This window comes from Mauremys reevesii, linkage group 1 (genome assembly GCF_016161935.1).
Source record: "Mauremys reevesii isolate NIE-2019 linkage group 1, ASM1616193v1, whole genome shotgun sequence".
NCBI lineage: Eukaryota > Metazoa > Chordata > Testudines > Geoemydidae > Mauremys > Mauremys reevesii.
In genome coordinates this window covers 224,139,227-224,406,456 of record NC_052623.1, presented here as the reverse complement: position 1 = coordinate 224,406,456, position 267,230 = coordinate 224,139,227, and the positions used below count along the sequence as shown (strand labels likewise).

Sequence of the window (267,230 nt, the reverse complement as noted above, 5' to 3'; positions counted from 1 at the left end):
CAAGTCTGTACCATGGCACTGTGGGCTATGCATGCAATTACAATTCCCCCACACCTAGAAGTCTTCTGACACGAAAGCAATGACTTGAAACAGTGAAGTAACACCAAACGCTTTTAATAATGTAATTTACACAGTGGGGGTTTAAACTTGGAGTTGGGACTATGGTTGATGCTGTAAGGAAGAGCTTAGCCAAATTTACAGCGCGAGTTGTCTCGGGACTAGCGGTCTGCTGCGGTGCGGGACAGTTCTCATGGCCCCTACACTTCCCTCCCTTCTTGTAGCTTTAGGTGAGGGGACAGGACTTCTTGGCGTGGGAGCGGTTGCAGATGCACTGCAGAGGGGCTCTCCTCCTGCCTCTGCGGTGCTTGCAGAACATCTCTACAAGGCACCGGGCGTGTCCGTTTGCTCCTCATTAGACCAAGCAGCGTTTTAGAGTTGCCCTTGCCTGGTCTTCCTGCACGCCACCTATCCTCCCGTTCCATGGTGTGTGCGATGCTGCTGACACAGGGTCTCCCTCCACTGTCTCTGCTCTGCCGCCTCCATCTGGAGCAGGCCATCAGTTCCTGGAACATGTCGTCCCTAGTCTTTTTCTTTTGGCGTCTAATCTGGAGCCAGCCTCTGCGTGGGGATGCCGGAGGCTGCAGTCGGGAAGGGCCGAGACTGTGTGATGTTTTGAAAAAGTAGGTGATTTCCTTGAGACACAGCACATGTTTGCCAACAGTAAACACAGTCCTAGTCAGTTTCAGTTAACAAGACCAAAGAGGGAACCAAGTCTCAGGAGATCTCAGGAACTAGTCCGAGATTTCGGAATCACGGCTCTCATGAGCGGCGCCATTGCACTGGATGTGCGCACAGCGAAGAAGAAGACAGCTGCATCCCTCTTGCGCACAAGAGTCCTGGTAAGCCTTACAGGTACATACTGCTTATCAGTTGGTGGTTAGCTGTGCTCTCCTGCTAAAGACAATGTGCAAAGCAGAAAGGATGAGCCTTTTGCAGCCCCGCTCCACGCCAGTGCGGGGAAAGATCACTGTATGCTTTTCTCTGTGGCCTCCAACACGTGGCTGTTAGCGAGGGTCATTCTTATGCAAAGTAAAAGTCTCTACCATTCACAATAGTAACAGTACACTAATTCCCTAATTAGATGCAGCACTTCCAGAAGCGACATTGCACCTGAGGGCGTGTCACTCGGACTCCAGAGAGCGGATGCTAAGAGAAGCCCTGCTGCAGACCAGGACCATATCGCTGCCACATGCTTAGCCGAGGCGATGCTTCCCCTTTACATTAGGATGACACTGGCGCGGAAGGTGTGCTTCACGCCGAGCACCCAATAAAGCACCTCTCCCCAGGAACCTCCTGCTGGGCTGCTTTCGGCAGCTGCTCTCCTGAGAAGCCTTTTTGAACTGTCCCACAGAGAGGATTATTGCTCGATTCCTATATGTGATGACCTACTTTTGTATAGTTTGATATTTAAAAATTTTTATATAGTATTTCTATTTTTATATACCTGTTTCTTAAAAAATAAATGTTTCCCTGTTTGTAGCACTTACAGCACATGATCCTTCCCCTGATTCGAGTCCGGGTTGCGAGGCGGGGGACGATTTAGTAGGGAGATCTCTGTGAGGGTGATGAAGAGATCCTGGCTGTCAGGAAGCGGAGTGGGTTAAGCTGTCGCCTGCGCCGTCCTCAAAAGACCCTTCACTCTGTCTTCCTGTCGGCCCGAACATTGCTCGAGGAGGAACTGTCCGATACCACTATTCCGTCCTCGGAGTCCACCGTCCACTGGTGGGGCAGTTGTGGCTTGAACCCACCTAGAATGGCATGGCAGTGCCTGCGTAAAGCGGCATGTCTGGGGCTGGGCTCCGGACATCCGTTTTGCGCTCCTGACTTTGATACCCTTGTCTCTTAGGTCCTTCACTTTCACGGCACTGCGCGCATCCCGGCTGTATCCTTTCTCTTTCACGCTGGCTTTGAAGACCTTCTCGAGAAGGTCTGCACGTTCCGCTTGCTGGAGCGCAGCTCGGGAGCACAGACTCCTCGCCCCACACCTGGCGATCAGATCCATGACTTCCCTGTCAGTCCATGCTTTGGGGACCTCTTTCTATTCTGGGATTGCCCGGACTCCTCTGCTGGGAGAGCTCTGCATCGTTGCAGGTGCTGCGCGAGCTACTTGATGCCCGATGTGCAACCAGAACGTCAGATTAAACCGCCCAGACAGGAAAATGAATTCAAATTTTCGGGTCATTTCCTGCTGTGGCTGGCCCAGCCAGAATCCAAGCTCAGGACTGCTGTCCAGGCGTCAACAGAAGTGGTGCAGTGTGGGATAAAGCTCCCGATGCTAAAGTTCAATTAGCATCCACACCGCTAATTTCCGAGCTAGCCATGTCGAATTTAGCGCGTTACTCCACCTGCCGGGGTGAGTGCAAATTCGAACTAAGAGCCCTCTGAGTTCGAATTAAATGGCTTCCTGGTGTGGGCGGTTGGCGGTTAGTTCGAATTAACGCTGATAAATTCGAATTAAAGTCCTAGTAATAGACCAGGCCTAAGCTGGGAAGCTTACTAGCACTTTGGAAGAGGGTTAGAATTCAGAAACAACCTTGACAAAGGATCACAAATCAACAAGATGAAAGTCAATAAAAACAAGTGAAGCACGTACTGCACTGAGGACAAAAAAATCAAATGCACAAATATAAAATGGGAATAATGGGCTGGGCAGCAGTACTGCAAAAAAGGATCTGGGGTTACTGTAGGTCACTAATTGAATGAATCAACAATGTGATGCAGTTTGCAGAAAGGCTTCTATCCTAGTGTGTGTTAACAGGAGTGTTGTATGTAAAACACAGGAGATTATTGTCCAGCTCTAGTTGGCACTAGTGAGGCCTCAGCTGGAGTGTTGTGTGTAGTTTCGGACACCAGACTTTAAGAAAGATGTAGACACATTGGAGAGAGACCAGAGGAGAGCAACAAGATAAACATTTTAGAAAACTTGATTTAGGAGGAAGAGGTTAAAAATGGGCACGTTCAGTGTTGAGAAAGAAGTCTGAAGGGGACTAAGGGCTGTTGTCAAGAGGACAGTGATCAATTGTTCTCCTGAAGGTAGGCCAAGTAATGGGCTCAGTGCCATAACAAGGGCAAGGCAGTGAGGTACTTGCCTTGGGCGTGTGCAGAAAGCAGAGGCGCAGCTCTACGCGGTGGCGGCGCTTCAGTGGCACTTCTTGGCGCCGCCACTTCTTCAGCGGCAGATCCTTCTCTCCAAGAGGGACTCGGAGACTTGCTACCGAAAAATGAAGTGGCTATGGCAGTTCAGCGGCGGGTCCTTCCCTCCAACAGGGACTCAGGACCCGCCGCCGAAGTGCCGGAGGCCCGGTGGGGACCCCCGCAGTACCACGAGCGGGACCTGCTGCCGAAGTGCAGCTGGGTCTTCGGTGGTAAGCTGGTGGCGGGTCCCCCGCGGGTCTCCGAGAGCGCCGGCGGCAGGTCCTGAAACAGAAGAGCCCCGCCACCGAATTGCCGCCAAAGACCGGCTGCCGGCGGCGGGTCCCTGTTGAAGGGAAGGACCTGCCGCTGAATTGCCATCGCCACTGCCAGCAAAGACCGGGAGTGGAGGAAGCTCTGGGGGCCCAGGCCCCGCAAGAGTTTTCCGGGGCCCCGGGCAGTGAAGGACCCGCTCCAGGGGCCCCAAAAACTCTTGTGGGGGCCCCTCTCTGCGCAGTGTTGACAAATTGTCCATCTTGCTCCCCCTCTGGGTGGCCCTGCATGACCCCAGCTGAGGATCTGGTTCCTAGGCTATACAAATGGTTCCCTTTCTCTCGCCTTTGGACACCACCCTCCACTACCACTCTGCCACTCCTTGGTGTCAGCTGAGTTCTGTCCCTATGATGTTACCCTGTAGATCAAAGAAAACAGATGTGATCAGATTACTGAATGGAAAAACTTGACCTTCTGGTTTGGGGTTTTTCCCCTCATAGTTCTATTTTTAATATAATGACACTGAGCCCTGAAGAGGAATTTATCCAGAATCTCTCTGACTCTGCCTGGAGCAGTTGTTAAAACCAGTGCTCATGCCAAGTGTCAGAGGGTCATGGAACCAACCCAAATACATCCCAAGTCTCACACAGTTCTGCCTTCCAGTTCTAGCCCTGAGAACGAAACAACACGTGGGAATAAGACATGCATGTTGTGGCAGAGCTCTGACCTTTGCTCGTGGGTCCTGCGCTTCTAGGCGGTTTATGCTAGCCTCAGTGGCTCACTGTGACCCTCCACATAGCCCTTCTCTCTCTAGGGCCAGGATTATAGTCTACTGAGCCCTTTTCATCATAGGCTGCAAGGAGGTTGGTGAGAGACCTCCCACAGTCTCTGTTCAGCCTCCTGTCCTGACAGGGACCTGACTTCCCCTTCCAGGAGATATTCCTGTAGTGGTGGGTTGGGGGGACCCCGGGCCCGCCGCTACTCGAGTACCAGCCAGGGACCTAATGGTAGCAGTTGTTGGCAGCCGACCTTTCACTGCCAGAGTTGCTACATTTCCCTGGGCCACTTCCCACAACTCTCCTGCTTCTCCCTTCTTCACCCATACCTTAGGGCTCCTTTAACGATGGTTTGAGGTGTCTTCAGTAGCTCAGCCCTTCAGCCGCACTTCCTCTCCTCTGGCTCCCTCACTCCCTGCCTGATTGGGTAGGCCTTTTATAGTATCAGCAGGGCCTTAATTAGAGTCAGGTGGTCACATTAACTGAATGGCCTCACCTGACTCATTACCGCGTTAATTAGAGTCAGGTGTTCTCATCTAACCTGGAGCAGCCCCTGCTCTGGTCAGTCAGGAACAGAAAACTGTTAATCCAGTGGCCAGTATATCTGCCTTCTGCTATTCTGCTGTACCCACCTGGCCTGGGTCTAGCACAAGGTATAATGTATATGTATGTGGATGTATGCCCACGAACACAGGTCCACATACAATGAGCACACAGAAGTACTGGCATCTAAATTATCAAACTGACATGCTCCCTCCTTTGCATGAGGTATCCATGTTTACACACAAAATACACATACACAAGCACACCACACAGATGCAAATGAACACAGATGAACAACGCACATGCAGGTGCCCTTGCACACGCACAGACATATGGAGATACACAGACATTCCTTGTGTACGCAGCCATTAATAGACAGGCATCAGCACATATGCACCTATAGACACATATCACACCCTTAGACATACCTGCGGCGTAGATACACAAACACATCGACGCACACCCACATACATAGATGCCCGTGATCAGATATACACATACTTGAACAAATTTGATAGAAGCTGGGAATGGGCAATATGGGGTGGATCACTCGATGATTACTGTTCTAGTCATTCCCTCTGGGCACCTGGCATTGGCCACTGTCAGAAGACAGGATACTGGGCTAGATGGTCCTTTGGTCTGAGGCAGTATGGCCGTTCTTATGTACTATCGGTATGACAAGGGAATATTATAAACAGACACATTAATTTCCCTAAAGTACTCATCAGACCTTTAATTATTTTAATTTCCAGTCATTTTCAAGATCCAATTTGAAGCTGCAAAGAATCCTGTGGCACCTTATAGACTAACAGACGTTTTGCAGCATAAGCTTTCGTGGGTGAATACCCACTTTGTCGGATGCATGTAGTGGAAATTTCCAGGGCAGGTATATATATGCAAGCAGAAGCAAGCTAGAGATAACGAGGTTAGTTCAATCAGGGAGGATGAGGCCCTGTTCTAGCAGTAAGTGTGGAAACCAAGGGAGGAGAAACTGGTTCTGTAGTTAGCAAGCCATTCACAGTCTTTGTTTAATCCTGAGCTGATGGTGTCAAATTTGCAGATGACCTGAAGCTCAGCAGTTTCCCTTTGAAGTCTGGTCCTGAAGTTTTTTTGCTGCAGGATGGCAACCTTAAGATCTGCTATTGTGTGGCCAGGGAGGTTGAAGTGTTCTCCTACAGGTTTTTGTATATTGCCATTCCTAATATCTGATTTGTGTTCATTTATCCTTTTCCTTAGAGACTGTCCAGTTTGGCCGATGTACATAGCAGAGGGGCATTGCTGGCATATGATGGCGTATATTACATTGGTGGACGTGCAGGTGAATGAACCAGTGATGGTGTGGCTGATTTGGTTAGGTCCTGTGATGGTGTCGCTGGTGTAGATATGTAGGCAGAGTTGGCATCGAGGTTTGTTGCATGGATTGGTTCCTGAGCTAGATTTACTATGGTGTGGTGTGCAGTTATTGGTGAGAATATGCTTCAGGTTGGCAGGTTGTCTGTGGGCGAGGACTGGCCTGCCACCCAAGGCCTGTGAAAGTGTGGGATCATTGTCCAGGATGGGCTGTAGATACCTGATGATGCGTTGGAGGGGTTTTAGCTGGGGACTGTATGTGATGGCCAGTGGAGTCCTGTTGGTTTCTTTCTTGGGTTTGTCTTGCAGTAGGAGGCTTCTGGGTACACGTCTGGCTCTGTTGATCTGTTTCCTTATTTCCTCGTGCGGGTACTGTAGTTTTGAGAATGCTTGGTGGAGATTTTGTAGGTGTTGGTCTCTGTCTGAGGGGTTAGAGCAGATGCAGTTGTACCTCAGTGCTTGGCTGTAGACAATGGATCTTGTGGTGTGCCCGGGATGGAAGCTGGAGGCATGAAGGTAGGCATAGTGGTCGGTAGTTTTTTGGTATAGGGTGGTGTTAATGTGACCATCACTTGTTGCACCATGGTATCTAGAAAGTGGACCTCCGTGTAGATTGGTCCAGGCTGAGGTTGATGGTGGTTTGGAGCTGTTGAAATCGTGGTGGAATTTTTCCAGAGTCTCCTTCCCATGGGTCCAGATGATGAAGATGTCATCAATGTAGCATAGGTAGAGAAGGGGCGTGAGTGGACGGGAGCTGAGGAAGCGTTGTTCCAGGTCGGCCATAAAAATATTGGCATATTGTGGGGCCATGCGGGTGCCCATAGCGGTGCCACTGATCTGGAGATATATATTGCCATCAAATTTGAAATAGTTGTGTGTGAGGATAAAGGCACAGAGCTCAGCAACCAGTTGTGTTGTGGCATCATCAGGGATACTGTTCCTGACAGCTTGTATTCCATCTGTGTGTGGGATGTTTGTAGAAGCCTCTACATCCATGGTAGCTAGGATGGTGTTTTCTGAAGGTCACCAATGCATTGTAGTTTCCTCAGAAATCAGTGGTGTCACGGAGATAGCTGGGAGTTCTGGTGGCGTAGGGTCTGAGTAGAGAGTCCACATATCCAGACAGTCCTTCAGTGAGAGTGCCAATGCCCGAGATGATGGGGCGTCCAGGATTTCGGGTTTGTGGATCTTGGGTAGTAGATAGAATAACCTGGTCGGGGCTCTAAGGGTATGTTGATTTGTTCGGTGTTGGTGTAGGAGTGTCCTGAGTAGATGATGCAGTTTCTTAGTGTATTCCTCAGCATAGGCGGCAGGTTATATCTGTGTGAGGTGCCGGGCTCCAAGAATATTCAGGGCGGTGCCCTGCTCCAGCAATATTTGGAGCTGGGTCTCTCCCCGGCCCTGCCTGGGCCAGGCCCGGCCCTCGCGGTCCTCCCCCGCGCGCGTCCTGCCTGGAGCAGGTCCCAGCCCCCGCCTGCCACCCCCGCATGTCCCCCTCCCCGCCGCGCTGCATCCCTGCCTGACAAAAGCAGCCTTGTGTCTGCCCTGCCTGCTGGAGCTGTCAGAGATCGACTCGGCAGAACGGCTGTCTGCTGCCCCAGGGTCCTAGTGCCTGCCCTCCAATAATGGCAGGGCAGGCTGCCTACCTGCCATTCCGCCCTCGCCTGAGCCTCCCCAATGCCCCAAACCCGTCATCCCCAGCCAGAGCCCTCACCCCGCACCTAATCCTCAGCCCCAGCCAGAGCCCTCATCCCCCGCACCTAATCCTCAGCCCCAGCCAGAGCCCTCATCTCCCGCACCTAATCCTCAGCCCCAGCCAGAGCCCTCATCCCCCCACCCCTAATCCTCAGACCCAGCCAGAACCCTCATCCCCACACCTAATCTTCAGCACCAGCCAGAGCCCTCATCCCCCTGCACCTAATCCTCATCCCCAGACAGAGCCCTCATCCCCCGCACCTAATCCTCAGCCCCAGCCAGAGCCCTCATCTCCCACCCTAATCCTCAGCCCCAGCCCTGAGCCCCCACATCATGAACCCCTCTTCCTCCGCCCCACAGCCCTCACCCCACACCCCAACCCTCTGCCCTGAGCCCCCTCCTGCATCATGAACCCCTCAGCACCAGCCAGAGCCCTCATCCCCCCCGCATCCTAATCCTCATCCCCAGCCCGAGCCCTCATCCCCTCCGCACCTAATCCTCATCCCCAGCCCCAACCTTCATCCCCGCACCTGATCTTCATCCCCAGCCAGAGCCCTCATCCCCGCACCTACTCCTCAGCCCCAGCCAGATCCCTCATCCCCGCACCTGATCCTCAGCCCCAGCCCTGAGCCCCACTGCACCATGTACCCCTCAGCCCCACAGCCCTCACCCCTGCACTACCTCCTATCCCCAAACTCCCTCCCTGAGGGTGCACCCCTCACGCCTTCCTATGTCCCCACCCCCAGCCCAGAGCCTGCACCCAAACTCCATCCCACAGCCTGCACCCTGCACCCCTCCTGCACCCTAATCCCCAGCCCAGGATCTGCACCCCAGACCTCCGCCCTAAAGCCCCCTTCCAGAGCCTTAGGCAGGTGGGGCGGAGTTTGGGAGCAGAGTTGAGGGAGCGGGTTCTGAGCACCACCAAAATTTCTACAAACTTGCCACCCATGTTCCTCAGTGGGATCTGAGGAAGTGGCCTGTAAATTTGGTATTGGAGAGTTGTCTGGCGGCATCCTTTTGGTCGTCAGACCTGTTCATGATGACTACAGCACCTCCTTTATCAGCCTCTTTGATTATAATGTCAGGATGGTTTCTGAGGCTGTGGATGGCATTGCGTTCTGCACGACTTAGGTTATGAGGCAAGCGATGTTGTTTTTCCACAATTTCTGCCTGTGCACGTCAGTGAGAAGCATTCAATGTATAGGTCTAGACTGTCATTTCGACCCTCAGGAGAGTCCATGTGGAGTTCTTCTTCTTGTGCTGTTGGTGGGAGGGTAACTGTGTATCAGTGCGCTGTTCAGTGTTGTCCTGAAAGTATTCTTTGAGTCGGAGGCAGTGAAAGTAGGCTTCAGATCGCCGCAGAACTGTATCATGTTGGTGGGGTGGCAGGGCAGGGCAGAGAGTCCTGAGATAGGACAGACTTTTCTTCTGGGCTGAGTGTGTGGTTGGATAGATTGACGATATTGCTGGGTGGGTTAGAGGGTACCACGGTTGTGGCCCCATGTAGCAGGTAGGAGTTTAGACAGCTTACAGTCCTTTTCCTTTGTAGAGAGGTGAAGTGACTAATGTAGATCTCCTGTCTTATTTTAGTGAAGTCCGTTTGTATGGAAGTTTGGTTATTAATGAGAGTCTCCAGGTTGGAGAGCTCTTTTTGATGTTTTCCTGTTTGCTGTATGGGATGCTGATCAGGTGGTTCCTCAGTTTCTTTGATAAAGTATGGCATAATCTCTCACTGTGGTCTGTGTAGTAGGTAGATAGCAGTGGATTTTTTACCTTTAGTCCATTTGGTATGATGTCCATCTGTTTGCATTTGGAAAGGAAGATGATGTCTGTCTTGATTTGTGCAAGTTTCTTCATGAGGTTGAGGGTGTCAAAGTTAGACTCAGGACTCACAGTTTGTCAGACCACTCTGTTTTATTAGTACAGCGCTCTGCTAATGACACCCAGATAATGTGAGCCCCATGCAAGACACAAACTATCTTATTTATACAGATAAAGGGTGAGAACTTAACAAGATAACAAAGGAAGCAGAATCAGATAAGTTTACCTGGGCTAGGCATGCATATCTTATTTCCTTACTAACTATTACCCATCTTCTGTTAATGTTTTGCCATTAGCACCATTGTTTATGCCTAATATTTCTTTTCCTGGCACCTGTATTTCAACATTTCTTATTTCTGCTTAAAGGTACATACAACATTTCTTTAATCCATTCTTATTTTACAATATAATTCATTCTACTTTCACAATCCCTCCTTTTGGTCAAGCTCACGCCAAGACCAAAATTTTACTGGGTTCCACATATTAACCGTTCTTTATCTCTTTGTTCATCAGCAATATTCAAAATTATCATATTAGCACTCTGTTCTGGGGCAGTCACCTGGGTGGCATGCCTTACGCAATTTGGGTACAACAGGAGACTAACTGAAAACATACAAAAATTATTAGGATTCCAAACAGGATAGTCAGGGCTCCTGAAACAACCAGTTTCCTATGCCAGAGAAATTGAACAGGTTACTTAGCCACTTCCATAAAGAACTCGGCTCTTCATGGGAAGATATGCAATTTGTTCTAAGTGGCTAGCGTGATCTATTACCTCATTGGTATCGTCAGGTATAAACACACAACATTGTTTTCCAATGAGAGCACAGGTCCCTCCTTTGGCCGCCAGCACTATGTACAATGCCTGACGGTTTTGGAGGCCACCTGTCGGATTGCCCCTGTTTCTTTGGCCAGGGCTCTTAAACTTTCTCCAGTTTTATTTGCCATTATTTTAACTACTTCTTTTAACCTCAGGAGCCTTTTTTTTTTCCTGGTGTATTACTCCCCCAAGTGGGTTAAAGGAACTGCCAATAGTCTCTTCCCAGGTGTCATTACTGTTCCATATTGTGTTAAACGGACAAGGTCCTCCAGTGAGGTCTGGGGAATTGAGTGGGATAGCCAGGACAGGAACATCAGTTTGAGAGTGGGCTGGGATATGGCTGCAGACCAGCATTTAGAAATATTAAGGGTCTGAGCTATCCACACTTGCTGCTGGATAAAGAATTTTCATTGTGGACTCCCCAGACCTTCAGACACCAACAGCCGTGGAACAGGCGCCACCAGAGGCGCATGTTGGAGGCAGGGCCCTTCTGGTTCTGACAACCTCAACTGAGAACTGTAGTCACAGTTTTATGTCCACCAGGCAGCAGGCGCTAGGCTCACTACTGCTTTTTCTTGGGCCTTGCTTTGGGTAGTCGTCTGCTTCTGGCAACTCTTACGAGAACGTAGATTGTAAGGTATTGCAGGCTGTTCCTCTACGTCATCTTCTGGAGTCAAAATTGACTCTGCGTGGTCCTGAGGTGATGATTGGTTCGCTGGGGGTGATGCATTCTTACACGGCAAAGCATGTATCCATGCTGCGGATGCCAGAAAGTTTAACAGCCGTCTGGGTAGTAAGCAGTGCCTGATGATTCTTTGATGCTCTTTAAGTCTTTTTGCTTCTTTCCTTGACTCTGGCTATAAACAATGGCCTTCACACCTTATCTTTTCCTGATGCATTCATTCCTCATTCACACAAACAGATTGAGAATACAAACAGTAGTATTTTATATCGAGCAAAAAAGGCATTGCAAATTAAACCTTGCTAAGTTTTACAATTAATAACCAAGACAATTTACATTGAGACCCAGGCCTTCAATGTTTCTCTAATTTACTTAACATAGACACAATAGAGAATCCTGTCTTTTACTACCTAAATCTTAAAACAAAGAGTTAGAGAGGGCCCAATTTGTAATGCATATGGGAAAACAGAATCTTATAGTCCCAGAGGGTCATTTCTTTCTGCTATTCAAAAAGGGTGGCTAGCAGGATGAAATCAAATTATACTTTAATTCTTATGGGACATTATAAAATCCTGCTCCTACATATCCCCCTTTTGACACTAAGATTGTGTCGCCAGTGTCACTTCTTATTAGTCCACGTAATAGAAAATACTGGGAGGTGATTTGGGCCTGTGGCTTTAGCTTTGCATACATTTGTTTTATCCACCAGGACATTTTAAACATTTGAATTAAACACATACAATTTAAAACCAAAAACAATTAGGGGTAGTAACAGTATGCCAGTAGTTGTGGGAGACCATTCAGAAAATGTTATACCAATGGTAAGCTGTTATGTTTTTCTGCAGTGGCAATTTTTAACATGTCCCCATTTGCATGTATAATATTAATGGTTCTGTTTCCCACATTGTTTTGTTTGTTTGTTTTTTGTTTTTAGGAACTGTTACCTTTTTACACAGATAATTGGTAACTGTTTGCCATTCAATGCCAAGACTGATAGAGAACTCAGCTAAATCAGTGCTTACAGTAAGCTGAGACTTTTGGTCCTGGCAAATAGTAAATGTGATTATTGGTAAACACAGTACTTACATTACATGTACATTTTGTTTACTGGTGGGTTGCTAACACTTTTATCCTTTTAAAACACTTCTTTCCAAGAATTAACACACACATTGCCCGTTATACAATACTTTGGCCTAATTATATCCCACATACAGGATCCTAGTGAGATGTCTTTACTACAGAGCTTTGGAACAAAAGGCATGGATAAGCATACCCACTTTTGAGAGTCCACTTGGTACAACCTCTAGTGTCCAATAGTTTCCCTTCCTCCCCAGCCCACTGGCTTGAGGTCTGAGGTAGCCAGAAGGATCCCAGGTGCAATCTGTGGAGTGGGCTAACTTTCCATATCTTTGCTTCAGAGCCTGTTGGTGTGCAATTTTAACAACAATTTCTTCACTTAAACAAATTTTGTCTTACCGTACTGGAGACATACTGCATCCAGTTATATTGATAGGTATTAAACAATTATCTTTTTTTGCTTTAACAGATGTATCAAAACCTTAATTTTTTTTTATATTTTATGTTCTAAATATCTGCATTTCAGTACATTTCATAGCTATTGCAGTATGTTTTTTTAACTTTCATTTGTTTTTGTAATAGGTTGTTCTGTAGCTGGTATTAGCTTTTTCTGATTTTCTGAAAGACAAAAAACATTTTCTACCTCTTTCAGGGTAGCATTGATTGTCGCTTAAGAGATTCCTTTCTTTTACAAATACCCTTGCTGATTGCAGGCAAAACAGAGGAATTACCCCCATATTTTCCTGTGGTTTTTGTTTTTTTTTTATAGGCAGGCCAGGTTTTAATGGCTTCTACTTTTTAAGAGTTATGGTGAAATTATTCCACTGTTTAGTTATTAAATTTATGAGGTGGTGTACCTCAAGTTTTTTTTCTTATATAGCAGACCAAGTTTGTAATGTTTTTCCTGCTGTGTTAAGCTTTAAGTTTATTTACAGGTAATAGCTGAGAAGCATCATTACCATATTACCTTAAAGGATTTTTTCAAAAAACATACATACTATACGTTGTTACAGGGGTACTTACTAACATTACATTTATTTCAGTGTTTAATATTAACAATAACATTAGCGTCAAATTTATTAAAGATATCTTGTTATACCATGGGGGGTTTTTTTGGTTTTTTTTAGGCAATTTTTTTTGTGCTGGCAGTTTTTACCTTCCTTTATCAGTTAGGTAATTTGCATTAACACAGGCTTGGCTTTTGGATTTAAAGCCATTAGCAGAGCTCAGAGACTCTGTCTTAAAAGGGACACAATTAACTTTCACCAGAGTTTTGATTTTTTTCCACTTTCAACTCCTGCTTACAAAACACACAGAGATCTGAAAAAGAAAACAGTTTATTGCGGCTCTTTTTGGAGCCCTAATAGGATTTTAATTCAGTAGCATATTTTATTTGTATTTTTTTTACCCCTTTTTACAATATACACTGCACATGTCCTAGGGAAAAAGCACATTCCTTTTTACATACGATGTAACTGTTTATTTTTTTTTACAGAGTTTTCATGTACCCTTATCAAAAGTGACAGTCTGATTACACAGAGCCATTTTAAGGCTCAATGTTTTTAACATTGCTTCTTTTTGTTTTATGCACCTCACCTTTGCTGTTGCTTCAGAGGGGCACTGTTAAATTCTTTTTTTATTCTTTCACTACAGCTCTTATCTGCTATTGTTACAAAAAAAACCAACCAAACAAACAAAAAGACTCCAGAATTTCTTCCTATTTTTCTTATTTTGACTTGTTTTTTATTTAAAAAAACATTTTAAATTTTATAAAGAATCAAGTTACCCCTTAAGGGTTAAATGCTAAATTCCAAAGCCAAACAACACTAATTACCTGTGTCTTGCAAAAAGGTCTGTCAGTTTTGCAACTTTGAATTAAGAGTCAAATGAATTTTTAGTGGCATTAAAAACAAAAACAAAACCAATTTATCTTATACCTACAAAACAGGAGTTTTACAAACCAGATGTGCTGGTTTAGATTCTAAGAACTTTACATATTTTTACAGACAAATAGATACATACACATTTTTTTTCCTTAACATTCCTTTGCACTGCTTTGTTTTTACATAGCTGTATATATATTTGGATTATTTACAGGCATTTTTTTGGAAAAGGGCCCATTTTCCCTTTAGAATGGCTGCAAAGAAACCAAGAATTCTCTCTCTTTAACATGGTCCTTTTTAACATTTTCACAAAGTTTAACTGCTTAATTTTTTTCAGCCTCTGTAGAGTTAACTTTTTACTTTCTTTTCTTAAATTACTTGTTTATTTTCCAAAATAACACCTTAATTACCTCAGATTTTACCATTTTAAGTATTATTCCAGGGGTTTATGCCTGCACTTACTGCTTTTCTTACTTCTTACACTATGCCCTTAGGGCTTCCAACCTGTTTTTCAGTTTCTTTATCTGTTGCTTGCCTGCTTGTCTGGGCCCGATCCTGCTTTTTTTCAATGAACCGTTTGTGAATGATATTGTGGTCACTTCACAATTTTGAAATAAATGTTTAAGGAAAGGGACCAGGAAGGGTGGGGGCTAGTTGAGGAACCCACCTTCTTTGCTCAATTGGTAGTGGAACTCTAAAGAATCAGATTTTGAGGCAGACCACGAAGGGGAACAGAACAAAGGGCTTTTTGTCCTTTTTACAATGAGATGGGAGTATTAAGGGGGTTGGGTCGATCCGGGGTGGGTTTTTGAGAACGGGGTAAAGGGGAGCGCTCGGTCTGGTGGTGGGAGAGGAGGCTTTTAATAAAGCTTTTAACTTATTATTTGAATATTTGAGAGAGGCGAGTTTTGATTTTGTCCAGCTACGATTTGCCTCTTCCCACCACTGAATGAAACAATTAACCTCTTCTTTAGCCAATTTAGTTTTAGTTGGCCGAGTTTGTCATTTAAGACGTCCACTCAGTCTTTGTTCCAAGATTTTAACAGTGGCCACTGAGTTTTGGGATCCCCCTGAGTTAGCCTAGACCATTTTTCCAGAAATTTACAGGAGTCCGGACCCTTCTTACAGGAGTCTGGACCCATCCTAAATATATAAAATGAGCCAGCGTTCGTTTAGGGAACTGTCCTGACTTAGACGTCTGGTTACCCATACAGGAGGACTTCACACACCAATCACACAAGAAGGAAATTCGGGTTAGGAGCCCACCGGCTACTGCCTCAATCGCCCTTGCTTTCACACCAGGGCTTTTACCCAAAGTGTGGTGCGGCTGCGATTGTGCAAATTCCACTCACTCAGACTGCGGGGACAGGAACCCCTTGGTCGGCCGATCCCCGGACGGAGATGGCACCCAGACTCAAACACTCCACAGGAGGACGGATAGACACAGAGACAGGACAGTCCTCAGTCCGGACAAAACACAGAAATAATTACCTGACCAGATTCCTGATGTCAGATCCCGGGATCCCTACTAGAACAGAGTGGGAACCAACAGGTTCAATGGTGTAGACTTCACTGTGGTCGTGCACCTTTCCGTTCTCGTGGAGGACCGCTCGGGCCAAATGCCCAGGTGCCGGCTGCCACGGTCATCCTACAAAAACGGTCAGGAATCACACAGCCCCAGTGAAGATGGTTGCCATCTCGGTGGAACCTCCAAATTGTCAAAGTTAGACTCAGGACTCACAGTTTGTCAGACCACTCTGTTTTATTAGCACAGCGCTCTGCTAATGACACCCAGATAATGTGAGCCCCATGCAAGACACAAACTATCTTATTTATACAGATAAAAGGGTGAGAACTTAACAAGATAACAAAGGAAGCAGAATCAGATAAGTTTACCTGGGCTAGGCATGCATATCTTATTTACTTACTAACTATTACCCATCTTCTGTTAATGTTTTGCCATTAGCACCATTGTTTATGCCTACTGTTTCTTTTCCTGGCACCTGTATTTCAACATTTCTTATTTCTGCTTAAAGGTACATACAACATTTCTTTAATCCATTCTTATTTTTACAATATAATTCATTCTACTTTCACAATGGATTTCTTTGAAGCTAACTCCTGCCTTTGTTCTCAGCCTAATACAGTTTCCTTGAAGCATGTGGTTTGTGGGAAATCTTGGACAATGCAGTTAATTTCTCCCACCTCAGGCAGTGAGAGTCAATAAAGTCAGTTTCATTTTTTCTTATGGTCCATTCCATTTTGTGGTATGCACGACTCTTTGAGCTGCAAGTCAGCGAAGACATTTCCTTCCTTACAAACAGCTGTTTCCAACAAGCTTTTTAAAGAACAGAGTAATAGAAAGATGGTTTCTATTGTTCTTAAAAACCACCTGTGTGTTAAACCAGATTTGGTCTGACAGGTGACAATGTTCCTCTACTACTCGAGCAAGTCTCTGCCCTAGGACTGTAACAGCGGCTTTCTGTGATATTTGTGCATGATGTCATAGATCCATGCTCACTGATATTTCACACATATCCTATGCACATTCCAATCCGGACACATGCTCTCACACCCCCACACCCGCCAAACAGACATGATCATTCACATGCACATTGCACACACATGTACACACATACATATATGCACCCGTCTCTCACACACAGACACATGCAAACTCATAGACGTATGCCTATGCTCGTACCAATGCAGTATTTTGGACTGAAACTGACCTGTGCTCACTAAAGTGCGGCTACATGGCAAAAGTCCAAACTCCAGCAATGAGTCTCAGAGCCCAGGTCAACTGTCTCAGGCTCACACAACGGGCTAACGATAGCAGTGTAGATGTCCCTGCTCTGAAACCCAGCAAGAGGTGAGGGCTCTCAAAGCCCAGGCTGCAGCCCATGTGGAAACATCTATAAGCTGTATTTTAGCCCTGTAGCCCGAATCAGTTGACCTGAGCACTGAGGTTCTCTAACCACCCTTTTTTTTAAAATTTGCAGTGTGCAGATGAATCTGACAGCCAGGCCTAGACATCAAACTTTGGCTGGCAGAGTAACGTTGGCCAGCGGTGTGATGTTTTGATGGCATTTTACATAGACCATAGCCTAGTCTAGACACCATTGTAACAGCATAAAAGTGCTTTCCCAGTACAGCAGAACCTTAGAGTTCTGAACACCAGAGTTCTGAACTGACCAGTCAACCACACAGCTCATTGGGAACCGGGAGTACACGTTCAGGCAGCAGCAGAGATAAAAAGGGGAGGTGGGGAGGAAGGGAATATAGTACAGTCCTAGGTTACCAGTGTGTTAAATGTAAACTACTCTTTGGGAATAGCTCAGTGGTTTGAGCATTGCCCTGCTAAACCCAGGGTTGTGAGTTCAATCCTTGAGGAGGCCACTTACAGATCTGGGGCATAAAGTGGTCCTGCTCATGAAGGCAGGGGGCTGGACTCAATGACCTCTCAAGGTCCCTTCCAGTTCTAGGAGATTGGTATAACTCAATTATTACTAAAAAAAACAAGGGAAAGCAGCATTTTGCTTTTGCACGGTGACATTTCAAAGCTGTATTACATCAATGTTCAGTTGTGAACTTTTGAAGGCACCGCCAGAACATTTTGTACAGAGTTGTGAAGGTTTCAGAGTCACAAACCACCTCCACTCCCCAGGTGCTGGTAACTCTGAAGTTCTACAGGATAGCTTAATTCCTCTGGGGAAGTGGGGCGAGCTATAAGGACCAAAGCCCTCTTCTGCTGGTACAAACTACAGCTAGGCTATGCCCCTAACCCCTGCACCCCGCTTCCTGTGCCCACGTGGGGAAACTGACCTGGATGCACAGAGCAGCTGGCCTTGCTGCTCCTTCCCCACCCCCACCGTTCCTCCATGCCCCCCTAGGGACTGTGAGGGGAGCTGGGAGCAACACCAGCTTAACTCCAGGTCACTTTCCCCACCTGGGCTGTGTAAGGAGGGCAGAAGAGCAGCAGCTCCTGATGCTTCCCAGCCAGGCGGCTCCAGGCCCCAGCATGCCAAGTGCGTCCTTGGGGCGGCATGCCATGGGGGCACTCTGCCAGTCGCCGGGAGGCGGCAGGCGGCTCGGTGGACCTCCCGCAGGCATCAGCAGAGCGCCCCGCGGCATGCCGCCGTGCTTGCGGCGGTGAAATGTCTAGAGCCGCCGCTGCTCCCAGCACAGCCCAGGTGGGAAAGTGACCTGGATGCCCGGAGCGCTTGGTGTCGCTCTCGCTCCCCATCACAGTCCACTACAGGGGCCTGAGGAACATTAAGGGAGGAGGGTGTGAGCAGTATCTGTGCATCACCCCGCCCCATGTTCCTCTGCCAGGAGGAAGCAGGGAGAAATCTGCCCCCACCCCCATGCAGCGCTCCCCTGCCAGCCGGGAGCAGTTTCTGACTCAACACCGTTGCTGTACCGACAGAAACACGAACCGCTCCCGATTCGCTACTTTGGCTGCACTGAGCATGCGCGTCTGCACTGAGCATGCCCAGTAACCTCCGCTGTCGCCGCTGCCCTCTCTCTGCCCTCACTTCTACTCATGATTTGCTACCTGCTCTTTGGGGGCGTTTAAAATGCTCAAGGGGGCAACTTGCAGCGGAGGGGCTGCCAGGGTCTGAGCGGGGGACAGAAATTTACTGGCCAGGGGGGTCAAGCTGCTGTAGGCAGCGGCAGGAGAGGGGTTGAAGGAAAAATCGGGGTGGGGGTGGGAACCGGGGTTAAGCCCGGGGAAGACGCTGCGAGACCCTGTGCGGGGACAAAACCCCCGTTTAGGGAGGGGGAGGGGGGAACAGGGCCCCTTGGGATGAGCCACCTGCTGCGCTCACAGATCTGGGGGTGTCTGGGCTGGGGGGGCACAGGCTGTTTTCAGTTCTGCCGCGTGTCAGCCCCGGAGCAGGGGCGGGTTCCCGGGGCTGGGTCTTAAAGGCACCGGCAGCCCAATTGCCAGACTGTCAAAGCTCAGACACCGCAGCTCCTCTCTATCCTGTACAAGTGCTGCGGGGCTGTTACTGCTCCAGCCAGGAGACTGAATGCGGGAAATACCGTACAGATGCCCCTCACATTTTGACTGTGGAAAAGTGTCTTCTATCAGTTTCTATGTCTATATGAAATCACTGCAGCTCCTTTCTCTTATACAACGTGCTGATTTGGTAACTCCCTCCCAGAGCCCACATGTCTGTACCCCCTCCTGTACCCGAATCCCCTGCCCCAGGTCAGAGCCTGCACCCGTCACTCAAACTCTACATAGCCTGCAACCCTCCTGCACCCCCAACTCCATCCCAGAGCCTGCACCCCAAACAGGGCTGGATTAACCTGTTGTGGGCCCGGTGCTAAACATATTTGTGGGTCCCCATGGGGGAAATGGGGACATGAGGCATGGGGCAGAGTCCTCAGAGCGAGGGGCTGACTGGGGGCAATGGGATATGAGTCATGGCACGGCAGGGACAGCCCCACTCCACCCAGCCCAGTACAAGGGCACTGTTTACAAACCAGGAGCTGCCAGACCCACGCTGTCCAGCCCAGCCCTGCACTGCCATTGTGCTTCTTCCCCTTGGGGGTGGGCCCATGCTGCACCATGCTACCCCCTGCCCAGCACCCCTCCGGCTCCCTACGCGCAGTGCCACACCACCCAGAGACCCCCACAAACCCCCTGCCCAGCACCCCTCCGGCTCCCTATGCCCAGTGCCACACCACCCAGAGACCCCCACAAACCCCCTGCCCTGTACCCCTCTGACTCCCTTCGCCCAGTGTCACACCACCCAGAGACCCCCACAACCCCCGTGTCCAGCACCCCTCCGACTCCCTATGCCCAGTGCCACACCACCCAGAGACCCCCACAAATCCCCTGCCCTGCACCCCTCTGACTCCCTTCGCCCAGTGCTGCACCATCCAGAGACCCCCACAAACCCCCCTGCCCAGTGCACTCCCAGATCACTCCCCCACCCACTCAGAAACCCCCCACAGATCCTCTCACTGACCAGTGCCCCCAGCTGAAGACCCCCACAGCCCTCCCACAACTGCACAGTGCCCACACCTTCCACCCAGAGGCCCCTACAGATCCCCTCACTGTCCAGTGCCCCCATCACCACAACTGCAGTGACCCGCACAGACCCCCACACTTCCCAGAGCCCACACACACACAATCTCCCCACTGACCGCCCCCCAACACATAGATCTCCCCACCCCCAGTGCCCAGCACCTACCCAGACCCCTAGAGACCTACTCTCCCACACCTAACCCCAGCCACAGTAGCTGACCCTGATGGGAGGTGACTGTGGCTGCGAGGCTGAGATGGCAGCGCAGCCAGAACTGGTCCTGGGGCAGGATAACTCTGGCCTCTTGGGAATGGTGGAAGCAGCCAGGCTGGAGCAGGAGCAGAGCCTACCCGGGCCAGGCTCTCTCAGGACCCAGCTGAGCCTCCCCCCTCCCCCACTGTTCCCTGTGAGTGGCTGAGACTGGCCCAGCCTCTGCACCAGTCCCAGGTAGCTCTTCCCCCAGGGAGGCAGGTGGGGCCCCACAGGTCTCAGGCAGTGGAGACAGCTCAGAGCTGGAGCAGTGCTGGGTAGTGGGGCAGATCCCTGAGACGTGACTTCCGCGATCCTACCCAGCCCACCCACACCCATTGGCCCTGTGGCCAGCAGCCTTGCAGAGCACACACCTCTCTCTCTCCCTGCTTTCCTGTCACCAGTTATGTTACTACAGGAATGAAATCGAGACATCCCGTAAAACAGCTAGTTCCACATTGTTATAACAGATAATTACAAAGACTAAAGTACATGCTTTACTATAATTAGGACCAGGCAACCCAAGATGAAAACTACACCGTGGCAGAGTCCTACAACCAGGTATTTGAGGCCAATCCCTTTATCAATGGAATCCTCAGCAAAATATGAGGAAGGAGACGAGTCACCCTCAAACTTTCGACAATAGCTCAAGGTCAGACACCAAGAAGACCAGTGCCATTCGTATTCTGGTTTTGGATAAAATACTTGATCTTGCCTACACCATAGAAACCTTCCTCTCTCCAAGTCTACATCCCACTACACCCTTTAGCGATAAAGTAACCATTAAAGATGTTCTGAATCAGTCGTCTTTCTTCCCAATTTAGGTTTAACAATAAAGCTGTAACCTAAGTAGCTATGGGAGATGACAGTGCAACTACTAGGTATTGGTGGGGGAAAAGTGTGCTACTAATGTCCTGGATATACTGGCAGGGCCAGCTTTAGGATAATTCAACCAATTCCCCTGACTCGGGCCCTGCCCCTAAGAGGGTCCCGCGCCCAAGCCCCGGTTCGGTGTATTGGCAAGAGTCAGTGCACTGTACCAGGGTGGCCCAGCTTCTCCAGGGGACAATTTAAAGGTCCTGGGGGCCCTTTAAATTGCCACCACTGCCACACTGCTGGAGCCATGGGGTAGGGCTTTTGGGATCTGTGGGCTACTTAAAAAGTCTGTGGCTCCCATTGCTTCTATCGCCCCAGCCCTTTAAATAGCCACTGGAGCCCCGCCGCTTCCCCAGGGCTCCGGCAGCTGTGTACATGGCCAGGGCTGTGGAAGCAGGGGAGCCCCAGGTGGCTGCTGCTACTCTGGTGGGGGAGGGAGGAGGAGGAGGGAGCACTTACCATACCGGGTGGTCTGTACCCCCTGTACTTGCACCCCGTGCCCTGTCTCCAGCCAACCCCTGCTGCACCCTCCCTGCCTGAAGCCAGCCATTCCTGCATTCCTCTGTCTTCAGCACTGCCAATCTATGCCACACCCCCCTATGGCCCTGCTTGAAGCCAGCCAGCCCACCCCACCCCACCCCACACACCCCTGTCTCCAGCCATTGCTGCACCCCTTGCCCTGCCTGCAGCCAGCCCCATGTCCACTGGTGCCCTGCAATTCCCTGGGCAGTAACCCTGCACACCTGCTTCAATGATGGGAGAAGAGGCAGCTGGTATCCATGTGCACACGCTAGGGTGACCAGACATCAAGTGTGAAAAATCAGGATGGGGTGGAGGTTAATAGGATCCTATATAAGAAAAAGATCCCAAGATTGGGACTGTCTCTATAAAATCGGGACATCTGGTCACCCTAGCACACTCCCAGGGAGTGGCGGGGACCAACACATGTGAAGCGGAGTTCATTTCTAGTTCAGTCCCATCTTTTTAAAAAAGAACTGTAGGTAGTGTTAACATACAGCCATATTTTCCCGGACATGTCAGACTTTTTGGTTCTTAAATTGCTGTCCAGGAGGAATTTTTAAATCTGGAAATATAGTAACCCTATTGGTACCAGAAATACATATTCTGGCACATCCCTTAAATCAGAACTTTTTATAGGGAACCAGTTGCTAAGAAAGGAAAGGCTTTTTTTTCCCCACCTTTTTTTCCTTTTTTTTAAAGTCATCCCTGCTGGGGCCCCGCCGAAAATGTTTGAATTGGGTGGGCCCCAAACTTCCTAAAGCCAGCCCTAACTAGTCTGTTCAGTGTTATAGCTTTTAATTTGCTACTGCAAACACTGTAATAGAGCATTAATGTCCCAATGTACTGTAGCTTGTTTTAACTTACTGTAATACTAGAAGTGGTGCATGTGACTATTGCCGTAACGAGGGCAAGGAGAGTGAGGCACTTGCCTCGGGCACAGAAAGTGAGGGGCTCAGAAAGTCTCTCCTTCAGCGGCAATTCGGCAGCAAGTCCTTCCCTCTGAGAGGGACTGTGGTACTCGTTGCCGAAGTGCCGCTGGTCGTCTTCAACGGAGATGGGCGGCGCATACGGCTCTTTTGCAGAAATTCGTTGGTGGATCCTTCCCTCCAATATGGAAGAGCCAGACATGCTGCCTCTGTTCCTTGCCTTGTGTGCCAAAAATCCGTAGTTACAGCTCTGCATGTGAAGCTCTCTTAAAAGCTGACACTACAGTAGTGATATTCCCAAGCCAGCATGCATAGGGCTGGGAGTGGGGAAGGGGAGTGCATTTAGGTATACCCCCAAACCTTACCTCCCTTTTCACGTACTCACACACAAACGAGTGAAAGAGCGTGCCTCACTCATCCAATAGGTCAATTTGGCACATTAGCCAGGAGGAAGCAGATCGTGGTCTTAGCCACCGTATATGACCACCTTTACCTAAGATTTGGTGCCACTACAGGACCTTGGTTGCAAACTATGTTCTACATGGTCCCAGTTTATATCAATAATGTCACACACACACAAACGAGTGAAAGAGTGCGCCTCACTCATACAATAGGTCAATTTGGCACATTAGCCAGGAGGAAGCAAATCATGAGTGTTTTCGACCACAAACCCCATCCCTCCAGATTTGCAACCATTCCTGGACCAGTGACAGGTGCATAGGGAGCCAAGTCATTGGAAATAATCAAGGAGGAAGCCAGTGGAAAAAATGAATGGGGCCACTCTGGTTACCACCTTGGGGTCAGGGAAGTGCTCTGTACCCCCAAACCTTACCTCTCCATTTCACGTAGTCACACACAAAAAAGTGAAAGTGCGTGCCTCACTCATCCAATAGGTCAATTTGGCACATTAGCCAGGAGGAAGCAAATCGTGAGCGTTTTCGACCACAAACCCCATCCCTCCAGATTTGCAACCATCCTTGGACCAGTGACAGGGGCACAGCCATCCCTGGACCGGTGACAGGGGCATAGGCAGCCAAGTCATTGGAAATAATCAAGGAGGAAGCCAGTGGAGAAAATGAATGGGGCCACTCTGGTTACCACCTTGGGGTCAGGGGAGTGCTCTGTACCCACAAACGTTACCTCCCTATTCACGTATTCATACTCAAAACAGTGAAAGCATGCACCTCACTCATCCAATAGGTCAATTTGGCACATTAGCCAGGAGGAAGCAAATCGTGAGCGTTTTCGACCACAAACCCCATCCCTCCAGATTTGCAACCATCCCTGGACCAGTGACAGGGGCACAGCCAACCCTGGACCAGTGACAGGGGCACAGCCAACCCCGGACCAGTGACAGGTGTGTAGGCAGCCAAGTCATTGGAAATAATCAAGGAGGAAGCCATTGAAAAAAATGAATGGGGCCACTCTGGTTATTACCTTGGGGTCAGGGGAGTGCTCTGTACCCACAAACCTTACCTCCCTTTTCATATATTCACACACAAAAAAGTGAAAGAGCATGCCTCAAGCATCCAAAAGATCAGGGTTCGGCAACCTTTCAGAAGAGCTGTGCCGAGTCTTCATTTAGTCTCTCTGATTTAAGGTTTCGCATGCCAGTAATACATTTTAATATTTTTAGAAGGTCTCTTTTTATGGCTATAATATATAACTAAACTATTGTTGTATATAAAAAGAAAATAAGGCTTTTAAAATGCTTAAGAAGTTTCATTTAAAATTAAATGAATACGCAGAACCCCCCAGACCCCTGTAATAGGTCAATTTGGCACATTAGCCAGGAGGAAGCAGATCGTGAGTGTTTTCAACCACAAACCCCATCCCTCCAGATTTGCAACCATCCCTGGACCAGTGACAGGTGCACAACCATCCCTGGACCAGTGACAGGTGCATAGGCAGCCCAGTCACTGGAAATAATCAAGGAGGAAGCCAGTGGAAAAAATGAATGGGGCCACTCTGGTTATCACCTTGGGGTCTGGGGCGTGCTCTGTACCCACAAACCTTACCTCCCCTTTTCACGTATTCACACACAAATGAGTGGAAGCGCGCACCTCAATCATCCAATAGGTCAATTTTGCACATTAGCCAGGAGGAAGCAAATTGTGAGCGTTTTCGACCACAAACACCTTCCCTCCAGATTTGCAACCATCCCTGGACCAGTGACAGGGACATAGGCAGCCAAGTCATTGGAAATAATCAAGGAGGAAGCCAGTGGAGAAAATGAATGGGGCCACTCTGGTTACCACCTTGGGGTCAGGGGAGTGCTCTGTACCCACAAACCTTACCTCCCTATTCACGTATTCACACATAAAAAAGTGAAAGAGCATGCCTCAAGCATCCAAAAGATCAGGGTTCAGCAACCTTTCAGAAGAGCTGTGCCGAGTCTTCATTTTGTCTCTCTGATTTAAGGTTTCGCATGCCAGTAATACATTTTAATATTTTTAGAAGGTCTCTTTTATGGCTATAATATATAACTAAACTATTGTTGTATATAAAGTATATAAGTTTTTAACATGCTTAAAACGCTTCATTTAAAATTAAATTAAAATGCAGAAACCCCCATAACACTGAAATAGGTCAATTTGGCACATTAGCCAGGAGGAAGCAGAATGTGAGTGTTTTCGACCACAAACCCTGTCCCTCCTGATTTGCAACCCCATGGATTAGGCGGCAGCAAGTCCTGAGCAGGAGCCCAGATGGTTACGTTGTGCGGCAGAAAGTGCAACTGGTTGCAAAACGGGAGGGTTTCGAAATGTGTCGCTACACCTGCCTGAGGAAGCAGCTGCTTTCACTGAACCCTGCCAGCTATGCTACTGCTCTGGGCTGGGGTGTGGGCTCTGGGGTGGGACCAGGGATGAGGGTTTGGGATGTGGGAGGACTCCAGGCTGTGGCAAGGGATTAGGGGTGCGGGCTCCAGCTAGGGGGTGGGGCCAGAGATGCGGGCTTTGGAGTGCAGGAGGGGCTCCAGGCTGGGCCAGGGGGTTGCGATGTGTGTGTGTGGGAGGAGGAGGGCTCCAGCTGGCAAGGGGGCTGGGGATGAGGGGTTGGTGGTGTGGGAGGGGCTCCAGGCTGGGCCAGGGGTTGGGGTTGGAGTGCGGGGGTGGGGATGAGGGCTCTGGCTGAGGATGAGCGGTTTGGAGTGCAGGAGCGGGATCTGAGCTAGGCAGGGGTTGGGGTACTGGGTCCTGGTGGTGCTTACCACTGCTCCTAGGAAGCAGCCGCCAGGTCCCTGCAGCCTCTAGGTGCATGGGCAGCAAGGTGGCTCTGTGCAGTGCACACTGCCTTCACAACCGCAGGCACCCCCCCACACTCCCCCACCTCTCCCATTGGTAGCAGGTCACAGCCAATGGGAGCTGTGGAGCTGGCACTTGGGGTGTGGGCAGCACGCGGAGCTTCCCAGTCACTGGCTGCCCCAGTGTCTAGGGACCGCAGGGACCTGGTGGCCGCGTCGGGGAGCAGCACGGCGCCAGGGCAGGTAGAGAGCCTGCCTTAGCCCTGGGTCCCCACTGCGCTGCCGACTGGCTTGTTAACAGCCCAGTCAGCAGTACCGCCAGGGTCCCTTTTCGACTGGGCATTCTGGTCATAAACCGGATGCATGGCAACCTTAGCGATCGTGTGAGCTGCAAATGTATTTAAGCACAGCCAGGAGGCAGCTGTCATCCAGAGCTCCTGAGCCTCCCAGGAGCAGGCCTCACTGGGGCAAGAGCTCTGCATGAAGGGGCCTCTTGGGCCCCCTGGGAGCAGAACTCGGGAATGGAGATGAGAACTGAAAAGGGGCCTGACACTGTCTGTGGGCACCACACTGGTCACTGCCCAGTATGGGCCCTGCCCTTGCCTAGTGGCAGCAGATGGTGTCAGAGTGAGCAACGAAGCCCTGGAGGATCAACAGCCAAGAGGGACAAGAAGCAGGAGGACTCCAGGACAGCTGGGAAGAGCTGGAGGGTGGGAATCTAGGTATAGTGGGAGGGGGGGGGCCTCTGAGGAGGGACTAAGGACTGTGTTGGCCTGGGTGTGAGGATGTGCAAGCCTGGGGAAAGGGCTGTGATGGATGCTGCCAGACTGGGGCTGTGGACCGGGAGTGAACCCCTTGGACACAGATGTGTGTTTGCCCCGAGGGCAGGCAGAGGCCAGGGAGCAACATACCCCACCAACCCGGAGTTCTGACTGAGGAGCCAGCAAGCTGCTACCTCGCCAGGCGAGCGCATCCAGCTTTATGTGGGATTAGAGGCCCGGGTTGTGTGTGTGTGTGTGAAAGTTTTGGGCACCTCCAGAGGTGGGAGAGGGATTGGGCTATTGTTTCACTGTTGCTGCAAATTCCCCCTCGCCTGTCGGCTGGTTGGTATGTTCCCATCCCCCTGCCTAATATTTTGTTAGAGCAATGGTCTCAGAAGGCCACTGGGTCTTTGTGTGAGGAGTTTCCAGACCCACGTAAGCAAAGGGGGTCTCTGCCTGACCTAAAGAAGAATGGCTGCAGCAGCCTCACCACCCTTGGCCGGCTACCAGCACCTGCGCTGCATTACAGCCCAGCAAAGGAGGAGAGGGTTGGGATGGTACTTTCTCTCTGCTGGCAAGGGGCTGGGCAGTTGCAAGGGATTCTGGGGGCTCATTCCTGAGCTCTCCAGGGCAGTGGCTCTCAACAAGGGGTACACGTTCCCTTGGGGTATGCAGAGGTCTTCCAGGGAGTACATCAACTCATCTAGATATTTGCCTAGTTTTACAACAGGCTACATGAAAAGCACTAGCATAGTCAGTATGAACAAAAATTTCATACAGACTATGATTAGTTTATACTGCTGTACGTACTATACGCTGAAATGTAAGTGTAATATCTATATTCCAATTGATGTATTTTATAATTATTTGGTAAAAAATGAGACTCTAAGCCATTTTTCAGTAATAGTTGTTGTCAGAGTGGTACCGGTATGGTGCTCTGCTCTCTCCAATGTTGATATCACTCAGCTGCGTGCGTGTGTTCCCTCTGTGTGCTGCCCCAGCTCTGCGCAGATAGCTGACACAGCAGACCAGACGAGAACCCCCAATAACCACAGAGTCCAGTAAGATGCAAAGCCACGTCGGCTAGGTTTATTGCGACCTCAGATACCCTTGCAGGGTCCCCGTAGATTACTTAGTCTACCGGGCATACTGTGAGAGAGTGCCTCTTGGCAATGGACCCGGCTCAGTCAGTGGCGGGACTTTCCACTGCCCCCTAGGCCGGACAAAGGCACCGCCTCAGGAATGCATTCTTATACACAGGTACAAACAAGTTACACATCACACCTGACGTATTGAGGTGCAACCTCTCTACGTAGCAAGTTACAACCTTTCTACGTATTAAGGTACCGCCTTCTACCTTGTACATGTTGGTTCGATCAAAACAACTCTATCCATCATTTTACCCTTTTGCCCCTGTCATTGGGATGGGTCGGCCTGTCCTTTTATTATCTATGGAATGTTCAGTATAGTGTGTTCTAGTGCTGTGTTTATACTTCGGTATGCTAGGTGAATATATGTTTATGCAGTGTCAGCCCTTTCCTTGCCAGCTTCTGTGAACCAAGCCGGCTTCTGGCTCACAGCTTAACTTTGCTTTTTAGCTAAGTCTTGTCCATTACTTTAGTTCAGGCCTCAGGCCTCAGACTGGGCCTTTATCAGGGCCTGTACTTACTACAATAGTGTGCTGTGACACGTCTGAATTTTTATGTCTGATTTTGTAAGCAAGTGAGGTGAAACTTGGGGGTACACAAGACAAATCAGACTCCTGAAAGGGGTACGGTAGTCTGGAAAGGTTGAGAACCAGTGCTATAGGGTGTCCAGGGGTTGAAAAGCCAGCTCCAATCAGGAGGTGATTCAAGGAGATTCCTTGGAGCCCTGTCAATTTTGGGGGGAGCGAGAGGGGAAGGGCCAGAGGATAATAGTATCTGGTTAGAAGAAGCGCTTTGCTGCGGCAGTATGATCCCTCTCCTCCTACTGGGAGAGAACTGAGTTGCTGGCTGTTGTTGTGTATTGGAATTGTTTGCAGCGTGCATAGTATGATTTTACTTTCTCTACACAGTGGGGTTTTCACAGTATCTAATGGTTGGATTGGGGTCCTAAATGGTCTCCACAGTGTAGGACAGCATGAAGGAATCTCCCCCCAGTTGCTGCACCATACACAGTGCTGAGCTCTGCTTTCACATTACAGGCCAGGGAAAGGGATTACTTTGGGATTTGATTCTTATTGCTTCTTAATGTCCCCGCACCCCCACCACAATCTTTTCTTTCTTCAACAGCCCTTTGGGAATGTGGCTTATCCCTGCTTTCATGTCAGGGTTTCCCACGTGGTGGTGCGGCCCTGTTGTTCCCATTCTACAGGTTGCACAGCAGCGCATGTTGTGCTAGTGAATACCCAGTACACATCCAACTGCTTTGTGTGACACATGGAATCTAGAATATGAATCAGTCTTCACATCCCTCTGATCCACCCAGACTCCCTTGGGAAAGCCCATCCCCCTGGGCATTACCTGCCCCACCACTTGATCTCATGCTATCTCCAAAATCCAAGGAGAGGGCCCACCTCACATATGCTTAGACCCTCTCATGAGCACCCTCCTTCTCCCCCTACACTCCAGAGAGAGACAACGCTAAGAAAGCAGCAATGATTTCTGTATATAAAACTGGTTATTACTGTTTGCATTGCAGAACCCTTTCCATGTCCATGCCACCTCTAACAGCACATGCTCTCCTGCAGCCATTTAACCCCCTTTCTCATGTTTTTGGAGCCATTGGTTGCATTTGCAGTTGATTCTTCTCCGTGTCTGTTTACTCTGCACTTTTGACCTTTGTGTCTGCCCTAGGGCTTGGCAGTAGACCAGGTGCAACTGGCAACTCTCTTGTGAATTTAACAGACTCTTTTCTAGCCTTTCTGTCCTATGATAAATTGTCACTAACATCAATGCCAGAGCAAGGGCTTCCTCACACTCTCTGATACGGGGATGAGCACAAGCTGGGCCTGGGGCCTTGCTGCCTTTTGGGGCATCTGTCATGTGCAGCCTCCTGACCCAAGCACACTGGGAATTTGTAATAGCTCATTGCACTGTTACAGAACCTGAGCTGGAGGCATCATATCAATGCCTTTAGTGGTGGACAGGGTACACAGAATTTTACTAAGGATGTGGCCAGAGCTCTCCCTCCTCTGCTCTGCATCCAGTCCCACATACTCCCACCTGCCCTTCTTCCCAGCCCCACACACTCCCAGCTGCTGTTCCTGCAATCAGCCCTGCATTCTCCTCCCTGCACAGACCTCTACACACATTTCCCTCCTGCTGCAGGGAATACATCACATCTCTCTATGTGAGACAGATGCATGTATATCTATCATTCTCTATAGCGATAGAAAGATAATCATGTACCTTTATTTGCTATTTTTCTCACTGTCTCTGATACTATGGGATAGTATTAAAATGGAAAAAAAGTCAATGATGATTATGAAGGAGATTAGAGAGATACAATGGCAGACAGTAAACAGTCAGTATGAAAGTTTTAGAGTTCACTTAAATAGCTGAAAGCTAAGAAATAAAAATGATGACACAAGATGACAAAGCGCCAGGTTTAATTTTTGAAGCAAATTTTACTTAACATTTTCTACTGATGCCCTGGCAAATTTCCGTCTATGCAGAGCCCTTCCCTTTAAAGGTGACAATGAATACAGGATGTCAAGTAACACACAGACTGAAACAATATTAATGTCAGCTTTTGCCCTTTGGCCCGGCTCCCCCTGCCGGAGCCCGCAACCCGCGGCAGCGCTCTCACCGCCAGAGACCCGCACCCTGCGGTCCTGATACCCGGTCACAGTGCAGCAGATCTCGCGCCCGCTCTCCTGCCAGAACCCGCTACTCCAGTCACAGCGCGGCAAGTCCCGCGGCCCCGCGACCTCGGCCAGAGCCCCCCAACCACGGAGCCCCGCTCTCCCGGCCGGATCCCCACAACCCCGAGGTCCCGCTTCCCCGGCCGGAACCCGCAGCCCGCTCTCCCGGCCGGAGTCCCGCGGCCCCTCTACCCGGCTAGAGCCTCGCAACCCCGCAGCCCGCTCTCGGCCGGAGTCCCGGCCCCTCTACCCCGGCTAGAGCCTCGCAACCCCGTAGCCCCGCTCTCCCGGCCGGAGCCCCGCAACCCCGCGGTCCCACTACTCCGGTCGCAGCACGGCAGGTCCCGCGGCCCACTACCGCAGCCAGAGCCCCACAACCCCGCATCCCCGCTCTCCCGGCCGGAGCCGCGCAACCCCGCGGTCCCGCTTCCCCGGCCGGAACCCTGCAATCCCGCAGCCCTGCTCTCCCAGCTGGAGAAACGCGGCCCCTCTGCCCCGCTCTCCCTGCCGCAACCTCGAAGCCCCGCTCTCCTGGCCGGAACCCGCCGCCCCACTCTCCCGGCTGGATCCCCGCAACTCCGTAACCCCGCTCTCCCTCCCGGAGCCCTGCAACCCTGCGGTCCCGCTACTCCGGTCGCAGCGTGGCAAATCCCGCGACCCCGCTACCCTGGACGGAGCCCCTCAGCCCTGGAGCCCCGCTCTCCCAGCCGGATCCCTGCAACCCCGCAGTCTGTTCCCCCGTCTGCAGCCCTGCAATCGCGCAGACCCGCTGTCCCGGCCAGAGCTCCGCAGCCCCGCTCTCCCAGCGGCAGCCGCAACCCCGCGATCCTCCGCAACCCCGCAGCCCCGCTCTCCTGGCAGGATTCCCGCAACCCCTCGGTCCCGCTCCCCCTGTTGGAGCCCCGCAACCCCGGACCCCCGCTCTCCCAGCCGGAGCACCGCAACTCCGCGAGGTGGTCAGGCTGAAAAGCACCATCTCCACCATTGGTCAGGCAATTCTGGGATCGCAGACTGCATCCTCCTCCTGCGTCTCCACTTCCACAAAAAGCACTAATAGCCTGGATTCAACCCTCCCGGCCCTGGGGGTCCTGGTGTTCCCCACCCCACCTCTCACCAGGGGAGGGGGATGCCCGGTGCCCATGAGCACTGGAAGGACTGCAAAGGTCGGGTGGCCAAGCAGGTACACAAGATTGCAGAGCCACCAAAACGTGCTTGGCTGCTCTCTGTCCTGATGGAAGGGCATCTGGGCCACCTTTACAGCTCTGGCCAGGGGTCAAGCTCCCCCTGAAACACATCCTGGTCATCCCTGGTAACTGTGGAGAGTCAGCAGCAAAGAATCCTGTGGCACCTTATAGACTAACAGATGTTTTGTAGCATGAGCTTTCATGGGTGAACACCCACTTCTTCGGATGCAAGCAGTGGAAATTTCCAGGGGCAGGTGTGTATATATAAGCAAGCAAGAAGCAAGCTAGAGATAACGAGGTTAGATCAATCAGGGAGGATGGGGCCCTGTTCCAGCAGCTGAGGTGTGAAAACCAAGGGAGGAGAAACTGGTTCTGTAATTGGCAAGCCATTCACAGTCTTTGTTTAGTCCTAAACTGATGGTGTTAAATTTGCAGATGAACTGGAGCTCAGCAGTTTCTCTCTGGAGTCTGGTCCTAAAGTTTTTTTGCTGGAGGATGGCCACCTTAAAATCTGCTATTGTGTGGCCAGGGAGGTTGAAGTGTTCTCCTACAGGTTTTTGTATATTGCCATTCCTAATGTCTGATTTGTGTCCATTTATCCTTTTCCTTAGAGACTGTCCAGTTTGGCCGATGTACATAGCAGAGGGGCATTGCTGGCATATGATGGCATATATTACATTGGTGGACGTGCAGGTGAATGAACCGGTGATGGTGTGGCTGATCTGGTTAGGTCCTGTGGAGAGTCAGGAGCTCTATCACCCCTCCATAATTCCTTTGGAAATCTGCCCCCTAGTGATTTCTTTGCAGTTCCGATGTTGGCCACTAGATGCCACTGTAATCTCATATGAACAGAGCTGCCAATAGTCGCACCGGCTAAGAATGTGATGTCTCTTGGTGCCATCAGGTGGCCATTTCTGCAGGTTCTGGGAAGGCAGGTGTTAATAACGGAACCTCTTTCCCATTTCCGTGTTTAAAGCTTCAGGATGATTGTATGGTGACACAGGTGGAAACTAAGAACTCCTCTTCTTTGTGGGCAACATAAATTCAAGGAAAGGTGCATTTTAGAGTTTTTTTTCTTGATTTTGTACATTTTTAATTTTTTTTCCTGAAGATCAAAAATCTGAATAAAGCAACTTTAAAGCAACCAGGTTAGGTGAACTGGGACTACCCGGGTGAATTGTGTCATGCAAGGTGGGAGCGCCATGTGTTTGGAATCCACCACTGTGGGTCTTTGGTGGAGAGAAATTGATATTAAAGGAAAATATAACACCTTCCTCTGTCCTGTCATTTCCAGGATTCACAAAAGAAAATCTTTCTCAGGGAGGCTTCAGGGTCTCAAAGGTATTTGTGTGTTGGGAATATTCTGCAATGGGGCAGAAGATATTTATGTGGTAGATACAGCAATGGTTTGACAGAATATGATGTTTGGGTTTTTTTTCTTTTGCAGAAGAGCATGTCTTGCTGAGTACAATACCACCTGTGGTCAGACTTCCCCCCCTGAAACCTGCTACAAGTCTCCAGGTGGAGTTAATTGTGAGTAATACTCTATATAAGCAGGAGAATGGTACTGCTATTGTGGGGAACCTAGTTTATAGACTACCCCGGTGGAATTGGCTAGTGAAAGAATCTGAGGCCTCGCTCACACTTCCTTTACCCAGAGGCCTGCCTGACCTCGAGGACTCCCCTTCCACTCTCCTGTGTGGCAGAGTCCTTGTAACCCTGACAAGGCTGGGTCCAGGATTCCTGGTGGCTCAACCCTCAACCTTGTCGTGGTCAGTTAGGACACAGACTAGGATGTCCCCACTCTGGGGTGCTTTCTCCAGTCTGAACACTTCCCTGACCCACTGATCATTAGATATAAGCAAATATGATTTATTAAACAGCAACTAATTAAAAAAATAAGGAAAAATGGGAAAGGTTAAAGAAAAACAAGTAACCCTGCTCTGTGGGCCCAGGAAAACCACAAACAGCATCTCTGGAATAAAAGTGAAGTTCACAGTCTGTTCCTCACACGTCCCAGGCCTCCTGCCCAGGTCCTGGCTCTGCTGTGGGTCAGACACTTACTCTGGTGGTAGCCACATGCCTCACGCTCTAGGTGGCAGGGCCCTTCTCCTCAGCATCAGCCCCGCCCCCACCCCATCAGGGTCACAGTCTCCTTCCCAGTCCAGCCTACAAAGCCTCTTGGCTGGTGGCGTCTCCCTGTGGTGGACCCTCTGCCCAGAGCCCGTTCGGTCTCCCTAGCTGCTCTCCTCTGGCTGCTGCTGCTGTGCTCAGCTCAGGCTGCTTCTCTGGGTCTCTCTGGCTGGTGTGGCTCTGCTTCCCAGGCTCCTGCTCTCCCTTTAGCTCGGCCCCACTCTGGCCCAGGTAGCTCCCACTAACATGGAGGACAGGACCCCCTGGCCTCCTGACTCCCTCATTACCCTGTCTGCCCTGTCAATCAGGCTTACTCTGGGGCATTTACCTCTCCCTATTGGCCTTGGGGACTGTCATTGTCCCTTCCCCTTTGTTTTGGTACTGGGAGAGGGCCAACCAAAAAACCCACTAAGTTTCAGTAAGGGGCCAAGAGTCTCTTTATATTCCCCCTTGCCAAAAGCCAGAATGTTCACATCAGCAGATCCAGTCCCATATTAACAACATTTACCAGCATCATGTTTTAGATAGATAGATAGATAGATATTAACAATTAACAAAAGACCAATTAACATATTTAACATTCCATGTCCACTTCTTTATACTATACATGATAATATTGATTGACACAATGCATAGAACCAATAGCATAATCATCTCTAAGTTTAACAGGTGTACAGTCATTAATTCTCAGGGACCTTCTTAAGACTGATAGTTCATTACTCATATTTTCTATTTCCCTGTCCCCAGGTAACACCAGATCAATTTGAGGGATTTGGTCATTTTCATCAGGGTTTGGATTTGCTCCATTGGTTTCAGTCTCCTTGGGACAGGCTCCTCTATGCCTCCTATGAGCCCTTATCTGACTAAAAGTCCAACATTTTATCTGGTCCTTATGTACTACTCTCTCAGAACCTCTTTGTTCAGGCTGGATAGTTTGAGATTGTTGTGAGTGACCACAATGTGGAGATTTGGCTCCCACTTGTCCTGTATTTTATGATGTCCCCAGTGTCTATGGTTACAAACTGGTACACAGTCACCAGGTCTGATGAGAGCCCCAGTGGACTTGCAATCATAAGTCCTTTTCCTACTTTGGGCTGTGTATTAGTTGTACTGAAAGCAACTTCGCTGCCTGTCTTTGGCCTGTCATGGACATCTTTGACCCAGTCATCGAAAGTGGTCACTTCATCCTTAGAAAAGACGTCTTGATGCTTCTCTGGCAAAGCCCTTAAGTTAGCCACGTCTGCAGGAATCAGCCTTGAAGCACCACTTGAACTGGAACTGGCAGTCTCCCACCATGTCTTTCTCGAGGAAAGGTATTCTGTTCTCCTTTCTCCCTCCTTGTCACCTGCAGCTCATCTCCACCCTCTTCAAATGTCACCTTCACCTGAGGAACCACCTCCTCAGGCTGGTGTACCTCTGCAGTTCTGTTCTGAGGCTCCACAGCCTTCACACTTCAGTTTACAAGACTCATACACTTCCTCAGATAGCATTAGTCAGTACTTTGGCTAGCCGGAGCCCATTAGGTAGGCTTGACCCCTGATGTAGGCTCTCAAGCCCTCAATATCCATTGGTATTTCCTGGTACCCAGCAGCATTCATCAAGGATCTTGCTGCTCCAGGGAGAAATAACTGCCTTCTGTCTCCCAGCCACTTTAACATTTCCAGTCTGCCCGCTGGGGCTCAGGGAATGGCTCTGTCTCTCCACTCGAGCCAGTACTTTACTCAGCACAACATTCTTCTTAGAGTGCCCATGATGGTTCATCCTCCTGGTTCCTTCTCCTGGCAACAGTAGCCCCTTCAGCTCACTCATAATGTTCATTCCTAGAATCCCTGGGACTCCTTCTCCCATATGACTCCCTTGAGAGACTTTGTCGTTCAGGATAAAGGTGCATTTTCTTGGCATTGTCTAGCCCGTGTACTCTGTGTCTGCTTTGAGTTATCCCACCAATGGGATTGCCAGTCCATTACCTGCTGCTAGATGTGCAAACCATGTGCTGTGCATAGTCAGCTCCTTGTCCTTCAAATATTTTTGAAAATGCGACTCAGTAATGGTGGTGACTTCTGAGCCAGTATCTACCAAACAGCTGCTCTTCACCCCTGCTATACATACTTCAGCAGTTAGACAGTCTCCAAATGCTCGCTTACAGAAGTCACTAGATATGCTGGCACTGCCCACATTCCTTTCAACACTGTACGCAGAGTGATTGTCCAACAAGGACAGGCCTAGGAATCCTTCTGCCACTGCTTGGCCTTCTACTGTAGGTGGGCCACTCACTCCTGGTGCCCCTTTCGTTCCGAGTGCTGGGACTCTGTTCTCCTACTCAGTGGATATTCTCAGCTAGTATGCCCTGCAGTTTCACAAGTGGAACAAATGTACCTTCCCAGCTCATCCTTCAGTGGGGCTCTTCGGAATCCCGATGCCCTTGGATACTTGGGCATACTAATGAGGATTTTTCATTTTATCTCCTTAGTCGTCTCTTTCAGCATCTCCTCCTAGTGGCCTGCCAGTTTTTGGACAGCTTCATTTAAACTTTCCAGTGGTAACTATGTTTGAGGCGGGGTCTTTTCCCCAGCAAGTGCATTCACTAGGTCTCCACTTCATGTACCAAAGTTAGGCTTGGCCATCTCTTCCACAGGAACTTCCTCTTCTTCGGATCACATAATGGCAGCCTGCATGAATTCATGGAACTTCTTACTGGGCTCTTCCTTAAACCTCCTTTTCATTTCACGGCAGAGGGAATCAGTCCAGAGCTCTCAGCACCAACTGCTTCTTTCAGAACCATATCTGGGTCTGGAACTCGTTGAGGGTCTCGCCGCTCCACTTTGCTCATTCTCTCCTGGAGGTCATACACGTATGCCCAGACAGTTTCACCAGGCTCCTGCTTTCTCTCAAAGAACTCATGTAGTCAGGTTCCAATAAGTACCTTGTCTCCATACACTTCTAGGAGGAGTTCAGATACCTTTTCCACATCTTTCTTGTCTGCCATTGCCAGGAATTTTACTGTGGCCTTGGCCTGGCCCTTGAGGTATTCCCTATGAAGTCCACACGATCGTCTTCAGGTACTCTTAGCTCACGCAGAGCCGCCTTCACAGACTTGACCCACTCCTCTACTGTAATGTCTCCTGGTCTAGTTGGGAAACCACTGAACTCTGTGACCTTCTTCTCCCTTGGGAAATAAATAGTAGGGAGTTTCTTAGCTTCTGCTGCCTGTTGGTCTATTACTGCCTTAGCAAGTGAGAAGGCTTCTCTCTGTTCTGTTCTAGCTTGTTGTAATGCCTCAGCCTGCTCTGATAATTTGTGCTGAAGTTCAGCAAACTGGGTCTGTAGTTTTTCAATTCCAACCATGGTAGGGTTCTTAACCAGAACTGGACAGTACTACCAGAACTCAACCAGTAAACCGAAGGGGTGGATCCTATGAATAAGATCTTGTTCGTGACACCAATTATGTAAGCAGGGGAACGGTCCTGCTATTGTGGGGAACTTTCCTGGCTTATACACTACCCCGGTGGCACTGGCTAGCAAAAGGATCTGAGTCCTCGCTCCCACTTCCTTTACCCAGAGGCCTGCCTGACCTCAAAGATTCCCCTTCCACTCTCATAACCCTGAGAAGGCTGGGGGCTTGAGCCCCAATCTTCTTGTGTTCAGTTAGGACACGGATTAGGGTGTCCCCACTCCGGGGTGCTCTCTCCACTGTGGATGCTTCCCTGACCCACTGATCATTAGATATACTTAAAAGCAAATATGTTTTATTAAACAGCAACTAATTACAAAAATAAGGAAAAAATGGGAATGGTTAAAGAAAAACACATCACCCCACTCTGTGGGCAGGGGGGAACTACAAACAGCCATCTCTGGAATATAAGTGAAGTTCACAGTCCGTTCCTCACACGTCCCAGGCCTCCTGCCACAGACCCTCATGCTCTAGCTGGCAGGACCCTCCTTCCCAGAGTTGCCCCCCCCGTGGGGGTTACGGTCCCCCACCCAGTCATGATCTCTGCAAACCCTCTTGCCTGGTGGCGTCTCCCTGTGCTGGGCCCTCTGCCCAGGGCCCGTTCGCTCTCCCAGCTGCTCACCTCACTTGGCTCCAGACTGCTCCAGCGCCAGCTCCACTCTGCCTCAGCACTGCTGCTGCTCTGCCTTCAGTGCAGCTCCCTGGGTCTTAGGCGCCAACTCTGTGGGTGCTCCGGGGCTGAAGCACCCACGGGGAAAAATTGATGGGTGCTCTACACCCACCAGCAGCTCCCTGCCCAGCCCCCCAACCCCAGCTCACCACTGCCTCCTCACCTGAGCACGCTGGGCTCCACTTCTCCCCCTAGCTCCCAGCGCTTGCACCACGGGGAGGGAAGGGGGAGCGCAGCACGCTCAGGGAACAGGTGGGGCCGGGGTGGGGATTTGGGGAAGGGGTCCAATGGGGCAGGGAGGGGGTGGAGTTGGGGCGGGGACTTTGGGGAAGGGGTTAGAATGGAGTTGGAGCAGGGACGGAGAGCAGGCACGAGTTCCCACCAATGCCCGGGAAAGTTGGCGCCTATGCCCTAGGCTGCTCCTCTGGCCCCTCTGACTGCTGCTGCTGTGCTCAGGCTGTTTCTCTGATTCTCTCTGGCTCTGGCCAGTGCAGCTCTACTCCCCAGCTCAGCTCCAGCTCCTGCTCTCCCCTTAGTTTGGCCCACTCTGTCCCAGGCAGCTCCCACTCACATAGAGGATGGGACCCCTGGCTTCTTGACTCCCTCATTAGCCTGCCTGCCCTGTCAATCAGGCTGACCTGGAGTGCTGACTTCTCCCTATTGGTCTTGGGGACTGTCAGTCTCAGGGTCCTGATTTCTCATCAGCCCTTCCCCTTTCTTTCAGTACTGGGAGCTAGCCAACCAAAAAACCCCACTAAGTTTCAGTAAGGGCCCAACAGTCCCCTTACATCTACATAGAAAATTATAGAAAGGGGAGAGGATGAGTTGTGGGGGAGGAGAGACTGAGTTGCATATGTAGAGCTGTAAGATGTAATACAAATTAATGGATGAGCCATTCAAAATCTGTGGGCTCTGAGTAATTTTCTGACAAATTTGAAAAAGGGCTGATTTCACTGGAAAAATATAGAAGATTTTGTACATATTGAGTTTTGAAATGGATCCCTTTACAGAGAAAATGAGTCACTTTCTGAGCAGGAAATGGGCCCATCAGGCGGAGTTTTCCAAAACAAATCAATGACTTAGGAGCATAAGTGCTATTGCAAGTCAGTGGGACGTGTGCTCCTGAGGCACTTCTGAAAATCTCACCTGCAGCCAAGTTGACTCTGGAATCGGAACTCTTGCACATCCAGGATGCACGTGGTGCTGATGCTGTAACAGCGATTACAGGGTGTTTAGTGGAAAAGTGAAATTTGTGGGGTGTGAAAGTGCCTAAAACATTATGAATATTTTTGTGCTTAATTCTGCAATTACACTTTCAGCTGTTTCATGCAGCTGCCGTGGTTTGTAGAGCAGGAGAAGAACAGAAGAAGGGTTAAGTGAATTTTGAGTTCCTGGCACAACCAAAATTCCCATTAAAACCAATAAGCCAAATTCTGATCTCCCTCACTCCAGTGTAAATCAAGAGTAACTCCCTTGAAGTCAATAGAGTTAAAGCAGTGAAGCCATGGGTGGAGATGTAGGATTGCTCCTCATGGGGCCAAACAGGCTGATACATAGATGCTGAGTTTTATTTTTCCCTGGGGGTGCTCCATCCCCGCTCCTCCCCCGAGGCCCCACCCCCACTCTGCTCCTTCTCCCGAGGCCCCCCCATTGCTCTACTTCTTCCCACTGTGCTTCAACCCCTCCCCCAAGGCCCCGCCTGCCACTCTCCGCCCTCCCCTAAGTGCCTCCCCCAGCTGCCAAACAGCTCACAAAAAAACCCTTTCAGGACTAGCCTGTTGTCATTCCATACAGCTAATCATATTCTGGGGAGAAAATTGGGCTCTGCAAAAAAGGAAAAGAATCTCCATTTTCATCATTCGCATGTTTTTCATCTGTGTTTTTCCTCGTTTTTCCTTACAGGACAACCCCAGCCTGAGAAAAGAAGCCAGAGACAGTTTTTTCCCCTCTGCAGTCCCTCCCACTCTAGCCTGTTTGTAAATGTTACACTTACAACCTGACTGAACACACGTTGTGACTGTGCAGTAGTTAACTTGCTAGATTCAGCCCTGGTGTGTAGCTCCCCTCCACAAACTAACTCCAGATCTACAAGACCACACACTGCCCTGGTTCCACACTCAGACTGAAAACAGTAGTTGGTCAAAGCATCTAAATGATAATAGCTAATAATAATAATTAATAATAAATAAACTCAACTTCCAAGTGCCTGGGTCCTAGTTTCCGACACACTTTTTAGCAGCACAAACTTGCAACTGAAGGACATTTATCACTAGTTGGCTAAGCAAAGTGGGGCCTTACACAACTCAATGGCACTTCCCTTTTTGTCTGTAACATAACTTTTGAACACCGCAGCTGATCAATTCCAAAACTTCTGGAACTGTTCAAGGCCACAGGCACCGACTCTGTGGGTGCCCGTAATTGGAGCACCCACAGGGAAAAATTAGTGGGTGCTCTGCACCCACCGGCAGACAAGCTCCCCGACCCACCTCACCTCCTCCTCCACTTCCTTTCCTGAGCGCGCCATATCCCCGCTCCTCTGCCTACGTCCCAGCGTTTGCTGCCACCAAACAGCTGTAGCAAGCTCCAGGAGGGAGGCAGGGGGAGCGGGAACATGGCACGCTCAGGGGAGGAGGTGGGGAAGAGGTGGGGTGGGGATTTGGGGAAGGGGTTGTAATGGGAGCAGGAGAGGGCAGGGAAGGGGTGGAGTCGGGGCGGGGCCAGGGGCAGAGAGGGGTTGAGCCCCCACTGGCACCATTAGAAGTCGGTGCCTATGTTCAAGGCATCAATGGGAAGACAGCTATTAATTTTGGTGATATTTGGAAAACCAGAAAATTCTGATTTCCACCGGTGTATGGGAAAACGCAGGCCAGCAGCATGCCCCTTTGGTGCTGCAGGCAGCGGAATCTCTGTGGCGCCCCCTGCTACTGCACACCCAACCCGCAGCAGAGCCAGCAGCTTAATGTGCTGCTCACAGGCTGTCTGCTTACAGTGGCATGCAGAGTACAGGCACTGCAAGGGTAGCTGTAATGCTTGGGTGGTGTGGCGCTCTGCCCCCGCTAGTGGAAGCTAGACTGCTAGAGATTGATGAGCCTGCTACAGACTTGGCTAAGAGAGAGCTGCCTTTCAGTTCAGCCATAGAACCTCATGCATTAAGCTCCAGGAGTCACAGGTTTGATCCCAGCCAGCAATGGCTGGAGTCTCATGGCATTACATAGCTATACACTGCAGTGAAAGGCTCTGGCAAGCAGGGAAGCAGCAGGACACTATACTACTAAAAATAGCAGTGTAGACACAGTGGGCACAGCTTGGGTGTGTAGAGATCTGTGTGGGTTATACACCTTGCGGGTTCAGGTATGTAGAGCACTCTACCCGTCCAAGCTGTGCCTCATTGTGTCTGCTGCTGTTTATACCCATGCTAGCACGGTGTGCACTGTCTGTACTCTACACGCTGCTGCAAGTGTAGCCATATCTTCAATGGGTGTACAGCTCTGCCTACAAACGCAACAAAGTGTGCGACTTCTAGTTAGTGCTACAGGCCATCTCAAAGAGACAGTAACCCAGGCAGTAACAAAAGGGCAGAGGAGTTGCCCAAGGTTCTTGGGCTGACAGCAATACTGCTGACATGCTGAAGTGCAAAAACTTGCTAAATTGCTAAATGTACCTGAATCCTGACATGTATTCCCCTACTCCCCTGCTATTTTGGTCCTTTCTAGGGCCGGCTCCAGGGTTTTTGCTGCCCCAAGCGGCCAAAAAAAAGAGAAAAGAAAAGCCGCAATCGGCGGCAGCTCCACCGCGCCGCTTTCTTCTTCGGTGGCAATTCGGCAGCAGGTCCTTCCCTCCGAGAGGGACCGAGGGACCCTCTGCCGAATTGCCGCCGAAGAGCCCAACTTGCCGCCCCTTCCCCTTGGCTGCCCCAAGCACCTGCTTGCTGAGCTGGTGCCTGGAGCCGGCCCTGGTCCTTCCCACACAGTCCTGCCAATGCCGCTCAGTCCTGCCCTGCAAACCCTTGCTAGTCCAGTGCTGGGCTCCCTACACAATTCTGCCAATGGCCCTCAGTCCTGCCCTGCAGCCCCTTGCTATTCCAGCCCTGGGCTCCCCACACAGCTCTGCCAATGCCCCTCAGTCCTGCCCTGCAGCCCGTGCTAGTCCAGTCCCCCCCACAGCTCTACCCCAAACTTCTTTAGAAGTGCCAAAATGAGGCACTGAGATGTGGGTTTTTATGAATAAAGAACAGCTGATTTTTTGAGGTTACAGAGAGGCAGGACAAGACCCGTAGGACTATAGAATCCTTCCATGGATTAAATCCACTACAGCCCACGTCCAAATAACCTTTTCCTTTCCTCTTGCCTCTGAGGTCTCTCTAAAGATCATCGCTGTCCCTCTTCCACACACTCAGGAGTTAGTCCGGCTTTTCCTTCTCAACGGTGTAACTGAGCCAGAGCTCTGCATGCTACAGGCATGGGGGAGAGGCTAATAGAAACCACACTGTCCTTTGCAATCTCCACTAGCAGTGTCTGCACTGGGAAGAGTAACAGTAGATCATAAATCTACTTTTGAGCTTCCTGTCCATTAACCTCACTGAAGGGGACTCTTCTCAGCATTGCAGACTCCCAGCAGTAACCAAAATTCGGGTCCAAATTCTAATAATGGCTGTAACTACTCTTATTTATACCTTGGTTTGGGCCGTAGGCTTGCACCATGGAGCCCATCCCAGTGTCGTGCAGGATGGAATGTGCTGAGAAGCACACAGTGAGGGACTGGAGTTCTGTGTGGGCCTCTCTTCCTCCCAATGTGGGCACCAGAATGAAAGGGCTGCAGAATCCCCTGGCCTAATGTCTGGCCCCAGGGAAGCTGGCGCAAAGACAACCTGCATGTCCTTGCTGAGTCTCCTGGTTGTTTACTCCATGTTCCTCCTGTTGGAACAAAGTCAGGTGATATGGGCCAAGGCCCTGCAGCAAGTCAATACCTCAGCTGTAAATATGCAGCTGGCTGCTCTGTTCCTTGGCTCAAATACATTGTGCTCCCTATGGCCCCTGTTGTAACAAAGCCAAGTCATTAAGTGATGAACCAGCAAATTCTGTCCTGTCCCACTTTCCAAATCCTCTGTTATCTGCTCACTGCTTTCCTGTCTTCTCCTCAACTCCCACGCCATCAATGTGCTCAGCTGGACCAGACAGCTATTGGCTAGAGCTGGTGAAAATCTCCAATGGAACATTTCTCTTGTGATGGATCTGCTAAACAGGGGACTGTGACTCCCATCAGCCACCTCCACACTGCACTTCCCCTTCCTCCCGGCCAGGTGCAGGAAAAGGACCAGGATCTGTCTGGGAAGTGGTGGCTGCTTGGCAAGCCAGGAGCCACAAGGAAGCTGGATGCAGAGGCAATCTCCAGGAACAGATGCAGAGCTGCATATGGAACTGTCTGTGATTGCTGGAGGTTACAGCTGGGTGCAAGTCTGTGTGCAGCTTATGGGGGAGTAGCAGCAGCTGGGCAGAGAGCCAGTGCAGAGTGGCTCCAATGAGAGACACTAATTGAACTGGCCTGGAAGGGTTGCCAATCTTCTGATTGCACAAAACCAAACACCCTTGCCCTGCCCCTTCTCCAAGGCCCCACCTTGCTCCCTCCATCGCTTGCTCTCCCCCACCCTCACTCACTTGCTCATATTCTTGACTAGTGAATGGACTGAAGAGGGCACCGCAGACACTGGGCCTGAAAAGCCCTGACTCTCAACTAGCCAGCCCCAGAGACTCAAACATTTATCACTATTGCTCACTGGGAGCTGTAACTGTTTAACCTTCCCCTTTCCTGCCAGCCCTAGTAAAATACCCTTTCCCTTAGCCACGTGTCTGAGTTAGTGGGAGCCACCAGGGCTAGCATGCAAAGGCCTAGCTGCTGAAGCACCTACATGGGTGGTCTCCGAGTTGGGGTACAACTATTGGCACCCTAGGAGTTTGGTGTACTCAGGGATGGGTTAAAGAATTTTGGGGCCCTGTACACCATGGAAATTAGACAGAGCGTGTGAACTAATATCTGTAAATATGAGATCACCTTCATTCATTATTATTATTTCCAGATCTTTCTCAGCAGAAAACACAGAAGCACCACTGGCAGTTAAAAGAGGTTGTTCCTAAGCTAACTTGAGCAGTACTTTATTTTGAGTATTAGAAAGAATACAAACAGAATTAGAATATAAGAATAAAAGTTGTATACAGCCTCACTGAGTGAGAACAAGCATTACAGTGTGTAGAGCTGCACATTTCATGAACCAGAAGAAAACACGTATGATTAATATATTTTAAAATGTTTTGTTTGTTTGGGTTTTTTGGTTAACATTATAACCACAATATAGTTCACTTTGTTACATTTTTTCAACAAATAGCTATTTTTATAGGACTCATAGCTTCAGAACATAACATGCACCTAGTGTACTTCATTACATTGGTTTAGTACAGAGATTCTCAAACTTCACTGCACCATGAACCCCTTCTGACAACAGCAATTATTACACGACCCCAAGAGGGGGGACCGAAGCCTGAGCCCAGCTGCCCTGGGTGGCAAGGCCACAGCCCAAGCCCCACTGTCCCCGGTGGCCTGTAATCTGAGCCCAACCACCCAGGGCTGAAGCCCTTGGGCTTTGGCATCAGTCGCAGGTGGTGGGGCTCAGGCTTTGGCTTTGGCCCTGGCCCCAGGCACCAACAATTCTGAGCCAGCCCTAGCGACCCCATTTAAAATGGGGTCCCAACCCACAGTTTAAGAACCGTTGGTTTATTGAATTCTCAGATCATTAAATCCAAACAACCCAAACTGCCTATATAAATGCACAACAAAAACATGGCCTTAACTACAGTACTGCAGGGGCTTCTTCCAAGATCACTGGCTAGCAAAAATTTTGATTATGTTACTGTAATCCAGGCTTCATGTCACATCACTGTCCACGGACATTAAGGCCAGGGTGTTCTTTCTGGCCTGCCCCATTGTTGAGTGGTCTGAGGTTTTAATTCTGCTCATCCTGGAGAATGACTATTCTGCTTCAGCATTTGTAACCAGCAATGTAAGGTAAATACGAAGAATGATGCCCACATTTGGGAAAGTGAATCCAGGTGGGGAGCCTTCAGCTGCTTTAGTAGGCTACCTGGCGAGTAACAATCTTCATTTTTTGAAAAACAACAAAACTGCTCAAACTCATCTTCAAAAGTTGCTTCGGGATCAGAATGCATATTTTGCAACCAAAGCTGCAGCTGCAGACGAAATCTCAGCATGTGGCATATTGTTGAAGTTGTTTAGGAAGTCTAAATCCTTAAATAAATGAATATATGTGTGGCACTGCACCCCATATTCATCATAGAAATATTATAATATGGTTATGGCATAATTAAGATGCATTTTGTACAAGATAAGTCATGTGAGGTGTCATTGGCAAAGTTATGATTTGCTGAATATGATTATCCTATTTGTATGCAAATATCACTTTTGCATCTGAAGTTATAAATACTGACTATGTATCGGTACTTCAATTGTAGTTACACCTGGGTAACACCCACTAGACAAGATGCTTTCGGTCTAGATAGCTGGTTGGAAAGGGCTTATTCAGGTCAATGAGCCATTATGGAAAACAATAGGCCTTAGGAGAAGCTTATTTCTTACCTGGTGAGCCTTCCTGAGAACACTCCAGACAGCCTGTAAGTAATGTCTGCTATGACTCTACAAGGACATGTGACCAGGTCACATGATTCTGGACTCCATCTTGGGATGTCAGTATTTTTCCACAAACTGGTCTGAGAACCAAGTTTTGAAACAACGGGTTCCCACTTCCCACCATATGCTAAAGCTGTATAAGGCAGGAAGTGACATCACAATAAGCTTCCAGACAACTTTGCAGGGGCACTTTCAATCTGTCAGGGTCAATTATGAAGTTAAAAGTTTCTACTCCACATTTTTGTGGCCCATGCAGCTCTATAGTTGGTGTGTTGGATTCACATGCCTGCTGTTTATGTTTTGGGACTCAAGGAGCACAAGTGCTTCCATTTCATCTCATCTCATCACTCAGGTGCCATAAAAAAAATCACCCAATGACTTCAAGAGTTTGACAGTGGAAGCAAGGTCGATCTCATAAAAACTGACAGTTGGGGAATTAAAAAAAATCTCCTTTGAGAGTAAATAGGAAGGGGATTGTGCAGCAGGGTATTAACCCACTGTTGACAGGGCACACTATTGAAGTGCTAACTCTTCACATGTTTTCACTTCCTGCTCCTTGGCCAGTACCACAGGGAGGTGAAGGCTGGGTTACCACCCACAGCCAATTGCATAACTTTTCCAACTGTTTGGGAAGTGACTGGAGCTGGACCCATGCAGGTTGGGGATTACAGCAGAATGACATTGTTTACACAAAACTCCTTCTGTGTGAAAAATTCAGATTGGGCAACAGAAAAACTTTAGCAAATTATTTTGGTTAAAAAAAATCCTTAAACAAAATTCCAAAAAAACCCCAGAACATTTGTTCTGACATTTTCAGATCAAATATTTTGATTTTTTTGGTTCAAAATTGTTTTTCCTTTAAATGGTTTCTTTTAATTGTATTTTAAAAATACTCAAATACATTAAAAAGACTCAAAATCAAAATGAATTTTTTTCTTTCAGATTGAATTAAATGTTTCAATTGACCCAAAATATTTTTTGCAACCTTTTGATTCACCAAATGTTTAGAAAACTTTTGGTTTTGGTTCAATCCAAATCAATTTTTTTTTAAAAATTCGCAATTATCAGCAAATCAAAAATTACTTATTTTCCCAGGTATATTGGGGATCTAAATAGGATCCATCCTTCCCCTGACTAAGGCTTCCCCTGTATTTCACAGCAACATTTGGTGGCTAAGTCATGGCAAGGTTTTGATGTGCTTTGTAAACTGTTTTGATGCGGTCAAAGCCTTTTTGTCGGAAAAGAGGACAAAACTATCCTGAACTGAATGATGACAAATGTCTGTGTAAGCTCATGTTTCTAACTGATATCACCACTCACCTAAACGAACTCAACCTCTGTCTCCGGGGTGCAGGGTGCAGGGCAAATGGTTCTGGATCTTTATGAAGCCTGGAAGGCATTTGTTGTAAAAGTTGCAGTTTTTTCTCAGGATATTTGAACTTAGACTTTCTGCTACTTCCAGCACATAAAAGAGCTATCAACACATTGCATTGTCAGTGTCAATGAGATTGGAATGCACATGCAAGAACTGGAATCAGAATTTTCTGACAGATTTCAAGATTTCCAGCAATTTGGCCCAATGCTTTCTTTTCTAATTAAACCTGAAAAGTTCAGTGAAAGCGACTTGGATTTGTCAATATTTCAGTGAATGGGTGTTAAAGATTTCAAAATGCAGCTCATTCAGTTAAAAAACTCAGAATTGTGGGCATCAAAGTTTGGAGATCTACGAAGTGCACTTGAAGCTACCGAGAGAGATCATGGGGCCACTATTCTGACCTGCTGGATGTCCTTGCCAGTGAAATTTAACTGTTTGAAGAAAATTGCATTTGCAGTGCTTCAGTATTTGGATCCACAAACCTGTGTGAACAGGTATTTTCACACATGAAATCTGTCCTCTGTCCCTCTTGGAGCTGGTTAACAACTGATCACTTAGAAGCCTGTGTGCAGCTTAAAGCATCCAAATACGTGCCAGACATTGGAAAACTCAGCAAGAACAAGCAAGGGCAAGGATCACACTAAACTGATAAGATCTGCATTTTAATTTAATTTTAAATGAAGCTTCTTAAATATTTAAAAAACCTTATTTACTTTACATACAACAATAGTTTAGTTCTATTTTATAGACTTACAGAAAGAGACCTTCTAAAAATGTTAAAATGTATTACTGGCACGCAAAACCTTAAATTAGAGTGAATAAATGAAGACTTGGCACACCACTTCTGAAAGGTTGCCGACCTCTGGACTAGAGGCAGGAAAAGGGAGACGTTTATATGGGGGCCTCAAGCTCAGGGGTCCCCAAAACTTCTGTAACATCTGCATAAATAAAGTAAATGGGAGGGGGTGGGGTCCCTGCAAACATGATGTCCCAGAGCCCCAATTTCTCTCAACGGACCTGCCCGCACGTGTGCCGGGGGCTATTATTGGAGGTAACTGGCTAAGATGCTGGTGGAACGTGCTATGTGGTATTGCCAACATCTGAGATTTGTTTGCGAGTGACGAGACTTCAGAGGAGGCTGGAGCTCCCCTCACACTGACACAGGGCACCCACCTGGGGCCAGAGTTCCGGAGACTCTCCCCTCCCATCGCCATTCTCACAGGAGGGGAGTGGGAAGAGGGGAGCAAATAGACAAGCCGCTTCAGATGGCTCCTCTGCTCCTCCCCAGTCCCCTCTCCTCCCTTCAACATCTGGTCTGGGAAGGGGCAGGGAGGAGGGGGTGAGAGCCCTGGTACTGCCCCTCCAGCCTGGGCGAGGGGGTGGGGACCCCACAGCAAGACCCTCCCCCTCAGACCTTGAAGAAAGAGGGGTGAAGAGCCTCAATAATGACCAACATGAGGCTGGAGGGGGCTGGGTGGGGAACTGATGGGACTGGGGACTGATGGGGCTGCGGAACAGGATTAACGCCTGGGCATGGGACAGGCAGATGTGGGGGTGAGAGCTCCTGCAGCAGGGCCCCAGAACCCCTTAACCCAAACCTCTGGTAGAGTGGGTCAGACTGACAGTCACACACACACACTGGGGAGGGGCCCGGGGAGTTCAAATGACCAAAACCAAAATGTCTTTTTTATATAAAATTTTAAGATTTTGTGAGGGTTAATCTGATGATGTTGAGGGTCTGACTCATGCTTTTTGATCTCTTGTGGTTGGCAGTCCTGGGGATGGGGACAGGAAAGGTTTCTCTGGAAACAGGGCAGGATTTGGGAGTTCGTTCCAATCCCCACAGAATGCTGGACTGGCCCTGTAATGAGCCAAAGGGCTTCTCCAACCACCGCAGAGAGCTGCTGGAGTGATACAAACAGGGGCTTGGGGTGAATGGCTCAGACACAGGACAGTGTCTCACATGAACACCTCCAATAAATATCTTCCCCCCCCATTTGTCAGGGTCTGGCCAGGGACAGTCTCTGTGCCATGAGTCAGAGCTGATGGCTCTGGCTCCTCCTCACGTACCTCTCCCCATTTCCCAAATGGCCCTGGCCCCCTGCCCTTATCTCGCCCCTCCCGGGGGCTGTTTGCAGAGAGAGGTATAAAGGGGCGGACCCAGCGGACAGCCAGGGTGCAGGGAGCCAGCGGACAAGGCTGTGTGTCTGCCTCACTCACCACCCTCGCTCTGCACCATGGGGAAGAACAGGCTGCCCGGTGGCCCCAGCATCTTCCTCCTGCTCCTCTTCCTCCTCCCTGGAAACACCTCGCCCACCACCGAACCGTAAGCTGCACATGCAGGGGCTCGTGCTGCCTTCTCTTTTCTTTCCTTCATCCCCCACACAGCTCTGCCAATGCCCCTCAGTCCTGCCGTGCAACCCCCTGTTATTCCAGTTTCCTTGCCTGTGAGGGAGAGCTCAGAAAAGTGTTTCTCTTTTCTCCTCTTCTTTAAAGCCAGTTTGCTTCCCTTGGCAGCCACAGACTGTTCTTGTTCCCAAAGAGAGTCTGTGACCTAGATTCCTGGCTGTCAGCACAGACCCTGGCTGTGCCACACTCTGCTGGAATATCCACCTGCGGCACTGCAAACTAGCAACTTGGCTGCAACCTCGCCTCCACTGAGGGGCCTGAAGAGGGCACGTGGCCAAGCTCAGCCAGGAGCTGGGCAGACTCAGGGTATCCTTTTGGCAGAGTCGACTGGCAGAGAGTTCCTGTGGATGGAGCCCAGCATAGATTAGAGCGTTTTCCCTCCAGTGGGCACTCCCCTGTCCTGGGTGCAGCACTCCTCCTCGCTGGTGTACACAAGCAGGTGCAATTTACAATGCCCTGATTCAGCGGGCAATGGATCTAGGGTTGATAACTTTCTATTCGCACAAAACTGAATACCCTTGCCTTGCCCCCTGCCCCTCCTCCAAGGCCCCGCCCATGTCCCGCCCCCCACTCACTCCACGCCCCCTTCCTCTCTCGTTCACTCTTCCCACCCTCACTCACTCGCTCATTTTTACCAGGCTGACTCAGGGGGCTGGGGTGCAGGAGAGGGTGATGCAGAGCTGAAATTAAGCCAGTCCGGTCCGGCATACTGGCATGAGCCAGTACACCGTGCTGGACTGGACCATCTTCTCTGGCGGCAATTTAAAGGGCCCGGGGCTCCAGCCACTGTGGGGAGCCCCGGGCCCTTTAAATCCCTGCCCGAGCCCTTTCCCCCTGGGGTAGTGGCAGCAGGGCTCCCACAGTGATTTAAAGGGCCTGGAGCTCCCCAGTGGCCTGAGCCCAGGGCCCTTTAAATCACCCCTGAATCCTGGGGCTCCCAGCCACCTCTGCAGCTGGTAGCTCCAAAGCCCCAGGGCCTTTGAATCTTGAAAGGCCCCACCTCTTCTGGTTGAGGCCACGCCCAGGCTCAGGACTCTAGAGTACCAGTAAGTCCCTTAAATTACTTTCCCCCCTGATGGCTCCAGCTGGGGGTGCAGGCTCTGGGGTGGGGCCAGAAATGAGGGGTTCAGGATGCGTGAAGGGACTCCAGGCCTGGGTATGGGGTTGGGCTGTGGGGGGTGAGGGCTTTGGCTGGGGGTGAGGGCTCTGATGTGGGGTGAGGGATGAGGGATTTGAGGGGCAGGAAGGGGCTCCAGGCTAGGGCTGAGGTGTTCAGAGTGCAGGAGGGGGCTCTGGCCTGGGGTTGAGGAATGGGAGGGTAAGGCTCTGGGTGGGGCTGGGCATGAGGGGCTTGGGGTGCAGGAGAGTGCTCCGGGCTGGGATTGAGGGGTTCAGAGGACAGGAGGAGGATCGAGGCTGGGGCTGGGGCAGGGGGTTGGCATCTGGATGGAGATCTGGGGTGTAGGCCCCGGGCAGCGCTTATCTCAAGTAGCTCCTGGAAACAGCAGCATGTCCTCTCTCCGGCTCCTATGCAGAGGCACGGCCAGATGGCTTGGAGTGCTGCTCCATCCGCAGGCACCACCCCTGCAGTTCCCATTGGCCACAGTTCCCAGCCAATGGGAGCTCCAGGGGTGGTACTTTGGGCAGGGGCAGCGTGCGGAGCCCCGTGGCTGCCCCTATGCGTAGTAGGAGCAGGAGGTGGGCATACTGGCTGCTTCCTGGGAGCCGTGTGGAGTGAAGGTTAGCCAGCCCTGCTGTGTGGAACCGCCAACCAGACCATCAACGGTCCGGTCAGCAGTGCTGACCGGAGCCACCAGGATGCCTTTTTGACTGGGTGTTCCGGTCAAAAACTGGACACCTGGTCACTCTAGATGGATCTAATCCCATAACTCCAATGTCAGATCTCTTAATCCAATTAACTCCATATTGTTTTGAATTGCCATCCTGCCAGAAATTCTGACATTACAAAAATTGGTTTCATTGCAAATTGGAACACACAGTCCAAATTTTTCATGGAATGGAAATCCCAGAAAAATTTTAGTCAGAAAATCTAAACACTACCTTTTGATAATGTCAAAACATTGGACTATAATAGAAAATGTTGCGTATCGTAATAGATTAATATTCTATAACATTCATATCGTAATATAAAAGTCAAAATAAAACATTTTTACATTATTTAAATGAGAAAGTCAAAACAATTCATTTAGACATTTTTCCATTCAAAATGTTGTCAAAATTGACACGCTCCTGCAAAAAGTCTCCATTGTGATGAAACTGCATTTTCCAACAGAAAATGGTTCTATCTGAATTCTCTACATTTAAAGGGCTCGGGGTTTGTACAGGGGGGTGCTGGCAGCCAATATCAGACCCCTCACATTGTGCTTTTGCCCCAACCAACTTCTGCAGCCTCTGCTATCACCTCCAAGCTGCTTGCTCTGATACACTCTGAGCATGTAATTTAATCTGGTCAAACTTGTCTGCATCCTGCACCTTTAAATGGAGAGAAGACCCCTCTGTTCTGCAGAAGCAGCTGCCATTTTGTGTTCAGTTGCATCTTACAGGAGAGGCCCTGCTCTTCTGTCTTCATCTGTCTTACCAAGACCTGCCTTTTGTCCTGTCTCGTTCTCTCGGTCTAAACTAAAGTTTGTTCTTGCTGAAAGGGCAGAGGAAGAACAGAACGTGAGGCACTGTCACCAAGGCTGTTCTGCTCTGTGAGGCATTTATGCAAATTTTAATGAAATAATTTGCATATTTGTGAATACTTTGCATATGAGCATAAATTTAAGTTCGTGGTTGACAAACCTTGCCCCAAGCAGAGGGGAGGAGGGCTGGCCAAGGAGCTCAACAACACATGGCAGCTATGGAAGGTCTGTGCTGAAAGGTTTCTGGGGGCAGAGCTGCTGCGGCTGGAACTCCTGGGATGCATTGGGCTGTACAGATTGAGGGGGGCCTGGTGTTTGTACAGGGGGGTGCTGGCGGCCAATATCAGACCCCTCACATTGTGCTTTTGCCCAACCAACTTCTGCAGCCTCTGCCATCACCTCCAGGCTGCTTGCTCTGATCCAGCAGGCAGAGAGGAGGCACCTGGCTGCCTGCTCAGAAAATGCCACAGCTCCCTCTAGCAGCCATAATATGCAGCTGACAGAAACTGCCTGCTGCCTTCTTGCAGCTCAGCCCTTGGTCTCTATTCGATGTAGGCTCTCATACTGTGCTAATCACTGTAGTACCAGCCAGCCTGCCACTAGAGTGTTAAGCAACACGACTGTCCCGTGTTGTTTCTTCTGTCATCCTCACCCCAGAGAGAGACGCATATGCCGTGCAGCGTCTGGCAGAGGGGGTGTCAAATGCTACCAGAGCAGAACAGCGCATTTCAGGCTCCCCACTCACTTTGCACCAGGTGCCAGGCAGGGGAGAATCAGCCCCCAGCCTTTCTTGGCTGAGATTGAAGGTAGGGAGAAAATGATCCAAAGCCCAGTGAGGTGAATGGAAAGAGTCCTATTGACTTCCATGGGCTTTGGATCAGGCCTAACAAAGGTCGAAGTGGAATTTAATCAGAGCCAGGTTAAGGCTTCTCCTACCTAACTCTGTCATTTTGAAATCTTGGCTAAGCAAGATGAACAGCCCCCGCGGCAGAAAGCTGGGTGTCCCAGGGAGCTTCACACTGCTGCACGTCCAGCCTCCCAGCAGTGATGTTCTGCCAGCATCTCTGCTCCGAGTCAGCAGGCTGCAGCCACAGCCAGTGAGATCTTCTGTAGTAGGGTTGCTGAGCCTCCGCATTTTGGCCAGAACACCTGCTTGAAAAGGGACCCTGGTGGCTCCGGTCAGCACTGCTGACTGGGCTGTTAAAAGTCTGGTTGGCCACCCGCAGCAGGGCAGGCAGGGTGCCTGCTTGGCTCTGCAAAGCTCCCAGAAAGCTTCTGGCATCTTCCTCTGGCTCCTAGGCTTAGGGGCGGCCAGGGGAGCTCCACGCACTGCTTCCATCCCTCCCCGGGAACCACGGCCAATGGGAACTGCGGAGGCGGTGCCTGCACACAGGGAAAGCGCAGAGACTGCAGAGCTGCCTGGCCGCACCTCTGCCTAGGAGACGGACATGCTGGCAGGTTCCTGGGAGCCTCCTGAGGTAAGCGCCACCTGGAGCCTGCATCCCAAATCCCCTCCCACACCCCAACCCCCTGCCCCAGCCCTCAGCCCTCTCCTGCACCCCCAAACCCTCATCGCCAGCTCTATCCTAAAGCCTGCACCCCCAGTGGGAGCCCTCACCCCGTACCGGACCCCACTCCCCTGCCCCAGCCTGGTGAAAATGAGCGAAGGTGGGGGAGAGAAAGCGATGGAAGAAGGGGGGATGGTGTGGGCAGGGGCAGGGCCTCAGAGAAGGGCGTGGAAGGGGCAGAGCCTCGGAGAAAGAGCGGGGTAGGGGGCATGGCAAGGGTGTTAGCTTTTCTGCCAAATAGAAAGTTGGCAACCCTATTCTGTAGCCCAAATCGTTCTGTTGTCATTGCTGGTGAGGCGTGAGCCAAGCTGAGTAAAGTCCTCATTAACATTTGAACCTGTAAGCGAGCACTTCTCATCCAAAGTTCTCCAGGCACATGAAGAGGGAGTGGGGGTGTAAGCAGCATCTTCAGGATCCCCATATCAGAAATGGGGAAACAGAGGCACAGAGCTGTGAAGCCCAGTAGCACACAGCATGTTACTGACACACTCAGGAATAGCAATGAGTTCTCCGGCCAAAGCCCTGTACACTAGGCCACGCTGCCCCTTTAGCACAATGGCCATTCCCTACATTCAGATGTCAGTGCACACGCAGCCACCCCTACATTTGTATCTCTCCATTACTGAGGGCAGCAGGTGACACACCTAGATTGACAGACAGCTAGAGAGGCGATTGGATTAAAGCCCTGATCCACACTCCTGTGTAACTGCCTGCCAGTCTCCATGGAGGTAGAACAAGCATTTCATCTGAGCTCCCTCCCCGCTGTTCAGATAATACAGCCAGGGGCTGTGGGATACACAAACCTCAATTAACAGCCTGGAACTTTTCAAGCCATCCCCACTCCCTGCTGGGAGCCTGAACAAACAGCCCTTGGACAGCAATCGCTGTTAGCACAGAACTAGCTCCTTCGCTCCAGGTGGTGTCCTAGGTTCCTGGCTGACCGAGCAGACCGGCTGGTATGTTACAAAAGCAAAATGAAATTCACCATCCTGTATGTACAAATTACAGTGTGGATGGATGGTCGGGAATTTGGCTGTCACACTAGCCCATATCCTTTCATCAGTACCTTCTCCATTCCCCATCCCTGCCCCTCTGACCTGTGCCCTTCCCCTTCCCAGGCAGTACATGGTGCTAGTGCCCTTTCTGATCCACACCAACGTAACAGAGAAGGTCTGTATCCAGCTGACCCACCTGAATGAGTCTGTGACGCTGAGCGCCATGCTGGAATATGCAGGGGAGAACAGGAGCCTGATCGCAGACGTGGTGTCGCAGAAGGACGTGTTCAAGTGCGTCCCGTTCACGGTGAGTCTCTGACCCCCACAGGGTTTATTACCTGAGTCTGTAAGATAGTGACAGCCTGGGACCAACCCCTGCAAGGCCTGATACTATCAGAAATCACAAACAGAGACAGGCTTAGCTAGCTAGGAGACACTCAAGTAAAACCAGGGTCCCTGGCTGGCAGTGCTGTGGGTGACTCGTTAGGAGTGATCTTCAGTGGGTACTGAGCTCAGTGACCAGCATGATGCTGGGAGAGGCTGTGCTACAGGCTGTGGTGTGGCTGCATTTGTTGGGTGGTTTTCTTTCTGAGTCAGTGCTGACTTATGGCTGAGGACTAGTCTCCCATTTCTCAGGGGGTTCCACAAGCCTCTGAGTGAGGCCAGAAAGAAAACCATGGAAGGAGGAGGTTAGAGAACTTCCTCTAGACCATCCACATCAATGAGCTCATCTTGTGCCTCTCCCGGGGGCCAGTTTAGGATTTCTCCCTGCAGCTCTCAAGGCTGGCTGGAGGGACAGCAGAAGAAAATGGACCCAGCACAGAAGTAATTAAATGTACTTCCCATTTTCATCCATCACTGGGATCCACAGCTGGGGGAACACGATCACAGTCCATCAATGCTTTTGAGGAAGGAGCATAACAAGGGAAGGGAAATGACCCCCAGTCTTGGCAAGAGGCAACACAAGGGGTGATGGACAGAAGGAAAATCTGAGACTAAGACATTGGGGGACATTCTTAAGATACAAGCTACTGAGGTGGAGAAGTCAAAGTCTCCTGGTAGGGAGGGGACGGATGGGGGAGCAGGCAGAGTCTCCTCTGGAGGAGGTGGTGGAGGCCCCATCACTGTAAAGATTCTGGCAGCATAGAGGAGACATTAGTGGGGATGGAGGAGAAGAGTCCTGCAAAACCAGGGTGAGGTCAGACTGGCAGAGCCTCAGACCCCACAGTCCCTGATTCTGGTAGGTACGTGGTGACCTTTTTATTTTGGTTCCATATACAACTCCAGCCTCCAAAGGCTCAGTGCAGAGGGGAGAGTCTCTAAGGCAAGTGGCTCTTTTGCTGTTCTCCAGGTCCCAAAGTCCAGCAGCTCATCATCAGCGTTTCTCACAGTGCTGGTGAAGGGGCCGACGCTGGAGTTCAGGAGCCGGAAATCGGTGCTGGTCAAGAACTCAGAGAGCCTGGTCTTTGTCCAGACGGACAAACCCATCTACAAACCAGGACAAACAGGTACAGGGAATCAGGTGGGGAATTATTTACAGAGCAGGAAATCCTCCCTGCCTCCGCAGAGACCCCACAACTTGTCACCAAGTTAGTACAGCTGGCAGTAACCCTGCCTTCCCACCTCCTCCTCGCTAGTCACAAAGCTGAGGGAGTGTGGTGCATGCATCCAACCCTGCCATGGGTCATTGCATCAGGGCCAGGCATGCACACAGCAGCTGCCTCAATGACCGATGGTCCCTGGGTGAGTGGCTGCAGGTGTAACAGTGAAAATCTCTTCCTCTCTCAATCATGCCCTTTGCAGTTCTGTTTCGGATCGTCTCTCTGGACGAAGACTTCCGTCCTCTGAATGAGAAGGTAGGTCTGATAGCTGATCAGTTTCCATGGCTGACTTGGTGAGCGCTGATGATGACCCCTTTAAAGTCCTTGGTGATTCCCGGGGAACTTATTTCTATTAACATCCGTCTAGAGCTGTAAAAGCAACTCTGTAAATCAAATGATCCCATCTGACTCCCCACATCTTCTACATGGGGATCAGTTTCTGCCATGATTTACACTCCATTCTACTTCATTGACAGAGTGTACATAGGACACAATATGTCCCTTTATAGCACAATATGAATTATTATACTATATTACAAATCTGGCTAGTGTATAAATGCACCACTGCCCTCTACTGGTTGGAATCTGAAATGCACAATTGTGTATCATATGTTTACTACTTTGTTGCAGAAGTCAGAATGGTCACAGAAATTGTGAATTTCAATAAAATCCATGAAATCTTGCACATAGCTGTAAAAACTCATTTGTTTAGCCTCCAAAACAAGTGGTCTTGAGATCTGGCACATGGGAATGCAGCCCCACTCTGGCTTGGCCCATCTGACCCTCCTTCTCCATCTGTAGAGGGGTGGACGGGCCAAACCTGAGTGGGGCTGCATTCCCATGCACCAGGTCCCAATGCCCAAAATGGGGAGTAAGGCTCGGTGCTGCAGGACAGGAACTGCCGCTGCAGGGTTAGCACAGCACCCCAGGGTGCCCCCCTCACCTCCCCGGGCCTCCTCTTTCAGCATCCTCAATATACTCTTGTGCATGTTGATGTAGTGCAAACTACATTATTTGGTGACCTTGCCATAACTTACCGTTTCCCCCCCTACACACACCACTGCTGTGAAATTTACTAAAAACTTCTATGCCGAAATCGTAGCCTTAGCCATAGGCCTTATGCTGCAGAGAGCTAACATAGATTCTATTTTGGATTCCACGGTTGAGGCCTGGGCAGATGGGTCAGAGTTCTGTGCCTTCTGCTGTTGCCATGAGTTTCAAAAGGCCATGGTGTATGGTAGAGTGACAGTCATGACATCAGAGATGGTCACAAATTTGCTATAATGTGGAACCCCACAATGTTTTTCCAGAGTCACTGTTCAGAGACTAAATCCCTCTGAAGTGGCTTTATGGACAGCTACTAAAATAGCCAATAATCCTGGCTTCCAAATGGGATCGTCTCCACCAGCAGTTCAGCTACAGAGGAGACTATGGGGTTGCCTCCTGTCTGCTTCCTGCCTCTGCCATTAGATCTGATCAATAGGCTGGCATGTGAGGAAATACCCCAAGAGGAAGCAGAGTTAAAGAAATGTTTAGATGAGATGATCTTTGCTCTGAGATTCTGGGCCACATTCTTATCTCATTGTACCACTCTCGATCCGGAACATCTCCACTGACTTCGTGGGCACTGGAGTTGATGTGAGATCCTAAACTGATGAGTGCATTAGTAATGCCTTAGACTAGCACCCGTTACTGGGAGCAAAATTTGTCCAGTGGGGCTAAGCTGATTCTGAGATTGTCTTGGCAGAGATCTTGGGGAGGATGTTCATATTTCCCCTGGAGCAGGGAATGGAAATTGTCCTATTAGGATCATGTTGCCAGGAGTAAGTTAATTGGAAAAAGTCCAGAGGAGAGCAAAAAATGAGAAGAAGTTTCAAAAACCTGATCTGTAAGGAAAGGTTGACAGAATTGGGCCTGTTTAGTCTAGAGAAGAGAAGGCTGAGGGGGGACCTGACAATAATAATCAGATATTTAAAACATCGTTATAAAGGAGACTGACTGGTTGTTCTCCATGTCCAAGAAGGAATTGATTTAGTTGGCAACAGGGGAGATTTAGGTTATAAAGTAGGAAAACCTTTCTAACTCTAAGGATAGTTAAGCACTGGAACAGGTTACCAAGGGAGGTTGTGGAATCCCCATCATTGGAGGTTTGTAAGAACAGGTTGGACAAACAACTTGGTCCTGCCTCAGCACAGGGAATGGACTAGATGATCTCTGGAGGTCCCCTCCTGCCTTATATTTCTGTGATTCTATAATTCTGTCCTACATGATAAATTGCTCACAGCTGGTGGAGCTAAGAACCTCCCTCTATCTTCTGTTACATCTTAAAAATCATAATCCTCTGTTTGTGGCATCCTTACGGGCTCTCTGCATACAGGAAACAGGACTTTGGGGCAGAGGGAATGAGCAGCAGGGCAGATGAATCTCCAGAGGCTAAAGCACTCTAGTGTAACAGGAAGATTCTGATCACTTCATCTGATCACAAGGAAACTTAAAACACTACCAGAGAAGTTAGTGCTTTGAATAGAATTGCAAAGAATAACTATCAAAGGAGAAACCGTTGGTTTCAACATGCAGAGTAAGACTGGAATAACTGGCTTCTCCACTGCTTAATTTGTAATGAAAGAGGTTTTGGGGCTCAAGCAATTTTTTTTACTTTCATAAGTGATGCAGCAAGCCCAGAGGTGCTGGGGCTATTTACTGCCAAGCCCAGAAGTGCCATGGCTCAGCCCTGGCACAGATTAAGCACTGGGCTTCTCCATTTGATAAGACTGAAAATCAGAGACTTCAGTGGTGGCTTTAGGAACATCCTAAGTTCCTGATTCCCCAGTGCTGTGCACCTTGCAGCAGCATTAACACCAGAGCAAAGTGAGCATGAAACGTTGCCAAATGAGGCTGGTTGCTGTGTGCCCCACTTTGCACTGGTGTGAGTGACAGCACCACGGTGGGCTAGCAGTGAGTCAGGCCCTGAGGAGATCACTTCTGTCTTGTGGGAAGCCATGTGACTGGGCCTCAAGACCCCTGTACCTGGCTCTGTCCCACCTTCCTGCACATCGTACACTGTGATCTAGCTGACCCCCCTCCATAACCTCACTGCGAGTTTGCAGGAGCAGGGGTCCCTGAGGAGACATCTCAGCAACAGGCCCCACCTGATGCTGCAGAGCAGGACACAGAGAATTGAGTTGCCACCTGAAAGCCCTGGAAACCAGCAACTTTCCAAATGGCTACACGCTCAGGGGCACATTTCTAAAGTGCCTCAGTGACTTAGAAACCTAAGTCCCATTTTCAGAAGTGACTTGGGCACCTTGGGCCAGATTGCCTAAGGGATTTAGATGCCTAAAGCTGCAGGTAGGTGCCTAGTGGGATTTTAAAAAGCACATAGGCAGGTTAGGAGACTAACTCCCATTGGCTGCAATGGGGAACTAGGTACCTCAGCACTTGGAAACTCCACTCGGTGTCTGTCTGTATTGTTAGGCACCTAAACACCTTTACAAATCTGCCCCCAAGTATCAGTGGCTCTTTGGCTCCTAAGCCACAGAACTGCAAAGGTACGTAGGTGCCTGACTCCCATTGAAATCAGTGGGAGTTAGATACCCAAGTCCCTTTGTGGATGTGACCTAAAGTACCTAAATCACTTTGGAAAAAGGCTCCTGTGATAAATGAAGGGTGGGGGAGCTTCCTTTTATGGACACCCAGCCAACCAGTTAGCTACCAAATCCCTGTTAGTAGCTTTTCTCTACTTGCTTTACGTGTAAAGGGTTAAAAAAAAATCAGTAAAAGGAAGGGAGTGGACATCTGGCCAAAAGAGCCAATGGGAAGGCTAGAACTTTTTAAAATTGGGAAAAAACTTTCTCTTTGTCTGTCTGTTGTTCTCTGGAGAGAGGAGACACAGAGCAGCAATGCTGTAAAAGCTTTAAACCAGGTATGAAAAATCATCAAATCATATCTCCAAACTACTTATCTGAAACCCCAGATATGTAGGTAGATCAGGGAATGTCTAGGAAGATGCAATTATTATTTCTTTATGGCTTGTGTTCTAACCCCAGGTGCTTTTGTTTTACTTGTAACCTTTAAGCTGGACCTTAAGAAAACCATTCTTGATGCTTAATTATTAATTTGCTCTTTTTAAAATCTAGCAATAGCGTATGTTCCAGATATATTTTCTTTCTTTTCATTTTTAAATAAAATTTACCTTTTTTAAGAACAGGATTGGGTTTTTGTATCCTAAGAGGTTTGTGCATATATTATTTAATTAGCTGATTTCCTTTGTTTTCTTTTTCAGCTTTTCCCCAGCAGGGGGGTGAAAGGGCTTGAGGGTACTTCACAGGGAGGAATTCCCAAGTGCGCCTTCCTGGGTTCAAAGGGTTTTTTTGCACTTGGGCAGTGGCAGCATCTACCCATCCAAGGTCAGAGAGAAGTTATAACCATGGTAGTTTAATAGAAACCTGGAGTGGCCAGTATTAATTTTTAGAATCCTTGCGGGCCCCCACCTTCTGCACTCAAAGTGCCAGAGTGGGGAATCAGCCTTGACAGCTCCTAAGTCACTTGGGTGGTTTTGAAATTTTTACCTTGAATCCTCTAAATGCGAAACAAAGTGTTTAATTTCACAGCTGTGTTAAACTGACCAGTTCAGGCTCTAAAACATTAGAAGGCTCAGCTGGAGTTTCTCATTGAGTAACAGAGAGCAAGGGGCAGAGGGAAATGCAGAGGAGAGATGCAGAAGTCCCCTGAACAGGGTAAATGAGCTCAGTGCACGTCTGACCTGTATTTCTAACTCTGCTTCTCCCGTTTTTCCCACAGTTTCCATTGGTCTACATCAAGGTAAGTGGCCCATTGATTTTTACTCTCACAACCGCTAGCTGAAAGCTAAGGCTGCTTCGGGGATGGGCAGACTCTTGTGCTCCACAGCAGAGGGAGGGTGTAGTGTGGTGTTCATTGTGAATGGGTAGTGTAGTCACTAGGGGGCTCAGAGCAAGGGTATGGCTACACTTACAAATCTGCAGCGCTGGTAGTTGCAGCGCTGGTCGTCCAGCTGTGCAGGGCCAGCGCTGGTGTGTGACCACACTCACAGCTACCAGCACTGCAGTGTGGCCACATTTGCAGCATTTGCAGCGCTGTTGGGAGTGATGAATTATGGGCACTATCCCAGCATTCAAGTGGCAACAACGTGCTTTTCAAAAGAGGGGTGTGTGGGGCAGTGTGACAGGGACGGGGGCGGGGGGAAGAGAGAGTGGATTTTTGGAACTGACACTGTGCAAAATCAGAAATTTTTCCCACCCCCTTACTGTTAACTGCAAACAGCCTGCATCCAACATACTCTCTTTCCCCCCTCTGCCCCCTCCCCCCGTTTCTCTCAAGCAAAGCAAACACTCAACCCCTGTGAATCACGCAGGGAGGAGGATCTCATTTGATTGTTCACAGATTGATCACAGCAAACAGGAGCTGATAAGCAGCTCCGGTAGCAACGGAGCTCCGGAGGTTCACAACAAAACAAAGAGAGGCTGCATAACAAAACAAAGGGAGTAATTTAGTTAAAAGCATTCTGGGATACACCCTTATACCCTGGAGGCCAATAACAGCGCTGATGTGTGGCCACACTCGATGACCAGCGCTGCAGCACCAGCGCTGCAATCCTTATTCCCCATGCTGAGTGAGGTGTACGGCCAGCGCTGCAGCCAGGGAGTTGCAGTGCTGGAAGTGCCCTGCAGGTGTGGCCACTTACTAATGTGCAGCACTGGAAAGCCTCCACCAGCGCTGCAACTAGCAAGTGTAGCCATACCCCAAGGAAGTAAGGGTAAGCCTGTATGAACAGGAAATAGAGTCCTGCATGCACGCCACTCACCCTCGGGGCTGCGTCTCTGGCATCTCAGCATTGGATCACCCTAGAGATTTCAGTTCCCAGCTGCAGCGCAACATTGGAACATGACCTGGAAAGGGGGGAAATGGGCCTGTGGCCTTTTCTGCTTCTTTAGGTTGTTTAAAGGAGCCTGAAAAGGGTCTTTTGTGAAAGTGAGCCCTGGTCCGCACACAGATTTCATTCCAGTTTAACTGTGTCAGTCAGGGGTGCAATTTTATAGCAAAGTAGTTATACAGGTGCAGCCACTAGTGTGGGCCCGTTTATACCAGCATAGAGGTGCCTTATACTGGCACAGCTCATTCCCCTTCCCATACAGGGATAAGCTAGACTGGTCAAAGATACACTGGCTGCCTGAAGAGGAGTAGCAACTCAAACAACATATTTAAGACCAGATGAGTATTTCCATAGCCCATTGCCTTCCACATACCTGCATGGGGAGGGTTTTCTCAGCCCCAGAGGTAACTTGAGTATTTCAATCCTCAGCCAGAGCAGTTGCCAGTTCTCAAACTGCAAATATAACATTCAAGCTCCCAGGCATAGAAACTCATCGTATCCTGCCATCTGTGCATTGGTCTTTTAGCCTGTCTCTCTCTCATCCTCCTTGCCCACTCCATGTGGATGTGGGATGTTGATCAGGTGGGCAGACAATGGAATAGATTCAGTGCTGGTATCTGGCTGTTTAATCACATGCTGATTGCACAGGACTTGACTGGTTAATCCTTACAGACTACTGGGAAAGTACAGAGCTGGCTGCCAGATGCCCTAACCTCATCTATAGGAGAGGGAGATGATCGTATATATCCTATATCTCTGCCGAACATTGGACTGCAACTGACCTGCTCTCCAGCTTCGTGCTGTGTAGACACCCTGCCTGTAAACGAAAGGTTAAGAGTCATCCTGTCATGTGACCTTGTGCTCTCCTCACCTCTAGGACCCGAAGAAGAACCGCGTGTACCAGTGGCAAGAGGTGGAGTTAAATGTGGGCCTCACCCAGCTCTCCTTCCCCCTCACCTCCGAGCCCATCCAAGGCACCTACAACGTGGTGGTGCAGAAGGAGTCGGGGACCAATCTCGAACACCCCTTTACTGTGGAGGAATATGGTAAGGAAGGGTCCCACTCGTGCTGGGGCTGGGGGTGTTGGAAGCAGGAGCAACAGTCTGGGATTCATCCTTTCCAGGCACAAAAATCCAGTTCAGGATTGTCTGGGGTGTAGCTGAGTGAAAAGTGATCTGAGGAATGGGCCAGGAAAACGCCTGAATGCTTTAAGGGATCAGGATCCAAGCCCCCATCCAGTGGTGTGTAGCTTTCTCCTAAGCACTTGAACTGTCAGGGTCACTGTTCACTGTAAGCCTGGGAGTGAATACAAAGGCCTATCCCTTGGGCCTACTGGATTTGGGCTGTGATTCCAGCCTCAGTACAATGCAGCTTTATTTTTGAGTAGGGTCTTTCCTACCAGTTGTGTGCAGTATATGGTACGGATGCAGAACAAACTATGTGAATGCTGCATTTCAGTGGCACAGTTTGTTCCCCCTGTGCTCTGCCAAAGAAACTGGCTTAACTCACCTCTCCTTTCTCCCCTTTTCCCACTCTGGTCTTCACACCTTTGTCCTTGCGGCCCCTGGCACCCAGAACATCTTCAAACATTCAAAATAAATAAATAAAGACACTTTGGCTGAAGACCAAACCTGGAAAACTTCAGCCCCAAAGGACAAACGTTCAGAAGGTTCATGAGGAAAGGAAAATGAGGCCAGCAGGGGTGGTAGATTCTCAAAGAACTTTAATTATAGCGGTTGCCACTAATCACCCAAGGGGAGAGAAATTACAGCTCTGTCTAGTCTAGGGAAATGTACCACTCCAGCCCCCATCCTGACCACTTGTGAACTGTCCCACAGAAGTGCTCCAGCCACTTACAAGCATTCCAAGAGCTTGCTCTCAGCAAGCCTAAGAACCAGCTCATTCTGAACGGGTTAGTAACAGTGGCTCCACTAGTCCTCTTGCTGCTGTCCGACAGGGCACTCTGAAACTTCCCAGAATCCACTGCTTCTGGGGTCTGTGCTGGGAACTGCGGGATGGGTACCACAGGGTGTCGCAACTGAAGGGCTTTAAAGCAGTGCTCTTGTAGGGCAAACCCGCAGAGCTCCAAACACCTGTTAGCATGGCAGTGGGGCACAGTGACCAGCCTGTGCTGCAGCTGGGCCGATCTCACTGGTTCCAGTGCTCCAGTGTGACCTGGCTCTGGATAGACTGTCACCTCCTTGCTTGGGATGCCTCTGTGTGTGCCACTCCCAGCCATGCTGGTTTTTGCCTGAGCCTTATAGCTACAGCAGCTCTTATTGAGTTTGCTCTCCACTCTTGCCCCGCACCCTTCCCACCCCGCCAGTGTCTCTCTCCCATTATAACCCCCTCATTCCGTTAGTTCAGAACTTCTGAGAAAATTCACTTTGGGGCTGAAACTTGACATTCTAGTGCCCAGCCAGGAGGCGAATGCAGTCTGTGAGCTCAGCCAGCAGGAAACAATATTTGCTTTTACCATGTTATGAAACAGCTTTTATCCGACTCTTTTCATGCAGGGATAAGTTTAAAATTGCTGAACTTTCGGCGCCAGATTCACTGGTGCCGTCTGTCTGCTTTGTACCACTCCAGGGATGCAAAGTAACCAGGCTTATGGCTGCTTTGCTTCCCTGGAGCAGCACAGGAGCCAGAGCACACAGTGAATGTGGCCCTTTACATCTGGTGAGTGACGATGGTGCACTGGGGAGTCGGGCCCTCACTAGGTATCACTTGCGTAGCATAGGTTGGAATAGAGCCTATAAAGCAACGACAGCCCGGAGGTCGGGGTTGGGCAAGAGGAGCAAAGGGGAGAGGAGCAGGGGTTACGGTGTCTTTCTCTTCAGTTCCACAGTCTCTGGCCAGATCCTTAGCTGGTGTAAGCTGGCACAGCTGCACTGACGGCCATGGAGCTGTGGTGATTTATAGCAAGCTGAGGATCTGGCACCATGCGTTGGGGGTGAGAGGGGGAGAGGCTGTGTCTGTCACTCAATGGGGAAGCGACAGTGATGTATGTGTTCCCACCACTCTGCTCAACTCTGGCCCGTCTCTCCCACTCAGTGCTGCCCAAGTACGAGGTGTCGGTGAAGCTGCCCAAGAAAATCACCATCCAGGATGAGGAGCTGAAAGTGGCTGTCTGTGGTCTGTGAGTCACTGTTCTTTGTGCTCGTCCACTGTTGCCTTCCCGCTGCTACTCCAGAAACCAGAGATAGAGAAGGCCCCTGGGGTCACTTTCTCTCCATCCCCAGGGGCCCTGGGCAGGATTGTTCCTACTTTCTAGTCTGCACCCAGCCCAAGCTTTAAACATCCCAAGAAATGGGGCTCCTCACCCTGTCCCAGGAAACGATGCCTCGGCCCCGTACAGCTCCCTCTCAGAATGTTTTTCTCCGTTATTCAACCCAAATTTCCCCTTTCTTAACATCATTCCATCCTTCCTAATCAGACCCCCAAGTGCCTCCTTAAATAATCCCGGCACCTCTTCGTGATGCCTCCTTCAGACACTTGTAGGCAGAAATTATGCCCCTTCTTAGACATCCCATAACCAGACTCTCCAGATTTAACTCTTCCTTCCCTCCACATAAATCCATCCCTCCAGCTCCCTGCTCATATTTCTTGCTCTTCTCTGAACTCCCTCCAATTTGTCAATGGCCTTTGGGTAAGAGGTGCCCGGAGCTGAAAACAGTGCTCCAGAGGTGTTGTGTAGCAGTGACAGAAGATGATAATCCCTCTCTATACAGCGTTAGTGCCGGGGCGGCTCTAGGTATTTGCCACCTCAAGCATGGCAGGCAGGCTGTCTTCGGGGGCTTGCCTACAGGAGGACCCCGGTCCCGCGGATTCGGCGGTCCGCCTGCGGCAGGTTCGCCGAAGCCACGGGACCAGCGGACCCTCCGCAGGCATGCCACTGAAGGCAACCTGCCTGCCGCCATTGTGCGACCGGCAAACCGCGCCCCCCCCGGCTTGCCGCCCCAGGCACACGCTTGGCGTGCTGGTGCCTGGAGCCGCCCCTGGTTAGTGCGACCCTACCTGGAAGACAATGTTCAGCTCCGGGCCCCACAGCTCTGAGGAGACTGCACCTGGAATATTGTCTACAGGTCTGGGCTTGTCCGTACCAGAAAGGTTTGGCCAAATGGGAGGGAGCTGGGAGAAGGGAAACTCAACTGATTAAGGAGCAGAAGAGCCGGAATATCAGGCAACATTTCCTAATGGGGGCAGGCCTGCTGGGTCATGGAATAATCTCCCTTGGCAAATGTTTGGAGCCCTGTCACTTGAGTCACTGAGAAACAGGACTAGACCAAGCTCCAGAGAATAGACATTAGGAAACCAGAAACAGAGTCCTCAGAGGCAATGGTATAATGGGCCCCAAAAGGCCTCTTCTGTCTGATTCTGTCTCCCCGTCTAAGCACCTTGTGTCTCTTTAACTCCTCTCTGGTTACAGATACACCTATGGGACCCCTGTCCCTGGCCTGTTCAATGTCCGTGTGTGCCGGAGATTCTCCCAGTCCAGGTCACACTGCTATGGAAGAGAGGCCGAGGCTGTGTGTGAGGAATTCACCAGACAGGTGAGTCCAAGGCCCATCCCATAGGCAGGAGGTGACGTCTTGAGGAGGGTGTTGGGATTTTGTGGTTCCCAATGAGTAAGATGCTGGGCAGAATCAAGGGACTTTGATTTGATGCGATTCAATTAGATGTGATTTAACAAGGCTTTATTCAATGTGCACAAAGGGAGAGCCCCTGGTACCAAAAATCAGGCAGAGTCCCTCCAGCTAGGAGCCCCTCCCCTTGTTATTTTATAGCACTTACATAAAAAGTTACATAACACAAACCTCTAACCAATCAGATTTAACCTTTCCATATATGGGGTTGTTTATCACATGCTCATAGTTCTCCAGTCCACATGCTGAGCTCCCCCCCGGCCTTCTCTAGAATGTTCCTAGGCTGGTGAGCCACAGCCTGCTTCCCTATGCATAAGCACCCTGCAAACCACATTTTATCCAAAATGAACACAAGCATACCCTTCAAGGGTGATCTGTGTCTGTCAGAGGGGATTGTTAGACCTCAGCGGGGATTCTGTGTTTTGGGTTGGGCTCTGTCTCACAGGAGGGAGGTATTGGTTAGAAGGAGGTGAGGCCAGGGCTGGGGGATATAAATTATGAAGAAAAACCCCTCGGGTGAAATCCTGGCCCCATTGAAATCAATGGCAAAACTCCCTTTTACATCAGTCAGATCAAGATTCACCCCCAAATGTGCATTTCTTCCCTAGCTGGGAAAGAGAAGACCCTGAGAGGTTTTTGCATCAGTGAATGGGATTGAGATGGGGAGGGGAGCTTGGCAGAGCAGAGGAGAAAGCAAGAGGGAACTGTAGGATCTGGAAGAGAGAGAGAACTCAGGAGGAAGAAGAAAGAGAGACAGGGCAAGGAGGTAGAGAGAATGGGGTAGAGCAATAAAGAGAGAGAGGGAGAATATGAAGGAGAAGAAAGTAAGAGAGAAAATAGAAGTAGGTTAGACAGAGATAGTTGGAGGAGAAGAAAGAGAGAGAAGGAAAGAGAGAAGGAGGAAGAGGGAGAATGTGCCTGGAGAAAGAGAGAGGATTCCAAGGATGGATAAAAGACGCAATTGGATTTATTACACTGATGGGAAGTTGCAGATCTAGGGGAATCTGATCTGAACAGTGAGGGAACCAGGTGTGTAACCTGGAGAACAGGTGATGAAATCCATCACAGAGAGCAGCATGTTGGATACGTCACTGGGGACCAGAGATGCCTGGATTAATTTGTTGAGGAAGAAGGGAAAAGAGGGAGTCAGGTTGGATCAAGCGAGTAAGAGGATGGGATTAAGGCAAATCAAGCAAGGCAAATGTCTCAGGTGCTGAGGCATCTGTTCCTGTTGCACACAGACCTGAATTGTACAGGGATTTCCATGGTAATTTCCTCTTTGGTCTCTGGCTCAGGCGGACGTTCGAGGCTGTGTCTCCAATGTGGTGAAGACTAAAATATTCCAGCTCAAGCGAAAGGCTTATGAGATGAAAATTGAGGTGCAAGGCAAGCTCACGGAAGAGGGTACAGGTATGCATCATGCTGCCCTGGTGGAGCTGTGGGACTGCACTGCAATAGCAGTGGGTGTTGCAAGCCAGCACTGAAGGTCACTGGCAGAGCTGGACAACGTGGGGGGCAAGATTGGAGCATCTGGAAGTGCTGCAGGTCAATGCATTAGTTCAAGCCCCTCTTTGCTGTGTTTTCTTGCAGGGGTGGAGTTAACTGGGACAGGCTTCAGTGAGATCACAGGCATCATGAGCAAAATCAGCTTCGAGCAGGTGGACTCTCATTACATACCAGGGATCCCTTTTTCTGGGCAGGTAGGGAACCTCTGAGAGCCCAGGAAATTGCCTGACATGAGTGTGCCTGTTTGTGGAGAATGAGAACTTGCAAATGGAAAAGGGAAAACGTGGGAGGATCACAGGAGCCATCTCCCTCTGCCTCTACACATGCTGCGGTATCCTTGCCATTGGTGGGAATTGCAGCACCTTCCTCTGACCCCCTGGTGCTGTCAGAGACAGGATACAGAGGAGAAGGTCCATTGGTGTGAGCCGGCACAATCCTTCCCATGTTCCCAATCACACACACTGTGAGAACGTGCCACCTCCTCAGGTGGTTCAGACTCACCCAGCACGTTCATACAAACCTGGCCCTTGGTCGGCTCTGTAAGAAACACCCTCTGGAACTGCCTCAGGGGAATAACATGGGCAAAGGGTCATTAGGACTGTGGGGACTCCTTTCCCTGCCTCGTATAAGCAACGGAGATTGGATTTGTTCCTTTAGGTGAAGCTGGTGGATGGGACCGATGCTCCAATCGCCAATGAAACAATCCGGATTTCCATAGGGGGAAACAAATATGAAGCTAACTACACAACGAATGAAGAGGGCCGAGTCTGGTTTTCCATAGACACTGTCAACTTCACAGACACCTCCATTCAAATCAATGTGAGTGGCTGAATCCAGGGAGCTAGGGGATCTGAGATGTCACAGGCTGAGCTTCAGGAGAGATGTCCGTGGGTTTATCGATCTCTCCACCCATCGGGAGATAAAACAAAGAGTTTGCTGGCTGGGAATTTCAGTCTCCTCCTCTCTGTCTTGCTCTCTCTCTGTCTGCCCCTTGCTCTCTGAGTCTTGCACACACTCTGTCATTCTCCCTCTGGTTCTCTCTCTCTCCACACGAGCATGGAAAATAGAGATCAATGCACTGTGCACTGAAAAATCTACCAAGAAAATGTTTTTAGAATTACCCACTTTTTCCTTCTGAAATGCTAGTAGACTTGTTACTCACTTTTTGATCTGATGTAAAAACATTCTTCTTTCTCAGGCAAACCATAAATCTGAACTGAACTGTTACGACACATACTGGGTCACCCCTGAGTATGGTAATGCCTTTCACACAGCAACACGCTTTTACTCCCTGAGTAAGAGCTTTCTCAAAATCGAGCCTGTGTCTCACACTTTAAGCTGCGGCTCCAATGAGATGGTCCGGGTGCACTACATCCTGAAGCCAGAGGCCTTGGGGGAGCAGAAGGAAATCGTCTTTTACTATGTGGTAAGCCCAGACCTAGTGACCTCTACCTCTGTACACATGACACAGCATTGGAGGCCAGACACCCATATATGTCCCAGGCCACCAAACTGCCCCTAGGCCAGGTTCACTTGACCTTGACAAAAGCCAGTGAAGGAAATGCAGAACTGGCCAGCCAGTGGATGGTTTCTGCAGGGAAAGAGAATTTCTGACTTGGTCGAGGTCCCAGTAAACTCCAGTCTGGGTCTGGGACTCTGTTTGGCTCTGTGGGATTTTCTGTTCCTTCCCCACAGGAAGGCATCGGTATAGACACCCCCCACCCCCTCTATTCCCCCATAAGCATCCCCCACCTCCCACCAGGACCCCTGTAACAGGAGGGTTTCTTCTTCCTGGCAGGTGATGGCCAAGGGAGGCATCGTGAGGGCAGGCACCGAGGTGCATCCCGTGGGGGATGGAGAACGTGAGTTGTGTGAATAACTGATTTCCCGGTTCGCTGGCCGAACCAGAAACCTCAAAAAACAATTGTTTGGGGGCGACTGAACCATTTCACTTTTGAGCTGCTTTAATCTTTTTTAAATAGAATTGAAGGGAAATTGTAAATGAGGAGTTGTTTTGAATGGAAAAACAGAACCTTTCATTTAGGAAATGTCAAAACAAAACCATCTGCTTTGTTGCTGTTTTTTTTCTGACAGAAACCATTTGGTGAATTTCACACAAATCTGTGAAATGTTTTGGTTGATGTGAGTCTGCGTTTTTCAACAACAACAAAAATCTGAAAAATTTCAGCCCTTTCTGATTGTGAGCTCTCCCCACCCCTTTCTCTGTCTGTCCTGGGAGGCTGAGTGCTGTGTCTGAAGGAGGTGCCGAGAACAGCACCCTTCTCTCCTCTTCGCTTTCTCTCTTTCCTTCTTTTCTCACTAGTCGTGGTCTCTCTCTCCCTTTGATATAACACTCTTACCCTTGGATAGCGAATTTTTCAGGGTGGCTGATATTGCAGCCATAATAAGGGAGCCTAGGGAAATGTGTGGCCCTGGAGCTGATACTCTAAAGCTTAGTCACCCCCTCTCTGTGTTTGCCAGTTATCCAGGTATTTGAGCTGAGGCTCCACGTGGATCCTGATATCGCCCCCTTGGCCCGGGTACTCGTATACACCACTTTACCCAGCGGGGAAGTTATCGCCAATTCCAAAGATTTCAAGATTGAAAACTGCTTTGCCAATAAGGTGAGCATCCTGTTTCTATAACTTGCATTCACCCCATGGACAATGGCCCACCTGTGGAACCTGGAACGGCAAATTTCAAGGAAGACTCAGGAAATGTTTAGTGGCTCCATGAGCCCGTCGGGCACTGACCATGCATCAGCAATTGAATATGAAAGATGAATGCGCATCAGGAGTAATTTGCATAGGCAGAATTATGGAGAGTGGAAGCAGAACTGGCGTATGGGGGCACTGCTGGTCATGTTTGAATTGGCATTGGCAGAGCTGTGTGGGGAGCCCAGCACTGGGATGGCAGGGGGCTGCAGGGCAGGACTGAGGGGCATTGGCAGAGCTGTGTGGGGAGCCCAGCACTGGGATGGCAGGGGGCTGCAGGGCAGGGCTGAGGGGCATTGGCAGAGCTGAATGAGGCGGTTCCAGGACTGGGCTGGGCTGCAGGGCAGTGTGTGAAGGTATCTGGAGAAGTAGCTCCTCTAACTCCTTTCCTGGGGTTGCAGGTCGACTTGAATTTCTCACCGGCCGAGGGCCTCCCCGCCTCCAAGACTCACCTCCGGGTTGGAGCCTCCCCAGGCTCCCTGTGCGCCGTCCGTGCTGTGGACAAGAGCGTCCTCCTCATGAAGCCTGAAGCTGAGCTCTCTCCCAGCTCTGTAAGTGCCAGCCTGGCCCGGTGATCAGCAGACACAAGAGCTGGTCTTGTCTGGAAAGTGCCGAGAATCACTCGTGTGAGCTAGGGCAGAGCAGTCTGTCTGTTATTGTAGGGTCCCTCATCAGCACAGGGACTGCGCCCACTGCTTGATCTATGTAGGGCCCTCATGAAAACTATTGCTGCACCCAGTGGTTTATAGTTCTGGGGCCCCTTGCGAGGACACAACCACACATACTGATTTATTACTGGAGGGCCACTGGTGAGCACTGGTCAGCACATACTGGGTTATTATTCAAAAGTCAGTGCTGAGCCCTGGAGTCAGCCTGTTACTGTAGGGTTTGTTATTGTAGGGTCACTGGGATTGCACATATGGGTGTGTTAGTTTAAAGTTGTGATCACTAGGATGGCACACGCTGGTTTATTAATATTGGGCCTGTGGTTACTGACATCGAGATCTGTCATACCCACAGGTGTATGATTTGCTCCCCGTGAAGGAGATCAGGGGTTATAATTACCGGGAGCACCATTTGGAGGAAGAAGACAATAACCCTTGTGTGAAACTCGACAACATCATTTTTAATGGATTCATCTATGGACCCATTTCTCCTGACGGTGAAGGGGACGCCTACAATGTTCTCAAGGTGAGCGCCACGTCTCCCTTTAGAGTGTGAAATCACTGTTAGTTCAGATTTCCTCACTGGATGCTGTCTGAGCTGGATGCTTGTTAGCCAGCACATTCAAAGTAATAACTAAAGTAGGGCCAGAAAACCCCAGATGGGAACACCGTAGGTTTGGGAACTGAATGCCTCATTCCCCATCATTAATTTAAAGATGACAAGGAGACGTCCTAACAGCTGGGGCAAAGAAATAGAGCCCAGAAATGGGCAGCTCAGCCTCTGCAGCCATTTTGTCAAAGAGATCCTGTCCCACACGCTCTCTGTCCTGTCTATGTAGCACACGCACACACATGCACACATGTGCGGAGTGTTGCTCTGAGCCAGCACCCAGGGTAATTACCCAGCCCCAGCTGGTGAGGGTTTGGTGTCCTGCGGGATCTCAAGTTTGTTCCCAGTGGGACTCGCTCCCAAATCACCCAAACACCTGACAAGGACTGTTAGGTGTCTCAGCAGAGAGGCAGGGGATGGACTGGGCCAGAGAGCCTGAACTCCCTCCAGGGCAGGGCAAGCCGGCAGGGGCTGAGTGCATGGCAGAAACTTGCACTGCTCATGCCTCTGAACCTGCTCTGAGGACACACTCCAGCTGCTGGTCCGTCGCCTTTCACTGACATAGACCTCGTCCTTGGCTTCCCGCCAGCCACACTGGCATTAACTTCTCAGGCCTTAGTATCTGCTCTTGCAATGACCCATCCCTGCTCTGTGATAAGTCCGTCACATCCCGATCCAGTCCAGACGGCACGTTTATCTCCCGACGTATGGTTTACTTTACCACATGGCTGTCTGGATTATCTTTTTACAGGAGATGGGTTTAAAAGTCTTCACCAGCACCAAGGTCCATAAACCCAGACTCTGCATGGAGAGAATGTACAGAGTATCTGGACGATATGTACCTGTGGCGGCTGGTATTGGTGGTAAGAGACTGCTTTGTTTTACCCCGCTTATACCCCCGTTAGGTGCATTTCCTGCTCCCCTCCCTTTCACCCTCTCCTCTGCATGGAAACTAGACCAATTGGACCAGACTCTGTTCTCAGCTGTGCTGGCTGAAATTCACTAACGTCAGTCCTGAAATAGGAATCTGGTCCATTTCCACCTGCTTGCTCCACCTGCTTGCTAACCTTCCACCAGCTAAGGAAATATGCACTGTTGTAACTACACTGATGCAGTGGCACCTTGCACCCCCTAATGTGGATTTGCTGCACTGGCACAAAATGGCTGCAAAATCTTGCTGATTTTGGTTGCAGCTCTCTCAGCCTGGGACAGGACAATTTCCACTTCCAGGTTTTCACCTTCCAGCAAGTGCTAGAGAAAAAGCTAAGCAGAAAGAGAGCCAGGTTCAATGGGGAGGGAGTGTGAACCCAGGGGGAGAGTTTAGAATTGGGAATCAGGAAATCTGTACTCCATTCTCAGGTCTCCCATCAACTTGAACTTGGATGAATCATTTCACTTCTTTGTGCCTTAATATTCCTATCTATAAAAGGGAACTAATTATACTTAGTTTTGTGAAGAGCTCTGAGATTGGATGGCTAAATATTAGTGTTAATTATGCTCTCAATTACACTAGTGGAAATGAAGAGTAACCAGATCAGATTACTGACCTTCTAATCCAATGTCCCCATTCCTACTATAGAACATCAGACTACTAGTCTATATATGGCAGTCTCCTGCCTCCTGACCATATTGGATCAGCACTGTCGTCTTTTTAGTGCAGGATCCCTCTTCAGACAGTGACCAATGGTGGCTGCTTTATAGTAAGGTGGAAAACCTTGGTAATACGCCTCACTGTGCAGTACTATGGGGCAAATTTCTTCCTGGCCTACGGCATATCAACTTGTATCCTGACATACGATGACTGATATCCCTAATCATGTGAATCCTGGCTGGTGTCACTAGTGTTGCTGCTACTCTTAGTCATATACAAACACAATTTTTTCCCCTGTGAACCTGACTCAGCTACTGCATCTATAATGTCTTGGGGCAGTGAGTTCCACAGGCTAATTCCATATTGAAGTGGATATAGGCAGGGCTCTAGGGGTTGCTTCAACACAGTCATTACTTCTGGGCTTCCCATGCACTCTGGGATTGGAGGTGGAGGAATAAATATGTCCATCCATCCATCCCACCCCTGTAAGGAGTGCAGAAGTCTTTAGAAAGCAAACAGTTTGAGATCACAATAGAGTAATAGAGATGTTTTTTTCAATGGCTTTTAAAAAGGTTCTAAAAAGATGATGACTCTGGGAGTGGCATGCGGAAGAGAATGACTGATTGCAAGCAGGGACAGGTCTAAGTTTGGGTCTGAACATGGCTGAAGTTTGTGAGGAAGGGTTATTAGATCTTGGGTTTAGGATCAGGCCTATCACTAACTGGAAACAAAGTGCCATGGTTTAGAATAATGTCTAACATATTATATCCTCTCTCCCTTTGCCACACCCTGCACCCCTAATGTCTAAAAAAGTGCCTCCAGCTGGAATGATGTATTCACCCCAGTTCAATTACTTCGATAATTTGTATCACATCATTGATCATGGCCCAGTGGAGACCGTCCGGAAGTATTTCCCTGAGACGTGGATTTGGGACTTAGTTCCAGTGAAGTAAGTGATGATTGTGGGATGTGAGTGTGGTTAACCTTGGTTACACAGACACTCAGAAGAAGTTGCTCAGATACCCATGAGATGTGCTTATATCCTTCTGTGACAGTACCTTTTGTAGATAGCCTAGAGAGAGACAAGCATGAGGGATGGATAGGCAGGTAGAGGAAAGGCAGGAAGTAACTAGTTCTACTAATACACCACATCCACTCCTCCTCCTCACAGTAACTGGGAGACAATTAATTGTGTGGATCACAATGAACAGTCCCCTGTTAAGTGTGTGTGTGTCAGAGGGAGATGTAATTTCTTTTTGGTCCCAGCTCTGGTGCAGAAGTTGCTATTAGCTATGCATTTCATACTTTTCTATAGCTGTGCATCTGAGGGATTTTCTATTGTTCACCATGGAACCCCATCCCCAGTCTTCTTACTTGGATGATTCTTCTGCGGAGCTGGATGTAGGATGGGATGGGAGGAATGCTCTGTGGTGAGCCTAAAATAGCCAATCAGCATGTACACCCCCAGTGCTCCTAAGGGACCCTGCAGTTACAAAAGGGGGGGGGTGTTAATTCAGGATGCTGTGAAGGACACAGTTGTTTTCCCCAAAGCTAGGAAAGCTCCCCCCATCTCCTTGTTCTTGTTTTGTCACTAGGTCTGTCGGAAGTGCTGATTTGGCCGTGACCATCCCCGACACCATCACAGAATGGAAAGCCAACGCGTTCTGCACTTCAAGTGACACTGGCTTTGGCCTGTCCCCGACCGTGTCCCTCAGAGCCTTCCAGCCCTTCTTCGTGGAGCTCACCCTGCCCTACTCCGTGGTGCGCGGCGAGGCCTTCACACTAAAGGCCACTGTCTTCAACTACCTGACACGTTGCATCAGGGTAAGAGACACTCACAGCTTTGCTCAGCAGGGGCCAGGGAGGAGACCACATGGGCCAGTTGCAACTTGGCTTCCCATCCAGGGGAGGCAGCTGATTGGCCCCTAGGAAAGTGTCTTATTACAGTGGAAAGAAATGGGTGATGGAAAGGAGGAATCTGATTGGCTCCTAGGTGTGTGTTACCATATGGGTACAGAGTGGGCATTAGGAAAGAAAGAATCTGTTTGGCTGACAAAGGTTTGCGAGCTGCAGATATACCTGAGACCAACTTCCTGTGTGACTGAAGGCACCTGGTCTTCGACCTCCTGTGCCTATCTCATGACCCCATGGCAAGCAAGGTATCTGGGGTGACCAAACACTGTGCATCACCCCTTACTCTAGTGCAGTAGTTCCCAAACTTTAACAACCTGTGAACCCTTTTCACTAAAATATCAAGTCTCATGAACACCCTCCTAAAAGTGAATATTTCCAGGGATTTCCTCCTTTATCTGAATTTAAATGATAAAAGCAGTGATCTTGGAAATATGAAATTTGTTTTTATGACATGCTTATTACACACTATTTATTATTAATCATTACAGTATTATGACATTATGAAAATGGCAACACCCTTCCAAGATCTCACTTTCGTAGCTTGTGTTACTTTGAATAAGGCTATTATAAGACAAGGCTCCTATGTTTCATCAAGGAGTATCAGATGTGAAACAGCATGAAGGTATTTAAGAAGCCAACTCAAATTGTTTCTCTTACAGAAACATTCAGGTCTTGAGCAGTCCAGGCAAACAACGCACATTACAACAAAGCTTAAACTTGTTTTTAAAATTATTATGAAGAACAATACTAGCTGCCTATTTAATTTTAAAAACAGCAAAAAATATCCACCTCCCTTTCCATTTCTTATAAGGAGTCTTAAAGTTTAAATCTCCTCAGTGTGATAGAGATGTTTGCTTTGATCTGCTTAGCTCTTGGCAGTACAGGAGCTTCGGGCTCCTGGCCCCGTGCTGCCCGAGGTCTCTAGGGACAGCTCTCTCCGCCATTAGGGATTTTTTTCCTGAGAACCCCCTGTAACATTTCATGAACCCCCAGGGGTTCACGAACCACAATTTGGGAACCACTGCTCTAGTGGAGACTCCAGGCTTCCTGGAATGGACACATGTGCTTGGCCTTTGGCCTCATGCCGCACATCACTCTCAGTTGCACTACAGCCACTGGGAAACTCGCTGGCCTGTTGCATCTATGGAAACAGCACTGATTCTTTAGCCCCACTAGCCTGCAGTATATTCCTGCTCCAGCACAAGGGACTGGAGGGGACTCAGGAAGGGGGTCCCTGCAAAGTTATGGTGACTTTTCTCTCAGCTTTTATTTAAATGGGTTTCATTCTAGATAAAGTGCAGCGGGAACAAGCTTTACAGTGTTAAGGGCCCCCAAGGCCCTCTCATCTGCTTCCCCATCCCTTTCCTTCCCTTCACTACACTCACTGATGGTCCCCAATTCTGTTCTCTCTCAGCTACTCCCAGATAGCCCTCCACTCCCCACAGCCAGCACTTCACCTCCTCCCCTAACAGGACACCAGAGGGCTCTCAGACTCACACCAAGGTGGTAAATTTGGGGTCACCACTTTGTCTTTATTCCCACAACTGGTCCCGAGTCCCTCAGGCCCTGCAATCATGTGTTTCTTCAGAGCCATGCACCCAACTCTCGGCCCCTCCTCAGTCTCCCGCACCTCCCCAAACCACAGTACCTCTCAGGTTTCCCCACCTCAATCCCTGCCCCACCAAATCCCTGTGGCCCCCAAAATCCCTGCCCCCTCTCCTCCCCTGCATTGTCTCATCTCCATTTACCCCCGAACCTTTTGAACCGCTCTCTCTCCCTGCCTGATGGCACCTCTCTGTACAATTGACAGGTCAACATCTCACTGGCTTCATCTGATGACTTCTGGGCTACCCCTGTGGAGAAGGAAGAAGAATCTTATTGTCTCTGTGTGAACGGACGGAAAACAGTGTCTTGGGCTGTAACCCCAAAATCTCTGGGTAAGGGACCTGGCCACTCCAGAATCTCAGGATCAGGGACCAATGGATGACTCCAAAACCTCTGTGTGAGGGACCAAGTGGCTCCAAAATTTCTGGATCAGATACTGGATGGCTCCATCCTCTCTGGAAGGGACTGATCTGCTGTGAAAGGAGGAAGGCTGGCCTTGTGGCTGAGGCACTGGACTGGACTCAGGAGATCTGGACTCAGTGTCCAGCTCTTGGGCAAGTCAGTGTCCCTGTGCCTCAGTTTCCCCATCTGGCTACTGTGATGGGGGCCATATAAATACCTGGACTGACAGGCTGGTTGGGTCTGAAATTTCTGGAAAAGGAAGATGATGGCTCTGACACCACGCAGGGGTCTGGGCAGCAGAATTGAAGACCTGCCCCTGCACTCTCCTCCTCTCCATCTTGCCCAGCCCTATTCGATGTAGCCATTGGAGCCGAGGGGTTGGAACTAAGGCTGCTGCAGAGCTGTGCTAAAGTGCTAACCTATATGTGACTTGCGTTTTGCCCTCTTTAGAGAGGTTTCCATATAATCAAAGCAGAACACCATGCAAATGACACTGGCACCCCTGTAGCTGCAGTGCCTGGCAGAACACTTATCCTTCTTTGTTTCAGGTAATGTGAATTTCTCAGTGAGCGCTGAAGCCCTGAAGACAGATCTGCCCTGTGGGAACGAGGTAGTGGAGACCCCGGACAAAGGGCGGAAGGACACGGTGATCAAACAGCTGTTAGTGGAGGTAGGTGGGCTGTTTAGTCCCTGTGGTATAGAGAAGCCATGATAACTTACTGCTGCGTAGTGACAACTGATATAATGCTGCAGGTCTTCTTGGTTTTATAGGGAAGCCATAATGACTTAATATGATCTCAGCAATAACACGTTCTCTAATGCTGTAAAGGGAAGCAGCGATAAGTTACTATATTAGCCAGTATAAGCTGTAATACTGCATAACTTCTTACAGAAGAATACTGGTATCTTGTTACACCATGTGATTGAAATAATAAGCAAAGGTGATAAGTTTGTCACAGCCATGTCTTTTGGGACAGAAACCAAAGGAGAGTCCAAAGAAGAGCAACAAAAATGATAAGAGGTTTAGAATACCTGACGTATGAGGAAAGGTTGAAAAAATTGTGCATGTTTAGTCTAGAGATGAGATGGCTGAGGGGAGAACAAGATAACAGTCTTCAAATATGTGCTATAAAGGGAATGGTGATCAGTTGTTCTCCACGTCCACCAAGGGTAAAACAAGAAGTAATTGGCTTAGATTGCAGCAAGAGAGATTTAGGTGTGATACCAGGAATAACTTTCTAACTGTAAAGGTAGGTAAACACTGGCCCAGGTTACCTGGGAAGGCTGCAGATTCCCCACGATTGCAGGTTTAAGAACAGTTTGGACAAACACCTGTCCAGGATAGTCTAGGTGTACTTGGCTCTGCCATGTTCTGAGCGGGATGGATTAGCTGGCTTCTCAAGGTCCCTTCTAGCCCTACATTTCTATGATTCTGTCATGTTACTGTAAATGTATTTTGGCTTTTGCTTGTAAGATCTCCTATGTGCCAAGTGAAATTTGAATTATAACTTGGCTCCTTTTTCAACATATAGGGGCCCAAAGAACTGTGAAACTTTTCACAAAAAAATTAAAAATAAATTATTTCTAAACCTCTTCAGCTGAAGAATATTCACTTTGCTTCCATCACATAAGTGGAAATGTCCAACTTCATCTTGGGCTGATCTGACAGTTCTGGAAACACAGAGATTATTTTTCTCAGAATTATGAAGGAGGTGAAAATTGGGTTTAAAATAATAGGAGCCTAATGGCAACTTTATGCGATGTAGGGGGTGTACTGGTCTTGCCCTGTTATTTTAAAGTACTGACTAGTGCACCACTGCCCTCTACCTGATGGAATCAGAAATGATCATCTGTGTGTGCTAGGCTAGCAAAGAGTTAGAGCTGGTTGGAAAACAGGATTTTTTCCCCAGTGAATTTTTCACCAGAAGAAAGAATCTTTAAAACATCTTTGATCACTGCATTCGGATTTCCTATGAAATGTTCAAAATTAAACTCAACAGCAGATTTGTCACTGAGATTAATTTTTGAAAAGACATTTTGAAACAAAACAAAAAATGTTCATATTAACCTCAAATGTTTTTATTGGGGGGGGGTCAACTTTTAGATTCTCCCCCCTCCCCTCTGCCATACACACACACTTTTTAAAACATTTTACTTTGTCCAACTGAAGAAAGAGAGGGAAAGTTTTTTTAAAAGTGTGAGAAAGTGAGGGAAAGCCCCTTTTCACGCTTGGCTACTGGTTTCCACCTGGCAAATGTTGGAAAACAGTTATAAAAAGGGGGGAAACCGACTATTCTCAGCATAAAAATTTGCGGAGGAGGGGTGTGTTCCAAAAACAAAAATTGATTTGACTAAACCCTCTTTTTTCACAACGTTTAGTTCCTGAGTTTTAGTCAGAATTGTTCTGGTCATTTCAATAAATAACAGGGCTTCTTCTTTAGCTCAAGCCATGATGGGGGTCTGGGCTTTTGGCACAGGAGGAGCTGAGTTCTAGCCCTACTGTAGCCCTACAGGACTAATTGGCCACAGTGCGTAGTGGTGAATTTCTAGGTGGCCCTGCAGTCATTACAATATGTCATTTCAGGGCACTGAGCGCTTTGGGCCTGACCCAGCAAAGCTTGCTTCAGTTCAGGCACATGCATTGTCCCATTGACCTCAAACAGGCTTAAAGTTAAACACCTGGCAGGATCGAGCCCCTACATCACTTCATTAGCATCACAGTGTATTATCAGCACCAGCACATGGTGTAAAGCTGGAAGTTCTCTCTGCATAACAAGGAAAGTCCAGGTTTTACTGTGTGCTACCAGCAACTAATCACCCATGGTAGAGCACTGCAATATCCTCCCCTTGGGAGTGAGGAGGCAATAACTCGTTAGTAGCCAATTTCCAACCATTATTTGCTGGCTTCATCAGAATTATTATTACATGAGAATTTGCAAGTCTCCCTCTTTCTCTGATTCATGCTTGCTCTTTCTTTCTTTCTTTCTTTCTTTCTTTCTTTCTTTCTTTCTTTCTTTCTTTCCCCCCGCATTTTCCCTTCTCCCCATCTCTCCCCATCACCCCTGGCCAGATGTTTCTACCACCAAGTGCTCAGTGTCTCTGCAGGTTCTCACCTTTCTCATTTTCCTTCCCCTTCCCTTTTTCTCCCCCAACCCGAAGCCTGAAGGGCTTGAGAAGGAAACGACCTACAACTTCCTGCTCTGTGCAGCTGGTAAGAGCCCCACCCGTCCTGACCTGCCTCTGCAAAGGGAAGGTTGGAAACCCCGGGTGTCCGAGGGGAAGAGCTAACTAGAAGCAGTAATATGGAAATGAGAACGTGGGACACCTCCAGCTGGATAACGAGGAAATGTTTCCTAACACTGAAGGGCTGGAATGGCCCCCAAGGGAAGGGCTGGAAGCCTAGGTCTTAGGGAACGATCCTGGCCTGGGTGCTGGGGGGATGGGCTAGATGGGATTGAATGGGGCTTTCCCCTTCTCTCACTCTCTGATTCCATGGAGTGAAATTACAAACGGGAAGGTGCCAGAGAAAGAGCTGGAGACTGCAGTTCCCTTGTCTCACCAGGTGGTGGCACCTTGCTCCATGTGGAGGGCTGGGGTGGGGGGCGAGGGGGATCCGAGCCTGAGAGGGGAGTTGGGGATGGGTGGGGGGTTCACTATAAAGCTATGGAGGAATGGAGCTGCTAAAGGCAGGGAGCCCCGGTGCAATGCCAGGGGAAAGACAGCAGCAGGGGCAGTGTCCTAGCTCCTGTGCTGGGGCCTGGTCACTGTTATACGGGGGGGATTTTACTACAATCTCATCTATGTCACTTTTCCCCAGGAAAGACAGCGCTGCAGCCAATGTCCCTGAAGCTCCCAGAGAACGTGGTGCAGGGATCGGCCAGAGCCTATTTCTCAGTGCTGGGTAAGTGAGGCAGTCCAAAGAGCCCGGCTGTGCCTTCCCCGTGCCTGACGTTAGTGGTCTTTCCACCCGTTCCACTCCTCACCCTGTTGTGCACCCATCACAGCCCCTCCATTTATCCCCCAGCTGCCCACGGCTGTAGTCACTAGCTAGCACTTCACCTCTTTTTTTCTCTCCTTCCCAACACCTCTGCCTCTGGGCCCACGTCTCTGGCTATTCGTCCACCCTAGTGCTCCCATCTGCCCTTCCAGCAACACGCCCTTCACTTTGCCTTTCATGTGTCCCTTCTCTCTCAGAGCGTATTTCTCTGTCTCCTCCTTTCTCTGTGTTGTGTGTGTCTCTTTCTTTCCCTCCTATTGCCTGTGATCTCACAAGCCTGTTATGGATGTCTCACACTAGCATCCTTGCTCTGCGGTGCACTCTACCTCCGCAGGCCGGCTCTGTGCGACTCCCTGACTCCCTGACACTGACTCCCTGTGTCTCCATCCCCAGGCGATATCCTGGGCACAGCCATGCAGAACCTGCAGCAGCTTCTCCAGATGCCCTTCGGCTGCGGGGAGCAGAACATGGTCCTGTTTGCCCCCAACATCTACGTCCTGGATTATCTGAATAAGACGGGGCAGCTGAGCGAGGAGACCAAATCCAAGGCCATCGGATACTTAGTCAGCGGTGAGGAGGGACAGGGCTTTTGTTTCTCCACTTGCTCCCTTCCAAGGTTGTGCTGGGAGGTTTTTGGGTCTGCCTTGCTCAGATAATGCTCCCACTGGGAAGGATGGACGGACTGAGGGGACCACCTGTCTCTTGGGGGGGAGGGGAACACACTTGTACCTTCTCAGCCCTTTCATCCCATTGCTCTCCAGTGTGTGAGCCCAGTGGTAATTCACTCTTGCCCCAGCAAACCAGACTCGGCTCCCCAGATGGCCTATATAGGCCTTTTCTAGCCACCAGCGTATTGGCAGCACCGTCACAACTGACCCCTCATCATTTACCTTTGAATCAGGGCCTCTGACACCCCCTCCCCCCAACCCCGCACCAGAGGTCAGGGGTTCCCTTTCCCAGGAGTTACTCTGAGTAGTTACTCCATTAATGGTTGGTTACAATAGATCGCTTCCCAACAGGGGATGCCATAGCATGGTAGCATGCTTAGATCTAGGGTGACATCTAGGAACATAGAGAACTCTACTCTCTGGAAGTGCTCGATGGGAGAAGATGGGTCCATGTGGACATAGCCTACGTGCTGCACCGCACTGGGTGCATTTCTGCTGATGACATGCAAGGCGGAGAAGAAGAGCTGGGTTGGTTCTGCAGGCCTGGCAGTAGTAAATGGAGCAAAAGCTGGGTTTAAGCCTTCTTGTCACTAGAGGAGATTTTATTTGTAACACAATTAGCCAACTTAGAATCATAGACCATCAGGGTTGTAAGGGACCTCAGGAGGTCATCTAGTCCCACCCCCTGCTCAAAGCAGGACCCACAGGTGCCCCCCCACCCTGCCCCCGGCCCGGCCCCGCCCCGACTCAGCCCCCTCCCTGCCCCTATTGGACTCCTCCCCAAATCCCTGCCCCTGCCCCACCTTTTCCCCAAGCCAGGGCCGGTTCCAGACCCCAGCGCGACAAGCACGTGCGTGGGGCGGCCCTTGCCGGCAGGGGCGGCAGATTGGGCCGGCAGACCTGCCGCAGTCACGCCTGCGGGAGGTCCACCGGAGCCCCGGGACGACCGGACCTGCCGCAGGCATGACTGCGGAGGGGGCGCTCCTCCCGCGGCTCCAGTGGACCTCCCGCAGGTGTGACTGCGGACGGTTCGCTGGTCGCGCGGGTCGGCTGGACCTCCCGCAGGCATGACTGCGGCAGCTCAACCGCAGCCGCCAGACCAGCGAACCGCCCGCAGCTGCGGGAGGTCCAGCCGAGCCGCGCGACTAGCGGACCCTCACCAGTCAAGCCCGCGGGAGGTCCGCTGCTCCCGGGGCTCCGGGGCGCCTCCCGCGCATGACTGCTTGGGGCGGCGGAATATGTAGAGCCGGCCCTGCCCCAAGCACACTGCATTCCTCCTCCTCGGTGAGGAGCACCCACCAATTTTTCCCTGTGGGTGCTCCAGCCCCGGAGCACCCATGGAGTCAGGGCCTATGGCACGACCAATCCCCAACTAAATCAGCCCAGACAGGGCATTGTCAAGCCAGGCCTTAAAAACTTCTAAGGAAGGACTTGTAGTTTTAATACATGTTTGCTGATTAAGGGAAACTCTAGGCTCCTTGCTAAGGTTAACTCAACCAGCTAACATGTGTGAAACTACAAGTGCCTTGTCTGTGTTAGGATTGAAACACGTGTTAGCTAACAATGTTGGTAATGCTCCTTTATTCCTAATGTGGCCATGACCTTTGCCAGTAAAGCCAGTAGCCATGACTCTGAACACACCCGGGGCAGAGCCGCTGAGTGACAAGAGGCCCTTTCCACGTCGTCATTTTTCAGAAAAGCCCCAGTTTGGGTCACACCTTTGATTATTCCTCGTTCTCCATTTCTGCTCCACCCTGTTTTTAATGAGGGTTAGCAATCTTTCAGAGACAGCCTTCCCATTTATTTATTTTAGGTGCTGCAAAGGGATCCTTGAACCTGGTATGGGTAGATGCACATCATAACCCTGTTGCTTGTACCTTCTTTTAACGCCTAACAGAAGACCAAGGCCGCTCTGCTGAGACACTGAGGCTGTTTTTAGGAATGGGAGGCTTGCCTGGCTTGCGTACTCTACATCGGACCTGCTTCTGCGTCTAAGGCTTGATCTAAACCCAGCTTTGTACCAGTGTAACTATTTCAGTTAGGAGGTGATAGTTTACCAAAATAATTGAATCAGTACAACCCCTAGTGTGGATGCAGTTCTACCCCCTTCCCATCTGGGAACAAACTGTACTGGTATTAGCACTTTTATACTATCCTAACTACATCCACTCTGGGGCATTCGGAGCATTTTAACGCTAGGGGTACAATTAAAGCAGGATGTTTGTGTGTAGATGGGGCTGAAGAGTCTCTTTTCCTGGCTGACATCTACAGCTGGACTTTATTGCAGTAAAACACAACTTCATTCTCCCTTTCAGGTTACCAGACACAGCTGAAGTACAAACACCAGGATGGCTCCTACAGCACATTTGGGCCACGTTATAGGCAACCAGGGAACACCTGGTAAGATTTCAGTGCTGCTGAATTCTTTCCCTTCTCTTGTTATAACCTGGAGCTTGCCCATTGTTAATAGGTGCTGATCATGAAGGGGCGGAGGAGAGGGGAAGAGCTCTAGAGCTGATGATGTGGGATAAGGCAACTATGACAGGTGGTAGGGAAGGGAGATCTCCTTTAGTTCGTATGCTAGAGGCCTGCAGTTTTGGCTTAATAGCCATTTACAGCCCCCTGATTCCCTGCTCAACTCGGGTTAGAGCAGCCTGGGGGCTGTTCTAACTTTCTCCAGCTGGCCACAGTCCCCTGAGGACCATACATCAGCTAGGTGTGTCCAGAACACAGCACACTCCAGCCACTCACTCTCTGTACCAGGGGCTATGTGGAGGGTGGTGTAAAGGGGTCAGCCAAAGATTCCCCTGCTGGGTGACTTGATGGTAGTTACAGCTCCTTTTGTGTTACCTGAGCAGGGTGCAGGGGTCAGAACAGGGCAGAGAATCCATCCCAAAGACCTGATTGTGGATACTTGTCCCTTCTGAAATTATGTATTCGATCCTCAACCAGAAAAGTTTAGCCACCACAGCCCTCAGGATAATGAGGAAGCTGGTAAAAGGGTGGAGCCATCACAGCCCCTCAATGCTTAGTGCATGCCTTGCACTAAGGGTGAACAAACAGGTTCTGCAGGGAGTAGCAGTGGGCAGCTCTGTAGAGGTTGCTTTTCCCTCTGCCACTACTGACTCTATTGCCCCAGTGTGGTGCTAGGGGGTGCTGTGCTGTAGGGAGTGGGGTGGGTGGCTCAGTAAGGCGTATTGTCTCTCTGAGTGCTGACCCCAGTCTGATGCTAGGGGGCGCTGTGCTGCTGTTTTTATAAGAAGAAAATGCAGAGCCAGTATCCTGGCCACTCCTGGTCACTGAAGATTGTGAGGGCTGTTCTCCCAAGGGCTCTGGACAACCACCTTCTACCCCTAAACTGTGCCCTGGCTGTTTGAAACCAATGCAGGAAGCTGACTCACTTCCTGTCCTAAAATGGGCAGTTTTGCTGTGCCCTGTCAAACGACTGCTGGGTCTTTCCCCCAGGCTCTGTTGCATGTCAGTAGGTGGCTGAGTGAGATAATGGTTCCCTGGCCCATGACCACCAGCTCTCCGGCCCCTGCTGCTTCCATTCAGGCTGGCGATGCCCCAGGACCCCGTCCCCTCCAGCGAGCACAGGGCATGGGAGGGAGCTCTCACTGCTGCCCACTCTCTGTCTCAGGCTGACGGCCTTTGTCCTCAAGTCCTTCGCGCAGGCCCGCTCTCACATCTTCATCGAGGAGAAGCACATCCAGGACGCCCTGGCCTGGCTCGCTGGCAAGCAGAAGGACAACGGCTGCTTCCGCAGCTCGGGGACGCTCCTGAACAATGCCATAAAGGTGACGTATCCACCCAGACAGCTTCCCATGGGCCTCATGGGACCCATACAGGACTCCAGTGACACGGAGAAGCCTGCAACTGCACATGGGAACAGCACAGCCACTGCAGCACATGGGGCTGAGGCAGGGGGCTTGGAAATGGGGCAGATGGGATCTACCAAGGGAGGCAAGAGCAGGGGAGAACCATACGGTACATGGAGCGACCGTGGGTAGCGGAAAGAAGAGGGGCAGGTACATGGAAGCTACCACAGTGTGGGAAGAACAGGGATGTAGAACTCCCCTGGGAGGAGGAGCCAGTGGGCGGGGTTTCAGGATTAATGTCTCTCTCTGTGATTCCCTGCAGGGCGGGGTGGACGATGAGGTCACGCTCTCTGCCTACATCACCATCGCGCTGCTGGAGATTCCTCTGCCCATCACTGTACGTACCGGTAACCCCTCAAGCCACAGACAGAGCTGGGGACCCCCAAGTCACAGCCTCCCATCCCGAGAGAGAAGCCTTTAAAAAAGGGGGAAATCGAGTCAGAAAAGACTTTAAATGGAGGTCCAAATCTGGAACTGAAATTTCCCTGCAGCTTCCCTTCCAGTCCAGGATGCTGGTTCTGTCTCATCTCTTATCCTTTTATATGATCTTTATTTAAAAACTTTTCAGGCGGTGTTTGCTTGATCCTCTCTTACACGCCTACAGCTTAGAGTTTTACAGATATTTAACACTTAACCCCTTTGCAGTTGGCACTAGCCAAATGGATCCCCATCAAGGGCTGATTTCTGTTCTCCTTCGGTTAGGTCTGCTCCACATCCAGAAATCGCACTGGTAAAAGTTTTATCATCAGAGAGCAATGGCAAAAAGACTATATTGGTGCAGTGAGTTCACACTGGGCCACTTGTGCCAGCGCATTGTGTTAATCTAGTATCAGGCCAGATTGGCAACAGTGTGGTGCATTGTGAGTAGGCATCCCAGTGTCCTCTGTGCCGCTTTCAGCGGCATTGCTTTGTGTGGAAATCTTGCTGCGTAGCTTTCGCTGTGCTTGTGGGAAATGTTCACTCAGAGCACGTGGGAAAAGGTAGCAAGTAGCAGGAAAAGCTGTGGCTGTGGAGAATGTGCTGACTGCGTAAAAGCCAGGTGGGCTTCCCATCATTGGGACACTTGGTTCAAAAGTGCTACCAGACAGTCTCTGTTAAAGGGAATGTTGCACTGTGGGACTGCAGTGGAAGGACCACTTACACTGGTACTTCCAGTGAGCATGCACCTTACCACCGTGCTGATATAACTCCACTGACATGGGGCTAATGCTGCTCCAGAAAAGGGAGTCAGTATGCCCCCAAAAGTGGAGAATTTTTCTTGGTAGAGAAGTTGAGTGTGAACGTGTGCCAGGCTGTGCCCAGAAAAGATGAGTTCTGTAACTTGAGTCTAGATCAGGCTTTAGATGTGTGGTGCTACTGGCTGTGGTCAGACAAGACAAGTGGATGTGGCCCAACATGGCCTGCTTGTTAACATTGTCCTGATGAAGTAGCAGCCAGTTCCCATCCACTGTCATTAGACTAACCTGATCCCCTGTATTTAACTGAGGATAGTTGATGTCCTGATTAAGCCCTTCTCAGTTAGCAGGAGTATAAACCCCAAGGCATTTTGTTTTCAGGCTTTCCTGTCTCAAAACCAGCTGAGCTCATTCCCTCCAGCTTCCCAGAAAGAACCTCTCTCTTAGCAGACACCAAGGGCTAGGAAAGTTCAGATCAAAACAGTCTGAAAAAGTTTCAAGGCACTGAAAATGGGACTGTCTGCTGGACTTTCCATTCTCAGCCATTGACGAAAACAGATGAACTGCCCTGCTGTGTATGCACCTGTGCACATTGGTATCCCTTGGAATGTCCTTACGGGAAATGTCTGATTCCAAACTTTGCTTCTCAAATGTTCCTAAGTGAGGACCGACCACAGGACAAATTTAAAGGGCCAGGTTCCCCAATACGCCATCGCCATTCACCAAATGTGAAGGGCCGGACTCACTGGTTCGCTCTGGATGCTTAGTGCCAGCCTAGTGATGCAAAGCAGCTGTAAACCAGCCACTGCACATTGCTGGAGTGGTGAAAGCGAGAGAGTGTCCTGGGGAATCTGGCTCTGAAAGATCAGCTATTGTTTAGAGTTACCCGTATGTCAGAAAATCTGAAAAAAATACTTCATAAAATGGAAAAAGTGCATATTGTTTCCTGCCTGTTGAGCTCACAGACTGAATTCACCTCCAGGGTGACCTCTCCTCCCCCTCTCAGCCCATGTCTCTCTCTCCACACAGCATTCTGTGGTCCGTAATGCTCTGTTCTGTCTGGAGACGGCAGCAGAGCAGGGAGGAAACCACGTGTACACCAGGGCGCTACTGGCCTACGCCTTCGCCCTGGCGGGGAAGGAGGAGAAGCGCAGGGCACAGCTGGACTCGCTTGACAAGGAAGCTGTGAAAGAGGGTGAGAGTTCTCGATGGGCCCTTCTCCTGCATCCCAGCCCCCGGCCCTACCTCCCCAACTCGTAAGGTGACCGTGTATTGAGAATCATATACAGGTGCTCAGAGGGGAAACCACAGCAGAGGAATGTTACGAGGGGCCAGCACCAGGTGGGAGAACGTTATTTGACATGAAGAAACCAGATTGAGAGAGAGGCAGCCCAGGAAGATTTCTGACTTGGGCTGTTGTATCCCTGTTGTATCCCTGCCCTTTTAAGGACTCCTTGTTCTTTTAAACTGGGTCATTGATTGCAACCTTCAGTATCCAACCTACCTATTAGGTAAATTGCCAACATTCCCTTTGCATTTGTCTCTCTTGCATTTGCCCTTTCCCTTGTCCCTGCCTTCCCTCCATTTGCCTCCTTGCTCTACTCCGGAGCTTGTTAGCTTTTCTTCTGTTTGTTTCAGTCCGTTTCCCCCTTTTCTATACTGTGAAATAACTAGTTTCTCCTTTCTTTTCCTCCTGCTCTCTTCCTTCTTCCCCCAAGTCTCCAAATCTCTCTTCTCTCCTCCTGCCTCCCACACCAAAAGCTCTCACATACTCCCTACTTCCCAGCCCACAAAATCACAGGCATATTGTCCTGCTGCCTTGCACCCCACAAATCTCTCTCTCCCCACACACACACTGCAGCCTGCCCCAGGCACAAGCTAATGCACAAGCACGTGCAAGGTTTCCCCAGGATCCACTCACACACACAGGCTCCTTCTCCCCCACCCGAAAGCCATTCACACACACACACACACACACACAGAGAGGCTGCCCCCAACCCTAGTGAACATGGGACTTGTTATGCAGGGTCCTAGCACGTGCAAACACCAAGTTCCCTTCCCATCACATCAGACACCTGGGTTCTCTGTCCCCTGCCCCAGCCCCACAAACACAGAGCCTCAGCCCCACACTCATAGGCCTCATGCAGGTGAGGAAACTCACTGTGTTAGAAAATGCATTAGTTGACATACTGCTAAAGACAACTCAGCACCTTGTCACAGAATCATAGAATCTCAGGGTTGGAAGGGACCTCAGGAGGTCATCTAGTCCAACCCCCTGCTCAAAGCAGGACCAATTCTCAACTAAATCATCCCAGCCGGGGCTTTGTCAAGCCTGACCTTAAAAACCTCTAAGGAAGGAGATTCCACCACCTCCCTAGGTAACCCATTCCAGTGCTTCACCACCCTCCTAGTGAAAAAGTTTTTCCTAATATCCAACCTAAACCTCCCCCACTGCAACTTGAGACCATTACTCCTTGTTCTGTCATCAGGTACCACTGAGAACAGTCTAGATCCATCCTCTTTGGAACCCCCTTTCAGGTAGTTGAAAGCAGCTATCAAATCCCCCCTCATTCTTCTCTTCTGCAGGCTAAACAATCCCAGTTCCCTCAGCCTCTCCTCATAAGTCATGTGCTCCAGCCCCCTAATCATTTTTGTTGCCCTCCACTGGACTCTTTCCAATTTTGCCACATCCTTCTTGTAGTGTGGGGCCCAAAAGTGGCCACAGTACTCCAAATAAGGCCTCACCAATATCGAATAGAGGGGAATGATCACATCCCTCAATCTGCTGGCAGATCTAGACAGAGTCAGGTTGGGTGAAAAACGGCAGCTGTTTGTGGCCAACCAATCACATTAGCTGCCTGTGGCTCCCCTGAGGGCACCCCATAGCCTAAGTTTACAAACAGCAAATGCATTTGTAAGCCCAGCCATCCCTGTCTATTCTAGGTGCTGAGTCATATTTACCAGCGTGCTGCTTAATGCATTTTCTCTTCTAACACGGAGCATTTCCCCAGGGTAGATGGACCTTCAGGCCTTGTCTACACACAAAAGTCATTCTGCTGTATCTGTACTAGTATAATTAAAGTGGTGCGACTCCCGCAGTGTGGACGCAGTTATAGCAGTGTGAAGGTGTTCATACCAATAGAACTGTTCCCGTACAGCCCTACCGGTACAAGGCACCTTTATTCTGGTATGACCATGCCCAGACTACAGGTACCAGTAGAAAAGTCACAGCCCTAACCAAAATAGTTGTAGTGGCACAAAATCTGTGTGTTGGCCAGGTCTTAGAGGCGTCTTCTCCCCTTTCCACCCTCCTTGGGTGTCTCTCTCCTCCCTCCCACCCGTGTCTGCAGATTCTCCCCCTCCCTTTCCTGCCCTCCTCCCTAGGATCTCTCACCCAAGATTTTTCTTTCCTTCTCCCCTGGTTTCTTCTTCCCTTTCCCTCTCCCCACTTCTTTGGGTCCAGGCCGTCTCTACCCTCCTCTCCCCCTTTGCCTCAGGAGGATTCCTGTCCCCACACTCCCCAGGACTGTCACCCATTTTGAGGAGGGAGCCTGTTGCAGGGGGAGGAAGCGTCTCAGTGGCATCTAGCTTCCTGCACCCAGAGCCCCCAGGCTCTGGTGGCTACAGCAGCCCAGGAGTGGGCCAGCACCGAGAGCAGCTCAGGGGGCAGCAGGTGAGGCAGAGGATGGTTTGGTCCAAGGGGCATTACATGGAGAGAAGCATCAAGGGGGCACATTTTAGGACTCTGGGAGATGCCTTACAGCTCCCCAGACATAGGGGTCATCACCAGGGAGGAGAGAGTTGGGGCCTGGGTCCCCTTTCCCGAGGGCAAGTTCCTGTGGGAACAGTTTGATGGTGGCTTTTTTTTAAGGTGCTGAAATATTAATGTAAAGACAAAGGGAACTTTTTAAAAACATGAGCTGGGGCCAGTGCTGCCGGTGCCTGACTTTGCAGCGACACAGGTGTATCTGGGCGGTCCCCCACACATCTCAGTGCTGTGACTGAGCATATCCTGAAACCCTGACCAAATGGTACCATTCGCACTGAGCAATAGCACAGTTCTGCTCATATCTTAGCTGGCTCCACTCCATTCCTCGCTCCAAGCACTGCTCCTCACTCTGGATACTCGTTCCATGGGAGCGATGGCCCCTGGTCAGCACAGAGTGACGTCTGCTCCCTACAACAAGAGACAAATGAAGAGGAGAAGCCTGATCTTTGGACTGATAAAATGAAAAAACAGATCATTCCAGGGGGCCCCAAATTAAGGTCCTGGTGTCCCAGGAAATCCCAGGAAGAACTGGGCCTGTGCTGGTAAGAGAAGGACTTATGGGCTGTTCACACTGCTGGAGTGGGGTGCAACCGTCACTGCTGTAACCCTTGGGCCTTGAGCGCCTGGGGCCACTTAGCGACTTCACACTTTTTGGATCAAAGAGCCCAATAAAGGCTGCTACTGTCCATTCCTGGGATGTCCCTTCATAAGATAAAGGGGACGTAGGCACAGAGGTGGCAGCCTGATTAGTCACTGAGTGTTTGTACCAGAAGGTTTGTATAAATCCACTAGACCAGCAAGTGAGGGACTATTTAATCCTTTCACGTCTCATGTCAATATGCCAGACGAGCACGGGGGGCTCTTTTCTCCCACCCGCAGCAGCAGCAGGTCAACAACCCCCTTAGAAATGGCATGTACTAAGCATCTGTATTTCCTTCTCTCCTGCCCTCCTGCTCCCTTCTCCTGCTGCAGATGGCTCCATTCACTGGCAGAGGCCTGGGAAGGAGCCGAAAGCCGAGCTCCCATTCTACCACCCCCGTGCTCCTTCTGCCGAAGTGGAGATGACGTCCTACGTGCTCCTCGCTCACCTCACCACGCAGCCGGCACCATCCCAAGACGACCTGTCATTAGCAACTCAAATTGCAAAGTGGATCAGCAAGCAGCAGAATCCCAATGGGGGCTTCTCCTCCACCCAGGTGAACTGTTCCCATCCCCAGCCTCAGACACCCAGGGCAGGAGGGAGAGGCAGACAGGAGAGGGCAGGAGACAGACAAACAACCTGGGGGAGGAGAAGACTGACCTGGGGGGAGGGAAGAGGTGGCAGTCCCTTGGCTGTATAGTTTAGTTTAGATCAGGGGATAGTCACAGCATGGAGTATGGCTGCATCAGATACCCACAGGCCCAGAGGGACTAATGAGTTAGGAGACTGGACAAGTGATGCTGCTGTGTATGGAGGACAGAAGAGTCGCCCTGAGCACTCACAAGGTAGTGCAGTGCCATCCCCAGCTTCCCCCAGCACTGACCCCATCCAGCCAGACCAATTCAGCTCAGGAGCAGAGGCCTCCCCAGAGAAGCAGCAGCAGCCAGTCACTGCCGGACATACCCAGAAAGAGGTGGGGGGGCACCATCCTGAGTGACAACCAAACAGGAGGTGCCACCTCCCCCTTTGAGCGGGTGCAGACCATGCTGGTGCTTGGAAGCTGGGACCTCAGGGAGTGACCTCTCCAGACAGGACCAGTCATTGGCCCCATGCTCCACCATTACCCTGGTTGGCTTGATACCCAAAGGGCTGAAAGACTTTCTCATACTCCATTACTGATCCTCCTGGGTGCCTCACCAGGGTCCTCTCTGAGCTACAAGCAGCTCCCATTTCACCTGGTCCTGAACTGTCCCTTTGGGTTGGTCCTTCAGGGAAGGGTGGTGGCATCTTCCCTCAGATGCCTGTGGTGGAGTGTCAGAGATACCAAGGCCTAGGTTCCCTAAAGTACTTAGACACTTGGCTGCTTTCAGTGGGTGAAAGGTGCTTAAATACCTTTGAGGATCTGGGCCCAAGGGAATAGAGTGAATGGCTTGTGGGAGTGGAAATGGGAAAATCGGGGCACTGCAGTGTAGGAAGAGCCGGTGGAGTGGGGGCTCTGGGCCTATACAAATGGCTCATTCATCCCCTTGGGCACCTGGGCTCATCTCTTGTTTGGCAGGACACAGTGGTGGCACTCCAGGCGCTGTCCCGATATGGAGTCTCCACCTATGCCAAGAGCGAAGGAGCATCCACAGTGACTCTGCAATCTACAGGGGACTTCCAGTCCCAATTCCAGGTGGATCACACAAACCGTCTGCTGCTCCAGCGTATAGCACTGCCAGAGGTGCCAGGGGACTACAGCATGGGGGTGACAGGAGAAGGATGTGTCTATGTGCAGGTGAGGGGCCCTGGGGCAGGTGGAGCGGGAGAGGCTGCTGCTGAGGGGAGCCTGTCTCATTCCCATTGGAGATGGGAAGATGGGGTGGACTGGGGAGAGAGGGAAGGAAAAGAGAGGAAGAGATGGGTGAGAGGAGGAGAAAATAGGAAAGAGGTGTGAGGAGGAGAGAGTTGACAGAGAGAGTTGGGGAACGGGGAGAGAGAGAGAAGAGATAAAGGAAAGAATGAAACTGAGCAGAGGGAAGGAAATTGAGGAGATGGACAGATGGAGACACACAGAGAACCATATATTCTCTTTCAGACCAGCCTGAGGTACAATGTGCTCCCCAAGCTGGGCGAGGCACCGTTTGCGCTGGAGGTGCACACAGTCCCTGAGAAATGTGACAGCGCCAAGGCTCAAAGGACCTTTAACATCGCCATAAACATCAGGTAACTCCCCCTCGCAGGGCCGGACCTTCCGGAGCAGCCCTAGGGCAGGGGACAAATCATTTCAGTTGTGAGAGGAGCCCCCAGAAAAGTTGATACAAATCAATATTTTTCCAAAAATTAAATCCCATGATATTTTCTTAATTGCAATTGTTCTTTTCAATGTCAATCTGAATTTGTATTTCTGTGTTGCTAGCTCTTTACTTTCTCCCGCTAAATTGTTAGAGTGATTGTTCTGGGCTTGTTTCCCTGAGGCTGAAAAAGAGAAGTCAGCATCTTAGTAACACCCTGAGGGCTTGGCTACACTTGAGAGTTACAGCGCTGATGGTGGCTTTACAGCACTGTAACTTACTCCCCGTTCACACTGGCAAGGCACATACAGCGCTGTATCTCCCTGGCTACAGCGCTGCATATACTCCACCTCGACGAGAGGAATAAAGAGAACAGCGCTGGGGTGCCAGTGTAAACAGTGATTAATCTTACTACGCTGTAACTGACCTCCAGAACCTTCCCATAATGCTTTTAAGTAAAGATAACACTCTTTGTTTTGTTGTGAACTCCGGGCTCCCGGAACTGCTTATCTAAAAAACAAACACAGCTACTGTTTGTTCAAGCAGAAGCAGGCAGGGGGATCCCTTTGGAATGTCCACTACTAGTGTTTGCTTGAGGAGAAAAGCAGTGTGGCGGGCGGGGCGGGGTCTGTTTCGGAGCAGCTGCTTATCTGGTCTGTGAGGGAAAAAAACACTTAGTGAATGAGAGAAGGGGGCAGGGGAAGGGGTCAGAACTTGCAAGGCAGGGAGCTGACTCAGTGTCAGCTCCAAAAATCCACTCTCTCTGTCTCCCCCCACGCTCCCTGTCACACTCCACCCCACCTTCCTCTTTTGAAAAGCACGTTGCAGCCACTTGAACGCTGGGATAGCTACCCATAATGCACCACTCCCAACACCGCTGCAAATGCTGCAAATGTGGCCACACTGCAGCGCTGGTAGCTGTCAGCGTGGCCACACTGCAGCGCTTTCCCTACACAGCTGTACGAAGACTGCTTTAACTCCCAGCACTGGACAGCTGCAAGTGTAGCCAAACCCTTACTGTGAGAGCAACACAAACTAAGGGCTTGGCTACACTTACAAATTTGCAGTGCTGCAGCAGGGTGTGAAAACACACCCTCTCCAGCGCTGCAAATTGCGGCGCTGCAAAGCGCCAGTGTGGTCAAAGCCCCAGCGCTGTCCGTTATTCCCCACAGGGAGGTGGAGTACGGACAGCGCTGGGAGAGCTCTCTCCCAGCGCTGGCGCTTTGACTACACTTAGCGTTTCAAAGCGCTGCCGCGGCAGCGCTTTGAAGTGCTAAGTGTAGCCACAGCCTCAGACATAAAACTGCCCGGACAGTAGCCTGCAACCACCACCACCCTCCCACAGAGTGAACTACCCCAGTCGCAGGAGCTGAATGCTTTGACCCAGCCGTTCTCCTTCACCAGGATTTACAGGCCGAGTTCAGTCAGACTTATACTCCTAAATCATTTCAGTGCTTTTACAATACCCACCCTTAGATGCCAAAATATGAGCTTTGGAGCCTAAGGACAAGTCTACACTTAAAACACTGCTGTAGCACTTAAATGAAGTCACTCTACACCGACAGCAGAGAGCTCTCCCATCAGCGTAGTTATTCCACCTCCCCGAGAGGCACTAGCTATGTTGACAGGTGAAGCTTTCTCACCAACCTAGCTTTGTCTACATGGTGGGGTTAGATCCATATAACTACATCACTTGGGTTGTGATTTTTCACACACTAGAATGACATAGGTATAGGTCTGTAGTGTAGACCAGACCTAACTTTAAGCTCCTATTTTTTAAAGTGAGTATCAAAAATCTCACAATGACTTAGCTAGTGTATTGAAATAACGTCCTAGTGCTAACACGGAACCAGTTTGGATGTGAAGTGACAGAGATTTTATGCCACTAAGGGAGAATTTTTTACAAAAAATACAGTTTATATATCCTAGTTTCAGGGCTCCTAAGAAAGTAAGAGGCATCCTCTTATTCCTGTTCTTTCAGTTTGCTTGCTGCTTCCATTAGTATCCAGTACATGGCATTTGTGTATTACAAATTTCTTCAATTCTTTTCTTATTGGAGGCCGTTTAAGTTTGATTCATTTCAAGGACTGTATTTCATTTTTAGCTCCTACTATCAATTAGGATCCCTGCTTTTAAGCAATTTCTGTCACTTTCCCAGGTTATACTCTGGTTTATATCTTCTAACATTTCTTCTTCCTTGTGCCAGACAATTCCTATTACTGTTAGACCACAGCAATTATTTACAGTGAAAACCAACAAAATCCCTTATAAGCTTCTCAATTTGGAGGACATACTCCACACATTCTTGTATTGTACATAAGCATTTCCCATTATGTATTAGAACAAGAGATATTTTCCACGTATAGAATGTTGTAAGTTTGAATTTAATAATGATTCAAGATTGTCAAATAAGAAGCTCAAATGAGATTATTTAACCAAAGATTAATACAGCTGTGTACAGAAAGAAGGTCCATCTTGCCCAATATCCTGTTTTCCAACACTGGCTGGTACCAGATGCTTCAGAGGGAATGAACAGAACAGGGCAATTATTGAATGATCCATCCCCTTTTGTCCAGGCCCAACTTCTGGCGGTCAGATTTAGGAACACCCAAGAGCATGAGGTTGCGTCACTGACCATCTTGGCTAATAGCCACTGATGGACCTATCCTCCATGAACTTATCTAATTCTTTTTTGAACCCTGTTATATTTTTGGTCTTCTCAACATCACCTGGCAACGAGTTCCACAGGTTGACTGTGCATTGTTTGAAGAAGTACTTCCTTTTGTTTTTTTTAAGTTTGCTGCCCATTCAGTTCATTGGGTAACTCCTGGTTCTTTTGTTATGTGAAGGGCTAAATAACACATCCTTATTCACTTTCTCCACACCATTCATGATTTTATAGACCTCAGTCATATCCCCCCATTAGTCATCTCTTTTCTAAGCTGAACACTTCCAGTCTTTCTAATCTTTTCTCATATGGAAGCCGTTCCATACCCTTAATCATTTTTGTGGCCTTTCTCTGTATTTTTTCTAATATATCTTCTTTGAGATTGGGCAACCAGAACTGCATGCAGTATTTAAGATGTAGCATAAAATGGATTTATACCGTGGCATTATGTTTTCTGTCATAATATCTATCCCATTCCTAACATTCTGTTAGCTTTTCTGAAGGCTGCTACACACTGAACAGATTTTTTTTCAGTGACTCCAAGATCTTTTTCTTGAGTGGTAACTGTTAATTTAGACTCCATCATTTTATATGTTAGTTGGGATTATGTCTTCCAATGTGCATTACTTTGCATTTATCAACACTGAATTTCCATCTGCCATTTTTTTGCCTAGTCACCCAGTTTTGTAACTCTTTGCAGTCAGCCTTGGACTTAATATCCTGAATAATTTTGTATTACCTGAAAAGCTTGCCACCTCATTGTTTACCCCTTTTTCCAAATCATTTGTGAATATATTGAACAGCACAGGTCCCAGGACAAATCCCTGTGGGACACTGCTATTTACCTCTCTCCATTCTGAAAATTGACCATTTATTCCTGCCCTTTGTTTCCTGTCTTTAACCAGTTACTGATCCATGAGAGAGCCTCACTCTTATCCCATGACACCTTACGTTGCTTAAGAGCTTTTGGTGAGGGACCTTGTCAAAGGCTTTCTGAAAATCCAAGGACACTATATCCACTGAATCACCCTTGTCCATGTGCTTGTTGACCCCCTCTCAAAGAATTCTAATGGATCGGTGAGGCATGATTTCCCTTTACAAAAGCCATGTTGACTTTTCCCCAACAAATCATGTTAATCTGTTTTTGATAAATCTGTTCTTTACTATAGTTTCAACCAATTTACCTGATACTGAAATTAATTTTACCAGCCTATAATTGCCAGGATCGCCAATGGAGCCTTTTTTAAAAATTGGCATTACTTTAGCTATCCGCCACTCATCTGGTACAGAGGCTGATTTAAGCAATAGGTTACGTACCACAGTTAGTAGTTCTGCAATTTCCTATTTGAGTTCCTTCAGAACTCTTCAGTGAATACCATCTGGTCCTGGCGATTATTTACTGCTTAATCTATCTATTTATTCCAAAACCTCCTCCATTAAATTCTCAGACTGAGGCATTTCACTTATGTGACTCACGGTCGCTATTCATCTGGTCCTGGCGATTATTTACTGCTTAATCTATCTATTTATTCCAAAACCTCCTCCATTAAATTCTCAGACTCAGGCATTTCACTTTTGTGACTCACGGTCGCTATTCAAGTCAGGTGGTCAGTAGCATATTCCTACTGCTATACTCTTATTATTCAAACATGGAATTTATATCCACAGGATGTTTCATTAAAGATTTATTTAATTCATTAAATTTCTATGGTACAGTTTGTTTCATTAAAGATTTTTACTATATTTGACTGTTTTATTTCACATATATTCCCTTCTTCTGTACCTTGTGGAATGCTAAGTGTTCATTCCCAAACTAACTTTCCAATCCTCTTTCCTTTTATACAGTGTGAGATAAAGAAACTTCTTTTTGGAGGGAAAAGTACTTTCCCATAATTATTTTTGCCATATGTTCTGTTTTCCTAGTTACTGATGAAATTTCTTTTATGGGCCTCCATTTACCTGACTGATGAGTAAAAAGGAATCTCTAATCCAGTGATTATTACTAACAGCTGTAACAACTGAAAGTTCTTAATGAGTTAAAAACATGTTCAATGGGCCATTATTCCATCCATTATAGAACCCATCTGTAACAACAAATACCTCTTATCAATCACAGAACATAATTGGATCATAAGCATCCCTTATTAATTACCCAGCCTTGTTTATGATAACATACTTCTGTAGATAACTTTCAGTAGTTTTGAGGGGTTCCCTTCCCTGGCTGTCTGGGCTATATTAGTGAAATCGGGGTAAAAACCAGAGTAAACAATTGCACTCATTCCATCATCTTCCCTTCACCATTAGGTTAGTTTCCATATGTACATGGCAATAAATATATAGATACACAAAATGAAAAGGCTTTTGGTTAGTATATAAAACTATTACGAGAGTTTAACATACAAAAATCATAAAAGGTGAATATTTACTAGCAAGAACAATGTTCAGCTTCTAATTTGGGGTGAAAGATTATGGTTTGGATTTCTTGGGGAAATGGGCATTTCACCCAATTTGATCTTCAGTCTTACAGCCACACTTCTGGTTTGTTTAGCTTGCAGCTTCCTCACCCATCTCTTGATCCACTCAATGTGCAGTAGGCCACTTTGCATAGGAAAGCAGGGAATGACCCTTTCTTGATAACTTGGAGTTCTTTTTAGCTAGATTAGGAGGGAGAAAGAGGTTTTGTCCATACGCAAATAATGAGAGATTCTTTTCTAGGTGATTAACATTACTCTCATTAGCCATTTTAGTTTCTCTGCTTGGGGAGAGCAACTCCTGACCTTGGCTGAATTGTGGGTCCATAGACAAAGGGTCTCAACTGATGTGAACCATTTTATTCCTAAGAGCATCCTATTTTGGGATAAATAGAGGTGGGTAGCTTTTTTCATTTTTGAGGGCTGGAAGGAATCACTAGTTATTAATCATTCAAACCAGGCCTGTTCTATATATCCCCTACAGTTCCTACTAAACAGTTTGCAGAAATGGCACCTTCACTTCCAGTATTTTGTTTTTCTGTCTCAAAGTTCTGTCAAATTCAAATAGGATCCTCTAGCCATAGTGGCATTTAGAAACACGAGTCTTTATAACTTAGTTCATTACAAACTGCAGTCAAAATTAGCACCAATATTTACATTGGTTCTGAAACCCCTCAACCCTATTTTAAATAAAAAATTTTAAAAACCAAGTGATTTAAATCCTGATTTAAATTTTTCCCTCCTCCTCCTGCCACCAATGATGGGAGTAATTTAACTAAACCCCTTATTGGAAAGGATGCCGTCTTGTTTCAGGGACTTTCAACAGACTTCCACTGCTCCAAGGGCAGAACTGAGGGGCACTGGCAGAGCTCTGTGGGGAGCCCAGGACTGAGACAGCAGCGGCGCTGGGTTGCAGGGCAGGAATGGCAGGTATTGGCAGCTCAGGGAGCCAGGGACCAGAACTGGACTAGCAGGAGCCAGGCAGGGTGGGAGGTGCTGCAGGTCAGGATTGAGGTGCATCAGCTCTGTGCTGAGATGTATTAAACCTTGTTTCGTTTCCCGCTTGGTCTCCCAGTTACACAGGGAAACGCCCCGTCTCCAACATGGTCATCGTTGACGTTAAGATGCTGTCAGGATTCATCCCTGTGAAGTCATCAGTGAGGAAGGTAACGGTCCATTCTGTGTATGGGTCGCAGCCCCCCAGGGGTATCTGCCCCACAACCCAGTGGAGTCCAGTTCCCCACAACCCCAACCTCACCCAGTGGACATCTAGGGCCCCTTGATTCCAACCCCACTTCAGGGGTATCTGGCCCCCAGTCAGCTCCAACTCCTAACCCCTCATTTTACCGGTGCAACCGGGCCCCTCCTTAGTCCCTTGTCCAGCATCAGGCCTCCCCTTGTCTCCTGTCTCTGTGACCCCATCTCTTCTTTCTGACCCTCCCCTGATTCCCCACGCCCTCCCCGTCCCATCCCATCCCCCTGAGCCCCCACTCAGTGACTCCCTGATAAATTGTTACACACAGGGGCAGCAGGCCCAGCTGGAGGCACCTCACAGTCTCCCCTGGAGGGGGCAGTGCTCCTGTAAGGGGAAGTCAGGCTGGGCTTGCAGGGTGCTTGGGAGAGAGAGTAATGAGCCCCCACCTCCCTGCATCCCTCTCTTCTCCCCCAGCTTTAACACCCCCCACTGCAACTCCTGAGCCCACCCTGGGCCCTGCATCTCCTCAGGGAGACTCAGACACTGGGAGGGGTCCCTTGAGGGGCCCTGAGGTGTGATGGCATCAGACTAATGATGCCTGTGAGCAGCACAGGGGAGGCAGTGCCCAGAACCCCAACCCTGCCCACAGCCCCAGCCCTGCCCTCAGGGGATGGGTCAGACACTGCACTGATGCTGCACTTGATTGTGCCCTAGCCCCACAGGTCTCAAACCGTGGTACTTCACATCTCAGTCCACCAGGTGGGTGGGGCCATACATAGACGGTGCACGAACCCCCCACATTCGAGGAGGCTAGTTCTGCCTCGCCCCTTACACCCGAGGCCCCACCCCTGCCCTGCTCCTTCTGCGTGAGGCCCCACCCCCATGCCCCCACACTCTCACCCACTGGGGCCAGAAAAGCCCTGAGCCCCCCACTGCAGACAGAGGAACCCCAGCTGCCTGGCCAAGCAGTCCCAATCCCTGGCTCTGGAGGAGCTCTGAGCTCTGCTGTGGCCCAGCCCCGGGGCCGTGGCTCGGCGCATTAGGGGAGGTTTGGGGAGGCTTAGCCTCTCCCAGCCGCATTACGCACTGTCCCTGGGGCCATAGTGCAGATTTTGCCTCTTCCTTTAAAGCAGCAGCCAGAGGCACCAACTTTCTGGCTTCCCCAAGGGCGCTTGACCCCTGCTGGGCCCCAGGCCCTGCCCACAGTTGCCACCTTTCCCCGAGGACTGCCCCTGCCCTGCCTCTTCCCGCCCCGTTCCACCCCCTCCCCCGAGCACACCCTGTCCTCCCTCTGCCTCTTCCTGCCCCTGCTTCTCTCACTCCCCCCAGAGCCTCCTGCACACCACTGAGCAGCTGACCACCGGTGGGCGGGTGGTGCTGGGGGGGAGGGGAAGGAGCTGATCAGTGGGCCACCATTGGGTGCTGAGCAGCCACTATTTTTTTCCATGGGTTCTCCAGCCCCAGAGCACCCACAGAGTCAGTGCCTATGGCACCAGCAAAGAACCACAGAGCTATAGGCTAGAGCCCTGTGTGGGACTAGTGTAGAGCTCTGCAGTGGGATTGGGATCCCGCAGGACCCGTTGCCATAACAGCGAGAGTGGGTGGGAGCGGGATTAAAAAATAGTCCCATGCAGGACTCTACGGTAGGAATGGGAGGGACCACAAGAGGTCATCCTGTGAGGAAGTTTCAGCTGCCTGTGAGGAAGCAGGACCACGTAAACCTAGCTAATCCCTGATAGGTGTCTGTCTAACCTGTCCTTAAAAATGTCCAGTGATGGGAAATCACAGCCTCCCCTAGAAGCCTGTGCCAGAGCTTAATTACCATTACAGTTAGGTTAGATTTAGGAAACATTTTCTAACTCTCCCTTGCTGCAGATTAAGCCCATTACTACTTGTCTTACCTTCAGTGGACATGGAGAGCAATTGATCACCATCCTCTTTATAACAACCCTTTAAAGTATTCAAATATGTTATCAGGTCCTCCCTCCGCCTTCTTCTCTCAAGACTAGACATGCCCGGAGTTTTTACCTTTCCACATGTCTTCCATGACTTTTCAAAGATAATCGTGAATGGCTCAGATATCTCCGCAGTCAGCTCCTTGAGTATTCTAGGATGCATTTCATCAGGCTCTGGTGACTTGAAGACATCTAACTTGTCTAAGTAATTTTTAACTTGTTCTTTCCCTATTTTAGCCCCTGATCCTACCTCATTTTCACTGGCATTCACTATGTTAGACGTCCAATAACCACCAATCTTCTTGGTGAAAACTGAAATAAAGAAATCATTAAGCACCTCTGCCATTTCCACATTTTCTGTTATTGTTTTTCCCTCCTCACTAAGTAACAGGCCTACCTCGTCCTTGGTCTTCCTCTTGCTTCTAATGTATTTGTAGAATTTTTTCTTGTTACCTTTTATATCTCTAGCTAGTTTGATCTGGGGCAAAAATCTGTCTGGGGATTGGTCCTGCTTTGAGCAGGGGGTTGGACTAGATGACCTCCTGAGGTCCCTTCCAACCCTGATATTCTATGATTCTAGGTCAGGTCTTCTACACTTTTTATCATTTTTGTGGCTGTTCTCTGGACTCTCTCTGATTTATCCACATCTTTGCTGAAGTGTGGTGCCCAGAAGTGGACACAGTACTCCAGCTGAGGCCTCACCAATGCCAAGTAGAGTGGTATAATTACATACCGTGTCTTACATATGACACTCCTGTTAATATACCCCAGAATGATATTAGCCTTTTTCACAACTGCATCACATTGCTGATTTATATTAAATTTGAGATCCTCTGTAACCCACCGACCCTTTTCAGCAGAACTACCCCCTAGCCATTTATTCCTCATTTTGTAGTTGTGCATTTCATTTTTCCTTCCCAAGTGTAGTATTTTGTATTTGTCTTTACTGAATTTCATCTTCTTGGTTTTGGACCAATTCTCTAATTTGGCAAAGTGGTTTTAAATTCTAATCCTGTCCAAAGTGCTTACAGCCCCTCCCAGCTGGTGTCATGCACAGATTTTAGAGGGATGCTCTCCACTCTATTATCCAAGTGATTAATGATCATGTTGAGTAGTGCCAGACCCAGGACTGACCACTGCAGGACCCTACTAGATGCACCCTAGCAGTCTAACAGCAAACCGTGGATGACTGCCCTTTGAGTACAGTCTTTCAACCACTTGTGCATCCAGCTGATAATAATTTCTTTTAGGACACGTTTCTCTGATTTCCTTATGAGAATGTCAGGTGGGACTGTATCAGAAAGCCTTATTAAAATCAAGATATATGGTGACTGCTGCTTTCCTCTCCCTCCCTGCCCCCACTATCCACTAGTCAAGTAACCCTCTCAGAGAAGAAAGTGAGGTTGGTTTGGCATGATTTTTTCTTGACAAATCCATGCTGGCTTTATCTTGTAATCCTGTTACACTCTAGGTCCTTACAAGGTGACTGTTTAATAATTTCTTCAGCTATCTTTCCAGGTATGAATGTTAGTCTGACTGGTCTATGAATCCCTAGGTCCGCTTTGTTCCCATTTTTAAAGATAGATACTGTGTTTCCCTGCCTCCAATCCCCTGGGAAATCACCCGTCCTCCAGGAGATCTCAAAGATAATTGCTAACAGCTCTGGGATTGCTTCAGCATCCCATTCCTTAGGGTTCTGGGGTGATTCGAAGTGGGCTCAGTAACATCCTGCTTCTTTCCCTTGGCCACTGGCAGCTGGAAGGACGTAACCACATCCACCGCACAGAACTGAGCACCAACCACGTGCTGCTGTACGTGAAGCAGGTGAGCGCTCACAGGGGGCCAGGATGGGCCAGGGAGAGTCACCCCCGACATACCTTTGATAGGGGCACTGAGCGGGGATCTCCCAGGTGTTGGCTGGGGAAAACAAACCCATGTATTGCTGCACAGCTGCTGCTGCTCCCCAGCATTTCTGTGAAGCTCTTCCTGCTCCTCCCAACATATAGAGCTGGGACCCTGTTCTCCCCCCAGCCTAGCTTGTACCTGGGGGAGGGGGATCAGGGCGGCAGGGCTGAATCCCTGCCAGGCCCTGCAGCCAAGGGGGGCAGATGCTGGACCTGCAGAATGAGGGGAGGGGAGATGGGGAAGGAGAGAGTGAGGTGGCTCAGAGCATCCTCCTGAGTCTCATCTGTTTCCCACACACACACCCCAGGTGAGCAATGTGACTCAGAGCTTCTCCTTCACGGTGGAGCAGGACTTCCCCATACAGATGCTGAAGCCGGCACTGGTGAAAGTCTACGATTACTATGAGACAGGTGCGTGTGGGGGCAGGGCTGGGGGGACGTTAACCACCCTGGGCCTGTCACAGGGTGGGGAGAGGCCACAGTCAGAGTCACAGGGGGACCCGCTGGGCTCGGGATTGTGTTTGGCCTCGTTCTCTCTATAATCCACCTCCCCAACCCCGGGCTGCCTCCTGAGGGTGGTGACAGGCCTGGGAACCTCACGCCAGCGCTGCCTGCTCAGCGATTGCCCATGGAGGTTCAAGGGCAAACCTCATTCCCTTCTCCTCCTGCTTCCAACCCAAACGGATCTGCCGCACCATCCCTGACACTGGCTTGCCCCACGCAGACAGCATCCCCCTCTCATCTCTGGACACAACAGGCCCATCTCAGCAGTGTCACCCCTCTCCCAGATGAGAATGTGGGGCACACCGGGATTATGGACAAGGGATCATATTCCACTGGCCTCATGCTCGCACCATGAGCCCCAGACCCCTCCCGCACTGTAGAGGGAAGGTGCCAACCCAGGTGGGTTAGAGGCAAAAGGACCTGGGAGGGTTCTGGGTTCAGATCCTGCCCTGAGATCCCAGCTCTGGGTGTGACCTGGGGGAGGCACATTCACTCCTCCACCTCCCCAGATAGGACATCGGGTGACAAAACCAGAGCCCAACGGCAACCCCAGCGGTCGTGTGTCAGACGTGCAAATGGACATAGGACACCTGGCACAGACCCGCTGGAGATACCTGTTGTGCTGTAGCCTTGGGATAACCTTGGCCTTCCTCCCATGGAGCCCAGCTGAGCTTCCCCCACTGCCTCTGGAGACAGGGCTCCCTCCTCTCCTGCCTGAGATCTCTGATGCGGTGCCAGCTCTCTGCCACAGGGCCTGGTGAAAGTGCGAGGAGTCCTGGTTGCGTCTCACAGCCCGGATCACATCTCTCTTCCCTTGTGTCTTCCAGATGAATTTGCCATCGCTGAGTACAGCGCCCCCTGCAGCAAAGGTAGCGTATGAAGAGCCATTTCCTCCCCTCGTCCTGCTCACTGCACCCCCATACCTACTCCCCACTGCGAGAGCTCAGCTCCAGGTGTGCATCCCCAGTGCAGTCGGAGCTGGTGGCTTTTTTTCCCCCTGCACAGGGGTTTGTTGCCTGCACTGATGGAGTCTTCGTTTAATCTGGGGGACAGATGCTCCTTTCATCCTCACTTTACACATCTCCCTGCTGCAGCCTCTGCCTCCTGAGCTGTATTGAAACTGTGTCATTGCAGTGGTTTGTGAGAGGCTCTTCCAGGATTGGGGTGAAGGCTCCAGCCCAGTCAGAGCCAGCAAGTCCCTGCCATCTCACTGGGTCGCTTGTTTGTGTGAAGTTGTCAGAGATGAGCTGCCTGGGCTCAGATCAAAATAAGAACATGAGGCCGCTCAGCCTGTCCTATAAACTCAGATCCTTTACACCCCCTTTTCCCCAGCAGCTGGGGAAAGGGGGGGTGTAAAGGACCTGACTTTCCTGCTTCTGGCTAGGATCAGAGGAGCCAAAATATCCAGGACAGAGAGAGTGAATGAAAGAACCAAAGCACAGGAGAGTCAGACAGACAGAGGAGGGGAGGGTCTCCCAGCAGCAGGACTCAGCAGAAGCCTCCTTTTCCCAGCCCTGGTTCTGCAGGTCTGAGAGGCCCAGGGAAGGATCTCCGCATCCAGGGGCTTTTCTGGGCTCCATTCCCCCTGGTACTGATCCACAGGCAGATGCTCAGTCCCAGTGCAGGGAGCTCCCTTCCCTCCCCTGATTACTGATGGCTCTTGTGTAAATTGATTTACTCCATTCGGGGCTGGGTCCCATAGGAACAAAGGGGCAGGGAGAGAACGTGCTGCTCAGATCTGCACCTCACCCCCAAAGCAAATGTCCAAGCTGAGCCTTAGCATGTCTATGGCACCGAGTATCCTGTGATCCCAGGTGAATCCCAGCTGGGCTGCTTCCCTGCCACATGGCCGCTTTGCAGTGTCAGACACAGCAGGTATGGTTTCCAGCCGGAGCCTAGGCTGACACAGCCTGTGCTGCGACTCCCCAGTGTTACAAGACACTCTGTGTGGAGGCAGATGAGGCAAGGCCCTGCCCTTGGTAGGGAGAGGTCGGGGCTATGGAATCTCCTGCCTGGGGACCTGGCAGGGGTGTGCTCCCTGCAATAGAGCAGCCATACCCAGCCCTGGATGTGTGTTGCTGGCTCTGTGCCCAGGCCTAGGGGAGGAGTGGCAATTCTCTTCCCTAAACCTTTCCTGTTCCCGCTCCTTTCCCCCTCATAGTGGGAGTCGAGCAGAGGAAATGTGAGGGATGAAGTCGTGTTCTGAACCTCCCGCGTCCCACCTGCTTAGCCCCTGCACAGGCTGAGGTGGATGGATGAAGCGACAGAGAGAAAACAGCAGCAAGAATCGGGAAACAAACATTACAAATAAATGAATTCACCAACCTGACCAATGGCTCCTGGCCTCTCTGTTCCCAACCCCCTCATCCCCGTTCAGCCCCAGATCACAGCTTCACCCAGGACTTCTCGGGCCAAGGTGTGTCCCATTCTGCTAGGGCTCTGCCCTCCACAGCCAGAATGGGGGAAAGAGTCTGTGGGAGAAGATCTGCTAAGCACCATTGTGTTCAATAGCCCTCACCTTTTCCAGCTAGCGACTAGTGCGGGATTGTTCCTTACATGTGAACATGAACTGTGGGACTGTAGATAATCCCTGCCTGCTACAGGTTGGAAACAGAAATACTCAGCTGTGTGCTGGGGCCTGATACAGCTAACATGTAATGGGGTCTCCTTTGGATGAAGGGGTCGAGGTCTGGGGGTTTGGAACACCAGCCTGTAAGTTCCATCCCTGCTGCTCCCATGAAGTGCCAACTGGCCACAGTGTGTAGCATTGTAACAAGTGGTTTGTCCTAGAATTGAATGGCATGTTCTAGGGATTTATATAATACTAGTTGTTAGTGCCTCAGCTAATGGGACTGCCAACCCCCTTCCCTTTGGGAAACTACTCCACAGTCTGAGAGCCCCTTCACAGTTGGAAAAATGCTCCCCTTTTCTCAGTTTCAGCCCATTTACTCCTCATTTTACCTGTTCAAGTCCCCTAAATATGTCCCCTCCTCTTGGGTATTTACTCTTTTTAAATGCATGTACTGAATTATTGTGCCTTCTAGCTATTCATTATTTATCCAAACTATGCATTTTTACTTCTTTCAAAATCTCTTCATAAGTTGCTTTATTCAGCCCTTTCTCAGCATGTGTGTCCCAGGACTGTTCTCTCTGAACAAAGAAAACCCTGCATCTGAGGGTATGTTTACACTACGGGATTATTCCAATTTTACAGAAACTGTTTTTTGGAAACAGATTGCACTGTGGGTGGCTATCCCATAGTTCCCGCAGTCTCCCCCGCCCATTGGAATTCTGGGAGATCCCAGTGCCTGATGGGGCAAAAAACATTGTTGCTGGTGGTTCTGTGTACATCTTCCCCATCCCTCCATGAAAGCAACGGCAGACAACCGCTTCACGCCTTTTTTCCTGAGTGAACTGTGCAGACGCCATACCACGGCAAGCATGGAGCTCGCTCAGCGCAAGACAGCAGTCATGGACATTGTTAACACCTCACGCATTCTCGTGAAGTTTATGCTGAACCAGGACCTGAAAAACCAGGCGAATAGGAGGCGGCTACGGCAGCGCAGTGATGGGAGTGATGAAGACATGGACATGGACACAGAATTCTCTCAGACCGCGGGCACCGGTGCTTTGGAGATCATGCAGGTAATGGGGCAGGTTCTAGTCATGAAACGCCGATTTGGGGCCCGGGAAACAAGCACAGACTGGTGGGACCGCATACTGTTGCAGGTGTGTGACGATTCCCAGTGTCTGCGAAACTTTCGCATACGTAAGGGCACTTTCATGGAACTTTGTGACTTGCTTTCCCCTGCCCTGAAGCGCCAGAATACCAAGATGAGAGCAGCCCTCACAGTTGAGAAACGAGTGGCGATAGCTCTGTGGAAGCTTGCAACACCAGACAGCTACCAGTCAGTCGGGAATCAATTTGGAGTGGGCAAATCTACTGTGGGGGCTGCTGTGATGCAAGTAGCCAAAGCAATCACTGAGCTGCTGCTACCAAAGGTAATGACTCTGGGAAATGTGAAAGTCATAGTGGATGGCTTTGCTGCAACGGGATTCCCTAACGGTGGTGGGGCGATAGATGGAACCCATATCCCTATCTTGGCACCGGAGCACCAGGGCAGCCAGTACGTAAACCGCAAAGGGTACTTCTCAATGGTGCTGCAAGCACTGGTGGATCACAAGGGATGTTTCACCAACATCAGCGTGGGATGGCCGGGAAGGGTTCATGACGCTCGCGTCTTCAGGAACACTACTCTGTTTAGACAGCTGCAGCAAGGGATTTACTTCCCAGACCTGAAAATAACAGTTGGGGATGTTGAAATAGCCTGTTGTTATCCTTGTGGACCCAGCCTATCCCTTAATGCCATGGCTCATGAAGCCATACACAGGCAGCCTGGACAGTAGTCAGGAGCTGTTTAACTACAGGCTGAGCAAGTGCAGAATGGTGGTAGAATGTGCATTTGGAGGTTTAAAGGGACACTGGCGCACATTACTGACTCACTCAGACCTCAGCCAAACCAATATACCCATTGTTATTGCTGCTTGCCGGAGCATGTCAGTTTCATCATGCAGCAGCCCCAGCGTTGTATCCCGCCACCGCTGATCTTCCTGCCAACACCTCTGATCTCGAGCGTCCCTTCTCTCTTCACGTTCATCCCTCCTGTCCTCACGTTCACTGGCATCTTTCCTGTACTTTGATACCGCATCCTTCCACTCAGTCAGATGAGCTCTTTCATTGCAGGTCGATTCCATGATTTCAGTGAACATTTCGTCTCGTGTCCTTTCTTTCCGCCGCCTTATCTGAGATAGCCTTCGGGACGGAGGAGGGAGGCTTGAAAAATTTGCAGCTGCGGGAGGGAGGGGGAAAAAGGGAGAGAAGTATTTAAAAAGATACATTTTACAGAACAATGCTTATACTCTTTCACGGTGAACAACACTATTCACATTACATAGCACATGTGATTTCAGTACAAGGTCGCATTTTGCGTCTTAATATTGAGTGCCTGCGGCTTTGGTGTTAGAGATCACAGATGTAGGTCCGGGCAACAGAATTCGGCTTGCATGCGGCCATGGTAAGCCATTGTCTTTCGGCTTCTGCAGCCTTCATATATCCAGCACCCTCCTTTCCCACATACCAAGCAAAGCCCGTTGAGTGCTGCGGCTTTCCTGTTAACGTGCAGCAGCAGAAAACAAACTACCCCCCACAACCAATTATCTGGGATGATCGCTTTACGCCTCCCCCCATCGCATGGCTGGAATCATGGAAGATCACGGCTAGCCAAACGCAAAAAGCTCAGCACCAATGCCTCCCCCCAGCTTGACTAACTGCAGGGAAGGATTTCTTTTCCGCTACAGGCAAACAGCCCAGTAGGAACAGCCACCTCTGTCCCCTTAATTAAATTCCCATATTTCAACTAGGTTACCATGAATGATATCACTCTCCTGAGAATAACACAGTGAGATAAAGAACGGATGTTCCTTGAATGCCAGCAAACACTGGGACCATACGCTGCCAGGCTTTGTCATGCAATGATACCAGATTACTTGCTACTAGCATGGCGTGATCAAGGGCAGGGCCGGTGCAACCATTAGGCAAACTAGGCGGCCACCTAGGGTGCCAAGATTTGAGGGTGCCAAAAAGAGGTGTCCAAAATGTCTGGGATGCTCACCTGGCGCTGCGGCTTTGATGAGCTGCGGCTGGCCGGGAAGTGATATCATTCCTCCTCCAGCAGCTGGGGGCCTGCACTGCTCCCTGCTGCTCTGGCTCTGCCCCAGGGCCCTCGCCCCTGCTCAGCCCCACCCTGCCCCCACTCCCTGGAGCTCTGCAGCAGGGCCGGGCCTGCACTCACCGGCGGGGGGAAGTGCAGAGACCCGGCCCCAGCTGCGCCGCCAGGGAGTGCTGGGGGGTGGTTCCCCCCTGCCCTCAAAGCCAGCCCTGGCCCCCCCGAGGCCTGCCCCCCCGACAGAAGCCTGGGGTGCCCCCGCCCCCCCCAGGACCCTCCCCCTGCGGAGGCTGGGGGCACCACACACACACACCGTGGGGGGGGGCGGTGTAGGGCCCCAGAATATCTAGGGACAGCCCCAGTACCCACCACCCTGCCTGCAGCTGGCCACTGCTGCACCCCCTGCCCCACTTCCAGCCAGCCCCCCACCCTCTGTCTCCAGCCAACCCCTGCCGCACCCTCTGCCCTGCCCGCAGCAAGCCGGCGGATAATGCCTTGGGAGGGTTGGGAGGGTACTTCAGTCGGGCTGAGAAAAAGATCCTGGTTGTTAGGGAGAACGGAGTGCTGTGTGCTCTCCACAGGCTCGTCGTCCTCTTCCTCCTCATCATCTTCCCCGTCCGCAGAATCCTCAGGCATGGCTGAGATTACCCCCACCTCGGAATCCATGGTCGGGGGTGGGGTAGTGGTGGCGGACCCCCCTAGAATTGCATGCAGCTCAGCATAGAAGCGGCATGTCTGCGGCCCTGCCCCAGACTTTCCGTTTGCTTCTTTGGTTTTCTAGTAAGCTTGTCTGAGCTCCTTAATTTTCACGCGGCACTGTAGTGAGTCCTTATTGTGGCCTCTCTCCATCATGCCCTTGGAGATTTTTTCAAATGTTTTGGCATTTTGTCTTTTGGAAGGTAGTTCAGCTAGCACGGAATCCTCTCCCCATATAGCGATCAGATCCAGTACCTCCCGTACAGTCCATGCTGGTGCTCTTTTTCGATTCTCAGACTGCATGGATACCTGTGCTGAGGAGCTCTACATGGTCACCTGTTCTGATCAGCTCTCCACGCTGGGCAAACAGGAAATGAAATTCAAAAGTTCGCGGGGCTTTTCCTGTCTACCTGGCCAGTGCATCCAAGTTCAGATTGCTGTCCAGAGTGGTCACAATGGTGCACTGTGGGATTAGCTCCCGGAGGCCAATACCATCGCATTGCGGCCACACTAACCCTAATCCAAAATGGCAATACCGATTTCAGCGCTACTCCCCTCATCGGGGAGGAGTACAGATATCAATATTAAGAGCCCTTTATATCGATATAAAGGGCTTCGTTGTGTGGACGGGTGCAGGGTTAATTCGGTTTAACGCTGCTAAATTCGAAATAAACTCGTAGTGTAGACCAGGCCTGATTCTCTGACTTTTCACCTTATTTCATGTGTCCTTGACTAGGTCTACACCCCTGAACGACGTAGTTATGCTGACCTAACCCCCAGTGTAGACAGCACTATGTTGATAAGACAGCTTCTCCTGTCGACATAGCTAATGCCTCTTGAGGAGGTGGATTAACCACATGATGGGAGAAGTTCTCTCTTCAACATAGTAGTGTCTTTACTAAAGCGCTACATTGCCACTGCTGCAGTGCTTTATCTGAAGATAAGTACTTTGTCTCCTGCTGTGATTCCCCATTATTCACACACTAACGGTCCCATCTGCACTATGCTTTTAAAAAGACCTTGTCTACAAAATGAACTGGGTTTAAATTAGAGCTGAGAGAAAATGGGATGAACATTAGAAATAACATTTTTCACAGAATAAAAAGTTGCAAAAAAAAATATGGATTCAGAAATAGCCAAATAATTTGTTTCAGTCTTTTCTAGTGACATGGAACGTTTCCATACTCTCAAAACAAAACATTTTGTGCTTAGTTGTTGAACTGAATCTAAATGTTTAGCTTTGAATCTGTTCCCCTTTGAACTACATCTGTGTAAGGTGCATGGTGCCTCAAGAGATGCAATTTGGGTTGCATATGCCCCCATTCTCCCCACCCCAGGTTAGGCTTCTGGCAGGACTACATATCTCATAATGCACCTGCAGTCATGTGACTTTAATGATGCATCACATGGCTAAATTAGATGGGTCACCCTGATGCATTATAGAAGGTTTAATTTGGTCAAGGACTCTTGCTCATAGGGAGAATGGGGACACATGGAGTCTGAACTACAGTTCCCATGAACCTCTATGCTGCCTAGATAGATGCAGTTTAAGGCTGCATTAACTTACATACCAAACTATAATATTATTTCATATTGCTGTCTCTTGTAGTTTTGCTATTTATATTTGATGGTCTTTTCTCCATCTGGCCCTTATTGTCCAACCATGGATAAAATCTGTGTTTTCTTTTTAAAAGTATGACAGTTACTGCACCTCTCTTTAATATGTCCCTCACCATGGTACAAAAGACTGCACATATGTGGGTCACTATTTGGAATAGAAACTGCACATGCTGAACAGGGAGCGCTGCATCAGAAATGGAGCAGAGCACCAAAGAACAAAAATTTACCCCCACAAAAAACAGAAAACAACAAGAAAGAAAGAAAGAAAGAAAGAAAGAAAATAGGTACTCAAATGCTAACTAACTACACACACTGGAGACACAAGCTAAACTAGCTGATGGCATCACTTGAAGAAACCGTGAGGTAAACTGCTCAGTGAGTGAGCTCTGACCCAGGCCCTGGCCAGTGAGAAGGAACTGAAGGGGGCTGGAGCAGCACCGCTCTTATATATCCTGGATGAGGGCCAAAAAGTCATGCAGGGCATATATGGGTATTGCAGATGTTGTGTATTTGGTTGTCATGGGTTTTGTTACTATGGCAACTGAGTTAGACTATTAAGGGATAGCTCAGCCGGTTTCAACCGGCTGAGTGAGCTCTCTGTTTCTGTAAATAAAATGGAGGTTTTGGTTAGCTGTCTGCTCTCTGGCCTCAAGTGATTGTTTCCTACACCGGCTGCCCCAAGGACCCAACAGCAGAGGAACACTCTCTGCTCTTCTCTGCTTGGTCCCTGCACACCTCAGTGGAATAGACAAGTGCAACACATCTTGAAGAACAAGATACAATACAAATAAGGCCCGGTCTATACTACAGGGATAGGTTGACATAAGCTGCCTTGCATTGACTTAGCTGTGGAAGTGTCTTCACTTAATTGTGTCTCCTATTGACAGAAGTGCCTCTCTGTGCCAACTTAATAACACCACCTCCCCGAGCGGTCTACAGTCACTGTCAATGGAATTAGGTCGATGCGGTATCAGTGTAGACACTGCATTGTTTACATCAACTGTTACTGGCTTTCGCAAGCCATCCCACAGTGCTCCACACTGACAAGGCAATCGGTAAAAAGTGCTCCTGGTGAGGATGCATGCCACCAACACAAGGGGCCAAGTGCACACACACACACACAAGTGATTAAATAACTGCAGTGGCTGTATGCTGAAGTAAGTAGGTTGATATAATTTTGTAGTGCAGACATTGCCTAATTAACCATTATTTCTGAAAACAGACAGATTCTTTGAGGAAAAACAGAGCTTGTCAAGTCTGAGTCCCCACTCTGGCACTCAGAGTGCAGAAGGTGGGGGCCCGTAAGGATTCTAAAAATGTATACTGGCCACTCCAGGCTTGTATTAAACTCCCAAGGTTACAGCTTCTCTCTGACCTTGGATGGGTAGATGCTGCCACCACCCAAGTGCAAAACCCCTTTGAGAACCCAGGAAAGTGCACTTGGGAATTCCTTCCTGTGGGGTACCCTCAAGCGCTTTCACCCCCTCCTCTGGGGAAGAGCTGAGAAAGAAAAAGGAAATCAGCTGTTGCCACCAGCTAATTAAACATGTGCACATACCTCCAAGGACACAAAAATCCAATCCTGTTTTTAAAAATGGTAAATTTTATTAAAAACAAAAAGAAAGAAAATACATCTGGAAACTTAGGCTATTGCTAGATTTTAAAAGAGCAAATACAAGGATTAAGCGTCAAGAATAGTTTCTTGAGGTCCATCTTAATGATTACAAGTAAAACAAAAGCATTTAGGGTTAGCACAGAGGTGTCCACAAGCCATAAAGAAATAAAAAGAGATAAACCTAATCATGTCTTCCTAGACATTTCCTGATCTACTTAATCATCTGGGATTTCAAATGAGTAGTTTCTAGGTATGATACTGATGATTTTTTATACCTGGCCCAAAGCTTCTTACAGCATAACTGCAGCCCTGTCTGCCTTGCCCTAAGAACAACAACAGACCGACAAAAGGGGAGTCTTGTTTCAATTTTAAAAAGTTCTAACCTTCCCATTGGTTCTTTTGGCCAGGTTCCCACTCACTTCCTTTTACCTATGCAGTGAGACTTTTTAACCCTTACAGGTAAAGCAAGTAGAGAAAAGCTACTAAGAGGAATTTTATAGCTAACTGGCTGGCTGGGTGTCCATAAGAAGGAGCTACCTCACCCCCTTTAATTTATTACAAAGCTAATGAGACATGACTATCTAATGTTAAAAAGGTAGGCGAGGGATGGAAAACTTAAGAAAAGAAAAAACGTTTTTCAGGTCTTTTCTGTGCAACATAAAGCAACATAACAAAGGCACAAGGATTAAGCGTCAAGAATAGTTTGCAGGTCACTTTTATATGTAAGAGCAGACAAAGCCTTGGAGAACGGGCACATCTGGTAACAATATATCACACCACTGTAGAAATGGCTTTCTTAGGCTTTCTGGGGTGGTCAGAGGAGCTTCTGTGGTTGGATTGCACACAGAGCTAGTCTTGAAACAACTTTATTGGCAACAGGCAGGAAGAACAATGAACAAGTACATGGTGTAATGTTCTATAGACATCTAGAGAGACCATTGTGGGGATGCTGTTTGTATGACAATGCCCCTTTTTCACTAAATTAAGCTTGATAGTCTTGTGGGTAAAGCACTAACCTGGGACATGGCTGAGCTGCATTGTATTCAATCCTGGGTCTACTTCACACTTCCTGGATGCCAAATAGGACAACTCACGCAATTTCTCGGTGTCTCAGCTCCCCATGTGTATGGGGAAGATCTGAATGAACTCAATGAATTCTCCCTGGGCCCTGACAGCTAGCTGGGACGGGGAGAGGCTTCAGGAGCAAACTGTATTTACATGAACACACCTACTCTGCTTGATACCAGCAGATAGAGTGAGTGGTGTTGCTCAAAATAGTCAACTTTAGCTGGTGTTGGGTTACAAATCACTGCAGTACTGAATACAGGGGTAGTGAAATGCTGTTACCAATGTTGTTGTAATTATTGTAAGAATACAGGGAAGCAGGACTGTGCTTAACCTGTCCCAAATGAGGGGGTCACCCTCAGCTGAAAGGACCTTGTTAAGCCAGGAGCTCAAATGCCAGAGCCTTGTAAAGGAAGGGAGGATGGAAATAGATGTTCTAGCTAGGAGGTACGGCTGCTCTTTAGGGGTTTTTTGCATTAGTTTAGCCTGTTACTCCCCCCTTTAAAGAAAGGGCTAAATATGATTCATTAGGAGCCTCTTTGTTATTTTAAGTGGTCAATTAGAACTGAAATCAGTTGTGGTGGGGCCATGTTTCTGCCCACTTTGGAAAGAGCTGAAAATCACTAAGAGACTGAGGTGCAGAGGTCATACCAGAGAAGCAGGTGGCAGCAGAAGGTGACTGATGATCAGCAAACAAGTTGCTGGCAAGGCAGCAAGCAGAATGAAGGGCTGGTGGGGTGGCCAGCAGAGAGGTACTGCAGCAGGCAGGTCAACCAGCCAGAGAAAATGTTCAGATGGCAGATCAAGCAAGGTGCTTTTTTCCCGGGGTGGGAGGTGAACTCACACAGATGCACCTCTGAACCCTGGGTCTTCACTGACCAAGGACAACCCCTGTGAATGGGGTATGGTGAGGGAGCAGAGAGGCACAGAAAAGGAACTGTGGTCATAGAACTCAAGAATGAGGCAGAAGGCACTACCCCACACATTTTGGGCTGAGTCTCCTGCTCACAGTTTTATGATTATGAATCCTGCTTCTGGCATTTTCACTAATTAGCATCAGGTAACTTCCCTCCTTTCATTAAATGTTTCTTTTCTATACTCAGATTGTGTGCTTGTGAGTGGGGAAGTATTGCCTCTCAGAGGCATCCAGAGGTGGTGTGTAATTTCCCCAGCTTCCTAGCTGGAGGCTCGAGCCAGTTTTGTGTTATATTGTTGAAAAGGAATCCCTAGATATTGAATTTGGCCCTGATTGCTGCCTGCTCCACCTGGCAGAAGGGTTACATGTAAAAAGGAATATTGCCTCTGTATCTTAGGCCTGGTCTACACTAGGAGTTTATGTCGAATTTAGCAGCGTTAATTCGATTTAACCATGCAACCGTCCACACCAGGAAGCTAATTAGTTCGACCTAGAGGGCTCTTTAGTTCGAATTCGGTACTCCACCCCGACGAGGGGAATAGCGCTAAATTCGACATGGCTATGTCGAGTTAGCCTATGTGTGGACGGAAATCGACCTTAGTAGCTCCGGGAGCTATCCCACAGTGCACCACTGTGTTGACACTCTGGACAGCAGTCCGAGCTCAGTTGTTCTGATCAGCCATACAGGAAAAGCCCCGGGAAAATTTGAATTCCTTTTCCTGTCTGGCCATTTTGAATCTCAATTCCTGGTTGGACATCGGGGCGAGCTCAGCAGCACCGGCAACGATGCAGAGCTCTCCAGCAGAGGGGTCCATGCAATCTCAGAGTAGAAAGAGGGCCCCAGCATGGACTGACCGGGAAGTCTTGGATCTGATCGCTGTGTGGGGCGATGAGTCTGTGCTTTCAGAGCTGCGCTCCAAAAAACGGAATGCAAAGACCTACGAGAAGGTCTCCAAAGCCATGGCACTCAGAGGATACAGCCGGGATGCAACGCAGTGCCGTGTGAAAATCAAGGACCTGAGACAAGGCTACCAAAAAATCAAAGCGGCAAACGGACGCTCCGGAGCCCAGCCCCAGACATGCCGCTTCTACGAGGCACTGCATGCCATTCTCAGTGGGTCTGCCATCACTGCCCCACCAATGACCGTGGACTCTGAGAATGGGATAGTGTCGAGGGGCAGTTTCTCGGCGATGTTCGCGGATGGGGAAGATGAGGAAGGGTTTGTGGAGGACGAGGCAGGCGACAGCGCTTACAATACTGCTTTCCCCGACAGCCAGGATCTCGTCATCAGCCTCACAGAGATCCCCTACCAACCCTCCCCGGCCATTAACCCGGACTCTGAATCAGGGGAAGGATCAGTCGGTAAGTGCTATAAACATGTAAACATTTATTTTTTTAAAAACAGGAATAAAAACTATATGAAAAGAAGGTCAATACATACAGGGATAGAACAGAAATCCTCTTGGGAGAGTTCCACGAAGCTCTCGTAGAGGTACTCGAAAAGCCTCCGCAGGAGGTTCCTGGGGAGAGGTGCCTTATTGGGTGCTCCGTGGAAGCACACTCTTCCGCGCCAGGCTATCCTCAGGTACAGTGGGAGCATTGCCTCGATGAGCATGGCAGCATAGGGCCCTGGTCTGTGCAGGGATTCACGCAGCATGCGCTCTCTGTCTCTCTTAGTGACCCGCCTCAGGATAATCTCGCTCGGCGACTGCTGCATCTAATTAGGGGAATTAGTGTAATGTTACTATTGGGAATGCTTGACTTTTCCTTTGCATAACAATGACCGTCGTTTAACAGCCACGTGGTGGAGGCTGCAGAGGGAAAGCATACAGGGATCTTTCCCGGGGACAGCCGCGAGGGGCTGGAACAGGGTCAGACTTTATGCTTTCCAGATTGCCTGCAGCAGGAGGGCACTGCTATCCATTAACTGTTAAGCAGCCTAAAGTTTACGGCTTACCAGGCCTGGCTGCTACACGGATTCTGCTGTCCTGCCCCGCTTGTCTGATCTCCAGTGCAAGACCCCAGGCAATGAAAGCGAATGCCGAAAATTCGAACTTGTCCTGAGAGCGCATGAGATAGGTGCCGTGTATGGTCTTGTTCACAGAAACAGACTAGACTGTGTTCAGTGTTCGCAAACATGTATCTTTGCAAGGAAATCACTTCCTTTTTCCCATCACACAGCTGCGGCTGTTTCCCCAACTGCCCCGGCATCCCCCTCACAGAGGCTGGCGCAGATTAGGCGGCGAAAGAAAAAGACTCGGGACAAGATGTTCGCTGAACTGATGGCCTGCTCCAGAGCCGAGGCGGCCCAGCAGAGCCAGTGGAGGGAGACCCTCTCTCAGCAGCAGAGCTCACACAGCGAACGGGAGGACAGGTGGTGGCAGGAAGACCAGCAGGCGACTCAAACGTTGCTTGGACTAATGAGGGAGCAAACGGACATGCTCCGGCGCCTTGTGGATGTTCTGCAGGACCGCAGGCAGGAGCAGAGAGCCCCCCTGAACTGTATCTGCAATCGCCCTCCCCCGCCACAAAGTCCTGTCCCCCCCTCACCCAAAATCACAAGAAGGAGGGGCGCTAGGGGCCGTGAAAACTGTCACTCCACCCCAGCAGAGCGCTCATGTAACAAACAGCTCTCATTCCCTAAAGTATGAGAATTGCTTCCCTTCCTGGCTCACCCAATCCAAAATCCCAGTTTCATCCCCCAACTGTGTAGTTGAGTATTAAAAATAGTTTGCTGTTCATTACTGTTTCCGTCATGTTTCTTTGCAGAAGATTTTTTGTGAAGGGGAGATAGGGGTTTGTTAATTGCATAGGACAGCCACCATTACCAGGGTACAGACATGGGGGCAGGATCAACAGCAGGTCACACACAGAGTGCAGTCACTAGGCACCCGGGTCACTCTGGGAGGTGTCTGCTGCCCCAGGTCAGTCTGGGAGGTGTATGCTGCCCCAGGGTCCAAGCGCCTGGCATCCACAAATGGCAAGGCGGGCTGCCCTTACCATGCCCTTCCACCCTAGCCATGAGCCTCTCCGATGCCCTGAGCCCCCGCCAGAGCCATCATCCCCCTACACCTACTCACCCTTCCCACACACCCCTCACCCCTTCCTGCAAACCCACCCCTTCCTGCACACCCTCCTGTAACCGTCCTCCCCCCAGAGACCGCTGTAGGAGCAGGAGCCTGTCATTCCTCGAGTGTAGAAGCGGTCTGTACATCACTGCACACCGTACCCACCACAGTCTGCGTCCCTGTTTGAACCCTTTAACGTGAATTCGTTAGTAAAGAAAACTTTGTTAATTAAAAATGTTCCAATAACTTTATTTTTAAACGTCTGTTGGAAGGGGGGAAACCTGGTGAACGGGGTATGTAACCGCTGAAAAAAGTCAATAGTAACTGAAACAGGGGCAGGTTCAGCTTCTCTGTAAAGAGACTGGACAGTCATAGGTTACCCTGCTCTCTGAGGAACCTAGCTTTCAAAGCCTCCCGGATGCACAGCGCTTTCCGCTGGGCTCTTCTAATCGCACGGGTGTCTGGCTGAGCGTAATCAGCAGCCAGGCGATTTGCCTCAACCTCCCATCCCGCCATAAAGGTCTCCCCCTTGCTCTCACAGAGAATGTGGAGCACACAGCAAGCTGCAATAACAATGGGGATATTGGTTTCGCTGAGATCTGAGCGAGTCAGTAAGCTCCTCCATCTCCCCTTGAGACGTCCGAAAGCACACTCCACCACCATTCTGCACTTGCTCAGCCGGTAGTTGAAGAGCTCCTTGTCACTGTCCAGGGCGCCTGTATAGGGCTTCATGAGCCAGGGCATTAGCGGGTAGGCTGGGTCCCGGAGGATCACTGTAGGCATCTCCACATCCCCAACAGTTATTTTGTGGTCCAGGAAGAAACTACCTTCCTGCAGGCGTCTAAACAGACAAGAGTTCCTGAAAACACGCGCGTCATGAACCTTGCCCGGCCACCCGACGTAGATGTTGGTAAAACGTCCCCTATGGTCCACCAGTGCTTGCAGTACCATTGAAAAGTAGCCCTTTCGGTTAATATACTGGCTGGCCTGGTGGGCCGGTCCTAGGATAGGGATGTGAGTGCCATCTATAGCCCCACCGCAGTTTGGGAATCCCATCGCGGCGAAGCCATCTATGACGACCTGGACGTTTCCCAGGGTCACTACCTTTGACAGCAGTAGGTCAACGATTGCGTGGGCTACTTGCATCACAGCAATCCCCACGGTAGATTTGCCCACGCCAAATTGGTTCGCTACTGACCGGTAGCTGTCTGGCGTTGCAAGTTTCCAGAGGGCTATGGCCACTCGCTTCTGCACACTCAGGGCTGCTCGCATCCGGGTGTCCTGGCGCTTCAGGGCAGGGGCCAGCAAATCACACAGTTCAAGGAAAGTGCCCTTATGCATTTTGAAGTTTCGCAGCCACTGTGATTCATCCCAGACCTGCAGCACTATGCGGTCCCACCAGTCCGTGCTTGTTTCCCGGGCCCAGAATCGCCGTCCCATAGCATGAACGTGACCCATTGCCACCATGATGTCCGCGGTGCGGGGTCCCGTGCTTTGTGAGAGGTCTGTGCCACTCTGACACTTCATGTCCTCACCTCGCTGCCGGAGCCTCCTCGCTCGATTTCTCAGCAGCTGACTGTGGAAGAGGTGGACGATAAGGTGCGAGGAGTTGACAACGGCCATAAGTGCAGCGATGATCGCAGCGGGCTCCATGCTCGCAGTGCTGTGGCGTCCGCGCTGTCACTGACCAGAAAAGTGCGCAAACAGATTTCCCGCCGGCGCTTTCAGGGAGGGAGGGCGGGAGTGACGGTTGAATGACGACAGTTACCCAAAACCACCCTCGACACATTTTTCCCCCAGCAGGCATTGGGGGCTCTACCCAGCATTCCAATGGGAAGCGGGGACTGCGGGAACTGTGGGATAGCTGCCCAGAATGCACCTCTTCCAATGTCGACGCTTGCCCCGTTAGTGTGGACTCACAAAGTCGAATTAGTGTCCTTAGTATGGATACACAAATTCGACTTCATAAGGTTGAATCCACAAATTCGACCTAAGTTAAATCGAACTACTCTTGTAGTGTAGACATACCCTTAGAGGAGTGCCTTGAAATGCAGAAGAGTGTTTTCAGTTAGAAAGGAGGAGGTGAAAGTGTCTAGCTATCTTGCAGGATAGGAAATAGAATATGGAGACTTTCCTGCTCTGGGACCCTGTTTCCAGTCACTCCCAGATCAGAGGCTCTGGCTGGCTCACAAGGAATGGAAAATGGAGCCCTTCATCACTAGGACCCTAGTTCCCACTCGACATCTGTAGCTTTTCCTCTGAAAGTTATTGGATGGCCTGTGTGCCATGAACTGCTGGTTCTCAGTAGGGCATTTGTGTGAGTGTACTTGTGGAGATATATGCTTGAACTCTTGCTAACATTCCTTTATTTTCTCCATAGATGATGCAATGGAAATTTACTTTCCTGCTCTGTCACTTGCGGAGCCACAAAATCACAAATCAGTGCTTCCGCCTATAAGTCAACAAACTGACCCAAAGTACCACAGAACTGCAAGATCCTCTGTCCCCCAAATCTGGTATGCTGTCTTCTATACAGGATTCTTAAGTCTGGTACCCCACCTTCTGCCATAGTGAATCAGACCACTGGGCTGTGTAGTTGAGCATGGTTCCTCCAACAGCGGGTATACCTGATACTTTAGAAGAATGACTGAGGCCAAGATTTTCCAAAGTGGAAACCTAAAGTGAAGCTTCTAAACCCATATTAAGTTGCCTGATTTTCAAAGGTGCTGAGTACCCAGCAGCTCACATTGGCCTGAGCCAGCACCTCTGAAAATTAGGTCACTCTGGGTACCTGTACACAGGCCACAGCAGCAGGGTTCCTAGCCTGGGTCAACAGACTCGATTTTGCAGGGTTCACGCTAGTGCTCTAACAATAGCTGTGTAGACAGCACTTCGAAGTTGTGGCTTGGGCTGGGACAAATGCCCAGTTTTGCCAAAAAAGTCAGGATGTCCAAGACTGGGCTTAAAAAGGGGACTGACTGTCCTGCCCAAAATGGGATGTATGCTGGGGGGGGGGGGGTCTGACTCATTTTTGAACCCATGGGGTTGGCAATACTGGGGGGAGCCCATTGAGACTTCAGCCCAGCAGCCAATGCTGGGAGCCTGTGGGTGGGTGGGACACTGAGCCCAGTCCATAGAGGGCCACTATAACCAACCAATCTGCCCACTCCCGAGCAAATCTGCCTGTCTGCCCCGCGCCGCGCACAGTCCAGCCCAGCCCGGGCTCTCGTTTCCATGGTAACGGCAAGCAGCCGGGCGGGGGAGGGTCACGTGTCCCGGAAGCGCCCCCTGGTGGCAGGAAGTGACGGCGGGAGGCACAGGCAGCCCCGGAGGCAAATAAATAAATAAATAAATAAATAATTTTAAAAAAGGGGAAAACCCCCAAGCGCAGGACGCGGCGGTGGCGGGGCCGCCCGGGCCCGAGCTGCGGCACCCGCCCGGCAGAGCGGCCGCTGGGAGCCTTCCCCGGGGGGCGGCCGCGCCGGGCTCTGCCGCCGCCGCCCCATGAGGAGCGCTGCGCCGCGCGGAGCGGGCCGCTGGGCGGGGATCCGAGGTAACAGCCCCCGCGGTGCCGGCCGGGCCGCGGCTCCGTCTCTGCTCCGCGCGCCGCCCGCCCCCTCCCCCTTGTGTCTCCGGCCCCGCCGCCGCCCGGGCAGCGCGGGGGCCCCCGACTCCGCCGAGACCCGCGGCCCCGACAGGCTCCGGGAGAGGCGGCGATTTGCCTCCCGAGCGCCGGCCTGTCCTTCCCCCCCGCCCCGCGGGGGCGCAGGCGTCCCGCTGTTTCCACTCCCCGCCCGTGCCAGGGAAGGGCCCCGCTGCGCTGCCCGCTTGTTTCATGTCCAGCCTTGAGGTTGCGTTAAAAACGGGGGTTAACCCCCAGCCCCCCAGGAGGGCCAGAAATTGCCCCCTCGCGTATTTTAGATCAGATGGCGGCAGTTTGGCCCCTGCCCTCGTGCAGAGCCCCGCTGAAGTCATTGGGGCTGTGGCGGGGGTTAATTGGATCCCAGATACAGTTGCAGGATCAATCCTGCAAACACACAGGTGGGTAACTTTATTCATGTGAGTGGTCCCCGCATGTAAGGTTACAGGTAAGCTCTGGAACAGGTTACCAAGGGCAGTGGTGGCATCTCCATCATTGGAGCTTTGTAAGAACAGGTTAGACAAACACGTCTCAGGAATGGTCTAGGTCAGTGGTCCCCAAGCTTTTCTGTGGGGTGGGCGCCAGACGACTAGCCACCGAGGACCATGGCTGCCGGAGAAGCAGCCGCTGAAATGCCACCGTAAAGCGGCAACGTCAAGAGGGGCCGCCGCCGAAATGCTGCTGTGAAGGAGCGTCATCAAGAGGCGTCGCCGCTGAAATGCCGCTGAAATTCGGCTGGATTTCAGCGGTAGCGCTTCTTGATGTTGCCACTTCTCGGCGGTATTTGGCAGCTGCTTGTCCGGTGGCCAGTAGGTGGGCGCACATGGATGCCCGGGCGGGACCTCTGGTCTAGGTTTACTTGGTCCTGCCCCAGTGCAGCGGCTGAACTAGATAACCTCTCTTGGTCCCTTCCAACCCTTAATTTCTATGATTCTGTGTGTAACTAACTGCAGGATTGGGCCCTAATTTGACTGAGGGTTAAACTTTTCTGTAAATGCAATAAATAAATAAACAGTACATTGGTTTCAGAGTGGTAGCTGTGTTAGTCTGTATCAGCAAAAACAATGAGGAGTCCTTGTGGCATCTTAGAGACTAACAAATGTATTTAGGCATAAGCTTTCATGGGCTAAACCCCACTTCATCAGATGCATGGAGCGGAAAATACAGAGGCAGGTATAAATACACAGCACATGAAAAGATGGGAGTTGCCTTACCAAGTGGGGGTTCAGTGCTGACTTGGTAAGGCAACTCCCATCTTTTCATGTGCTGTGTATTTATACCTGCCTCTGTATTTTCCGCTCCATGCACCTGATGAAGTGGGGTTTAGCTCACGAAAGCTTATGCCCAAATAAAACAGTACACTGAAATTCTCTGGCAGAGAAAAACAGTAACTGAACTGTAAAGGTGAAAAGTAAATGAGCTCTTCAAAACAGATAACATTTTAATTAACTCAGGTGTTAGTGTGGCATGTAAAGAGATTAGTATTCAAATATATATGTATGCCTTGACGTCAATAAGAGTTGTGCATGTGATGATCTACAGGATCTGGGCTATTAATTTTTTTTAACCCAACAGTTAAAACTTCCTGTAGAGATTGCTTATGGTAGCTTCTTGTCTGCCATGGGCCAAGTCTGATCTTTACCTGTTGCTGTCCATTGACTCTGATCACACTCTAATATTTTAGCTTTGCTCTCCTACTCTTAGGTAACACCAGATTCTAGTGTAAGTTTCGTTTTAAATATTTGTGTAACCCTATTTTTCTTCCCTACCTAGTCTGTGCCTCCAGCGTAATGCAATTAATTTCCCCTCACTTTAACTGCATCTTTCTCTGCACTGGGGTTGTACTGGGTTGTTCTCTGCATGGGAGTACACAGGTAGAATCAGAACTATTTAATGGTTTGCCAGAGACCTCAGATGGCTGACAATTAATGAAGATTCTCCTTTAGTTGACGTGGTCCCGTGCTTTTAGAGCAGTTCTATCCCTGCTGTTGCTATGATGCGCAACATAGTGACACCATGACATCCTAGATGATCACAGATTTGTATCAAACATATATTGTATAGCAAAACTCCTGTTGACTTCAGTGGGAGCAGGGTTGTGCCGTATGGGATAAATTCAGACCTAGTATAAGCAAGTCAATGCAAGTAAGAACTGAAGGGTTTGGCCTGTAGAATTCAGAGATCTATTAGACTGTATTATGTGCATTTTCCCACTCTGTCCATGCAGACTTATTCCCAACAATATGCCAGCAGTGAAGTAAAACTACAGGTTTTGTTGTACAGTAAACCCTCCCCTGCATGCTAACAGTTCTCTGTGCTCACATGTTATCTGCCTCTCAGACCCACCGCATAGTGATCTTTGGCTCCTCAGTTTTGTGCTCTCAACAGGATTTGATTGGTGAGGCCCTGTGTACTCTGCATAGATGTTAGTCTTCCTGACACTTTTGAAAAGTGATGATTTGCCTACTTGGCCTCATACCCTTAACCACAAATATCTCTTCCCTGATGTAAAGAACAAGCAGAAATTGGTCCAATAAAAGATGTTACCTCACCCACCTTGTCTTTCTAATATCCTGGGACCAACAAGGCCACAACAACAACATTGCATACAACATTGGCTAGAGAGAGAGACTTTTATGGAGCTCCCTCATCTCTGTCTCTATCCCCTACTATCTGATTGTCATATGTGTTTCAATCACTAGAATGCTGCTCTTCAGAAAAAGCTGCACAGATCACAGTATATGAACCACTGGCTTAGGCGACTAAATACATCACTGATGGATCTGGGGGGGTTGAATTAAATCAGAGCTATTTAAATCACCGTGTTTAACTGTGATTTAAATCAGCAAGTTGGAAACTTTGATTTAAATAATTGATTTTTAATTTTGTTTTGAACTAGTACTTTCTAATTATTTTCCTAAAGAAAGGTTGAGTCTCATTGGTTGGTAACCATTAAAATATGTTGATTTTTTTCAGTTAAATATAGCCTTTACACTTAATTTGCTACACTTCGTTAACCAGGAGGAGACTATATCTAGACACATTTATTTAAGATAATTTATAGCTTAAAATACATTTATTCAGATTCTTAATTTTTACCATTTTTTATTATTATGCAATCATGAATGGTGCATGTATTTACTAGATTATTTAATTTTTTTCTTATAATTTGTGTCAAGCTCTTTTTAGATGGAAATTGAAATTCAGTTAAAACACACAAAATCAGCATTTTAAAATTGTTTTATCTAACTAACAAAAACGATCAATGGGATGGATCATTTGATAAATTGCCCTGTTCTGTTCACTCACTTGAAGCATGAGGCACTGGCCACTATCAGAAAACAGGCTATTGGTCTGAATGGACCATCGGTCTGATGCTGTATGGCCATTCTTATGTTCTCATGAATAAACTGAAAGGAAGAAAATACTCTCTCTGTACCTGCAAAAAAGGCTACTGCTGTCAAAATCTGGTTTACAGTTCAACAAAGTCTTGTTCCAGGTTTTCAGCCAGTGACTTCCACCAGTTATAGTGGGTAGACTTTAAAACTTCATCAGCAAATGTGTACTACTTACAATTTAAATAAATTAAAAATATTTAATTTATTGTAGTATGTTTAGGCCTTAACATCAATTGTCATAATTTCAGATTTAATTTTAAATAAGTTTTTTTTTTTTTTTAAAGAAAATGTATTTACTTAAAATGTTTAAAAATCATCAATTTTTGTATCTGCCCTGGATGGATCTTAAGTGACTGCTGCATGTATTGTGATAGGTAATACCCTGTGATTATACACTTTGGATTGGGCAGGGGCACTAGACCACAGACTAGGAAGGTGTGGGGAGATGGTTCAGGACTGGCATAATTCCTCAGCCTTTTTGGTTTCCTTCAGACATGCAGAGCCGCTATCACAAAATCTCCTCCCATTACCCAGTCAACCCATATCTCCTGCTCCTAGAAGCCCTGTCTGATCACTCAGGCACATCTTCCCCTTTTGTCAGAAACCCTTCCTGATCCCCTGGATGAGGGCTTTCCATTTCATCTGCCTCCCTGTTGATGGAAACCCTCTCCAATTTCTCCGGTTCCCTATATTAACATGACCTAACTTTCTACTATTGGAAAATCTCTCTGCCCCTCACAAGACTGCTCTTGGAAACCTTTTCTGATCCCTCTGATATGCATTCTCCATGTGACCCATTTAACTTCCTGCTGGTAATCCCTTACCACTCCATGTTCCTGACCTGATTCCCCTAGCTGTGCATTCTCCACACAACTTTTCACCCCCACTGGCAAGTCCCGATGTAACAGTTAAGTCAGAAACCATCAGGGGTTACAGCCCAGCCAGAAGTGCATGTCTGTGAGCAGGAGGGAAGAGCCAACCTGAGTGGGGGACCAAGTCAAGAAGCGAGGGGTTGTATTTGGGTGTTTTGCAGCGGGATAATGGAACTGGGAAGAAGAATCAGCTGGGAGGGGAAGACAAGTGACTAGGAGCACAATATTCTTTTCCTCAGTTCACTGATGTTTGAATGGAGATGAGGGGGTCAGGTAATTGAATAACTGTTTGAATAATATACAATTGGTATTTTCCTGCCTTTGTAGGAGTTCAGAGCTTGCTGTTTAACTACCTATTACAGCAGCAGCATGGCCATAAATTGTGGAAATTTGTTCATTTCACTTAAACTAATTGCGATAATAAATGACAGTTGTGTTAAAACAGAACTGTGGGCCTAACCTCTGTGTGAATTGAGACTCTTTTCTCTCAGTGCTGCTGGGCAGGATTGAGGGGTGTCAGCAGAGCTATGTCGGGTCCCAGCACTGGAATAGCTGGGGGCTGAAGGACAGGACTGAGGGGCACTGGCAGAGCTGTGTGGGGAACTCAAGACTGGCATATTCAAGTTGAAAGGGTATCCGTGATACAATGAAATACTAGTTTTGGTTCTTTCGTTAGTGTGACATGGTTTCCAATTCTCTTGATTTAGGTCTTGAATCAGTCTCCACTGTTTGAGATCCCTGGGACCTGTCACCATGGAGACTGAAAGTGAGCAGAACTCCAACTCCACTAATGGGAGTTCAGGCTCTGGAGGAAGCACTCGCCCTCAGATATCTCAGATGTCTCTGTATGAACGACAGGCAGTGCAGGTGAGGAGCTAACTGGGTTCTGGGTTCAATGGGTGAACAAGAGGGTGCAGGGAGAAGGGTCTTCTACATCCCTCACTTTCTTTGTATGCCCATTCACCTGGGCTGGGAATGGGATCAGAGGGTTGGCGTGTTTCAGACTTAGGCAGATAAGGGTGGCCAAGTCTGGCCAGACATTTAGTCCATGTAGCGCAGTATCCTGCTTCCATTTTTACTGGAGCAGCCATTGTTTCATTTTTAGTACAGTGTGCAGCCTCTTATTCTATTGAATCACATTATTGCACAGCTCTAATCTCAGAAGGCCATTGGTTCACTTAGTTCAGTGTCCCAGCTCCTTTGGCTGCACTAGAACAGCCATTGGCCTTTCATGTCTGGTATTCTGCCAGCACTGGGTCAGAGCACTGGTTGACCTAGTCTAGCATGCAAACTTCCAACTTCCTGGAGTTTGTTAGATGTAGTATATGAACTGGAGTACATCTGTAGTCCACTGAATCATGTATCCCCTTTAGGCTGTACCAGCTCAGGCTACTGATCCACCTACTCTGGTGTCCTGCATCCTGCTCACAGAGCAAATCCTGTGGCTGATGGCTCCACTACATCCTGAGATCTTTGGATGATCTTTTGTCCCTTTTGGCAGTTCCTTAGATCCTTCTGTCTCTCTCTGACTGCACCCCATGGGCACATTGTGTGTGGTGGTGTCTGTTTTTTCAGAGTTGTTTTCTTCTTTCTCCAGGCCCTTCAGGCACTGCAGAGACAGCCCAATGCAGCCCAATACTTCCATCAGTTCATGCTCCAGCAGCAGCTCAACAGTGCCCAGCTCCACAGTCTAGCAGCTGTCCAGCAGGTGAGTTGTCACGGGACAGAAGGAAGGAATCTGCTGATACTTAGATAGTAAACCTTTGGGAGCCAGGGCTGTCTTTTTATTCTATTTGTACAACTCCTAGCATGCTGGGGTCCTGCTCCATGACTACAGCATCTAGACATTACAGTAATACAAATATTTATAAACGGGGCTTTGGAGAGAGATGGAATTAACTTTCAAGTAAAGAAGAGAGCTTGGATAGGTCCTCCAGGTCTCCATTGAGAACACATTGCTGGGAGTCACCTCACCAGCCCCTCATCCCCTTTAAATAAGAAATAGATTATTATGGAGACAATGGGTGCAGGTACATTCCGAAATGGGCTCAGAATGGGCAGAGACTTGCTGTTTTTTTCTGAGCATATAGGTAGCCCTTCCAGTGTGACATTTCAGAGTCAGGTTTTCTGCCCTATTGTATTTTTTCTGTAATTTTTGCTTGGTTTCTTTTCAAACATTGTTAATAGGAAGTGTTAGTAATCTGTCTCTGGCTAATATTAGTCCATAACCGTCCAACTTTTCTGTTGACTGATACCTTTTAAAAACCACTATCTGTCTACACACAGGTTAGTAGTCAGATATATCTTGAGAAGATGTGGTGCAACAGAGAATACATTCTTTTTTTAATGGAGGCTTATTTGTTTTGTTGTTGGACACACAATGTTCTCCATTGGCAGCTACATCTTTCTGTCAGATTGATCCTACATTGCAAATGATTTTGTGTGTGGTGGCTGACAGACTGTTGCACTTACTGGCAGATACATTCTTCCTCAGCTGTGGCACACCTACAGGAATCCCTGCTTCTTCCCCTCGACATAGTGGGGAGGAGTATCTAGGAAGTGGATACACACGCATCTTAGTTGTGCAACAGTTAAGGTTGCTGTCCACAAAACACATTCAACCCAAAACCACAAAGGTAAAGAAATGAGAAGTGCAGTCACCTAACAGTACATTTCCTCTTTTCCTCCATCCTCAGACACACAATTTACCAGCATCACAATTGCCATACACCACAGAACCCACACACCACAACCTGAACTCTGCCCTCCATAGAAGCCAGCCTCCCCACCTGCAGCATACTGAACTACGACACCAAACATCCACAGCTAATGCTGGTGGGGAGAATAAGGGGGTGCGGTCAGAAGAGTGGGTTGAGGGGGCAGAGTTCAGGTCGCGGTATGTGGTGCTCCAGATCTCTGGGGTTGAGGAAGGAGTTGTCATAGTACAGAAGGGAAGAATCTGCTGATACTTAGATTGTAAGTGTTGGGACTGGGAATCCTTTTTTGGCTAAATGTTAGAATTGGATTAAAAGGTTCATTCCAGTTGCTCATTCTCTCCCTCTATCCCTTTCTTACAGGCTACAATTGCAGCCAGCAGGCAGGCAAGTTCCCCCAACACCAGCACCCCGCAACAGACCACCACCACCCAGGCCTCAGTAAGTAACTTCCCTCTTCCCTACATCCCTTCAGAACTCAGACAGCCAGCAGCACACAGCCACTGGGGATGCCAGGAAGCCACAGGAAACTGTCAGCAGTAAGCGTTTGGGGCACTCATCATGTGGGGGTTAGAGAATCGGGAGAAGGATACGCCCCTTGGTAGCAGAGATAGCCACAGCTGGAAAGGTTAAAAAAAAGATCTCTTGTGATTGGGAGAATGAGGATAAAGTCTGTTAGGGTGAGGAAGGGATCATGCCTCATGGGTGGAGAGAAGAAGAGGAGCGATGAGTAGCAGGCAGGTGGATGAGTGTCCTGTAGGGGAGAGGTAGAGTGCTATTTGGGAGGAGGTCAGAAACTTGTGTGGGATTGAAGAATCAGGGTTAATTGGAGGGGGAAAGAGAGAAATGGGGTGGCCAGGTGAAGGCTGGGGGAAACTAGTCAGAGGCTGGCAGTGTCTGGAGAAAGGCCCCCAAACCTTCATTAGGCTTTAGATCCTATTAGTAGTAGTCTTTGTGTCCATCATTATGAGAGTTTGATGGTAACTGGATGATGTGCAGTGTGTAAATGGGTTAGTGTCAACTGTGGCTGGCTTAGGATTCCAGAGCCTCTTGGAACAAGGGCTCTTACCGTGAGCTGCTGAGGCTATGCTGCGATGGGGTCCAGAAACAATTGCTTGCCCCACCAAGATACTGCTGCTGAAAAGGGCGGGGATAATGGTGCCAAAAGTCAATCTCTGTCATCCTCTCCCTGATCTGTCTAGTTCTGGTTTTTGGAAACAGGGAAAGGCTGGGCCTTAAAATGCTAGTTTCTGCTGTCCCCTCTCTCTGGGTGGGTGGAGGGGGCCGGGCCTCATCTCTTTTATCCCCATCTCTTCCTGTGTGATTTGGGGCTTTTCTCTGTTTTAAGATCAATCTGGCCACTACATCGGCCGCCCAGCTAATCAGCCGCTCACAGAGTGTGAGCTCCCCCAGCGCCACCACGCTTACCCAGTCTGTGCTCCTGGGGAACACCACCTCGCCGCCTCTCAATCAATCACAGGCCCAGATGTATCTCCGGGTAAGAGACATATGCACACAACGTGCCCCCACCTGCCTTTCGCTCAGTCCAGTGCTCTGTCATATGGCCACCAGAATAAATCCCTGACTCTGGACCCAGTCTCAGGCTCTGATATAGCAGGACAGGGAATGGGTTGATATATTTTAAGCTTCAGGTTGAAAGGCCCTAGTTTCTGGAACCACCACAGGTTTGATTCTGAGCAGAGTTGGCTCAGCGTTCCAAGGCAGATGTACTGAGTTCAGTATGCTCTGCTGTGTAGTGGGAGCGGGTGGATGAGATCTTTAGGAACTAGGCTGTCTGTACTTTGCATGGATGTTGAAGATCCCATGGCACTTCTCATTAGAGTAGGGTACATATGTGAAACATAAATCCCCTCTTCTCAGCAAATCACAGGTTCAGATATATAGATCACAAAAATACATTTCTTCCTCTCTACCATTCTGGAACAAATATTTGACAAATTAATCTCTTCAACCACTGCCCGGCTCACGTTCATAATTCAGAATTAATATCTGCCTCTCTTTCAATTCTGGATGCAGAGACAGGTCTGAAAAAATGTCCTCTAAATCAGTCCTGGGCGAGGCTATCCATCTAATATTAAACTCCCTTCTTAGGGACTCTGGGGTTCAGTTATAGATCTGAAAAATAATTCTCCCTCCTCTCAACCAGTGTTGGACTTGGGTTATAATTCCCTTCTTTTCAACCACTTCTGGTCTTGGATGTCTATCTCAGATAGATACCTGCCTCAATCAGTCCTAGACATACATGTGAAAATGAAATTCTGGTCTCTTAGCCAATCAGGGACAGCCCTTTGGTAATCAGTCCAGCCATGTGTGTGATGGAAGAGAGCTCCATAAGGAAGCAGTTTCTGATTTCCAGGTCCCAAGGGCTGCAGTCTGGATCACAGGGCTGGGGGAGGGTGGGTGATTTTGCAGGGTGTGACACCCCAGCCCAGTGTTGCTTTGTAATCTGTTTGCTTGTGGTTCGCTTTCTTTCTTCCTCTCTCTCCCCCTCCACTCCTTCCTCCTCCACATCACCCAACCCATCCCACAGCCGCAGCTGGGGAACCTGTTGCAGGTGAACCGGACCTTGGGCCGCAATGTGCCTCTTACTTCCCAGCTCATCCTGATGCCTAACGGGGCCGTGGCCGCTGTCCAGCAGGAGGTGCCACCCGCTCAGTCTCCCGGGGTCCACACAGACACAGACCAGGTCAGTGATGCCCCCCTCCTGGGGTTCGCACTCCCAACCCTTCCCACACATGCACACTCACCCCACTCCGGATCTCTGTCTCCAGTTAAAGATCTCCCTTTGTAGAAGGCTAACTCTGCTCTGTCTGCCTTTCTGGATCCTTGGGCCCACTGTGGACAGTGGGGGCTGCAGGCTCCATTCTCTCTTCTGCATGTTATTGTGCTGACTTTTCACTTCCAGAGACCAGATTCATTTCCTGCCTAGTCTTCTGGGTGACCCACTAGTTGGGTCATTTCCATCTTCATGATTGATTGTTTGGTTACCTCGAGTGAAACAAATTGGTGGGTTCATAGTCTAGTTCCTAGTGAGGCAGGTGCTCCACAAGAAAGAGCCTTTGCCAGTATTAGTACTGTTTGGTCCTGTTCACTGCCCATTGTAAAGAGGCCAAGGATTGACTGGGCCACAGAGACTGGGCTTGCCCTTAAAAGGTTTCCTTCAGGTCAAGGAGCATGAATGCTTCCCGTCAGTTGTCTTGCCCCATCCTGACCATTCTTGGTATTTCCAGAGGCTTTTTTTGATCACCTGAGCTCCTGCCCCACTGCAGCTGCTTCACATCTGTCTTGTCTGGTGTTTCTTTGATTAAAGCCAACCACGATCACACTTGCAGATAACATTGCAATTGGTGGGGGAGTGAGCACAAAGGATGGCAGCACCAAAGTGCAAAGAGAACTGGAGAGCTCAGAGTGGGCTGCAGGCAATGAGAGGAGATTTGGGCCTTCTGGGTGGAGTGCCCTGTGCCCCGGGAAAGGAGATAGGCAGCGCAAAAATAAGAAGAGATTTACTGAGCTGGAAAGGGGATCCCAAGGTGCTATAGACAAAGCTAATGTGGATCCCAACAGCTCGGAGGCTGGGAGGACACATACAGAGGCCGTCCCATGCCGCTCATGCAGTCTGTGCTGTTAGAAACTGCTATTCTGAGAGAGTGGTGCTATTTTCAAGTTCTGTTCAGAAAGTGCCATGAAATCTTTAACTTCCTCCAGAGCTGGGGCAGAAGGGAATTCAGGTTAAGGGAATTCAGGTTAATGTCACCTGTGAAGAGATGACCCCTCTAATAGTGCAGCACCTTCAGTATTGCTCTGAAGTATGAGCCAAATCCCAGTGCAAGAGGCTAGAGCCTACGGACTGACGGACCTTTTATGGTGTTTCCAGGCTCCCTGCCTCTCTCTGTCAAACTACAGGGAAATACATGTGCATCATTGTAATCTAAACAAATGGGTTGTTTTGTATGTGTGTGTTTCTAGGTGCAGAACTTGGCTGTGAGGAGCCAGCAGACCTCAGTTGCTAATGCCCAGCTCCAGAGCTCTGCTCAGAAAGCAGCCCTTCCAGGAAACTCCCAGACTTCGGGCCTACCACAGGCCGCAAATGCCAGCCAGACCTTGGCAGTGGCTCAGGCCTCTTCTGGCAACACAGGCCAGTCCCTGAATCTGAGCCAAGGGGCAACAGGCAGTAATGGTGTCTCTGGGGGTGTGGTGGCAGGTGGTGGGAGCCAGGCCACCACAGGGGTGGGCCAGGCAGCCTCGTCTGGCCCTGGGGGCAGCTGCCAGAGGAAAGGCACTGGGGTGGTGCAGCCATTACCAGTAGCAGCTGCCCAGGCAGTGACAGTAAGCCAGGGGAGCCAGACAGAGACAGAGAATGCAGCAGCAACAAAGAAGGCTGAAGCAGATGGTGGGCAGCAAACCGTTGGCATGAACCTGACCAGGACAGCTACGCCAGCACCCAGCCAGACCTTGATCAGTTCAGGTAAGTGATGATCCAGCCTTTACATCTGCTTCCTCCTTTTTTCCCCTTGCAGTTGCTGTTTAGCTCCCTAACTCAGCTCTGTCACAAGGGCTGACCCCTGAAAGCCCAGCAGTGAGACCTTCCCACACATACCTCCCCTCCAGCATGCTCCCTCCAAGGAGGTCTCTCCCCAGCAGGACTGAGAGGGAAAGTCTGTCTCAGCCTCTTTAGTCCTTGGCTTCTCTGATGAAACTACCAGAAGTGGGGCTAGTTGTGGTGGTCGCTTGTAGAGAGATGGGTTGGAACCAGTGCCCTTGAGGTGAAAGGGTCTGTATCCCACATTTCCCACTACCTTCATCTCCTGCTGCTCCCTTGTTGTTAATGCTGTGCACTCTCCTTTTCTTCTCCCCTTCTTTTGTCTCTAGCCACGTACACACAGATCCAGCCCCACTCACTGATCCAGCAGCAGCAGCAGATTCACCTGCAGAAGCAGGTGGTGATCCAGCAGCAGATTGCCATTCATCACCAGCAGCAGTTCCAGCACCGCCAGTCCCAGCTCCTACACACCGCCACCCACCTCCAGCTGGCTCAGCAACAGCAACAGCAAGCTTCATCTCTGACCCAGCAGCAGCAGCAAGCTCCGCCTCCCCAGCAGCAGCCTTCCCCTCCACAAAATCAGCAGCAGGCTCAGACCCTTGTGGTCCAACCCATGCTGCAGTCACAGCCTCAGCCCATACAGCTTCAGCCAGACAGCCCCTGCCAGCCAGCCACCAAGTCACCTGTTCCCATTCAGTCCAAGCCACCTTCAGCCCCCATCAAACCACCGCAGCTTGGGGCTGCCAAAGTGTCAGCAGCACAGCAGCCCCCACCACACATCCCAGTGCAGGTGGTGGGGAGCCGGCAGCAGGGCTCAGCCCAAGCCCAGGCCCTGGGCTTGGCTCAGATTACCCCTACAGCGTCGGCCCCCCGGGGCATGCCGGCAGTGGTCCAGCCCATCTCCCAAGCCCATGCCACTTCCCCATCATCCCAAGCTCCTTCTGCCACAGCTTCCCCCCAGGAAGCCCCTCCACTCACTACTGGAGTCAACTTGGCACAAGTTCAAGGCACAGCCCATGTGGTGAAGAGCACGGCCTCGTCCCCAGTCATGGCTCAGGTGCCAGCAGCATTCTACATGCAGCCTGTCCAATTACCCGTAAGTGATGCCAATGGGAAGGGGAATAGGATGGAGGTTCTTTACATTCATTTCTAGGGCACCAGTTTCAATCTGGCTGCATGCCAGTGAGATGAGATGGGGAATGAGGTATGAAGCCTTTCCCCTCTAGGGCACTGATTCTAATCCAGCCAAGGAGTTAGTGACAAAAAGTCATTCTCTCTCAGATATGGCCATTCAGTGGCCTTCATGAAATGAGCTGGAGCTTAGTCCTCCCCAAAATAGGCAGATAGCGTTAACTGGCCTCCTTGTTGTCAGTCTTGGCAGAGAGACCAGGGGCAGAATGGGCCACACACTGAACTCTCCTCTTCCCACTAGATGTGGGCTTCTCCAGGTCAGAGACCCTTTGGTGTGTTGTATCAGCCTCAGATCAGGCCAGCTGTAGGCCTTTGAGGATCTCCTAGTGACAGGGGACTTCCCATTTTCCAGTGGCCCCTCAAAGAAAGCAGTGGGGGTAGCTTTCACTATCTTCATAAGGCTGCATGGGTCCCTATCTCAGTGTTCACAAGGACTTCATTTGGGGACCTTGCTGTGCACCCTACTACAGCCCTGTTGATTTTTCTCTGGGTTTCACCAGGGTAGCTAAAGGTGGAATTGGGCCCCATTGTTTCTAAACTCTGCTGTCAAGACAGTGAGCTTCTGTGACAGCTCCCAGATTCTGTTCCCATCCAAGACTCTTCCCACCACCATATCAATCCCTGGGAGCAGACTCTGGCCAGTGACCAACCTATCTGGAAACTGGCAGATGGCTGCCATTCCACCTCCTTCTCACGGGGCCCATCACCACAAACTGGGACTTTGTGAGTCCCTGTGTCATGATGCTGCTAAATCAGTGTGGTTGACATAGGGAGAGATGTAGAGCACCAAGATGGTGATGGTGGCAATGGAGATGTCAGTGTTGACACATTGTTTCCCTAATAGGAATGCATGGCAGCCTAGGTCTGTGGTGGTGGGGAGCATGAGGGGTTGACCATGGGAAGGAACCAGGCTGGAGCTGGAGGGTTGAGGAGGTGCTGATTGTTTCCCTTCAGACCTTTGGTATGTGTTCTGCTTTTCCCTGCACTTTGCGTTCCATCTCTCCCCTTACACGTTCCTGTTCCTCCCGCATAGGGTAAGCCCCAGACTGTAGCAGTGAAGCGCAAAGCAGAATCAGAGGAGGAGAAGGAAGAGTCGCCCAGTGCCACTACACTTCTGCCTGGCAAGTCCTCTCCTGTGGCAGAGAGCCCGAAAACCATGGAGGAGAAGAGTGGCTTTGGAGGTGAGTGGGTAGAGAGAGGCTCTGATTGCTCTCGGTCTGTGGCCTGATATGGTAAAGCAGAGGGACATGGTGATGGACAGGACACGAAGCTAGATGGGCCAGTGATGTGAAGTGGCATGGTGGACTGGATGGGCCAAAGGTGTGGACTGGTATAGTATATAGCTGGCAGGATGGACTAGATGGGCCAGTGGTCTGATTCCTTATGTGCTTTTATTCTTCCAGAGAAATCTGAGCCTGTCCCCAGCACAACTCCAAATGCCCCCACAAGTGAAGCAGCGTCCGTCACCACCACATCTTCCCCTGCCCCTACCCTGGCAATGGTGTCGCGACAAACTGGAGACTCCAAACCCCCACAGGCCATCGTCAAGCCCCAGATCCTCACACACATCATCGAGGGATTTGTCATCCAGGAAGGGGCAGAGCCATTCCCGGTAAGAACTGGAGTCCCCAAGAGAAGGAGTCAGAGCCGCCCTGGGGAGAAGCTGCTTTCTGTGGGGCTGGTATTCTTTCATCACTGGAGAAGAAGTTTCTTTCCCCACCCCTCTCTCCCCTGCCCCCCAGGTGCAGTGACAGAAGAGGGGAAGGGAGGGATCTGTGCTGTAATTACCAGGGAAGGCAGCAGAGGGATTAAAGGCGAGTAGATAGGTGGGAGGATGGAAGGCAAAGTTGGGCTGGTCAATTTCTCCAAAGGTCTTTGACACAACAAATGGGGCAGGGAATGTCAGAGCGGTCTTCTCTTTATGCTGACCCATAATACAGGGAAAAGGGGGCACTGCTGCTAGTTAAGTGCTGTAAATTTAAACAAGATAAGGGGAAATACTGCTTCATGTTGTGTGTCACTGCCCTTTGGAACTCGCTGCTGCAGGATCATAGAATCATAGGACTGGAAGGGACCTTGAGAGGTCAGGATATTCAAGGCGAGTGGCTTAGCAAGATTAAAGATCAAAAAGAGCATCTACAGTGATGCTGCCAGGATACAAATAATCAGTATGATTGGCTACTTAGCAAGCACTGGGCACCAGCTGGATAGGTCAGGAAGGAATGACCACTGTGTGGTTCAAGGTCTCCCCTTCTCAGTGAGCTCTTGAAAAGGATTGGGGCTGGGATCCCTGCTGAGGGCAAGGAGGCTCATTCCCTGACTGTCAGTTCCCTTCTCTCCCCTCCCCCCCCCCCCCTTTTGCAGGTTGGCTGCTCTCAGCTGCTGAAAGAGTCTGAGAAGCCGCTCCAGGGAGGGGCTCCCTCTGGGCAGAGTGAGAACCAGTCCAGCAACTCCCCAGGAGGGGATAGCGCAACCCTGGGTGAGTCCCAGCTCCAGGGAGCCTAGCTTGTCAGGAAAATAACTTTTTGGCCTTCTCTTGTTTCCTCTTCCTGTACTTCACAGTTGGTGGTAGGTGCTGCTCTCTCCTTTCTCGAGGGACTAGGAGCATGATACTCAAACTCGGGAATCTAGGGTCTTCACTTCTTGGGTTTTGAGGGAGGGAGGGAGAGAGAGGAGAGTCCTTGCACACTAACTAGAGATCCCTGGTTAGCACTAACATGGGAAGTCTGGATCCTCTCTGTTGGAAGCCTGGAGGTTCCAGTGCAGTGCAGAGCCAATAGGGAGGGATGAATTGAGGGGATTCTTGCCTTTGTGTGGAGGATAGGAGTGTCTGCTCTTGACAAGAGGGGAGACTCTAAGAGGCATTAGGAGAGGAATGAACCTCTCTGTTTGCTTGTGTCTTCGTCCAATCCTTATCTGCAATATCTCAGTCAGTGGGGTTTCCATCCCATCCCTCAAGGAGGCTCTTCCACAGCCTAATAGCTCAATAGACTGTCCCAAGAGAAATGGCTGAGATTGCTCAGTGACTCTGTGGTTCCTGGTGGTAATTGGGGCGGGAGGGAGGGGGTGTGAGAGATTTTATTTGGTTGTAACAAAGGATCTTGCTCTAGAGCTGGACAAGAAGACAAACCTGCTGAAGTGCGAGTACTGTGGGAAATATGCCCCAGCCAATCAGTTCCGGGGCTCTAAGAGGTTTTGCTCCATGACCTGTGCTAAAAGGTAACACCAGGCTTTATCCCCCTCCTCTCTGACTGTACTTCCCCCACAGCTGGATATGTTCCCTTCCCCAAGTTACAGTGCTCACTCCTTCTGGCACTCCATGCAAGAACTACATTGGCCAAGTCGAGAGTTCTGTGTGCAGAGAGCCTGCTGGATTGGACCTATAACTTGACTAATCACTGCTGAGCATCCGTCCACCATTATTCCTTTGGGGAGGTGGATCGGGGTGTTGCACCTAAAGTGCTCTTGACTCCCCCAGGAAGTGGGGTGAGGGAATTGTTCCTCAACCCCCAGCAATGGTCAAGTCCACAGCTAGTTAGCAAAGGCCTGTTAATAGCACTCTGCTGGCTTGCGTTAGCCCTGTGGGGCTTGGAATGCCCAGATCTGAAATGTGTGTGTTTTGGGGGCAGTGAGGGGAGGGGAATGTGGGAAAATCACGCCAGGAGTTGCTGCCTCCTGATAGGACACAACCCAACACATCCCGCTTTCTTCACCTGGAGGGAGGGGTCTGGTTGGTCCATCAGCTGCTGAGTTAGTGCAGGATGCTGTGGTCTGAAAATGTTGCTTGTACCAAAGGTCAGCACAGCTTGCTTTCAGGAGGAGGGCTGGAAGAGGGGGAACTGGCCTCGGAACCCGATGGCAAAGAGGAATCAGCCACCTTCTGGGCCCCATCCAGGGGAGAGAGTAGGAGATGAGCAGGACTGTTTCCTCACTGCTCGTCTGCTTCTCTTTGTCTCAGGTACAACGTGAGCTGCAGCCATCAGTTTCGGCTGCAGAGGAAGAAGATGAAGGAGTTCCAGGAAGCTAACTATGCCCGTGTGCGTCGGCGTGGACCGCGCCGCAGCAGCTCCGAGATCGCACGAGCCAAGATCCAGGGCAAGCGCCATCGGGTGAGTTCACAGACCCATTTGCCCTTGTCCTGCCAGACCTTGAGCCTGGCATGATGGAGCATTACCTTACTGGAGCTGTTGTCTTTTGTACCCTGGACACACTCAGTCCCCATCACAGTACTATAGTTGTCTCTGCTGCTGGAAGTGCTGGCCCCTCAGGCCCTGGATGTACTCCTTTGGTTGGGACCAAATCCAAGTGCTCCTTTGGTAGGTTCTGGCCTAACTCCATTCTGCCTCTCTAAGTCACTCACTCCTCAGAATTTGAGTACTTCTCTCCCATGACAGTGATGTAATGTGAGGCACTACCTGTTAGAACAGTTGTTGCATTTCACCCCAAAGGTGGCTGCATTGGGATATTCTCCCTGCTTACACAGCACATGGAAAATGCACTGCAGGAAAGAAACTGCTACCAAGACCCGCTGGGGCTACTCATTTTGTCCAGTTTCTCAGATTTCTCCAGGCTTCTCTTGATGTTAATGAATTTCTTTTAACCATCTTCCTTTTTCTCCTCCCCCACTTCCCTGGTGCCTGATATCTGTAGGGTCAGGAAGATTCCAGTCGAGGCTCCGACAACTCTAGCTATGATGAGGCTCTGTCCCCCACGTCTCCAGGGCCCTTGTCAGTGAGGGCCAGTCATGGAGAGCGAGACCTGACCAACTCCAACATGGCCCCACCTACTCCAGACCTACATGGCATCAACCCAGACTTCCTGTCCAGCAACCCTAGCCGCTGGAGTGTAGAGGAGGTGTATGAGTTCATCGCCTCCCTGCAAGGTGAGGCCAAGCTCTTTGCCCTGTCCTATCCCCTCCCCTACACGTGTGACCCAGTAGAGCAGGGCTGGTCAACCTGAGCCTTAGAAGAAGCCAGAATTTACCAATGCACGTTGCCAAAGAGCCATTGTAATATGTCGTCAGCCTCCCATCAGCTCCCAGAGCCTCCCACCCACCAGGTAGCCCTGCTGATCAGCGCCTCCCCCTCCCTCCCGATCAGCTGTTTCGGGGCTTGCAGGAGGCTCTGGGGCAGATGGGGGAAGAGTGAGGGCACAGCAGGCTCAGGGGAGGGGGAGGGAAGAGGTGGAGTGGGAGCAGGGCCTGTGGCAGAGCCAGGGGTTGAGCAGTGAGCACCCACCAGCACATTGGAAATTTGGTGCCTGTAGCTCCAGCCCCAGAGTCGGTGCCTATACAAGGAGCCCCATGCGGCTCCAGAGCCACAGGTTGGCCACCCCTGCAATAGAGCACAAAGGGCTAACAGCGTGTCTGACAGCCAGGGATGCAGAGTGTCCAGCATGGAGCTTGGGATGTGAGGAGCTGGGTAACCCTCTCGTCATTCTCCTTGCTTCACTCCTGAGGCTTCTGATTGAAGCAGATTCTGAGGTAGGGCAGGCAGTGCAGCCAAACCCTTTGTACTCCGCAGCCTGCAAGGAGAGCAGGGGCCAGGGCAGATGAGTGAGGCAGATTCTTAGAAACATGCCCCCCTCCCCATCAGGATGGCCTGGGAGACTGGAAGTAGGAGCCCATTTTGAATGGAGTGGGAGTGTGTGGGTCAGAGACCTGTCTCACTTGGCCTTCTCTCTTGGTCCCCCGGGCAGGCTGCCAGGAGATCGCAGAGGAGTTCCGCTCACAGGAGATTGATGGCCAGGCCCTGCTGCTGCTTAAGGAGGAGCACCTCATGAGCGCTATGAACATCAAGCTGGGACCTGCCCTCAAGATCTGCGCCAAGATCAACATCCTCAAGGAAACCTAATGGCCTTGGCGCCAGAGGTCTCCCTGACCCCAGTGGAACCGCCTGCCTCCGGAGTGCATGGCTGGGGGAATGGGACCACTTCCTATGATCTTGCATAACAAAGAAAAGAATGAGAAGGGAAGTTTAAAGGAGTGAAACTGTCACTCGGAAGCCTCTCTTGGTCTCTTAACGGTGCTACAAGGGGGAGGAAAACTCCCACCTGGGGCCTTGAAACTTTTCTTCCCTTCCTCAAGTGCATCTCACTTTCTTTTAAACCTTTCTCCCCCTTCCACTCCACCCCCAAAGAAGAAGAGAAGGTGAAACTCCTAGAAAGGGAAAAAGAGGACCTCCTCCCACCTTAGAGGCCCTCGGAGTAACCCGTTTTTTGAGGGGGGGGGGGTTTGGGGGGGAGGGGGGAAGAGGGAGAGCTGAGCTGGCCCCTTCTTGCCACAATGGGGCAGCTAGATCCTCAGTTATTTCTTTTGGATTTTTCACCATACCAGAATGTGATGCATGGAGTGGAACCTGCCCAGTGCTGATGCTGGGAGCTGCCTTGCTTATGTCTGTTGCTGGGGTAGGAAAGCTAGTGAATTCCAGATGTTAGGAGAGGTTGACAGGTAAGAATTAGCACTTAAAGTGCTACCTCCCATTCCACTTTCTTAAAGCCTCCTAGACTAAGGTTCTGAGTTGGGTTTAATAGCCATCATGGCATGTGTACCAAACCCTGGAGGCCCAGGGCAAAAGCAATTGCTTTGCTTTACTGTCTCCTTTAGCGGTGCAGCTTGAAGGCTGTAAATGTTGTAGTGGCCGCTCACTCCAGATCCACCTCCATTGGGCCAGTAGAAGGGGGTTTAATTAGAGCACTTCCGCCAAGGAGTTTGGAGAACGGGGGAGCATTCATTTTGGGAGCCCTGCAGCCTCAGATGTTTGTCTCTCTCCACAAGACTGGGACGTCACTTATGGATCCAAAGCAGGAGTTTTCAAGAGTGCTAAGGCTCCAGCCCGTTCTATGGGACTTTTTATTTTAGTGTTCTCTTTTCAGTTTGTATTATTTTGTATCTCTTCTCCACTCTCCACAGAGAGTGTACGGGACAAAGTTTCAATGGGCAGGATTGTACCCACCTGCCTCGGGTCTCTTATTTTTGGTTGTAAAACAAATATTTCTTTTCCTCATAAAAAGAATGCTTCAAAAAGTGCTTAATTCTGCTTCTTAATGACCTATGTAAACAGGCCTGATCAAAACCTAAGCTTTCCTCCCCTTTTAATTAGAATTCTACACTTCCTGCCCTCCTTTACACAAAAAGTTGGTAGGCAAAATGCAATACTTTGAAGCTGTCAAATAAGTTTGCAGAGGTTCCCGGCTCCACTAATGGATCGGGCAGAGTTCCTGTTAAGGAAGCTTTTGCTTAACCCCGCCCGCCCGCCAAGAAAACAACACGCATCAAGGAAACTCCCAGAAACTGTAAGAGGTAAGGGTGAGACTTGGTTGCTAGAGCGAAGTAGGATGGGAGTTTCAAAAGTATCTGGCACTGGCCTAACTCTGTTCCTGGGGTGGATGCTTTTGGAAGATCCCTCCCTAATGCTCAGCAGTGAGTAAATTCAAGAGTGGGATTTGCTCTGTGCCACGTGTCTCAGCCCCACCTTCTGTCTCTGCATAAGAGCTACTCGCATAAATAGTCCAATGAAATTCAAGTCTACTCTGTATACATGAACAGCAATGGCATGGTGCTGCAGGAGGTCCATATTGAGCGTCCTCCCAGCCCCCCCTCGCATGAAGCTAATAAGGTCTGCTAGGATGGGGTTATAAAACTAATCTGATGGCTGTAGCTAAAGGGTGTTCTTGGTGATCACTAGCAGGCAATTGCACAGATTACTGGAGGGCTGTTGGCCTGGCTGAAAGTAATGAAGCTATAATGTAGTTGAATAGAAGGGCTGAGTCTTGCTCATAGACTTTAAGGTCAGAAGGGACCACTATAATCATCTAGTCTGACCTCCTGCACAATGCAGGCCACAGAATCTCATCCACCCACTCCTGTAACAAACCCCTAACCTATGTCTGAGTTATTGAAGTCCTGAAATTGTGGTTTGAAGTCCTCAAGCTGCAGAGAATCCTCCAGCAAGTGACCCGTGCCCCATGCTGCAGAGGAAGGCGAAAAACCTCCAGGGCCTCTGCCAATCTGCCCTGGAGGAAAATTCCCTCCCGACCCCAACTATGGAGATCAGTTAAACCCTGAGCATGTGGGCAAGACTCACCAGCCAGCACCCAGGAAAGAATTCTCTGTAGTAACTCAGATCCCAACCCATCTAACATCCCATCACAGACCACTGGGCATACTTACCTGCTGATAATTGAAAATCAGTTGCCAAAATTAGACTATCCCATCATACCATCCTCTCCATAAACTTATCAAGCTTAGTCTTAAAGCCAGATATGTCTTTTGCCCCCACTACTTCCCTTGGAAGACTGTTCCAGAATTTCACTCCTCTAATAGTTAGAAACCTTCATCTGATTTCAAGTCTAAACTTCCTAGTGTCCAGTTTATATCCATTTGTTCTTGTGTCCACATTGGTACTAGACTTAAATAATTCCTCTCCCCCCCTAATATTTATCCCTCTGATATATTTATAAAGAGCAATCATATCCCCCCTCAACCTTCTTTTGGTTAGGCTAAACAAGCCAAGCTCTTTGAGTCTCCTTTCATAAGATAGGTACAGAGAAGGGCTACTAGGATGATCCGAGGAATGGAAAACCTATTCCAGTTTGAATTCATCCTTCTTAAAGATGGGAGACCAGAACTGCACAGAGTTTTCCAGATGAGGTCTCGCCAGTGCCTTGTATCACCTCCTTATCTTTGCTGGAAATACCTCACCTGATGCATCCTAAAACTGCATTAGCTTTTTTAACTGCCATATCACATTGGTGGCTCAGTCATCCTGTGATCAACCAATACTCTGAGGTCCTTCTCCTCCTGTTACTTCCAACTGATGTGTCCCCCATTTATAACTCAAATTCTTATTACTCCCTAAATGCATGACCTTGCATTTTTCACTATTAAATTTCATCCTATTACTATTACTCCAGTTTACAAGGTCATCCAGATCTTCCTGTATGATATCTCAGTCCTTCTCTGTATTAGCAATACCTCCCAGCTTTGTATCATCTGCAGACTTTATTAGCACCTTCCCACTTTTTGTGCCAAGATCAATAATAAAAAGATTAAATAAGATTGGTCCCAAAACTGATCCCTGAGGAACTCCACTAGTAATCTCCTTCCAGCACAACACGTTGTAGTCTCCCCTTTAACCAGTTCCTTATCCACCTTTTGATTTTCATATTGATCCCCATCTTTTCCAATTTAGCTAATAATTCCCCATGTGGAACCGTATCAAATGCCTTACTGAAATCGAGGCTCTTCTATATAGTACTGATTTGTGAGACTTTGGTAGAGGGTATGTATCTGAGTTGCATTAGAAAAGGACAAAGCAGTGAGGGAAGATGTTTGGGGGGGGGGGGCGGGGAGGACAGGAATGCGGGTTGGTGCAGGACCCTTAACTTGCTTTCAGTGAAATACTGAGTTTGAATTTTATAATTAAGATTCTCACTAGTTTGGTAGGGAATTTCTGTAGGTTTTATTTACTTATTGAATACAGGCCTCAGGAAGCAGCATTACTTGTGACCCATCTGACTAAAACACTTGATAGAACACGTGCTCCATATTTTGAATACTCTGAGGTTAAAAGCTGCTCAGACTCAGACTTTAAGGTCAGAAGAGACCTTCATGATCATCTAGTCTGACCTGCACATTTCAGGCCACAGAATCTCACCTACCTGCTTCTGTAATAGACTCATAACCTCTAGCTGAGTTATTGAATCCCTCAAATCATGGTTTAAAGACTCCAAGTTACAAAGAACCCACCATTGACCCTCGTTTAAACTTGCAAGTGACCAGTGCCCCATGCTGCAGAGGAAGGTGCCAATCTGACCCAGGCAAAAATTCCCCAAATATGGTGAGCGGTTAGACCCAGAGCATGTAGACAAGACCCACCAGCCAGACAGCTGAGAAAGAATTCTCCATAGTAAATCAGAGCCTTCCCCAGCTAGTGTTCCATCACTGGCTGTTGAAGATATCTGTGCTAGCAGTCACAGATTGACTACATGCCATTGCAGTCAGTCTCATCGTACTATCCCCTCCATAAAATTAGCAGGCTCAGTCTTGAACCCAGTTAAGTTTTTGCCCCCACCAGTGCCCTCCCCCCCAGCCCTAGGCCCCCCTTTCCCCCCCACCAGTAGCCCCCACCTCCTACCGCCCCAGCCCTGGGCTCTTCTTCTCCCACCCCCCACAACCTGCACCCTCCTTCCGCCGCAGCCCTGGGTCACTGGTAACTCGCTCCCAGGGCAGGTCATTCAGCAGGAATTTTGGATGTGCACAAAACACAGACAGGATTGGTTCCCATATGGTTACAGAGCTGCAGTAAAGTGGAACAATTTTCAGCTTGTGTGATTGGAGGATATCTGGATGCATATTTTATAAGACTGTCCTCCATAAATGAGGAAAAGTTGAGGTGCCTTTATTATTCTTTTGGTCCACTCTTGCTTTCTATGGGGAATTTGCCAATGCAATATCACTGTCTTCCTTTTAAACAAACAAACAAACAAACAAAAAAAGGTAATGGCTGTTGAAAATAGCATTTCCAGTCCTAACAACCACTGGGAAGCATTTCTTGCTCAATTTTATCCTACTTTTTCTACAGCCAGTTACAGTGGATCAGTATATTTGATTTGGGAGAAATGAAGTAACAGCTGCTCAAACTGAGCTTCAACACTCCTGAATTTTGAGGTGTTCAAATCTGGAAGGCAGGTGCTGGGTGTGTGGGGCGGGGAGGGGCTGTGGGCTCCACAGGGGAGCATGGCAGCATGTATGCAGCAGCGTGTCTGGTGCTGCGTAGAGCCAGACACGCTGGTCTGAGTGGCATGGTAAGGGGGCTGGGGGGCTGGAGAAGGGATAGGGGATTCCAGGGGGAGCAGTCAAGGAGGGGGTGGATGGGGAAGAGGTTCAGGGGGCAGTCAGGGGACAGGCAGTGGTTGGATGGGCATGGGAGTCCCAGGGGTTTGTCAGGGGACAGGTAGGGGGTGAGGTCCTGGGGGGGGAAGTCTCAGGAGGGGGCAGGTGGGGACAAGGAGAAGGGAGGCTTATATAGGGGGTGGGACCCAGGGGGCAGTTAGGGGCAGGGGTCCCGGGAGGGGGTGATCAGAGGACAGGGAGCAGGGGGAAGGGGGGGTTGGATGGGTTGGGGTTTCTGTGGGGGCAGTTGGAGGGAGTGGATGGTGGCAGGGTGGGGCTACCCTCCCTCCCCGTAGACTGTCCTGTTTTTTGAATGTTAAAATATGGTATCCCTACCATCCACGGTGCAACTCTCCATGCACAGCACGCTGACGCTGGAGGTCCCCCTCCTTCCTTTCCAGTTGGTAGTGGCCACGGGAATGCTGGGAAATGTAGTTCTTTCCCTGCTTCAGGGCTGGCTCCATAGGCAGGGAGCTAACCAAGGAACTACAGCTCCCCGTTGGTTCTCAGCTCCCATGCTCAATCCCTGTCGCCCCTGCAAATGGGCTGCCCCAAGCAGGTGCTTCCTTTGCTGGTGCCTAGAGCTGCCCCTGGCCCCCTCTGTTCCCTTTGGAAGGCTGAACTTCTCTGATGGTTAGAATCTTTCACCTAATTTGAAGCCTAAACTTGTTGATGGCCAGTTTATAGCCATTTGTTTTGTGTCCACACTGGTGCTGAACTTAAATAATTCTCTCTAGAAATGCATCAGAGGGGTAATCCTATCTCCCCTCAACCTTCTTTTGGTTAGGCTAAACAAACAGCCAAAGATAGGTTTTCCGTTTCTCAGATCATCCTTGTTGCCCTTCTCTGCACCTGTTCCAGTCTGAATTAATCTTTCAGAAACATGGGAGACCAGAATTGTACACAGTATTCCAGATGAGGTCTCACCAGTGCTTTGTATAATGGTACAAACACTTCCATGCAGGGGCGGCTCTAGGCACCAGCAAAACAAGCTGGTGCCTAGGGCGGCAAAAGGCTGGGGCCCCAGCTCATCCTTCCGCTGCGAGCCGAGGAGCGGCCCGTCCCCTGCCGCCCGGGGGGGGGGGGGGCGGCAGGCGGGGAGCCCCGGGACGACCGGACCTGCCGCAGGCATGACTGCGGAGGGGGCGCTCGTCCCGCGGCTCGGCTGGACCTCCCGCAGGCATGACTGCGGCAGCTCAAGCGGAGCCGCCGGACCCGCAAACCGTCCGCAGCCGCGGGAGGTCCAGCTGAGCCACGCGGGACCAGCGGTCCCTCTGCAGTCATGCCCGCGGGAGGTCCGCTGCTCCCGCGGCTCCGGGGCGCCTCCCGCGCATGACTGCTTGGGGCGGCCAAAAAGGTAGAGCCGCCCCTGCTTCCATGTCTCTACTGGAAATACCTTGCCTAATGTATCCTAGGACTGCATTAGCCTTTTTCACAGCCACATCACACTGGCAGCTCAGTCATCCTGTGATCAACAAATACACCCAGATCTTTCTCCTCCTCCATCACTTCCAACTGATACGTCCCCAACTTATAGCAAAAATTCTTGTTAGCCCCTATATGCATGACTTTGCACTATTAAATTTAATTCCTTTTCTATTACTCCAGTTTACAAGCTCATCCAGATCTTTTGGTATAATTTTCTGGTCATCTGTATTGGCAAATACCTCCCAACTTTGTCATCTGCAAATTTTATCACATCCCCATTTTTTAGTGCCAAGATCAGTAATAAAAATAAGCATGGTCCCAAGGCTGATCCCTGAGGAACTCCCTTAGTAACTTCCCTCCAGCCTGAGAGTTCACTGTTCAGTATGACCCCTTTACTGAGTTCCTTATCCACCTTTCAATTTTCATATTAATCTCCATCTTTTCCAATTTAATAATTTCCCATGTGAAACTGTATCAGATGCCTTATTGAAATCCAGGTAGATTAGATCTACTGCATTTCCTTTGTCTAAAAAAGTCAGTTATCTTCTCAAAGATAACGTTGGTCTGGAACGATCTACCTTTTGTAAAACCATGTTGTATTTTATCCCAATTACTGTTAACCTCCATGTCCTTAACAATTTTCTCTTTCAGAATTTGTTCCAAGACCTTGCATACAATTGAGGTCAACCTAACAGGCTTGTAGTTTTCCCCCAATCACTCCCCCCCCCCCCCCACTTCTTAAAAATAGGAACTATGTTAGCAATTCTCCAGTCATAGGGTACGACCCCTAAATTTACAGATTAAAAATCTTTGCTATTGGGCTTGCAAATTCATGTGCCAGTTCCTTTAATATTCTTGGATAAAGATTATGGGGGCCCCCTGATTTAGTCCTATTAAGCTGTTTGAATTTGGACTTCCACCTCACATGTGGTAATTTCTACCCCTGTATCCTCATTCCCATTAGTCACTGTGCTACTACCCCATAGTTCTTCATTAAAAACTGAAGCAAAGTATTTGTTTAGGTGTTGGGCCATGCCTAGATTATCTTTAATCTCCACTCCATCCTCAATGCTTAGTGGGTCCACTTCTTTCCTTGTTTTCTTTTTATTTATATGGCTATAGAACATTCTACTACTGGTTTTAATTCCCTTTGCAAGGTCCAACTCTGCTTGGCTTTTGGCAGTTCTCATTTTATCTCTACGCTTTCTAACCGCCAAGAGGTAGTTTTCCTTGCTGATCCATCCTATCTTGCAGTCCTTGTAGGCTTTCTGCTTTCTTAATCACCTGTTTGATATCCTTGTTCATCCACCTTGGTCTGCAACCCTTCCCTATGAAGTTTCTCCCTTTGGGAATGCAGGCTTCAGACAGGTTTTTTTGCAACTTTGACTTAAAGTAATTCCAAGCCTCCTCCACCATTCTGATTCTTGAGTTGTCCAGTCCACTTCCCTAATTAATTCCCTTAATTTTTTAAAAGGTAGCCCTTTTGTTATCAAGGACCCTAGTTGCAGACCTATTTTTGTTTATCCTCCCATTGAGTTTAAACTGAATTAGCTCATGATCATTCAAATGAAGGTTGTCTTCTACAACCAGTTCTTCAATGAGGTCCTCACTGCTTTCCAACACCAAAATGTAAAAGCCCCTCTTGTTGGTTCAGCGACTTCAGTACAGAAATGTCAGCTATCATATGCAGGAAAATCTGGGCCCTACTATTATTAGTGGCACTTGTTCTCCAATCTATATCTGGGAAGTTAAAGTCTCCCATAATCACACAATTCCCAATAGTATTTATTTCATTAAAAACATTAAAGAGGTCTCTGTCCATATCCAAATTGGATCCTGGTGAGCTATAGCCTACCCCAAGCACTCTAACAGGGGAACCTCTAGTAGCTTTCTTCCCCAAAGTGATTTTGGTCCAAACAGACTGTCTTATCCATTCCATCATTTCTAATTTCTTTGCAGTCTACCTCATCATTAATATACAATACTACTCCATCACCCTAGCCTTTATTTCTGTCTTTCCTGAAGAGCACATACCCTTCAATCTCTGCACTCCAGTCACAACTATTTCACCATGTTTCTGTTTTCCTTATATCTGGTTTTCACTTCTGCACCAGTAGCTCTAGTTTCTCCATTTTGTTACCCAGGCTCCTTGCATTGGTATATAAACATCTTAATTGTTGCTGCTTGGCTTCACCCACATTCCTTGCCTGATTGGATCAGTCATTATACTGCTGGTATTGCTTATCTGACTGATATCTGCACTGTCCTTCTCCTTAATGTTCATTCTCCTACCCACTGCTGTTCCTGTTAGCCATTGCAGTATCCTTTCTTACATGATTTTCTTCCCTCTCAATGTTAAAATCAGGAATGGAGATTCCATAAGCATCTCCCCACAGTCTCCCGAGTTCCTAGTTTAAAGCTCTTTTTTTAATCAGTTGTGCCAACCTCTGTCCTAGAAGTCATTTCCCTCCCTACTCATGTGGAGTCATGAGAACAGTCCTCTGTCCAAGGCTGCCTTCCTGTGGTCAAACATCCCAAAGCCCTCCTTATAGCACCATTGCCTGAGCCATCTGCTGATCATCATAATCTTATCTCGCCTTCACTCTTCTCCGCTAGAGAGGGTCAGAATCCCACTGATGATCATTTGATCATCCATTTCCATAAGCATCTTCCCCAGCCTGGCACAGTCTCTCTTGATAAGTTTCAGTGTGAATCTAGCTGCATCATTTGTTCCCACACGAAGGACAATCAGTGGATTCTTTCCTGCTCCCATTAGGATCCTCCTCAGGTTCAGGTGCACAGCCTGTATCTTAGCTCCTGGCAGACAGCACACCCTTCTGTTCTCCAGATCAGCTCTGGTGACAGGCCTGTCCTTCTTAGTAGAGTCACCAATCATGTAGACCTGCCTTTTCCTGGTGTTGGTGCAATTCTCTGGCCTTCCTCCTGTTCTTTCTGGCTGCAAGTCCTCTTGTCTTTTATTCTCCCTTGCAATCTTCCGCTAGTCATCCTGCATCCTCCTGAGGCTCTGGACTCTGGGTATCTCCATTGGCTCTTCCCCTCTTCTAATAAGACTAGCCACTTTTCTTCCTTGTCCTCCCTCCTTCAGTTACAGCCCGCTGTGCCTCTTCATTTTCCAGCTCAGGAAACCTCTTCCTGAGCTCTATTTCTTCTTCACAAGTCAGTCTTTTCTTCTGCCTGGTTCCCATAGTCACATGCTTCCACTGGCCACTTTCCTCACCCAACAGTCTTGCCTCAGTTCTTCAGTCCAGCTTGCATCTGCAAGTCTTAACTTTCCCTTCAGCCTCCTCTTGCCTTTGCTCCATCATCTGCTCGAATCCTCTTCGAAACTCAGCCATATTTTCCAGCTGCATCTCCAAACCTCAGATCTTCTCTTCCATCAGCTCTATCAAGTGGCACTTTATACAAATGAAGCTCTTTTCAGGTACTTGCTCCAGGATTACGTACATCCCATAGCTTCCATATCTGGTTGTCTTCATTGTCTCTTCCATTGCTTGAGTTACTACCACTGCTGCCTCTGTCATAGCCTTCCCACCTGAAGTCCTGTCAAGGAAAAAGGGAGGGGGGAAAAAAACAAAAACCCCAAACACCACACACTCCCTTCCCCCAAACTCTCCTGCTTACAGCTCTGTTTGCTGGCTTGTGCCATTGGCTGACTGGTGTTAAAGGCAAAATGAGACAGCATTTAACAAGTTCTAGATTTGTGATATAATTCACCAGCAACTAATGGTGACAGACAGGCCCATCTTGTCTTGTTTGGCAGTGAGGGGAAGTGACGTGTTTCTAGCCTCCTCTACTTGGTGATCTTCAGAGGAGCCACCTTCCCCAGGGGGGAAAGTGAAAGCCTTCAGTAGGGTTCAAATGCACTCACATGCTCTGTTGCATTCCACTCTTGTTTGAGTAGGAGATACCAAATTTTTTTCTCCTTCCCCTCTGGCAAGCATCAAAATGAACTGTCATTAGGGAGCAACAATAATAGGATCCTCTCTCTCTTCGAGCAAAAAAATAGTAGACATCTCCAGTATCATCATGGGGTACATAAATGAACACCTCGCTGGTAAGAACTGGACAGTTCCCACTTCTCAGCTACTGTTGCATGCTCTCTGCAAATTGAAGCATGCAACATGGCATTGGTTACCTGCCATTCACATTTAAGGCTTTCTTCCAAACCATAGAGTTTATGGGGTTTTTTTTGGACAGCTTAGATTCTGGAGCACATGGCAGGGATGAGAGGTGCCAATATACTGCATGGCATGCACATCTCTCCAATTCAAGCTGTGAGGGGATCTGCTTAGACCTAACTAGGAGGCAGAGCACAGGACTCTGGCAGCCATGGGTTCCAGTTAAGGGGATGGTGCCTGGTCTGAGCAATCTATACAGGCAGCAGCTTGGCCTTAGCTGAAACAGAAGGGACTTGAGTGAGAAAGTCACTCTCTTGGCAGAAAGCTGCTCTTGGATTAATAGAAGGCCCCTATGCTAGCCATGTTTTTGTAGCACCCACTACAGGCAATGAGAGTCTAGGATCTCAAGCAGCCAGGAAAGCAGGTAATTTCCAAGCCCCCCGGAACAGTCAAGTTATAGCCCCTTCCCAGCTCCATGGATAAGTAGTTGAAAAGTGAGGCCTGTGCTGGAAAGATTCAAGCTAGACCATTTATATCATGTTCAAGGTCCATAATACAAACTCTCTAACCTTAAATTTACAACATTACAGGAGGGGGGTTGGTTTTGCTCTCGCTAGCTGGTCTGTTCACTCACACGTCCGCGCCCATCATTTCAAAAGCACCAATAAAGAGCTTAGGGGTATTTTTGGGTCATTTTATTTTTAAAGTTGTGTTTTTGTACAAAAAAATGTGCATTTTATTTAAACACCACCATGAAAAACAGTAACAAAATTTCAGTGACTTCCTATTTCCCCATCTTGTGAAAAGATTTAGTGAAAGTAATAAAAGCCAAAGAAAGTAGGAATTACATTTGCCTGCTCCAAGCCCAGCCAAAAAACAAACAAAAAAACCCTGCTTTCTGCCCCTCAAACCCCACCTCCCCTGCCCACTTCCTACTGGGCAGGCCTCCCTTCCAGAGAATAGGGAGCACAAGCCTCATCCTGCTCTTTGCAGTCTGTTTTTTCACCCTACAAAAATATATCCCCTTCCCTCAAGTGGTTCAACTGTGTCCTCTACTAGATAGCTCTCTGCCAGCCACTCCCCTGGGGAAGGAGACTGGCTTATTATTCACTAACAAAGGCTACCCCTCCCACCCCCACAAAAACAAAAATCAAAGTGCCTGAATATTCCACTGACTTAATGAGTCCTATAACGGTCATCTGGAGCTCCTGGTCTTCTAATGGGAGCAGCTCCAGTGCCCCAGAAAACTGCAGCTCCGATTTCCCCAACCAGCAGGGGGGCGCAGAAGCACCATCCTAGTGGCACAACTGAGCAGGGATGGAAACAACCTTCAGGCAGAGCTGACCTGTTCCATCCCTATGGCTCTGAAAGAGTGAATCTGACAGCTCACCCACTAGGGGGCAGTGCCACAGCGCCAGTCCACCTGCTCATTGGAACAGCACAGGGCCTGGCCTTGCTTCCACATTACATTGCTTTTTAATGTAATGACTGGAGACAGTTACCCTGGTGTCAGCATTTGATACAGCAGCACTCTCTTAAATGTGTTCCCCTTTTAAAGTAAAATCTAGACTATTTCACAGCCAAGTAATTACTGTACTAACTTACACCATCATTTCCCAGAAGGACATAGTCAGGATCACAATCTTAAAAATTCCCCAGACTGTGCTAGCAGTAACATCTCTACTTAGGGAAACCTTGTAACAGAAATCAAGCGACTCTGCTGTCTTTAGGCTCTTGCCTTCGCTCTGGAAGTCAGTTTCACTTTCAGGTTCTTGCTTAGCAGCACGTCATTATATTTAGCTTCTCAGCAACCAAGAAGGAGGTTTAAAGAGAGACACTATTTCCCTTGACCCCTTTCAATAGGAAAAAGTCAGGAAATCTTCCTGGCCCCTATTAGTTCTTCAGCCCCACCACCACCCCCCCTTCCCTGTTTAGTGAAATCGAGGTTATTTGGCGATGGCCCTTTGCGGTAACTAAAAGAGACTGCCTGCACTGTTCAATTCAGGCTACCATCAGGAAAAGGAAAGACTTCCAAGTGGCTATTGCCTGCTCCTGCTCCGCTAAGGATCTGGCTAGAGGGGAGAGATCCCTGCTATGATTACACTGGGCAGAGGGAGAAGGCGGGCAGTGAATGCTTTGCTTGTGTCACAGCACAGAAGCGAAAAAAGCAGAAAGTGTATTTAAATAATTGAAAACAAATCCAGTGTTTCACAGATTGAATAAACCTTAAGACACAGAAATGCTCCCCCTAATCCTAGCTGTTTCTACATCAGGATTCCCCCACCCCATGTCCACCCAGGGTTTCTCCCTAGATCTCATTGAGGGGACTCCCAAGCCTGCCAGGCACTGAATGCAGGATAAGCACTTTTGCCATCTCATAGCCACACAGAACTCTGGGCAAATACCATTCTTCCCAGCTGCATAGCACTCTGCATAAGACAATCACAGCATTACATTCAGAGGACATACCCCTGGGGCCAGTGCTGCTCTGAAATAGAGGATTCTAGGATAGCAGGGGGATGACACCAGCTGTGGAAGAAGCAAATCGTTTAAAGAAAACCAGAAGAGTAGAGCATGAAAAGAGAAGTGGTTAGGTAACACCTGGTTAAGTGAGTGGCAGGAGGGAAGATGGAAAGAGAAAAGGAACTGATGTCTAATGCCTGATCACATTGGTAGCAAATGGTCATCCCGTTCTTCTGACTCCTCCCCCAGTTGGTCATCACCCACACCACGGTATGCAGCTGGGGCATTCTGGGGCTTAGACCGGCAGACGAAATCACAACCATCCTGCAGAAACAAGTTATTGTACTGGGATCAGACCACATGCAACAGATTAAGCTAAACAATAGCAGCCCCTCATGTTTCTCCTGTTCTGTTCTCCTATTGCACCTATCACTGAAGTATTTGAGAGATCCCAGAACTCTTTACAAAGAGTAAACACACAATGCTAGTAATCCTGAAACCAACCACTTCTTGGGTGGAACATGGTAGCTGATTTATAGCACCAGGCAACATTATAGTAGGTCAGTAAGTGAAGAATAATATCTCTGACTAGGACTGCTGGGAGTGAATTTTAGGGAGGCAAAGTGGAACTTTTCCCTGTTGGAATTTGGCCAGCCACTGAGGTTGCTCTCTTCCTATGTGAAAAGCACCATGTGAAAAGAGTGGCTATGCCTGGGCAGGGCCTCTGGTTTACACGGCTGTTGCAGGATGGTACCTTCCCCAGCATTAGCACCATGGGGCACATTAAGGCCAGCAGTGACTGAAAGGGGAGAATGCTCCCCTCAAATGAGTCATCTGCTTTCTGCTGCACCAGAGTTCTCTTTGGGAGGTCTCGCATCCAAGAACAGTCACCCTGAGCATAAAGCTTGTGCAATCTGACAAAAATGATAGGCCCTAAGTGTGGGGCAGTTGCCCTTTTCTTTTGCCTTCCAGCTGGGCTGGATTGCCGATCTGCACTGATTTTCACTAACCGCCATCAGGTTGCCGAGATCCTGCCAGAAGGTAACATGTGGGAACTGCTCCATGCCCTTTGCTCCCACCACCAGGCGCTGGTAGAGGAATCCCCCAATGATATAGACTGCAACCAGCGAAGCAAACCTGTAGGAGAATGTTGAAACAAGAGTGTGAGAGGAAGCTGAAGGCAACCTCTCCCCAGCTAACTGTCTGCCTCCAACTGGGATTGGAGCCAGCAGCTCAGTACCATTCAGAAAATGGGGCCATAAATAGCAGCTGCATCTGCAGAAAAAGTACCAGAGATGTCGATCAGCATAAACCCATCCCCAGCATTGCCTACAGGAAGTGCTGTCTCATGCTTAGCACAGGGGACTGGGAGTTAGAACTCCTGGATTCTATTCCCAGCTCTGCTACTGACTTGCTGTGCGATCTGGAGCAAGTTTATTCTCTCTGTGCCTCAATTTTCCCATTTGTAAAACAGGGGAAAGGGTAACGTTTCCATCTCTCACATGGGGTATTCTGAGGCTTAATTCTTGTCAAGCTCTTGTAGATCATTGGATGAAAAGCCTTACACCAGGGCAGGGTTATAGCAAGCACTGGCCACGGACATGCAAGATGGGCCAGTGATCTGTTCTGGTATGTCACGTGCTATGTTCCTAACAGGTACAGAGGCCTGGAACTGGAGCCCTAACGGACAGGCTCCTACAGTAACTCACGTGATGAGCAGGATGGACCCAATGCTGAGGTGGGAGTCCTCGGGCGGGCAGGCCAAGCTGCTGTCCATCTCAAAGAGGTACAAACAGTCCTGCTCCTTTTCCCTCTCTTCTGATAGCAAGGTAAAGCCGCTCTGGTTGGGTGGGGAAGGGGAAACATATGGCAGGCTAGACACAAATAAGTCCCCCTACTTGCACAGAGGCTCCCAGCTTTGCCAAAGGTTCCAGTAATGCCCCGACTCCAGAATTCTCACACACACATGCAAAGGCTCCCAGCTTACCCTAGCCTGCCCCCTCCAGAGCTCTCCCCACAAACTGTCCCATTTCAGCCATTTCTAGAACAAACAACATACCATCTCCTATTAGCTGCCTGCTAAGCCAGTCAAAAGGCAGCACAACCATTACTGGTGGAAAGACCTAACACCCACTACACAAAACAAGTAAAAACCCTCTGGTTGCTCCACAGCCTCCTCACCCACAGCGACACCCTCCTACAATCTTTCTCAGATTCACTCCTGCCTCACAGCCACGCACTCATCTTCAGCCTCTATACCTGGCCCCACAGTCCCCCCACGCCACTCACTGATAGAGTCTTCCGGTTGCAAGAGATCATTATCATGGCCTTCCTCTTCTCACCATGGCAGTGGCTGCCATACGAATCCCCCCCCTTATAAATCAGCATGATCCAGTCACCTACCAAGGGAAAAAACAAAGAGGGCTGCAGTTCAGGAGCAAGGTGGGATGGTAGAGCTGGAGAGGAGGGTTGAGGGGAGTCTTACTTCCATTGAAGACTTGTGTCTCATTGATTCTTCCCACCACTGTTTGCTTTTGGTCCTTTAAATTGATCTGTACCAGGCCTGATTGGGATAGAGAGCTGTTGACCTCTCTGCACACCCTGAACTTGTAGGTGTACCTCTCCTCTGGGCTTGAAGTCACGTTGCTGTCAAAGCTGCGCAGAGGGGACAGATAACAGACGGCTGCTTTATGAATCCCACACAGGTTATTCGATCTTTAACATTCAGAAATGCCTCGCCACACTGTATCCATTTCTAAGGCCCACTTACGGCTTAAGCTAGGCCTTGCCTTTCAGGTAAGCTCACTTGCTCCCTACCTCTCCACTGGTGGGACCTCTGGAAACTGAGCTCCTCTGTTGACCCCAGAGGAGGTAGAGCATGGACAGCAGCAATGCAAGCTCCTCCCTTACCATCGCACTCTTGTGCCAGGAGGCATCCACCTCTACAGGGAAAAGGGAATCCTGTCACTGTGGCCCATTCAGTCCTCAGAGTGACAGCCAAGACTGCCATGAAAGGAGCCCATTAGTGCAGATTGTGCTGGCAATTCTGTGATGTTGGCTCCTTCCCACCAGGAAACAGAACAAGATCCATCAAATTTGTCTCACCCAGGTTAGTTAGAACCAGTGTCCCACTCTTCAATGTCCTATGAGCCATTCACTCTCTCGTGATCTGGGACTGCCCGGACAGGATCCAGATCCCAGTCCCTGCAGTGGGCCAGAGGGTTGCATGCACGGTACCTCATGGAGCTCAGGGGTTCCAGCTTCTTCAGTAAGGCCTGTTCTCTTTTCGACTCTTTGCTCTGGTCTCCTACTAGGTCGCAGTGCTTCTCTTCCAGATCTGCCATCACGACCATGGCCAGGGCCACAAGGACAAGCAGTGCAGTACAGGTACAACAGTGTGACAGGAACATTCTGCATACGTGCCATTGCAGAGAGAGAGACAGGTACAAGAAGGATTAATACTTAAACACCTCATTCCCACCCCAACACACAAACCACAAGGTCAAAAAGACAGTGACTGCCCACTTCTTCATGGCTGCAAAGAGGAGGAGCTGAGCCCAGGAACATCTCAGAGATCCTTAGGAGACTCCAAAGCCCAGCCTTGGGTACAGCCAGGGTCAGCTTGGGACCCACAAAACCACTGGCCCAATCTGCAAATCTTCCTTGACTTTACATTGGGGTAGTAAGATCTTGCTGCGGAGTGCATCAACTGGCACTCGCTTGGCCAGAACAGAACCCAACATGCTTTAGGCCGGCCAGCTATGGAAACCAGGGTCAGTTTCAGACATAAGCCACTATTTATTGCACTCCAAAGGGGCATCTATCATCAGAGACTGACTTGGTATCAGTCTAATCAATTGTCTTTGCAGCTCTTGTGTAAAGAGCTTGTGGGGGACAGAGACTAGGATTAGTCAGGCTTTGTCTATTTCAAGCTCCTTAATCCTAATAATTGTACTAATTTATGTTGCCCTTCCCTAGCTCCTTTCCACTGAGGATTTGAAAGTATTTTATAGGCACTGAGTTTCACAAGGTCAGGACTGGCATCCCTGATTTATATATGGGGAAACTGAAGCACAGAGGTGCTGAGTGTAAGGTCACATTTTCAATGGCTGAGCTGGGAATACAACCCAGAAGCCTAGGTTTCCACTCACAGAATCATAGAATATCAGGGTTGGAAGGGACCTCAGGAGGTCATCTAGTCCAACCCCCTGGTCAAAGCAGGACCAAACCCAACTAAATCATCCCAGCCAGGGCTTTGTCAAGCCTGACCTTAAAAACCTCTAAGGAAGGAGATTCCACTACCTCCCTAGGTAACCCATTCCAGTTCTTCACCACCCTCCTAGTGAAAAAGTTTTCACTAATATCCAACCTAAACCTCCCCCACTGCAACTTGAGACCATTACTCCTTGTTCTGTCATCTGCCACCACTGAGAACAGCCTAGCTCCAGCCTCTTTGGAACCCCCTTTCACGTATTTGAAAGCAGCTATCAAATCCCCCCTCATTCTTCTCTTCTGCAGACTGAACAATCCCAGTTCCCTCAGCCTCTCCTCATAAGTCATGTGCTCCAGCCCCCTCATCATTTTTGTTGCCCTCCGCTGGGTTCTTTCCAATTTTTCCACATCCTTCTTGTAGTGTGGGGCCCCAAACTGCACACAGTACTCCAGATGAGGCCTCACCAATGTCGAATAGAGGGGAATGATCACGTCCCTCAATCTGCTGGCAATGCCCCTACTTATACAACCCAAAATGCCATTAGCCTTCTTGGCAACAAGGGCACACTGTTGACTCATATTCAGCTTTTCGTCCACCGTAACCCCTAGGTCCTTTTCTGCAGAACTGCTGCCTAGCCACTCAGTCCCTAGTCTGTAGCAGTGCATGGGATCCTTCGGTCCTAAGTGCAGGACTCTGCACTTGTCCTTGTTGAACCTCATCAGATTTCTTTTGGCCCCATCCTCTAATTTGTCTAGGTCTCCCTGTATCCTACCCCTACCCTCCAGCATATCTACCACTCCTCCCAGTTTAGTGTCATCTGCAAACTTGCTGAGGGTGCAGTCCACACCATCCTCCAGATCAATAATGGAGATATTGAACAGTCCTGTGTCTTAATCATAAAACATCCTTTAAACATTGAGCTGATTGCTCAGAAAAACACACAATGACCTTGTCACTCAATAGCAGCCACATAGTCGATTTCCCTTCCCAACCACAACTCCCAGCGAAGACTCTAATATTGACAGAAACCAATTAATACACTGATCCAAAATTTTATAAAAATCAAGCTAGGGCTACAAAAACACAAAGAAGTTAACAGAAGGAAGGTCCAGACTGCTGACTAGTGAAGTTACATGAGGGTTATAGTGAAAGCCACACTGAAGATTTCACAGGGTATGGCTACACTTACGGTTTGCAGCGCTGGTAGTTTGCAGCGCTGGTCATCCAGCTGTGTAGGAGCAGCGCTGGTGTGTGGCCACACTCACAGCTACCAGCGCTGGTGTGTGGCCACATTTGCAGCATTAGCAGCGCTGCTGGGAGTGATGCATTATGGGCAGCTATCCCAGCATTCAAGTGGCCGCAACGTGCTTTTCAAAAGAGGGGGGTGGAGTGGGGTCTAGTGTGACAGGGAGCAGGGGGGAGAGAGAGAGTGGATTTTTGGAGCCAACACTGTGTGTTTAGCTTCCTGACTTGAAAAATCAGAACATGTTTCCAACCCCTTAGTCTTAACTCTTAATTGCAAACAGCCTGCAGCCAACATGACTCCCCGCTGTTTCATTCACTCCCTGCCTGCAATCTCATTTGCTTGTTTACAGCCAGGTACAGATGATCACAGCAAACAGGAGCTCTGTTTGTTTTTTAGATAAGCGGCAAGGGCAACGGAGCTCCGCACAGAGCTCGTTCACAACAAAACAAAGAGAGGCTGCATAACAAAACAAAGAGAGTAATTTATAAAAGCATTCTGGGATACATCCTTATACCCTGGAGGCCAATCACAGCGCTGGTGTGTGGCCACACTTGATGACCAGCGCTGGAATCCTTATTCCCCATGCTGAGTGAGGTGTACGGCCAGCGCTGCAGCCAGGGAGTTGCAGCGCTGGAAGTGCCCTGCAGGTGTGGCCACTTACTAATTGCAGCGCTGGTGGAGGCTTCCCAGCGCTGCAAATCGCCAGTGTAGCCATACCCACAGAGTTACAAGGTCTGCCACTAAGGGACTGTCTACACTGGAGTGGTACTGAGAGCAGGAGGGAGTGGCTAGCTGCCCAAGGGTGTATCCAGGGTCTTGGATAGGAAGCATACTTGGTGTGGCTACCCCCTCCTGCCGCTCACACGGCCACAGCTACACTTCTGCTTTTAGCATGCTAGCTCGATCACAGTTAGCATGCGCTTGTCTACTGGAGCTGGAAATTACACCTCCAGTTCTAGTGTAGACATACCCTAAAGCTTGTAACTATAGTGAGACCTCTTAGATCAGGGTGTATGGTGGACAAGTAAATCTAAAGAGGTTATTGTATAGAAGAGGAAACTGAGGCACAAATAGCTTGCGACTTGCCCCTTACAAAGGCACACAAACAAGTCAGAACCAGCATAAGAACTCGTGGCTTCCTGGCTCCCATGCTCAGAACACACCTCTCTCTCAACAGTAGCAAAGACCTTTCTGGCTGGCTGCTTTGTACATATTTAGTTCATGTGGTTGTCAAACTGAAAGTGATATAAAAATACTGGCGCCTTCTGGTACTTTAGCATCCCTCATGCAGAAAAGACCTCCACATGCTTTGAAGACTGCATGTATATGAGACCCCCCTCCTACGCCTGAAATGCAGCCATATCGGATGGATACAGTAGCCATGTAACAGAACCCAAGCAATGCTATACAAGAGGTCAGGACAGGAAGTGAGGACTGAAACTGCTGAGGGAAAATTTAGAAGAGAGAATCCAGTGACCTTAGCTAGAGTTCAGGCAGGACACAGTATCAACAACGTAGCCATAAAAAGCCAGGTTCACAACCAGTGTAACTACAGCCTGCAGCAGGCTCACCCTGGGGGCGAGTTTGGCCCAAGGATTGATTTTGAACAGGCGACAGTTTCCATTATCAAAACACTCAAATTTAACCCAGTTCCTCTATCTCCACCAGACTGTTCACTTCCTGTCTGTGTCCCCTTCTGCTTTATAACAGGCCGCACAATTAGTCTCAACTTTTGCTGAGATGTAAAGCCCACAGCCAGAGCCACTCATGGTCATTAAAGATCACATGACATCTTTTTGCCACAGAAGGGGAGCTAACCACAGTGTTCTGGTCAAATTCCAACGTGGATGATTATACCCCCTTTCCTTAGATACCCCCTGAAGATTAAGCTAGATTTGGAATTCTGCTTTCTGGACACAAAACTCAAATTGTTGTATTCTGTTGCCATGTGGCTATTAAGCTGCTGTGTACTACCCCAAAGATGGCTGCATTTCAGTGACTGGATAGTTCTGTTAGATAAGGACTGAAACATGTGTTAGGATCCATCCAATATCTGGATTTAGGAGTCTTCAGTGACCTTGTCCTCTCATTAGTTCCTTCTCCTTTACAAATTTCTTCCATCTCTTTCCTCCATCCCAAGTCAGGAGACCGTGGGGGTGTTTCTTCCCGCAGTATTCACCATATCCTCATATAGGAGTGGACAGATGGCCTGACAGCCAAGTCCTTTCAGCCCCCAGAATGGGAACCTGTGCAATGGGTACCTTGCAATACTCTCACACAGCAGCAGACCCCACGGTCCTTTGTAGTCACCTCCCCAACGATAAATTGGCCACTAAGGACAATGGCACTGCTGAAGCCACATCCCAGTTCTCAGCTGTAACAAAGTAGGGTTCAATTGGCCTAAACTGTAAAGGGCATCTTGAGAGCACTTGGGATTCCCCAACCACACATCATCCCCAAAGCCAGCCTCTTGTTGCACCCCCAATAAATTGCTCAGCCCATCCTCTTGACATCCACCCACCCATAGGCTTTCACCACCCCCAATAATACCACCACTGACAGCTAACAGATGCTGAAAACAAATTACTGGGGAAAAGGGAGAAACTCACCTGACACTAGGACAGCGAGGTAGGTGTGGCATGAAGTATCTGCGAGGCTGCACGTCACACCGTTGTTACAGACCTACCCACCGGTGCCTGCACCACCCACCCACGAGGCCACGTGCCCTGCCACTACCTCCCGTGGTCAGCCCCACGCACCCAAGTTATGCCAGCCCAGCTCAGTGATCTGCCCGCGCCACGTGCGCCCACCCTGGGGACTCTCGTGTGCCGTCCGGCCTTTACCCACCTAATGAATTATTAACAAGAGCTCATGCATAATCATCATGCATAAATTAATGACTAATTAGGTCCTCGTTAACTGGAACGGGAGCCCCTTCCCAGGCGTGAGTATCGGTGGGGGAAGGTCTCCCCACCGCTACTGCCGCCTCGCTCACCACCTGCCTGCCCAGTGCCTCCCTCTGTCCCACCCGGTGATCCGGAAGCAGGAAGTGGGCAAGGGGCGGGCACTGACGCTAGGCAACAAGGACAGGCTCCAGGCCCCGCCCCTGACCCATTTCCCCCAATGGAATATGAGAGCGGCCAAACGTGACTCGCCCAGGGGTACTTTTTGCCCAATGAGCGGTGGGGATAGAAAGCGTCTGGCCCCCAGAGCTCTCCTCAGCCAATTAATGGAGACGATTCCAGAGCAAGAACGACCCTCTCTACCCTTATTCGTCCAATGGGCAGAGAGAACAACCACGGAGGCCCCCGCCTACGTCTTCATCTCTTCCAATGAAGACTGGAATTCAAAAATTGGCACATGAGAAAACCCAATGAGCGATGAGAGTCACAGAGGGAAGACCCACCCCGCAAAATGGTCTCTTCCAATGGCGGCGCAGGGCTGGTTAACATCGCCACACCCCGACCCCCTCCCGAGGGCGGCTCACGAGACTCTCACGCGCTACTCACCCGTCATCTGATTTCCCCACCCCCACCGCTACCCCTGGGAGGGCGGGCGCGGTGCCTGCCGGGAGTTGTAGTCCTGAGAGCCCGAGGCTCGCTGGGCGGCTCTCTAGCCGGGCGCGGCGCGGCTCTGAGCGGGCCCGGCCGGGATGGCAGGAGCCCCCGGGCCATGGCAGGCCCCGCCCCCCGGTTTCGCTGGCCGGCGGGTGTCCCCTGCCCGGGGCTCGGGATCGGCCCCAGGCCGTTACTGCCGCCTCGCGGGCCGGGGCGCGAGCGGTGACGGTGACGCTCCTCGGGGCCCCTCGCGCTGCCCCTCGGCGGGTCGCTGGCTGTGGGGGCGGGGCCCGCAGGGAAGCAGCAGGCGGCCGGGAGCTGCGCGCTGCGACCCCCGCGGTTCCGAGGGGCTGCGGGCTCGCGCCTCATCCCTGCGCCTGGGCAGGAGCGCGCGGCCCTGCCTGGGGGTGGGGCGCGCACCCCTCTGCCCCCCCGCCCCCGTCAGGGCTGCACCTGAGAGCCCGGGGTGGGACCAGCTCGTAGCGGTGCTTTGGGATCTGCGCTGGCTGCCCACGGGCCTCTGCACGGAGCCCCAGGGCTTGGGTGTGACGCAGGGGTAGTCAGTAGGCCGAGTGGGGGCAAATCCGGACCACCGGACACTTCGTGATGCACCAAAAAATCCTTCTAGTCACTTACTATTATTGTGGTGTGCAGACGTTTCTCTGGAGGCTGGCCCTTGATTATGCCTTGACCAAGAAATGTGGCCCTTCACAAAAAATAACTGACTGCCCCTGGATAAAGCCCTCGGTGGTGTATGACCAACCTCCCTGAGGGCTCGCCCCTCTCTCTGCCTTACTGCCACAGCTATAGACAAGGAGGCACCCCAGGGGAGCCCCCTAGTTAGGAAAGAGAAGGGTGGCTGGCAGGGTGCTCTCTCTCTGAGGGCTTGGAGACTCTGGGATCTCCTCCCCCTCTTGGTCTGAAATAGTCAGAATCTGATTATTTTCCAGGCGTGCTGCAAAAGACACTGTTTGATAAGGTTTTTGGAGAGGGCAGAGGGTATGTTTCTTAGATAGTGAAGGGGAAGAAAGGCACTTCTCTAGGTGGCTGGCTAAGCTTCTGCTGATGTGCAGGGGCGGCTCTAGGAATTCCGCCGCCCCAAGCAGAGCGGTGCGCCGTGGGGGATGCTCTGGCGGTCGCTGGTCCCGCGGCTCTGGGGGACCTCCCGCAGAAGTGCCTGCGGATTGTCCGCTGGTCCCGCAGATCTGGTGGACCTCCCGCAGGCACACCTGCGGATGGTCCACCGGAGCCGCGGGATCAGCAGACCCTCCGCAGGCATTTCTGCAGGAGGTCCACCGGAGCTGCCTGCCGCCCTGCCGGCAAAATGCCGCCCCAAGCGCGCGCTTGGCGTGCTGGGGTCTGGAGCCGGCCCTGCTGATGTGATCATTTTAATGTTGCTGAGGTTTGAATTGTATTAGTGAATGTTAAGGCACCAAGGGACTTGGATAGGCCTCTTTATAGTTATTTGTAAATTTAAATAAATAAGTATCAACTATGTTATCTACACTAATGGCTCACAGATCTGCCTCTCCACTGTCTCTTGTCTCCTGTCCTATCTAAAAATCTAGGCCTGTCTGACATCGCCTCATGAACGTTCAGCCATCAGCTGAAGCTCAACATGGCCAAAAGAAAGTTCATAATTTTTCCCCTCAAGCCTATATCCCCCCTTTTTCACTCACAATGGATGATGCCACCTATCCTCGTCACAAAAGCCTGTAACTGGGTGTCATCTTTGACTCGGTCCTCTGTCTAGATCAGCAGTTCTCAATCTGCAGGCTGCATGTGGCCCAGTTAGCACACAGCTGTGGTTCAAATCAGCTGTGTGCTAAAGGCCGTGGGCTGCAGGCTGCCCTGCCACACAGTGGGCTCGGTTCCCGGCTGCCCTGCAATGTGGCGGGCTCTGGCATCTGGGCTCCCAGCTGCCCTGACGTGTACCAAGCTGTTGGCTGCCACTGGCCCCGCAGGGTGGAGCTCAGGGTCCCAGCAGCTGGCTGCCGCCCAGCCCACTCCACGGCAGGGCTTGGGGTCCAGGCAGCCAGCTGCTGCCCGGCTCCCCACACAGCATATGTGGCCCATAATGATATATAGGTTGAGAACCACTGGTCTAGATACTCACATCCCAGCTGTATCTACTTCTTGCTGGTTCTTCCTGACTAATGTCTTTAAGATCCACTGTATAGATAAACTTCACCTTATCTCATGTCTCAACTGCAAGTTCCTCCTCTCTGGTCTTGAGAAACCACTTTTTGTTCCACTTATGTTCATTCAAAGCACTTCTGTAAAAATCATTTACTTGTTTTGTCACTTTGACCATTTCCTCCTCTGCATCCCTCCACTCTCTTCCCCCATCTCCACTGCATCAAACGCTATTTGTCTTCCCTTTAAAAGGCCTTCATGGCCTAGCTTCACTCTTATCTGTCATCTCATATACACTTTTGAGATGTGACTATTGCCTCTGTTCTGCCAGTGATTCCAGCTTTCATTGCCCATTTGCTGAAATTGTCAGTTTTCCAAGAACACCTTTGCACTTTCTTCCATGCTGCCCCTTATGCATGGAAAGAGCTCTCCATAAAAGTCCGCAAAGCCACCACCTTGTCCTCCTCAAATCTCCTCTTAAAACTCATCTCGGCTATGTTGCTTCCAAAGTGCTTGGCAATGATTAGGCAGTTGGTGTGCTGTGACTGCTGCTTATTACACCGATCATAATAATTAATTTCTTTGTGCTCCCTCTGTATCAGCGTATTGGCTCTTGCCTCCCTTCCTTGAATTAACTTCTTTCACACAGCTGGAGGTGGAGGCTGCCAGATTGCATTTTTTTTTTAAATGCAGCCTCAGGTTTCCTGTTTTGCCTTATTCTGAGCTCTTTCGCTCAACAGCCTGATTCAAACTCCTTGCCATACACCTCATCTTGGCATGGATGTAAGCAGGGCAGAAATCTCTGTGGCTGAAATGAGTGAAGAAATAATCTATACTTCTGTACGGTTTTCACCTACACCGCCAGTTTGTGCCAACAATGTCGTGACAAATAGAGGTAAGCAAGCCAAATGAAACTGGTGAATCCCAGAGCAAAGGATTTGTCATGCGATATCTACACGAGCTATTGCAGAAATGTTCAGAGCTGGTCATTGATTTTTGGGTGTCCTGCTTGAGACATCTTGGGTTTATTTTTAAAAGTACTGAGCACTTACAACTCTATGGGAAATCAGTGGGAGCTGAAAGAGCACAGCATCTCTTAAAGTAAGGCCCCTAGTAGGATTCTCAGGTTGGGCACCCAAAATCTGTAGCTTTCTTGAGCTTGACTGCATGACGATAGACTGGGGAATTTAAGCCTATGTACATTAATAAAGATGAAGGTACAGATAAATTATTGGCATATATGAATCATATATGAGAGGGAAAAGATCCTGTAGATCATTCTGTCTGTCTTCCAAGGGTGAGTGCAAGATTGTTCATTGTGGAATATTATAGTTTTTCAGTGTTTTCTATAGTCTAGCTTTAAAAGCCCCCCGTGACAGAGCTTCCATCTCTTCTTCCGAGAGACCATTCCACAGCTCAGCACATCTCACTATCTGGAAGATTTTCCTGGGATTCATCTTATATTTTTCCTTTCATAGTTTCCTCTCCCCTCTTGTTGTTTATACCCTTCAGATATTTGCAGGCTGTTATGAAGTCTGCACCTTAGTTGTGGTTAAGTTAAGATTGATTTTAGCTCTCTTAATTTCTCCTTATAATTGCTTCCTTCCAGTCCCCTGATCATTTTTGTTGCTCTTCTCTGAACTCCCCCCAGTTTGCTAATATCTAATAATGAGGTGCCAACATTGAACGTAATATTCCAGGTAGGATCTCATCAGAACTGTGTAGAGAGGGGCTATCGCTTCACTGTCCCAAGAAAAGATGCTTCCGTGTATGCAGCTAAAACACACATTCCTGGTGCCTGGGACTGTTGATGCCACATGCCTAGATATAAATCTGTTTGAACAAAGCTGCATAGGAAACTTCAAATATCCACCTGCCAGTGAAGTCTCACTCAGTTGGTAGGGAACCACCTTGGTTTTGGATATGTTTTCCAGCTGTGTTTCAAGTCCATTACATGGGAGATGGGGATTGTACTGTGTATATTTCAATTAGATGTTTGCAGTCTCTCTTTTGTTTCAAAATCTCCCTTTTTACATTGTCCCCTGCTGAACTAAGGCTAGAGGAACAGAAAAGGGGAAGCTCCTCTTCACAGCCATGTCCCTCTGCCTCCCCAGGAAACAGTGACTGATCACTGTCCACCTCGTTCCTCCAAATCTCCAAATGAAGTATCTTTCTCTGGGCTGAAGCAAGGCTCTTACTACCTCTTATAGGGTCACATCTTGTCATTCCCTGGGGAACAATGCAGATCCCCACAGTCAGCTCTCCAAGAGCTTTGTCCAGTCCTTGTTTAAATGTCCTGTGTGTAAAAGAGTTCCCTCCTCTTCCTTTGGGGTGACTCTTCTCCAGTCTCACAGGTTCTTCACTGTTAGGAAATATTTCGTGATTATCCAGTGAGAGATTTCCACCTCTTGTTCAGTTTCATCTCATCTTGGTTTTTTCCCTTTCCCCACACAAAGCCTCTCTCCTCATGTGATACCATAAAAGCTGAGATCAGCAGAGGCCCTTAGGCCTACGGCACCTTGGTTCAACAGGGCAGAACTACAGGCACTGAATTCTCACTGGAGGACCCTCAACTCTGGAGTTTGCTTTCCTTCTTAGTTGGATGGATCCTGCCAAGACTCAGATTCAGCCAGTATGCGCTGGTGCAGCATATCAGGACTGCTTGCATGCTGCTACCTTATTCTCCAAAATTTAAGTTTTCATGTGTTTTAAAGTCTCTAGATGTAATGGTTGGTTGGAGAAATGCACTCAGCTCCTGTTTTCAAGGCTAATGGATGCAGTGATCTCTATCTGTGTTTGCAGGATCTGAAACAATAACTCTGTGTGGTGTGAACTGCCCTATTTATCTCAGTGGGAGCCAAGCCAGATACACAAGGATAACAGTGTTGACATTTCAAGTATTAATTATTTCATTGCTCACCTGTTGAAGTCCCGGGAGGTGGGCATGCACAAACCTCCCCTCAACTGGGCAGTGCGTGAACCGCTGGCTGGGGGAGACTAGCCCCCAGCCCCGCCCCTTCTGCCCAGGGCCTTGCCCCTTCCACCGGAGCCCAGAGCCCTCCCACTGTGGCTGCCAGCCCCTGCCCCAGGCTAGTGCCCCCAGCCCTGGAGGGAGGGAGGGCGATGCCAGTGCAGCCCCCTGCAACGCCAGGAGGGTGGGCAATGTGGCCCCAGCCCCTGGAGCTGGGCTGCAGTGTGGGAAGCAGCAGGGAGCCTAGTGGTGGAGCATGGGTGGACCATGCCTGTCTGGGGAGGCACAGCCTCCTCCAGCCTATGATACCTGCTGCCCATGGCTAAAGGCCCTTTCCCCAGGCTAAGGAGAGGAGCCACTGAACCCAAGGCTCAAATAATTATGGGTGACAACAAAATAAATCAGCTCACTGTAAGCATGTAGGAAAGGAGAGGGATGATCCTATTATGAAGGTCTGTGCAATCTACTGTGAGTGATGCCTCACTTTTGGCACCATGAGTGATTGGCCTTGGGAGAGTACTGCCACTTTCCCCAGTCAAGGAGGGGCCAAACCTAAGGAGCTTAGTAGAGCCCAAAGGAGCACTTGACCCCTTCTGAAGGAGAGCCAAGCTCAAGAAGCCCAGTGGTGTATATGTGCCTCAGTCAGGGGAAACCAAACACGCAGAGCCCACAGGTGTCTTTGCAGGGGGAACCAAGCCCAAGGATCATGCATGATCACATTTTGAACATCTATACAATTGACTGAGTGATGTCTTGCGGCTGGATCTTGGAAGGGCACAGACTTTATTTTGGTTTGTTTCCATCTGCACCATGGATCCTGAGTCTGCTGACCTTGATAGTCTGGTTCAAGGACTTTTAGTTTCCCCAGCCTTTGGGGAAGGGGCAAGATTAGGAAAGTGTATGTGGGTTCAAGGGATATTGATAACTTATTGGGACTAACTGACTAAGGCAGATGAACTTCTAGGGGTACATTTATTTCTGGCTTGTGATTCTTTCATTGTACATGTGCGAAAAGCCCAGTGAGAGGGCCATTTAAAAGTCAAAATAATAACATAAAGATATATTGAATAGGACATAGCCAGCACAGTTACAATTGTAAGCAAGCAAGGAAGATGTAAGCAAGCAACTGTAGCTATCACGATTTTATTTTAGTCTTTCCTCATTCATATTGTGCTGAAATTAGTTTTTCATGGCAGCAGGAGCTTTGGTTCTGTGGGAAAGGTGCAACGTCTGGACTGGGAGGTTGAAAGAGGAGGGTCCGGGATGCATACTCTGTTTTTTTGAGAAGAGGGGAGAGAGGGAGGAACTGAAAAGTTTGGACAAGCGACTTCTCAGAACTGTGAAAATAGACTTCAGTGTTAAGTGTGAGCAGATATTTATCTTCTATTTGAGCTATTTTCTGTTTATAATCAATGTGTGCAAAAGATTATGTGATGGAGATGGAGCTCCCCCTTCCCTCCTAACATCAGGCTTTGCGGGATTTCTCAGGCCCTCAGACTGAGTCCAATATCTTGAGGCACTCAACAGCCACACTGTGCTAGTAAAACTATAATAATAATAATTAATAATGAATTGTTATCCAAAGGTCTCATCCTAGGCATTGTACAGAGATGAGTGAAGACATGATCAATGTCAGAGGAAGGGAGTAACTTCTCCATCTGAAACTGCAGGAAGAATTCTGGAGAAGCAGAATGTAGTTATATGATTAGGAACCTGGACAGGATGCTGAGGTTAAAACCACCTACTCAGGCAGAAAGTACCAGGACATCTTTAAATCAACATGTGGAGAAGGTCTTATTTTTACACTGTATCTGAAAAGTAGCAGCTCCAGGAGCACAAAATCATTCTTCAGCATCACAATGGAACATTGGAGTCAGTAATGATTCTTCAGTAACAACACTCCTTATTGAGTCATATGCACTATCCCCGTCCACACAGTGCCCTACCTGGACTCTGAGATATTGGGGTCAGTTCTGATTAAGAGGAAGGTGCTCCCTTATCAGGAGTGCTCCCTGCCACAAAAAATGCCGTAGCACTGTGCAGGGCTGTTGAGTTCAGTGCTGTGGAATTACTGATGCCTGGGTAGTGCAGATGTAGGCAGCCATTTCTGGGTATGGATATATTATTAAAGGAACTATAGGGAGATGTAAGCAGTGCATCCCTTTTGGGGTATAAAATCTATAGCCTTCTCTGTAGCCATAAGCTGTTTGGGACAGGAATGCTGTTATTGTTGGACCCATTTATAAATTGTCCGGTACCATGTGTGACAGCTGTCAATGGGGATGCATAGTCAGGTAGGTATATACACCATACATTTACCATGGTTCCTGGTTTTTCTCTTCCAGCTCCCCAGCACGGGTCATCTGGCCTATACAGCTTGGCTGTAGGTGTTGGGACACTGATTGCCCTCGTGGTGATTGCAGTGGTAGTTTGGAGGATTGGTGAGTTTGGAGTTTGGAGGATTGGTGAGTGTCCAAAGAGAATTGATGTGAACAACCTGAGATCACAAGATGGGAGATCTGTTCTCAATTCACCTAAGCAGACAAGGCAAGATTCTGATTACCGTTATACTATGGCAAATCAGGAGTAACGCCACTGAAAACACTGGAGATACTCTAGCTTTTCACCCTGTAAAGGAAAGCAGAAACTTGCCTACAGCTTACTGAGGTTACCCCCTATGGAGACCCCAGAGGGTAGATCCTTTAACTAGTCCTTGTTTCCTAGTTAAAGGAAGAGCAATGAAATATAATGAAAGGTTGGTTTTTTGTTTTTTTGTTTTTTTCACATTTGTCTACTGTTAGACAGTGAATTGAGAAATAAAAGTATTAGTGGTATGACATTCTTAGTGTAGCGTGCACAAGAAGGTGCTAAACCCCATATGCATATGCTGCTGTGAGCTGTGGTCACACCTTTTCCACTTCTCATCCTGTGAAGCGATCACACCCTCGGTTCGTGACCTTTTTCCCTGTCTTGCTTTCAGAGGGCTAAGTTCTGCTCTCACAGGACTAAGTAACTGCATCCACTGAAGTCTGTGGAGTTATCCAAGTGCCAGAGGAAGATCAGCCCTATAGTGCACACAACTGATCAAATTCAGAGGTGATGTAAAGAGTGGTGCAAATTACACAAAGGGCCTGTGATTCCGTTGCCTTGTATAGTTGTTTATACTTTTATTCCTGACTCTCACGTCCCTGACTTAATTACAGTCCATCCTTTCCACATGGCTGTTGTGTTCTGCCCAAGATGGCTACATTTTCACAAGTGGGTGTGCAATCCCAGCATGTATCCCCGCTATAGAATGCTCTAAAATGCTTCAGAGTGAATAGAAAGAGAAAAGTCATTATGATTCCTTTGCAGATAGCTCCTGTCCTAGATGCCCTGACCAGTGGTTTGGTTACAGGAACAGCTGTTACTTCTTCTCCAAGATGAAAAAGGATTGGAATTCCAGCCAGGCATCCTGTTCTGCAGAAGGATCACATCTCTTGGTGATCAATGATGCCAAGAAAATGGTAAAAGTCTGTCAGTATCATTATATGAGGCTCTTTCATTGTCTTGCAAATGCTTCTGTAATTTGCCTCCAGTGCATGCTATCATGCTGACACCAATTTACTATAAAGGGATGAAAAAACCCTTCATTATAACAATATTATGCAGGAGGCTGACATTTTCAGTCTACATCTAAGGTTCCCATGGGGAGGTTATGATCAGCAGTCAGGGAAAAATGTTGCATGGAAGCCTTTTTCCATCCTCTGGCCCGTGTCCCTGCCCCCACCAGCTTTCCACTGCTGAGAGTTAGCTTAGCTCAGCTAGTCTCAGCAAATTAATGCAATTGTGTGGGTGATACTGGAAGCCATCTGTTTGTAAGCTCTTTAACCTCCAGGTTCCAGGTAGGGGGCACAAAATTGATGACCATGAGAGTGTTTCAGGCACCAGGCAAACAAGGCAAAGCTAGTTGGGACTCTTGCTTAAGCAAATCCTGACCACAGTCCTTGCTGCTGGGAGCCGTCCTCAACCTCCGTACAACTCATTTTTCTACTGCCAGAAATCCTCCCTGACCCCTCTGCTGAAAGTTTCCCACTGACTTCTCAGTTCCTGGGGCCTCCCTTGATATCTCCTGTCATGAGTTCCACATACAATGGATTTTTCTTCTATAAATCACCCCTGTACTCCAGCCACGTGCTACTGCATTCCTTATGCTGCATAGGCTGTGACCCATAGGCTCCCTTTTGCTCAAAACATTCTTTGATTTCCTGGAGATGTTTCCCAATCTGGCCTATCTCCACACGGCCAGAAGCCTCCCCTGGTTTCTCCAAGCTTCCATTCCCCAGGCATCTCTCTGGCTCCTTCTAGTCCCTTGCCTCACAAAGACACTTCATTGCTAGAGCTTCTATGGAAGATGTCAGCTTTGTTGTTTTGTTTCCTTGCATCACCATTCCTGGCAGCAGGCAGCGTGAAGTATTTATGATGATTTAGTTAGAAACACAGTGGGGCTAATTCTAGTGATTTCCTCAACTTTTGTGGATTTATTCCAAGGTGGAATTTATTGTGTACAATTATTCTTTCTATGAACAGTGAACACAAGCTAAAAGTCAGACAAATGGAAATGAGAGCCTGTAGGGCAGGGGTAGACTGACTACGGCCTGGGGGCTGCATCCAGCCCTCCAGATGTTTTAATCTGGCCCTCGAGCTCCTGATGGAGAGCCAGGCCTGGGGCTTGCCCCGCTCCATTGCTCCAGCCAGGGAATGGGGTCAGGGGCTTGCCCTGCTCTGTGCAGCTCCCAGAAGCAGTGCCATGTCCCCCCTCTGGATCCTACGCATAGGGGCAGCCAAGGGGCTCAGCATGCTGCCCCCAGGAACCCCGGCCAATGAGAGCTGCAGGGGCGGTGCCTGCGGACAGGGCAGCACACAGCCACCTGGTCGAGCCTCTGCATAGGAGCCGGAGGATTGAGATGCTGCTGCTTTTGGGAGCTGCTTGAGGTAAGCGCCGCCTGGAGCCTGCACCCCGAACCCCTTCCTGCACTCAACCCCCCTGCCCCAGCCCTGATCCGCCTCCTGCCCTCTGAACTTCTCAGTCCCAGCCTGCAGCACCCTCCTGCACCTCCATCCCCTCAGCCCCACCCCAGAGCCTGCACCTCCAGCCGGTGCCCTGACCCCCCACCCCCACACTCCAACCTCCTGCCCCAGCCAGGAGCCTCCTCCCACACCCTGAACTCCTCATATCTGGCCCCACCCCAGAGCCTGCACCCTCAGCCGGAGCCCTCACCCTCTCCCGTACCCCAACACCCAATTTCGTGAGCATTCATGGCCCGCCATACAATTTCCATACCCAGATGTGGCCCTCAGGCCAAAAAGTTTGCCCACCCCAGCTGTGGGGGAAAAGTTCTTGTCTTAATGAAACCTTAATGCTGCCCTGCCAATGCCTATTCCAGTCCTGTGCTCCCCACGTAGCTCTGCCAATGCCTCTCAATCCTGCCCTGTAGCCGCACTGACTTCAGCCTGTGCACCTCTGTCCTGACTTGGTCTGAAAATGCCCTGTAGCTTTTAATGTAGGACCCTTATCTGAGAGAGAGAGAGAGTGTGTGTGTTCATTCACTTAGTGCCCTGGGAACTTCCTTTGCAGTATCAACACACAAGGCACCTCAAGTTGTGATTTGCTGCTTTCTGAACACAGTGTGTGCTACATGTTTCAAGACAGGAGTCCTAGGATCGAGCTGCTGCTTACCCCCTAATTATAAAAAGAAGAGTTTGGGGAACACAAGGCAGGGACAGCAGCAAAGGAGACAAGCTATCAGCATTTCTTAAGGTGAAAGCAGAGGTCTTGCCACCCACATGAAGAGTAGTTAAGGTCCTTCATTTGCAGTTTTTACTGAAAAATTCCCAATTTTTACAAAAGTAATTATTCAGTTTTTATTGTTTTTTTTTCATTCAATTTTGGGCCACTTATGTACATGAGTAAAATCCAAAGTATTCCATTAGTTAGATGTGTTTATGTTAATAAAGTTAGTCTAAGTGTAAAGTGTGAGACTGTTGGTCAAAGTAAGGCAATGTGGTAGAAGATACGCACGCACTTGCATGTGTGTACATATGGTGACAAACTGTTAATGTACAGTTCATTAAATAAACCACAGCATTAAACTGCTTTTACTTTCAATACTCTTACTTTTTTGTTAATTTTTTCCCCTGTCCTTCTGTCCCCCCTTCCCCCATATTAACGAGGATATTTACCCAGAAAACTGTCAAGTTTTTGCACTGATTTTTACACATTTTAAATTTTTTGTAGTAAACATGAAATTCCCAGGAAATTTTAAACAAAATAATCACTGAAAATAAAGGTCCTTGAGAATAGTCAGGCTTAGCTGGTATATTTTGCTCCCTCACCTTTGATCGCTCCGTTTGCCTATCCAGACTTGAATTTTCAGGTTGATTTTGATTAATTCCTTTGTCCTTCCCCACTCCCTTCTAGCACCTTTTCTTGGAAATGCACATAGGTTACCACTGGATTGGTCTGAGGAACAGCACGGGCAGTGGCTGGACCTGGGAAGATGGCTCAAAACTCAACAATACAAAGTGAGTTTGATTTCAGTTTTTAAAAAAAAACAGCAGCACTCTGAAGAGCTAGATCCTCAGCTATTAACAGTGTTTATCAGTCCTTACTCAGGCAAAACTACTGAGGTATAGGTACAGCACCATAGCTATGCTGGCATAACCCCTCAGTGCAGATGCATCCTACACTGAGGGAAGGGTTTATTCTGTCAGTGTAGGAACACCATATTCTTGGGGGATGCACAGGTGCCGACTTTTTTCTTTCCTAATGGGTGCTCCATCCCCACTCCACCCCGAGCCCTTCCCCCACTCTACCCCTTCCCCCAAGGCCCCACTCTCACTCTGCCTCTTCCCGCTTCTGCTCCGCCCCCTCCCCCGAGCATGTCCTGCCTTGCTCTGCCTCTTCTGACCCCCTCTCTGCCCCTTTCCCTCAGTGCCCGCCGCTGAGCACCCACTATTTTTTTCCATGGGTGCTCCAGCCCTGGAGCACCCACAGAGTCAGTGCCTATGGCTAGGGGGACAGAAGCATTCTTCTGTTGACCTTGCTGCTTTGACACCAGGGATTAGGTCAGCATATCTGAGGCATTCAGGGGGTGTGGATTTTTCTCATCTCTGAGTGCTGTAGGTATGTTGACCTAAATTCTAAGTGTAGACCAGACCTTATGCACTGTCAAATGCTACTCTACCACCATCAGCATGACTCCAAAGCCATTGAGCCTTTTTCTCTACCACTCTAACCCAAGACCCGCTTAATGCCAACTGGCAAAGGGGTGCAGAGGAGCTACAGGGGACTCCTGGGTTTGGTATTTGCATTCTAGTTCACCAAAGAATGTCATGTGAGGTCTCAAATAAAATCCGATGTCACACTGGTCATCTATATAATTGTGAAACACATGTACGCATGTTATGTAAGGAGTTATGTAAATACACTAAAAACCAAGTTCTTATAGACCAGGGGTCTCAAACTCAAATGACCACGAGGGCCACATGAGGACTAGTGCATTGACCCGAGGGCCGCATCACTGACACACACCTCTCGCTGCCTCTGGCCCCGCCCCCACTCCACCCCTTCCATTAGGCCCCGCCTCTTCCCACCCCTTCCCTGCCCCATTCCAACCCCTTCCCCAAGTCCCCACCCCAACGCTGCCCCAGGGGGTGCAGAAAGGGTGCAGGGTGTGGTGGGGGCTCAGGGCTGGGAGTTGGTGTGTGGGGTGCAAGAGGGTGATGGGTGTGGCACGGGGTGCAGGGTGCAGCAGGTGGCTCAGGGCAGGGAGTGTAGGAGGGGTGTGGGATGCGGCAGGGGGCTCAGGGCAGGGAGTTGGGTGCAGGAGGGGTGCGGGGTGTGGCAGGAGGCCCAGGGCAGGGAGTTGGGTGCAGGAGGGGTGTGGGGTGCGGCAGGGGGCTAAGGGCAGGGAATTGGGGTACAGGAGGGGTTCAGGGTGTGAGCTCCAGCCCGGTGCCGCTTACCTAGAGCGGCTCTGGGGTGGCAGTGGCATGCACTGGGGCCAGGGCAGGCTCCCTGCCTGCCTGCTCTGGCCCCCGGCCCCGCGCCGCTCCATTCCAGGAAGCAGCTGGAACCGTGTCCCTGCAGCCCCTGGGGGAGGGGCTCAGGGTTCCGTGCATGCGCTGCTCTTGCCGCTCTTCCAGGTACCTCCCATGAAGCTCCCATTGGCTGCGGTTCCCTGTTCCCAGCCAATGGGAGCTGTGGGGGACGGTGCCTGGAAGGAGGCAATGCAGGAGCCCTCTGCCTCCTTTTCCCCCCCCCGCCCCCCCAGACCGAAGGAGCGCGCTGCCAGCTGCTTCAGAGAGCAGCTTGGGGCTCACAGGGGACAATCCCGCAGGTAGGCAGAGGGGCGGGGAGCTTGGCGGGCCACACGCAAGAGCCCCGCGGGCTGCTGTGTATTTGAGATCCCTGTTATAGACTGTGTCTAGGGACTGGTCACTGGCAATAACAGGTTTTCTGACAGACAAGAAATGTTTATCTATATGGCTGTTTACGTGCTAATTAAGTATTGTGTGGTTCACAGTGGGTCTCCTCTTATCAGTCTAAACTGAATGTTAATCATAGAACTGGAAGGGACCTTGAGAGGTCATCTAGTCCAGTCCCCTGCACTCATGGCAGGGCTAAGTATTATCTAGACCATTCCTTAATGAAGGATTGTAAAACATCACAGAGAGAAAAATAACAGGAAGAAGCACACAGTGGAGTAGGGGGAGAGAACACTATCTTGAGGTGCACATCAAAAGTTTACCCTACTATATTTGGGAGACAAGACAACACCATGTCATCCTTCACCTAGGAAGTAAATGGGTAGCCTGTTTGCTTCATGAAAGAGGGGTCTTGTTCTCAGCTAGGTTTAGTTGAAAACACTTGAGAGAACTGTGGATGAGATAAGCTTCTTTAGACAGGAATGTAACTTGTTAGTTAAATTTAGTCTCTAGAAAGTGTGTTATGATTTTCTTTTGTATGTAACCATTTGTTTCTAATACTCATACTCACTATCACTTGCATCTCTATGCGTTGATCATAAATTTAGTCTTGTTTTTACTATAAATACATCTCAGTGCTGTGGTGTTAAGCAAAATGCTGGTCCTGAGTTGAATCTGATAAGCTGTTGTACTGTTCCTTTGGGAACAGCAGGCCTAGTAATTCTGTAAGTGTCTAGTATACTGGGGCTGAACACTTCAGGGAAGGCTCAGAGGACTTGGGGTTGGTGTGTGCCTATTACTAAGAGAGTGAGGCCTGAACGGCAGTTACTTGTGTTACAGCAGGCACAGGCAAGACTGCCTCATGCTAATGGCAGGTGGTGGTGAGATACCGCACAGCCCTGGGTTCTCCTGGGGAGCGTCACAGCCACTTCGCACAGTATGAAGTCATTTACACCTGTGAAAAGTAGCTATAAAATCTTATAGCTCTGAAGCTGATGCTACCTGCATCTCTGTAAATCAAGAATTATTCTACTGAAGTTAATAGTTTACACTGGTTACAGTTAAACTGGTTTAAATCAGATCAGAATCAAGCCCTACTTTTCTGATTTTTGGGAGCATTTCACACCCAGTTTGCACTGGTGCAAGTGGCACAAAAAGTTCAAGGCAGTGGAGAATTAGGCCTGGTCTATGCTTAAAATTTAGGTCGACATAGATATGCCACTCAGGTGTGAAAAATCCACCTGCCTGAGTGTCGTAGGTGTGCTGACCTAAGCCCTTCTGCCGGTAGGTCAACAGAAGAATGCTTCCATTGACCTAGCTACTGTCACCTGGGGAGGTGGTGTTCCTACACTGGCATAGCTACGGCTATAGTCTCTATAATGTAGACATGGCATAGGCCCTTTGGCGTTAGTAAAATTATTCTGGATTTACAGCAGCATAAACCAGCATTTGAGCCTTCATTTTTGCTCATTCTGTTGCCTGAGTAAGGACCTCAGGGTTTGGCCCTGGGGCTTTAATGGAAGAACACTTTCCCTCTCTCTAGCACCTTCTCAAAGTACTCCAGGTAATGAGCTAGCCTGATACCCTCTCTGTGGGGGAGCTCAGTGTTGGTATTCCTATTTTGCAGATATGGAAGGTAAGGCCCAGAGAAGTGAGCAAGCATGCACAGGGTCACGCAGTGTGTCACTGACAGAAGTAGAGTGAGGCTCTCATGACTCCCCATTCTGTGCTCTAGCTTCTTGACTGATTTCCCTTTGGAATTCCAACTTTCATGTTCTAAAGAAATCCTGGAAGGAAATTGTCTCTTGCTGAGGCTCCCAGATTTGCCACTCTCATCCTGACCCAGAAGGCCCCTGGCACGAACACACACATTGCTCAAGTTGCCAAAGTTATTCATTGCGTCCTTGGGCCAGGGGGGTTGTTCTATATACGCAGTCTCTATTAGTGTCAGTTCTGGATTCAGTGACAGCTGCCCCTTCTGCGGCTGTTCCCGTCACCTCCCCCCGACAACCATAAAGAGTTTTCTGCCTTGCCTTTTAGTGGTGACTCTTACTATTTCTCCTCAGTCTGTGTTCTCTGTTTCTCTTTTGCAGGGTCATCTCTAACAGCCCCGTGCAGCACTGTGGCGTCCTGGTGAAGGGTGCTCTCCATGCCTCCAGCTGTGCAGTTGATTTCCCATGGATCTGTGAGAAATCCCCCAAGTAACCTCCTCCTGCACTTTCCCACAGAATAGTCTTCACTCACACCCGGCCAATGGATCTGGACCCCAACAGTGCATCCAGACATGCCTAATCCTTGTTCCCAGTGGGGCCAGGCTGCTGATACTCCTAGTAGGAGCTTTGTGTCACCATTGCCCTCTGTTGAAATTGCACAGCCATGTAGGAGACTGAAATCTGATTCATGGACTTTCAGCTCGCTGAGGCTGGAGCTCTGAGGGTGAGTTCTGTGCAGAAAACCTAGATCCATTTGCAGTCCTCATCTTTCAGGGCTGGGAGCATAGCAGAGACCTGCTGACATTATCTTTGTTGCCATGGAAAAGACCTGAGTATGATTCCCAGTCTTAGTCTTTCTCACTCTGCCCTAGTGCCTAAGTTATTAGTGTGACAGCGGCTCGGCCCAGCGACCCCATAGGGTTACACTTCTGTGTTGAGCGACAGTCCTGTGGCACCTTATAGACTAACAGAAGTATTGGACATGAACTTTCATGGGTGAATACCCACTTTGTCAGCATGAGGTTGATGGATTTCCACTCCATGCGGCTAAATGCAGTGCCTTGCAGCAGCATGGTGTAAAGTACTTCTGTGTTGCTGAGCAGATGATAGACTTTATTTTCAGTCCATGTTTCTCATTTCTTTGGCACCAGGAATGCTGCAGAAGCTGGACCTTCTGCCTCTACTGAATTTTTCTCTACTTGCTGTGCAGTAAACTGGCTTCCATTCCACTCCCAAAATCTGTGTCTCATTTGTTCCCCAAGACAGGAGTGCTGTGAAGGGAACAGAGGAAGGTGAAATGAGAATGGGTGACCTTTGTCAGCCTAGAAATGAAAGTAAACTTCTAACTCTAATAACTGAGGTGACACGGTGGGGGGGCGGGGAGAGAATGGGTAAATGTTGATTTCACTGTACACACAAACTGATGAAAAAAATCTTTCCATTGATCATCAAAATTTACAGAGAGGCAAAGTAAGAGGAATGCTGCTTGAGAACTTATTAGAGTTTGATTTAAGGTTATTTGCTTTGTGTATTTTGGCTTGTGATGTTGACAATTTGTGTTTTAAAGGTTAGACAGCTTTAACTTTTTGAATTTCAACATCTACTGTCATTAAATATTGCCTGACTTCTCCATAATTTGCCACAACTATAACATTTAAATAGATAAAAATCTAAAATAATATTTAACATAGATATTAGCCATTGAAATAATAAAATAATAAAAATCTAATTCTGCCAGGCCTAATTTATGGGTCTCCTTTAGCTTGAGTGGTTCAGGTCTATGCTTCTGAAGTAGTTATTATTTATTTAATAATCACATGTATTATGGTAGTGCCTAGGGACCAACTACGAATAGGTCCCCATTGTGCTCACCGCGGGACAGACACAGAGTAATAGATCATAGAATCATAGAATCTCAGGGTTGGAAGGGACCTCAGGAGGTCATCTAGTCCAACCCCCTGCTCAAAGCAGGACCAAACCCAACTAAGTCATCCCAGCCAGGGCTTTGTCAAGCCTGACCTTAAAAACCTCTAAGGAAGGAGATTCCACCACCTCCCTAGGTAACCCATTTCAGTTCTTCACCACCCTACTAGTGAAAAAGTTTTTCCTAATATCCAACCTAAACCTCCCCCTCTGCAACTTGAGACCATTACTCCTTGTTCTGTCATCTTCTACCACTGAGAACAGTCTAGATGGTCCCTGCCCTGAAGAGCTTACAGTCCATGTAGGCAAGACAGAAACAGGGCAGAGAAGGAATAGAACACACAAGCTGAGCGAGCAATGGGGTGGCAGCAAATGGCATGTTAGTGCCATGATTTTTTTTGAGGGGTGGCGAGGGGATCACCTATATGGAAAGAGAAGTTGGGAGGGACATGGCAGCACTCGAGTAATTCTGGAACGCTGTGGAACAGCATTATTGATGGACACAACGTGGAGGGAGGGGTGGATGGGTCACCCCACCTCCCTTGGCTGGCTCTGAGCAGAGACTCAGCAGCAGCTGTCGTTTCCCCTCTGGACCATGCCCGAGACAGCATAGCAGGGTGGCCCTCTGGCGGGGGACCCATCACTTGCACAGGAGGTAATGCACTGGGGCCTGGGCTTGGTACGTACTGTCCCAGCGAAGGGACATGCTAAGTCTGGGCACCTGGGCCAGGGCAAGGCACAGCCTGGAGAGCATGGGGAAGGTACCATGCAGTCCCCTGGGCCCTCAGCGCATCTGCTTCCCAACATCCAGGCTGCCGTCCTTCTCCCCTCTGCTGCCTCGCCCGGAGCAGAGAACTTGGGGAAGTGCCAGGGCCTCCCCCACACACATCCACAGTGCTGGAACACCGGCAGAGGCTCCCCTGTTGGGTGGGGATGCAAGCGCCCCTCCCCATTACCTCCTGTGCTGCTGCCTGGGTGTGGCCGGGAGGGAGGTGGGTGGTGGTTGCTGGGTTTGTGCTCAGAGCTAGCCAGAAGAGGAGAGGCCTGGGCCCCACTTTGTTGCACCCCTATCCCTCTCTCGCCTATGGTCAGGGCCACTGGCACCCTCTTCTCCCTCCCAAGATGGGATGGGGTGCAGCTGTTATGCTCCTGTACCAGATGTGGGCTGGCTACAGAGCTTGCTTATACACACCAGATGTTGTTCATCATAAGATCCTTCAAAACTCCACCAGGCTAAGCTGAGGGCAAGTCTATACTACAGAATTAAGTCGACCTAAGTTACTTTGGTGGCTGTACACCGATGTAATTAAATTGCTTTTGAACATCCACACTATGTTCCTTGTGTTGGTGTTGCGCGTCCTCACCAAGAGTGCTTGCACTGATTTAACTGTCATTGTGGGGCACTGTGGGACAGCTTCTGAAAGGCAGCAACAGTCAGTGTAAGCAAAATAGCGTCTACACTGACACTGTGTCAACCTAACTACATCGACCTCAGCACTACACCTCTCGTGGAGGTGGAATTATTAAGTCGGCGCAGGGAGCAAGTTACATCAATTGAAGCTACATTTTAGTGTAGACACTTACAGAGTTAGGTCAACATAAGCTGCCTTACATCGACTTAACTGTACTGGAGACCAGGCCTGAGGTTCATCTAACTATGGTGTGTTACACACACTGCCAGCTAGCGGCTGAACAGTATAATACAATTTGGCTTTCCATTACATCTCCCCCTACCATTTACAATATTTACACTATCATGCTGTCTTTGAAGTTCAGTACAGGTAAGTCTGTTAAGTGTCTCTGAATTGTACTGGTTTTCTAGTTATAAGACCTGAATGTGTAACCACTTGATCATCTGGCTATCCGTTAGTTGCAGCGACTGGCTGTGGTCAGTTTGGAATCCTTGAATCATCGTCTTCTGCATCTGCCATCTGTACCATTTGTTCTGTTGATCGTTCTTTCTGAGGAACAAACTTTAGATGTCAGTGGTTGCTGTTGAACTCTCCACTGTTGGTCTTGATCGCATATGATCTGGGAGCTGGATTATTTTTCTTTATAACAGCTGGAGTTGCCCATCCTTTTTCTCAATCCAATTTGACATGAACATGGTTACCAGGTTCTAGACCTGGCGGTTCTCTAACTGAGTGATGTCTGTTGTAAAAGTGTTCATAAGCTTGTTAAGCCTTTTTACCCAACTTGCCTACTCTCTTCATATCTGGCCACTTTGGAAATAAATTCTTTAGCAAAGCTGGACCAGTAGTTCTGAGTTGTCTTCCCATCAGGAGTTGTGCTGGACTATATCCAGTAGTTGCTACTGATGTTTATCTGTAGCTCAGAAGAGCAAGGAATGGATCTTTCTGCTGTAGGATTTTCTTGGCTGTCTGTACAGCTCTCTCAGCCTCTTCAGTTGCTTATGGGTAATCCGGTCAGCTAGTAACATGATCAGAATCAATCATAATTAGTTTGGAATGACTAAAATTCTACTGCAATGAATTGTGGCCCATTGTCTGTCACTAGCTGCTCTGGCATATTGATGTAAGAAAAAGTATACTTCGGTTTCTCAATAACGTAATGACATGTAATATCTTTCAAGTACATTATTTCCATACACCCGGCAACCAGATAATGATGTCTTGAGATATACCAGGGCACAATCCTGAAACATAGTTCAGTCATGATTTCAGGTTATGCTAATAATTCTACATATAATGTTGCTATTTGTATTTTGCCATGATATTACTGATCAGCAAGTTGAGTTTTTAAAGGATATCTCACGAGGAGGCACACCGTGTACAAACATTACTATAATAGTGTATGGACGCAGGTATATTCTGTCACATTTCCTCGCTTACAAAGCTGTAGTAGGGTTAGCCATTGGCTGCCCTGGAGGCTGCAGCTCAGGGCCCTCTTTCCTGCCTAGGGCATCTGCCACCATGTTTTCTTTTCTCTATATGTACAATATCCATAGAAGATTATTGGGGTATAAAACTCCAATATAGAAGTCTGGAATTTGAGCTTTTGGTTTTGTTTAACCAGATTAATGGCAAATGATCTGTCAACACCTTGAACTTTTTATTAAGAAGATAGGGCCTTAATTGCTTAACTGCCTACACTATGTCATAACGTTCTTTCTCTATAACAGAATAATTTTGTTCGGTCGGTACCAATTTTTTTCTTAACAAAAACCACTCCACTGTTTTCTTATTTCCCCTTCTCTGTATCAGTACAATGCCTAGACCAATGTCTGATGCATCTGTATACATTTCAAACATTTTGTCAGAATGTGGACTAGTTAGCACAGGTTTTTCAGACAAGATTTTATTACCTTATCAAAACCTTGTTGACATGCCTTTGTCCATACAACTTTGTTAGGCTTTAGTTTTTTTTATATAGATCTGTGATTGCAGATACAATGTCACCGAACCCACACAAACCTTCTGTAACTGTTCACCACACCTGTGAAAAATTGGACCTGTTTTTTTTATTTGGAGTATAGGCCAATTTACAAAATGGTTTCAACTTTCATGGGATCAGGGGATATTTGATCTTCCCCTGCCGAGTGTCCCAGATAAGGAACTCTGGCTGCTTCAGTTTTGCACTTGGAGACTTTTATAGTTAGGCCTGCCTCTTTGACCTTTGACAGCCCAATTTTTGTGATCAGCCCAAGCCTTGTTAAACACTGCGATGTCATTTGCATACCCTTGGGAAGCTCAGCAAACCATTTAACACTTGGTTGACCAACCTCTGAAAGGTGACTCCTGCATTAATTAACCCAGATAGTAATATTGTGAACTCATACAGACCCCTCTCCGTGCTGAAAGCTGATTTTTTTTTCTGTGCACCTTATCTAAAGGAATTTGCCAATAACCTGTAGTTTAATCAAAAGAGCTGAGATATTTAGCTTTGCTTAAAATGTCCAGCATATCACCAATTCTAGGAATGGGATACACATCTGACACTGTGACAGATTGAGTTTTCTGTAATTAACACAAAACCTTGCAGCATTGTCTGTCTTAGGGACCAAGACCACATCTGACTCCCACTGTCAGATTCTTTATTTACTCTCAGATCTAACATGCTTTGTACAGCTGTATGAATTTGTTCCTGTATCTTGCCAGTGCCCCTGTAGGGTCTGCTGGGAGGTGGCGGTGGTCCTTTCTGTAATAAGTCAGCAAGTATGTCTTCCCTGGCTTGTTAGAAAACACTTCTGTATGTTCTTCCAGCACAAACACCACCTCTGCCCTTTCAACCGGTGTTAATGAACTGCAGATATCAGTGCTTTCCAGAGAAGTCAGTTTGGCATTCAGCCATCAAATCAATGTGGTGTGCCTCACTTTCCCCTTCTACACAGCAGGTCATGTTTACCATGACCTTCCTGCTGTGATAGGCTTTGTCTGTTTACATGTAGTAGCTGTGGGACATTACCATGAAGCTTTTAAACATGATGCGTATCTTCATTTACCTCTATCACCTCAGAAGGTCCTTCCCAAGAATTTTGCATTGTGTATTTTTTCACAGGGCTTAATACCAACACCAAGTGTCTTATTTCAGTAGAATGTTTACAAGTATGTTTATCATACCACACCTTTTGTTTGGACTGGCTGTCTTTTAACTCTTTTCAGAACCTTTGTACATATTCAGTCACTGCCTCTCCCTGTACCTCAGTATTAGCCAGAGCTAATGCTTCAGGATATCTAGTGGCAAAATTCACCATCACCAAACTAGATTTCTTCCCTCTTTGAGTAGGATGTGGCATAGGGCCCACAATGTCCATTGCTACCCTCAGAAATGCCTCTTGTATTACAGGCAAGGGTGTAGTGGACTTTCTGGGGTCCTGCAGGTCTCCTGCAATAGTTCCTCACATCATTCTGTGTTCCTGGCCAGTAGACGTTTTTCTTTTACCTTCATGGGTTCTCTGTGCCCCAGGTGACCAGCAAAAGGACAATCATGTGCTAGCAGCATTAATTTCCCATGGTGCTGGGCAGGCACAGCCAACTGCTTATAGGGCTGCCCAGGGCTTTTGTTTTTTCTCATAGGAGTGTCTCTGTACAATCCCACATCTTCTTCAAAAACCGTCCTCCCCTTTTCCTTTCCTGAGCTTCCTTTGGGACATGCCCTCTTATACTCTCAAGAGTGGGGTGTGCCCCTTGTTCAGCTGAAAAACACTAATATCTGACAACACAGCTGTCCACCCTGAGCCCCATGGGCGTGCTGCTTTTCTCTGCACTGAAGGAGCCAGCCTCAGCCCCTCCCATACATGGAAACACAGTTTCCTTCTGTTGTAGAGGAGTTAGAGTAACCTCTCCTTCCCCCATTCCAGTTTCTGAGACTTTAACACTCCCCTCTGGGATCCCAGCACAGTATTTCTAGAGCTCTTCACGGACTGCACGGATACAAAAAATTGGATCTGCACCTGACCCACATCCTCCAGGAGAATCAACTTGTATCTGACCTGTGAGCCGCACTCTGTCTTTTTTGTGTATCTGCATCATACCCACACTCTATCTCTCTGTGCCTCTCTCAGGAGGAGCATCTGTGTGTGTGCGTGTGTTCTGTATAAGAAAGCTATATGGCTTATTAAATAAGCACACTATTATTATTTATTATTTTAAACAATCTGATTATACAGCAGACATCAGAACATATAGCCTTTTACATAAAAAGTAATAAACATCTCAAATCAATAATGCACAATCACAAACTGAACTATAAAATAAAAAAGTCGGCAGCCTGTTTAGCTTGTGATTTATAAAGTCATCACACTTGGAGCTCAGCAATCTGAGTTTCTTTGCACCAGTCACCAGCTCTTTGGCTGAGGAAATTAGCAGTGTGTTTCCATCCAGATTCTTGCCCCTATCACTTGGGGTTTGCAGTCTTCTCCCAATAGCTGGGATGTCAGGGAGTGAGAAGGGAGCCTTCGCCTCCTTGTCGTGCAGCTGTCAGTCTCCAGGCTTCCTGCTCAACACTTCTTGCTGTGGTCTGCAATATTCTATTGATTTAAAGCCCGCTGAGGTCTCAATAAAACTGTTTTCTGTGTGTGGTGCAATGAGTTGCTGGTGGTGATGAAGAAAAAAAATGCCATGAGTACTAGCTCCTCTGGCAGGCTGCTTGTGATCAATTAAAAACCCAAAGGCCCCCACCCCCCTTTGTGGTTAGGTGAGTGGATTATCTGCATAACTCAGTGTGAGATGCTGATAAAGAGGTAACTGAAGCTGATGATACTCTAGTCTAAATAGTCCATAGGGCAAGGGACAGGGAGTCCATTCTCCCTGTGGAGGCATGCAAGGTGAATACTATCACAGGGCTACAGTGCTTAATTTGTGCTGAAACTGAGCCCTGGCACCTCTTGCCTTGGCAGGTCATCCTCTGCACCTCCCTAGAGTGCTGGGGCGGAGGGAGGGGCAGCAAAAAGCAATGACAGGTGCTCTGTGACTCCAGGTTAGTTTCTCCAGGAGGGGAGGGGAGAGAGGGCAGGACTGGAGGCACAGGGGTAGGGTTGCAGGAAGGGGGATGAAGGTGCTGCCCAGCCAGTGCTTATTTTTTGCTAGGACTGAGCCCTGGTACCTTTCAGCTTGGCCTGTCATCCTCCACATCTCCCTAGGGCGATATGAGGGGGGAGCGAGGAGCAATGATAGGTGCTCTGTGACTCCAGGTCAATTTCCCCACATGGGCGCAGGAGGGGGTCAGAGATTAGGGGGAAAAGTGGCACAGTGCAGGAGTGAGGGGCACAGGAGGGGGGGTGAAGGTGCTCTCCAGCTGCCCAGACAGTGCTTAATTTGTGAGTGACTGAGCCCCGGCACCTCCTTCAATACAAATTAAGCCCTGCAGGGCTATCTACCAGCCTTGCATTGCAGGACTTCATCTTAAATGTCTTCCTAGGGATAGCTGATTTTCTTTGACATGTTACTGTGTAAAAACATTAAACCAGCCACTATTTTTGGCTTAAGTGAAGTACGATTCTCATTGTGTGACCAGAGACTGAGAAGTCTGTCTTGAAGGGTGCACTGAATACAATGATGGAATGCACAAACGGTGCAACTCGATTGAGAAGGGGAAAGTTGTGCTTGTGGTGTCTCCAGCACTCCAGCAGTTGCACATCTTCATTCTTTGTCAGCTCCGTTATTGTCATTTCCACACTTGCTATCGGAATCCTCAAACTCTGTATGTGACCATTTTGCCTCCTTTGATGATGTCTGTGTAGCTGATGAAAGAAGTGTAAGATTCTTTGCAGGATTATTTTTCTCCTGCAAAGAGACAAACTTCTTGGTCTCTTGATAAACTTTCTGTTTCTCCTCTACAGTGAAAACTTTCATCCCGTTCATTCATGGGTGCAGGAAAACTGCTACTCTGTGTGTAGGCTTGATTTCAAACTTTTCGATGAGACATTGCAAGAGTTTGGATTAGAGTTGACTTAGACTATCTACATCAGTGGTAGAAGGATGGAGATGCTTTTTCAGCCTTTCGTACCAAGTGGAGAGTGGGCTGTATGACTGCTCTAGAGCATCTGATGCTTCCTTGAAGGGTTGCAGGAACTCTATTAAGATGCTTAAGGTGTTGTGAAAGCAGCAAAGAGTCCTGTGGCACCTTATAGACTAACAGACGTATTGGAGCATGAGCTTTCGTGGGTGAATACCCACTTCATTGGATGCATGTAGTGGAAATTTCCAGGGGCAGGTATATAAATGCAAGCAAGAAGCAGGCTAGAGATAACGAGGTTAGTTCAATCAGGGAGGATGAGGCCCTCTTCTAGCAGTTAAGGTGTGAAAACCAAGGGAGGAGAAACTGCTTTTGTAGTTGGCTAGCCATTCACAGTCTTTGTTTAATCCTGAGCTGATGGTGTCAAATTTGCGGATGAACTGGAGTCAGCAGTTTCTCTTTAAAGTCTGGTCCTGAAGTTTTTTTGCTGCAGGATGGCTACCTTTAAATCTGCTATTGTGTGTCCAGGGAGGTTGAAGTGTTCTCCTACAGGTTTTTGTATATTGCCATTCCTAACATCTGATTTGTGTCCATTTATCCTTTTCCGTAGGGACTGTCCAGTTTGGCCGATGTACATAGCAGAGGGGCATTGCTGGCATATGATGGCATATATTACCTTGGTGGACGTGCAGGTGAATGAACCAGTGATGGTGTGGCTGATCTGGTTAGGTCCTGTGATGGTGTCGCTGGTGTAGATATGTGGGCAGAGTTGGCATCGAGGTTTGTTGCATGGATTGGTTCCTGAGTTAGAGTTACTATGGTGCAGTGTGCAGCTACTGGTGAGAATATGCTTCAGGTTGGCAGGTTGTCTGTGGGCGAGGACTGGCCTGCCACCCAAGGCCTGTGAAAGTGTGGGATCATTGTCCAGGATGGGCTGTAGATACCTGATGATGCGTTGGAGGGGTTTTAGCTGGGGACTGTATGTGATGGCCAGTAGAGTTCTGCTGGTTTCTTTCTTGGGTTTGTCTTGCAGTAGGAGGCTTCTGGGTACAAGTCTGGCTTTGTTGATCTGTTTTCTTATTTCCTCATGTGAGTATTGTAGTTTTGAGAATGCTTGGTGGAGATTTTGTAGGTGTTGGTCTCTGTCTGAGGGGTTGGAGCAGATGCCGTTGTACCTCAGTGCTTGGCTGTAGACAATGGATCGTGTGGTGTGCCTGGATGGAAGCTGGAGGCATGAAGGTAGGCATAGCGGTCAGTAGGTTTTCGGTATAGGGTGGTGTTAACGTGACCATCACTTATTTGCACCGTGGTGTCTAGGAAGTGGACCTCCCGTGTAGATTGGTCCAGGCTGAGGTTTATGGTGGGGTGGAAGTTGTTGAAATCGTGGTGGAATTTTTCCGGAGTCTCCTTCCCATGGGTCCAGATGATGAAGATGTCATCAATGTAGCATAGGTAGAGAAAGGATACTGTTCCTTGTACAAACTGTCAGGAACAGTATCCCTGATGATGCCACAGCACAACTGGTTGCTGAGCTCTGTGCCTTTATCCTCACAACTATTTCAAATTTGATGACAATATATATCTCCAGATCAGTGGCACCGCTATGGGCACCCGCATGGCCCCACAATATCCCAACATTTTTATGGCTGACCTGGAACAACGCTTCCTCAGCTCTCGTCCACTCACGCCCCTTCTCTACCTACGCTAGCCAACTAACAAAAGCAGTTTCTCCTCCCTTGGTTTTCACACCTCAACTGCTAGAAGAGGGCCTCATCCTCCCTGATTGAACTAACCTTTGTTATCTCTAGCCTGCTTCTTGTTTGCATATATATACCTGCCCCTGGAAATTTTCACTACATGCATCCGACGAAGTGGGTATTCACCCACAAAAGCTCATGCTTCAATACGTCTGTTAGTCTATAAGGTACCACAGGAGTCTTTGCTGCTTTTACAGATCCAGGCTAACACGGCTACCCCTCTGATAAGGTGTTGTGGTCAATGCTATCAGTGAGCTGAGTATCCCCCTTTTCTATCAAAATTTAATATATTCTGTCCTACTTCTCCTCAATTGTCTTAAACATGGCTGGGTTGCTGTTCCATCGCCTTTCAGAGACTTTTGGAGTCTGCTTTGAAGTCCTGAAATAAGTAATGAGATTTCGGCTTGCCTTGATCAGTTTGGTTACTGCTTCCTCTTTCTGGTTTCCTGGTTTGGTAGTGTTCTCAAGTACGGTATTTATAATGTGCGTTAGGCAGCTTGTTCACACATAGGACTTGAGGGCTGCAACCGCATTCGCTCCCCGGTATGTAACAAAAGCCATCTGGATGGTAATGTTATGTATAGCAAATCTTCTGAGTGATTAAGTAACAGCTGAACAAATGTTCTTTGCAGTTTTTGGTTTCCTGCTCTCAAACTGAGCCACACAAAGCACTTGCTCCACCATTCCGAACTGTTGTGGCTCTGTGTAATGAACAATTACTCCCAAATAGGCAACCTTTCTGTAATCATCCCTCCACAGATTGAGGGTAATTCTCCCCACTCACTGTGCCAAGAATGTTTTTCAGCTTTGTGGAGATTTGTTTTCTTTTTTCTTCTGCCACATGTGCAGCATGCCAGGCTAATGTTGTGGAATGTGGTATTAGCGCACGTGTATCCATTTGACCATATTTGGCACCCATGTTAATCAAACACTGAGAATATGCAAGGAATCCCTCGCTGCTGACTACCTTGAAAAGTCTTATGTCTGTTGCTACAAACATCATTAATTCCTGAGTTACAGTTGTCTTTGGGTCTTGTGTGATAGTGACAGATTTCTTGGTGAATATCTTCAGAAAACTGAATACTGATTCCAGTTATGTTTTTGTTTAAATAAATTTGAAGCACCAGTTTTATGTCTAGTAAAATCACAGACTCTTTTGCATGCAACACATGAAACATATCAACAAATTGGTGATTTGCCTTTCTCGTTTCCCTTCAAACTGTTTGCTTTTCAAATACAGAGTTTGGAATCTTTTCTGAGGGCAACTGGCAAGGAAGTACAGAGGAGTGACACAATGACTATTTCAATTTGTGCTGATGAACTGACACCGCAATTAAAAAAAAAAAAAGAACTTTCACCAGTATTAGCTGGATCTGAATAAAGGAGGTACATGGTACGTAACACAGGGTGCAAATTGCATTGTACAAGCCATACAGGGTGCATGGTGCACAGTGCAGCATGAAAGGTGAATTGCATAAAATGCATTATACCGTGGGCGATAGCGAGCAGTATATAGGGTGGTTGCTGCATGAAATGGGTTTCTAGGTTGTATGTTCCCAGTTGCAGAGCTATGTTAGATACAGTGAGCATCGCATAACGAGAGGTTTGTAGGAAGTAGGATCCCAGAGACTGTGAAGCAGCTGTCCGAAGCTATGGCTTCCTGACTTTCTTTGCAGAAACAGCTACCTCCCTCTCCAACTGACTTGATCTGGTGGTAATGAAGTTGGAAGAGGTGTTGGGCGGGGGGGAGGGAAGGGGGTGTTGAGGAGAGGGCAGCAGATGCTTCTGCACCTATGGCTTCCTGACTTGTCTCCGCTTTGTATATGGGGGGAGAGGGGAGTATAGAGAAAGGTGAGGAGATAGCTCAAGACAGGCAGCAAAATTCCCTATGCTCCTATCACCACAGTTTTAGCAGCCAAGCAGGGCCTCCCAGAGGATTCAGGGGGGCTGGGGCAAAGCAATTTGGGGGGCCCCTTCCATAAAAAAAAGTTGAAATACTATTGTATCATGTATTTGGAAATGTAAAAAATAACCAGTGAAATTAATTTTTAATAATTTGAAAATGCACCTCTACCTCGATATAACACAGTCCTCGGGAGCAAAAAAGTCTTACCGCATTATAGGTGAAACCGCATTATATCGAACTTGCTTTGATCCACTGGAGTGCGCAGCCGCCCCCTCCCCGCCCCGGAGCACTGCTTCACCGTGTTATATCTGAATTCATGTTATATCAGGTCACATTATATCAGGGTAGAGGTGTACACAAAATACATGATTTAAAAACATTAAATTCCTTAATGGTATGTATACATTTGCAATTACATAATGGGCTGTTGCTGGGTGATGGTGATGGTTGGTGCCAATGGGCTGTCGCTGCCTGGAGGTGGTGCTGCTGTTGCCCAGGGCTGGGTGGGGAACTGGGCTCTGGGTTGGGGGGTGCCCGGTTCACAGGTGCTGGGCTCAGATCTGTGGGGGGAAGGGGTCAGGAGGTGCCTGGCTCAGAGGGACTGTGCTCAGAGCTGGGGTTCAGGGCTGTTGGGGGATGGGGTCGGGGGATGCCCAGCTCAGAGGGGCTGGGCTCGGTGCTGGAGGTCAGGGCTGCAGGTGGATGGAGTCAGGGGGTGCCCGGCTCAGAGGGGCTGGGCTCAGAGCTGGGGGTCAGGGCTGTGGGGGGATGGGGTTGCCCAGCTCAGAGGGGCTTACCATGCTGCTTACTCCCGCCTCCCTCCTCTCCCAGAGCCTCAGCGTGCTGCGTCCAGGAGCTGCCCTGGTCCCTGGACAGCGCTGCAGCAGCCTGGCTCCGTTGGGACCTGAGCTCGCAGACCTGCCCCCTTACCACGCAGCTCCGAGCGGGAGGCGCTCAGGCCCCGCCCGAGCCCCGCCCGAGCCACGCCTCTTTAGCTCTGTCCAGGGCTGCTCCTGGACGCAGCACGCTGGGGGATGGGAGAAGGTGGAGGTGGGGGGGGGAGCCTCCAACATTCTTGTGGGGGCCCCTGCGGGGCCCAGGCCCTGGGGCAAATTGCCCCACTTGCCCCCTCCTCCTCGGGCGGCCCTGCAGCCAAGCAACTTAGGAAACCTCTCCCCACTTCGTGCACCTTGGCTAAAGGTACAGGAATCTTATGTCCTCCCACTGCCAGAAGCTTCACTTCTTGGTCAAGTAACATGTTACTCTTTTGGATCACAGTTTCCTTGACCAGAGAGCTCTGTGCAAAGGTTATTTACTCTGGCAGCTTTAATAAATTCCATATCTACTCCCACAGGGTCAGTCCTCACAAAACTCATCAGGTGAACTGTAGGTACTCCTGGAGTTTCCATGTTAAGGACCAGAGGGGTAGCCGTGTTAGTCTGGATCTGTAAAAGCAGCAAAGAGTCCTGTGGCACCTTATAGACTAACAGACGTATTGGAGCATGAGCTTTCGTGGGTGAATAGCCACTTCATCGGATGTGTTAAGGACAATTGCATTAATATGGTTGGAGGGGATTTAGTTTCTTTTAGCTTAGAGCACTGATTTTTCAGGCACTCAGTGGAGTTACATTGGAAACACCTTCTTGGACCGGTCTCCTTTACAGGAATTTTGTGATGGCGATTTCCAGGAGAGGAATGATTCAGAGGGGGTGAGTGCTCAGGCTCCCAACCACCTTCCTTCCCAGGAGTAAAACAGGATCCCATCTTTACACTGGGTTTGTACCCCTCCTTGTGTGGCTTGCACTCACTGGACATTTGGGCTTGCAGAAAGGCATCAGCCAGAACGGCCATAACTTGCACAGAATCTAAAGATTTATCCCATAATATATTCCTAACCACTGTCAAATCCCGTTACCCATTTTCTCATTAGGTCACACATTTTGTAGGCATAGTCACTATGACTCATGCCAGCACTTTTCTTGAGATTCCTAAGTCTCCACTATGGGGAGATCCACACTGCTGCAATCAATGCAGCAGAGATTGATTTAGGGGGTCTAGTGAAGACCCACTAAATCGATGGCAGAGCACACTCTGGTTGACCCCCGTACTTCAGCTCTCCAAGAAGAATAAGGGAAGTCAACTGGAGAGCATCTCCTGTCAACGCAGCACAGTGAAACACCAGGATAAGTCGACCTAGGCTATGTTGACTCCAGCTATGTTATTTATGTAGCTGGAGAAACATAACTTAGGTCAATTTACCCCCCTTACTGAAGACAAGCTCTAAATTTTAATATATACAGTTCAAGAGTAATTTGAAACCTTTTCAGAACAGCTTTTTCAAATTCAGAATATCTCTAAGCTTCCTCCATCTGCATTTCATTCAACACATTCAAAGCTTTACCAGAGAGTTTTGTAATCAGTGTGGGGAAAGGAGCCCAGGAGAGCTGGCTGTATTTTAAAGAATCCTTATTGAGGTTGCAGGAAAAAACCAAAAGAATGTGTAGGAAGAATAGTAAATATGGCAGTCGACCAGCTTGGCTTAACAGTGAAATCTTTGCTGATCTTAAACACAAAAAAGAAGCTTACAAGAAGTGGAAGACTGGACAAATGACCAGGGAGGAGTATAAAAATATTGCTCAGGCATGCAGGAGTGAAATCAGGAAGGCCAAATCACACTTGGAGTTGCAGCTAGCAAGAGATGTTAAGAGTAACAAGAAGGGTTTCTTCGGGTATGTTAGCAACAAGAAGAAAGTCAAGGAAAAAGTGTGGACCCGTTACTGAATGAGGTCCTTAGAAGCTCACATAGACTTTCAAAAATGGCAAGCTCTTCAGTGGTAATAGTTTTCAATGCAGTCTGTTGCCTTGTATGCAGGGCACAACTTGTCCAAGCTGAGGGGAGGGAGAGGCTGCTAATGGTGGAATCTGTCCATGTTTTGCCATTATATCCAGATTATACTTCCTCTCCTCCTTCTTTTCTAGGGTCTCTTTCAGCTCCATGGCTAGGTGGGCAGTTTACTGCTGCTGCTCTTCAGCTTGCCTTTCTCTGGCTCTTAACTCTGTGCGCCGCCTTTGGTGTTCACGTTCTTTGTCTCTTTCTTGTTTGTCCAACCTGCCCAGCTGAAGCTTTGCAGTTATTTTGCTGGTGCTCATATTCCGGCCTTACTGCTTCTATTTCTGACCATAGGCAGCAGGTATAATAGGCCAGGGCAGGCTAAGCCTCCTCTGGTGTAGCTGCGCCCGCTGGACACTGGTTGCAGGGTTTGTATGGGAAATGTTTGCTTATTATGGGGTGGTTATGCTTATTATGCTACTCAGCTTCTTGGATTCATCAGTAATCTCCCTGGACTCAGGTTCTTTTCCCACAGGGTGGCTTGAGGTCTTCGGTGGGGGTGGGGGCATACAGCGTGGCTGGAGTGGCTCGGGGTGGGGTAGGGCTTGGGGGTCCTCCAGCCACGAGGGGGCTCAGGTTGTGATGAGGGGACCTTGGGCAGAAGGGCTGGGGGACTAGCCTCCCTGAAGGGGGGCTCCACCCACCGTCCATGTTTTACACTGATTTGTATGTGTCCACAGCATCCATGTATGCCTTTAGATCATCTTTGAGCTCACAGGTAATTGAATGCAATGCTGAGCTCCATGACAGAGTGTCTGCTACTACCAGATTTTTTCTAGGAACATATTTATCAGTTGGGTAAAATTGCATTAACTTTAGCAATAGACATTGGCACCTCAGCAGTGTTCGGTTTAGATTTGTTCCGCTGATGTAGGTTACACACAGTTGATGGTCTGTTATCAGTATGAACAAATCCTGTCCACACAGATATCCATAAAAGTTTTCACATGCCCTTGCTCTTGCTGGGCACTCTTTTTCCATCCATGCACATCGTTTTTCTGCTTCTGTAAGTGTGCAAGAGGAAAATGCAACTGGTTTCCACTCAGAGCTATGTTGTTGCAACAATGCACCACCTGCTTGTATCTGCACGGACCATTGTGGGTTTGCTCAGATCACAGTACTTGAGAACTGAAGCTGTAGGGATAACTTTTTACCCTTTTGAAGGCAATTTCTTGATTTGGCTTCCATAGCCAAGATGTGTTAGACTTTAATAGTTCACTCAATGGTTTTGTCACTGTAGAAGGGTCTTGTAGGTATCGATCAAGGTAATTTACCATCCCCAGTATACGTCTGGACTGATTACAGAGCTCACTTATACACACCAGATGGTGATCATCATACGATCCTTTAAAGCTCTGCCAGGTGTGGCTGAGGTTCGCTTCAATAAGGTATTTTACACACAGTGTCACCTAGTGTCTGAGCAGTATAATGCAATTTATAATTCCATTACAGGAGCTCTTTACTACCGCACAGGTTGAAGGGTCTTGGCAGGAATGTAGTGACTCCTCCCACCCCTTTTTTTGCTTCCTGTGAGCAAGTCAACCTGCATTGGAGTCAGCAGGGCTCCAGTGGAGAAGTAAACTCGGAAACTTCTTTTAGCACTCAAGCACTGGGACTGGGCGGGGCAAGTGTGGACAGGAGTGAAGCTGAAGTGAAGAGACTGTGAGGGAGGCAGAGGGAGAAGATTGGTGCAAAAAGCCAAGCTGCACAGAATAGAGAGAGCCCAGTTCTATCCCTACTGTTGTTAAGTTCCTAGTGGCCATGAGGTGCAGCAAAATGGCAACCGTGATATCCTAAACCAGCTGCAGATTTGGTCCGAAAATCCTAGATTGGTGGGACGTCTTGAAATACCCGGCTAGAGACCAATATGGGAAAAGTTACTGCCATATCATACATGGATACAGTAGATAGAAAAGTTAACACATCCAGTGGGATTGTATTCTGTAAAGCTGTGAATAAATAAAAACTGGGCTATGACATGGACAATCCTGGTTACCTGGGGTAGCATACATTTCTATGCACAAATTGCAACAGACAAACAAATGGATTTTATTCTTTTTGGATTCCATGTTACAGGAGACATGCTTGGGCACTGATTTGGGGAACTGATGCTTATCCCTTCTCTGTTTTACAAGGATGCATTTCACAGCTATCTGATTGCAACTATTGGCTTGTGTGTGTTAGTAGGGTTAATGAGCTTTCTTCTTGTAAAAAGGGTCTGAATGAGTTCTCCCCTGACCTCTGACGATGAGCTGGGGACCTCAGGAGCAGACCATATGTGCACAGATGCTCCTACCCTGCCTAGGTGATCAGCAGAGGGAGCCGCTTTACCAAAGTGATCAATTTTGGGTGTTTTGGGTCACAATTCACTTTAGTGAAGTCAGGAAGGTAACTGACATGCTTCTCTGATAGGTTGTCCCTCAGTAAATACAATCCATCTTAAATTCTCAATTCCTGAAGGGACAATCTACACTTCTTGCTATATTTGTTGCAGAATATTTGGATGCTAATATTTTAACTGTATTGTTAAGTTTATTAACCTTAATTTGGGATATTGCAGATTATATACTATATGTAGTTTATGACTTTTAAACCAGACTTTGTACTTTGGGATAATTTAAGCATTATACCCAGATTTATGGACACACTTTCCTTAACCTGTATATTAGATAATTTGAACATTAACTTTAATAAAAAATTTACATTTGAATTCAGGGGTAACAAAATGTTGTTATCCTTATTCTATGAGTAAAGGACAGTGGAACTATGCCTAGCAGGTCCCGATTGAGGGGGTCGCCCTGACTTTAACCTGACTCACTAAACAGGAGTGGTGATTCTAACTCCATGTGAAAGTCAGAGGGGATGGGGACGAGGACTCTGTTTAAAGAGTCCTAGATATCACTTGATATCCCCCTCTCCAGTGTTAAAGCCAGAGTTGATCAGACTCAGTTGAGAGTCTTTTGTTTTATTCAATGATTGCTAGAGTTTAAATTGCTGATAAAGCTCAGCCCTTAGATCGGCCTAACTGAGACCAGGCCTCAGAGTTTTTGCAGGAACTCTTAACTTTTGACTTACCTGGCTGGTGTGTGCTTAAATTCTCTGCATTTGTAAAGATTTTGTACGTGTAACTCTAGCCAGAACCTCAGTGAGAGCTGACCCAGTTTGATGTGCAAGAAGCTACGTTCCTTGTTGTTCCTCATGTTTTTGGTGGTTTTCGTATTCCTGCTTTAACACAACTGCATTGGGATTGATATTGGAAATGAAAATCAAATGCTTTTTAGAAGCCCATTGTCAGCAAATCATTGGACAATACTTAGTATTTCTCTTTGTTGTACTATAACTGAAGTAAGCAGCTGTGAGGAGTATTCAACTGCATTCACTATGAAAGTTCGCTAGTGTCCTGTGTTCCTGTGTCTGGGCCTGTGCCTGACTCTAGGCATCCAGACACCCATCTCCTGCTTCAGCCCCTGTGCGATCTTCAAACCAGGGGAATATAGGCGTTTGCTTGCCGAGCTTGCAAGCGGGGCCTGATCCAGTAGCCAAGCTCAGAGGCCATCTACCAGATCGGGCTATGTTCAAAATGAAGATGATGGTGCTGCCACAACTGCTGCCCTTATAACTTTTAGCCCAATGGTTGGAGCACTCTGCTGGGATGTGGGAGACCAAGGTTCAATTCCCCCATCCAGCGTCAAGAAGAGGCTGACTGGCCTGTAGTTCCCCGGATCCTCCTCCCTCCTTTTTTTAAAGATGGGCACTACATTAGCCTTTTTCCAGTCATCTGGGACCTCCCACGTTCACCATGAGTTTTCAAAGATAATGGCCAATGGCTCTGCAATCACATCAACCAACTCCCTCAGCACCCTTGGATGCAGTGCATCCGGCGCCATGGACTTCTGCTCATCCAGTTTTTCTAAATAGTCCCTAACCTCTTCTTTCTCCACAGAGGGCTGGTCACCTTCTCCCCATACTGTGCTGCTCAGTGCAGCTGTCTGGGAGCTAATCTTGTTTGTGAAGACAGAGGCAAAAAAATCATTGAGTACATTAGCTTTTTCCACATCTTCTGTCACTAGATTGCCTCCCTCATTCAGTAAGGGGTCCACACTTTTTCCTTGACTTTCTTCTTGTTGCTAACATACCCGAAGAAACCCTTCTTGTTACTCTTAATATCTCTTGCTAGCTGCAACTCCAAGTGTGATTTGGCCTTCCTGATTTCACTCCTGCATGCCTGAGCAATACTTTTATACTCCTCCCTGGTCATTTGTCCAGTCTTCCACTTCTTGTAAGCTTCTTTTTTGTGTTTAAGATCAGCAAGGATTTCACTGTTAAGCCAAGCTGGTCGCCTGCCATATTTACTATTCTTCCTACACATCGGGATGTTTTTTCCTGCAACCTCAATAAGGATTCTTTAAAATACAGCCAGCTCTCCTGGACTCCTTTCCCCCTCATGTTATTTTTCCCAGGGGATCCTGCCCATCAGTTCCCTGAGGGAGTCAAAGTCTGCTTTTCTGAAGTCCAGGGTCCATATTCTGCTGCTCTCCTTTCTTCCTTGTGTCAGGATCCTGAACTCAACCATCTCATGGTCACTGCCTCCCAGGTTCCCATCCACTTTTGCTTTCCCTACTAATTCTTCCCAGTTTGTGAGCAGCAGATCAAGAAGAGCTCTGCCCCTAGTTGGTTCCTCCATCAGTTGCACCGGGAAATTGTCCCCTATACTTTCCCAAAACTTCCTGGATTGTCTGTGCACCCTTGTATTGCTCTCCCAGCAGATATCAGGGTGATTAAAGTCTCCCATGAGAACCAGGGCCTGTGATCTAGTAACTTCTGCTAGTTGCCGGAAGAAAGCCTCGTCCACCTCATCCCCCTGGTCTGGTGGTCTATAGCAGTAGTGCCACTTGAAAGTGAAGGGACTGCATCAGGCATACTAGTGGGCCAGGGATACTACCAGTTGATCCAGTGCTGAACTGCAGACCTGTCACTTTTACAATGAGCTGCCTGCCACCCTCAGCAGAGACTCCACCACAACCCTGCATGCCACCATGGATACCTCTGAGAAGTCTGAGTCACTGGTCCCGGGCGTGAACTGAGGAGATGGAGGAGGGAGGAGGAGGGAGGGCATGCTAATGTAAGATCCATCTATGCTGCAAGCCAGGACCTGTTTTTGACTCCACTGCAATCCAGTCAGTCCTAAGAGTTGAGCATAGACAAGCCCTATGCAGGGGAAGGAACCTTGAGTAAGTATGTAAATTTATTTCCCATTACAATGATGGAGCCCCCAACTTAACAGGACACAGCTATCGACTTTGCATTACTTGACTCATATGGGAGGAGTTAGCAGTACAACTAAGAGAGCTAGAGTAGCTATCTGCTTTGCATTTCCCTGTAGAGTTAGGCCAGGGGTTCTCAAACTGGGGGTTGGAACTCTTCAGGGGGTCACGAGGTTATTACATGGAGGGTTGCGAGCTGTCAGCCTCCACCCCAAACCCTGCTTGGCCTCCAGCATTTATAATGGTGTTATAAATTAAAAACACTTTTTTATACATTTATGGGGGGAGGGTCGCACTCAGAGGCTTGCTGTGTGAAAGGGGTCACCAGTACGAAAGTTTGAGAACCACTGAGTTAGGCAGAGGAGGACCATGCAGAGCAGTTTGTTTATGTACATGTACATGTCCCTTGAATCCTCCTGAGAGATCTCAGTGATCTGCAATCCTGTCTTGAAGGTTTCTAGGTGCAGCAGCCTTATTTCTTCCTCCACAGTAGGACACTTTCCCACACCAGTCAGCGATAACTCTGGCAAGAGCCATCGCAGTACACAGGCTAGTAGCATATGGGCCCGGGCAGCTTTGAGATGCCAGCAGCAGCTTTGCTCTCTCTGCCTTTGTTACCCTCTGCTAAAATCACCACTGTCTGTGGAAAATGGTTCCAGTCTTCAGTGCCATTGGCCTATGCTACATAGTTGCATGAGAAGGAACAATTCCTTCCTCATTTCCCTCACCCCTGGTGGGCTTCGCTCAGCATGGATGGTGCAGTAGCTGGCACTGAGCACAGACTCCAAAGCAGAAGTGTCAATTAGCATGGCTGGTGCAAAACTTTAGGGGAGCAAGGGAAGGGAGTTCTGAACTTTAATTTCTGCTTTCCTTTGTGACTATCGTGACAATGGTACCTCCGTATGTTTTGTTCTGTACCTGCTGCCATTGTGACCTTGAGGGATTCCCCCTCCACACCCATGAAATACTTGAGCCAGATAAAGAGGAGAAAGAAGACAACTTGGCATGACATGTTCCAGGAGATTGTGCAAGCCAGTGCTGCATCAGACTGTGAGCAGAGGGTCTGGAGGGTGAACATTGAACACAGCCTGGAGAAGGAAAGAGCAGACTGGAGCAAGGCCCAGGAATCACAACAGGAAGGAGAGGGAGATGCACAAGGACATAATGGAGCTTCTCCGGCAGCAAACACAGATGCTGAAGACTCTTTTGGACCTACAGGTTCAATGATACTGGGCTCACCTCCCATTGCAGTCCATGGAGAACTCCATTGTAGCACCTCCCTACACCTCCCTGAACATTCCATGTGGCATCAGGAACCACATCCCTACCCCTGCCACTCCACAGCAGGGGAAACTATAAGGACAACCACAGCTTCACACACATTGACCTGTCAGAGCCACGGTTGCTGTATGTGTAGCAAAAATGGATGTGAATAATCTTTCCCCTTGTTAAGTTCTCTTCCATTAATTTGTTAAGTTTTTGATGTATTTGCTTTTGAATTGCACCATATGTTGTGAACGTATAAAAATGAGCTATGTTCCAGAAAATAGAACTTTATTGATTAACAAAACCAGAGCAAAAAAAAAATTGTGCAGAGTGCCTAGTGGTATTGAAAGCTACTTACTTACAAGTACCTACTTACTTGTTATTGTGCAGTGTGAAACAGCTCATAGGATCAGTGACAAACACTGTGATAATCATAATGTACAACAAGCACCACACAGTTCCTAACAGGCCCCAAAACAGCAGGGCCAGGCAGAGCACAGTACACCACATAACATTACTGTGGCTCACTATTAAAGTGCTCTTTCAAGGCCTCCCTCACCCATATCACTCCTTGTTGAGTTCTTCTGATAGCCCTTGTGTCTGGATGTTCAGACTCAGCAGACAGCTGCTTCACCTCCACTCCGGCAGAAACTTCCCCCTTTTGCCTCACAGACATTGTGCATAACACAGCAGGCATCTATAACCACTGGAATATTTTTCTCCCAGAGATCCAATCTTGTAAGTAAACATCACCATTGTTCCTTTAATCTACCAAAAGCATGTTCAACTGTCATTCAGTACCTGCTGAGCTGATAGTTGACTCTTACTTTGCTGCTGTCGAGGTGGCCTGTGTACAGCTTCAGGGGCAAGGGATAGGCTGGGTCCCCCAGGATGACTACTGGCATTTCGACGTCGCCATTGGCAATCCGCCAGCTGAGAAAGAAAGAAAGTCCCTGCAGCTTTCTGAACAGTCCTGTGTTCTTAAAGATGCGAGCATCACACACCTTCCCAAATCAGCCAACACTCATATTGGTGAAGTATCCCCCCGTGATCAACCAACACTTGCATAACCATAGAAAAGTAGCCCCTTCTGTTGATGTACTCTGTGGTGAAGTGGTCTGGTGCCAAAATAGGGATATGTGTGCCCTCTATCACCCCACCACAGTTCAGGAACCCCTTTGCTGCAAATGCATCCACTGTTTCCTGCACATTGCTGAGAGTCACAGTCCTGTGTAGCAGGAAATGATTAATTGCTCTACACACTTGCATGACAATGCCCCTCACTGAGGATTTTCCAACTCCGAAATGATTTCCTACTGATGGTAGCAAGCTGGCATTGCAAGTTTCCACTGTCTGATCACCACTTGCTTCTTCACTCTCAGGGCAGCTCTCATTCGGGTGTCCCTGTGGTGGAGGGCTGGGGTAAGCTTGGCACATAGATCCAGGAATGTGGCCTTTTGCATCCGAAAGTTTGGAAGCCACTGCTTCTAATCTCAAACCTACATTATGAGGTGATCCCATCAGTCGGTTCTCGTTTCTTGAGTCCAGAAGTGGCAGCTGCTCCATGAACACCACCACCAATCTTGAACTGGTTTTCACTGCATCCCACAGCAATCTGTCCTCCAGGAAATCGTCATGTTCCCCACTGATTTGGTTTTTCTTATGGCTTTGCAAATACCAGAGGATTGTGCACCCTCTGCTTGCTATGCTCATGACAAGAGTGGAGAGCTGTGTGGGTTCCGTGCTTCTGTCAGAGATGGTGGACAGTGAGGAGGGGCACACGGGTACATGGGATTTTTTTTAAAAGGCACAAAAATTATGGGCTATGGATGACATTATGGGGTGGAGAAAGTTGCATGCTGGAAAGTTGAGCCCTTGCTCCTAGTCACCTTTGTGCAACTCATTGCTGCCCTACCATGCATTGCCAAAACTTCCCAAAAGACAGTGTGCAGTATACTGTGCCTTGACACAAGCACTCCTGGTGAGTATGTGCAGCACTGATGCAAGAAGCCAAGTGTACTTGTGCACCAGCTTTAGGGCATGTCTACACTTACAGCGCTGCAGTGGCACAGCTGTACTGATGCAGCTACGCCACTGCAGCACGTGTGGTGAAGATATTCTATGCTGACAGGACAGAGCTCTTCCGTTTGCATAAAAAGCCCCACCCCTGCGAACAGCATAAGCTATGTTGGGTGGGAGAAGCTCTCCCACCCAACATAGCACTGTGCACACTAGTGCTTATGTTGGTGTAACTTATGTCATGCAGGCGGGTGGAATATTCACCCCTCTGAGCAACATAAGTTTTGCCAACATAGGCGGTCATGTAGACATAGCCTTATACTAACTGTTGTGGCTTTATGCCGATGTACCTTGCATCGGCCAAAATTTGTAGTGTAGACATGGCCACAGACACATAAGCTTACCCAAAACTACACTCGGGGGTTGTCTACACTGCGAAGTTGTCGACAAAACCTTTGTCTTTCATGGGTACTTTAAAAAGTCCCCCCGCGAAAAACAAAAGTTTTGCTGACGCAAGTGGCAGTGTGAATACGGCTTTATCGGCAGGAGAGACAAAGCTAACGCCGCTCGCGGGGCTGGAAATATTTTGTCAGCAAAAGTGCCGACAAAGTACCAAAAAAGAGCGTTTACACACGCTGACTTTTAGCAACAAGGCTGTGATGAAACAGCCTTGTCGCTAAAAGCTGCGTGGTGTAGACAAGCCCTCAGCTAAAACTACTGGGCAGGTTCACAGATACCCTTTGTCCTAGGTGGGGCTTATGTTTACAGTTATGTTAATTGAAGGTGAGTTCACACCTACCAATCTCCATGTGGGTTTTAACTCAACCCATAACATGACTTCTCCCAGCTCATAGCGATATCTTTAAATACCTGGTGTTGAGCCACTTTTGAAAATGTTACTCTAAATCCTATTTTCAAAAGTCACCTTAAGCACTGATTTAGGGGCCAAGCAGCCATCCAGGAGCTGGAGCACAAAGATGCTCTGGCCACTCCTGTTTCCAAACCCAGTCATGCCCCCTACCAAAGCGGCTGCAAGGTGGAGTGTCAGTGCTATTGTGTCAGCTCTGCTCTACACAAGGATTCTCCTGTGATGGGGGATGTCCAACAGGGCAGATCCTCCAGGCTTGCAGCTCCTTTGTGCTAGTAGAGCAGTGCAAAGAGATCCTAAAGGCTCCAAAATCAGAAGGCAGACCAAATAAGCGGTGATATGTTTATTTCCTTTTTCAAACTCACAATTTTGATGATTTGGGAGTGGAGTGCAAGTTTGGTAACACCGCTTGTATTGCTCTCCCACACTGCCCTCACCACAACCCCCACCTCTCTGCTCACCCTCGCCATGATGATCTGTGATAGTCTTGGGGTGATGCGCTTCCCATGGTTTGTCACAGAACAGCTCTCCCTTATGGCTAAACCAGTGGCTGATTACTGTACGGGCTGAGGGGGCCTGTGTCCAGAGGCCCCAGCCAATTTGGGCACCCTGCAAGAGTGGCTGGAACTCTGACCCCACTCCCTGCTCCTCCTCTGTCCCCCTCCCCGATCCTCCTCATCCCCCCAAGGCCCCACCTCCAGCCCAGTGGGAAGCCTGTGGAAGGGCGGTGAGCAATTCCCACCACCCCCAGGCTGCTAGCGCTGAGTGCTGCTAGCCCAAGCCCACACTGAGCTGGTCTGAGCCCCCGCCAGACCAAGGGCCCCCTCTGCCCAGTATGGGCAGTGCTGGACCGAAGGCCCCCCCCCATGTGGGGCTGGAGTGAGCCCCTCTCCCTCCCTCCCCTCCCTGTGCAGTACAGAGCTCACCTGAGCCCCTCTCTCTTTCCAACTCCCCTCCCCGGCATGAAGCTGCTCTGAGCCCCTTCTCCCTTTCCCCCTCCTTCCCCCAAGCCCCTTTTTGGCAAAACTGGTCATTTGTCCCATTTGCTCTTGATAACTGGTGATCAGTTGACAAAGAGAAAACAGGACAAATGCCCAGTTTTGCCAAAAAAGTCGGGACATCTGGGGCCAAAATGGGACGTATGGTCACCCTAGGCCAGGGGTGTGTTTTCAACCAGGCCTCTCTTACCTGGTCTATACCCACCCCCAGGGGACAAGAGCAGGGCTGGGGCCCGCAGTTGGGGGCTAAGAGGGGGGCTGCAGCCAGGAGCAGAGCCACAGCTGGGGCTGCGGCTGGGGTGGGGTCAGAGTGGAGCTGGAGGTAGGCAGGGGCGGCTCCAGGCCCCAGCACGCCAAGCGCATGCTTGGGGCGGCATGCCACGGGAGGCGCTCTGCCCGTCGCCGGGAGGGCGGCAGGCGACTCCGGTGGACCTCCCACAGGCATGCCTGCGGAGGGTCCACTGGTCCCGCGGCTTCAGTGGAGCATCCGCAGGCGTGCCTGCGGGAGGTCCACCAGAGCCGCGGGACCAGTGACCAGCAGAGCGCCCCCCACGGCGTGCCGCCGTGCTTGGGGCGGCGAAATTGCTAGAACCGCCCCTGGAGGTAGGGCTGGGCCCTGCTGCCCTCCCAAATGTTCCTTCGTGCCCCCCTAGGAGGGCATGTCCCACAGTTTGGGGACCACTGCCCTAGGCTCTGATAAGATCTGCCCAGGGAGCCTGGGCAGCTGTGGGGAGCCCCAGACCCTGCACCTGCCTTGGGCAGGGGGTCAGGATGCCCGAAAGCAGCCCCCAGCCCATGTCCCTGCCCCCCAGAGTGCACCGCCCAGGGCAGGTGGAGGGTCCAGGGCTCCCCACAGTGGCCCAGGCTCTCTGGGCAGCTCTTACCATGGCCCGGCTTCTGGCCATGCCAGGGAGCGGGACCTTGGGGGGAAGGGCAGCAGCAGGGGGCATGGCCCCATGGCAGGGGTGTTCTTTGTACCCGGGCCCCAATATATCTTAATTCACCTCTACCCTAAACATGCAAAGTTGTCAGCCCAGCAGCTGGCTCAGTAATGGAGCTCAGAGCTCTACTGGTTAGGTGAGTTTGCCTGCCAGTTTCCCCCTCTCCTCCCCCAATGTTTTAGCCTCTAAAAGCTACAGGGGGCAGGGAGAAGGGAAAAGTGGGAGGCACACTCCCCTGACAAGTGCTATGGGCATAGATGACCTGTGCCTGCTGATAGTGTGGGGGCACAACCCCGGAGCAGCTGAAGTCATCCCCCCCCCATACCTTCCTGGCAGGCCCCCACTGGGAAAGCAGTGGCCCCTCAGCTGCTCCCAGTTATTCCTCTGCCTCTCTTGGCAAAGTTAAAGCTGGGTTGCCTCCCACCAGCTCCCAGCTGTTAAGAACATAAGAACGGCCATACCGGGTCAGACCAAAGGTCCATCCAGCCCAGTATCCTGTCTACCGACAGTGGCCAATGCCAGGTGCCCCAGAGGGAGTGAACCTAACAGGCAATGATCAAATGATCTCTCTCCTGCCATCCATCTCCATCCTCTGACAAACAGGGGCTAGGGACACCATTCTTACCCATCCTGGCTAATAGCCATTAATGGACTTAACCACCATGAATTTATCCAGTTCTCTTTTAAACGCTGTTATAATCCTAGAGTTCCTCCACTCCTGCCTCTCCTTGCCTGGTGCAGCTCACTGGCTCAGCTGTGAAGCAGAGTGGGGGCCTGGAGGCACCATGTGACCAAGCAATCTGAGGGGGAGGGCATGTGACCCTGCATGCACCCCCACAACCATTGCCTCTTACTATGGGAAATGCATAGCTAGGCCATTCAAACAACCTTAGCGCTGCCCTCTAGTTACTCAGTTGCATAATTAGAATGAGCTTGACATTTCAGGGTTTGCAGGGTTTGATTTTTAAAAATGATTCAAGGTTCTTTTTTCTTTCCCACTTTGTGTCACTACATGGTAGAGTGAAGGTGTTTGGGAGCCTTAGCTGTGCCTTTCTGATCTGAATACATTTGGTTTTCTTTTAAATGCAACCTTAACTCAGAATTGCTTGGCTTTATAATGCTCATTTTTCAGATAATTACTCTACCCCTATGAAGCTTTCCCCCTTAAATTATGCATACACACTTCCCTTTAGTATAACTAACTCTGTTAGCATAGCTTTTCTTTGAGAATATGACTCAGAGGAGCATTCATGGTGCCAATAGCCACTAGGGTAATCATTACCAGAGCTATGGATGTTCATGCTCAGGGCATGAGCAGATTGCTAGCGAGGGGTCAGGAGTTGGTAAGAAATTTCCCTCCATGAGACAATGTTACCTAGTGAGGTGCATTATGGGGATTTCTCTCCCCCTCTGAAGCATTCGGCATTGGCTACCGTCAAGCATAGGATACTCTACTAAATAGACCAATAGGTTGATCCAGTGTGGAAGCAAGTGGGAGAATACACTAGATGGACCATTGCTCTAGGTCAGTGACCCCTGTGCTGTGTGGGGAGAGCTAAGCTGTTGTCCTGGGGAATTGGTTAATGTGTTACAGGCTGCTAATGGGTGAAATTGTTGGCAGTTTCTCATCCCCATCCCACCCTGTTACCCTCCCTGTGTGCCTGGGCAGGGAGGCGAAGGCCGGGTTATCTCTGAGGGGTCATTGCCCAACCTCTCTTTGGCCCCATTTGCCTGCGCTAGGCCTGGATAGGTCTGTGCGTGGGAGAGAGCAAGCAGATGTGTGGGGGTGGGTGGGATCTCAGAAGAAGGAGAGGGGCTCAGCAGAGACCCCCATTTTCAAACCAAGCAGGAATGGTTCTCACCCTCCTTATACACATAGGGCTCAGACCCATCTCCTATTGCTTCCCATAAAACATCTCGACTGCTGCACACCCAATTTCAAGGAGCATCTTCCCCTTCCCTCAGCACCTCATTTAGCATTGGTTCAGGGTAAGTGGCCAGCTCGGCATGCTGAGCTCCATCAGAAAGGAGGTTCTCATTGCCACTGCCTGCTCTGCCATCTCCCCCGACCTTCCTTTCTGTCCCTCTCCCTCATCAGACAGAGCCTCCTTGACCCCCTCTCCCTAGTTTGTCAGGGACTGGCTAGATCCCTCTCTGTGCCCTGATTCAGAGCTGTTGGCTCCGGCTTCTCCTCACCTTCCTCTTCTTATTTGCCAGATGGTCCTGGCCCCCTGCTCTTATCTTACTGTCCCTGGGGCTGTTTGCAGAGAGAGGTATAAAGGGGCGGACCCAGCGGACAGCCAGGGTGCAGGGAGCCAGCGGACAAGGCTGTGTGTCTGCCTCACTCACCACCCTCACTCTGCACCATGGGGAAGGACAGGCTGCCCGGTGGCCCCAGCATCTTCCTCCTGCTTCTCTTCCTCCTCCCTGGAGACACCTCACCCACCACCGAACCGTAAGCTGCACACAGAGAGGGGGCTCATGCTGTTTTGGGGGAATCAGGAGTCCTGGGTTCTATTCCTGGCCTTGCCACTGACTGACTCTGTCACCATGGGGAAGTCACTGCACCGCTCTATGCTTCTGTCCTCCCATGACTGCCATGGGGGTAACGATACTTTGCTAACACATGGTGTGTATGTGTGAGGATGGAGGGAGGGCTGAGTTCATTAAGGTCTGTAAGGTGCTTTGAGATCCCTGGATGGCTGGCAGCAGGTCAGTGCATTATATTGCATTTTTTTCTCTCTCTCATTGCCCATGCATTCCCTCCCACCTGTTAATAGGTAAAAGTGAGGGGTTCTGCCACAAGGGAGCAGGGGCGGCTCTAGGAATTCCGCCGCCCCAAGCAGGGCAGTGCGCCGTGGGGCGCGTTCTGGCGGTTGCCGGTCCCGCGGCTCCGGAAGACCTCTTGCAGACGTGCCTGCGGAGGGTCCGCTGGTCCCGCGGCTCTGGTGGACCTCCCACAGGCGTGCCTGCGGAGGCTCCACCGGAGCCGCGGGACCAGCGGACCCTCCGCAGGCATTTCTGTGGGAGGTCCACTGGAGCTGCGGGATCAGTGGACCCTCCACAGTCATGCCTGCGGGAGGTCCGCCAGAGTCGCCTGCCGCCCTCTCGGCAAAATGCCGCCCCAAGCGTGCGCTTGGCGCGCTGGGGTCTGGAGCCGGCCCTGCAAGGGAGACTCTCTCACCTGGGGCTTCTTTGGCAATACTGCTCCCTCCTCTGGTGCCAAAAAATCACTGGGGGCATCTGCAAAGCAGCTGTCAGGTTTTAACAAACACAGGTAAAGATGGCAGCTATGCGTCAGTGCTTCCTCTGTGCAAACAGATTGAAGGAGATAACAGTGCTGCTAGCACTGACCCCTGTTCCCTGTTCCCAAGCCCCCTGACATACCAGCCAGCAGAGAGATCGCTGAGAGCTAATTCTCTGTGCTGATATGCAAAGACTCGATTCCTTGTCCCAATTCCTCACTACTCTGGGGCTGGCAGTCACTGGGAGTACTGGGAAGGCTACTCCTAGTACTGCCCCCTAGGGATCAGTGCTTTCCATTGCCACCAGGGAGAGGCAGGTTTGATTCCCAGGCTCTCTCTGACGTATGTCTACATTGCATCTGGGAAGGCGCCTCCTAGCCGTGAGCCCTGCTAGTTCACGAAAACTAGCAGTGTGGACATTGTGACTCAGGCTGATACTTGGCCTTTCAAGGGGTTGAGCATTGTTGCACCTACTTGTTAACACTCTGCTCTGCCATGTGGGAGACCTGAATTAAGGGCTTGTCTACACTTACCGAGCTGCAGCTGCACCACTGTAGGACTTAATGAAGATGCTACCTACACCGACGGGAGAGCTTCTCTCATTGGCATAAGTACTCCATCTACCCGAGAAGCGGTAGCTTTATCAATGGGAGATGCCTTCCTGTTGACATATCACTGTCTACACCGGGAGTTAGGTAGGTATAACTGTGCTGCTCAGGAGTGTGAATTTCCCACCCACCCCACCCCCTGAGTGACATAGTTATACTGACATAAGTTTGTAGTGTAGACCAGGGCTCAGTGTTTGACGCAGGCAGAGTCCCAGAGCTAAGGTGACCAGACAGCAAGTGTGAAAAATCGGGACAGGGGGTTGGGAGTAATAGGTGCCTATATAAGAAAAAGTCCCCCAAAACAGGACTGTCCCTATAAAATTGGGACATCTGGTCACCCTACCCAGAGCTCTGGCTGAAATGCAAAGGAGTCGGGGAGAAATTTTGTCCCAGGTAGACTATGTAAAGTGCATTTGCTCTGGTCCTTTCTTAAGATCTAGCACCACCTCGTGGCCATTTGCAGTAACTGTAGTAAATTACTTGTACTGTTTACTAAATAATCTCTGCCACATTATGTCTCTAGTTTCTATTGCCTTGAAGGTCACGTCTCAGATTGTAAAAAAGAGCTCTGGAGTTAACACTCTGTTATTATTCACCCATTGGAAAGAGCGTTGTGAATCCCGATTACATTATCTAGCAAATGGGACAGCTGTGGTCATTTCTGGCATTCGTCACTCCTCTCTAATACCCACCCTGCACTCAGGGTGTGGTGTGGAGTTGCCAATGCCACTGATGCTGTACCAGGCAGTGGCTCAATGTCAGACACTAGCATTAACATCTGTCAGTCTTGTTCCACTTGTCACCTTGGCCCTTCCTCACTCACCAGCACCTCCCGTGGTAATATGTTATAGACACAAGGGAAAAGTCCTCGTCATTTGGATAAAATATACAGCTCCCATTGGAAGGTGAAGGCTGAGACCATCAAACTGGTTTTTCTGACCTGTGCCCTTCCCCTTCCCAGGCAGTACATGGTGCTAGTGCCCTTTCTGATCCACACCAACATTCCTGAAAAGGTCTGTATCCAGCTGACCCACCTGAATGAGTCTGTGACGCTGAGCACCACGCTGGAATACGCAGGGGAGAACAGGAGCCTGATCGCAGACGTGGTATCAGAGAAGGACGTGTTCAAGTGCATCCCGTTCACGGTGAGTCTCTGACCCCCACAGTGATTATTATCTGTGTCACAACTGTAAAGCAATAAGGATAGTGACCAGAGGGATTAACTCTTGGAGCTCTGGTTGATTAGCAAGGTTAACTAAGAGAAGCTAGTCTGAGAATAGAGGAGGTTGCCTACAGGGCCGGCTTTAGGAAGTGCAGGGCCCAATTCTAACAGTTTTGATGGGGCCCCAGCAGGGGTGACTAAAAAACAAAACAACAACAACAAAAAAAAACAACCACTTGGGGCTTGTGCTCTGAGTCTTTGCAGTGGGTCCTTCACTCACTCCAGATCTTCGGTGGCACTGAAGGACCCGCCGCCAAACTGCTGCCGAAGACCCGGAGCGAGTGAAGTACCCACCGTTGAAGTGCCGCCGAAGACCCAGAGCGCCACCGGGTGAGTAAAAATTAAAAAGGCGCCTCTAGCCAGGGAAGGGATTCTCACTGGGCGTGGGGCCCTCTTAGGCGCTGGGCCCGATTTGGGGGAATTGGTGGAATAGGCCTAAAGCTGGCCCTGGTTGCCTGGACTGGGGCCTGCCCTGCCCTGTGCTTGACCTGCCTAATTCCCACTGCATATGCAACTCCTTTCTCCACTGCTGGAAACCCAGCCTCAAGATCCCCTTCCTTGCTGCTGGAAACTTTCTCAGTCCTCCCTGCAAAGTCACTCCCCTTCTTATTCTTAGAAACTCTCCTCAGTCCTTTGGAACACCTGGGGCGAGAGCTCTAGCTCAAGGCAGCTGCTGCTGAACCTTAGAATTATAGAACCACAGGATTAGATGGGACCGCAAGGGTCATCTATCTAACCCCCCACCAAGAGGCAGGATTTGTTGCGTCTACACCATCCAAGACAGATGCTATCCAGATGGCTACTGCAATGGTTTCTAGTCAGTGTGGACAGGAAGCTACAAGGGTTTTAATGGCCCTGGGCCAGATGACTGTATGAGTTGCATCCCACAGTGCAGTGTATCATAAACAGTGGCCAGGCTCTCTGTGGCTCCTCATGTGATAGTTCTCAGTGCTGAGAAAGAGTCACTGACTATTCCTCCTCCGGGTCCCCCTGATCAATGGCAGCAGGCATGTGAGGGAGGCAGAAAGACTTGTGGGGGGAATCAGGGTACAGGAGAGAGTTGGGGCGCTGGAGTAGGGGGTGCTGTGGGAGAGGTGTGCAGTTTTGGGTGCATGAAAGGTAGACTTTTCTACCTGAAAATATCACCACACACATAGCCAGAGGCGTAAAGGGGAGTTTTGAACAGTGAAAAAACAATAAAAAAACATGATTTGCTGTTTGGTTTTTTTTGGTCTCATGATTTTGGAACCATCTCATGATTTTCTGAGGTCTAATGCTGATGGTTGATCTCTTGAGGTTGGCAATACTGTCATGCTAACTCAGATGAAAGGGTTATTTAGTAAGGTTGGCAGAAAGGATTCAAATGGCATCAGCGAAGTGAGTTACAACCAAAGATGAACACAGTAATTGCCAAACTTGTCCTCTCAGGGGTGGGCCACTAGAGGGCACAAGGCTAAATTTGTCCAATGATGCTCTTCAGGACTCATAGCTGGGATGTCCCTTCTAGACCAGCTTGCTTTTAGAAGGGCAATTAGCCTGCAGGTCCCACTGGCAAGGGTCAGTCCCCTAGTCTGATGTATCACTGGGGTCCCTCTGTGTTGTCCTGTCCTGTCATCAAATGTAGCAGTTGACTCACATCTGCTTGCATGTTGTTTCACCTATAGGCAACAATTAGGCTGCAAGGCCTACCCTAAACTTCCTATTATGCAATCCCCCTTTATGGGCACTGCAGCACCTTCCCTGTTCCCAGGGTCTACCATTTGGTCAAATCATGTTGATGCTTTCCCCAGGCAAATCCCCGGTATCTAGAACAGGAGTTCCCAAATTTTAATGAATTATTTCCTCCTGGGACAGCATGGAGGATGCCATTTTGAAGAACAAAGTGGCATTGTCTATGCAATGTGATGTATGATGCGTGTGAGGTTGTACTGTGCAGAGGAAGCCATTTTGTAGAGCAAAATGGCGTTCTCCATGCATCGTGACCTTGCCTGCCCCATACATGTGAGGCCATGCTGTGTGTAGCAAACTGGCATCCTCTGCACAGTAGGGATTGCAGTGACCCCATTTGCTGATGGCGTGACCCCATTTGGGGTTGTGACCCGCAGTTTGGGAACTGCTGGTCTAGAGCAAGGGTTTTGCAATAGTTTATTTCCAGTTACTGCACCTTTAAGTCTTGGAGGGCTGCCGCCTCCATTGGTCCCAGAGCCCCATGCCAACCTCTCTTTGGTTCTCTGGCTGCCGGGCTGCCTGCTCCAAGTATCTCCTGCTTCCTCACTGGGTTTATTCACACCTGTATCTTGCTGGCATCAGTAGTCTGCTCTTTGCTGAATGCTCCTGAGCCTCTCTCAGCTGGCAGTGGCTGTTACTGGGTCCTCAGAAAGCAAGCTGCCTCCCAATCCCCTCGTGCTATTGGCCAGGAGAGGGGACTGGGTTTGCTCTACCCCTCCTGCTGATCTATCTCACCATTTGGTGGTAGCGGGCACCCGCTCAGTGGGTTCATCTCACTGTACTTCCAGCAGCCACGGTTAAGTACAAATGGCTCTTTAGATTGGACTTGTGCTTCAGATCAGACCTCAGATGCTTGGGAATAGCTTGTCTTGTATGTGTAATAAATGGGTGTATTGTGTGTGATCATGACTCCGAATGGCTACCTTGGTGACTAACTCCCTGCTACTAACTGAGAGCTAACAAGAGTCCTCGATTAGCTCAGGAGACAGGGACCTGGCCTTTGGGTCTGATGTTAAATCCCAGCTGATGAATACAGTGTACATAGCTAGGGTTTGTCTCACATGGACTGGAGATTGAGACTTAACGTGTGTAGGGAGTCAACATATTTAATCTAGAAAAGAAGCTTCCACAGAGTCAGGATTGCAGTGGACGAATCCCTTGAGGGGAACAGTATAACAGGAGGAAGGGGGTTTATTCCCAATCTCTGCAGATGGCAAGAAAAAAGGAAGATATATTTTGGGCTAAGACATGAAGGGGAAATTTGTCAGAGCGACTGGGGTGGAGGAAGCTGGTCGAGGCCCTGTTGTTGCAAAGCACCCAGAGCACCAGGTTCGAGGGGATGTTAGTGGAAATGTGGAGATAGGGGAGGTCAGCTTGTGTGCCCCTGCCCCCTGCTCTAATCCTTGTCACCGCTGTGGTTGGGCCTGTGATGGCTTCCCACAACGCCCTCATCTCTCAACGGCAGTTTCAGTTAAAGAGGCTGTTGAGGGGAGTCTCTAAGGCAGCGGCTCTTTTACTGTTCTCCAGCTTCCCAAATCTAACAGCTCATCATCAGCGTTTCTCACGGTGCTGGTGAAGGGACCAACGCTGGAGTTCAGGAGCCGGAAATCGGTGCTTGTCAAGAACTCAAAGAGCCTGGTCTTTGTCCAGACGGACAAACCCATCTACAAACCGGGACAAACAGGTACAGGGAATCGGGTGGGGAATTGCATTCAGGAAATCCTCTATGGCCCTTATAAGCATTGGATCCACATTGGCCTGACATCTGCAGTGCACTGAAGGTGCCAGATCAATAGTCCTCAGAGAATGAAGAATTTTTTTATCCCCCACATTGGTGCTCCCCCTGCTGTACCTACGTAAGCCACACACACAAGCACACACACTGCCTGCGTGCCCGGAGGGAGTTCAGACTCTGTGGCCTAGGCAGTTTTCATCCTCTTTACTGAGACCACCGAAGAGGAGACATCACTCACTGCAATGATGTATTTTTAGGACTTGGATACTTGTCCCATTAAGAACTAGACTGGGGCCCAACCAACTCATTTTGCATAGGCAATCAAATAACCTTCAGGATGGAAACTGACTTTGCTCACTATAGACATGGAGTAAGTGCCGTAGAGGTGAAAGAATTCCATAAGTCATGTCGATTGTGCCATCCATCCCCATGACTTGGAGCTGAATTGGAACTGGTGCCCTGAAGGTGGAAAACTCTGTACTATTTTTCTTGATCATCCTGAGCCAATATTCTTAGTCTGAGAGTAATGGCTCAGGGCAATCAATCTGGTGCTGAAGCGGAGCTGATTTCCCAGGGATTGTCTTTTATAACTTGACCTTGTTATATAGAACACAACCTTGAGGGATTGTGTTAATTAACATGATGTTACATACAACATTTCAATCAGTGTAGACATAAACAAGCCGCGTTTAACACTGCGTCAGCTGGTCCTGGTGAAGCCTACAGTTCCAGTAGCATTTACCCATGACCAGTAACCACCATGTGAAATGACTTGTCCATGTCTACACTGACTGCAAAGCTGCTTTTCACATTGTGTTAATTAACATGATTCCTCAAGAACTTGTTCTAACATGACCTAATTTTGTAGTGAGCCCAAGTCCATAGAGATGAAAGACTCCATATCCCATTCCCCATCATGCCATATGACTGACATTTCCTGATTTGGTGGCTGAATGTCTCATCATGGAAATCTCTCTGTCTGTCTGTCTCTCTCAGTCCTGTTTCGAGTTGTCTATCTGGATGAAAACTTCCATCCTCTGAATAGGTTGGTAAGTATGCTAGTCATTAAGTCATCAGTGAGGGGAAAAGGATGAGAGAAACATCCCTTCGAGAGGAGGTGTTCCTCAGATTAAGGTGGGGCTATAGTGCCAGGGGTATCCCAGTGCTTTCTGACACTCCAGGACTCCTCCTTTAGACTGCTTCGTAAAGTCATCTCGTTACAATCTTGGAAAGATTTGGGAATGACATGACATACAGACAACATTCATTAGCCACTCAGCACTAAGCAAAACTCACTTGTTACTAGGGTCGCAGGAGCTGCCCGTAGCCTTTCAAGGGGAGCAGTGGGGGCAAAAGACATATCTGGCTTCAAGACTAAGCTTGATACATTTATGGAGGGGATGGTATGATGGGATAGCCTAATTCTGGCAATTAACTGATCTTTGACTATTAGCGGTAAATATGCCCAATGGTCTGTGATGGGATGTTAGATGGGTTGGGATCTGAGTTACTACAGAGAATTCTTTCCTGGGTGCTGGCTGGTGATCCTTGCCCACATGCTCAGGGTTTAGCTGATCGCCATCTTTGGGGTTGGGAAAGAATTTTCCTCCAGGGCAGATTGGCAGAGGCCCTGGGATTTTTTTGCCTTCCTCTGCAGCATGGGGCACGGGGCACTTGCTGGAGGATTCTCTGCACCTTGACGTCTTTAAACCACAAGTTGAGGACTTCAATAGCTCAGACATAGGACAGGGGTTTGTTGCAGGAGTGGGTGGGTGAGATTCTGTGGCCTGCATTGTGCAGGAGGTCAGACTAGAAGATCTTAATGTTCCCTTCTGACCTTAAAGTCTATGAGTCTATACCAGATCACTGCAATTGGACCATTTATCCTGGTATTCCTCCTCCCTGCTATACCAGATCACAACCTGGAATCCACCATGCTGCTATCTTGCTTCCCTGCTAGAGCTGAACAGACCAATGGTCTATCTCAGTAGTCCCCATGACATCCGCGGGCACTGCGTTGGGGATCCCTGGTCTATCTACTTCAACCCTGTCTCTCTCTGACTGGGGCCAGTGCCACATGCCTCTTAGGAATCTTTAAAACTCTCATAATGCATCTCATTATGTAGTGCTGTCCCATGCAGGGACATTTTTTCCAGGCCCTAGTTGGTGATTGGTTTATGCCTGAAGCACGATGATCCATAGCCCTGGTAATTTGTAGCCTAGCTGGTGTCACTCAAGATGCTGTTCTCATTTACATTAATGTCTCTGATCCTTTTCAGCACTTGCTGACATTTCCATCTGGGGTATGAATTCTAAACTCATTCTCCCTTTTGCACTTTTTTCCAGGTTCCACTGGCCTATATTGAGGTATGTAGAGGAATTTACTTCATGTTCAGAACTATCACATCTCAGCATGGACAGCAATCAGCCGCTGGCTGCTTCAAGCTGCTTCTTGCTGATTTTGTTTAGACTCATAGCGTTAACTGGAAGAGGGATACACTTTACCCCCCATAGTGCCAATAATGTATCCAAATATTGCCATGCAACCTTCCTGATATTCCAGTCCTGGGCTCCCCACACAACTCTGCCAATGCTTCTCATTTCTCACCGGCATCACTACTTACTGTCCAAGTAATCTTGTGGTCTTGACACCTCTAGGACCCACAGAAGAACCGTGTGTATCAGTGGCAAGAAGTTGAGTTAAAAGGGGGCTTCACCCAGCTCTCCTTCCCCCTCACCTCCGAGCCCATCCAAGGGACCTACAAAGTGGTGGTGCAGAAGAGCTCTGGGGAAAAGGTGCAACACCCCTTTACTGTGAAGGAATATGGTAAGGATGGCTGCTTTCATAGTGTCAAGCCAGTTGCTGGTAGTTGATCCAAGGTGTTGACAATGGAGAATGAAGGCTGGATTGAATGGGTCAGTTGGTCTGATCAGCATTTTCTGTACTGGAATGGGGCAGGGAGGAGTCTGTACACCCACAGGTTGGGGTAATGCCCAGTGATGAGCTGCCAAAATACTAACAACCAGTTCCCTCCTCCTCACCCCATGAGGGGTCATGCCCCCTCCACGGACTCCTGCCCCATCCAAACCCCCCATGTTCCTTGACAGCCCCCCCCCCGGGACCCGTGCCCTATCCACCCCCCTTCCCTGTCCCCTGACTGCCCCTTGCCACCCCATCCAACCCCTTCTCTCATTGCTGATGGCACCCGGGGACCCCAACCCCATCCAACCACCCCTTCTCTCTGTCCCCTGACTGTCCCTGGAATCCCAACCCCAAACTGCCCCCCACCGCCCCATCCAACCCCTACTCCTTCCTGACTGCCCCCCGGGACCCTTGGCCCCGATCAATCCCCCTGTTCCCTGCTCTCTGACTGCCCTGACACTAATCCACCCCACCCCAACTGTCCTGCCCTCTATCCAACACCAGCTCCCTGCTCCCTTACCTTACAGTGCTGCCTGGAGATGGGGGCCCAGCTGGGCTGGGGCCGGGACCGGAACCACCCGGCAGAGGTCGGGGCCGGGCAGGAGCCGCGCCGCCCGGCTGAGATTGGGGCCAGACCCAGAGGTCGGGGCCGGACCCGGGGGCCGGGCAGGAACTGCACCGCCCGGCCAGACCCGGGGGCCGGGCAGGAACAGCGCCGCCCGTGGTCGCAGCTGGACCCTGGGGGTAGGAGCCGCGCCGCCCGACCCCAGAGTCCCGCCACGACCTCGCTGAGTGGCGCGCCGCCTCCTGCCCTCCTCCTGCTGGCGCCCCTGCCCCCCGGCCCCAGCTCACCTCATGGGAGCCGCTGCTTCCTTCTCAGCCCTCCCAGGCTTCCTGCGCGAACAGCTGATTCGCGGGAAGCTGGGGAGGGGGAGGAGAAGCCGGAGGAACTTCAGCAGAGGAGGCGGAGTGAGGTGAGCTGGGGCTGGGGGAAGGGTAGAGAGCTGCTAGAGCTTTAGTTAAATTTAAAAGCCCTTTTGGAACTAGTTGTCCCTCCAGGAACAACCGGTTCTAAACGGGCTTCTAAATTTAACAACCGGTTCGCGTGAACCGGTGCGAACCGGCTGCAGCTCACCACTGGTAATGCCCTCTTCAGAGTTGTCCTTTACTGTCTATCTTGAGGGTCGAGTACCAGAGAACTCAGTGAATCCTCTACCCAGCACCACCAGTACAAAATCTTCACTGCTGGAGTAGTAGACAACCTGTGATCAGGGTTCCAGTGGGAGCCAGCTGTGGTCACTCAGTTAGGCTGAACTGCAAAGAATGGGGCAGACAATCCCCATAAAGCTGGTGGATATTCCAATACTTAGATTTACCAAGCCAGCATAAAACAGCTTCTTTTATACCTCACTGGTTACTCAGAAGTCCAAACAACACAGTTCTCTGAAAGTTATACAGCCTCAGGCCTCCATCCAGATACCTAAGTCAAATATGATGATTTCTGAAAATCTTATTTCATCATATAAAAGAAAAGGTTCTACCAATCCCAAAGGATCAGACACATTACCTCCCAGGTTAATGAATGTTTCAGATCTTACCCAAATAAATTCTACAGCCAATTCTTATTAACTAAACTAAAATTTATTAAAAAACAAAAGAGAGGGAGTATGGTTAAAAGAACAATATACATACAGACATAAGTTCGATTCATTGAGGTTCAGATTCAAAGCAGAGATGATGAGCTTTGTAGTTGCAAAGAATTCTTTCAGAAATAGTTCATAGGTTATAGTTCAATGTCCAACTATCCTATTCAGGGTGTACTAGCATAACTGGGACCTCAGTCTTGAGACTCAAACTTCCCCCAATGAAGCTTAAGCAAATCTGAGATGACAGAATCAGGACCCAAGGATCTTTTATACAATTTCATGTCCTTTTTGACAAGTTGGGAGTTCATCCAGGAATAAAAGGTAATTAGGATGACTTTGAAGGAAGTCCATCACTGATACTTAGCTATATGGATTAACATAAGGCAATTTGCTTGTTTCTCCACCATTTACAGTGCATTTCAAAGAGTGATGAATACAGAGATATCCCGTGTTTACAATTAATTTAAATGCTAGGATGTTCTTTTAACCTGTGAATTATCAGATTATGGCATAGACAGGGACTGTTGATTACATTGTCGACCCTACTCATATATATGTAAATACACAAACCCACAAACATTATCTCCCCACATGTCTTTTGAGGGTTATTTATTTTGCAGGATGTTTAACCCTTTCTAGCCACGTGTCACACACTCACCTTAGAAAGGCTCCAATCAGACAGGGATGTGCTCCCCTTTGAGTCAGTGCTGACGCCAGTGCAGCAGCCTGGTGCTAGGGGCACTGTGCTGTTGGAGTCCTGAGGCTTCAGATGCGCTGCAAGGCCAAGGCCCTGACTCCTCCTGGTTAATAAAAGTCCTGAGGAACTTTCTGCAAGAGCAGGGGTGTGAACCCCAGTACCCTGACCACATTCCAGTTCCATTACCATCCTACCTCCCTGAAACGCCTCCTGAACAGAACAGAACGTGTTCACTGCCCCTCTTAGAACACTGCTGTGTAGTGTGGCTGGCTTGGCGTGTGTGATGCTGCCCTCTAGTTACTGGCTCATAGAAAAGAGAAAAGGCTTTTCCCCTGCCAGCAGCTAGGGGAGATCTCCTTTGGCTAGAGGCATGTGATTCTGGAACTGAAGGAACCCGGGTTTAGCCTTAGCTCCCTCTGCTTGTGTATGCAGGTATGTGATTTATTTATTAAATATGTCTGCTGTCAGACACCATTGTGGGACAGACTAGCTGCCATGTTCCAGCTCTGAGGCAGCTGTATTTTGGTGACAGGTGAAGTAATCTCCATACTAATATGGCATTAGTTTAGTAGGGGCTGAGCAACCGTAGCTCCATTGATTTCAGTGGGTGTTGCAGATGATCAGAACCTCAGAAAATCAGGCCAACGAGAAAGGCTATGAAATGCTTTGGGTCTGCTTGGGAAAGAGGCTTTAGAGCAATAATCAACTCTCCTTATCATGTTACCCTCTTTCCACTGTGTTTATGGTTCCTTTTGGTCTCTTTTCTGCAGTGCTGCCCAAATTTGAAGTGCTGGTGAAGCTGCCCAAGATGATCAGCATCCTGGAGGAGAAGTTGAAGGTGACAGTCTGTGGTCTGTGAGTATCATTCTTATATTCACTCCTTTTTGGTGAGTGTCTCAGCCCAATTGCTAATGAAGCCCCAGCTGGGAGCTGATATCAATATGCTTTAAAATATTTCTTAATACAGTTTTTGGGACCTATACACAAAAGTCTCATGGCCCAGGGCCAAGAAGTGAAATGCTTCCTGTAAAGCTCTGTTTATAACAGGCTAGCAAGCTTTTCATCAACTGCTTCGTGGAGCACCTTGAGCTCCATCCCCACCCCTTGTGGGCATAACACAAGAGCTATCCCAGGTGTTCTGCAGTTGTTGGTTGCAATGCTTGTGGCAAAGTGTTTGGCTCAGGTCCAGTAGGACTGGTGCTTTTAACAAAGATTGCTCCATCATTGTTGATGGGGAAACTACGAGGCAACCCTGGTTCAGCTAGTTCACCTAGTGCTGTCCCACAGTGCAATGTCTCATGTTTGGCAATCTCCAGAGTTCATGCTGAGCACTCTGAAATGCATGGCAGAATGCACTGTGACAGTGAGTTGCGAGACGTTTGATATGTAGTAGTTTAGTCAAAAATGGACACTATGCAACATGCAGACAAGTGATTCAGCCAAGCATTTCCAGCAGTTGGTATTCTTGCAATTGGTTCTTCAAGACTGAGTTCTGTTCTCGGCTATACAAGAAACATGGCAAATTACTTCAGTAGAGTTGGATGGGATTTACAGAGGGACAGCTGGCAGCATTGTTTTGCCCCTCATACAGATGCACACCTTATCTGGCTCTGTTTAGGACACTCCTAGAATAGTACTTTTATTTCTTGGGCACTCACTGTCCAAGTTAAAATGGAGGGGACTTAGAGAAGAGTAACACAAATAATGGAGGGGCTGGAAGGATGTACTCATGAGAAAGGACAAAATAGCTAACAGGCTAAGTCAGCCTGATGTAGGTAAGGCTTACTCCATAGCTGAATTTGAGCCCAATATGTTAACAAAGTTGTGGCCACCAAGCACTTCCCTCTTATCACTAGGCTGCATGCTGGAGAGTAAACAACCCTGCCCAGGTCCTTGTGGGGATGGACTAACCATCTCTCCATCTCTTCCCTATCATTAATGGCCTTGGTTTTCTTTCACCTCTCCCTGGTTATAGATATACCTTTGGAAAGCCAGTCCCTGGCCTTGTGAACTTCCGTGTATGCCGGAAATATAACCACCCAGGCACCTCCTGTTATGGCGAGGATGCAAAGGCAGTGTGTGAGAAATTCTCTGGACAGGTGGGTCATTGCTACTCTGGTGTGTGGGGTGGTGTGAGGTGGCATGGATAATAAAAATGTATATATGCTATGGGTACAATCCTGCACTGACAGGGAGCTGGACTGGATAGGTTAATAGAGTTTTTTCCATGAAAACACTGTGGGATACCAGACTAGATGTACCAGTAATAACGGATCTGTACTCCTTGCCATTGCAATGGCCTCAGGCCCCAGTCCCTCTTATTCTCTGCCTGTGGCACATAATAGTCTAGTCTCCTAATTTTGGTTGTTGGATGAGCATGCAGGTACTGGGTGGTGTTGGCAGCAATGTTGCTGTATATTTCAGAATGTTCATTGTCAGTTTATGGGCTTTCCGAATCTGGGAAACAAAAACCCTGAACAGTGAAAATGTGGTGTTTGCCAATTTCTTTTTTCTCAGTTCAGTGGGTGGGGATGGGTTTTCTGAGTATGGTAAACCTTACAAACAGGAGAATGAGAGACAAAGTCCCAAAGAATTTTGTTCTTTGTCCATCAGGCAGACAGCCACGGCTGCATTTCTGAAGTGGTAAAGACCAAGATATTCCAGCTCAGGCGAGCTGGGTACGAGGATAAAATCCAAGTGGAAGCCAAGATTAAAGAGGAAGAGACAGGTATGAATTGTATGGACTTGCCAGGGCTGTGTGGGAAGCCCAGCACTGGAATAGCAGGGGGGCTGCAGGGCAGGACTGAGAGCAGGGCCGCCCAGAGGATCCACGGGGCCTGCAGTCTTCGGCGGCGGGGGTCCCCGCTACCAAAGACCCGGCACTTCAGTGGCAGGTCCCAGGGTGGAAGGACCCCCAGCTGCAGGTCCTTGGGGCACTTTGGCGGCGGGTCCTGGAGCGGAAGGGCCCCCCGCTGCCGAATTGTAGCTGAAGACCCAGAGTGGAAGAAGCTCCAGGGGCCCAGGCCCCGCGAGAGTTTTCCGGGGCCCCCAGAGTGAGTGAAGGACCCTGCTCCAGGGGCCCAGGGCCTGGGGCAAATTGCCCCACTTGCCCCCCCCCTGGCAGCCCTAACTGAGAGTCATTGGCAGATCTGAGTGGGGAGCCCAGGACTGGAATAGCAGGGGGGCTACAGGGCAGGACTGAGGGGCATTGGCAGAGCTGTGTGGGGAGCCCAGGGCAGGAATAGCAGGGGGCTGCAAGGCAGGACTGAGGGCCATTGGCAGAGCTGTGTAGGGAGCCCAGGACTGGAATGGCAGGGGGCTGCAAGGCATGATTAAGATGTGTTAGTTCATGCCCCCTCTTTGTTCTGTTCTCTTGCAGGGGTGGAGTTAACTGGGACGGGCTCCTGCAAACTCACATCCACCATTAGCAAAGTCACCTTTGAGAAGATGGACTCCCATTACAAACCTGGGATCCCCTTCTTTGGGCAGGTAGGGAACCTCTGAAACCACAAGCAGCTAAATGACATGTGAGTATCAAATGAGTGTGCCACAGAATCTGCAGTCACAGGGTGGTGATATCTCCTCTCCTTCCATGAGAGCTGCCGGATCACAGTATTTTTAACACCCAGTGCCTTTGCTTCTTCGTCACAAGTTCTGGCACCAGCATTTCTGCAGCGTAAGACCTGAGGTTGTGCAAAGTTGGTTATGTTCAAACTGAGCTAGAGTTTACATATCTCTGTGAGACCCCAGCCACTCTCCCTGACTGTCCTGAGGGCCCAGAGGAAATGCTTATGGTGGAATTTTCCCTCTGGCCCTTCGCCTACCCTTTTCTGTTCTGAGGATGTCTCCAGCTGGGTTGAGTCAAGGTGCTGCTTCTCTAACTCTCCAACTCTTTGGGAGACTCGCAGCTCTGGGATGTGTGACCTCTGAGCCCACTGTGCACTCCTCTGACCTACAGGGGGTGATGAGAAAGATACAGTGAAACGGGATTCAGAGATTGCATTTCCCACTCTGGGCACAGGGTGTTGTCCTCACCTCAGACACTTCAGTATCCTCTGGCATATTCACTGCCACCTGCTTCTGAGAGTCCCTCAGCAGATTCCCCAACCACAATGTGTTTCACAGCAAGCACCTTTCATGGTGATGGAGTAAAGGGCCAGTAAGATTGTGGGCACCAGCTTCCTTGCCCAGTGTAAACATGGGGCATTGGTGTATCTCCTTTAGGTGAAGCTGGTGGATGGGACCGATGCGCCAATCACCAATGAAATAGTCCAGATTTCCGTGGAAGAGAGCGGCTATCAAGTCAACTACACGACGGATGATCAGGGGCGAGCACGGTTTGCCCTGGACACATCTAAGTTCAAGTTAGCCTCCATTGGGCTCAGAGTGAGTAGCTGTGGGAGGGCGGGGAGTTACTGATGGGGCTTCAGGGGAAGTATCCTTTAGGGGTTTATGTAGCTTTTCTGCTGAAAACAGACATCCTCTCACCCAGAGAGTGTGTGTGTAACCCTTCTGCCGGGCCGAAACGATAGCAGCAAGGGCCGGGTTCAGTGCAAAGGGGGTCCTTTCCCCACAACATAATGCAAAACCAGCTCGAGCCCCCACCCAGTGACCTGGGAAAATCTTACACACACCCCTGGGCGCCTCGAGGAGGCAATACTTCCCCTCTCGCAAGCACAGAGTCTTGGTGTAGCAGAAAAGATTTAATGACATGAGATAAACAACAAGCATTAAATTGGGAAAATACCTCAGCTAGAGTTCATAGATCAAACTGTGAGCAAAGACCCACCCCAGCAAATTGGGCCGTGTCCTTCTCTCGGGGCCCTTGAGTCCAGCAACCCCCAAATCACCCAGAGTCCCAAAAGTCCCACAATCCAAAAGTCTCTGTCCCGGGTCAGTGCAGTCCTAGAGTTCGAGAGTCTATCTGCAGAGGTCCCCCTCCCCAGCCTGGGTAGAAAGGGGCACCTTACGTGGTTTGGGGCCAACTGCCCTGCCTCTTCGTGGGGTTCTGCTTCCACCAGTCGTCCCCGCAAACTGCTCAGCTCCGCTTGCTCTGTGGGCTGCTCCGCTCTGCCAGCTGCTCTGGTCCACCAGCTGTCCTGTGATCCGCTCCAGCCGTCCTCGCGAGCTGCTTGGCTCCACTCACCCAGTGGCTTCACAAACTGCTCCACTCCACTCTGCCAGCTGCTCTGCTCCACAGTATTGCATCAGGCTCCCCCACTAGTTAGCACAGTACTAGGTGCTCTCAGGTCAGCAAGTCCAGCTCTTTAGTGATTTCAGCTCTTAGTGATTCCAGCTCACAGTAGGGGAGCCCAGTGCCAGTGCACCACTAGCCCAAAGTGAGTTCAGCTCAGTAACCTGTAACTAGATTCTTAAGGGAATCAAAAATTAACTCTGACATTCCACAGTGGAGAGATGTATAGATAGAACTGGTTCTTCTGGCTCACACAAGGCGCCTATGCCACCAAGTACAGACATCTGTCCCAGCCTCTCTCTTTTCAATGGGTTTTGGAACCCATGTCCCTTGTCTAGCAAGTGCTATTTAGTTGATAATGAAACCCTTTCTCATAAAACAATTTTGTAGTTCCTCATTTACTTAATCAGGGTGACAACATTTGATTCCTCCTGCCCCAATAACAAAGAATTTGGGGATCCCACAGCTGTGAAAATAACCATCCCAGGCTGCTGTAAGCTATACTAAGTGGGGTGGGAGTGCCAATGCAAATAACTGAAATGCTAATGCGAATACTTGAAACTTCTTTCTGCACGCCCCATAATTTACCACCAGATGTCAGGGTAGAGCTCATCCTGACTCTGCTTACATGTGTATATATCTATATCTCCTTCATATCTGTGAGGTGGCGATAGCCCTGCCATCAGTTGTATAGCCACATGTGATAAACACAATTATCTTGTACTTTTGACCATCTCACTTTGCCCATCAGTCCCCATCACCCAGGACTGATTCCAACATTCAAAACCTCTGAGCTGCCATAAAAAAAATCAACCTGCCACACAAATGGCTTCTTCGCCCCAAATGTAGAGTTTCCCGCTGAGATTGCATTAGCTTGAGCTGCAACATCAGAATAAACAAGCCTCAATATGTGGCCTATCTTATTGTCCAAACACATAACAGGTGGAAAATAGACTCGTTCTCCGTTATCTCACCCTCAAAGAGGACACATTCTATGATGCTTGATTTTTTTAATGTAATTCTCTTGTCCCAGATTAAAAATATTGAAAATGTCCACAATGTAGCAGGGACATTTTTGAAATTTTCAGGGATTATAGGGAACAATTTCAAGAATTTCAGATCAGACACAGGTTAAAATAAAGAAAGGTAAGCATGTGGGGCAAGCTCAAGGCATTAAATAACTTCCTCTTGCAAATACAAAATAGTTCTCTCCTCTCTGCTCTCAGACCAAAATTCTCTCATCTCCAAAACTGCCATTCAGTTCAGATTTTAAATTCTGTGGGTACAAGGTAAATCATTTGTAGTTGTCTGTACAGTTCTTAGCACACTTTTGGTGCTATACAAATAATATGTCATAAAAATAATGGGCCAGCTTTCCTACTGATGTCAATGGGAGCTCTGGCTGAGTAAGGATTTTTGGATTTGTCCTACTACTACTACTACTACTACTACTACTACTACTACTACAGAAAGAAAGAAAGAAAGAAAGAAAGAAAGAATGTGTCTTGTTTTGTACATGGCAAGGAGTCCATGTCCTCTGTGGGTTTTATCCTGTGAAATGCTGAGCACCCTGATTTCCTATTGACTCCGTGATGAACAAAGCACCCAGCACCTTCCAGAAGCAGGGCCAGATCCAAGGTTTTTGCTGCCCCAAGCGGCGTGAGGGAAAAAAAAAAGCCACGATCGGCAGCGGCTCCACCGCACCGCTTTCTCGGTGGCAATTTAGCGGCAGGTCCTTCCCTTTGAGAGTGACCGAGGGACCTGCTGGCAAATTGCTGCCGAAGAGCTGGATGTGCCGCCCCTTTCTGTTGGCCGCCCCAAGCACCTGCTTGCTGCGCTGGTGCCTGGAGCCGGCCCTGTCCAGAAGCAGGCCATTATTATCTCACTCTGTTAAACACATGCTGTGAATTTCAATTCCATTTTTAAATGATTTATATAAATATTTTCTCTGTTACCAGGCAACTCATAAAACAGGCACCTACTGTTACGACCGTTCCTGGACCAGTCCTTCATACGAATTGGGCTATTTCAGAGCAAAGCGCTTTTACTCTTCAAGTAACAGCTTTCTCAAAATAGAGCCTGTGTCAGAGATGCTAAGCTGTGGCCACACTCAGGAAGTCCGGGTGCACTATATCCTGAAGCCAGAGGCCGTGGGGGAGCAGAAGGAAATCGTCTTTTACTATTTGGTAAACCTGGACATACTGCTCTTTGTCTACCTATAGGTGACACCAACAGATAGGCCCAAGCGCCTGCCAGACAATCAGTCCCTGGACAATAATTCTAGGTGGGGCCACAAACTGTGTGTGGCTTGGGGCAAGAACTTGTACCTACATTACCCATAATCCTTCACACTCTTTTCCTTGGGCTGATGCTCTTTGCTGAGCCCCAATACTGGGTACCAACATTTTATGAGGAGAAGAAGAGGAACTGGGTTCTATTGCCCCTGATTAAACACAAAGAAGTTTGCTAGCAGAGATCAATAGAGCAGGTCTGCTGGTTCCAGCCACCTGAGGCCCAAAATTCCTGACATTTTTCTCACAGGTTCCCCCATTTTAACGCCTCTCCTACTCATAATACCCATAACAGGAAGGCTTCTTCTTTCATGCAGGTGATGGCCAAAGGAGGCATTGTGCGAGCAGGGACCCAGGCTCTGGCTGTGGAGCATGATGATGGTGAGCTCTCACCATCCTTTCCCTTATCTTTGTCCCGGGAGGCTAGGCCACTGTGACTGAAACACAGGCTGCTTCCATATGCAGTGAGAGAATCATCATGTGCCATCCCCTGAGATGGGGGAAAAAAGAGGGGGAGAACGAATTTCTTTCCTCTATAGCCATTCTAGCTCTGCAGCTCTGGCCGAGCTCTAATCCCCCCAGCTCCTCATATCTCCTGACTGATATATTCTTTGTCACTGATGTCAGTCTCAGGATACTCTCATTTTGAGTAATTCAGGCTGGGTTTGCTTTAACCCTTGGGTAGAAATCCCACCCAATCTGCATCCCTCCCTCAGCCACCAGGCTTTTACAAAATCCTCCCTTTTATTTTCTGGGGCATGTGGGGCTTCTGGGTTCCTGAGGGACACAGTTAATGATGAGGGTCTAGAAACTAGATTGAGTCTCACGAAACTCATGTCACCAGTATGTGCCAAAGCAGTAAGAGCTGATGTTGTCATCAGCAAATCAAGATCCATTCCCTATGTTTCCATGTGATCAGAATCCGAGGTGTAACAAGTTTGGCATGAAGGGAAGCCCTGAGACTCTAGAGAGATGTGTGGCCCTGTCCTGGAGCCAACTTCCTGTAACTTAGCCTTTCTCTCTTGTTTTTTTCGCCAGTTAATGGGACCTTCTCACTGATGCTTCCCGTGGAGTCTGATATTGCTCCCCTGGCACAGATGCTCATATACACCATTTCACCCAGTCAGGAGCCTATTGCTGATTCTGTCAAATTCCAGGTCGAAAATTGCTTTGCCAATAAGGTGGGTGTCTTGATTGAGAAACCCCCAATTCACTTGAAGTCATTGATTAGAGAGCAGCAGCAGTTTGTATTTATTTATTTAGATTTATGAACATTAAAACAGTCACTTATCATCAAATGCTCTGGGTGTTTTTACCATACATTAAAAATAGCCCTAAGATTAACCGATTTGTGGTATTTCAGATGAGGTGAGAAGGTGGAATAGATTTCATAGCCAAAGGGTCCTCCCAGACAACACACTACCAAGACCACCTCCTTGTAAAACTGACAGGGCTCCAGCTCTTGCACCTCCACTGATCTCCACTCTGGCACTGTGGGATGGCAAGGGAGGTGGGTTTGTCAGGTAACCAGGTCACAATCTAGCCCAGTAACTGATAGGCAACCAGTGCAGATCATGGAGGACAGGTAACAGCCATACAGCCTCCATTCAAGGGACAGATCTAATTCTTGCTGTATCTTCTGGCTGCTTCCCTCCATCCTACCAGCATCACTTTCATCTCCTCCATACTGAACTCCAGCCAGCCTACCCTTATCCAAGCCACATGCTGTATCAAGCAGTCAGTAAAGCATTCAGTAGCACTGACTAGATCAGTGAGAGCTGGGTGTCCTCAGCCCATTGAAAGACCATAGCCTATGTCCTCCTAATGACCCCATATACTCTTTGAAGAAGAGAGAGGACAAGATGTGCCCTGTGCAACCCGACATGAGAGGGTCCTCAGAGGAGAAGAGCAATTGCCCAAAACTACCCTTGGGGACCCGTCTGAGAGACAGGCACCAAACCACTGAAGGGCTGCCCCTCTTCTCCTAGGGTTCACAGGTAAATGAATGCCCCTTTGAGATCAGTGGTATCAAAGGTGGTTGATAATATCCACTTGGATACCTGTACCCAGACCAAAGGTATTTAGGTGCCTAACTTTCATTAATTTCAATAGAAGTTAGGGGTCCAAATACTTTTGAGGATTTGGGCCCTGATCTTTATTCATCATCTGGAGATCATCTACCTAAGCAGTTAGTGCAGTCACTATACCAGCTCTAGGTCTGTATCCAGGCTGGCCCATGTCAAGGGGAGCCGAAGCATCTAGATACTGTGAGAGCTGTTTCACCACAACCTTCTCAATAATCTTAACCAAAAAATGGAAGAATAGGTACTGGGCCCCAGTCAGCCAGCTTGTCAGCATCAAGTGACAAGTGAAAGCCACACAGTAACTTCCTTAAGAGAAGGTGACAGCCTGGGAATGGTTGACGTTTCCACCAGGCCCCAGCTGTGGACCCAGTCCTTCCCCACTGGCCTTCATCAGCCAATGAAGACATGGGTCCAAAGCACTGCCTGTGTGGCTCAGTGTATTCCCAATACCTCTAGAACCTCGGTGAGGATCACTGGCCTAAACTCAACAAGGGGAGGGCTTAGTGTTTGTCAGGTGATAGAATGAGGAGTGGGCCTTGTTGGAGTGCTCTGTGCTCTTGCAATCTCCAGCTGATGGATGGATTCTTGGGAGCCATTACCCATCTGCAGCATCCAGGTCCTAGGCTTTTCTTAATTTTACCAGGGCTGCTGTAAAATCAGCTCCCTGATGGCCCACAATCCTTCCTTGTATATCCAGGATGCAGCATAGGCTCTGGGCCCAGTGCACGGGTGTGTCCACTGTACAAGCAGAGCCAGCAACCACTTGCGGTAGTGTCATGGTGTTCATGATAGCTATAAAATCATGAACTGAGTCATCAATGTGAACAGAGAATTTACCAAGCACCGATTGCTCCAATGCCACCTTAGAGAGTAACTGAAAGTCAGTAGATAATAATGTATATCTGTATGGGGAGCCCAGGACTGGAATAGCAGGGGGCTGCAGGGCAAGACTGAGGGGCATTGGCAGAGCTGTGTGGGGAGCCCAGGACTGGAATAGCAGGGGGCTACAGGGCAGGACTGAGGGGCGTTGGCAGAGCTGTGAGGGGAGCCCAGCACTGGGATAGCAGGGGGCTTCAGGGCAGGACTGAGGGGCATTGGCAGAGCTGAATGAGGCAGTTCCAGGACTGGGCTGTGCTGCAGGGCAGTGTGTGAAGGTATCTGCAGAAGTAGCTCCTCTAACTCCTTTCCTGGGGTTTCAGGTCAACTTGAATTTCTCACCGGACGAGGGCCTCCCCGCCTCCGACACTCACCTCCGGGTCGGAGCCTCCCCAGGCTCCCTGTGCGCCATCCGTGCTGTGGACAAGAGCGTCCTCCTCATGAAGCCTGAAGCCGAGCTCTCGCCCAGCTCTGTAAGTGCCAGCCTGGCCCGGCGATCAGCAGATGCAAGAGCTGGTCTTCTCTTAGGGGCCATGGTAGCAGAAAATGATGCAGCCTGGTTCAAGCACGACCAACTCAGTGATGAGGAGTGGCATCTGCTGGAAAAAAATTTCCTTCTGTCCGTGGGAAGGTCTTAATGCTGTCTTGCCCTTATCTTATCTTCTTTTGCTAGGTGAGAAGCAGAGAACTGGGCACCATTTACATTCCAGGAACTTTTTCAACTCCTTTGGGATGCTACCATGTCTGGAAACAGCCCTGGTCAATGGGGCTGCTAATTTTCTCCTGTTCAGGGCCTATTATTCATTTATTTATTTACTTATATTGGTGTAGTGCCTATAGGCCTAGACCAGTCTCAGGCACTTTACCAACATATAGTAAGTAACAGTCCCTGCCTACGAAACAAGGGCCATTGGTATGAACATTAGAGCCTTTAGCAGGTACTTTGATATAGCTGATCATAACAGCCAGAGCAACAAACTGCCCCCAGACAAAGAAGCAGCTTCCCTCTTTCCTGCTCCCTGTTCTGTAGTGTATTTACAGCTCTTGGTTTATTTTCTATCACTTCCACCTTCTCTCTGTATATAGCCATCTGTCTGCCTCTGCCTGTCTGTCTCCCCCCGCGGTGTTTCATGGCACGTGGTACTGATGAGGCCAAGTGACGCAGTTCTGTTTGCCCAGGTGTATAACCTGCTGCCAGTGAAGGAACTTCAGGGGTATCATCATGGCACAGACATGCTGCCGATGGATCCCCAGGAGCAGTGCATTGCCACAGAGAAGATAATTGTGAATGGAGTCACCTATGCTCCAGTGTCGGAGCCAGATGAAGAGGACACTTATAGCATCTTGAAGGTAAAATCTCCTCATCCTGTCTTTGTGGCTGTGGGGAGATGAGGACATTTAAACCTGCTCTGAGTGGCATGTGGTGCAGGGCTAGCTGCTCTGGCGTTCTGATCACGGAGCTGTATCTGGAGCAAGTACAATGGTGGTGCAAGCTTCCACCATGCACTGTCTCTCATCAATGTGCTGCAGCTCTGACCTGGAAAGATCAGGTGTGAGCACCTCTAGGGTGAGGCAAATGCTGTCTTCATGGGCATTTCAATCCTTGACCTCTCTTCCGAAGCTGCTAAAAAGGGGCGTATTAGTGCTCATGGTGAAGGTGTTCTTTGTAAAGGGGGGCACCAGCACCACTAAGAACTGGCCTAATACTCACCAGCTCATTTCACATAGCAATGAATGACCAGTTCCTAGGAACGCCTTGGAGTCAGTGCTGATTTGAGACTAGACTGGAACTGGTGGGCTAGAAACAAAATAATCCATGTGCCCTTACCATCCTCCAAGACTAATGAATGCCCTCTGAGCTGGAGCTAGATTGGAACGAGACATCTAGAGATAAGACTCTGTATTTCATTCCCTGATTCACCCACACCTCTGACCTGGGGTTGGATTGGAAATCGGAACCAGTGCCCTAGAGATAAAAGGACCCTGTATCCTATTCTCTTACCCCTTTGAGACATCCATTCTCTCAAACCTGAGACTGAGTGTCACCCTGTGCTCTATGGGTAAGGCTAAGATTTCGCCACGGTTATTTTTAGTAAAAGACACGGACAGGTCACGGGCAATAAAGGAAAATTCATGGAGCCGGTGACCTTCGGGCTAGGTAGGAGGGGGAATGGAGTCCCAGTGGCTGCAGTGGGGGTGCAGCCATGGGGGGCACACAGCCCCTGCTCTGGAGCTGGCTGCAGCTGTGGGACAGGGGTGCGTGGCCCCTATTGTAGCTCCCACCAAGCCCTGGCTGCAGCAAGGTGTGGGGGGGGAGAGTATGGCGGGGCAGATGGCCCTGGGAAGCTGCAAGGGGGGCACGTGGCCTCTGTTGCAGCCGCCGGGCAGGGGTGCATGGCCCTGGCTGCAGCCCCTGCCAAGCCTGGGATGCTGCGGGGCTGAGGCACACTGTCCCGGTTGCAGCCCCCATGAAGCCTGGGACACCGCGGTACTAGGGCACATGGCCATGGCTGCAGCCCACAGCAGAAGCCATGAGGCTGGGGCACACAGACCCGGCTGCAGCCCTCACCAAGCCCAGATGCCGCAGTGCTGGGGCTTCAGGGTCCTGGTTGCAGCCAGCCCCAGCTGCAGGGCAGGGTCACACAGTCCTGCCTCCACCTCTTGAAGTGTAGAAATCACAGAGGGCCAGTAAAGTCATGGAATCTGTGACTGCTGTGACCTCCATGACTAAATCACAGCCTTATCTATGGGTGATAGGCTCCATATCCCATCAAGGAAAAGTGTCAAGGTTTCATCCTTGCTCATTAAACCCTTAATACTGGTGTATGCAGTGGTGTTGTAGCCATGTCTGTCCCAGAGCAGGTGAGTGAGGTAATATATTTTATTGGGCCAACTGGTGTAAACTCAAAAGCTTGTCTCTTTCTCACCAACAGGAGTTGGTTCAATAAAAGATATTACCTCACCCACCTTGTCTCCCTAATACTGGGGTCATTTTCAACCTCAATAGAAATAAATAACAAAATGTGTGGTGGGTTTTTCCCTACAGGAAATGGGTTTAAAGGTCTTCACAAACTCCAAGGTGAGAAAGCCACATTATTGCCTCCAGTTCCCTTCAGTTGCTTGGGGTTACAGACATTTTGAAGGTGAAGCCGGGAGATCAGCACAACCACAAGCACAAGCACTCAGGAGAGCTGGTAAAGGCCTCACAAGGATTCTGTTCTGAGCAGACAGTGCATCTGTGTTTTGGGATCATAGAATATTAGGATTGGAAGGGACCTCAGGAGGTCATGTAGTCCAACCCCCTGCTCAAAGCAGGACCAATCCCCAGATTTTTACCCCAGTTCCCCAAATGGCCCCCTCAAGGATTGAATTCACAGCCCTGGGTTTAGCAGGCCAATGCTCAAACCACTGAGCTATCCCTCCCCCACAGCTGTTGCTCCTAGCTGGCTGCATGCTAGCTCTAATGTTGGGACTGGGGTTGTGGATTGAGCATTTGGAAGTTTTTCCCACATCATGAGGTGACCACTCCCTCCTGAAGTTTGAAGTTGGGGCACACTTCTCCTGACAGAGTGAGGGGCCTGCTTTGATAGCCTCACCCTTGGAGGTTAATGGAGCCAAATTGTTTCTGGGAGTTCTGAGGGAGAATATTATGCTGCTGGCAGACAAATCTGTGAGTAGCTCGCTAAGGCTTTACAATGATTTTCCATCCTCAGGCATCAGTAGAGAGTTCCCCAAGCACAGCTTTCTACAGAGTCATCATTGTCACGCTGTCTGGAGTGGCTCACAACCATGACTGTCTACCTCAGGGCAGATTGTCAGAAAACAAGGCAACACCCCAAATTGGTGGTGTATTCTATAGTTAGATTTCACCAAGCCAGTGACAAATGTGAACTCCTGGATCACTATATCAATCTTACCATGGAGTCATAGACAATCCCCTTAGATTCTCCAGTCTATCTCGCCACCCAGACAGACTGAACTTTGTGATAAAAAGTCACTTATACCAAAAATCACCTCACATTTTAGAAGACTTTCAGTCCCAAGAGACCAGTCACTTACCCCTAGATCTTACACCAAAGATAAGGCTGGTAGCCAATTCTATAGTAAACTAACTGAAGGTTTATTAGCTAAGAAAAGGAAATTAGAGTTATTGAGAGGTTAAAGCAGGTAAAATATATGTACAGGTGAGTCACAGTCTGTAATTCCAAATGGTGGAAGTGATGTAATAAACTGCCAGTTTCCCAAGTCTTTTCAGGGGATCTCTGCTTCGCATCTGGTGCACTTCCCTGTAAGAGTCCAAACAGTCCAGAGATGCAGGATCTTTCCTTGAATCCATACTTATAGCTTCTTCGCACCAAAAACAAGCTGACAGGGTTACTACCCACATGGGCTTTTCCTTTAATGACAGAGTGAGTGTTTGCCTCTGATCATCACACATAATGACCACTTGCTTTGAAATCTGCACTTTTCTGTTTAAAGTTCTTCATTTGCATTGCACAAGGCTTCTTTCTCCTTTGATGGGTTATTTAGTTACAGGGTATACACAATGTAAATGTTTGCTACTACATTATAACAGGATACAGATAAGTGAAAACAAAGCAGGTAACATCCCACTCATTTTCATGAAGTTGAAACACCACATACTCTGATACATTTAACAATCACTTTGATCTATACTCACACACAAGTGAATTGGCATGAGCTGGCACCTGGTCAGTCAGGGTCACAACCATAGTTTATGGATGATTAGGGACAATTGAAGTGAGAGGGAAAAATCTTTATGATGGAATTAGTCAGTTTCAGCCTGGGTCTTCTGCCACTGGCACGTTACGGAACCAATAGCCCCCAGGTTGTTAGACTCTGATAGTGAACCAAGGACTTTAGGTGGTTTCCTTAGCTGCTGCCACTGACCAACAGCTTGAGTGCTAAAGGCCTACAAACCCACAGCAGCCATGCCCTGATCCTCTGACTGGATGGACAGGCAGCACTCTTAGTGAGTACCTGGGCTATTTAAAGGTCTCAACAGGATGAGGAAGCTGTCTGAGCAGCAGATCATTGCCTGCTGATTGCTGCCTAGACAGCCTCGCCTGGCCCTGCCTTGCTGCCTCGCCTGGTCTGGCCTCCCTGATGCACTGACCTGACCCCTTGGATTGGACCTTCTGGCTACTGACCCCTGAGAAAACTCTGACCACTGCCCCAGGCTGCCTCTGATACTGATCAACCTCCCAGCTGCCCCATCATCTGCCCACATTTGACCACTGCTCTGGACTGCCTCCGCCACCAGACATTAGAGAGGTTGAAGATGACCAGTTCCAATATAAAGATTTTCTTAACTCTTATGCCATAGCTGTACAGGGGGCAAAAAAAGGATTGTTTGCCACAATCATAGAGTCAGTGGGGTTTTTTGGAGTGGTGGATAGTCTGGAAACACCTGGGCTCTTGTTGCTTGGTGACTGATTTGAACATTTCCCACCAGCAGGAGAGATTGTTAATTGGTGTATATCTGATTTTTCAGAGGTGCATTTTCAATTTATGGCAAAGAGCCTAGAACACTGGATTGGTGGGGTTTTGTGTGTATTATAAATCCAAATAAATAAATAGTGGTGAGGTGCCAATAGATCTGGCTAGTTAAACATATTGTAGGCAGAAACTCGGATGCCTCTGCTATTCCAGTGCAGGGCTCCCCACACAGCTCTGCCAATGCCCCTGAGTCCTGCCCTGCAACTCCTTGCTAGTCCAGTCCTGTTCAAATGGTAATAGTAGCTTCTATGATAAGCAATATTTATATAACCTTTAGGGCTAACCCAGGCCAAGCATTGGGAATCTTTTGCTTGTGTGATCCTTGCCCCTCAGACTCCAAGCAGCATAAAAAATACAGTTCTTCCTTATTAGGGCTTTTTATTCCTTTGCCCCTTCTTTGAGTTGCATTGGGAGTAATTCAGTGGCCCGTCTCCTCTTCTTGGTGGACGGGGAACAATCAACTGATGTTCCACAATGGTTTATCTGGTGTTGATGGGCCGCCTTTTGTGTCAGACTGGTATTTCACACTCGTTAATGCTTCTTTTCTGTTTTGGTGATTCGCAGTTACAGAGCAAACACTAAATATTACCTTAGAACATGGGATACAAATATTATAAGTGAGATTAATGCCTGCAGCCGCTTACAAGGATTCCGTAAAGTCTAAACACTGAACACATTTTTATAACTCTAATGCCTAGTTTAACAATACTAATACACAGGTGAGCAAAAAATGGCTGTTATTTTCCACACACGAAAAAATAAGGAAAAATGGGAAAATCATTTTTTTAAACATTTTTTGTGGATTTTTAAAATTTTCATCCAAAATAAAAAAAGTGTTTTTTTTTTCAGTTTTCCAACAATCCCACCCCCCAGAAACTGTTGATGGAAACAGACATTTTTATATGAGAATTTCCATTGAGTCAAAAAGCTGTTCCCCCCACCAAAACATAAAATCTTTGAGAAAATTGTGACCAGCTCTAAGGCCGATCCTTTGAAAGGCTGGGGGCTTCACAGTGATGGTGGAGCAGAAAATGACATGCTGGAGTCCTGATGTGACCCCTCAAACATGCTTCAGGCATGGAACTTTCCATTCCTACACTGCCCACCACAACCGATTTGGGTGTCTGATTACATCAGTGTAGCTGGAGGGGAGAGTGTCCCAGGGTGTGTCTAAATTGCAGTGGGAGGTGTAATTTCCAGGTCTGACAGACACACACAAATGCTAGCTTTGATCAAGAGCTAGTGAGCTAAAAAGAGAAGTGTAGCTGTTGCAGCACAGATGCGGGGGTTGGGCTAATCCCCCCCAGCGCGATCCTGCTGGGACCCTGTGTATGTACTCAGGAGGCTAGCCTGTCATGCCCTCACTACTACACTTCTATTTTTAGCACACTAGCTTGATCACAGGTAGTGTAGTGTACGTACATCTACCCAAGCTGGAAATTACACCTCCAGCTGCAGTGTTGACCTACCCTCAGAGATGGAAGCATCAGACTGGTATTGATGCATTATATCTATGTTAATCAGTTGTACTCACACCACCCAGGACATGCAAGGCTAATGGACTCAAGTTACCCTGTTGTGGCTGAGACCCTTCTAGCAGAGGTGGAAACAGTTCGAAAGTATTTCCCAGAGACATGGATTTGGGATTTAGTGCCTGTGACGTGAGTAGCTGGTTGTTGCTGTTTTAACATTTCATTATTTTTTGTGATGATAATATGAATTCCTGATGGTTACTGAGCCTCTTTTCATCATCCCAAAGTGCTTTTCAAACTCTGTGTATGCAGGAATCACTCAGCCACCCTCAGGCCGTTCCCCAATGGCAGATGTTTACAATGCAGAACAACACTTCACAAACATCTAGAAAGGAAAGTGAAAAAGAGCCCCATTTCCAATTGAAATTGCAGGGGGAATCTAAGCATTTGGATTGTAATGGCCCCCAGTGAGCCCCCCTCTTCTTGTTAAAAGGGATGTGGTGTCTTTAATGATCACAAGTTGTCAAAATATCAGCTGTATGTGTTATCTGAAAGACAGCACCTCCTTTGGCACAACACCTCCCAGCACAATGGGCTCAGTGCTAATTCAGAGGGGCGTGCTACTGAGTCCCCCCATCACTCCCTGCAGCACTGTACCATAGTCGAGCATTGAGATCAGTGTGGACTCAGAGGGGAGAGAATTATCTACTGAGTTTCCTATATCACTCCCTGGAACACTTGGATTTTCCTTCAGTGTCTGACCAGGCTGTGATCACGATCCTATCTCTCTTTTTATCACCAGCTCCAATGGAAGTGCTGAATTGCTCTTGGCAATCCCCGACACCATCACAGAATGGAAAGCTAATGCGTTCTGCACTTCAAGTGACACTGGCTTTGGCCTGTCCCCGACCGTGTCCCTCAGAGCCTTCCAGCCCTTCTTTGTGGAGCTCACCCTGCCCTACTCCGTGGTGCGTGGCGAGGCCTTCAGGCTAAAGGCCACTGTCTTCAGTTACCTGACCCGCTGCATCAGGGTAAGGGACACTCACACCATCCCCGTGCAACCAAACCCATAGGCCACACTTCTCTGCTTCACAAACTCCTGTGTCTATAGCTCTTTTTAGCCCTCGGTCTCCCTGCAGCCCCTGTCCTCCCCAAACACCTGTGCACCCAAGCATCTATGCTCCTGTAACTCCCAAGCACTCCAAACCCCTGTAACTCCAAATCTCTACACCCCTGTAACCATCTACACTTCTAAACCCATGTGTTCCCTCAACCCCCTCTGTCCCATATAGTACCATAAACCCAGTTCTGCCCAATTCTCTGCACATCCCATCTGCCGTACTGTCTGCATCTCTAATTACTACTAATTTCCCTTGCCCCCTACCCGATGACATCTCTCTGGACAATTGACAGGTCAGCATCTCACTGGCTTCATCTGCCGACTTCCAAGCTACCCCTGTGGAGAAGGAAGAGGACTCTTATTGTCTCTGTGTGAATGGAAGAAAAACGGTGTCCTGGGCTGTGACCCCAATATCTCTGGGTAAGAAGCATTCAAGCTCTGATATCTTTGGGGGCTGGATGGAGTGGCACAGAAATCTCAGGGGGCAGGGACCTGGTAGCTCAAAAATCTGCTGGTAGGGGATTCAGCTTCCCTAAGACCCTTCTTTGGGGTGTTTTACTTCTGTCCTTGGTTGGGGAGTGATAAGCTCCTCCTCAGACAAGACAGAGAACCCTAGATGGTTTTCAGCTGTTGGACCCCTCCATTCAAAAGACACTGTCTGTACAGTGAGGACCTCCATCAACATACTCTTCTCTAACACACCAGTGAAAGATGAGAGCTGGCTGGGTCTCTTCTTTCAGCAAGAAAAGCAGGTTATAGTCCTTGGTTCTCACATGGGCCAGGACAGTCATCCAGAATGAGGGTGATTTGTGATGAGACTGGAAGCCTGAGATACAATTATCACCCATCTGCTTCATACCTGCTCATATCACATAGTGGAGAAACCATTTAGTTGAGACACCCCATGGAAAACTTAAAGTCCTGGTTAAATGGCCATCCTGACTAAGAGAAGATCCCATCTGAAAGAACTTAAATTGTTTTAAAATCCTGTGCTGATTTAGAGACAGGCATGAAGCCAATCCACTGATCCAAAAGAACTCTGAGATATCTGAAATCCAGCTCAGATCTGGATACAGCTTTGTGGCTTGAGCTCATCTCGCCACTGAATACAAATACAAGTGTGACAATGAGAGTCATTACCTTTCTCCTTTATTTTATCTTTGTTTCTTCTTTCATTCTTCATTTGGCAGCTTTGTTAGTAGTGAATCAGAGCTTAGCATTTCTCAAAGTCTCCCTGAAGTGTCTAGCTCCCCACTGAGCTCTTATTATAGCCCTCAAAATCAGCAGACAGCCATTCCACCTCTGCCTTCCGTCCCAGTGGAAACATCTCCCTCTTTGCTTCACAGATATGAAGTGCACAGCAATCACCTATAACTATGGGGATATTTTTTTCATTGAGGTCTAAACTTGTGAGTAGACAGCACCAGCGGCTTTTCAAGTGGCCAAAGGCACATTCAACTATCATTCTGCACCTGCTGAGCCTGTGGTTGAAGCACTCCTTGCTGCTATAGGGGTAGCCACTGTATGGCTTCATGAGCCAAGGGAGTAAAATGTAGGCTGGGTCTCCCAGGATCACTATTGGCATTTCAAAATCCCCATTGGAAATCCTCTGTTCTGGAAAGAAAGTCCCTGCTTGCAGCTTTTTCATGTGTCATGAACCTTCTCTGACCATCCCGTGTTGATGTTGGTAAAACTTTCCTAGTAATCCACCATAGCTTGCATTACCATAGAAAAGTAGCCCTTTCTTTTGATGTACTCTGGCAAGGTGGTCTGGTGCCAAAATAAGGATGTGTGTGCCATATGTTGTCTTACTGCAGCTCAGGAACCCCATCGCTGCAAAACCATCCACTATGTCTGGCACACTGCTGAGAGTCATAGTCTTATGTAGCAGGAAACAATTAATGGCTCTGCACAATTGGATGACAGCAACTTCCCATGGTGGATTTCCCACTCCAAAATGATTCCCAACTGATTGGTAGCAATCTGGTGTTGCAATCTTCCACACAGCGATTGCCACTCGCTTCCCCACCATCTGTGCAGCTCTCATTTTGGTGTCAATGTGCCGGAGGGCTGGGGCGAGTTATGCACACAGTTCCAGAAAAGTGGCCTTGCACATCCACAAGTTCTGCAGCCATTGCTTGTCATCCCATACCTGCAGAATGATGTGATCCCACCAGTCAGTGCTTGTTTCTCAGGCCCAGAACCAGCGTGCCACCATCTGCAGCTGCTCCATGACTGCCAACAACCTTGAATTGTTTCTTTCCATGGTACATGATAAGCTAGCCTGCAAGGAATTGTCATATTCCCCAGTGCTCCTTTTGAAACTCCGGAAATGCTGCAGGATCAGGCATGTTATGTTCACAATGCTCACTACAGCAGTGCAGAGCACTGCAGGATCCACGCTTCCCACAGAGATGGTGGATGCGCAGGTTTGCAGTGTTTTTGAAAAGAGGCGCAAAACATTATGGGATGCATATATTATTATGGGATGGAGAAAACTGCATCATGGGCTGTTGAAACCATGTTCCCAATCACCCCTGCATAACTTTTTTGCCCCCATGATGCATTGCAAACCCTTTCCAAAATACCTTGTGCTAGATGGTGGTGAGTTGCACAGTGCAATACTTACCCAGAGTGCACTGCTCGCTGGATCAATGCAGGCACTGTTAGTGTGGACGCGCACTGCTGATACAAGGAGCATAGAGTGAACACTCAAAAGCGATTTAATTACTGCCGTGGCTGCACGTTGACCTAATTTAGGTCTACTTAATTTTGTAGTGTGGACATGCCCTTAATAAACTCCTGACTACCCTCCACTTAACTCCTTGGTTCTAGCCAATTGCATCCCCAAGGAGCAGAATTTTTTCAAATACTATCCTGATTCAGCAGCTGTCATTGCCATTCACTGTCATTAGGCTAAAACCGTTTCCTGGGAAACATCTCAGGTGAGCACATCTGGATTAAGTGGTACTGACCCTGTTAAGTAATTTGTGGATCTGATGGAGAATTTAATTATTTCTTCCCCTCATGGCCCTGATGGGCTAAACGGGAGCATTAACTCTTTGCTTGACTCAGCCAGGGCTCTATGGATAGAATCATAGATTCATAGATTCTAAGGCCTGAAGGGGCTATAATGACCCTTGAGTCCTATGTAACAGAGGCCATTGTCCTCAGCCAGAAATCAGAACCATTACTCCCTGCACTCCTATCTGTCTTGCCCAATTCCTGCCAGGACTGGGAAGGCTGCTGCAGAGTGATCCTCATGTCTTGTCTGCACTGTGGGGTTTTTTTTTTGCACTATTGTAGCTCACTGATGTAGCAGCACCAGAACAAACTCTTAGTGTAGACGCATGAACTGGTGTAACCTGTGACTTGCACTAGTGCCACGTGCCCTGGTTTGAAATGAAAGTGTCAGAGTAGCCACCTGCAAGAGTTGGTGGCTGTACTCTGAGGCCACCAAAATATTTGTTGTGAGAATCCCTGTCTTAGACCATGCCTGCGCTGGGGTTTTTCACACAGATGTAGCTGCACCAGAGCAAACCCTGAGAATAGTCCTGCTTCACTGGGGTGAGTCACAACAATGAAGCAGGGCTGTTCTCAGGGTTTGCTCAGATGCAGCTACATCAGTGTGAAAAACCCAGTGCAGGCATGGTCTAAAGTACTACTACCATGTCTACACTACAAACTTATGTTGACTCAAGTTACATCATCATACAGCTGCCACAGTTAGCACATTACTTGTATGCATGCATACTTGGCTGCTTATGTCAGAGATACGCATACTTATCAGGAGTGCTTGTATCGATGCAGAGTGTGGTGCACCATGGATAGGTATTCCACTGCCACTCATCAAAATGAGAGGTGCACTAACAGTGGAGAAGCAAGTGACGATCACACTGCAGAAACGTGCTACGCCAAATTGCTATCAGTCAGTTGAGAATCACTTTGGAGTCAAGAAATTCACCTCAGGGGCTGTTGTCATGCAAGTATGAAAAGCCATTGATCGCCCCCTGCTAGGCAGAACTGTGATTCTCAGCAGTGTGCAGGACATAGTGGATGGATTTGCAGCAATGGGGTTCCCAAACTGCGGTGGGGTGATAAATGGCACACATATTCCTCTTTCAGCACCAGACCACTTGCTTCAGAGTACATCAACAAAAGAGGCTACTTTTCTGTGGTTAGTTAAGTGTTAGTGAATCACTGACATCAGTGTTGACCAGTCAGGGAAGATGCATGACATTTGCATCTTTAAGAACACAGAACTGTTCAGAAAGCTGCAAGCAGGGACCTTCTTTCCTGATTGGCAGATTACCAGTGGCAATGTTGAAATGTCAGTTGTGATCCTGGGCAATCCAACCTGACCCTTGCTCCCCTGTCTCATGAAGCCATACACTGGCCACCTCGACAGCACCAAGGCATATTTCAACTAGAAGCTCAGCAGTGCAGAATGACAGCTGAATGTCCTTTTGGTCATTGGAAGGGGCGCCAGCATTGTTCACTCACAGATGGGACCTTAGTGAGGAAAATAGCCCAATGCTGTGTCTTGCATAATATCTGCTCCTAGATATCCATGTTTCTATGCCTGGTTCAGAGCTGTGCCTTCTCCCCACAGGCCCAGGAAATCCAATATTTCTGTTTGTTCCAGGCAGGAGCATGTCTGGAGTGTGTAGCTGGCATGACAGCTGGGCAGTTGCACTCGACAAGGGAGAGTTGCTAGGTGTGCCCACCAAGCCGGGCACCCAAGAAAAGGAATTTCAAAAATTTGAAGGGCTTCAAAGGGTGGCGGGGAGGCTTCTGGTTTCTGTGACCCCTGGCCAGTAGAGTTCACGGTGGTGACCAGAGCAGTCAGCGTGGGGCATTGTGGGACAGCTGCTGGAGGACAGTAACAGTCAACATAAGTAATGGAGTGTTTACGCTATCACTGCATTGACCTAAGGATATCAAACTTGACTCTATGCTGCTCGGGGCGGCAATGTCATTTAGTCAGTGTAAGTCGGTAAGAACCTAACTGAAATGTAGACACATGCAGAACTAGATTTACAGAAGCTGCCTTGCATCAACCTAACTTTGTAGTGTACCAGGACTACATGAGGTATGACATGAGCTCTCTCTCTACAGAGAGGTTTCCATGTAATCAATGGTGCCGAAGAGTGGAGCACCATGGAAATGACATTGACACCTCTGTAGCTGCAGTGCCTGGCAGAACACTTATCTCTGTTTCAGGTAATGTGAATTTCTCTGTGAGTGCAGAGGCCTTGAAGACCGAGCTGCTCTGTGGGAACGAGGTAGCAGTGCTCCCTGAGACAGGGCAGAAGGATACAGTGATCAAACAGCTGTTAGTGGAGGTATGTGGGCTGCTTAGTCCCTGCGGTATAGAGAAGTGGTAAGTTTTCACACAGTGTGACGTAGGCAATAAGCTGTGATATAATGCACTAAGTAGGATAGGAAAACAGTAATAACTTATATAGAGTGTGACACTATAACTGTCCATGCCTCCTCTGTTATAGGGAAGCTGTGACAACTTGCTACATAGCCCAACAGCAGCACAAGTGTGGGAGATTCAAAGCACCTAGGGGAATTAGGTGTGCTTTGGAAAATCCCACCCACTATAGGATATAATACTGTATATTCCCTTACAGAAAAAACATTGCATAGTGTGCCAAATAAGCATAACATGGTAACATTGCATAACCTCTCTCTTTCCTAGGGCAGCAATGGTTGCTGACATTGTTACACAGTGAAATGAAATAGCACAGGGTAATGCTGCACATCCTCGCCTTTGCAGGAAAGCAAGAACTCATTATACAGCATCTATAATCAGTAACAAATGATACAGAAAGCTGCATAGCCTCTCTGTGTGTCATAAAAAAGCAACAATAACTAATGACGTTTCATGATACCAACAGGAATACCAGTTATAATAAAGTGTAATATTGTCCATTCCTATTATCCGTATACCCTACTGCTGTCCTTTAATGGAAATAGAAAATCTGCAGCATTACAGAATGTAGAATTGCTGATATTCCACTATGTAGTAAGTTGTCTTTAACTTATCGCATCACCTGATGTTGGCAATGACACATAGTGCATGTCCTCTCTGTTATAGGGGCATTAAGGTACCATCTTGCACAGTGTGCTACAGGTGACTAGTAACCTATGCAGTACAGCTGCACTATTCTTCCCTTGGATGTGAAGAGACAATAACTTATTAGTATCTGGTTTTTATTTTATTCTAACGGATTATTATTTTATGAATCTACAAGCATCGGTCCATAGAAATTTGCAAATCTCCCTCTTTCTATGATTCACCTACTTGGCCCTTTACATTTCTCTCTGGCTTCATTCATTGTCTCTCCATTTTTGTCAAACTCTCTCTTCTCCCCACCTCTCCTACTGCCTCTCTGTCCCTTTCTGAAGTTTCCCCGCCCTGTCCTCACACAGACTTTGTTCCTGATGCCAGATGCTCAGTCTGCCTGCAGCTTCTCACCTTTCTCATTTTCCTTCCTCTCCCAAGCCCGAAGGGATTGAGACAGAAGCAACCTTCAACTCTCTGCTCTGTGCAAATGGTAAGGACCTCTCTGCTCCTTCTTCATCTATGCCCGTTGCCAGTGGATGAAGAGTGACATCCCCAAGGAGGGAGTGGGATTGTTTGGGAGACTCTGAGGGTGCTGTGAGAACTTGAGGTGTCAGGATAGAGACTAAGCAATGGTGGGGATGTTTCTGTGTGGAGAGTTGAGACACATTTCCTAATCATGAGGATATTGCTTGGAACATTGAGATCTAGGGCTTGACAAAGCCCCAGAGAATAGACTGCATGAGCAATCCTGGCCCAAGTCCCTGGGGGATGGGCTTAAAGGGGTGTTAATAGGACTTTTCCATCTCTAATGTCTTATTCTATGGAGTGAAATTACAAACTGGATTCTACCATCTGCCAATTGCCAGCAAACAGGAAGGGCCAAAGAACTGGAGTCTGCAGTTTCCCATCTGGCCATGTGGTGGCACCTCACTCCATAGAAAAAGCTGAGTTTTTCCCATGGGTCAGAGGACCCCAAGCCGGAGGGGACAGTTGGGCGTCTCACTGTCCAGCTAGGAGGAATGGAGCTGTTGAAAGCAGGGATTCCCCATGCAGGGGTCGGGTGGAAGGCAGCGTGCCAGGTTCTGCTCTGGGACCCATTCACTGCTGAGCATGGGGGCATTTTACTGCATCTCATCTGTCTGATTTTTTTCCCTCAGGAAATTCAGAAGCAGGGAAGATTTCCCTGAAGCTTCCACTGAACGTGGTGCAGGGCTCAGCCAGAGCCTATGTGACAGTACTGGGTGAGTGCAGCAACTCAGAAAGGACCTGCCCTGGCAGCTGCAGCCACTGCTCCTTGTCTGCCTGCCGTGCCAGCCTTTCCACCTGGTCAGCTACTCACTCCCTTCATCAGTGTCCCCATCATCTCTCCATTCATCTCTTCTTGTCTCTTTTCCTGTTCCTGTTCACCTTCATCAGTCTCCCTGTGTGTTGGCCTTTCTGTCTAAGTATCCCTATTCCCATCCCAGACATCTTCCAACCCTTCCTTCTCCCCATTCTCTCTCTCTGTGTTTCCTCTTTCAGAGTATGGCTCTGTCCTGTTTTTCCCTCTGTCCTTCTCTCTCACCTGTTACTACCTGTGCTCTGCGGTGCAGGCTCTGTGCGACACTGACTCCCTGTGTCTCCATCCCCAGGTGATATCCTGGGCACAGCCATGCAGAACCTGCAGCAGCTTCTCCAGATGCCCTTCGGCTGCGGGGAGCAGAACATGGTCCTGTTTGCACCCAACATCTACGTCCTGGACTATCTGAATAAGACGGGGCAGCTGAGCGAGGAGACCAAATCCAAGGCCATCGGATACTTAGTCAGCGGTGAGGAGGGACGGGGCTTTTGTTTCTTCACTTGCTCCCTTCCAAGGTTGTGCTGGGAGCTTTCTGTTTCTGCCTGATCTGCAGAGAGAGCTTCCCTCAGCTGAGGACGGAGGGATTGGGTTGTGTATCTGGGGAGTGGGGTCCCCATTCGACACACTTTTGGCTCACTATTGTCAGTTGTCTGAGCACTATAGTCATGTGCACTCATTGCCCCACGAGAGCTACTGGCTGCTGTGTCCATCCTATGAGTCACCCCTATAGTGTGGAAATGCTGCACACAGTAGCCAGGTGAAATGGCTTCTCAGCCTGGGTGCTCTAGCTAACCAGACTGTGCACTTCTCCCCCTACTGGAGTATGATGGTGCTGCCCACGTGTCGTATGTCAGTTCTCTCTGCTGACTAGCTCGTGGGATGGAGACGTGTATGTTTGTGTACCAGTGCTGGCTAGTACACATAAGGCCTAGGAGTCCCTTTACTGGCTGAGCTGGTGAGCTGCTCTCTCACTCCCTACTGTTTTTTTTCCTGATGTATAAATCCTGCTTTAACTTTCCATTTCAGGTTATCAGAGGCAGCTGAATTACAAGCACCTGGATGGCTCTTACAGCACATTTGGGGAGCATTACAGGCAGCCGGGGAATACCTGGTGAGATTTCTTGCCAGTCATGCCTCCCCTAAACCTCCTCTGTTATATAGTTATAAAGGAAGTGTTACATTTTAGACAACTGCTGATGCTGTTAAAGGCATAAAGCTCGCTGCAGCTTTCACAGTCCGTTGGCATATCACACCAAAGGGAATAGGCTTCATCATCCTGCTGTGTATAAAAAGCACCTGTTCTCACTGGACCTGAGGGGAGAGAGAACTGAAGAGTCAAAGGGGATGGGATGGTTTCAGATCATTTTTGAAGAAAGATGGACAGATCCAGGAGAGGCTGTTCCAGACAGGGAGCTGCAGAGGGGCAGACTCTCATACCCATAGTGGTGGAATTGAGTTAGAGGTAGAGAGTAACCTGGTACTAGATAGGACCATAGGAATTGCTATGCCATCGATCGCCCATTATCAAGATAATTAATAGGTATATTAAACAACACCAGTCCTAGTACTGAACCTCGCCGCACCCCACTGTTAGCCTTGTGCTATGATGGAATTGATCATTTAATTCCAGTCTTTGTTTTATGTCTCTGAACCAATTTCTGATCCACGACAACACTTTGACTCTCATCCCATGATTATTCAATTCATTTAGACTTTCCAGAAGGCTTTGAGAAAGTCTGTCATAAGAGACTACTAAAGAAATTATGTCAATCAGTTCTCATTCATTCAGCACTTTATTGACATGTTCAGGGAATTCTAAGAGATTAGTGAGACACAATTTTCCTTTGAAGAAGCCATGCTGGTTAGACCCCCATCAGATCATGATCTCCTGAATCTTTTATTATGCTATTTGTAATTGTCATTTTGACCAATTTACCAAGTACAGGCAAACTGGTGTATAACTCCTTGGAACTCCCGTGAAGTCCTGTTTAAATATAGATTCAACATTTGCAACCCTGTGACCCTCTGCTATAAGAGCTGTATTTAGCATGAAGAGGGTCCATAAGTTTGAGAGACTGGTTGTGTCCAGGGAGGATTTTATAAACAGGAAGAGAGAGCTTGAACTGGATCCTGAAATCAGTGTGAAGGAGACTATGGAGGTGTGTGAAGGTGGCGGCAATGTATTCATGCTCTCTTCCCCATGGCCACCAGCTCTCCGGCCCCTGCTGCTTCCATTCAGGCTGGCGATGCCCCAGGACCCCGTCCCCTCCAGTGAGCACAGGGCATGGGTGGGAGCTCTCACTGCTGCCCGCTCTCTGTCTCAGGCTGACGGCCTTCGTCCTCAAGTCCTTCGCGCAGGCCCGCTCTCAAATCTTCATCGAGGAGAAGCACATCCAGGACGCCCTGGCCTGGCTCGCTGGCAAGCAGAAGGACAACGGCTGCTTCCGCAGCTCGGGGACGCTCCTGAACAATGCCATAAAGGTGACGTATCCGCCCAGACAGCTTCCCATGGGCCTCATGGGACCCATACAGGACTCCAGTGACACGGAGAGAGCTACAGCTCTCCATGGGAACAGTTCAGACACTTCAGCACATGGGGCCAGGGTGGGAGGAGCAGGGGATGACATGTGCCTGGGAACTACCATGGAGATACGGATGGGCAGATACTGTACTGTACGTGAGACCTACCTGTACTATGGGGAGGAGAAGGGAGGGGGCAGATACATGGTAACTACCAGGGGAGGTAAATGGGGACAGAAACACAGAGTGTGTCTACAGGGTAGCTGGGAGAGTACTTCCCAGCACAGGTAGACAGCCACAAAAATAGCAGTGTGGCCATGGCAGCTCGGGCTAGTTGCCCAAGTACATACTCCAAGCTTGAGCATGACTGCATTTGGGCAGCTAGCCAGAGCTGCCGCCCGTGGCCGCACTGCCTTTGTTAGTGTGCCAGCTCAGGCGGAGCTAGTGTGTGCGGGTCTACCTTGCTAGGAAGCACGTTCTCTGGTGCAGGGTAGACATACCCATTTGTGAGAGCTATCATGGGGCGTGGCAAGCGTGGGCAGATAAAGGGGATGAGGCTGTAGTATGTAGAGAGCTCCTGTGGAGCAGGGCCCAGAGGGGAAAGGCTTTGGGTGCTGGGTGGGGTTAATGTCTCTCTCTGTGATTCCCTGCAGGGCGGGGTGGACGATGAGGTCACGCTCTCTGCCTACATCACCATCGCGCTGCTGGAGATTCCTCTGCCCATCACTGTACGTATCCACACACACAAAGTCCCCCTCATGAGTTCCCCTGGGTCAGCGGCCTCCCCTCTCCCCCACTCCCTATACCCAGCCAAGTCCTGATAGTGGCAGCCCACTGCCTTGATAAAGGGACCTCTAAGGAAAGGAGGGAAAAAAACCAGTCTGGAAAGGCTTTGGCTCTGGCTCCAGAATGAGATGGTCCCCAGGCCTCAGATGCATCTCAATGTGCAGTACTGGTTCTGGCCAAGCTCTGCTTCTTTGATTGGCTCTTTATCATTTTTTTTCCATTGTGCATATTAAAAAAAATCCACAATTCATGTCAAAAGAGCTGTAATGCTCGGTCGCTGTCTCCTGTGTGTCTGGCTGCAGCTCAGATGGGTCTGACTGATGGAAGCTTTTCAGCCTGACAGCGTGGCTACTCTCTTCTTCATTACTCCTGTTTGTTTTATATAGTCTCTGTAAACATACTAGGGGTCTAGTCATGCTTTTCATTGGATGAATGACTGGGAGGGATTGTATGTATACTCGTTGACAGCTGGTGGCCCATTGCTATCCATGGCAGAGTCTTTCATTTGCCTTCCACATTTTTTCTTGGTTAAAATTCAATAAATAGCCCTAGACACCTCAGATGACCTTAATTTCTCCAAGTTGTGATGGCCTTGTATCTAACATGGCTACCCCATGGAAGGCAGGAATGTTATTTTTGTAACTGCTGAGGCTGTCTCAGCTAGACACATTTAAGCCACATTTCTGTGCTCAGTGGCTCACAGTGATGGGGTGACCAAATTACTACAAGAGTCTGAGTTCACTGGGACCATGCAAGTGCCTGGTGTCAAACAGTCACTCATCCTATCACCAGCATCTGCGTTATATTAGATCCACTGCACCTCTTATTTAAACCCATCTGTGCTCTGTGGCCATGAGATGACAGCCTGCACAGGCAGTGCCCAAAGCCTAGCTCATATCGTCACACTGCGAACAGTGATCCTTTCCCCTCTATGCTCCCCGCAGCACTCTGTGGTCCGTAGTGCTTTATTCTGCCTGGAAACAGCCATGGAACAGGGAGGAAACCATGTGTACACGAAGGCACTGATGGCCTACGCCTTCGCCCTGGCGGGGAAGGAGGAGAAGCGCAGGGCACTGCTGGACTCGCTTGATAAGGAAGCTGTGAAAGAGGGTGAGACCTGTTTATGGGCCCTTCTTCTGCATCCCAGCCCACTGGCCCTACCCAGCCTGGTAGAGAAGGGTTTGATTGTTATTACTATAACCTTCAGTCTGTGCTGTGGCAGGTCGGGATTATTTAGCTTCTTCACACATTTTAGATCAATGAGCCCTAAAAACCCTGGCACTGGCCATTCCTGGGATCTGACTTCATAAAATGTGGGAGACACAGGCACAGGTGCAGCAACCTAATTAGTCACTGAGAGTTTTCATACCCAGAATGTATCAACCCACTAGAGGGATTATTTAATACCTTCATGCTTTGTATTGACATGTCCAGCAAGGGTTGGGACTCCATTCTCCATCCTCCATCCTGAGAGACACTATGTCCGTAACCCTCTAGGCAACAACCAGATATTTGGTAATAAACATTTTCTTTTCTCCTCCCTCTCCCTTCTCCCACTGCAGATGGCTCCATTCACTGGCAGAGGCCCAAGAAGCAGCCAGAGGCCGATCTCTCATTCTATCACCCTCGTGCTCCCTCTGCTGAGGTGGAGATGACATCCTACGTGCTCCTCACTCACCTCACCACGCAGCCGGCACCATCCCAAGCCGACCTGTCTTTAGCAACTCAAATTGCAAAGTGGATCAGCAAGCAGCAGAATCCCAACGGGGGCTTCTCCTCCACCCAGGTGAGAAGTTCCCATCCCCAGCCTCAGACACCCAGGGCAGGAGTGGGAGCCAGGAGATGTATATATCAGGATGCCACAGAAGGACAAATAACCCAGCATTGGAAAAGAGACAGACTCCTCCTGGGGAGGGGGATGGGGCGACAGTGCCCTCGCTGCAGGGTTTAGAGAACCTCTGTTTCTGAGGGGTTTAGATCATGGGTTAGTCACAGCATGGAGTATGGCTACATCAGATCCCCACAGGCCTTAGTGTGCTAATGAGGCAGGAGACTGGACAAGTGATGCTCTTGTGTACAGAGGGCAGATTTGTCGCTCTTAGCATCCACGAGCATGACTCTTTCCTCAGATCCCCCCAGCACTGACCCCATCCAGCCCAGCCAATCCAACTTGGGAGCTGAGGCCTCCCGAGAGAAGCAGCAGCAGTCAGTCACTGCCAGACACACCTTGGTGGGACGGGGTCACCATCCTGAGTTATGTAGAACCAGAAAGTGCCACCTGGTTAAAGGCAGCTCAAAACACATCCCTCTTGAAGACAGTGCATGAAGTGTTGGCCTTTAGAAGACTACTTCACTGAAGGATTTGGTTAACACAGTAGGGCTGTAATTCTGTTTTCCTGCTGCTGAGGCATGTGGGTTATCTGTCTGCCCTGTCAACTGTCCCTTCAGGTTGCTCCTTCATGTTAGGGTGGGTGGTTCTTCCCTCAGCTCCCTGTAATGGAGTGTCAGAAATCCCAAGGCCTACATTCCCAAAGGTACTTAGACAGTTGGCTGCTTTTAGTGGGAGAAAGGTGCTTAAATACCTGTGAGGATCTGGGCCCAGGGAATAGGTGAATGGCTTGTGGGAGTGATGGGTAGAGCATGGGTGGAAATGGGAAAAGCCGACCTTTCTGAGCAGGCTGGTGCTGTGTGGGAGGAGCCGGTGGCATAGGGGCTCCAGGCCCATAGAAATGGCTCATTCATTCCCTTGGGCACCTGGGCCCATCTCTCAACTGGCAGGACACAGTGGTGGCGCTCCAGGCCCTGTCCCGATACGGAGCCTCTACTTACACCAAGAGTGGAGGAGCATCCATAGTGACCCTGCAATCCACAGGGAACTTTCAGACCCAGTTCCAGGTGGATCACACAAACCGTCTGCTGCTCCAGCGTATGGCACTGCCAGAAGTGCCAGGGGACTACAGCATGGGGGTGACAGGAGAAGGATGTGTCTACGTGCAGGTGAGGGGCCCTGGGGTAGGGGGAGAGGCTGCTACTGAGGGGAGCCCGTCTCATTCCCATTGGAGATGGCAGGGTGAGGTGGGATGGGTAGGGGAGAGAAGGGAGAAAGAGATGGGGAAGAGGATGAGAAAATATGGAAAGGTGTGAGGAGAGAGCATGTCCAGAGTTAGGGAATGGGGAGCTAGTGATAGGAGGAAGGCAGAGAAGACAAAGGTGGGAATGAGATGGACCAGGGGGAAGGAGGCAGAGGATATAAGCAGAGAGGAGATATGCACAGGCTCATATAAAACTGTGTATTCTCTTTTAGACCAGCCTGAGGTACAATGTGCTCCCCAAGCCGGAAGAGGCACCATTCGCGCTGGAGGTGCACACGGTCCCCAAGACATGTGACAGCCCCCAGGTCCACAGGACTTTTAGCATTGCCATAAACATCAGGTAACTCCCCTCACAGGCCCAGGCCTTCCGGAGCAGCCCTAGCTTAGGTGCCGACTTTCTAATGTGCCAAGGGGTGCCCCCCACCCCCAGGCTCTGCCCCCATTCCACCCCTTCCCTGAAGGCCCCACCACTGCTCTGCCTCTTCCCACCCCCATCACGCCCCTGCCCCGCCTCTTCCCACCCCATTCCACCCCCTCCCCGAAGCATGCCCCAGCCTTGCTCCGCCCCAGCACCTCCTGCACGCTTCAGGGCAGGAGGCACTGTGGGGAGGGAGAGGTGCAGATAGGGGGGCTACTGGTGGGTGCTAAGCACCCATCACTTTTTTTCCTTTGAGCCCTAGGGCTGGGGATGAGTCGCTCCAGGACATTGCAGGTGGACAAGCAGGTAGGGTGGGAGATGCCAGATCGGGGGAGCGTGCACTTGTGCCAATCAGAGTTGAGGTGCATCAGCTCTGTGCTGAGATGTATTAAACCTTGTTTCATTTCCTGCTTGGTCTCCCAGTTACACAGGGAAACGCCCCGTCTCCAACATGGTCATCGTTGACGTTAAGATGCTGTCAGGATTCATCCCTGTGAAGTCATCAGTGAGGAAGGTAAAAGCCTGTTCTGTGTATGGACTATAGCCCCCCCAGAGCCCCTTGCCTTCAGCCCCACCTGAGGGGTATCTGGCCCCCAGTGGGCTCCAATGCCTGACCCCTCATATTATGGGTGCAGCCTGGTCTCATCTCCAGCAGTAGGGCCCTCCATGTCTCCTGTCTCTGACCCCATCTCTTCTTTTCCACTGGAATCCTGAAGGGTCTGAGAGTCCCCAGCCCACTTCTGTCACAGGGGCCAGTTCAGACCAGCCTTTCACCTGCAGATTTCCCAGCTGCAGGATCTGCAGTGTAGACAGCAGCTCCTCCCATGTCTGACTCCAGCCTGGGCTTATGGAGAGCTTGTGCAGTGACCCCTGGCATTGCAGACAGCGTTAACCAGTCTAAGACCTAGAGAATGAGGAAGAACTATTAGGTCTGTTTGACTGAGGTTGGGTATATACTGGAATTGGTGCTGCCTTTGATTGGCGTCCAGCACCTCAGGTGCACTTTACACCTCAGTCCATAAGTTGGGTGGGGACACATTCTCCGCCTCTTTCCTTACAGCACCAGGGGAAAGAGGTCCCGGTGGTTCTCCATCACTGACCATTTTTAAATCGAGATTGGATGTTTGTCTAAAAGATCTGCTCTAGGAATTCTTTTGGGGAAGTTCTCTGGTCTGTGTTACACACATAGGCGTAGTTTGACTTCTGTATTTGTGGTAAGGGGGAGGCAGCTCCAGTCATGGCAATGGGGCTGCACATATGGGGGGTGGGGCAAATTCCACACCTGCCTAAGGATTGCAGTTTGGGGGGACAACACCCCCCAGTGTCCCCAAACTACACCCATGGTTATACAGGAGGTCAGATTTCCTAATCACAAAGGTCCCTTCTGGTCTTGGACTCCATGAATTTGTAAAAGCATCCCATTCCTTAGGGCTCTGGGGTGGTTTGAAGGGGAGCTCAGTAACATCCTGCTTCTCTCCCTTGGCTGCTGGCAGCTGGAAGGACATCACCACATCCACCGCACAGAACTGAGCACCAACCACGTGCTGCTGTACATGGAGCAGGTGAGTGGCCACATGGGGCCAGGATGGGCCAGGAAGAACCACCCCCATGTACCACAATAGAAGTGCCCAGGGGAGGGGATCTCCCAAGCCTCAGCTGAGAAAGACAAACCCATGTATTGCTGCCCCGTGTTTCCCTTCAGCACTTTCCCAACACAGGGCCCTGATCTCCCCCCACCTACAGGTACCAGGGACAGCAGCTCATACCCGGGGGTCAGGCAGGGCTTATCCCACCTCCCTCAGGGCCTGAATCCCTGCCAGTCCCTGCAGCCAAGGTGGGGCAGATGCTGGACCTGCAGGATCATGGGGGGCACCAATGCGGGGAGGAGATGTGGAAGGAGAGGGTGAAGTGGCTCAGAGCCTCTTGAGCCTCATCTGTTTCCCTTTCAGGTGAGCAACGTGACTCAGAGTTTCTCATTCGCGGTGGAGCAGGACTTCCCCGTGCAGAGCCTGAAGCCGGCGGTGGTGAAGGTCTATGATTACTATGAGACAGGTGTGTGTGCGGGTGGGGCTGGCAGCAGTGGAGGCTGGTGGGCCTGTCATAGAGGGTGAAAAGTCATATTCAGAGCCACAGTAAACCTGCTGGGATATGGGACTGAGTGTCTCCCTGCTCCAGGAAGAGAACACAGGGCACATAGGGTTTACATGCTAGGGATCATCCTGCACTGACCTCATGCTCGCACCATGGGAGTCTCTGAGGCCCCAGACTCCTCGTGCACTGTAAAGGGAAGATGCTAATCCACGTAGGTTAGAGCCAAAGGGATCTAGGAGGGTCCTGGGTTCAGATCCTGCCCTGAGATCCCAGCTCTGGGTGTGACCTGGAGGAGGCACATTCACTCCTCTGTTTCCAGCTAGGAAATTGGGGTGACAAAAACCAAAGCCCAACGGCAACCCCAGTGATTGTGTGTCAGGCGAGATGCAAATGGCACAGACCCGCTGGAGATGCCTGCTGCCCTGTAGGCTTGTGGTAGCCTTTGCCTTCCTCCCATGGAGCCCAGTTGATGTTCCTTCAGTGCCCCTGGAGAGAGGGCTCCCTCCTCTCCTGCCTGAGAGGTGCCAGCTCTCTGCTGCAGGGCCTGGTGGAAGTGTGAGGAGTCTTGGTTGGGTCTCACACAGCCCTGATCATATTTCCCTTCCCTTGTGTCTTCCAGATGAATTTGCCGTTGCTGAGTACAGCGCCCCCTGCAGCAAAGGTAGTGTATGAAGAGATGACTGAGGTTTTCAGACTGCCCAGGGCTGCTCAGTTAGCAAAGAGCTGAAACCCAGCCTGAGTCTTCTCAGCCTGTCTGGAGGGTTATAAAAGTTGCTGTTCTCTTTTGCCCCATGTCTGGGAGTGGTCTGCCAGCACCCCTAAGTGCTCAGGGGAGAGGGGAACGCCAACTCCCCCACATTGTCAAGTTCCAGATTCAGGCCTTGAGTCTGAGGCAGCAGGCTTGGTTAGTCCCAAGATTACGTCTTCCCCCTCAATCAAACCTAGTCACTGCTTCTTTCTGTACCTTTCTGGGACAGAGCAAGAGCAAGTCCTTCCAAAACCCACGCTTGGCATCCCTCCTCTCATCAGGGCTGTTTTTAAACAGGCTGCAAAGCAAAACAGATTAATGAAAAAACATCTTCCAGGGTTGGGGTGACTCAAAACTGCTGGGAAAGGGGTCAGGGCTGAAGCCCTGAATGTTCTAGGGATGCGTCTGGTCACTGTGGCAGAGAAGCTGTAGTCTGGGCAGGGCAGTGTCTCTGCAGCTCCTATGCTCAGAATGAGATGACCTACAAGAGGGAAAGGTTCCCCTCTGTGAATCATTGATTCCTCTGTAACTGTCTCACATTCTCTTTTCCCCATCATAGCTAATGTTGAGCAGGAAAATGCGTGATGACGGAGCTGTATTCTGGGCCCTGCTGGATCCTCTCTGCTCATCTCTGCATGCAGCAATCCCCCCGGGGGAAGTGGTTTGATACAGTGGTGAGGAAAACCCCTCAGCACCATATAATTAATGTTATAAATAAATTGTCATGATTCTGACCAGCTGCTTGTGGCCTCTTTCCTGGTTACTAAGGCTTATCCCTTCTCCCCTGTTGGGATCAGATTACAGGATAGTTTAACCTTAAAAAAGATCCAGAGCCACCCCCAGCCATCGGTGTGAAGGAGAGGTTGGCAGGACATCAGAAATGACTGGAGACAGAGGGTCTCTCTGGGAACAGCCCTGGTGCCCATGATCTGTGAAGATCTGTGCATCACATGGGCCTATTTAGTTGTACAGGCAGGGAACAGACCCTTCCCTGATGGCATGATCCTCATAGACTCATAGACTTTAAGGTCAGAAGGGACCATTATAATCATCTAGTCTGACCTCCTGCACAATGCAGGCCACAGAATCTCACCCACCCACTCCTGTAACAAACCCCTAACCTATGTCTGAGTTATTGAAGTCCTCAAATTGTGGTTTGAAGACCTCAAACTGCGGAGAATCCTCCAGCAAGTGACCCGTGCCCCATGCTGCAGAGGAAGGCAAAAAACCTCCAGGGCCTCTGCCAATCTGCCCTGGAGGAAAATTCCTTCCCGACCCCAAATATGGCGATCAGTTAAACCCTGAGCATGTGGGCAAGACTCACCAGCCAGCACCCAGGAAAGAATTCTCTATAGTAACTCAGATCCCAACCCATTTAACATCCCATCACAGACCACTGGGCATACTTACCTGCTGATAATCAAAGATCAATTGCCAAATTAATTGCCAGAATTAGGCTATCCCATCATACCATCCCCTCCATAATCTTATCAAGCTTAGTCTTGAAGCCAGATATGTCTTTTGCCCCCACTACTCCCCTTGGAAGGCTGTTCCAGAACTTCACTAAACCTTAGTCTAATTTCAAGTCTAAACTTCCTAGTGTCCAGTTTATATCCATTTGTGTCCACATTGGTACTAAGCTTAAATAATTCCTCTCCCTCCCTGATATTTATCCCTCTGATATATTTATAAAGAGCAATCATATCCCCCCTCAACCTTCTTTTGGTTAGGCTAAACAAGCCAAGCTCTTTGAGTCTCCTTTCATAAGATAGGTTTTCCATTCCTCGGATCATCCTAGTAGCACGTCTCTGAACCTGTTCCAGTTTGAATTCATCCTTCTTAAACATGGGAGACCAGAACTGCACACACTATTCCAGATGAGGTCTCACCAGTGCCTTATATAATGGTACTAACACCTCCTTATCTTTGCTGGAAATACCTCGCCTGATGCATCCTAAAACCGCATTAGCTTTTTTAACGGCCATATCACATTGGCGGCTCATAGTCATCCTGTGATCAACCAATACTCCGAGGTCCTTCTCCTCCTCTGTTACTTCCAACCGAGGAAGTTCTGAGGTTTCCTATCCTGTTTCCTGCTCTGAGGATGATCTTGGCCTAAGCTTCAGTAACTGAAGGGAGATGTGAAAACCCTGGGTCTCTGTTGCAGGTGATGAAGGAAAGAGCACATCTTGGCTTTCAGAGGGAGTTTGGAGAAGTTTGTGGCACTGGTAGTGAGGAAAAACATCTTTTTACTCATAAAATGAGTATGGTGTGTGTGAAGAGTTGGGGCTCAGCAGTCTGGAGAACGGGAACATGAGCTGGCCATGGAGAAGGGAGTTGGAATAGTGCAGCCAAGAAGTAAGGGAGGCAGAGGTGAGGATTTCAGCAGAGGGAGCCTTGAGATGGGGCATGTGTGCACACATGCATGCATATATGCACAAAACGTGCCCATCTACATTGTAGCCCTAAGTATTGTTGAGCAGGCAGCATAGGTGCTGACTTTTATTTTTTCCCAGTGGGTGCTCCACCCCCACTCCACCTCAAGGCCCTGCCCTCGCTCCACTCCACACCAGCTGCCAAACAGCTGAGTGGCAGCCCAGCTGTGACTGGCGGATGCTGACCATCCACACTGTTTTTCCCCCCCCCCCCCATGAGTGCTTGAGCCCTGGAGCACCCATAGACTCAGCACTTATGGCCGATTCTCTCCTCACTTGTAGCAGTGTAAATCTGGAGTGACCCCAATGAAATCAGTGGAGTTACACTGGTATAAAATTAATGAACCACAGGTGGTTCACCAGCCTGGGAAGGAGTCTAATGAGTAGCACTGTGATTCACCAGCAGTTGTAAACCCAATTTGACAAGCCAGAGAAGGCAGATTAGACTGGCAGTGCCAGCAGGAATCTGAAACACACTTCTTGAGTTGAAGAGGGTACTAAGCAAACAGGGTGGTCGCATATATGGCCAGTTTACGTGCATCAGCCATAAATATGTTAGTGTTGCTGAGGCCAGAAATTAAGGTTTTATGTTATGGCAAGTTGAATGAATGTGTTGTTTAGCATATATCTTTAGCTATTTCAAATGGAGGGACGTTCCTTGTGGGGTGTTAAGGTCTGGTGAACAAGGTTTTCCTAACCTCTCTGTTCTCTGAGTGAGGCGCATCTGTAGCTGGCACAGTCAGTTGGGCAGTTGCACACAGCCCTGGAGAGCTGCTAGATGTGCTCACCAAGCTGGACAATCATTCAAAAAATATGTTGGCTTTTTACAGAGAGGGAATTGGTTTCTGGTGTATGTGACCCATAGGAATTGGTATTTACAATTGTGACCAGACCAGTCAGTGCTGGGCATTGTGGGACAGCTGTTGGAGGACTGCAATGTCTATACTCGCACGGCGTCAACCACAGTAGGGTCGACCATGACTCAACACCATTTGGGGAGGTGGTGTTACTGCGTCACTATAACAGGGCACCTATATCAGCAGGAGACAAATCTGAGTGTAGACACATGCACAACTAGGTTGATGCAAGGTTACTTATGTTGACCTAACTTTACAGGCCTTAATCTACACTACAGAGTTTGCCAGCATAGCTATGTCCTTTAGAATCATGGGAAAAAATTTTTCACACCCCTGGGTGACATAGCTACGTAAACAAAAACCCTGCTGTAAACACAATTATGCTATGAGAAGAATGGTTCTGTGTCAGCTTAGCTAATGTTGTTTGGTGAGGTGATGTTACTATGTCGACAGAACTCATATCAGCTTACCCTATGTCTCCATGAAGGGGCTCTGCCAGGATAGCTATACTGGCAAAGGCACCGTAGTGTAAACAAGGCCTGCATTAACCACATTTTTGGCAGTTAATTTCCCTTGTTTCTGAAGGAAGAGGCATTAGTCAGGGGGCCATGTTTGGAGGCACCTGTGGGAGGAGAATGATAATCTGTCATGTTAACTACCAGCTCTACCCTCCTCCTGGCCCCACCATACCCACGGTAGGGCTGGAAGGGCCATGGGAAGAAAGGAGGATGGTAACTGATGGGCTTTTAGGAGCACATCTACCAGCTGGAGGCAGCATGATGAATAGCAGGGAGCCCCAGGCTTCGTATCCACTTCAAGGAGCTAGTGCAAAGGAAGGGGCTCTACGTAGTCCTCTGCATTACAGGTTGATGTGTGGAATGGCCCATTCATCTCAGTGAATGAAAGACCCCCTGAGCTTATATTCTACCAGCTTAGGTTAAAACTTCCCCAAGGCACAAATTCCTTTCCTTGTCCTTGGATGGTATTGCTGCCACCACCAAGTGATTTACACAAAAATTCAGGGAAGGGTCACTTGGAATCCCTATCCTCCCAAAATATTCCCCCAAGGCACTTCACCCCCCTTCCTGGGGAGGCTTGAGAATAATATACCAACCAATTGCCTTAGCAATGTGAGCACAGACCAGACCTTTTGTCTTCAGGACACTAAAAATCAATCAGGTTCTTAAAAGAAAAATGTTATTTATAAAGAAAAAAGTAAAAGAATCACACCTGCAAAATCAGGATGGAAAGTAACTTTACAAGGTAATACAAAGATTTAAAACAGAGGATTCCTCTCTGCACTCAGCTTCACAGTTACAAAAACAGGAATAAAACTACCTCTGTAGCACAGAAAAATTCACAAGCCCAAACAAATGATAACTTAACACATTTCCTTGCCCTACTTACAATTTCTGTGGTTTTAGATGGATTATTCCAGGTATATTTTCAGGAGATATTGTACCTGCTTGGCTTCTCCATCCATCTGGAGAGGGAACAACAAAAGAGAACATCAACATATCCTCCCCCCAACCCAGATTTGAAAGTATCTTCTTTCCTCATTGGTCCTTCTGGTCAGGTGCCAACTAGGTTATTTGAACTGCTTAACCCCTTACAGGTAAAGCAATCTAGTACAGCTGCCAAGGAGGGATTTTATGCTACTTCATACATAAAAGTTATTACCCTTCCCTCTATGTTTATGACAGACGATCTCACTTAAACAACATAAAAAAAATCCTGACCACTAAACCAACCCTGTGGCTATTTTCAAGCCAAGGCTTTTTTGAGGATCTTTCCCCTAATCAACTTTCTCTCACCCTAATCTATTCTGTTGTGCTCCCAGCCCTCTGTTCTATATAGAATATCAGGGCTGGAAGGGACCTCAGGAGACCATCTAGTCCAACCCCCTGCTCAAGGCAGGGCCAATCCCCAGACTGATTTTTACCCCAGTTCCTTAATTGGCCCCCTCAAGAATTGAGCTCACAACTCTGGATTTAGTAGACCAGTGCTCAAACCACTGAGCTATCCCTCCCCCCACATACATGTGATGGTGGAAAGGGACACATTTTAACATCTAGCTCCAGTCTTTCAGTCAGGGGTGGCTCTAGGCCCTAGCTTGCCAAGCGTGTGCTTGGGGCGGCATGCCATGAGGGGCGCTCTGCCGGTTGCCGGGAGGGCGGCAGGCAGGGTGCCTTCAGCGGCATGCCTGCGGAGGGTCCGCTGGTCCCGTGGCTCCGGTGGACCTCCTGCAGGTGTGCCTGCGGAGGGTCCGCTGGCCCCGTAGAGCCGTGGGACCAGAGGACCCTCCGCAGGCACGCCTGCGGGAGGTCCACCGGAGCTGTGGGACCGGCGACTGGCAGAGCGCCCCCCGTGGCAAGACGCCGTGCTTGGGGCAGTGAAATGTCTAGAGCCACCCCTGCTTTCAGTCCCACAAAGTCAGATGTTACCCTGATTTTGAGGCATTAGGAATGTAAAGGATAATTTCATTTTTAAAGGTGATCTATAGAGGATCAATAACTGAGACTGTGCCATTGTTTGATTTTCTTCTCTTGTGTAAAGAAGGCGTGATGATTTGGGGGCCTAGGTGGGGTTTTTTGTTTGTATGTTTGTTTGGGTTTTTTGGGGGAGGGAAGATACATTTATGTTGCCTCCTTTTATATTAAAAAACTAGGTCCTGTCTAGTCTAGAGTACTCATACTTTGGCTTTGTCTAGACTAGAATTGGTGGCCTTGTTATAATTTTAGCTAATTGATTGTAAATGCTAATTATGTTGATAACTGAGGCTCTCCACAAATGTTTGTTCTGGACTACCAAGTTTTGTGGTTTGTCCAAGCTGAGCCCCCATGTCCTGATACTCTACTCTGTAAATGTGTGGGTCTAGATTAGCATTTACAATAATTTAACAAACAATTGGCAATCAATTACAACAGGAAAACAAAAAGAACAAGGCTCCTTCTGGAAGGAGACTCACCTAATGCTGCCTGCAGTTGGAACATGCTGGGAGCTGGAGACTGCCCAGGAGATCTGAGTAGGAGGTGGGGCAACCCAGGTGAGCAGCGTCTCACTGCTGCTGATCAGGCCAGGCTTCTGCAGAGCAGAGGGAGTCCTGCGCTCTGTGCTCACCCACCCCTAACCCTGGCTGGAGCAAATCCCTGAGGCTTCTGGAGGAGAGGCTCCACTCCGCACTGAGGGCTGAAGCAGGGCTGGGTCAGCCCCTGCTGCAGCCAGCTCAGGGGCCACAAAACAGCTGATGGGGGGGGGGCAGGACTGCATTCAGGGGAGCCCACCAAACAGCTGATAAGCACAGCTGCCTACCAGCTGATCAGTGGGGGTAGGGCTTCCCCAGAACTGCTGATCTGTGGCTGGGGCCATAGCACCCCTATTGCCGGTGGGTGCCGAACACCAACTAATTTTTTGCATGGAGTCGGTGCCTATGGCTGGCAGGATGCTTGGGTTCCAGTTGTCATGTGTTGAAAAGCAATCACAGATCAGGAAACCGCTGATATTTTAGTCTTCCCCACAAACCAGCTTCCTGGATGTAGAAGTGAAAATGTAATCATGGGCAGAGGAAGGAAGAGAGAGAAAGGATGGTGGTTTCTAGTAAACACCTTCTCTAACCAAACAGCCAGCTTATTAGAAACTACACTGCAGTACAGATAAAGCCATGGTAAGAGAAGGCAGGCTTTGATTGTGCTCACAAGAAGAGACGTCCTATGTAATACCAACATGCATTCTTCTTCAGGCTGGAGTTTGATGCTGTAATTGAGAGTCCTGGACTAGTTATCGAGGATCTTTACTCCTTCTTGTGACACTTGCCTTTCCTTTTTTTGTGGATGCAAGGGCTGCAATTCCCATTTACAGGTTGGGTGCTGAAATTGTCCAGAAAGGACACTCAATTCTATGTCAGTCTTTGCCAACTCCACACCAATTTACCACTACCCCATCTGTCATGCTGTCTGCAGTAGCTCACAACCATGAGTGCCTACCTTAGGGCAGACTGTCAAAATCAGGGCAGACACCCCAAATTGGTGATATATTCTATAATCAGATTTTTACCAACTAAACAAGGGCCTGTGGATGTTTATGCATGAGGTTTATAGGCTGTTGGGCATTTGGGCATTTCAAAGTAGCCCCAGAAACCTTGTTAAATCATACTATCTTCCGCTTCAGCTGTACCATTTAATTTCTCCTAGGCCCTCTGCATTAGGACTTTAGTGATCATTGACACCTCTGTTTTCAGCAATGTCTCAGGTCTCTCATCTATTGGTTCATATTATTTAATGCTGTAAAGTATCTAGGGCAGTGGTTCTCAAACTTTTTTACTGGTTACCCCTTTCACATAGCAAGCCTTTGAGTGTGATCCCCTTATAAATGAAAACACTTTTTTATATATTTAACACCATTATAAATGATGGAGGCAAAGCAGGTTTTGGGGTGGAGGCTGACAGTTCGTGACCCCCTATGTAAAAACCTTGCAACCCTCTGAGGGGTCCCAACTCCAGTTTGAGAACCCCCTGATCTAGGGTTACAGTTTGCATAAAAGTGTTATATAAAACCAAAAAAATTCTCTAGGGTCTCTAGACATTGTATTTGTTGCTTTGCAGTCACTGCTACAATGTATCTCCAAGTATGTAATTCCACAATGTTTTTGTAAATCTGATTTATTATTTCGGATAGTCCATTGGATGAGAGAGATAATACCTCATAGTGGGAAAGTGATTCTGAATGACAAACACTTGCCCATGCTAAAGCATAACAACTAACAAAGAAGGGTTGTCTATAAAACTGTTTCACTAAAAAAGATTTCAGTCAATTATCAATATACCCCTAAAACTCAGGACATCTCTGTAGGGCTGAGACCTGATCAGCCCCCCACCACACATTAAACCAACCATGGGTGAAACTCAGGGAGTTCGCTACTAAAATTGAAAAAAAAAATGTTTTGCTACTAATAAAGCACTCCCACCTCAGGAATGTCCCTAACGAGAGTTATAACCACCAAGGTTGTAAAATAGAGACACTCAGGTGCTGGGAAATTAGAGAGGATACAGAAAGACACTCAACAAATGATAAAATAAGTTCTGACCCAATGAATTTATGCTGACCATCTGCATAAACAGAGAAGGTTATAACTAAGTTACAATTTGGGCAATGAAGATAAAATGTACAACAACAACAACAAAACAAAAAAACTTGGGCAGGAAGGAGGACACATAGGTTCCAGTGTGTAATTGGCTAAATTTTTTGTTATTTAGGAATGTGAGATAATGTGACAGATGTAGTAATTTGAAGGAAGGAGCTAGTTTTACCTATACAATGTGCATAAAAAATAATGCTATTTGGGAACCATTTCCAGACTGCAGTTCAACATAAAGCTGCTGGATCTCTGACCCCAGTGCATGACTGTGATATGCAGAGTCATCTCTGGGAATCCCCAGATGAGTGGATTCTGACTGGTCATTTAGTGAAATTTGTCTGTACATTGGGCATGCTGAGCATAAGAGATTTGCTTGGCATATGTATTCTGTGTGTTGCTAATAAATAGATGTTTAGAGCACACCTGTGTAAGGCCCTTTCACTGGGAAAAGTGCTCCTGGGGGAATTCTGCACCACCACATGTGTGCAAATTTCATGTGTTGTGCATATTTTAATTTTTTTTTACAGAAAACAGCTTCTGCTGAAATGTTGCTGCAGTTCTGCCTTTTCTCTGCCAGAGGGCGCTGTGGTGCTAGAACACAGCAGCTGCTCCTGGCCCGCCCCAGCTATGATAGGGAAGAGAGGGAGCTTGCCTTCTTTACCGCACCTGTTGGGCCAGGTCAGGAGACAAGGGATCTGGGGAGAAAGACAGCATGGGGTTGCTGGGTGGTCAGGCAGGGTTTCATGAGGGCTAGTGGGGGAGAACATAGAGGTGCACAGGCTGAATGGGAGTGGAGGTGCAGGGCTACAGGGGAAAGGGTTGAGTGGGGGCACAGAGACACAAGGGCACAGGGGGTCCAGGGACACATGGAGATGAGGAAAGGGGGCTGGCCAAGGGCGTGCAGGGTCACATGGGAACAGAGGGGAGGCAAGAGCTGGCTGAGTTGGGGTAGATACATGGGGATGGGGGAGAGGGTGCAGGGTCACATGCGGATGGGGGGAGTGGGTGTGTGGGTGGAGGGACACATGTGGACAAGGGGTGCAAGGACACATGGTAGTGCAGGGACACATGGGGACAGGACCCGATGTGCCTGACTGAATGGAAGAGGCTAGGGATCAGCCAGGGTCTGCACAGGGGATGCTCCTAACAATCCCTCCACGCCCTGCAAAAAAACCTGTTCCATACTTTTCCCACCCATACCCAACAACCCTTCAAACTCCTTCCTAGCAATTATTTCCCTCTCCCTCAGCTCCTCCATTACCACTGGCTCCCCAAGCCTTTGTACTACTTCTGAGGGGTGCAGGAAATATGGTTCTGTACTGTAGATTAAATTAATTATTACTCATAGTTGTGTATTTAATAAGGGATCTATCTGTCAAAACACATTCCCTCAATCTTTTTGTTGCTGACAGGTATTTTGGAATAAATTACCAAAATAATTGAAACCGGTGTGAGTAGTTAAATTGATCCATTTTTTCCTGAGCCCAGTGGGAAAGGATAGGTGCCTTACACCCTGATCCTTCAGTAGGGAAAGGGCAGGGGTGCCTAAATTGACCTTGTCACACCTTGAGCCCTAAATTGATGGGGTAACACTGGTGGAGAATGCGGGCAACTTCGGTCATTTGTACTGAACTGATTGAGCCTTATACAGCAGTTGGACAAAATATTTGTGCCTTTCTGCCAACAAGAACTGTAGCCTGCTTGACAGAATGAACACTCTAGGAAAGAGGAAAAGTGAAAAAACTTAAGTTGAAAAAGAAACTAGTGCTATATTTTAAAGATCCTCTGTAACTGTTTAGAAAGCTATAACATGTTTTATTTTATTATTATAAAATCTCTCTTTATGTGTGGGTTTTGTATAATATTGCTTTTCTCCAGGAACTTATTTCTTCACAATTTACGTTTCTGTAAGCTATTTTTACAGAGGATGATCTTACTAGGTAAGTCATTTAGCCTAAAATTGTTGTGTTGCCGAGATTATAATTATTCAGCTATGGAAATTAAGTAAACTTAGCATCTTTTTTAAATGTAAAAATATGCTTACATAATTTAAAAAATTGGTGATAGCATAGCTTTTAATCACTTTATTTAAATTTAAGCCTGTGCTATCACTGCAAAAGTTAACACCTTTTAAAAAGACTTGCTTCTTCAAATAGGCCTCACTTCTTACAAAACATACACCTCTACCTCGATATAATGCGACCTGATATAACACAAATTTGGATATAACGCGGTAAAGCAGTTCTCTGGGAAGTGGCAGGGCTGCACACTCTGGTGGATCAAAGCAAGTTCAATATAACATGGTTTCACCTATAACGCAGTAAGAATTTTTGGCTCCCGAGGACAGTGTTATATCGAGGTAGAGGTGTACTTAAAGGGGGCATTGTTATGATACATCTAATTAAAAAATGACCAATGCTGTTTTTTCATGTTAAATTATTTTAAAAAACCCTTTATTTGATATCATTTAATACTGCATGTTTAGCAAAAGAACATGAAAGTGTTAAATTGTGGGGGGAAAAGACGGGGTGTGGGGTGTGAGTCTTCAGATAGTCAGAGGCTATCTCTAAACTTCATACAGTCACAAAGCTATGGCTTTTGTCTTTTAAATTTTTTGTAAAGCATGCTAATATAGCTTTATTCCGAATAAATAAATAAATAAAATTGTTGCAGTAGTTAAAAGCTTCAAATATTGCGGGGGGAGGAGGGGAAGGTATTTATCTTACTCCTCCATGCAGTTCCTCATTCCACAGAGCTTTTGTCTTTATATACTTTTATTGTAAATTATGGGGCTATGACATTCACCCTTTACAAAGCTGAAATTGAAAAGACTCCTTCCTGGTACAAAA

The 267,230-nt window shown here is 49.1% G+C and overlaps 6 protein-coding genes across 14 annotated transcripts in view; 4 read left to right on the top strand and 2 right to left on the bottom strand.

Moving 5' to 3' along the window:
- Positions 1-5,237, bottom strand: part of LOC120372013 — a 46,041-nt gene extending 40,804 nt beyond the window's left edge. Inside the window, exons 1-2 of the mRNA XM_039488695.1 lie at positions 5,213-5,237; positions 3,146-3,271 (exon numbers count right to left, since the gene is read on the bottom strand). Of these exons, the coding sequence (XP_039344629.1) occupies positions 3,146-3,271; positions 5,213-5,237 (151 nt within the window). The remainder of the gene's footprint in view (positions 1-3,145; positions 3,272-5,212) is intronic.
- Positions 5,238-49,239: 44,002 nt separating this feature from the next.
- Positions 49,240-107,294, top strand: LOC120404256 (alpha-2-macroglobulin-like). Of its 2 annotated transcripts, XM_039536423.1 has the most exons (36): positions 49,240-49,412; positions 54,827-55,010; positions 56,055-56,211; positions 56,507-56,559; positions 61,105-61,125; positions 63,093-63,261; positions 65,270-65,354; positions 66,645-66,768; positions 68,157-68,271; positions 68,452-68,561; positions 69,025-69,186; positions 69,566-69,793; positions 70,166-70,229; positions 70,849-70,991; positions 71,483-71,632; positions 72,102-72,272; positions 73,108-73,219; positions 74,761-74,896; positions 75,543-75,771; positions 77,672-77,798; positions 78,417-78,538; positions 81,028-81,079; positions 81,686-81,769; positions 82,259-82,435; positions 84,849-84,933; positions 86,174-86,330; positions 86,674-86,748; positions 88,616-88,781; positions 92,328-92,551; positions 93,554-93,772; positions 94,073-94,200; positions 100,483-100,573; positions 104,313-104,381; positions 104,770-104,872; positions 105,793-105,834; positions 107,127-107,294. In XM_039536423.1, the coding sequence occupies exons 1-36, from the start codon at positions 49,324-49,326 to the stop codon at positions 107,156-107,158; spliced, it is 4,455 nt and encodes a 1,484-aa protein (XP_039392357.1). In that variant the 5' UTR covers positions 49,240-49,323; the 3' UTR covers positions 107,159-107,294. The 2 variants fall into 2 exon arrangements, with proteins under 2 accessions (XP_039392357.1, XP_039392366.1); XM_039536432.1 differs by lacking the exons at positions 104,313-104,381; positions 104,770-104,872; positions 105,793-105,834; positions 107,127-107,294 and adding an exon at positions 100,221-100,337 and having other exon boundaries at positions 100,483-100,575.
- Positions 107,295-123,002: 15,708 nt separating this feature from the next.
- Positions 123,003-143,075, top strand: PHC1 (polyhomeotic homolog 1). 2 transcript variants are annotated; one of them, XM_039536444.1, is made up of 15 exons: positions 123,003-123,225; positions 128,290-128,449; positions 129,180-129,290; positions 130,660-130,737; positions 131,645-131,794; positions 132,848-133,003; positions 134,284-134,782; positions 135,187-135,953; positions 137,082-137,229; positions 137,452-137,660; positions 138,413-138,527; positions 139,159-139,267; positions 140,007-140,157; positions 140,699-140,930; positions 141,746-143,075. In XM_039536444.1, exons 2-15 carry the CDS (start codon positions 128,336-128,338, stop codon positions 141,898-141,900), a joined length of 2,994 nt encoding a protein of 997 aa, XP_039392378.1. In that variant the 5' UTR covers positions 123,003-123,225; positions 128,290-128,335; the 3' UTR covers positions 141,901-143,075. The 2 variants fall into 2 exon arrangements, with proteins under 2 accessions (XP_039392378.1, XP_039392388.1); XM_039536454.1 differs by lacking the exon at positions 132,848-133,003.
- A 10,114-nt stretch (positions 143,076-153,189) lies between these two features.
- M6PR (mannose-6-phosphate receptor, cation dependent) lies at positions 153,190-164,144 on the bottom strand. Of its 2 annotated transcripts, none has more exons than XM_039536464.1 (7): positions 163,041-163,072; positions 158,210-158,383; positions 157,458-157,627; positions 157,262-157,371; positions 156,682-156,812; positions 155,983-156,109; positions 153,190-155,296 (listed from the first exon to the last, which is right to left on the bottom strand). In XM_039536464.1, exons 1-7 carry the CDS (start codon positions 163,070-163,072, stop codon positions 155,174-155,176), a joined length of 867 nt encoding a protein of 288 aa, XP_039392398.1. In that variant the 3' UTR covers positions 153,190-155,173. The 2 variants fall into 2 exon arrangements, with proteins under 2 accessions (XP_039392398.1, XP_039392407.1); XM_039536473.1 differs by lacking the exon at positions 163,041-163,072 and adding an exon at positions 163,941-164,144 and having other exon boundaries at positions 155,174-155,296.
- On the top strand, positions 164,058-181,264 carry KLRG1 (killer cell lectin like receptor G1). 5 transcript variants are annotated; one of them, XM_039536521.1, is made up of 5 exons: positions 164,058-164,106; positions 171,441-171,536; positions 172,493-172,601; positions 175,556-175,659; positions 179,658-181,264. In XM_039536521.1, the coding sequence occupies exons 1-5, from the start codon at positions 164,084-164,086 to the stop codon at positions 179,767-179,769; spliced, it is 444 nt and encodes a 147-aa protein (XP_039392455.1). In that variant the 5' UTR covers positions 164,058-164,083; the 3' UTR covers positions 179,770-181,264. The 5 variants fall into 5 exon arrangements, with proteins under 5 accessions (XP_039392455.1, XP_039392437.1, XP_039392444.1 ...); XM_039536503.1 differs by lacking the exon at positions 164,058-164,106 and adding an exon at positions 165,369-167,019 and having other exon boundaries at positions 171,441-171,560; positions 172,450-172,601; XM_039536510.1 differs by lacking the exon at positions 164,058-164,106 and adding an exon at positions 165,370-167,019 and having other exon boundaries at positions 172,450-172,601.
- A 27,535-nt stretch (positions 181,265-208,799) lies between these two features.
- On the top strand, positions 208,800-256,689 carry LOC120404251 (alpha-2-macroglobulin-like). 2 transcript variants are annotated; one of them, XM_039536408.1, is made up of 36 exons: positions 208,800-208,979; positions 211,339-211,522; positions 214,855-215,011; positions 216,059-216,111; positions 217,409-217,429; positions 217,721-217,889; positions 221,099-221,183; positions 222,304-222,427; positions 222,942-223,056; positions 223,708-223,817; positions 224,553-224,714; positions 227,481-227,708; positions 228,131-228,194; positions 228,852-228,994; positions 231,097-231,246; positions 231,953-232,123; positions 233,820-233,852; positions 237,818-237,954; positions 238,568-238,796; positions 239,179-239,305; positions 244,109-244,230; positions 245,400-245,451; positions 246,119-246,202; positions 246,593-246,769; positions 247,327-247,411; positions 248,625-248,781; positions 249,474-249,548; positions 250,551-250,716; positions 251,169-251,392; positions 252,385-252,603; positions 252,911-253,038; positions 253,540-253,630; positions 254,610-254,678; positions 255,066-255,168; positions 255,827-255,868; positions 256,515-256,689. In XM_039536408.1, the coding sequence occupies exons 1-36, from the start codon at positions 208,891-208,893 to the stop codon at positions 256,538-256,540; spliced, it is 4,371 nt and encodes a 1,456-aa protein (XP_039392342.1). In that variant the 5' UTR covers positions 208,800-208,890; the 3' UTR covers positions 256,541-256,689. The 2 variants fall into 2 exon arrangements, with proteins under 2 accessions (XP_039392342.1, XP_039392331.1); XM_039536397.1 differs by having other exon boundaries at positions 233,820-233,967; positions 237,837-237,954.
- The last annotated feature ends 10,541 nt before the right edge of the window (positions 256,690-267,230 follow it).

Coding starts and splice junctions, on each gene's coding strand:
- LOC120404256 (XM_039536423.1), top strand. CDS start 49,324: ATGGGGAAGAACAGGCTGCCCGGTGGCCCCAGCATCTTCCTCCTGCTC. Junction 69,187..69,565: donor ACACCTCCATTCAAATCAAT/GTGAGTGGCTGA, acceptor CTTCTTTCTCAG/GCAAACCATAAATCTGAACT. Junction 93,773..94,072: donor AAGGATGTGTCTATGTGCAG/GTGAGGGGCCCT, acceptor ATTCTCTTTCAG/ACCAGCCTGAGGTACAATGT.
- PHC1 (XM_039536444.1), top strand. CDS start 128,336: ATGGAGACTGAAAGTGAGCAGAACTCCAACTCCACTAATGGGAGTTCA. Junction 131,795..132,847: donor AGGCCCAGATGTATCTCCGG/GTAAGAGACATA, acceptor CCCATCCCACAG/CCGCAGCTGGGGAACCTGTT. Junction 137,661..138,412: donor AAGGGGCAGAGCCATTCCCG/GTAAGAACTGGA, acceptor CCCCTTTTGCAG/GTTGGCTGCTCTCAGCTGCT.
- M6PR (XM_039536464.1), bottom strand. CDS start 163,072: ATGCCACACCTACCTCGCTGTCCTAGTGTCAG. Junction 156,110..156,681: donor GGGTCCATCCTGCTCATCAC/GTGAGTTACTGT, acceptor ATTCTCCTACAG/GTTTGCTTCGCTGGTTGCAG. Junction 155,297..155,982: donor ATCTCGGCAACCTGATGGCG/GTTAGTGAAAAT, acceptor TTGTTTCTGCAG/GATGGTTGTGATTTCGTCTG.
- KLRG1 (XM_039536489.1), top strand. CDS start 170,285: ATGGCAGCAGGAGCTTTGGTTCTGTGGGAAAGGTGCAACGTCTGGACT. Junction 171,561..172,449: donor GTTTGGAGTTTGGAGGATTG/GTGAGTGTCCAA, acceptor ATTCCTTTGCAG/ATAGCTCCTGTCCTAGATGC. Junction 172,602..175,555: donor TCAATGATGCCAAGAAAATG/GTAAAAGTCTGT, acceptor ACTCCCTTCTAG/CACCTTTTCTTGGAAATGCA.
- LOC120404251 (XM_039536397.1), top strand. CDS start 208,891: ATGGGGAAGGACAGGCTGCCCGGTGGCCCCAGCATCTTCCTCCTGCTT. Junction 255,169..255,826: donor CTATGATTACTATGAGACAG/GTGTGTGTGCGG, acceptor TGTGTCTTCCAG/ATGAATTTGCCGTTGCTGAG. Junction 255,869..256,514: donor CAGCGCCCCCTGCAGCAAAG/GTAGTGTATGAA, acceptor TCCCCATCATAG/CTAATGTTGAGCAGGAAAAT.